Source organism: Thalassophryne amazonica, chromosome 17, assembly GCF_902500255.1.
Source record: "Thalassophryne amazonica chromosome 17, fThaAma1.1, whole genome shotgun sequence".
NCBI classification, from domain to species: domain Eukaryota; kingdom Metazoa; phylum Chordata; class Actinopteri; order Batrachoidiformes; family Batrachoididae; genus Thalassophryne; species Thalassophryne amazonica.
Window position 1 is genome coordinate 5,877,626 of NC_047119.1, and position 288,358 is coordinate 6,165,983.

The following is a 288,358-nucleotide window of genomic DNA, read 5'->3' on the forward strand; positions in this document are numbered from 1 at the left end:
CCTTCATCGTGTGTTTTTATGTTCATTCTGATCTTTAATTTTATTTATATCGTTAACATTATGTGCATCATATTATGGCACTGGATGGGTGCGTATACGTTTGAGGTGTTGGGTCAGGTGCACACGTGGCGTATGCTAACCTGTGTGTGTTGTTTAGAGCTGGAATGTACATGGACTAAAAAGAGCTTGTTTCATTTTACCGTACCAGGTATGTTATTTTGGTATGTCCTTATGGGAAGAGCGTTGGCCTGGGACAGACCTGGACTAAAAAGAGCTTGTTTTATTTTATGTTACCAGACTACCAGACCATAAACGGAGTGAGCACCTCCTCCTCCAAAGTATCCTCGCTGTGTCCCTTGTGTCCATCCACACATCCACATCATAAAGTGTCCTGATTTTGGAAAATGACATCTGAAAATACTTTAGTTCCTTGTTGTGGCTGAAGAAATGTAGTGTTTATAAAGAACTCCCTCTGTTGTCTGCTCTCAGTGCGTTTCTCAGCCTGAACCAGAGAATGCCAGCGCTTTGTGCCACAAGACAATTAATTTACTATAAAAGTTGAAAAAGTCACAGCACCTCATTCATTCACATCAGAATTTACCAGACATCAGTCGCCTCTTCAGCATTCTGCACGTGATGAAAATAAACCCCATGATCTACCAAGACAAAATTAAATATTAAAAAAAAAAAAAAAAAGGCAAATTACTGTTTGGCCTCCACGTGGAGAAGAGACGCCCGCGACAGCGTACTAATGCTCGATGATGTGCTCATCAATATTTGCCAAACAAAAAAGGTTCTGCCAGCCAGACTTAACCGTTGTGACCCGCACCATACTGTGTAGTACCGACCCGAACCACTCGGTGGAAACGCGGCTGTCGGCATACACTGGTTAAATCGTCAAGGTGTATAACTTATTTAACGTATGCAGCGTATTCTGCACATTTTTTCATACATCGGCTTACGCTGGCTTATTCGTGAAGCTGTGAAAGGGCGCTAATAGAATTCTCTGGCCACAAGGATGGAGACTTGCATTATTGCCTTCTCTTTACAGTCTGCCTTCCATTCCAGGGATTGTGAGTTTGTGTCCCGAGGGGTGCAAATGGGAGGAGTCCACAACACAACGCAGATTACAGCCGCTACACCATCATAAATTCCTATATGCAATAGAGATATAAATTGGGAAATGCTTGTGCAGCTAGGGACTGTTATGAAAATAGTTATGCAAAATGAAGGGGATATGGGGCTTCAAAGGTTTTTATTTAAACACAAGATCATTTCAGTGGTGTTAGGTTTGAGTCTGTTCCTTTTTTTTTTTTTTTTTTTTTTAAACGACCTCTCCAGTTTTGGAGATGACCATCTCACACAGCACAGGAGTTGCTGGCCCATGAAGATAGATTTTGTCCACCTGGTAAAGAGTTTTGAATAAACAGCTGCCTCCATCCTCCCGATCCCTCCTTTCATCACACTCTCAAACACTCACTACACAGAGTATCACACAAACTCTAATGTTCTCACACTCGCTGATCCACCAACTGACCCATTAATCTTTCTCCAGATGTGTACTTAATATGTGTAAGTATATGTGTACGTGAATCAGTATGTATAGTGTCTGAATGTCTATGTGCCAATGTGAGTGCAGAAATGTATGATGGTTTATCTAATCTAATGCTAATCTAACCTGTTTCACTTTCAGTTTATTTTCATTTATATAGCGCCAAATCACAACAAGGTTGCCTCAAGGCACTTCACACAAGTAAGGTCTAACCTTACCAACCCCCAGAGCAGCAGTGGTAAGGAAAAACTCCATCTGAGGAAGAGACCTCAAGCAGACGAGACTCAGCTTGGGCCATGATACAGACATAAATTACAGAACAATTCACAAAACAAATATACAGGAAATCTCCAGCACAAATACCACACCCATCTCTGGATGGAGCTGCACCTTAAACAGAGAGAAAAAAACAGAATCAGGCATCAGAAAGACAAAAAATACAGTATAATTTGTCACCATTAAGGTGATCGCCGGCCACTAGCCCTAAACTTCACTGAAAGACCCTGAATTTAGGTAAAGTTGAGGCCGTGGCCTAATCTAATCTAAACTATAATAATAACATACACCAAAAACTCTCCTCCTCCTTAAAAACCCACAAAGTATAGAGTGATTGTGCCCATTTATAAGCACTTCCCACCCTGAATTCAAATCAGTGTAACATGTCGCCAATACGCAGGTGACGTAATGAAGCTTCTTTTGCGGAGTCACATGGGTTTTTTGCAGGTTGAAGCGAGGCATCGAAACATCTTGCAGCGACACCTCTGCTTTGAAAGATTGATACTTCAATAGTTACAAGACCTGGTGGGCGGGGCTTATGATCTAATTGGGTGCACCTGGCACATCCGTTTTGGTCGGTTTCGACTTTGTTTGGTGTTTAGACTTTTTGTTAATAAAGTACGTAGTTCCTTTTTACTGGTTTGGTGGTGTTGCCCTGTTGGTTTTTTGGTGGCTTTACAAGCACATTCATTTAAACACAGCACTGGTAATTATATCAGTTTAATTATCAAGTTATTAACATACAGTTTGCTTAAAGTTAACAAAAAAATTATACAAAAAATTTACATTCTTACAAAAGTTTTATTTCCTGTGTGTATTCCCGATTTACCAAGAAGATTGGAATAGATCTTTTCTGTTTTATAATTATTTCAAATAAACTCTTCTTCTCACACACACACACACACACACACACACACACACACACACACACACACACACACACACACACACACACACACACACACACACACACACACACACACACACAGCTTCACTGTTGACCCGTAAACCATGGAATTAAAAAGTCAGTTACCGTTCAACACTAAGACATAGTGCAAAAAAAATATATCATGACACTAATTTCTCCATTGTTCAAAAATACATCCATACAACAGACACTGTGCTTAAGACTGAGGACTTTCGATTAATTGTCTTTCCCAGATTACATCACTCTTTGTCACTACACAGACACAAACCATTTCAGTTTGTTTCACCTGCCAGCCTCAGTCGTGTCCATCACATCTTTGTCCTGTCATTGATAATTCACACTCTTTATTATCCTGTGAGAAACTAATCGAGGATGGACTCAATTATGCTTTAGATTGCAAGTTTATCCACTACAAAGTGATACATCGATACTATTTTACACCGTCAAAGCTGTTTAAAATGGGACTACTTCAAAGTAATGTTTGCTGGAAATGTGGCATTGATATAGGAACATACCTGCACTGTCTCTGGGAATGTCCATTGGTCTTTCCATTTTGGACGGAGGTCATTAAAAATCTGGAAAAATGGAAAGACCAATGGACATTCCCAGAGACAGTGCTACAATTGTGCCTGTTGGGGGATAAGTCCTTCTTGTCCCCTTAATCTACGAAAGAACTATTCGGATTTTTGATGGCTGCATTTATAGTGGCCACCAGATAAATTCTACGGATTTGGAAGAGCCCACATCGGCCTAAACTTGAGGACTGGATTACACTGATGTCAGAGACTGCGGCTTATGAGGCGTAAATAAGGTCCAGGATAAAACCAGCAAAATCTGGTTATATTTCATGTCATTTCTTAAAGAACAAGACTCTGCCATCATCAAAACACCATGATTGTGCCATTGATTATTTTACACATTTCAATTTTTTTTTTTTTTACTTTTTTATTTGCTTTGCCTTTTTGGGTTGTTATAAGCTGTTGCTTGTGTGAAAATGGAAAATAAAAACTTGAATGACAAAAAAAAAAAAAAAAAAAAAATTATGCTTTAGATTTTTTCTGCAGCCGAGTCCGTGTGGGCTCGGTGAGGACTAACGGCTCTTGGATGACCATGGCTGGGTATTTCTTCCCCAGCAGTTCCACCTCCACCTTCTGCTCCACAGAGCAAAGCTCCATGGGCAGGTAGGCGAACGCTAGGCTCTGCTGGCTGCTGTAGCTGTAGGCTCCAGACGTGGTGTTCCCAACCACCTAACGAGAAACACCAGGGACACACGATAAGTGACACCAACCACAATGGGCCTCATGTATCAATGTTGCGCACTTGTGGCGTAAATTTACAGCGTAAACTTGAAATACACCAAAGTCGCCGTGACATGTATCAAGCAGTGCGCACCTGCCCAGTTCTGGCATACGCCTGACGTGATCTTGATAAATGCGGCGGGTGGAAACGATCGTAATTATAATAAATACGCCCATAAATATTCAGACTCTGCTTCAGACACACCCTCATTTTACGACATGGAAGCCAGGAAGACGACAAAGAAAAAGAACTTCACCAATCATGACGCGTGCCAATAGAGCGTCAAAAGCGGCCGTCGTATCAATTGTTTTGTATATAATCAATAAAGTGTTACAGTGGTCCCTCATTAATTGCTGGAGTTACGTTCTAAAAAATAGCCCGTAATACACGAAACCGCAACGTAGTCAGCGTTATTTTTTACAATTATTATAGACGTTTCAAAGCTGTAAAAACCCTCACTACACAGTTTATACACTTTCTCAATCAGGCATGAACATTTTCTCACTTTTCTCTCGTGTGTAAACACTCTCAAAGTTCAAACCTTAGTAGGAAAATAATACCAGACTGTTTTCAGGCCCAAACATTTGTTTGTGAAATAATCAATCAATCAATCAATCAATTTTTTTATATAGCGCCAAATCACAACAAACAGTTGCCCCAAGGCGCTTTATATTGTAAGGCAAGGCCATACAATAATTATGTAAAACCCCAACGGTCAAAACGACCCCCTGTGAGCAAGCACTTGGCTACAGTGGGAAGGAAAAACTCCCTTTTAACAGGAAGAAACCTCCAGCAGAACCAGGCTCAGGGAGGGGCAGTCTTCTGCTGGGACTGGTTGGGGCTGAGGGAAAAAACCGGGAAAAAGACATGCTGTGGAGGGGAGCAGAGATCGATCACTAATGATTAAATGCAGAGTGGTGCATACAGAGCAAAAAGAGAAAGAAACAATGCATCATGGGAACCCCCCAGCAGTCTACGTCTATAGCAGCATAACTAAGGGATGGTTCAGGGTCACCTGATCCAGCCCTAACTATAAGCTTTAGCAAAAAGGAAAGTTTTAAGCCTAATCTTAAAAGTAGAGAGGGTGTCTGTCTCCCTGATCTGAATTGGGAGCTGGTTCCACAGGAGAGGAGCCTGAAAGCTGAAGGCTCTGCCTCCCATTCTACTCTTACAAACCCTAGGAACTACAAGTAAGCCTGCAGTCTGAGAGCGAAGCGCTCTATTGGGGTGATATGGTACTATGACATCCCTAAGATAAGATGGGACCTGATTATTCAAAACCTTATAAGAAGAAGAATTTTAAATTCTATTCTAGAATTAACAGGAAGCCAATGAAGAGAGGCCAATATGGGTGAGATATGCTCTCTCCTTCTAGTCCCCGTCAGTACTCTAGCTGCAGCATTTTGAATTAACTGAAGGCTTTTTAGGGAACTTTTTGGACAACCTGATAATAATGAATTACAATAGTCCAGCCTAGAGGAAATAAATGCATGAATTAGTTTTTCAGCATCACTCTGAGACAAGACCTGATTTTAGAGATATTGCATAAATGCAAAAAAGCAGTCCTACATATTTGTTTAATATGCGCTTTGAATGACATATCCTGATCAAAAATGACTCCAAGATTTCTCACAGTATTACTAGAGGTCAGGGTAATGCCATCCAGAGTAAGGATCTGGTTAGACACCATGTTTCTAAGATTTGTGGGGCCAAGTACAATAACTTCAGCAGGAAATTAGAGGTCATCCATGTCTTTATGTCTGTAACACAAAAAGCCTTCAGTTAATTCAAAATGCTGCAGCTAGAGTACTGACGGGGACTAGCAGGAGAGAGCATATCTCACCCATATTGGCCTCTCTTCATTGGCTTCCTGTTAATTCTAGAATAGAATTTAAAATTCTTCTTCGTAGTACCATATCACCCCATTAGAGCGCTTCGCTCTCAGACTGCAGGCTTACTTGTAGTTCCTAGGGTTTGTAAGAGTAGAATGGGAGGCAGAGCCTTCAGCTTTCAGGCTCCTCTCCTGTGGAACCAGCTCCCAATTCAGATCAGGGAGACAGACACCCTCTCTACTTTTAAGATTAGGCTTAAAACTTTCCTTTTTGCTAAAGCTTATAGTTAGGGCTGGATCAGGTGACCCTGAACCATCCCTTAGTTATGCTGCTATAGACGTAGACTGCTGGGGGGTTCCCATGATGCACTGTTTCTTTCTCTTTTTGCTCTGTATGCACCACTCTGCATTTAATCATTAGTGATCGATCTCTGCTCCCCTCCATAGCATGTCTTTTTCCCGGTTTTTTCCCTCAGCCCCAACCAGTCCCAGCAGAAGACTGCCCCTCCCTGAGCCTGGTTCTGCTGGAGGTTTCTTCCTGTTAAAAGGGAGTTTTTCCTTCCCACTGTAGCCAAGTGCTTGCTCACAGGGGGTCGTTTTGACCGTTGGGGTTTTACATAATTGTTGTGTGGCCTTGCCTTACAATATAAAGTGCCTTGGGGCAACTGTTTGTTGTGATTTGGCGCTATATAAAAAAAAAATTGATTGATTGATTGATTGATTGATTGATTAAGACAATCCTGCAGTTTAGCTAATTGGTGTGTGTCCTCTGGCTTCATGGATAGATAAAGCTGGGTATCATCTGCGTAACAATGAAAATTTAAGCAATACCGTCTAATAATACTGCCTAAGGGAAGCATGTATAAAGTGAATAAAATTGGTCCTAGCACAGAACCTTGTGGAACTCCATAATTAACTTTAGTCTGTGAAGAAGATTCCCCATTTACATGAACAAATTGTAATCTATTAGACAAATATGATTCAAACCACCGCAGCGCAGTGCCTTTAATACCTATGGCATGCTCTAATCTCTGTAATAAAATTTTATGGTCAACAGTATCAAAAGCAGCACTGAGGTCTAACAGAACAAGCAAATAAAAATAGAACATTTTCCTATAAATAATTCTGATGGCATTTAGAACTAACGAATGAATTTTAACGATCAACAAATGAGGTCGGACACATAAATTATTAATAGTGACTGACCAGTATGTCACAGATCGGGACTCTGCGTCCTGACGTCGCGCCTTTTCCCACTCACATCTCGCTGCTGCAGGTGTTTGTTCCCGTGTGACAAACACAGTTATGAGTAGATGTTGGCGCTCTTTTCTGTTCTGGGCAACAAGATTCTGATAAACAGATACGCAGAACCCAGAACACTGTAAAAAAAAAAAAAAAAAAAAAGGCATGCAAAATTGGACTAAATACTCCGCGAGACTCTGAGGCCACGACAGGTGAATGGCGTTATAGCGAGGGACCACTGTATTCTCTTTTCACATGTCAATAATTCTTGACATGTGGATATTTGCTCACTCAATTAATAAGACACGCCTAATCTGTCAGATTTCTTTATTTTTTAAATGTATTTCTGTATTTATTTTATTGTGACAACCGAATGGAGACGACAAAACCTGATTGCAGCACGGACGAATTAAGGGAATGACGAAACTACAGTTGTTATTATCAATTTCATAGTCAAACAGTCACACCACATGAAGTTAAGCTCAGCGCTGCTCTGGCTCCAGGCTCGAAGTCTGGAGAAAAAGGTGAGCAGCGCTTTCTTTGCAGTCAGCGCTGTGGCCACGGATCGTGCTCCATAACAATGCCGCAGAGGCAGGATTTGTATTGATTATTATGTAGTATAATCAGGAAAGTGTTATTTATGTAACATATGCATTGATTTGTATAATGGCACTGTTTATCATGTTGATCATTTTCATTTTTATGTGGATTCCAGCGCTAGTTCATTTTGGTGTATAATTTACACCACCTCTCGACCTGGTGTATATTGTCAGCACAGCGTACGCCAACCACCACATTGATACATGCCAAGTAGCGCAGCCGTTTTGGAGTACACACCATATATGCTCAAATATCGCCGTACGCAACGTTGATACATGAGGCCCAGTGTGAGCATGCGAGAGCTTCACTCAGGCATCCGGCTGCTTCTCACCTTACCATTGTGCCACACAGTCTCGTTGCCCTCGGGGTCTACGTTATCACTTTCCACTGAGATGTAGGATAACTTCCTCTTCAAGCCCTTTGCTTTTATGTCCCGCAGAGCTGCTTTGCCAATGAAATCAGCAGGCTGGAAAAACCAATAGTATATATATTTTTTCAGGTAATACATTCCTAGTTATTGCAAGAGATTGATAAACTTGAATCTATGCAGCAGTTTGTGATTTAAAAAGGCATAATTTATAACAGCTCAAACTTAGTGTCAGTGGTGGAAACAGTGAACCTAAAAGTTAGCTATACCACAACCCTTAATTCACAAACTGAAAAGTTATTACATCTGCCAAGGACGCGATAAAATCATTGGCTTTTATATGTCTGTCTGTTAGCAGGATTACATCAAAACTACAGCATGGATTTTGACAAACGTTTCACCACACAGATATTACGCAATGGAAGACTCCATTCAATTTTTAAGGTGATCCGGATTCTGGACTCAGTCAAAATCTTGCAATAAATGACCCCATCCATCCTCCCTTCAATACAGTGCAGTCGTCCTGTCCCTTTGCAGAAAAGCATCTCCAAAAATGATGTTTCCACCCCCATGCTTCCGGGTTGGTGCAGTGTTCTTGGGGTTGTTCTCATCCTCCAAACAGGAATGGTAAAAAAAAAAAAAAAAAAATCTTGAATCGACTTTGAGAACTGATTTAGGGTCATCTTGGGGTGCTGGATCTGAATCTGAGCTCAGATTTCCTCTACACATCACGTTTTTTTGCAATCTGCATGTTTCATATTGATGGATTACACAAAAGTTGCTCATTCACTCACGACTTTGATGCCACCAATCATGCTCAAAAGCACAGTTTTTAAATCAGATTCACAAATGTGACCAAAAGCCTTAATACGGTTTACAGCACCAAAGAGGTGTGCGAGACTGCAGCTTTTGCTTCAATGCTTGATATAAGAAATATGTTTTCATATCTCAAAAACGTGATGTGATTGGCAAAACTAACAGCAGATTCGGATTCAGCGCCCCAAATTACCCAAAATCCATTGAGAAAAACTCCATGCAAGAAAAATCGTGCTGGCCAGCGTTATCTTGCAAAGTTGTTGATGTTTAAACAAAAACTTTTTTGTGCCTCATTATTCAGATTTGACCAAAGTGTAAATCTCTTCCAAGACAGACCCAGCCTTTTTTAAACGTTGGTTGAAAATCAGTCTATAATGCTAACAGAGGTAATCAAACTATTTGCAGTTGTCAATATTCATTGACCGTGTACTACATTTAGTAAATTTATCCAAGTACTGATATTGTCCATCATAAGAGATCTGAAATACGATATAGAGTGATTTTTGGTCTTTTTTAGCCGGCCAAAGGGTAAAAACCTGATGTTACCTTGTTTAGTTTGATGAAATAGTCCAATCCAGCCTCCAGAGGATTTGTATCACAGTTCATCTGTAACATCCAATAAGACAACCTCTTCAGCGAAAGCTTTATTTAAAGGCTGTGAACAGTCTCAGATCAGCTTCGTGTTCGTACCTCAGCCCCCCAGCCTCTGAAGCCTTTCTCCAGTCTGAGGGAGGACATGGCGTAGGTGCCAAAATTGTCAATCCCTTCATTCTTTCCAGCTTCCATTATGGCGTTGTACACGGTCGCCATGTTTTTTTGGTCGATGTACAGCTCCCAGCCGAGCTCACCTAAACACACACACAGAGGACATCAGTCGTCACTCAAACTATTAAAATTTTTGCATTAGAGTTTTACAGTTGTTTCTATATTCAGACAAACAGCAGGACAAAAAAAGTTTTCCTTTCAAGTAGTTTTTTTTTTTTTTTTAAATCTGCCATTGTGACGAGTGTCAAGATAACATACATATCTGCTTTTATTGATGCTGCAGTGAGAAATGTTGTAAAATTACTTTTGAAAATTGTCTTAAAAGGACACTGAACTTGTTCTTTATGGACTTCCTATGGAATTTACAAACCTGTCACTGTTATAAGAGTAAGAAATGCAGGAAATAAATGCATGGACAGTTTTATTTTAGTAAGAAAATAAAAAGCCAAACAACACAAAAATTATTGTAAGCTCGATTGATAATAGATTAATCATTGAATCAAGCAAAAATGACTGTCAAGTTACATAAGGTTTATGCTGCCAGTGTCTGTTTTAGACGTTATAAATAACTACAGAGCATTCTGCTGTTCAATTTCTTTTTGTGTAATAATATGTCTGTTGAGGAAAAACTCAAATTCTCAAGTCTATTCAATATTGATTCAGCTGATTATTTTAAATGACTAAATAATTAGTAAAAATAAATGAATAAATGTCTATTTTAAAAATAATTGTGTTTTCATGTTCCTATATGCATGGCCCTATAACTTAATTATTAATGGTTGATGCTTTAATTCTGCTAATATACATGATGTTAAGTGTCTTTTCTATATTGTGTTTATATATATCTTTTTTATGACTGGGCTTAAAAATATTTCTTTATGACCTCCATGTTTTGTCTTATGATGTACCGTTGTTGTGAGACACTTTGTAACAATTGTGTGGGAAGTGTAACATAACTGTTATTGTACTGTAATAATAAGTTAGTTATTATTCATATTAGTAATTTATTATTATTATTAGGCAGCATGGTGGATTAGTGGTTAGCACTGCTGCCTCACAGCGAGAAGGTCATGGGTTCAACTCCCACCTGTGGCCTTTCTGTGTTGAGTTTGCATGTTCTACCCATGTTTGTGTGGGTTCTCACCAGGTGCTCTGACTTCCTCCCACATCCAAAGACATGCAGGTTAGGTGGATTGGAAACTTTAAAATTGTCCGTAGGTGTGCGAGTAGGTGTGAATGTGTTTGTTTGTCTGTTTGTGGCCCTGTGACAGACTGGCGTCCTGTCCAGGGTGAACCCCGCCTCACACTCTGACTCCTGGGATAGGCTCCTGCCCCCCGTGACCCTTAATTGGACTAAGTGGTTGAAGATGAGTGTGCGTGTGTGTGTGAGTGTTTTTATTATTATAATTGTTACTATTATTTCTTCTGTGGTGGATATTTTAAGCCTTTTTATATTACACAATTATTCTTTGCAGCCCTTGTTTCAACAGTAAACACAATAACAACAATAATAGTAATTAATGAATGCTTGGTCTTGTTGGATTTGTAAGAATCTACTGGTACCTTGTTTTCCATGTAACAAGAAATATACTCAAAACCTGGATTAATCTTTTTAGTCACATAGCACTACTATTATTCTAAACACTACTGTATGAAGGAACACATTCCTGTTCCTTAATGTTGCATCTGGTAAATTTGCTGCTTATAAGGAGTAAAACAAATCCTCTGCTCCTAGTAGAATCAGAGAAAGAAGTAGAATACCATAGTACCATACTGAATTGCAGCTTCCTATTTTATTAAAATTTTTGGTATAATTTTGCATCGTATTACATTGTGAGGAATTGAATCGCCATCAAATTGCATTGAAATGGGAACAGGGTGAATCATATCGTCATGTATCGCATCAAGATGCGTATCGAATAGTTGTCAGTGACGAGATTCACATACCTAAAATATACAGCAATTTTTTGTCTTCTGTTTCTATCTGCACCTGCATGAATGATTTATCAGTCCAATGCACGAGCGACAATCTCTGCTGGATTTGTTGCACATGTACTGTGATGCCTGCTGAAGCTGCCGTGTTGCCTTGGTCCCTCTCCTGTTCAGCCCTCTGTGCACCTGTTCTGACAGTAAGGCGCCAGGCTGCACGGTCCTCTGCACACTGCTCCTACGTGTTGACATTGATGCTGCACATTTTCATATCCTTCTTGCAGACATCCTGGAAGCGCAGGTATGGTCAACCAGCCAAACGAGTGCCCTCTGCCAGCTCACCGTACAGTAGATCTTTAGGAATGTGGCCCAGATCCATTCTCCTGATGTGGCCAAGCCAACAAACACGCCTTTTGCCAAGAATGGTGAACATGCTGCTCATGTTGGCGTGTTCCAAGACCTCTGTGTTGGGCACCTTGTTGAGTGACCAACACAGGTGGGCACCCAACAACCCACGCTAACCCATGCCTGGACTCTAACCAACTCGCTTAGCATCCAAGTAACCTCCATTATCAAGCGGCAAGTTCTGGGCCCGGCTCAGTAAACTTCAGCTGTCTTCAGCCAAAGCATACTGGCATCCTAGCAGATGTGCTGGTTTTTGCACTAGCTGTACCACCATCAATGAAATACACAGAAAAAATAAATAAATAAATAAATAAATAAAAGAAAGAAGATGTAGGCCGATTTCAGCATGTGGGCGGGGATGATAAACTGTTCTTATTGTTATTATTATTTCTTAATGGGTCCTAATGGACTTTTTATCCTATTGTTTTTTGGGGGGTGTAATTTAATGCAGCAAATTATTATTCTAAACAATGAACTTCAGTGAAAATGATCATTACTTGCAGTCCATATTTCAACACATTAAAAAAAAAAAATGTACATCTTTGATGCAGTGGAGGATCAAATCCTGAAATGCTGCATTTTCAGGTGTTGGTGAAACAGACAGAAACATGATCGCTGAAATTCCAGATCAAAAGTATTTAGCTTTATAAGGCAGAGAGGGCGCTCCTCAGGGCAGTCTATTAGGACTCTAAAGGCACAAGCTGTTTTTTGTTAAATCAGGAAAGAAAAAGCCGAACTGAATACAAACGCTGCTTCTGCTCCGTCTTATGTAACTGACAAATCACCTGTAATGATTGGAAACCAAACTATTTACCAAGACCTTTGTACTTTTTCAGATCTGTATCCTTGCTGTCTGCACCTGGTAAACACCGTAAAGACACTTTGCTCTTTTCTCAGTCAATGTTTTTGTTGATGCTACAAGCTGCGTTTGCACATTTACATTGAACTCCCCTTCAGATTAAGAGCATTTTGTTTAGTATATCTGAAGTCATGTCACAGCGAGCACAGTACCCGTGTAAGAGATCCTGATGGCTCGGAGAGGAATGCCAGCTAACTGGATGGACTTGCAGTGGAGAAATTTGAATCCGGTGTCGCTCATGTCCTCATCTGTCAGTTTTTGTAGAACCTTACGGGCGTTTGGCCCAGCGACTCCCAGAACGCCTAAATGTTCTGTTACATTGCTGATGTCGACGTCATAGCCACCATTGGCAACTTCGGCTTCTATCCATCTGCGTTGGGAAAAAAATTCCATAGTAATAATTTGATAATATTCATGATTGCCTATGTAAGTGTCAAAGCAGAGCCACATGGTCTGAACTGCACAGGCCAATGTGGTTACACAGTCCACCAGGGGTCACTACACTATAAAAATCCCTTCTCTTCTCTGGGGTGGTGGGTGGGGTTTAATCATAGTGTGGATGCAGGGCCTCTGATGGAAACAGACGGGTGTTTTATCAACAGCTGCTCGAGTTTTTAGGTTTTTGCAAAACAAGACTGAGACCTTTGAGAGTTCTGTGAAATGCAGCTCTGATATGTGCAGTGAACCTGAACACATAATAGTGTGCAAACATTTTATGCACATTTAATATGCATGCAGTGAGTGAAGAGAGAATATGTCGCAGGCACAAACTATAAATATCTTTTACTTGCTTTGTTCTAGACGCAAGTATCAGTTGGCAAATGAAGTCTTACTAAAAGGGTTCACCTGGCCTTGGTAACTCATGTCAGAATGTGCACGTGTGCACAGTTAAATGTATTTCACCTCAGGTCATGTAGTTCTGAACCCGAGCCTGTGATGAGTAAGAACTCGCCCGGTGCCAGCTGGGTGATGGTGACTTCCGCATAGACTTTTCCTGCAGGTGTCAGCATGTGGCTGATGTTAGTCAGACCCACCTGAAAACACACGGGCAAAGAAATCCACATTCCACCCTTTACTCATTTTAAAGCTAATGTCCTAAAGCAGGGGTGGGCAACTTGTTTCAGAAATGGCCAAGAGGGTGCAGGTTTAACTGATTCCATCTGCTCAAAGTGATATTAATCAGTGAAATCACTTGGTGGAGTCAGTGGCTGCAAAGAAAACCTGCACCCTCTTTGCCCTTTCTGGAACAAGTTGCCCACCCCTGTCCTAAAGTATCAAATCAAATCAATTTTATTTATATAGCGTCAAATCACAACAAACAGTTGCCCCAAGGCGCTTTATATTGTAAGGCAAGGCCATACAATAATTACGGAAAAACCCCAACTGTCAAAACAACCCCCTGTGAGCAAGAACTTGGCGACAGTGGGAAGGAAAAACTCCCTTTTAACAGGAAGAAACCTCCAGCAGAACCAGGCTCAGGGAGGGGCAGTCTTCTGCTGGGACTGGTTGGGGCTGAGGGAGAGAACCAGGAAAAAGACATGCTGTGGAGGGGAGCAGAGATCGATCACTAATGATTAAATGCAGAGTGGTGCATACAGAGCAAAAAGAGAAAGAAACACTCAGTGCATCATGGGAACCCCCCAGCAGTCTAAGTCTATAGCAGCATAACTAAGGGATGGTTCAGGGTCACCTGATCCAGCCCTAACTATAAGCTTTAGCAAAAAGGAAAGTTTTAACCCTAATCTTAAAAGTAGAGAGCGTGTCTGTCTCCCTGATCTGAATTGGGAGCTGGTTCCACAGGAGAGGAGCCTGAAAGCTGAAGGCTCTGCCTCCCATTCTACTCTTACAAACCCTAGGAACTACAAGTAAGACTGCAGTCTGAGAGCGAAGCGCTCTATTGGGGTGATATGGTACTATGAGGTCCCTAAGATAAGATGGGACCTGATTAATCAAAACCTTATAAGTAAGAAGAAGAATTTTAAATTCTATTCTAGAATTAACAGGAAGCCAATGAAGAGAGGCCAATATGGGTGAGATATGCTCTCTCCTTCTAGTCCCTGTCAGTACTCTAGCTGCAGCATTTTGAATTAACTGAAGGCTTTTCAGGGAACTTTTAGGACAACCTGATAATAATGAATTACAATAGTCAATACAAAGTATGAATGCAGGACCATTGTATAATACTAGCATAGTACTGGGAGAGCTAAGACCTTTGCTCCCACCAAAACTAAACAAATCCCAATTTCTTAAGGTTCCTTTGACAACCAAAAAACACAATCCCAGTGTTCCCAAAAACAACTAGCACATAGTCTACACTAACCCATGGTGTCCTGGGCTAACAATGATAAGGTTACCATTGACAAGGTTTTTACAAAGTAGAGTTTATTAATTTGAGCGTTTGACCTGAAAATCAATAGGCTTCTTGTGGTCACCGTGCCTAAAGCCCCTTTCATACCAGGCTTGCGTAGAGTTGCGCGGGGGGGCTTGGCTCCATGACGCTGTTTTTACAGACTGCCTGGACATGTAGATGGATTAGATACATTGGAAAAAGTTAGAATACATTATTTCCAGGAGTTAATGAGCTTTATTTAATGTGCTACAATTGTGAGAGAAGTTTAGGAGGTGAAGGCGGAGCTCCAGCCGGCAATCGTGCATATGAGCCATCTGTGAGGAGTTATAGTGGATGTGGACATGTCCTCTCACTGGTAATCCATCAGTGAGGATTAAAAAAAAAAAAATCTAGCAATGCAGGAATGTACTGATAAAAAGTCTAAAAGGATTTTTCACCAGACTGGCGTAGGGTTGTGTACAATTGCGGAGGCTTGGTGTACAGCAGCGCAGCGTCGTGTAGACTTGCATACAGCAGTGGATTGTTGTGTAGACTTGCATGGTGCTCTACGCCAAAAGTCCACAAGAAAATTAAATGAGTTTAATTTTGTGTGTCCACTTCGTGGACCCTTTTGTGTCCCTCAGCATGTTGCCACATAAGGCTGCATAAGCTCAGCGTAGTCGTACGCTGCATTACTCAACTCTACGTTGGCCCGGTGTGAAAGGGGCTTAACACACAAAACAAGTCTGGTGACAACCACGCAATTAAAGAAGTTATTGCACCCATGTTACATGGCTAAATAGTTCAGGTTATATCCTGCTAAACAGGCAAACTATGCCACATACTGTTAAAACCCTGCAACTGCATTGGGTAATAAAGACAAAGGATTATGGGTAGTCCTTAGAGTAATGGAGGATCTACCACCAACATGGAGTATGAGCTGTATTTCTACATAATAACTGAATTTAATGCCTTTTGTCACCAATAGTGCAGCAGATAACAGAATATTTACAGAGGAATCCTTCAAATCTGGAAAGAAGCACCAAAGTTGGCACAAATACTCCTTAGACATTACTCTTTTGAAAAAAGTGAGTAGCCACTAGAATTTTCAGTAGGCGGCCAGGTAGGGGTCAATTGAAGAATTACACAGGGGTCAAAATTTAAAAATGTTTCAATCATATTGAAAGCTATACCACATTATTTGTCTGCTCACAAAGATTCCAAAAAGGTATAGTTTGGACTATCTATGACTATGTTATGGAGTTATGGTGTAAAAACAGCAAGAATGGTGACAAAATTCAGCATTAGTTTGTACAGGGGTCAGATGTTAAAGTTGCTCTAAATATTGTAAAATGTGATGCAAATTATGTTACAGGGTAACATATGTCACATGTCATAGAATCCAATGGACGTCGACATTGCTCTACCTTTACCTTGCAGACCAAGCATTCAACACAATCAAAACTATTTCATCTATTAATCCTATTAGTTAAACCAATAATTTGCACCACATTTTACCAAAATTGGAGCAACTTTAACTTCTAACCCCTGTACAAACTGAAATTGACCTTTGTCACCATTCTTGTTGTTTTTACTCCATAACATTCAGTCATAGATAGTCCAAACTATACCTTTTGGTATCATTGTGATCAGACAAATAATGTGGTATAGCTTTCAATATGACTGGAGCATTTTTAAATTTTGACCCCTGCGTAATTCTTCAATTGACCCCTACCTGGCCGCCGACTGAAAATTCAAGTGGATACTCAGTTTTTTCAAAAGAGTAATGTCTAAGGAGTATTTGTGCCAACTTTGGTGCTTCTTTCCAGAAATGAACAATTGTTACAGTTATCTGCTCCACTACAATGCAGGCATGGAAATAAGCTGGTTGTTATCAACATCCTGACAAACTCAGAGTTTCAATCAAGGCAGGAAACATCTTGCAGAGGTCACACTCACAAGACTTTTACGAAGTATGATTCAGAGACTTTGACTTTATGAAGGTCTTGAGGTCACTATGTGCAATGCATCTACCACGTTTGTTGATAATCAGACCAGTACACCTGAAGTAATGGCTGCAAAATGACATTTTCTATTATTAGTAATTCGGTTTGTTGTCATGATGTATTTTATGGCCAGTCTAGTGGAAACCAGTCATTTTGGACACTGCTGTCAACTTAAAACGTGTGGATGAAATTACTGAGGCACCAATGTATTTACTGTAACATAAAGCGTTCTTCTCATGGAATACTTTTGAAAATTAAGTGTTTTATGTCATTTTAATGAAAACACTTATTTTGGTGGCCATTTTGGACGCCATTTTGAACTGGTGGCTTGAGTAGAGTTTTTAATTTTGGTAACATTTTAATTATGATTTGGGGTCATTTTAGGAACCAAATAATGTTGGTTTGGTTTGGTTTGGTTAAGTTCAATACAAACAACTACACTGGATTTCAGTGAAGGATTCGGTTGCAAAGATTTTCTACAGCAAGTCAGTGGCACATCCACATTAATGAAGTAAACAAGTGTTTACCTTGGGCAATGTGTTAGCAAACAGGTGGTCCAGCAGCTTGTGCGAGTCCTTCCCTTTCACTATGAACTTGCCAAAAGGTGTCAGGTCAATCACTCCCACCTTTTCCATCACCAGCTTACACTCTCTACCGACTGGTCTAAACCAGTTGGTGCGACGAAAACTGGGCCTGGGTGCAGAATATTGTGAGTTAATTTATCACTTAATCCAATATTCCTGCAGAAATTTCATTGGTCTCAGTACTGCACAGCATTTTAAAGATAAAATATGGGATGGGGAAAGTTGAGTAAATGTAAACATGAAAAAGTTGAACAGAGCTGGAACCGACGTTGCTCATTTTTTCTGTGCATGTTTTGCATCAAAACTGACTTGAAAAAAAATTAAACAAAATAAAAGAAACACTAATGGAAAAAATACAAAACTCCACTTGACGGCTTCACCTCAGGGAGCTTTGGTGGCTGCTTTTCGCTCATGTGCTTTTGGCACTTTATGCAAAGAGGCGTTAACTCTGTTGCAGTGGTACCATTTTGTTTTCTGACAATGTTTTCCCCTTTAGCCCACATAAAATATTGTGTTGTGCAAATATTGTGACTCCAGATTTATCCCTGTAAGACCACTGGTTCCTAATTTACAGTGCAACATCCTTAGAAGTATACACACCGAAACTTGGAAGCCAGTAAGTGAGTTGTGTGATGCCTTCTAGGAAAACCTCAAACTGGATCATCTCCAGAAATCTGTGTTTGTGTGGTTGTACATAATATTTTGGTGCACATTTAGACCTTCAGATATGAAGAATGTTGAAGCAGCTTTTGCTGCAGTTACTTGTCTTTGTTTAAAGTTAAACAGATGTCTTCAGTGTTCCATCTAAACAGTTCTGTGGTGCTGCTCCTTGGAAGTAGGCTGAAGTCAGACTGCACACTGAGCTTGTCCATGTCCTGTCACTCAGAGCCAGCTAACATATTTACAGGAGCTCTTGAGCTTTTTTTTTGTTTCCATCTCCTTGCATGTTGAAAGAACACAGTGTTCTGAAACACTTGCTTACAGTTTTGCATGACACCACTGAGTGAGATGCTGTGAACATGATTTCTTATGTAAGTGTTTTCACTGAAGTCTACTGTTTCAGTCAAACGTCATCACTTGTATTCCTCATACTGACAAAGTAAAAAAAAAAAAAAAAACTAGATCCACGCTGGCTGAAGTGCAGGGTTGCTCAGTGAATTAGAGGTCCACAGCTACTCACTGATTTTCAGCTTTTTAAGAAACAAACAAGCGTCATCAGGAGATGACATTTCCTCCCAGCCCCCACAAATCAGTAATACAAAGTAGAAAACGGAAGGTTCTCCGCACTTCTGCCAGCCACAACAACCCGGTGCAAACAAGTCAGGACAAAACATGTAGAGAAAAGGACGGCCAACGCAACACAGATGTCTACGTAATAAAATTTATTCATTTAGAGCTCCACAACAAAACATACAGCAGAAACAGTCGATGTAACGTACATCGAAACGTCAGTCCCTATCTTTTGTTATGTACCTTTAAATAAATAATTCAATTATGCAAACATCTATGTTGCACCAGGTGTTCCTTTTCTCTACAGTAATACAAAGTGTCGGGGATCACCCAAGTACCACTTTATGCTAAAATATCGCACTAACAAGTGGAGTAGTGTCAATATTTTGACTATCTCGCTGTGACCTTCAAAATTATCTCCAGCCTCACTGAAATTGACTAATGTCAGGAGAATCACCCAAGTACAGCCTTATGCTAAATATGAATGAAATTAGTCAACTGTTTTCTGAGATATTGCGCTAACAAGCGAAAGCGGACGGATGGACAAGCTGATCGCTACATCACTCCGGTCTTACATACCGGGAGGGTGGGGGTGTTTAAAAAAAAGCAGTTGTGTTGTTCTCTACAAACATAACTGCTATAAATTTTTACAAAAAAAAAAAAAAAAAAAAAAAAATGGTCTAATATAGTCTTGTATGTTGGACCAGTCAAACAAGTCCAGCAGTAATAGGCCTGGTCCATATCTCGAGTACAGATACTCTTCCCTGCAACACACAGCACTTCTGGAGAAAATGGTCACTTAGCAATAGAAAAGACATTGAATTCACCTAATTTTTATATTTTCATTTTCCGGGTTGTTTTTAATCACCCAAACACAGACAGCATTATAGGTCTGTAAAATACACAATGAAAGTGAATTCAAACAACCATTAAACTCAATAAGAGTAAACACTGATTTAAAAGCACAAAATCTTGGCATTCTGTTGCACTGCTTCACCTCAGGAAGCTGTGGTGGCCACTATGTGCTATGTACCCCCCCACAACCCGAAGGTACAGGGAGGCGACCCTCTCCGCTACTGAGTACACTCCAATGCAGCAGCATTCAGCTGGGGCCTCACATGTATCCCCACACTCGCCCCGCGCCTCACACCCTGGCCAACTCCATAGAAGAAGAAGGTCTAACCCCTATCAAGGAGAGTGGTTCCAAAGCCGAAGCTGTGTGTGGTGAGGCCCACCAAATCCAAGTGATAGTGCTCCACCTCCCGCACAAGCTCTGGCCCTTCCCCCACAGTGAGGTGACGTTCCACACCCACAGAGCTAGCTTCTGCCACATGGATGTTGTCCATCAAGGCCCTTGACTTTCACTGCCACAAATGGGACAGCGCTCCCCACCCCAGTGGTTCCCCCTGCAGGTGGTAAACCCACAGGCTGGAGATGGAAAGTCCATGTTACGTCTTCAGACTGAGCTCAGCCGGGCACCATGGCAGGACCAGGTGCTCGTTGACGGGACCTCTGCCCAGGCCTGGCTCCAGACGGGGGACCCGGGCTTCCTCCGGACTGGGTCACATTCCCTCTGCCACGTTTTTTCATGGAGTCTTTGTGAACCATTCTTAGTCTGCCACCAATTTGCCATGGGAGACCCTACCAGGAGAAGACTCCAGACAAACCAGCTCTCAGGTTCATAGGGACACACAAACCTGTCCACCAATGGTAAGGTGATGGTTCCCGGAGAACCTCTCCGGGAACCATCACCTTACCATTGGTGGACAGGTTGGCACTAATTAGCTTTCTCAATCTATCACTGTGAGCCTACTACAGTCTGGTTTAAAGTAAAGGACAGGTTTCACTCTGATTGGTTAATATTATTTTCAGACTATAACCCACCCATGCCTAACAGAGTAAATCCATCCCTTTGCACCCAGTGCCCTGATTTCTACCAGTATTAAATAGCAATGTGCACTCAGGCACACCCTAAATGAATTTGCACCCTCTGCACAACTCCGATTTTCATCTGAAATTAATTCAACATGAAGACAATATGTAATTTTGCTGAATGGAACCTTACTTATAACCAATGTCATCTCCAGGTTTGTAGAACCAGTGTGGCTGTTCCCAGCCAGTGTGAAAGCCCATGGATCCTTTATCCTTCAGTAGCTCATAAACGCCGCTTGTCCGGCTGCTTGGTCGGCCAGCAAAACGCTCTTCCTTGGGATAACCCACTGGAGAAAGCAACACAAGACAAACAGTTGGCAAACACTGCAGCTGCTGTGACTAATCAAGTGGTGCAACACTCTTCTACTGTGCTTACCCACATTGTTGAAGCCATAGGACTCTCTCACTTTGGCACACATGAAAGGAACAGTGGTCCATGTACTATAACGGTTGGGGTCACACTCAACAAGGTCATAGGGAGGCTCTCCATTCCTTATCCAGTCACTCAGGAACTTACCGATACCACCAGCATGGATAATTCCATACCTAACCACACAAAGTCCAAGCATATGCTGCCTTTCCTTTTTAAGCATTGACTGTTAATCTCTTTACACACATACCCAAAACCAATGGCAGTCCAGTAGTTGTGAACTCCCCGATGTGGTCCAACCATTGGCAGCAGGTCAGGGGTATACGTGATTGGTCCAGACACAATATTGATGATGTCAGCTTTTTTCAGCACAGGAACCATTTCCATGGCCATCTCAACATGCTCCATTATCCTGTCTAGGTCCGACTCAAAAAGTTCCTTACCAAAACCTGCAGCACACACAGAACCTGAAGCATTAAAAGCTAGAAGTGCTTTCAAAGAGTGCGTAGAGTCTCCTGTTTTCTTGCTTCCGATTACAGACATGCAATCCTTATCTTTGTTCTTGATCAGTTATGGTCGGTCACTGTACTTAAATCATGATTGCCGAACACTTGCATAGAACGCTGAACTTTTAATGTGATCTTTGATCCTGATAACTAAGCTTTGCAACTGATTGTTGATCTTTGATCCTGGCCTTTAATTCTTGCTCAACATAGATCCTAAATGACTGAAGGTCAGAATCTTCCCCTTAAAAAGGCCAGGTTCTTCTCCTTTGATTAAAGCTGATTTGTAATTGCAAATGGAAAACCGGGTCCTAATCCCAACATTGAACAATGGCATGATCCACACCAAAATCTTATGGGTTGTTCCTTGACCCACTGCTGACCTCTCGACAAAATTCCATTAAAATCTTGTCTTGTACTGTTGAGATGTCTTAATGACATTTCAGCACATAGACAGCAACAGAAACATAACGTCCTTGACAGACGTAACAACATGGGAAAGAAATAAATTCTGCCTCCAACTGAACGAAAAAGCAGTTGTCATTACAAACAAACCCAAACTGGTTAAATACTTGTAGAAAACGGAGTAGTTTGGTGGACCTGCGAAGCTTCCCAGATACAAACCTGGAGGCACTCCATCTGTGACCCAAGAGTCCTGCAGCACCATCTTCTCCATCTTTTCATACGGGCCAAACAGCAGGCCGTCTCTTTCCTGACGCAAGTAGTAAGAGCTCTCCAAGTCTCTAATCACAGCCAACTCCTTCTTCAGAGCCTTCACCTCTGGCACAGTTGCTGTCACGACATATTGATGATGCACTGCAATGGTCGGATGCTCGAACCCGATCATCTTGCCAACCTCCCGGGCCCAGAAACCTACAGAACAAAAGAAAGACATATTTGTTGCAATCTTGAGCTGCTTGCACACTATGACTCCTTTAAATGTATACCAAGTTTCATGAAAATCTTTGGAACAAACTGATTTTTCTCGTTATTTTTTTTACAGATGCTGACGCAACCCCGTATTTTAGGGTCTATAATATATGGTACAACTAACTTTTTCCCATCAGGTTTGATGACTGGTGTAGGCCCTCTCCATATCTATATCAAATCCAAATCTATATCAAAATCCATGTTTTGCCTTTGTCAGCATGTGACTGTTTCATTAGAAAGAAGGGGTGCGATCCATGTTCCAGACGACACCGATGTTTGACTTACAAGTCAAGAAACAACAAAAAAAACTGCCTGCTGCACTAAAGAAGTGATTAAATGTTATGGAGGAGGAGCTGTGATGGACAAAATAGAAAAGGAGAGATGTAGAATTTTGGTGGGGTGCAGCTGCAAAGAGATGTCGCGAGAACAATAAAACAAGAGCAAACAGATTTCTGATGACCGCAAATCCGAATGTAGATCACCTCCAAAATTCAGTGGAGTCTTCCATGCCCTGATAGCCATTTGTGGTGCAAATGTGGTGAGAATCCATGGAGTAGTTTTGACGTAATCCTTCAAAGCGTATATAAAGTGAAATCTTTATCTAGATCCGGATTACCTCCAAAATTCAGTGGAGTCTTCCATGGCCTAATATCTATCTGTGGTGAAAATTTCATCAAAATCCATGCAGTAGTTTTGCAGTAATCCTGCAAACAGACGGACAAATAAATAAATATGCCGATGATTTTATTATATCCTTGGCGGATGTAAAAAAACACAGCTGGCAGTATGAAAGCCCAACTTTTGTGGGCTATGTTTTGGAATGTAAACTACCTGAAAACAAAAAAAAATTGGTAATTTGGTAAAGTATATAAAAATATCTGAGTGCAAACATTGGAGGTTTAGGTAGCTTATGGTGGGGAGCGCTAACACATATAGGAGCATAAAGTACACTGTTAAACTCACTCACTGAAGATAAACTAGACATGTGAGTATCAGCCTAAAGAATGTCTCTGCTTTCCAAAAAATGTGAACTGCTGGCAGCTTTTGATTTGCTGTTGGTGAAAGAGCCCAAGGCAAAGAGCCAAGAACAGCCATGGAAAGCTCAACGGGGAAATAATAATGCTGAGCTTCAGAGAGAAAACCAGAAAAATGTGACTGAAGCTGTGGGTTATTTCTATATGAAGCTGCCGACAGTTTAATACTGACATGCACTGCAGACAACTTTTATTTAAAGGAATCTCTGGATTGCAGGAGCAGTCTGGTAACATTTTAATGTATGTCCACATGTGCATGTATGAACATGTAAGAAGAAACTGTAGGAAATGGACAGGACTTTGCATAGTATCATTAAGAGGAGGCGAGCGCCTGAGGGGAGTTTCTGAAACATGACAGACCAACAAGCAGAAGGAAAGAAAGTAAATAAAATCCCTCCAGAACTGGTCTAAACCAGTTCAAACCGAAAAACTTTGCAGAACTGTGCAGGCGGTGGTCTGTTGGTCAAAGGTCTCTTGTTGGAGAGCGTCAATAAATAATGAGTGCACAGACCAGTGGCTAAAAAATGCAGAAAGCATGTTGCAAAAACATCCTCTGTTAGTACTAAGAAACATTTCTGCCACATGCTACAACCCTAATTCCAATGAAGTTGGGATGATGTGTGAAATGTAAATACAAACAGAATACAATGATTTGCAAATCCTCTTCAACTTATATTCAGTTGAATACACCACAAAGACAAGATATTTAATGTTCAAACTGATAGATTTTTTGTGTTTTTGTGCAAATATTTGCTCATTTTGAAATGGATGCCTGCAACACCTTTCAAAAAAGCTGGGACAGGGGCAACAAAAGACTGGGAAAGTTGATGAACACTTAAAGAACACCTGTTTGGAACATTCCACAGGTGAACAGGTTAATTGGAAACAGGTGAGTGTCATGATTGGGTATAAAAGGAGCATCCCCAAAAGGCTCAGCCATTCACAAGCAAAGATGGGACGAGGATCACTACTTTGTGAACAACTGCGTGAAAAAAAAATAGTCCAACAGTTTAAGAACAATGTTTCTCAACGTTCAATTGCAAGGAATTTAGGGATTCCATCATCTACAGTCTATAATATAATCAGAAGATTCAGAGAATCTGGAGAACTTGCTACACGTAAGCAGCAAGGCTGAAAACCAACATTGAATGCCCGTGACCTTTGATCCCTCAGGCAGCACTGCATTAAAAACCAACATCATTGTGTAAAGGATCTTACCTCGTGGGCTCAGGAACACCTCAGAAAACCATTGTCAGTTAACACAGTTCGTCGCTACAGCTACAAGTGCAAGTTAAAACTCTACCATGCAAAATGAACGCCAAACAACAACATCCAGAAACGCCGCCACCTTCTCTGGGCCCGAGCTCATTTGAAATGGACAGACGCAAAGTGGAAAAGTGTGCTGTGGTCTGATGAGTCCACATTTCAAATTGTTTTTTGGAAATCATGGACGTCGTGTCCTCCAGACAAAAGAGGAAAAAGACCATCCAGACTGTTACCAGTGCAAAGTTCAAAAGCCAGCATCTGTGATGGTATGGGGGTGTGTTAGTGCCCATGGCATGGACAACTTACACATCTGTGATGGCACCATCAATGCTGAAAGGTACATCCAGGTTTTGGAGCAACTCATGCTGCATCCAAGCAACATCTTTTTCAGGGACATCCCTGCTTATTTCAGCAAGACAATGCCAAGCCACATTCTGCACGTGTTACAACAGCATGGCTTCATAGTAAAAGAGTGCGGGTACTAGACTGGCCTGCCTGCAGTCCAGACCTGTCGCCCAATGAAAATGTGTGGCGCATTATGAAGCGCAAAATACGACAACGGAGACCCCGGACTGTTGAACAACTGAAGTCGTACATCAAGCAAGAATGGGAAAGAATTCCACCTACAAAGCTTCAACAATTAGTGTCCTCAGTTCCCAAACGCTTATTGAGTGTTGTTAGAAGGAAAGGTGATGTAACACAGTGGGAAACATACCACTGTCCCAGCTTTTTTGAAACCTGTTGCAGGCATCCATTTCAAAGTAAGCAAATATTTGCACAAAAACAATAAAGTTTATCAGTTTGAACATTAAATATCTTGTCTTTGTGGTGTATTCAGTTGAATATAGGTTGAAGAGGATTTGCAAATCATTGGATTCTGTTTTTATTTACATTTTACACAACATCTGAACTTCATTGGAATTGGGGTTCTACTTAACGTCTTAAAAATGGTCACTTTCCCTGTTTGAAAATTAATACGAGTACAGAAAGACACACAAAGAATTGTTGTAATTCTTGCATATGTTTATCCAGTGTCTGGGTTTGCGATTGTCTTGGATCAGGACTAAGATCTCAGCTTTGGCACACATATGAATGAATGACAGATTAATTGCAAAGTTCCCATAACAGTGTGAAATACAGATTATTGACCGGATGACTTGATGTTAAAGTAATAACTCTGTAGATGATGGCGGCTATACTAAAATAAGAAAAAACAAAAATGAAATGGAGTGAAATGTAATGAAATGGAGCAGACCAACTCCAAATATGAGTAAATTAAGTACATTTATTAATTTATTGATGGCTTTTTTGTGGCATTTTGGAAATGCGCTGCATACATGTGCCCAGGGTGGGTGTGCCATCTGGTGTTCAAGAGATGAAACTTCAACCACTGACTCAACAATGGCCCTGTTTATATGTACATAAACCATATATACCATTAATCAGACTTATTTTGTTCTTTTATATTTGCACATTTCACCATTCAAAAGAGCTCATTTCTTGGAGGGACAGGGGGAGAGCACAGCTTTTTCTCTATAAAGACTATGCTTGCTTTTCAAGACCTGCTCTGTATGAAATGTACCGTAATTTTAGGCCCCATTTCGCTCCATTGTTACATTTTATCCCATTTATTATGGAACGGTCTTCCTGTGACCGTGAGGCAGTTGGAGTCCGTGGACATTTTTAATTCAAGACTTAAAACCCATTTTTATTCTCTTTTGTATAAATAAAAACTATTCATCTGTTTTATTCTTTTACTTCTGTTGTTAATTATGTATTTAATTTTTTTTATTCATTTTAATTATTTAATTTTATGCTGAATTGTTCTGTGTGAGGCGCCTTGAGACGGCTTTTGTTGTGATCTGGCGCATTATAAGATGATTAAATTGAAATTGAATTGAATCCCCATTTCGTATTTTAGTATGGCCCGATATTGATACAAAGTTGCAGCGAAAAAGTGTGAGTGGGGAGAAAGCGTTTGTGTTTTCACATGAATGGAGCATGTTAAAAGCAGGCAGTCTGCCGCTCTGTGCTCCACTCGAGGCAGCCCAGTGCACCAGGCTCAATGAATATCAGGGTCCAAGCAAGGAAAAGATCACCCCGAAATATCAGGAGTTAAGGCTGGAATGTGCACACTGATATCACTGGGATCATTCAGATCAGGAAGTGTGCGCTTCATCTAGCCCATCTAGTTGTCAGTCGAGGGCTGGTACTTCACTGAGCTCCAGAAAAATGATCTTTCCTAACTTTTGCCAAGTGGAAAGAATTAAGTTGTGACCCTATTTGGGAGGACTAATGTTTATCCTGAAAATATTGTAAAAATACATTTGTTATTATTACTAACCTCTCACTGGATATGGAGACAAGTTATAAAGTCAAGTCAGGTTTTTTTTAATGACCATATTTTCTGAACAGTAAGTTGCACTGGAGTATAAATCACACCGGTTTTTTGTATCATCAGCTCTTTAATTTGTGTTTTTTGTGTAATGCTGTAGGCATACTTTTATTATTGGCATTTAATTTACTATTTTATTACTGGAGTTTATTTTGTTTAGTGTTTTGGTTCCTGGGAAATCCCTATATAGTAATAGTTATTTTTTAATAACAAAATATATATGTTACACTGGAATATGTCACAGGAACTCCCAAATTGGTGATAACACCGTGATTTATACTCCATAAAATACAGTACTTTTTAATGATCTTGACGAAATGCTAAAATGGTAAATGGACTGCATTTATATAGTGCTTTTCCATCTGTATCAGACGCTGAAAGCGCTTTACAATTATGCCTCACATTCACCCCAATGTGAGGGTGCTGCCATACAAGGTAATCACTACACACCGGGAGCAACTAGGGGATTAAGGACCAAGGCTGGGATTTGTACCAAGGATCCTCTGGTCTCAAGCCAACGCTTAACCACTAGACCATCATCACCTCCCCTGAGGCTATTTTTACTCACCAGCACTGTTCATAATGCTATTTAATATATCACTTAAGTATTTTATTTAAAAATATTATTTAAAAATTAGACAATTTGTTTTCATTCAGGACCATGGGCAAAAGTTCCTTGTTTTCTTTGCTCTTTAAGTTCTTTTTTAAAATGGAAATTAAAGTGGTCTTCCTTTTTTCTGATCTGAAAAATGATTCAATCCATGACTGAAAACAGAGATCCATCTGAACCATGAGCTTTGTGTCACTGGGCAGAAGTGTTCGGCGATGCAAGAGAATGAAAGTCCAAGTCTTTACTGTCTGGGTGCTTCCTGTCTTGGTGTATGGTTGTGAGACTCGGATATTAATCAGTGACCTCAGGGTACGATTGAGCGTCTTTGAGATTAGGTCTCTTCAGAGGATCCTGGTGTACTAATAGAATGACTGTGTCAAACAAATGGGTACTTACAGAGACTCAGATGAGCAGAACTACTTGCACTGTGAGACACCAGCAGATAAAACATTTTGGCCATGTGGCATTTCTCTGGACCTGACCCAGCACAAAGGAACCCGAGGGTTGAAGACCCCATCAACAGGGAAAAAGCGAAGGTAATGCCCACATTTGATCTTGTTGTTGCAGTTATAACAATCGCGAACTGGGGATGGACCAGTTTTTCTGCCTATGTGGTTATCAGCCAGGATCCAAGGTGGTTCTGTGGTGTCGTGGATGCGGCAATGTGCAGCACCAGTTCCCAGACCTGATCTGTTTAACCAGTGGGAGAAATTAATTTTCAAATATTCTCTGGAACAAACCTGTTGCATTAACAATTCGATTTGCATGGATCGTTCCTTGAGGAGTCTGAACATCCCACTTGCCATCAGAAGTTTGGGTTAGGCCAGTGACTGGTGCTGAAATGTAGATCTGGGCACCATACATACGAGCTCCAGCAGCCATGGCCATAGTCAAAGAGTAAGGGTCAATGTGGCCATCCCCTGGGGTATAAAGACCTGCCAACACCTGAAAACATACACAAAATGCTTATCTCAAACCAAACCGATCAAAAGTCCTCAGAAAGAACACTGGAACCACAACCACATTTCACAGTATTATGACTGTCACGTTCAGTTACAGTAAGATATCTGCTCCTTTCTGAATTTTCCAGATTCATTGATGAATAATCCTAACCAAAATCAATTTCTTCCCATCCATAGGCCCAATAGTCCAGTCATATTGAGACTTGACCCACCACTAATTGCAAAAAACAAAAACGTTTTATGTGGGATTCTTCTCTGATTGTACACCAGGAATAACATACGAAAAAACAGAGAACAATAAAAGGGGTGGGAGGACCCAAAATATGTTCATTTATGTTAATTATGTATGAACATCAAAGGAACCAGTCAGACAACTGGAGATATAGTATCTGCCATCAAAAGGAGTGAAATGCTGTCCAAATTCACCTGTAGTGTTGGTAGAAATGAAATATGTAATCATAATTAAGCTAATTAACTATCACCATTATTGCAAAGAACACCAAAGCTTAGACCTTCGAAGAAATACGTATGAGATAAGTGTCAAATTCAGGAGGTGTTCAAATAACACATGCACGAATCCTAAAGAGGTTGTAATTATGCAAATATGGCTTAAACAAGAAGTACGCTTCATACCAGATGAGACAAAACCCGGAAAGAGATGATTCCAAAGTCACCGAAACATGTTTTGAAGCTCTGTGATTGTTCATTCATCAACTTGAGTCAAAACGTCTGCATCCATTGCATTAGAGCAGCTCGAACCTTTGCAGTCTCCACAAGCAAATGTGGACTGAAGGCCTCGCCTGAGACAAGTGCATTTCAAAGTACTGCATCCGGTTTTACAGTTACAGTGAATCATTTCCAGGAGGCAGGTCTATTTGTACTGGACTGAACTTACCATTCCTTTCCTTCCACCCATATTTGATGGACAACACGTAGTGAGCGGTACTTTGCTGCACATGAATTTGGTGGCAAAACCTGTGCCTGAATCTCTTTTGAACACCTGACAATCTATTCTTTAAATCACTGGCATCTAATTTTGTCGAGGCTGTCATTTTTTTCCTCCGTTGTACAGGGACACAGTTGTCTTCGCCCCAGCTTCAATAATTCAATCATGTTCAGTATCTGAACCAGTCAGAAAGATTTCTGCATGTTTCCTGAATTCAAAATATCATTAAGCGGGATAATTAGCTAATTATCCAGAAAGGCATCTGATTTCAAATCAAATCAATTTTATTTTATTTATATAGCGCCAAATCACAACAAACAGTTGCCCCAAAGCACTTTATATTGTAAGGCAAAACCATACAATAATTACGGAAAAACCCCAACTGTCAAAACGACCCCCTGTGAGCAAGCACTTGGCGACAGTGGGAAGGAAAAACTCCCTTTTAACAGGAAGAAACCTCCAGCAGAACCAGGCTCAGGGAGGGGCAGTCTTCTGCTGGGACTGGTTGGGGCTGAGGGAGAGAACCAGGAAAAAGACATGCTGTGGAGGGGAGCAGAGATCGATCACTAATGATTAAATGTAGAGTGGTGCATACAGAGCAAAAGGAGAAAGAAACACTCAGTGCATCATGGGAACCCCCCAGCAGTCTAAGTCTATAGCAGCATAACTAAGGGATGGTTCAGGGTCACCTGATCCAGCCCTAACTATAAGCTTTAGCAAAAAGGAAAGTTTTAAGCCTAATCTTAAAAGTAGAGAGGGTGTCTGTCTCCCTGATCTGAATTGGGAGCTGGTTCCACAGGAGAGGAGCCTGAAAGCTGAAGGCTCTGCCTCCCATTCTACTCTTACAAACCCTAGGAACTACAAGTAAGCCTGCAGTCTGACAGCGAAGCGCTCTATTGGGGTGATATGGTACTACTGAGGTCCCTAAGATAAGATGGGACCTGATTATTCAAAACCTTATAAGTAAGAAGAAGAATTTTAAATTCTATTCTAGAATTAACAGGAAGCCAATGAAGAAAGGCCAATATGGGTGAGATATGCTCTCTCCTTCTAGTCCCCGTCAGTACTCTAGCTGCAGCATTTTGAATTAACTGAAGGCTTTTCAGGGAACTTTTAGGACAACCTGATAATAATGAATTACAATAGTCCAGCCTAGAGGAAATAAATACATGAATTAGTTTTTCAGCATCACTCTGAGACAAGACCTTTCTAATTTTAGAGATATTGCGCAAATGCAAAAAAGCAGTCCTACATATTTGTTTAATATGCGCATTGAATGACATACCCTGATCAAAAATGACTCCAAGATTTCTCACAGTATTACTAGAGGTCAGGGTAATGCCATCCAGAGTAAGGATCTGGTTAGACACCATGTTTCTAAGATTTGTGGGGCCAAGTACAATAACTTCAGTTTTATCTGAGTTTAAAAGCAGGAAATTAGAGGTCATCCATGTCTTTATGTCTGTAAGACAATCCTGCAGTTTAGCTAATTGGTGTGTGTCCTCTGGCTTCATGGATAGATAAAGCTGAGTATCATCTGCGTAACAATGAAAATTTAAGCAATGCTGTCTAATAATATTGCCTAAGGGAAGCATGTATAAAGTGAATAAAATTGGTCCTAGCACAGAACCTTGTGGAACTCCATAATTAACCTTAGTCTGTGAAGAAGATTCCCCATTTACATGAACAAATTGTAATCTATTAGATAAATATGATTCAAACCACTGCAGCGCAGTGCCTTTAATACCTATGGCATGCTCTAATCTCTGTAATAAAATTTTATGGTCAACAGTATCAAAAGCAGCACTGAGGTCTAACAGAACAAGCACAGAGATGAGTCCACTGTCTGAGGCCATAAGAAGATCATTTGTAACCTTCACTAATGCTGTTTCTGTACTATGATGAATTCTAAACCCTGACTGAAACTCTTCAAATAGACCATTCCTCTGCAGATGATCAGTTAGCTGTTTTACAACTACCCTTTCAAGAATTTTTGAGAGAAAAGGAAGGTTGGAGATTGGCCTATAATTAGCTAAGATAGCTGGGTCAAGTGATGGCTTTTTAAGTAATGGTTTAATTACTGCCACCTTAAAAGCCTGTGGTACATAGCCAACTAATAAAGACAGATTGATCATATTTAAGATCGAAGCATTAATTAATGGCAGGGCTTCCTTGAGCAGCCTGGTAGGAATGGGGTCTAATAAACATGTTGATGGTTTGGATGAAGTAACTAATGAAAATAACTCAGACAGAACAATCGGAGAGAAAGAGTCTAACCAAATACCGGCATCACTGAAAGCAGCCAAAGAGAACGATATGTCTTTGGGATGGTTATGAGTAATTTTTTCTCTAATAGTTAAAATTTTATTAGCAAAGAAAGTCATGAAGTCATTACTAGTTAAAGTTAAAGGAATACTCGGCTCAATAGAGCTCTGACTCTTTGTCAGCCTGGCTACAGTGCTGAAAAGAAACCTGGGGTTGTTCTTATTTTGTTCAATTAGTGATGAGTAGTAAGATGTCCTAGCTTTACGGAGGGCTTTTTTATAGAGCAACAGACTCTTTTTCCAGGCTAAGTGAAGATCTTCTAAATTAGTGAGACGCCATTTCCTCTCCAACTTACGGGTTATCTGCTTTAAGCTGCGAGTTTGTGAGTTATACCACGGAGTCAGGCACTTCTGATTTAAGGCTCTCTTTTTCAGAGGAGCTACAGCATCCAAAGTTGTCCTCAATGAGGATATAAAACTATTGACGAGATAATCTATCTCACAGAGTTTAGGTAGCTACTCTGCCCTGTGTTGGTATATGGCATTGGAGAACATAAAGAAGGAATCATATCCTTAAACCTAGTTACAGCGCTTTCTGAAAGACTTCTACTGTAATGAAACTTATTCCCCATTGCTGGGTAGTCCATCAGAGTAAATGTTATTAAGAAATGATCAGACAGAAGGGGGTTTTCAGGGAATACTGTTAAGTCTTCAATTTCCATACCATAAGTCAGAACAAGATCTAAGGTATGATTAAAGTGGTGGGTGGACTCATTTACATTTTGATCAAAGCCAATCGAGTCTAACAATAGATTAAATGCAGTGTTGAGGCTGTCATTCTCAGCATCTGTGTGGATGTTAAAAATCGCCCACTATATCTTATCTGAGCTAAGCACTAAGTCAGACAAAAGGTCTGAAAATTCACAGAGAAACTCACAGTAACGACCAGGAGGACGATAGATAACAACAAATAAAACTGGTTTTTGGGACTTCCAATTTGGATGGACAAGACTAAGAGACAAGCTTTCAAACGAATTAAAGCTCTGTCTGGGTTTTTGATTAATTAATATGCTGGAGTGGAAGATTGCTACTAATCCTACGCCTCGGCCCGTGCTACGAGCATTCTGGCAGTTAGTGTGACTCGAGGGTGTTGACTCATTTAAACTAACATAATCATCCTGCTGTAACCATGTTTCTGTAAGGCAGAATAAATCAATATGTTGATCAATTATTATATCATTTACTAACACTGACTTAGAAGAGAGAGATCTAATGTTTAATAGACCACATTTAACTGTTTTAGTCTGTGGTGCAGTTGAAGGTGCTATATTATTTTTTCTTTTTGAATTTTTATGCTTAAATAGATTTTTGCTGGTTATTGGTGGTCTGGGAGCAGGCACCGTCTCTACGGGGATGGGGTAATGAGGGGATGGCATGGGGAGAGAAGCTGCAGAGAGGTGTGTAAGACTACAACTCTGCTTCCTGGTCCCAACCCTGGATAGTCACGGTTTGGAGGATTTAAGAAAATTGGCCAGATTTCTAGAAATGAGAGCTGCTCCATCCAAAGTGGGATGGATGCCGTCTCTCCTAACAAGACCAGGTTTTCCCCAGAAGCTTTGCCAATTATCTATGAAGCCCACCTCATTTTTTGGACACCACTCAGACAGCCAGCAATTCAGGGAGAACATGCGGCTAAACATGTCACTCCCGGTCCGATTGGGGAGGGGCCCAAAGAAAACTACAGAGTCTGACATTGTTTTTGCAAAGTTACATACCGATTCAATATTAATTTTAGTGACCACCGATTAGCGTAACCAGGTGTCATTACTGCCGATGTGAATTACGATCTTACCAAATTTACGCTTAGCCTTAGCCAGCAGTTTCAAATTTCCTTCAATGTCGCCTGCTCTGGCCCCCGGAAGACAACTGACTATGGTTGCTGGTGTCGCTAACTTCACATTTCTCAAAACAGAGTCGCCAATAACCAGAGTTTGTTCCTCGGCGGGTGTGTCGCCGAGTGGGGAAAAACAGTTAGAGATGTGAACGGGTTGGCGGTGTACACGGGGCTTCTGTTTAGGGCTACGCTTCCTCCTCACAGTCACCTAGTCGGCCTGCTTTCCCGGCTGCTTGGGATCTGCCGGAGGGGAATGGAGGGGAGGCTAAGCTACCTTGGTCCGCACCGACTATAAGGGCCTGGCTAGCTGTAGGATTTTCCAAGGTGCGGAGCCGAGTCTCCAATTCGCCCAGCCTGGCCTCCAAAGCTACGAATAAGCTACACTTATTACAAGTACCATTACTGCTAAAGGAGGCCGAGGAATAACTAAACATTTCACACCCAGAGCAGAAAAGTGCGGGAGAGACAGGAGAAGCCGCCATGCTAAATTGGCTAAGAGCTAGTAGCTGCGCTAAGCTAGCGGATTCCTAAAAACACGCAAAGTGAATAATGTGTAAATAATTTAGAGGTGATTCAGCAGAGGGAGTGCTTTAGTTAAGGCACGTGAAGATTACACTGTGAAGCAAATCGTTATCTAGGTAACTAGAGCAATCTAACTGCACAGTTTAAACAGCTAACAGATACAGCAAAACACCGCTGTGCTCCGGAACAGGAAGTGATACAATACCACAGTGAGCGCCAACCACCAGTAGAGGCAGAATTTCACTTCCTACTATTTCTAGCGATGCTACGGGTGAATTCAGATCACATATCTGTCGTTCTTCTGATGACAGATACAGTTGTTTGATTGGTTCCTTTGATGTTCATACTTAATTAACATGAACTAGCATATTTCGGGCCCTTCCACCTCTTCTTCTGTTCTCCTTTTTTAATGTTATTACGGTATATCAGCAATTAGAGGTGGGTTGGAGCCTTAAACTGGACTTAAACTTGACTGGACTACAAGTTTGGTCAAAGTCAGATTAGACATTCTTCAGATGTCTTGCTAACATATACGCATATATAGTTATGAGGGGTGATAGAGAAGTTTTTAGCCTGGCCCAGAAATAGTAGGCCGTGGTTCTCCATCCTTTGCCTTCTGAGAAACCAACATTTCTTGAATGTGTCAATGACTCACTGGGTGCAACATTGAGAAATGTTTTCTCAGAATGAAAAAGATGGACAACCACAGCCTGCTATTTCTAGGTCAGGCTCAAAACGTCTCTATCGCCCATCGTATGTAAAGATCAAACCAATCACAAGAGAGTGCATCCAGTTGTATGAATTATACTCATAATCACTAATAGTGACAACCTTTTTGAACATGTGTAGCTATAAGAAATTTAATTGCTTGCTGAAGGGACCAAACCCAATTTCATTTCGGTGTTTGGCACAGGTTTTACGCTGGATGCCCTTTACTAGTGGAGCTACTACCACTACCTTTGCACCCCCCCCCAGGACTAAACAACTTCCTACTATGTATCTTAATGATAAGGGTCTATTGGCGGCCATTTTGGACATCATTTTGAATCTTACACCCATGAATGAATTTAGTTTAGGCACAAATGAGTTTACTGTGACCTGCAATGGTCTTCCCATTGAATCTCTGTGATATTTAAGTTGTTTATATGTCGTTTAAAGGTGTTTTAGTGAAAAGCGCCATCTTGGATAACTGGCTTGAAGCCAGTTTTTATTTTTGGGAAGATCCTGATTGTGTTTTGGGGTCATCTAAAGGAACCTAAAACACTGGTTTGGTTTAGTCCTGGGTGGGGGTGCAAAGGTAGTGATCGTAGCTCCCCTAGAACTTCCTGACGCAACTCCAGTTTTACCTGGAGAAACACACACAGCCGCTGGTGTTGTGAAGAGGTCTCCCATCCAAGTACTAATCAGATCCTGCACTGCTTAGCTTCTTATTGAGCAGACCGGCTGCTACAATAAGTGTCATCTTGTAAGTCACTAAATTAGAAAGAGCTGAACTGATTCATTTTAGTGAACTTTGATTCACCTGATTTTTTTTTTTTTTTTTAAGTACTGGATGGTTTGTGGATGCCGGATGGATTATGGTATATCATAAACAGCTGCCCGCCTTAATGTCATATGAGCATCAACTAGCGGCGGCCTCCAGCCGAGCGTCAATTAACCAGCTAGTAGCTGCGGGGAGAAATATTATGCCCAGTACACTAGCAAATACATGATGAAAGTACAACCAGAGTTAAAGAATAGACAGAACATGTAGCTGGGGATGATAATACAACTTATTGTCTGTACTGCAAATTAGTGACGGCTAACTGGAAACAAAAAAGGAAAAGTAGAACCAGAGTCCCACTGTTCTGTTTGGAGATGACTTTCATACAAAGCATTCTGCAAAGTTATATACAGAAAGAAACACTGTGCTATGGAGCTGTTATGATGTTTTTTCCCTCATACCTTGTCCATGTTGAGCAAAGGGAAAAGTTCCTGGACTTTTTCTGGACCGATGAGATACTGCGGTGTCACGTGCCAATGTGTACGAGTCATCTGATACTTCATTTCATCAACTCGAGCTGGCGTAGAAGCAATACGGATGCTCCCCGGCTGGTGAAAACCCACTGCCTGTAGAGAAAAAGCAATATGATCAACGTAATAATGTACACATAAATTACACACATCAAAGATAGGAAAAGAGGGAGAGACGCCACACCTGTCCGGTCTCAGCCTCCAAATTCCCGTACAACTGAATACTGTCATAGTGAACTTTCTTCAGATTGATGCCTGGATGGTAATATGTTGTCAAACCTGCCTGAAATACAAAAATAATACATTTAAAAATGAAAATCAAGGTTGAACATACAAAACTAAACTCATACAGGTAACATAAGAATGAAGACACGACATACGCAACATTAAAATTAAGATTTTTCTATGGCGCGTGTTCTATGGCAACACATTGGTGCTAAAAGCACAAGCGCGATAAAACATGCATTCAGGTGTATTATTTCACACACATAGATACTGACTGCGCGCGCACTCGGAGGAAACTGCTCCCTGAGCGAGGAAAAAGGTGCTGCATGCCCTGATCTGGTAAGAATCCTAGGAGGACGAGCTATTTGACGTAAAATCTGAGGGATGACAGACAGTGATGGAGCAGTAGCTCCCTGATCATCTTTGATGTGATGACCTTCAAACAGCAGCAGTAAAAAGTGGAGGCAGCAAAAGTATAAAATAAAAATACCTTATTTTCCAGAGGTAACGTTTTTACTAGTTTGAGAGGCTTATACACCAAATATTCACAACTTTGTTGTTAATAATAGTAATTATAATTTATATACATACAACTTTCCCAAGAATCAAAGCACTAAACAAAATAAACACTAATAATAAAAATAAATGTCAGTAATAAAGAATACACTACAACAATCAGGGCTGGTATGATTTAAATCACTTAAAAAAAACATAAAGGGATATTTTGTTTTAGAAATCAGTCCTTAAAACATCACTGAAATATGAAATTAGTACATTTAATTAATGGCACTTGTACATGTTGTATGTGCACCTTTCTGTTTTAACATGTCAATAAAGATTAGAACTAATGATATTATTTGTATTATTTCATTTATTAGAATGAAACGAATAAAAATGAAAAAAGTACATTTAAATCAGTAAAAGTCGATTTAAAAAAAAACCATGGCTTTTTAGAAAAAAAGTTGATTTTTTTTTTTTAAACCAGCCCTAACAACAACGCACAAAAATCCCAAATTAAAGACCTCATAACACAGAAAAATGGTGTGACTTATCGCTCCAGTGTGACTTATACTCTAGAAAGTACGATAATAATAACAATAAATCTATATATAATAATCTATATATCCCGAAGGACACATGGGTGGTGGCCAAGTGGTAAGTTGCGCTTGTTTATGGTGTGAAAAGCATCTGGTTGAAAGCCACACCTCCATGCAATGTGAAGTTACTGAAAGTGCAACAATTTACTGCTAAAAGGACATTTGTACTACAGCCAAGTGATTATCACAACCCCATAAGTCAGAACAACAGTCACATTAACTTACAAAGAGCATTTTATGAACAGCAAAAGCTGCCATAACCCCAACTATAATGTCTACATGGGTCTTCTGTGTCCTTAAAGGACATTTTTCTTACATATCAAGGAATGGTTTCCAGGTTACCCACATGATACAATGCCATCGTCTAGATTACATGGCAACACGAGGTCCTAGCAACTCATTACCAAAAGTGGCTTCAGTTTTCTTTTGCATATTACAAAGGTTAACTGTTTGGAATTTACACATTTACCCCAAACATATCCAAATTTTTGCAGATGAGGTGAGGTACAAACTCTAATTTGCCTGTATCACGTTGAGGACATGTGTCTTTGTGAAGCCTCGCTCTTTCACTGCACATGTTGAGATACAGAGGGTAACTAATTCAGACAAGCTTCCCCTTTGACATGTGGATAATATATTTATAGCTGCCCAGTTTAACTCTTGAGAGTGGGTTGAGACCTCAGATGTCAAGTGGATCATATGACAGCTGCCCTCAGTGCACATGGTGCAGCTACAGAAAAAGGTTCAAGGGGTGCCCCAAGTGAAGTCCCCAGTTAGATCAACTGTCTTGTATTCAAATTAGGGATTAGGGATAGGGAATTGCAGGGCCAAGACTTGAAAGTGACTTTTGACCCACCTCTGCTGGAAACAACTTCCATAAAAGCTGAAAATTACACTATCATGGAAGAATACCTGCATTTTTTTAACCTTTGATTTCCTATGCCCACCCAGTCTACATGTGTTTTGTGGACTTGGAGAAGGTGTATGATCGGGTACCCTGGGAGATACTGTGGGAGGTGCTACGGGAGTATGGAGTGAGGGGGTCCCTTCTCAGGGCCATCCAATCTCTGTACTCACAAAGTGAGAGTTGTGTTCGGGTGCTCGGCAGTAAGTTAGACTCGTTTCCAGGGGAGGTTGGCCTCCGCCAGGGCTGTGCCTTGTCACCAATCCTGTCTGTGATATTCATGGACAGGATATCGAGGTGTAGTTGGGGGGAGGAGGGTTTCAATTTTGGTGGACTCAGGGTCTCATCACTGCTTTTTGCAGATGATGTCGTCCTTTTGGCTTCATCGGCCGGTGACCTCCAGCACTTACTGGATCAGTTCACAGCAGAGTGTGAAGCACCTGGGATGAGGATTAGCACCTCTAAATCTGAGGCCATGGTTCTCAGCAGGAAACCGATGGATTGCCTACTCCATGTAGGGAACACAGTCTTGCCCCAAGTGAAGGAGTTCAAGTACTTCGGGGTCTTGTTCACAAGTGAGGGGACAATGGAGTGTGAGATTGGCGGGAGAACTGGCACAGCAGGGACGGTGTTGCTTTCGCTCTGCCGTACTGTTGTGAGGAAAAGAGAGCTGAGCCAAAAGGCAAAGCTCTGGATCTACTGGTGGTTCAGGTGGTTCGGGCATCTGGTAAGGATGCCTCCTGGGCGCCTTCATAGGGCGGTGTTCCAGACATGTCAATCTGGGAGGAGACCCTGGGGAAGACTCAGGACTAGGTGGAGAGATTATATCTCCACACCGGCCTGGGAACGCCTTGGGATATTCCAGTCAGAGGTGGTCAATGTGGCACGGGAAAGAGAAGTCTGGGGTACCCTGCTAGAACTGTTGCCCCCATGACCCGATCTCGGATAAGCGGTTGAAGATGAGTGATGAGTATGTGATTTCCTTGTTACATTAGCGGCTTATCAGCCCGCTGCACCGTCACTCTAAGCATCTTGTTTTGACAATCTATAATGCTTATCATGCTGATTGTTTAACCTAAATCACAGCTATGATAAAATGGCACAATTGGAGCCACTGAACTCTGAGCCTGTTTGGATACAAACCAATTTCACATGTGCTTTACAGTTTTTGACTCTTATAGATATGTAAGCATTTCATTTTTTTTGCTTTGAATTCAATTTTCGTGAAGTTTGGTGCATTAATACACATATCTGCATGTTCACGCAGAGCGAATGCATATAGATGACCCACCTTTGTAAATTTGGCCAAATGCTGCACTGTCATAAAATGAAACTCTGCAGTATCACAAATGTATAAATGTACTGCACAAGTGAATTTCAGTAGAACGGCACAATAACAGCAGACACATTATGTTATCTGCCCCCTCCCCCACGCAACAAAGGAACAAGGTGGGTACTAAATATCAAGTCGTGCCCTCATCCATGGCCAATGCAGAAGTGTGTGTGTGTGTGTGTGTGTGTGTGTGTGTGTGTGTGTGTATTTGAATGTTGCAGCGCGTCAGCATCAGAAAATCTCTGCGCTTGACTTTAGACCAGGTTGCGTTGGTCTATGGTGCAATTTTTATCTGCCGCCTTACTTAGAAATGTGCGAGCCCTGCGCCTGACCACACGTCGTTTGAAGTCCAGCACGTTCATGAGCGCACAAACGTCAGTTACACAACACAGTTGCTGGACGTGAAAAAGCAACCTTGTCGGTTTGAAACTAGCGATAACAGCGTCCTGCACTAAGTAGCATTGTGTGCTACTTGGTGCAGGACGTATTTGACTGCTGTATTCATTTCTTTTGATAGCAAAGTCACTATCAATGATTTACTAAGTGCGAGTCCAAACCAAGTCTGGGGGCTCACCTCAACAGGTTTTATCTATTATCAAGACAAGTCACGAGTCCTAATATGAAATAACGTAACAATTTGTGTGCTAACCAGTAACACAGCACAGTCTCTGGACATTTTCTTTACTTTTAAGTGTGTGTATGTATATATATATATATATATATATATATATATATATATATATATATATATATATATATATATATATATATATATATATATTTGCACAGTTGTGACAAACTCTTTGTAGCTGAATATCTAATGTATGCTATGCATGATGCTGTGTTGTAGATTTTTGATGCTGAACAAGGTTGTCTGTACCGCTGATTCTCAAACGTGAGAGTGCAGATCGCTCTATGGTACACATACAGCATGCCAAGTGGAACCAGCTGTCAGCTCAGACTTCTCCAGCAGCACCACATCCTTCGTACCACCTTTGGCCAGGTGGTAAGCCAAACTGACACCAACGCATCCACCACCGATGACAACAGTGTCCGCGGTGTCCTTCAATCGCTTCCCCAGTGATGAAGATGCATTACTGAAAGGAAACACAGAATTACAGGTCAATAATGCCCGGACTGAGACCTATATAAAACCAACAACATCATGACATTTTGTCAACTCTCACAAGTCTCGGCTGGTCTCTGTTGTGATCTGTTATTTGCATTTACATCGAGCTTTCATTGTGATTGAATTGTGCAAGTGTAAAATATGTTGTTGACAAAGCTCACAATCAAGAAACGTCTACTTGAATGTAAATACAGTGCATCTAGAAAGTGTTCACAGCGCTTCCCTTTTTCCGCATTTTGTTACATGACAGCCTTATTCCAAAATTGAGCAAATTATTTTTTCCCCTCAAAATTCTACTCACAGCACCCCATAATGAAAACATAAAAAAGTTTTTATTTTTTTATTTTTGCAAGTTTATTAAAAATAAAAAAGTAAAATCACATGTACAAAAGCATTCACAGCCTTTGCTTGTTGCTTTGTTGATGCACCTTTGGCAGCAATTACAGCCTCAAGTCTTCTTGAACATGACGCCACAAGCTTGGTGCACCTATCTTTGTGCAATTTGGTCCATTCCTCTTTGCAGCACCTCTCAAGCTCCATCAGGTTGGATGGGGAGCGTCGGTGCACAGACATTTTCAGATCTCTCCAGACACATTCAATCTACTGAATTTACCCCCGGTGGACTCCAGTTAAGCTGTAGAAACTTCTCCAGAACCATCAGTGGAAACACGATGCACCTGAGCTCAATTTTGAGCTTCATGGCAAAGGCTGAATTTAATGTTTTTGCCAATCACATCACATCACATATTTCTTGCATCAAGCATTGAATCAAACAATATTACAGCTCTTGTTCACATTTCATGAACCTGGTTGAAAACTCTGCTTTTTAAGCTGCTTTTGTGCACAATTAGTGGCATTAAACTCATGAGTGAATGCGCAACTTTTACGTAATCCATCAATAAGGAACATGCAGAATGCAAAAAAATCATGATGTGATAGAGGAAATCTGAGCTCAGATTCGGATTCAGCACCCCAAAATGACCCTAAATCAGTTCTTAAACTCCATGTAAGAATTCTAATTTTTTGGACCAGTAAGGTAAGTCCCTTCGGCTGCTCCCTTGTTTGCACTCAGGGTCGCCACAGCAAATCCAAGGTGGATCTGCATGTTGAATTGGCACAAGTTTTACGTCGGATGCCCTTCCTGACGCAACTCCACATTACATGAAATGTGGCAGGGGTGGGACTTGAACCGGGAACGTTCTACACTGAAACCAAGTGCTTTAACCACTTGGCCACCACCCTTTGTGTATTAAATTTATTGATAGCGCCAACATAAAGTCTAGATCTTACCCCCCCCCCCAGATATCTACATATCCGATTCATTTCCACGGATGCATGTTTCCAAAACTGGATGTGCCATTTTCCCAATTTACACACGGGTAATGCAGATCCCATACTGTGTGTGGGTGTGTGTGTGTGCATAAGAGCTGAATCAGGTCACTACATGCAGCCAGTGAGTCAAAAACCGACAAAATGAGGCATAAACAGACTAATCTGTAAAAATATCACACAGAGCAGTGCACCTTTGCAAGTCAGATTTCCTTCTGTGACGTCATCAGGTACAACCTATTCTACTTGTATGAATGAAAAATGACAGTTTTCCCTCTGCGTTTAAAACATGCATTTTCTTCTCCCCATAATCATTTCCACAGCCCCCCAAATAAAAACAAATATAACCTGTAATTTACTCTTTAACTAAAAGTATAAAACTTCACCTCACCTTTGTTCAGTGTGTTTTCTGGAAGTGGAGCAGACGGTACGCACAGGAAGTTTAACCGACCCTCCGCACCAGCCCAAATCTCTCCGCAAGAAAGTGTTAATTACTTTTAATAGTCGAGACATATCTGAGCTAATTTTTTAATAAAAATAAAAGACACACGCGAAGGCAGCGCTGCCTTGCCGTCGCGCGCACACTGACAGCTGTGGGCTTCAGCCACGTGGCCACACCCACTGCGCGGCAAACACACAGCGCCAAACCTGACCCGCATGCACCCTGAACACAGCACCACACTTAACACTTTGAGTGCTGATGCATCTGATTTAAGATCATTTTAACATTTTTATTAACTATGTGCGCTGGCATAAAAAAGTAGAGCAGTTTAGAATATAAAAAGTTAAAAAAAAAGCTCCTTTTTTTTTTTCTTTTGCAAGTTTCCCCACATTTGTTGAGAAGGCAAATGTAAAAATAAATTACAGCAGCAGTATACAACTCAAAACCTGTTGGATCCAGTCTGACAGAGACACACACAGGGGCACATTTATCTGCCAGTGGGCCTTGAGCCTTATGACACATCTAACAGGTTTGAATTGGAAATTCATCTTGATTGCCTGTTAATATAAACATAAGAGTTCAGAGAAATGTTTGTGTAGACATAATCAATCAATCAATCAATTTTTTTATATAGCGCCAAATCACAACAAACAGTTGCCCCAAGGCGCTTTATATTGTAAGGCAAGGCCATACAATAATTATGTAAAACCCCAACGGTCAAAACGACCCCCTGTGAGCAAGCACTTGGCTACAGTGGGAAGGAAAAACTCCCTTTTAACAGGAAGAAACCTCCAGCAGAACCAGGCTCAGGGAGGGGCAGTCTTCTGCTGGGACTGGTTGGGGCTGAGGGAGAGAACCAGGAAAAAGACATGCTGTGGAGGGGAGCAGAGATCGATCACTAATGATTAAATGCAGAGTGGTGCATACAGAGCAAAAAGAGAAAGAAACACTCAGTGCATCATGGGAACCCCCCAGCAGTCTACGTCTATAGCAGCATAACTAAGGGATGGTTCAGGGTCACCTGATCCAGCCCTAACTATAAGCTTTAGCAAAAAGGAAAGTTTTAAGCCTAATCTTAAAAGTAGAGAGGGTGTCTGTCTCCCTGATCTGAATTGGGAGCTGGTTCCACAGGAGAGGAGCCTGAAAGCTGAAGGCTCTGCCTCCCATTCTACTCTTACAAACCCTAGGAACTACAAGTAAGCCTGCAGTCTGAGAGCGAAGCGCTCTATTGGGGTGATATGGTACTACGAGGTCCCTAAGATAAGATGGGACCTGATTATTCAAAACCTTATAAGTAAAAAGAAGAATTTTAAATTCTATTCTAGAATTAACAGGAAGCCAATGAAGAGAGGCCAATATGGGTGAGATATGCTCTCTCCTTCTAGTCCCCGTCAGTACTCTAGCTGCAGCATTTTGAATTAACTGAAGGCTTTTTAGGGAACTTTTAGGACAACCTGATAATAATGAATTACAATAGTCCAGCCTAGAGGAAATAAATGCATGAATTAGTTTTTCAGCATCACTCTGAGACAAGACCTTTCTAATTTTAGAGATATTGCGTAAATGCAAAAAAGCAGTCCTACATATTTGTTTAATATGCGCTTTGAATGACATATCCTGATCAAAAATGACTCCAAGATTTCTCACAGTATTACTAGAGGTCAGGGTAATGCCATCCAGAGTAAGGATCTGGTTAGACACCATGTTTCTAAGATTTGTGGGGCCAAGTACAATAACTTCAGTTTTATCACGAGTCACACATAAAAAGACACCCACATATTTTGATGTCCTTTCTGTGGTCATCATGTCCAGTCCACAACATGGACTAAGTATACTGGACAAACCCTCAGTCATGACACTTTTAGATTTTCTGAGGAACGGTTTTGAAGTTCAAAAAGTGCGGTTCTTGGTGTAGCCGTGTTGGCAGCGCTTACACCATCCAACAGAGGTGGGCGATACTGGGAATTTTGGTATTGATCCGATACCAAGTAAATACAGGCCGAGTATCGCCAATACCGATACCGATACTTTTTCATATTCAAGCTTCATAGATCCAAAGGATCCAAAAGACCTAGGATAGAATTTCGACAAACATTGTATGCGACAACAAAACACTTTATTATCACAATCAACATTTTTGTTTAAAAAAAAAAAATCACTCAACACAACTTAAAACAAAATCTCCTGAGGTAGAGGGCTGACAAACCACAACAAATTGTTATGTGTTGGGGGGGGTTTGGCTGGCCAAGATACTGTTTGTGTGTTTTGTGTGCACTCCAGGTGGTTTGTGGGGGGCGTGTCTGAAGCTGTGATGATGGATGAAGCGTCTCTCACTCTCCACTGTCATCACGCCAACCCCATGCACCTGATGAGCAGTTCATGTGCAGAGCTAAAGGACTACCAGCTGAAGTAGATATCCTAATGATGTACTACATTTAAGCCATGACTGCTCTGTGTAAGGTGCTGGGGACTCAACCTTGTTACTTCTGTGTGATGGCCGTTTGTTCAACATTGTGATGCTGAGGATCTCTCCAGGTTTGATGCACCGTGCCTGTTAAGGAGATGGGTGAGGGATATGCTCCATTAGCACACTTCAGAGGTAACTAAAGCTGTGAAAGACTTTGAGTAATTAACAATAGTAATTTAGCGTTTTGTACGCAGTTATATTTGAGCTACTCTGATAATTGTGTAAATTCGCTCTTCACAGCCGTGGCGTGCGGATTGATGGTCCTCCACGGGCTGTGAGAGCTGTTTCTGTAATTTGAGTCTGAATTAGAACCTGAATGTGTTTGCTGATGGTGTGAACCCTAAACAGTATTTGTGTGAAGTGCTGACTTACCTCACCTCTCATCCTTAACAGGCGCTGTCCGACTCATTAACCACCTGGGGGGTGCCGGTGGGAATTTCTAGGTCCAGAACTGTCGGGCTCCAATCCCTTGGGCGCTAGGAAGAGCGTGTCGTCCTCCACCCCGCCAGGCCATTAATTCACTTTTTGTTTATACATTGCACTTGAAATAAATCTGTTATGTTCTTTGGAACCGCTCTGTTTATTTAGCGCTGGGTCCTTGTCAGACGCTGGTTCGCTCCTCTAACCCGCGTCCCAACATAACACAAATACTGTAAACAGTTTCAAACTTATTCTGTTTTTCAAGTCAAACAATAAAATAATACAAAAAGTAAGGAATTTCTTCCTTTCAGTGCACTTCTCTACGTTGTTTCTTAAATAGTGCTAAAAAAATAGAACTTCAAAAAATTAAAACAATCTTTTGAGGTTAGAGAGCTGACAAACCACGAGAGAAAAACTAACACACCACAACAAATATTGTAAACAGTTTCAAACTTGTTCTTTTTTTTTTTTTTTTTCCAAGTCAAACAATACAAGAAAATAATACAAAGAATAAGGAATTTCCTCCCTTCAGTGCACTTCTGTGTTGTGTGACGCAGCGCTGCTCTTACAGAGTAGACTGATGAATCTGCGTGCGGGAGAGAAAAAAGCTTGAGTATCGATCTTTTTACACGAGGATCGTTCAATATCAATACCAGCGTTGGTATCGATATTAGGATCGATCTGGCCATAAATATCTGCTGAATCACTAGATGGAGGATCAGGTCGATCCGCTCATTTGCTGGCTGTTGCCAGAACGCCGCCATCTTGGTTAGCGTCTAATAACCAGACATAAATAGAAATCGAGGGTATGATGTTTTCAAGAGAGTTTCACCATCAATCTGCATTTTCCGTGATATTACATTTATTCAAACTCAGTCCCACATTTGTACAGCCAATATTTGTCCAAACAAATACAGAAGAGGATCAGACTGTTTATATCATGGACAAATTAATTGGTTGGTCCCAGTCCAGATGTAGTGCAGCGTTCATCTGGAGTTATGAATTTTGTTTATACTATGCTGACCACTGAACTCATTATCTTTATCAAGATAGAGAATAATACCATCAGTTTGTTAAACAGAAACATTTATACACATTGTTTGCCACAACACGAGATACTATCTGATCCTGAATTAATGTCATTATGAAGTTAATGTTAAAGATGGGAAATAATCAGGTGTGAAAGTAAGAGCTTTGCACGCTCGCATAAAATTAGATATTAATATTAAAGACTGCTCTTAACCCACCTGCAGCACCGCTTTTACAAAGCGCTCAAATAAAATAAATACAATGAAACAGCCACACCAGCATCAGGGGATGCAGTTGCTGGCGGGGATAACTACTTTGGCATGACACTGGCCACTTGAAGCTCAGTTGTAGCTGCCGGAAACCACTTTAGTATTCTCTCTGCTTCCCTGTTGATTTACTGCTGTTGAACTAATGCCTCAGGTGCAGTTATGTCTGGCTGACTGATTCTGCTCTTTTTCTCTCTGAGGCAGTGACACCATCAATAGACGCTGGCCTGCATGCCAGGGCGCCGGACTGACCTCAGGATGTCCTGCCAGTTGCACCAATGAGTGGAAGTTGTACTTCTTTGGGACCAAACCGGAACTGGACACAGAGAACGACAGATTAAAGACCCAAGATGGACTGCTTTTTAGCTCATTTAAGGACTCTGTTTTTGTTACTCTTCTGTTTTTTCTGTTTCAGTTTTTCTGTTTGTCACGTAATTCTTGCAAAATCTGTAAAAGCCTTGTAACTGTTAGAATGGCCTAAGCAGTGGGTCACCCCTCTGAGTCTGGTCTGCTTGAGGTTTCTTCCTCATTCTCAACAGAGGGAGTTTTTCTTTGCCACTGTCCCCTGTGTGCTCCCTCAGGGGTGTTGGTAAGGTTAGACCTCACTCGTGTGAAGCATTGTTGTGATTTGGTGCTATACAAATAAAATAAAATTGAACTGAATTAAATTGAATTTGTTAAACAGGCAGGACGTCAAAACACGGGAGACAGTCATACCAGGGGCTAGAGTCAAAGGAAGCAGACTAAAACACAAAGTCAGGGTCAGACAGCAAAGGTTGGCAAGGCCAGAGAACAGGAAGAATGCTGGAAAGCTTGGCATATGACACAAGACGTTCTGGCACAGGTGACACAGCAGGAAGAGTTTAAAGACACTCAGACGTAAACAGTATATTGAGGAATGGCTGAGGAGAAACAGGAAACAAGCCACAGAAATTAATCAGGAAGGTGCGTAAAATGTCACTGGACTAAGCGTGAACTCCCAATAGGTACGGTCGGGCCTGCATCACTTCCGCTTAGTTACAGCTGCCATTTTGGATTGCTGCTGAAAACAAAATGTACGCGCACCCACAACCGTAGTTGATGTAGTCGTCTTTACTACTGTTTATTCACAAAGGCCTGCTGATCTGGTCATGCTAAATGGCGTATGAGTATGTGGAGAGCCTTGATAGATGTGCAAAAGTTGCTGCAGTTAAAGTTACTGCAGTTACTTGCGTGGTTGACGTCTTATCTGTCTGGTCGTTCCAACTGTGTTTTGTGCAACGAAACTACCTCTGATTTTAGGGGCATGAAGTTCGGGGTTCCACAGGGATCCGTTCTGGGTCCCCTGCTTTTTTTCCTGTATATGGCACCCCTTGGGAACATTTTGCGGTGTTTTGAGGTTGCTTTTCATTGCTATGCTGATGATACTCAGTTGTATATGCCGATAGCTGCTGGAAATCCTGTCCACATAAAATCTTTACAGGACTGTCTTGCAGCAGTGAGAAGTTGGATGTCTAGCAACTTTCTACTCTTGAACGCTAATAAGACTGAAATGATGGTTCTTGGTCCAGCAAGACATCGGCATCAATTTGATCAGCTAGTGCTTAGCCTAGGTTCATGTGTTATACATCATACTGACAAAGTGAGGAACCTTGGGGTAATTTTTGATCCTACGTTGTCCTTTGACCTCCACATTAAGGTGCGTTTACACATAACCAAGACGCGTTACGAATGTCATTTTTCTGTCATTCATGACACATTCCTGACATTCTTAATGTGACTTAACGCATCTGAATAGGTTTCTTAATAGTGCATGTTGGTGCATGATATTCTTGATATTCGTGGAGCATGTTTTTGCCTGTCAAAAAATCTTCCATGAATGTCACACACCACCCTCATTTTGTCTCACGTTGTGGAGGTTGCAACTGAGCGTATTGATCCGTCTTGATTAGTATTGATCCTTAATAGAACGTGACAACGTTCGTAGTGGTTCCTGTGATGGTTCTTGGAGCCCAAACTGTCATGCGTTATTACGAAGTGACACGGAAACTGTCAAGTTTTGACACGACTTGTAACGCGGCGTCACATTTCACTGCGCGCACGACAAATCAGTTTTCTGTCACATGCGCACAATTAAACTTGGCTCCAAATGTTGTTCCACAGTTCCTGCTGAAGCTCCTCAGGATGCTCCTGCAGGTGTTCCACCTGCTGTTGTAACCGATGAGCAGGAGAACGAGTCTGAGCAACCAGAGGAGAGAGAGGAGACTCACGTGCAGCCAGACATCTCTGCACCTCCTCCAGTCCGGCGGAGAAAGAAGCGCGCGCACAATTAAACCCTGCTGCACCGCATTCAGTTTGATTGCTGACACCAAGTCGGCAATTTCAGTGCTCTTCAGCGCGCTCCTGCAGGTGTTCCACCTGCTGCATGTGCCTGATGTTTGGTAAAATGCGCAAGACGACAGCCGCATGAAGCCACACATCTGGCTCTGTCCGTCTCCTCCTCCTCCTCTCCGCGCCACTCCATGGCACAGAGCCCAACTACGCATGCAGTCACAAAGTTCTTCTGAAAAACTAGAGCGATCTGAATTCGGTTGGATAAATATGGGTGTGTGTGGAGACAATTCACCTCATTCACAATGTGACAGAACTTAACGATGCGCTGTTACGTGCAATACAGCGCAACAATGCAGACCACTATTCTTGACCGTGCGTAATGGTTCCTGATAATTCCCCAGCAACACGTGCCATTAATCGTAACGCGTGGTAACAGGTTGCAGTAGTTCCTGAGGACACCTGACGCCTCTGCCCCGAATCATCACATTCGTGATCAGCGGCCAAGAATGTGCACTTCATGGCATTCGTGACTTGTCGTTGTTATGTGTAAATGCAGCATTAGGGACATTACGAGGACTGCCCCTCCCTGAGCCTGGTTCTGCTGGAGGTTTCTTCCTGTTAAAAGGGAGTTTTTCCTTCCCACTGTAGCCAAGTGCTTGCTCACGGGGTCGTTTTGACCGTTGGGGTTTTACATAATTAATTGTATGGCCTTGCCTTACAATATAAAGCGCCTTGGGGCAACTGTTTGTTGTGATTTGGCGCTATATAAAAAAATTGATTGATTGATTGATTGATTGCTTTCTTTCATCTAAGAAATATAGCAAAGATTCGTCCCATCTTGTCTATGGCTGATGCTGAGACTCTGATTCATGCGTTTGTCTCTTCTAGATTGGACTATTGTAATGCTTTGTTTTCTGGTTTACCACAGTCCAGCATCAGGGGTCTTCAACTGGTTCAAAATGCTGCTGCCAGACTTCTGACACGAAGCAGAAGGTTTGATCATATTATGCCAGTTGTGGCATCCCTTCACTGGCTTCCGGTCTCCTTGAGATCAGATTTTAAGGTGTTACTATTGGCCTATAAAATTGGCACCCCCTATCTTGCTGGCCTGGTTGAGTCCTATGTGCCGACAAGGGCTCTGCGTTCACAGGGTGCGGGACTACTGTGTGTCCCGAGGGTGAAGAAAAGGTCAGCGGGTTACAGAGCTTTTTATCACCGCACCCCAGCTCTGTGAAATGATCTGCCTGCGCTGATGCGACAGTCAGACTCTGTGGAGACTTTTAAAGCCAGGCTGAAGACACATCTGTTCTCCCTGTTTTATCATTAGTATTTTATATGATTGTGTGTCTTTTTTATTCGTTTTATTTATTTTACTTCTTTTACCTTTTTATGGTTAATTTGGTTTCAATTTTTCTGTGTGTTTTAATCTTATTTCATTGTATTCTGCTTTTAAATGTTTGTGAAGCGCCTTGAGGCGATTACTCATGATTTGGCGCTATATAAATTAATAAATTATTATAATTATTATTATAGTTAAAAAGCTCTTAGTTGGATCTCGGGATCAAGCTGATGGCCCGCTGTGAGGTGAGCTGCTGTCTGTCCCAGCACCTGCCTCTCGGCACTCCCTCGATCCTCTTAGCTGAGCGTCCCGCGGGGTCCGAAGCATTTACTGAAAAAATTAGTGTGTTCAAAGCAAGGCCGGTCGCCTGAATACCTCAGCTAGGAATAATGGAATAGGACTCCGGTTCTATTTTGTGGGTTTCTTTCTCTGAACTGGGGCCATGATTAAGAGGGACAGCCGGGGCATTCATATTGTGTCGCTAGAGATGAAATTCTTGGTCCGGCACAAGACGGAAGAAAGCGAAAACATTTGCCAAGAATGAAAGTCAGATACCGTCATAGTTCCAACCATAAACAGTGCCAACTAGCGATCCAGTGGCGTTATTCCCAAGACCATCCTCATTTACTCGGCTGATAGCAACCAGCCATTTATCCCTTCTGTCTGGACTTTTGTGGCGCTTTGGGAGCTCGAAAAAACTTATCGTGGTTGGTACAGCCAACTGCAACACACGATCGTGGCATTCTCTGTGAAAACTGGTGTATATTTGTCAGAGTTGTTCGGAGTTGGACCTGGAAAGAACAACCCAGTTTACACACACACAGAAAATGATCACGCAAGAGACACTGAATTTCTTTTCCTGATCAGGAGAAGACAAACAAGCTGCTCCTTCAGAAAGAACTGTCATCTGCTCTGAAGGCCCCACCCATTTGCTTCTCCTTTTTATTGAATATATACTCAACAAAAATATAAATGCAACACTTTTGGTTTTGCTCCCATTTTGTATGAGATGAACTCAAAGATCTAAAACTTTTTCCACATACACAATATCACCATTTCCCTCAAATATTGTTCACAAACCAGTCTAAATCTGTGATAGTGAGCACTTCTCCTTTGCTGAGATAATCCATCCCACCTCACAGGTGTGCCATATCAAGATGCTGATTAGACACCATGATTAGTGCACAGGTGTGCCTTAGACTGCCCACAATAAAAGGCCACTCTGAAAGGTGCAGTTTTGTTTTATTGGGGGGGATACCAGTCAGTATCTGGTGTGACCACCATTTGCCTCATGCAGTGCAACACATCTCCTTCGCATCATCCATGAAGAGAACACCTCTCCAACGTGCCAAACGCCAGCGAATGTGAGCATTTGCCCACTCAAGTCGGTTACGACGAGGAACTGGAGTCAGGTCGAGACCCCCATGAGGACGACAAGCATGCAGATGAGCTTCCCAGAGACGGTTTCTGACAGTTTGTGCAGAAATTCTTTGGTTATGCAAACCGATTGTTTCAGCAGCTGTCCGAGTGGCTGGTCTCAGACGATCTTGGAGGTGAACATGCTGGATGTGGAGATCCTGGGCTGGTGTGGTTACACGTGGTCTGTGGTTGTGAGGCTGGTTGGATGTACTGCCAAATTCTCTGAAACGACTTTGGAGACAGCTTATGGTAGAGAAATGAACATTCAATACACGAGCAACAGCTCTGGTTGACATTCCTGCTGTCAGCATGCCAATTGCACGCTCCCTCAAATCTTGCGACATCTGTGGCATTGTGCTGTGTGATAAAACTGCACCTTTCAGAGTGGCCTTTTATTGTGGACAGTCTAAGGCACACCTGTGCACTAATCATGGTGTCTAATCAGCATCTTGATATGGCACACCTGTGAGGTGGGATGGATTATCTCAACAAAGGAGAAGTGCTCACTATCACAGATTTAGACTGGTTTGTGAACAATATTTGAGGGAAATGGTGATATTGTGTATGTGGAAAAAGTTTTAGATCTTTGAGTTCATCTCATACAAAATGGGAGCAAAACGAAAAGTGTTGCGTTTATATTTTTGTTGAGTGTAGTTACATACAAGCATATAGGAGTGACAGTATCACAAAACAATGGAAAGACACAAAGTCTGGTCTCACGTTGATATGAAAACTGTTATGGCTTTCAGCCCTCAGTCTCCTAGGCTGTCCATAATAATGTCCAGCCCTGAACTAGTGTGCCAGTCACACCGCTCTTCCCTCAAGGCTGAACCGTTAATTAAAGATGCACATCTGCGCTTAGCAAAAACATAACTCTAACAAAACAGTCTGCACATTCACTAAGCATTCACTAATGATGCCTCACATTCAGCCAGTAATCCAAATACTTGCACACTGATGACAAGGAGCTATGGAACCTCATCCACTCCACACCGGGAGCATCGCAAGGATGAAGAATCTTTCTCAAGTGCACCAAAGTGAATTTTCTGTCTGAAGGGGAGTAGAAATGAAAATCCTCTGGACACATTTGTCTGTTCTCACCTCTTTGTGCACACAGAGGCCATGCAGCGAATACCTTTTGGCGGTGATTTCAAAATGAGAGAAACAGACAAACTCACTTTCTAAATGAGACAGCAGCATCTGCTTCAGCTACATTCATACATAATTATTTCTGCAGGGTGCATATGACTTGTAACTGTTGACTTTCAGAATGCAACAGCTGTTAAACAGGTCAGGTCGGGTTTGGGAGCACGTGATGGTTCTGCATGCTACCGCATCTGCCCCACTGTGGAACTGCATGAAGAGGTAGCTGAACAGTTTTAGCTCCATCCTCTTCTAATCCCACGGCTAAGAATAATCCACATAAATACATGTGCGCTTACCTATGGTCAGGTCGGTGGGGATGTCCTTGGCCTAAATCTGTGAGTGTCTGAATGTGGCCCCTGGGTGCCCCCTCTAAACGGTACTCCCTCTGAATGGTACTCCCTCTGAATGGTGCTCCCTCTGTGTGGTGCCCCTCTGGATGGTGTCCCCTCTGAATGGTACTTCCTCTGGATGGTGCACCTTCTGAATGGTGCCCCCTCTGGGTGGTGCTCCCTCTGGATGGTGCCCCCTCTGAATGGTGCCCCCTCTGGATGGTGCCCCCTATGAATGGTACGTCCTCTGAATGGTGCCCCCTCTGGGTGGTGCTCCCTCTGGATGGTGCCTCCTCTGAATGGTGCACCTCTGGATGGTGCCCCCTATGAATGGTACTTCCTCTGAATGGTGCCCCCTCTGGATGGTGCCCCTCTAAATGGTGCTTCCTCTGGATGGTGCCCCCTCTAGATGGTGTTCCCTCTGAATGGTACTTCCTCTGGATGGTGCCCCCTCTGAATGGTACTTCCTCTGCATAGTACTCCCTCTGAATTGTGCCTCCTCTGGTTGGTGCCCCCTCTGAATGGTACTCCCTCTGGATGGTGCCCCCTATGAATGGTACTTCCTGTGAATGGTGCCCTCTATGAATGGTACTTCCTCTGAATGGTGCTCCCTCTGAATGGTGCTCCCTCTGGATGGTGCCCCTCTGAATGGTACTCCCTCTAAATGGTGTCCCCTCTGGATGGTACTTCGTCTGAATGGTGCCCCCTCTGGATGGTACTTCCTCTGGATGGTGCCCCCTCTGAATGGTACTTTCTCTGGATGGTGCCCCCTCTGAAGGGTACTTCCTCTGGATGGTGCCCCCTCTGAATGGTACTTCCTCTGGATAGTACTCCCTCTGAATGGTGCCTCCTCTGGATGGTGCCCACCCCTCTGAATGGTACATCCTCTGGATGGTGCACTCTCTGAATGGTGCCCCCTCTGGGTGGTGCTCCCTCTGAATGGTGCCCCCTCTGTATGGTGCCCCCTCTGAATGGTACTCCCTCTAAATGGTGCTCCCTCTGGATGGTACTTTGTCTGAATGGTGCCCCCTCTGGATGGTACTTCCTCTGGATGGGGCCCCCTCTGAATGGTACTTCCTCTGGATGGTGCCCCCTCTGAATTGTGCCCCCTATGAATGGTACTTCCTCTGAATGGTACTTCCTCTGAATGGTGCCCCCTCTGGATGGTGCCCCCTCTGAATGGTACTTCCTCTGGATGGTGCCTCCTCTGGATGGTACTTCCTCTGGATGGTGCCTCCTCTGGATGGTGCCCCCTTTGAATGGTACTTCCTCTGAATGGTGCCCCCTCTGAATGGTACTTCCTCTGAATGGTGCACCCTCTGAATGGCACTTCCTCTGAATGGTGCCCCCTCTGGGTGGTGCTCCCTCTGGATGGTGCCTCCTCTGAATGGTGCACCTCTGGTGGTGCCCCCTCTGAATGGTGCCCCCTCTGAATGGTGCTTCCTCTGAATGGTGCCCCCTCTGAATGGTGCCCCCTCTGAATGGTACTCCCTCTGGATGGTGCTCCCTCTGAATGGTACTCCCTCTGAATGGTACTTCCTCTGAATGGTGCCCCCTCTGAATCGTGCCTCTCTGAATGGTGCCCCCTCTGAATGGTACTCCCTCTGGATGGTGCTCCTTCTGAATGGTACTCCCTCTGGATGGTGCCCCCTGTGAATGGTACTTCCTCTGAATGGTACTCCCTCTGAACGATACTTCCTCTGAATGGTGTCCCCTCTGAATGGTACTTCCTCTGAATGGTGCCCCCTCTGAATGGTACTTCCTCTGAATGGTACTCCCTCTGGATGGTGCCCCCTGTGAATGATACTTCCTCTGAATGGTACTCCCTCTGGATGGTGCCCCCTGTGAATGATACTTCCTCTGAATGGTACTTCCTCTGAATGGTGCCCCCTCTGAATGGTACTCCCTCTGGATGGTGCTCCCTCTGAATGGTACTCCCTCTGGATGGTGCCCCATGTGAATGATACTTCCTCTGAATGGTGCCCCCTCTGAATGGTACTCCCTCTGGATGGTGCCCCCTGTGAATGATACTTCCTCTGAATGGTGCCCCCTCTGAATGGTACTCCCTCTGGATGGTGCTCCCTCTGAATGGTACTCCCTCTGGATGGTGCCCCCTGTGAATGATACTTCCTCTGAATGGTGCCCCCTCTGAATGGTACTCCCTCTGAATGGTGCCCCCTCTGAATGGTACTCCCTCTGGATGGTACTTCCTCTGAATGGTGCCCCCTCTGAATGGTACTTCCTCTGGATGGTGTCCCCTCTGAATGGTACTTCCTCTGAATGGTGTCCCCTCTGAATGGTACTTCCTCTGGATGGTGTCCCCTCTGAATGGTACTTCCTCTGGATGGTGCACCTTCTGAATGGTGCCCCCTCTCGGTGGTGCTCCCTCTGGATGGTGCCCCCTATGAATGGTACTTCCTCTGAATGGTGCCCCCTCTGGGTGGTGCTCCCTCTGAATGGTGCCTCCTCTGAATGGTGCACCTCTGGTGGTGCCCCCTCTGAATGGTGCTTCCTCTGAATGGTGCCCCCTCTGAATGGTACTTCCTCTGAATGGTACTCCCTCTGGATGGTGCTCCCTTTGAATGGTACTTCCTCTGAATGGTGCCCCCTCTGAATGGTACTCCCTCTGAATGGTGCTCCCTCTGAATGGTACTTCCTCTGAATGGTGCCCCCTCTGAATCGTGCCTCCTCTGAATGGTGCCCCCTCTGAATGGTACTCCCTCTGGATGGTGCTCCCTCTGAATGGTACTCCCTCTTGATGGTGCCCCCTGTGAATGGTACTTCCTCTGAATGGTACTCCCTCTGAATGGTACTTCCTCTGAATGGTGCCCCCTCTGGATGGTGCTCCCTCTGAATGGTACTCCCTCTGGATGGTGCTCCCTCTGAATGGTACTCCCTCTGGATGGTGCCCCCTGTGAATGGTACTTCCTCTGAATGGTACTCCCTCTGAACGGTACTTCCTCTGAATGGTGTCCCCTCTGAATGGTACTTCCTCTGAATGGTACCCCCTCTGAATGGTACTTCCTCTGAATGGTACTCCCTCTGGATGGTGCTCCCTCTGAATGGTACTTCCTCTGAATGGTGCCCCCTCTGAATGGTACTCCCTCTGAATGGTGCTCCCTCTGAATGGTACTCCCTCTGGATGGTGCCCCCTGTGAATAATACTTCCTCTGAATGGTGCCCCCTCTGAATGGTACTCCCTCTGGATGGTGCCCCCTGTGAATGATACTTCCTCTGAATGGTGCCCCCTCTGAATGGTACTCCCTCTGGATGGTGCTCCCTCTGAATGGTACTCCCTCTGGATGGTGCCCCCTGTGAATGATACTTCCTCTGAATGGTGCCCCCTCTGAATGGTACTCCCTCTGAATGGTGCCCCCTCTGAATGGTACTCCCTCTGGATGGTACTCCCTCTGAATAGTACTCCCTCTGGATGGTGCCCCCTCTGAATGGTGCCCCCTCTGAATGGTACTCCCTCTGGATGGTGCCCCCTCTGAATGGTACTCCCTCTGAATGGTGCCCCCTCTGGATGGTGCCCCCTCTGAATGGTGCCCCCTCTGAATGGTACTCCCTCTGGATGGTGCCCCCTCTGAATGGTACTCCCTCTGGATGGTACTCCCTCTGAATGGTACTCCCTCTGGATGGTGCCCCCTCTGAATGGTGCCCCCTCTGAATGGTACTCCCTCTGGATGGTGCCCCCTCTGAATGGTACTCCCTCTGGATGGTGCCCCCTGTGAATGATACTTCCTCTGAATGGTGCCCCCTCTGAATGGTACTCCCTCTGAATGGTGCCCCCTCTGAATGGCACTCCCTCTGGATGGTACTCCCTCTGAATAGTACTCCCTCTGGATGGTGACCCCTCTGGATGGTACGTCACACTCCACATGAACCTCCCTTCACCCCCTTACACACATGAACTCTAGGGGGAGATCTGTTAAAACAAACAAAAAAAGCACAATCAAATCAGACAGTGCAGAGCCCAATTTTGTCACGTTTTCGCCCTAATTGGGGCTTTGATCCTATTTTTTTCCCTTTCTTTTTTCCACCATCTGCTCCTGCTTTGAGTCATTACTTGTTTATTTTCATAATGGGTTTATTCTATGTTCTGATTTTCTTTGTCACCTTGTTTCTTTGTAACTTTGTATACTTCAGACATGGTTCACTTCCACTCTTGTTTTATTCAGTCAGTCTGTGTTTTCATCGTTTATCATTTAGTTATCATCTGCTTATTTTTGCTGTTCACATTCCTGTTATCTGTAGTGCTTTAATGTCGGGTTTTGTCTGTTTTACTTATAGTTCTCAGTCTGTTCCAGTTTAGTTTTGTCGTAGTGTGTAAATTCCTATTATTCTCTGATCAGTTTTTATCTAGTTTTTCTTCTGTGTTTATCTTCTGGTTTGCGTTGCTGTTCTGTTCCAGTTTGTATTGATCATTAGTTGTCATGTCTGTAATTCTCTTCACTGCTCACTTACACCTGTCTGTCTCATCCTGTCTTCGTCTGCACTCATCTCACTTCTCATGTATTCACGCGCAGTTTCATTTGTATCACTGTCTCCCTCTGATCATTGCACTCTCTTGACCTGCACCTGCACTTCCTCATCACTATTGGCCACGCCCCATTTGTCTGTCATTTCTTTGCCCACTTGTCACTGCCTTTTCTTGCATCTCTTTTCCCCTCCTAGATTCACCTGACCACACCCCCTTCAGGTTCTTCTCCCACCACGTGCACCTCATTATCCATTTACCACCTGTTCTTATTTAAACTGCTTCTGTTCACGTCCTCCCTGCTTGTTTGTTGATGTCAGTCACTTACCAGCACTTCATCTCATCCTGTTTTTGCTCTAGCCATGTTTTTGATTCTGCTCTGTGTACCAGATCCTGCTTTTTGCCTCAGCTTTGATAACGCTGTTTGCTTGTGTACTGACCCTGCCTGTTTTTTGACCACGTCCTCTGTCTCGCCCCTACCTGGTACTTTTGCTCCGCAGACTGCTTTCCTGTTACCCAACCCTTGCCTGAATTAAAGACCATCTTTTTACTTATACGTCCTGTTTGAGAGCCTGCATTTGTGTCCAGCCTCTGTCTGTGCCTCGCCTTTGCTCAGCCTTGACACAATTTAAAATTCTCCCAACTAGCCAATTGTACGTAATATAAACAAAACATTTCATTTTGGTAAATATGTGAAAAACCTTTTATTTAAATGAGTAATATTTCAAGCTTGTTCACTGTGAGCTAATTTTGAAGTTAATAAATATCAAATCCCATCACTCCTCCAAATATTAAAAATAAATCAAATAAAGAAGGCTTTAGCCTCTTGTTGATTATAGTCACGGGTGAGTGAAAATAGGAGGGCTGGTAAATTTTACCTGATCATGTGTGTGGGGATGGTGCTGTATGTTTGTCCTTGCAAAATATCCCGATGACACCCCACTCAGGCTCCATGGTGGCAAACGTTTAACTGTCTCATGCATGACCACCCCGGCATAAATAATGAACAGTCTGTAGATGTTTGATGGGAAAATTGTAAAAATATGGGGGGGCATGTTTTCAAACACTGGTTTGATGTTCAGTGCATGCAGAAAGTATTCACAGTGCTTTTTCCACATTTTGTCATGTGAACCTTAATCCAAAATGGATTAAATTCATTTTTTTCCCCTCAGAATTCTATGCACAATACCACATAATAACAATGTGGTTTTTTTTAAGATTTTTGCAAATTTATTAAAAAACATGAAAATGTCATGTACATAAGTATTCACAGCCTTTGCCATGAAGCTCAAAATTGAGCTCAGGTGGCTCCTGTTTCCACTGATCATCCTTGAGATGTTTCTGGAGTCCACCTGGAGCAAATTCAGTTAATTGGACATGATTTGGAAACACCTAAGGTTCCATAGTTGACAGTGCATGTTAGAGCACAAACCAAGCGTGATTGTCTGGAAGCACAAATCTGGGGAAGGGTACAGAAGCATTTGTGCTGCTTTGAAGGTCCCAATGAGCACAGTGGCCTCCATCATCCATAAATGGAGGTTCAGATCCACCAGGACTCTTCCTAGAGCTGGCCGCCCGTCTAAACTGATCGGGGAAGAAGAGCCTTAGTCAGGGAGCTGACCAAGAACCTGATGGTCACTTTGTCAGAGCTCCAGCATTCCTCTGTGGAGAGAGGAGAACCTTCCAGAAGGACAACCATCTCTGCAGCAATCCACCAGTTAGGCCTGTATGGTAGAGTGGCCAGACGGAAGCCATTCCTTAGTAAAAGGCACATGGCAGCTCACCTGGAGTTTGTCAAAAGGCACCTGAAGGACTCTCAGACCAGGAGAAACAAAATTCTCTGGTCTGATGAGACAAAGATTGAACTCTTTAGCATCATGTTTGGAGGAAACCAGGCACCATCCCTACAGTGAAGCATGGTGGTGGCAGCATCATGCTGTGGGATGTTCTTCAGTAGCAGGAACTGGGAGACTAGTCAGGATTGAGGGAAAGATGAATACAGCAATGTACAGAGACATCCTCTGACCTCAGACTGGGGCGACGGTTCACCTTTCAGCAGGACAATTATGGAGCTAAATCATGGCCAAAAGTTTTGTAATCTGAAAATAAAAAAAGATTGAAAAAATAAATTTTGAAACTGAAAATAGACAATGACCCTAAGCACACAGCTAAGATATCAATGTAGTGACTTCAGCACAACTCTGTGAATGTCCTTGCGTGGACCAGCCAGAGCCCAGACCTGAATCCGATGTGATGGAGCTTGAGAGGTGCTGCAAAGAGGAATGGACCAGAACTGTCCAAAGATAAGTGCACCAAGCTTGTGGCATCACATTCAAGAAGACTGCCAAAGGTGAAAAATTTGTTGAGAATCCCTGAAGTGAAATCTTGAACCAGAATTCGGATTACCTTAAAAATTTAATGGAGTCTTCTTTGTAGTCCAGCAGCTTAACTCCAATATGTATAAGAATCATTCAGTTTGTGATAAAAGCATGAAATTTTGTACACATATAGCCAAAGGCATATCGAAAAGATTTGGAAATGGAGGCATCATGAATTTTCAACATGGCGCCCATGGCAGCTATTTTTCAAAATGGCCGCCAGAAACAACAGTTTTCTTATGAGTGATGGATATAATGTGACATTGTACACAGAATTCAATTACTTAATTACCATAAGTGCTTGCTAATGTGTTTTTTTGGATTAGACATTTTCATTAAAAATTCTAAATGGTCGCCATTGTTTCCAGACTGTTTAGATACAGATAAACTCTGTGTCGAATTATACATTTTTCGTGATGCATAATTTGAATTAGCAAATGTAGACTTTCTGAGAAGCTTTGTTCCATCTCACAAGACATATATTAAGTGAGGCCAAATCTAGGATCTATCACAAGGAAGACTATTCACACTCGCCTTCACAGAAGCAGAGGGCAGTGCATTGTAACTGAGCTTTTTTGCACTTGCAATGCCCAACACAACCCTTCTTACATTTGCAAGAGACAAGTTCATAACTGGACTGGCCTGCATCTGGTAGGCATGTCCAGAAGGGTTCATAGTCTCCCTCAGATGTCTTTGACAAACCCCATTTGCACGGTGAAGGTAGTTCTGGTGTTGACACCAGCACTTGACCCCACATGTGACCTCCTTGGTATACTGCTCTCTTGACATGCTCTTCCAGGTCAGCCTTGGTCGGAGGGATTGAATCTGCGTTGCGCATAATGTAGAATCAATCAAGTCTTGGCAAATAACTTCCTTCTTGCCGTATCTATTTCTGTGCATGTGCTGGTTCGGTCATAGAGTAGGATAACAAACCTCTCAATTGTGGCCATTACCTCTTGTGGTATCTCAGTTGGGGCTGAAGACAGTTTCAACAGGGCATGCGTAAGCTCAGGAAATACAGTCCATACAGCCCACGCAGTCTTTTTCCCATGGCCAACAAAGCTTGACACAGTGTCACAACCCTCATCCAGTCTTCAAATAGGAAATGTTGAAGGGAGCTGGCCAAGTTCATTGAACTGGATTAAATGCTCTGTAAGTGAAGTATATCCACTCCCCTTGTCTTCTCGCTTAGACTGCAAAGGACATCTCAATGCCTCTGTTGTGTGCTCTTGGCAAATAATACATAGCTTCCACTCAGTCTTGGCTGCGCAAGAAGTTGATGGTCCTTGACCATCAAAATTCACAAGTTGTAATTTCTTTGACATTTTCTCAACAACAACAACAAAAAAATATGTTTGTAGTAAAGGCCGAGGGTTTATCCTTTTACCACCGTTTACTACCAGGGACAACAGTAACACATTTGTGTATGGGATACAACTAGGTTCGGACAAGAAAACTGCCCTACACCTAGCCCGATCGTTCATCCAATGCCATTTCATTCCTGTGCGATCTGTACACCATCCGGGTAACAATATGAAAGTCATATAAAGCCCCATTACCCTTGGCTCGGCTGTCCCGCGCTGGCACATCCTGTCCATTCAGGTGCGGCTATCTAACTACATCTAAATTAATAAACTATTAAGTAGATGTGGGGTTAACATTAGATAGCATTTAGGAAACTAAACTACACTACCACTAAACTATCCTCACAACCAGCACATTACAGAAAATATGACATTATTAAGATTAGAGGAGTGTATTGAGCTGGCACTGAACCCCATGCTGAGTTTCACAGCAGTGGTGTCGCCAGTGTGCCCTGGCTGTGCTTTGACATCCACTCTATTACATTTCCATTCATTGAATGGTTCAGTTCTTGCAGATATGGGGATTTTTACTTTATTGTTCAACATTTTAATTCCAATAAAATGTATAATAGCTCTATTTACATGCAATTATACATTTTATTGTTGGCCATATGGCTGCCATTTTGAGAGGAACAGTGGTCATGTTCAGTTGTGAGGTAGAAGGATGCTTCTGGACAATTTTAAGTTCAGAATTTGAATTCTGCATCATAAATGATAACTGATTTGACACCGAGATCATACATATCAGACCGCCATACAAGTGACGGCTGCCATCTTGGGAAATGGCGGCCAACTTGAATATGAAATGACAACTTTTCAATGATCCTATAGACCAGGGGTGGGCAGCGAGGGCTGAAACACTGCAGGTTTTCCTTGCAACCAATCACCTCAGCAGGTGGGTTGCTGATGAGCTTCTTTCTGAGCATAAACACCTGATCATTAATGAAATCACCTGCTGAGGTGATTGGTAGTAAGGAAAACCTGCAGTGTTTCGGCCCTTCATGGCACATGATTGCCCACCCCTGCTATAGACATTTACCAAGTACAATATATGGTAAATGGGTGATTCTTTAACTACAGGCACTATTGGCCTTGTAAATGTAATTTCCACCACACCATTGCCTTATAATATAAAGCGCCTTGGGGCAACTGTTTGTTGTGATTTGGCGCTATATACATGTGCTCTGATGTCACTGTTTATCTCCATAGAAACTACCCAAACAATCTTTCATACAAACTGTTTAAAGGGACATTACAGTGTTGTGGTGGAAATTACGGCAATAGTGTGGGACAACTACATTTAGTTTAAAAAAAATCACAACAGTTGTATGACATTGAATACCCCAATTATGTTTTGATTATTTTACTGATATTTTATTCAGAGATATTTTAAAACATTAGACAAAAAGTTTCTTTACCATTCATTTTTATCATTGAAGATCAAAAGTCTGGGTGTGGGACAAGCACAAAACGGCAATATTTGCATATAATGATGCTGAAAAAAGGTGAAAAAGTCATCATAGACTACTAGAACAAATTTCTTAACACACTTTCATTGTAAAGATAACTATAAAAGTGTGAAATTTCCCCTTTTTTCTGTTTTTCATACAATATGATCAAAGGACATAATAAGTGCCCGTAGTTTCTGTGAAGGCTCTCAGTTGTCCAGGTGGTTTCCATAGTAGAGAAGCTTGAATCTTTGACTGGACTGGGTTGCTTGACGCGAGGACGTTTCGCTTCAAATCGCAGAAGCTTCCTCAGCTAAAATTCTTGCTCTGGTGGTCTGACTTCTGTCTTGACTCTTGTAGAGAAGAATACAATACAGAATACAATACAGAATACAATACAGAATACAATACAGAATACAATACAGAATACAATACAGAATTCTCTACAAGAGTCAAGACAGAAGTCAGACCACCAGAGCAAGAATTTTAGCTGAGGAAGCTTCTGCGATTTGAAGCGAAACGTCCTCGCGTCAAGCAACCCAGTCCAGTCGAAGATTCAAGCTTCTCTACTAAAGTGCCCGTAGTCTGGTTTCAGTTCAGAAGGTTCTGGGTTCAAATCCCACCCCTGCCACATTTCTCCATGTAATGTGGAGTTGCGTCAGGAAGGGCATCCGGTGTAAAACTTGTGCTAATTCAACATGCAGATCCACCTTGGATCTGCTGTGGCGCCCCCAAGTGCAAACAAGGGAGCAGCTGAAGGGACTTACAGTCTAAGAATCACACAAATATGTCTAAAATATCATATTATGTCACTCCTCACTCCGTCACTCCTGGCGGCCATTTTGAAAAATGGCTGCCATGGGCGCCATGTTGAAAATTCATAATGCCTCCATATCCAAATCTTTTCGGTATGCCTTTGGCTATACGTGTACCAAATGTCATGCTTTTATCACAAACTGAACGGTTGTTTTGGTTATCTGCTGCACTACTGGTCTAATATCCGTCTGTGGTGCAAATTTCGTCAAAATCCGTGCTGTAGTTTTGATGTAATCTTGCTGACGGACAAATAAACGCTGATGATTTTATTGTCCTTGGCGCACGTAACTACACAAAACCTCCTTGTCCTTACACAGACATTCTCCTAAAGAAACAGTGCAGCTGCACTTTATATGGATTTATCCCCTCAAAGTGTCAAGTAGCGCAGAAGGTGAGGCGTTTGTGGGCAATCTTGAGACGTCTTGATTTTCAAAGAAGAACTTGTGCTGCGTGGAGGAAGGCGGGTCTTCCTGTGACGTCAGGAGCGTCACGACGTTTGGACTATAAATGCTGCAGAGACGGAAACACAAATCCTTTTCCAGAGCCAGGACGCACAGGTCGCGGAGCGGATCGGTTCCGACTGCAACTAACCATGGAGGCACCAGCTGGACCAAAGAAGGTACGCGTGCGGGGCGCACAAATAACAACCGGCGTGGAGTTAGAAGTTAGACACCTGCTGACAGACATATCTGCCACCTGCCCAGATATGTCGCGTGCCCTTGTCCCACGGCCACCAAGCTCCATTTCACCCCCTCCCACCCTTCAATTTCACTGTATTTAATGACATGACGAACTACTGTCTGGAAAATGAATAACTGTCCAGAATCTGAATAAAATGGAGCTTAGTGGGCATGGGGCAAGGGCACGCGACATATCTGGGCAGGTGGCACCAAAATGCACTTGCCCATGTAAAAGCTATTACTGCTTACGTGTGGACAGTTATTCAGATTCAGGACAGTTATTCATTTTCCAGACAGTAGTTCATCATGTCATTAAATACAGTGAAATTGAGGGGTGGGAGGGGAGAAAATCAGAATTTTCAAAATATTATTTGTACAGTAGTCAGCTGTCATCTTGACAATTTTGTTTTAATTTTTAAGTTGTTTGTCATTCTTTTTATTTTTAGTTGTTTTTTGATGTCTTTGCAGCACTTTTTTTTAAACTAAAGTTGCGATTAGAGTGAGGTGTAAGGAGTTGACAGATTTAATTAAAAGCACAAACCTAATAAATTAGTATATGTCTGTTTTCGCTTTCCGTATTCTGTTGTTGTATTTTTGCTTAAGCACCAAAACCCAATCATTGTTTTATTTTGGATTTTTTTAAAAGGTAGAATTCAACTGGGCACGTATATTTCCATTTTAAAAACATTTCTTGCCCATAATACACCCAGAATTGCTTCATCGCGAATTACTGTCTGAATAATGAACTACTGTCTAACTTCACGCCACTCAAATACCACGCTGTGTGCATGTTTACTGCTGCTTGTGCTGGACCATCGAGCATTTTTTTCCCTTTCAAAATTTTTATTTGACATTTCAATATACAAAAATGAACAAATATATAAATGCAGACAATTGACACCAAATAGAAAACATAGACATCAATGTAACAAAGAATACATATATCAAAAGTTGTCAGTGAAAAGACAAAACAAAGAGAGGTAAAAGTACCGCAAACTCATCCAAGGTCACTTAGTGATAACTGCAGTGTATAGTCACTTTTCTTATTATGTGTTAGCTCCAAGGTTTTTGTGTGCCAAGTAAATTCTACCAGAAATACTTGAAAACTTGAAGGGATTTAGAAATTCTCATTTTGTGTAAGTAAAATTTGCCAATTAGCAACACAAGATTAATGACAAAGGAAAAAGTCTTATTACATACAAAGTTTGTAATGATATCCTTCAAACCAACAGTGATTGTATGTTCACTTTCTTTTTCATCCATAGATAGATTTTTCAAAATCTCTTCAAAACTTAGATGACACAGGTGACATACAACATAAATGTGAAAATGTCTCTGATTCAATCCCACAAAAAGTGCATTTATCGTGGCGTCCCTCAGCCTGACATACTGCGTCCTGTCAGTGAGGTAGATGGAGATCCAAGTAATCAGGCAGGGGTCCACTTGCATCCTGTTCAGTTTGTCCTGGAGTGCAAGGGGCTGGATGGAGTTGAAGGCACTTGAAGTCCAGAGAATCCTCACTGTGCAGCTTCCCTTATCAAGATGTGAGTGGACGTCGGTGTAGCAGGTAGAGGATGGTATCCTCCACACAAACACCTGCCCGATATGCAAACTGCAGACATTCCTGGGCGTGTTGCACCTGGGGTTTGAGGAAGTCCAAGAAGAGCCGCTCCAACGTCTTCATCAGGTGTGAAGCTTGCTGGGCCGGTGCAGACCGAACGGTCCGCCCCTAAAAATCGGTCCACTGTTTGCATCTGCACATGCGTCATTTCAGGAGCATGTCTGAATCAGAGTCTCTTCACCTAAAGCAATCAAATGGATTAATGGGATTATTAACCATCAGATGATAAAGGTAAAATCTCCTCTTAAATCATTCTAAAGTCAGTTTTAAGCAGAAAAGAGGCAAAATTCCGTGACATTTGAAATGTCCAACGTGCAGTGCATGTCCATGAAAAATTAAACATGTTTAATTTTTTGTGTCAATATCGCAGACCCCTTTGCTAGGTTGACCAAACGTCCTGGTTTCCCAGGACATGTCCTGGCCATCTTGTTTTTTTGTTAGAAAGAGATAAAAATGTCCTGGTTTTTTATTGTTTTTCATCTTTGAGCATCTTTGAGTAAACTTTGATCATTTGAGTATCTCATTGCCGGGCTGAGTGTCTTGGTTTTCGGTAATCAAAATATGGCCACCCTACCCCTTTGTGTCCCTCAACGTATTGCCACATAGGGCTGCATAAATTCCATGTAGTTAGTACACCGCATTACGCAACTCTACGGTGGCTCATGTGAAAGGGGGTTTAGTATAATGCATTTCAGATGCATTTCAGACACTCTGTTCAGGCTTCACGGACAACAGCATTAAACTCTAGTGCCTAAAACTCTTGTGAATATATTCTCTGGGTTTATAGACGTTGTTATTGTATTTGTGTTTGTTAAATTCCATGCATCTTAAATGTAGCAGACACGGCTTATCTGGAATTTTGTTTTGGCAAGTTTTCACAGTCTCTACTGCCATCTACTGGCCAGTAGTGTTCATGGCAGTTGTCGTCCTGAAGCTGGGCAGACACTGTATGATATTTTTAATCACTGTACTCGATTTCAGTTCAAACTGTACCACAGAACCGCACGGTGTAAAAGTTCAGCGCACCTAATTTATGTTTTCACACACATTGTACGTTCAAAAACCACACGTCGGACTTGTGTTTCCAGAAGCGAAATGTAAGCTTTTTTTTTTTTTTCAAACTTAATTTACAAAAACTCCTGATGAGAGACATCAAAGTTTAAAAACAAAACAACAAAAAAACATTACAAGACAACTCTGTGGTGTTTGCACATGCACAGCGCGAGAGGTTGGATGCTTGTTGCTCTTCAGCAGCAGGACACCCTCACGACGGCCAACCAGAATAATATCAAACAGGTTTGAGTTTCATTCAACCATACAATCGGCGATCAGGAGGTGGTCATGAGATCTTAAATGCAGCTTGTTACTACATGTACTCAACCAATAGTTTGCATCATATTTTACAAAAATTGGAGCAACTTTAACTTTTGACTCCTGTATAAACTGAAATTGACCTTTGTCACCATTCTTGTTGTTTTTATTCCATAACATTCAGTCATATCATCCAAACTATACCTTTTTGGAATATTTATGATCATTATTTGTCTCATGATTGTGAGACAAATAATGTAAATAATTTTTCAATATAGTAATTGGCGCATTTTGAAATTTTAACCCCTGTGTAATGCTTCATTGACCCCTATCTGACCGCCTATTGAAAATTCAAGTGGCTCATCTGCTTTTTCAGAAGAGTGACATCTAAGGAGTATTTGTGCCAAATTTGGTGCTTGTATCACCATTTGAAGGATTGTTTCAGTTATCTGCTGCACGATACAGCCAACACATCGACCAAAACAAAGACCAGAAAAGCTCTTAAGTGTTCACGCATGTGCAGCATAACCATAAATGTAAACTTTTGTAATTTAAAAATAATCGCTGAATCTGTTCACATTACAATATTCTGGAGGCTTCTTTTTGACAGCAACACAGCTCTGTATTTATGACAATTTAGGTCAAACATTAAATCGTTGAAAAAACATCTTTGTGTAAACCAGATTTGACCAACCAGTAAAAAATGAATTTGGAGAAAATTCACCACAATAATCCCTATCACCTCTGTTTAAAGCTTCATCTGAACAAATCTGTCAGGATTTGGCCCTGATCGGGGCTTCATTTCTATTTTTCCCCTCTTTCTTTTTCTCACCATCTGCCCCGGCTTTATTACTTTTATTTCTGTCACTTGTTTATTCTTTGCTTTGTCACTTTGTTTCTTTGTTACTTTTCATATTCTAGCCATGGTTCAGTTCCATTCTAGTTTTGTTCAGTCAGTTTGTGTTTTCATTATTTATCATTTAGTTTTCATGTTTATTTTTGCTGTTCTCATTTCTGTTATTATCTGTTGTGCTTTTGTGTCAGGTTTTCTTTATCATTTAGTCTCTATTTTACTTAGAATTTGTTTCTTAGGCAGTTCCAGTTTAGTTTTGTCTTAATGTTTATTTACGTATTGTTCTCAGCTCTGGTCCCATGTTGTTTCTCATGAATACTTATTGTCTGATGGTTGCTTTTTAGTTCTCATGTTCTGTTCATAGTAATTTATTATTCCGTCCTCGCTTTCTGTTTGCTCTTTATGCTCTGTTTTGCCTCATTCCAGTTGTTGGTTCTCACTCCACACCCCTGCACCTGCCATTGTGCCTTCGTCTTTCACTTTGATTCTTTCTGCTTTGGGTTTCTATTCACTCACGCTCTTGGCACCTGTTCATGTGTCTTTTCATCACTCCACATTGTGTTGTCTTCTAGGGCTGCAACAAAAGATTATTTGGATCATCGATGAATCCGATGGTGTTTCGACACGATTAATCGGATTAGTGGGCAATTTTTTAAAAATGTGCCAGGGAAACAATTTTTCTCTCCTTCCATCACTTTATTTAACAACAGAACATTATTTGAAAACTTAAAATACTTGAAAATCAGCAAATCATCAAATGTCCCTTGGCTGTTGAAATATAAAATAATAAAGAATAAAACAGTTTATAATAAAGAACAAAAATAATTATTTCAAATGGCATTGCTTTATCAAAGTGCTGAGTTGCCATAAAACAACATTGAAACATATAAATGTTATAAAATATATGGTGGAAAAAAAAGAGGTATTTTTGTTGCTGCAAATGAGCAATTAGCATAACCAGTTAACCATAAAACCTAAATCAAAAACTGTGGCCTGACTCATTATATGTGCAACATTCTCTGTATAACTTTTAAACTATGTGGTCATTTCACAATGACACATGTGACTCGTGTCTCTTTCTCTAAAATTGTATTGTAGCGTTATTAGTTATTATTACTATTATTATTGTTGCTATTATTATTAATATATAAATAAAATAAATAAAAAATATTATTTGTAATACATTTGACTCTTTTACAACAACAAACGCTAAGCTATTAATTATTATACAGAAAACAAATGCACAAACATGCTGAAATGCCAGCAGCTTAATGCTAACTTTAAAATTGAAAACGCCATAGACATGCTAACACATTAGCATCGGCGTAAGCATAAAATACATCTATCAACTGTTTCATAAGACCATAACAGGTCAGTTTAACAAAAAAAGATAAATATTCCTCTCAGACATATGCGCTTTAGGGTTTTAGTGGGGAAAAATTAAGATAAAGTGAAATAAAACAAATGAAACCAATGATGCAGCAGCTCGAAGCACTCCTTCATTGTTCCAAGATTCAAAGCAAAGCTCGGTTGATTATATGGAAGAAATGAAACATTTGCGGTAAAACATTATTTAGCAACTAATCGATGACTACATTAGTTGACAACTATTTTAATAATCGATTTTAATTGATTAATTCGGTTAGTTGTTTCAGCTCTATTGTTTTCACCTCAGACTAAGGGCAGTTCAGAACCTCCATGACCAGTAAAAGATCAAGGGCTGAGACATCGCCCGGTATGGCGGAGCCGGGGTCCCACCCTGGAGCCAGGCCTGGGGTTGGGGCTCGCGCACGAGCGCCTGGCGGTCGGGCCTTAGCCCATGGGGCCCGGCCGGCCCGAAAGAGTGACGTGGGCCTGCTCTCCTGTGGGTTCACCACCTGCAGAGGGGGCCATGGGGGTTGGGTGCAGAGAGGATTGGGTGGCGGTCGAGGGCGGGTGGCCCGGCGGCCCGGTCCATGCTCACAGCCCCTGGCTGTTGGGACGTGGAATGTCACCTTGCTAGGGGGGAAGGAGCCTGAGCTTGTGCGGGGGGTTGAGAGATACCGACTAGAGATAGTTGGGCTCACCTCCATGCACAGCTTGGGCTCTGGTACCCAACTCCTGGAGAGGGGCTGGACGCTTCATTTTTCTGGCGTCGCCCACGGGGAGATGCGGAGAGCTGGGGTCTCATTGCTTATTGCTCCATAGCTCAGTCGCCAAGTGTTGGAGTTCACTCCGGTGAACGAGAGGGTCGCGTCCCTATGCCTTCGGGTCGGGGACAGGTCTCTCACCGTTGTCTCGGCCTATGGGCCGAGCAGCAGTGCAGAGTACCCGACATTCCTGGAGTCCCTGGGAGGGGTACTAGATAGCGCTCCGACTGGGGACTCCATTGTTCTCCTGGGGGATTTCAACGCCCACGTGGGCGGCGACAGTGAGAGCTGGAGGGGGGTGATCGGGAAGCATGGCCTCCCCGATCTGAACCTGAGTGGTGTTCAGTTGTTGGACTTCTGTGCTAGTCACAGTTTGTCCATCACGAACACCATGTTCAAGCACAAGGGTGTCCATAAGTGCATGCGGCACCAGGACACTCTGAGCCGGAGGTCGATGATCGACTTTGTAGTCGTATCATCTGACCTTCGGCCACGTGTCTCGGACACTCGAGTGAAGAGAGGGGCAGAGCTGTCAACTGATCACCACCTGGTGGTGAGTTGGATCCGCTTGGAGGGTAGGAAGCCGGTCAGACCTGGCAGGCCCAAACGTATCGTGAGGGTCTGCTGGGAACGACTGGCGGAACCCTCTGTCAGCGAGGTCTTCAACTCCCACCTCCGGGAGAGCTTCTCCCAGATCCCGGGGGAGGTTGGAGACATGGAGTCCGAGTGGACTATGTTCTCCACCTCCATTGTCGATGCGGCTGCTCGTAGCTGTGGTTGCAAGGTCTCTGGTGCCTGTCGTGGCGGTAATACCCGAACCCGGTGGTGGACACGGGAAGTAAGGGATGCCGTAAAGCTGAAGGAGTCCTACTTATCTTTGTTGGTAGGTGGGACCCCAGAGGCAGCTGACAGGTACTGGCAGGCCAAGCGTGCTGCAGCCCATGTAGTCGCAGAGGCAAAAACTCGGGTCTGGGAGGAGTTTGGGGAGGCTATGGAGGAGGACTATCGGTCGGCCTCGAAGAGATTCTGGCAAACCGTCTGACGCCTCAGGAGGGGAGCTGTTGACCTTGACTGGGGATGTTGTCGGGCGGTGGAAGGAGTACTTCGAGGATCTCCTCAATCCCATTGTCACGTCTTCTGAAGAGGAAGCAGAGACTGGGGACTCAGAGGCAGACTCATCCATTACCCAGGCCGAAGTCACCGAGGTGGTTAGAAAGCTCCTCGGTGGCAAGGCTCCTGGGGTGGATGAAGTCCGTCCTGAGTACCTTAAGTCTCTGGATGTTGTGGGGCTGTCTTGGCTGACACCCCTCTGCAACATTGCGTGGCGATCGCGGACAGTGCCTGTGGCTTGGCAGACCAGGGTGGTGGTCCATCTGTTTAAGAAGGGGGACCGGAGGGTGTGTTCCAACTATAGGGGGATCACACTCCTCAGCCTCCCCAGTAAGGTCTATTCCAGAGTAGTGGAGAGGAGAATTCGACCGATGGTTGAACCTCGGATCCAGGAGGAGCAGTGTGGTTTTCGTCCTGGTCACGGCACACTGGACCAGCTCTACACGCTCCATCGGGTGCTCGAAGGTTCATGGGAGTTTGCCCAACCAGTCCACATGTGTTTTGTGGGTCTGGAGAAGGCGTTCGACCGTGTCCCTTGGAGCACCCTGTGGGGAGTGCTCCGGGAGTACGGGGGCCGGGGTCCTTTGCTAAGGGCTATCCGGTCCCTGTACGACCGCAGCAGGAGCTTGGTTCGCATTGCTGGTAGTAAGTCAAACCTGTTTCCAGTGCACGTTGGCCTCTGCCAGGGCTGCCCTTTGTCACCAGTTCTGTTCATTATTTTTATGGACAGAACTTCTAGGTGCAGCCAGGGTGTAGAGGGGGTCTGGTTTGGGAACCACAGAATCTCGTCTCTCTTCAGCGTGCACTGGGGCGGTTTGCAGCTGAGTGTGAAGCGTCTGGGATGAAGATCAGCACCTCCAAATCCGAGGCCATGGTTCTCGACCGGAAAAAGGTGCTTTGCCCTCTTCAGGTCGGTGGAGTGTCCTTGTCTCAAGTGGAGGAGTTTAAGTATCTCAGGGTCTTGTTCACGAGTGAGGGACGGATGGAACGTGAGATCGATAGACGGATCGGTGCAGCATCTGCAGTGATGCGGTCGCTGTATCGGACCGTCGTGGTGAAGAGAGAGCTGAGTAGGGGGGCAAAACTCTCGATTTGCCGATTGATCTACGTTCCGATCCTCACCTATGTTCATGAGATTTGGCTCATGACCGAAAGAACGAGATCGCGAGTACAAGCGGCCGAGATGAGTTTCCTCCACAGGGTAGCTGGGCGCTCCCTTAGAGATAGGGTGAGGAGCTTGGTCACTCGGGAGTAGCTCAGAGTCGAGCTGCTGCTCCTCCACGTCGAAAGGAATCAGTTGAGGTGGCTTGGGCATCTTTTCCGGATGCCCCCTGGATGCCTTGCTGGAGAGGTGTTCCGGGCGCATCCCACTGGGAGGAGGCCCCGGGGAAGACCCAGGACACGGTGGAGGGACTACATCTCTCGGCTGGCTTGGGAATGCCTTGGGGTTCCCCTGGAGGAGCTGGGGGAGGTGTATGTGGATTGGGAGGTCTGGGTGGCTTTGCTTGAGCTGCTGCTCCCGTGACCCGACTCCGGATAAAGCGGAAGAAAATGGATGGATGGATGGATGTTTTCACATCACTATCTTGCACCGTGCACAACCTTTGTCCTCCAGCCACGACCCCTTTCTATATCATTCACTTCTCGTGCATCTTGTTAACTCCTGTCTATTTAAACTCCTCCCAGCCACCACACCTCTGCCAGATTGTTGTCTCCTTGCACTTACCAGCTTTCACCACAGTCCTGTTTTGCCATGCTGTGGTTTTTGATCCTGCCTTGTATTTTTGACCGTGCCTTTTGCCTCATCCCTGATATCCGTGTTTGCTCATGCCACTGAACCCTGCTTGATTCTGACTGCGTTGATAATGTAGCTGCGCATTTTCGCTGGTTTAAAAGTGAGTGAAAAGATGTTCAGGCTGATATCACCCACTTTTAGGAGGCCTGATCTCTCCAGGAGAAGGCTGCCCATTGGCATCTTACGGTGTGCCAAAGTGGCGCACTCATGTTACCCACTTCCTTTTTGCTGTGCATTTGGTGCAGAACATTTTGGAGCGTCTGGATGCAGGAGGGGTCGTGATCGGAGACGGTGGTTATGTGTTTGCTCTGGAGAAGAGGGGTTACGTCAAAGCGGGGCCCTGGACCCCTGAGGCAGCTGCCGAGCACCCCGAATCGGGTAATTTTTATCCCCGCCCCCCCTTTTTAAAAACAAACAAAAAAACATCCTCATCTCAGGTCCAGTTGTGATGATGTGTGTGTGTGTGTGTGTGTGTTTGTTTTCAGTTCGGCAACTACACAGGGAGTTCCTCAGGGCAGGCGCAGATGTTCTGCAAGCATTCACTTTCTACGCAAGTGATGATAAACTGGCGAACAGAGGCCACATCCAGTGCTTCACTGTGAGTATCAGTGCAGGGCCGTAGCCTACGGGGGGGTTTACTTTTCATGTTAAAATGCTGCTAATATGAGACGGTTTTACAAATCAGTTGAAGCTTCTTTAAAAAAAATCGCTTCGTATCATGCCATCTAGCTGTACAAACAAGCTTCAAAAGTCAACTTTCTGCTTCTAACATGGCTTAAAGCTACAAGTCTCACCCTGCACCAGAATACTTGGTATGTTTCAATCAATGCTGATCTGTACTACGACCCAGTAGTGAAGCAGATAACAGAATATTTGCAGAGGAATCTTTCAAATGGTGAAACAAGCACCAAATTTGGTACAAATGCTCCTTAGACATTACTCCTTTGTAAAAGCACATTAGCCACCTAATTTTTGATAGGAAGCCAGGTGGGGTCAAAATGTAAAAATGTTCCAATCATTGAAAAGTATACCACATTATTTGTCTGATCACAAAGATTCCAAAAAGGTATAGTTTGGACCATCTGTGACTGAATGTTCAGGAGTTATGGGGTAAAAACAGCAAGAATGGTGACAAAGGTCAGTTTCAGTTTGTACAGGGGTCAAAAGATAAAGTTGCTCCAATTTTGTTTAAAAAAAAGTGATGCAAATTATTGGTTGAGTTAATAGGATTAATAAATGTAATAGTTTTGACAGTGTTGAATTCTTGGTCTCCAAAGTAAAAGTCAAACAAGATCTAAGCATGACATGGTGCAAACTATTCCTTTTTAACACCCTGTTAACTCAACCAATAATTTGCATAATTTTATACAAAATTATAGCAACTTTAACTTTTGACCCCTGTACAAACTGAAATTGACCTTTGTCACCATTCTTCCTGTTTTTCTCCATAATATTCAGTCACAGATAATCCAAACTATACCTTTTTTTACCTTAATCTTTGTGATCAGACAAATAGTGTGGTATATTTTTCAATATGATTGGAGGATTTTTATATTTTGACCTGTGTAATCCTTCATTTGACCCCTACCTGACTGCCTATTGAAGATTCAAGTGGCTAACGTGCTTTTACAAAAGAGTAATGTCTAAGCAGAATTTGTACCAAATTTAGTGGTTGTTTCCAGAAATGAACAATTGTTTCAATCATCTGCTCCACTACAACCGTTACTACAGTACACACTAGAAGTACACCGTAAAAATGATCAAGGTGGTTCTACTTATGGTGGCACAGGCTGTGAATAATTACATACAGGTGATTTCTTAGTTTTTTTTCATTTTAAAATCTACAAAAAAGTTTTTCACATCGTCATTATGGGGTATTGTGTGTAGACTTTTTAGGGAAAATGAATTTCATACATTTTGGAATAAGACTGTAACATAAGAAAATGTGAAAATTGAAGCGCTGTGAATACTTTCTGTATGCGCCATATTTCAGTCAGCAGTCACACTATCCCTAAACACCGCTGACAGAGTTCCATTTTTTAATTGCTTCATACAAGTCATTGAGCAAATAGTTACTTGGCAGTGCTGAGACTTACCTCTGACATTTGATTTTGCACATTGGATGGGAAATCTCTAAATGTCCCACATATCAAACTGGGGAACTTGCTTCTATTAGTAAAAAAACAACAAAAAAGTTCACTTTTTGTACTAAAAGACACCCCCACTCCCCCCTGTCAAAAAATACAGGACAGGGGACTGCATCTTCTTAGCAACTGCATTTAGGGTACAACCTCAGTGGGCTGCTGCTGAATTTGTTCCCCCTCATTTAAAAAAAAAAAAAAAACTCCAGGGTCAGGAGATAAATAAAGCGGCGTGCGACTTGGCCAGAGAGGTGGCCAACGAGGGCAACGCACTGGTGGCAGGAGGCGTCTCCCAGACTCCTGCTTACCTCAGCTGCAAGAGTGAGGACGAAGTCAAAGCCATCTTTCAGAAACAGATTGACATCTTTGTCGAGAAGAATGTGGACTTCTTAATTGCAGAGGTATGTGTGAAATGCTCGCTGCTGTCTGCAGAGTTTGGGGGAGGGATGTCTGTCAGATATCTCGCGGTTTTAATTCAAGCCTCACCTATTTTGTTTTCTTGCATTTCTTGGACTGTTTCCGTTAACCTTTTGTGTAACGTGTATAGGATGTGTGTAAATGGATAGCTCCAAATCAGAAAAAAATCTGCTACAGTGTAGCAAATGCAAGTTAAAAAAAAAACAAAACAAAAAATAGTTATACTTTGACTTTTATTTCATTGCAGACAGTATGAACCTGAATTTATGTTTTGTGTGGTTGACTTAATTTCTATTAGTCTACTGGCAGAGCAGGCTGGACACAATTGCAAGACGCAGGGAAACAGCTCTGTAGAATTAAGGCCTTTAGTTGGTACGAATGCAAGGGTTGGTACACAGAAAGGCGGTCTAAAAAAGACCAACAGTAACCCAGTTATCAGGCTAAGGCGTGGTCCAGGTACACAGGCAGGTTGTGGAAAAACACAATGAGGCAGTTGCTAATATACGTATATCCATTCCTACATTTAAAACTGCAAAACATTCCAAAAACAAAACGCTGGTATACTAAAGAATTTCCAACTTTATAATGATGTGATTCTTTCTCATAACACTATAAAGACATTTTGGTATTGATGATACCAAAGCTATGAAGCATGTCAGGTGGTGTTTTGTTCCATTCTTCCTACAAACATGTACGAAATTGTCGTTGGTGCATATTTTCTTTTTCTTCTCAAAATTCTCCACACATTCTCCATTGGGGAGAGGGCTGGACTGCAGGCAGGCCATTCCAGTGTCACCTGCATTTGCATCCATGTCTTTTGTAATGTTTGCCAAATGTGGTTTTGTATTGTCTTGTTGAAAAATGCATGGACGTCCTTCAAAAAGATGTTGTCTTGAAGGCAGCTCGAAAATCTCTTTGTGGTTTTCTGCATGACTGTTGCCATCACAGATATAAATTACCTTTGCCAAGATCACTGACACAACCCCATCCCATGATGGACCCTGGCTTTTAGACTTCTTCCTTAGGGGAGGTGATTAAGGTGGTTAAGGTGTAGGGCTTGAGTCCAGAAGATCATGGGTTCAAATCCCTGCCTGACTGGAAAATCACTAAGGGCCCTTGGGCAAGGTCTTTAATCCCCTAGCTGCTCCAGGTGTATAGTGAGTGCCTTGTATGGCAGCACCCTGACCCTGGAGCATGCCTGAATGTGAGGCATAATTGTAAAGCACTTTGAGCATCTGCTGCAGATGGAAAAGCGCTATATAAATGCAGTCCATTTACCATTTATTCCTGATAACACTGTGGATAGTCCTTTTTGTCTTTGGTCTGGAGCACAAGGTGTCCATTTCTTCCAAAAAAGAATAGTGGAATACTGATATGTTTGACCATAACGCATTTCCATTGTGTGATGTCCAACCCAGATGCCTCTGAGGCCAAAGAGGTCAATGACACTTATTGACAAGGTTAACGTAAAGCTTCGTTTTTTGTGCAATAAAGATTTAAGTGAATGTAACTCTATATTATAGTGCTTGACAAAGGATTCTCAAAGTAATCCCTGCCCTACGTAGTTATATCAGCTATTGATGGCAGATGGTTCTTGACGCAGTGTTGTTTGGGATCTGAGATCACGGGTGTTCTACTCAGAATAACTTTTATTCGCCAAGTATCAATGAGAATACAAGGAATGCCACTCTGGTTTGAACTGCACTCTCTCTGTACGAGCATGTATAAATATACACTAAATAATTCACAGTAAAAATGTACAAAAAAATGTATGCAAAGGAGACAAAGTTACGACAGCTGACAGTCCAATGTTTATGAGGTCTTCTCTGGTGTAAGAGACCAAAGAAGGTGAGCAAGAGTGCAACATATAATATACACCTCATCAAAAGTCTCTAATTGTATAATATATATATGTATGTATATATGTATGTATGTATATATGTATGTATATGTATGTATATGTATATGGGTGATTCTTTAACTACGGGCACTATTGGCCTTGTAAATGTAATTTCCACCACACCATTGCCTTACAATATAAAGCGCCTTGGGGCAACTGTTGTGATTTGGCGCTATATACATGTGCTCTGATGTCACTGTTTATCTCCATAGAAACTACCCAAACAATCTTTCATACAAACTGTTTAGGGACATTACAGTGTTGTGGTGGAAATTACGGCAATAGTGTGGGACAACTACATTTTGTTTAAAAAAAAAAATCACAACAGTTGTATGACATTGAATACCCCATTTATGTTTTGATTATTTTACTGATATTTTATTCAGAGATATTTTAAAACATTAGAAAAAACGTTTCTTTACCATTCATTTTTATCATTGAAGATCAAAAGTCTGGGTGTGGGACAAGCACAAAACGGCAATATTTGCATATAATGATGCTGAAAAAAGGTGAAAAAGTCATCATAGACTACTAGAACAAATTTCTTAACACACTTTCATTGTAAAGATAACAATAAAAGTGTGAAATTTCCCCTTTTTTCTGTTTTTCATACAATATGATCAAAGGACATAAGTGCCCGTAGTCTAAGAATCACCCATATATATAAAATGTGTGTGTGTGCTCTGTAGAGGGAGAAATATGCAATGCCTTTCCAGTCTTCCTTTGAGGAACTTTTTTTTTTTTTTACTTTTTATATATCCATGTTTTAAAAACAATAGAACAGTCTATTCAAAATTAGAACAAACAATAAGTAAAACACACAATTGTGTTTTCCAGTTGTTGTGTTGTGTGTTGGGGGGGTTTGGCTGGACATTTTGGTGTTCTTTTCTTTTCTTTGCTCTCCAGGTGGTATGCAAACTGATTTATTGTCTGTGGAGAAGGTGCTGGCAGAAGAGTCCTTCACCCTCATCAACGTGATATGCAGCACCTGTGGATGATGCTCACGTGCAACCTTAAAGACTTTCAGCTGAAGCAGATAATGAGATGGCGTTCTGCATTTAAGCCATGTGTGATTCAAGCAGAATTGCCGGGAACTCGACCTTGTGATGTTCGTTTGTGAGACGCTGAGGACCGCGCCTGGGTTTGACACATCGTGCCTGTGAAGGAGGACTGGTGAGGGACACATGCTGTCAGCACACATCAGAGGTGATTTGATTGTCTGAATAATTAACAGTAATTTGGTATTTTGTTACGCAGTATATGTGAATATTGATGAGAGTTGTGCAGCTTGCTTCTCACGGCCGTGGTGTGCGGACAGATGATCCTCCACCTGTTGTGAGAAGCTGCTCATTTACATAAAGCTTAAATTCAGATCTGAATGTGTTGCTGATAGTGTGTGCCTTTGAAGGATATTAGTTGTAGCTGCTGACTTACCTCACCTTTTCTATCCTTCAGAGTCGATTTGTCGTGTCTACCTGGGGGGTGTTTGGCGGTGAACGTGGGTGCAGAGGCGCCGGGCTTCGATCCCTTTGGGCGCTGGAGAGCGCGCCGTCCTTCACTCCGCCAGACAGACGCGTTTTATGTTTGTACACTGAGTATTGCACAAAAGGGGGAAAATAAATTGTTTTGTTATTGGAACCGCTTTCTGGTTATTTTAGCGCTGGGTTCAGTCAGACGCAGGTCCGCTCCTCAACCCGCGTCGACACAACATGTTGGAAACCATTCGGAAGATTCAGATGGCTTTCGGTGGCTTTTCAGTTGAGTGAGTATCCGAGAAATTGTGTAACAGCTGGGCATGTCACAACTTGTCCTGTGAGACTTCCAACACGGACGTGGTTTTTGTTGTGCGCCATCATTACAAAATCTCCTGTAACAGTGGAATGTGCCGCAAAAGTGCTGATGTCCACTGATGTCTTCTGCAATTTCTCTGGTAGTCAGACGATGTCCCGGATCAACATAGCCTTCACTTTGGAAATGATCTGGTGGTTTCAGCCTGTCGACGGCTGCTCGGAGCGTGGCGCGACCTCCGCCGCTGTGGGCTGTCTTTAATCCGGTTGTAATGCTCCTTAATCTGTGTGACACACAGAATATCCTCACCGAAAGCTGTCTGAATCTTCCGAATGGTTTCCACCTGGCTCTCTCACAGTTTCTGGAAAAATTTGATTCAGCGCTGCTCCAATCGCGCAGCCATTTCCCTGACAATGAAAATCCGATGAGGGGGGGTGGACCAGTGCTCACTCAAAGCCTGCCCACAGGCGAATGACGCAACCAACAGGCATGAAAAAACTCATGCATGCGCACAAAGGTTCAAGCTTGGCTGATGCAAGCGCACATGATTCAAATCCATATAGTTTTTGAAAAAAATAAAAAGGTCGGATATTTTTCTAACAGACCTCGTATACAGTTTCGATAGTCTTTAAGGGAGTTCTTTTATATGCATCTGTCAAAAATAAAATCATATCATTAATCTCTCTGAAAGCTACAACAAGGAATGCAGGTTGTTATCCAGCAAAAAGGACACACAACTGACTCTTAGCATTGAGGTGTGGAGGTTATAATTTTGACTCTGGCAGTTTTTGGTTTTTGTGAAATTTTGTGTGCAAAGTAAAATAATGTAAATATCCAAAATAGAACTAGGATGTTTAGAAATGCTGTGTTGAAAATTCCTTGCTCTGTTTCCTTGGAAAATTTAGTAAAGATCTGTACATTTCATAGGGTGGCTAATAATTTTATCCTTGTGTGTATAATATGACTGTTAATAAATCCTTCTGTAGCTCCAAATGCCATGAATCATCTCCCCCCCCCCAGTACTTTGAACATGTGGAAGAAGCAGTGTGGGCTGTTGAAGTTCTGAAGGTGACCGGCAAACCTGTGGCTGCCACCCTGTGCATCGGTCCTGAAGGAGATCTAAATGGAGTCAGCCCAGGAGACTGTGCTGTGAGACTTGTTAAAGCTGGTAAACACCTTCAGTTTGGCATCTTAATCCAGTTAACCAGCGTATCACATTTACAAACCTGTTTCTCTGAAAAGTTACGTCAGGATGACATGAAATGTAAAAGCCACACATGAGGAGTAAAGAGGAGAGATTTGCTGAAGGACCAGGACTTACCAACAAATTACTACTGCAGAGTAAAAGGATGTGTAACTAATCACTATTTGATCATGACAACGTATGTCAATGTGGGCTTCCTGTGGACTCACGATTGTGAGATGAACTTCTATTCCAATTATCTTAGATCTGCAACAATGAAGAGTTGAGTAATCGTGTGTCAAAGTCCACAGATTACAGAAAAGGAAAGTCGCTTTTCTGTAAATTCACTGTTAATTTGAAACGTTTAGCTCGGAAGTTCTCTTAAAAATTCAAAAGACTTGATGCACCTTAAAGTGTCAGGTTAAAATGATCAAAAATGAACAAAGAATGAATGCCACGTGGGAGCCTTAGCTTAGCAATGGGCCCAAGAATAAAAATTAAGCGTTTAAGAAAGGAAGAGAGGCAAGAGAAGAGCGGCAGAGAAAATAGCTGAAAGGCTGAAGAAGGGGCAGAGCAGAGAGAAGGGGATGAGAGAGGTAGAGCTGCACTCTGTTCTTACTTTTAAGGGGGACTGATGTCGTCAAACTCTGCCCATTTAGGGTGTGTAATCTCACAGAAACTTCATATGTTCACAGGGCAGACCCAAATGATCCAACTATTTAAACACATTAACAATTTTGGTATACTATTTGTTCTCAGACACTCAAATGGACACACATTATTAATAGACACTTAAACACTTCATTTGGTTAAGACAGAATATTTCACTATCAATATTTTGATAAGGCAGAAAGATCACTTAAGCACATCAGTTTCAAGGAGCACATCAATAAAATGGAATGATTATATGCAAAGCATTTTGTTTGATTAATCAATACAACACATGAGTTTTTATATATGAATAAAAGAATACTGTTGTAATTCCTTTATTTTAAAAGAATGTCTTTCTTCACTTAGACCTAAATATAATAGCTGCTTGTCAAGACAAAGTTTTATGGCCCTGTGTTGTGGAAGGGATATCGTCTTGCAGGCTTGAGAGGTTCTGGCCTTGGTGTAAGGTCATAAAATTTGGGTTCTCCTGACCTGGAGAAACTCAGATTCTGACATGAAGCCATTATAATGTCATGTAATTTATAATGACCGAAAATTCACTGATTAAAAAGGCAAGGGCTCCCCTTTGAAGAACTTAGTTAGGACTTAGTTTTGTTTTGCTGTGAATCCCAGTGTTGGCCCGTGGGGGATGTCTCCAAGCTTATCTTAAAATCTCCAGATGACTTAGGAATTTCTCAACTGAGAGGGAAAACAGTCTTTGTCTGTAGTTCAAAACTCAGGTTTTTGTTGAGACAGCATTAATGTATTTATTTAATTAGGGCGAATCAAGGCCATGCACTACAGTCATTAATTTATTTATGGTCTTCTGTAGTGATTATGTTTTCTTTAGTTTTATTTCTTATTTATCTTCAGTGTCTTTTTGCTCATGTTTGTTTAGTTAGTCATTGCTTTATTCTGTAGTCTCCGGTTTTGTTTATTCTCTGTTTAATCATTAGTTTGTTTTGCCATTTTTATTGTACAGTGATCCCTCGCTGTAATGCGGTTCACCTTTCGTGACCTCGTAGTTTCACGGATTTTTCCATGCATGGAGCATGGGGGTGGAAACATCATGCTTTGGGGCTGTTTTTCTGCAAAGGGGACAGGACGACTGATCTGTGTTAAGGGAAGAATGAACGTGGCCATGTATCATGAGATTTTAAGACAAAACCTCCTTCCATCAGTGAAAGCATTGAAGATGCAACATGGCTGGGTCTTCCAGCATGACAGTGATCCCAAACACACTGCTCAGGCAACAAAGGAGTGGCTCCATAAAAAGCATTTCAAGGTCCTGGAGTGGCCTAGCCAGTCTCCAGACCTCAACCCCATAGAAAATTTGTGGAGGGAGTTGAAAGTCCGTGTTGCCCAGTGACAGCCCCAAAACATCACTGCCCTAGAGATCTGCATGGAGGAATGGACCAAAATACCAACTACAGTATGTGCAAACCTGGTGAAGTCTTACAGGAAATGTTTGACTTCTGTCACTGCCAACAAAGATTATGTTATGAAGCACTGAGTTGAACTTTTGTTATTGACCAAATACTTATTTTCCACCATAATTTACAAATATATTCTTTAAAAATCCTACAATGTGATTTCCTGGATTTTTTTTTTTCTCATTTTGTCACACTTGAAGTGTACCTATGATGAAAATTACAGACCTCTCTCATCTTTCTAAGTAGGAGAACTTGCACAATCAGGGACTGACTAAATACTTTTTTTTACCCCACTGCATGTACCAAGCATTCTTCTGAATGTCAGTTCTAGATTATCTATCTGTGCACCAAATGTCATCGAAATCCATTGATTAGTTTTGGAGTTATCCCGATAAAATTCAAACACAGACACAAATGTTGGTGAAGACATTACCTCTGTGGTGGAGGTAATTGTTACATTAGTGTCAGGTGTATATTTATTTATTTTTGAGAGGAGGTGATGGACTAGTGGTTAAATGTTGGGCTTTAGACCAGAAGATCCTTGGTTCAAATCCCAGCCTGACTGGAAAATCACTAAGGGCCCTTGGGCAATGTCCTTAATCCCCTAGTTGCTCCCGGTGTGTAGTGGGCGCCTTGTATGGCAGCACCCTGAGATTGGGGTGAATGTGAGGCATTGATGTGTAAAGCGCTTTGAGCGTCTGATGCAGATGGAAAAGCACTATAAAATGCAGTCCATTTACCATTTGAGGGGTGGGTCAGTGCCCAAGGCATGTCTAACGTACACGTGAGGGTACCATTAATGATGAAAAACGTGCATGTTAGAGCACACTGTATGCTGCAGTGCATCTCTTTTAGTGATGTCTTCCAGCAGCATGAAACCACATTCTGGCTCGTTTAAATGTGGCTATGTGAACGCAGACCGCAGGCGCTAAAACTGCCTGGTTGCACATCGTGATCTGTCTCTGACTGAGAACGTAGGGCAACTCGAACCCCGTACTTGGTAGCACAACTAAAGACCTACACAAAAAGACAACCACGGAAACATTTCAGATACTGACATCTCCAGTGCACAAAATATTTAAATTACTTTTTCCATATATATATATATATATATATATATATATATATAAAGCATCTTCCCTACTTTGCCAGTCTTTGTGAATTTGGGAATACACTTTAGTTAGGGCATTGAGAGTGTTTTGTTAGGGCATTGAAGGGCTTAAAATAAGGCGGATTCTTATTTTTCTGTCAGTCGTATGAAATCTTGCTGTTTTTTTTTTTTTGTTTTTTTTTTCCCTGATAGGAGCTCAGATTGTGGGTGTGAACTGCCACTTTGACCCCACAACCTCCCTGAAAACTGTGAAGATGATGAAGGACGGGATTCAGGATGCCGGACTAAAAGCTCACTTGATGTGCCAGCCTTTGGCCTATCACACGCCTGACTGCGGCATCCAGGGCTTTATTGATCTTCCGGAATTCCCTTTTGGTACGTTCTGGCTCAATTGTGAATATAATAGCCTTTAACATTTAAATGGCAGACGCGCTATAATGTGTGCCATGCGACAGGCCTGGAGCCTCGGGTTCTCACCAGATGGGACATGCAGAAGTACGCCCGAGAAGCGTATGACATGGGCATTCGTTATATTGGAGGCTGCTGTGGGTCTGAGCCCTACCATATCCGTGCTCTGGCAGAGGAGCTGGAAACTGAGAGGGGCTTCCTGCCTCTTGGATCGGAGAAGCATGGCCTCTGGGGTAGTGGTTTGGACATGCACACAAAGCCTTGGGTCAGAGCAAGGTATGTAGACCCCGACCCCACAAACACACACATCCTAATGTCATTTAAGTATGATGTCAAGGAGGAGTGCACCATGAGATTTCTCTCGCAAGAGGTACCCACACTGACATTAATGTGGGTTGCAAAAATGGCATAGTCAATTTGCGATAATAGGTCATAACACAGAGTAGATTTAAGATGAAAACCATTGTGGAATTGATCAAAAACATGGAAAATTTACATAACTTGTTGGAATTGCAGTTGGGAGTTATTTACATTTTCCATGCACAGTAAACACATAGCAAAGAAGTGGTCACACGATATCTACATATCCCATGAGACTCTGCGTATCTTGGACTATCTCTATCAACCAACTGGTGGCACATCATAGTGTGAAACCAGTCAAGTGAAGTAGGAATCAGTTTAAAAATTACAATCAAAACATCAGATGTCATGTTTAATATCTCTAGTCGGACCAATGGCAGAAGGACGTACACCAAGATTTAAACTTGTAGCCTATTGTGAAGCAGTACAAAGCTGTAGGCCTTTTTTGTGACAAATTTTCTGTTTATTATAACAGATTAAAAAAAAAGGATTTCCTGTTTATTATGTGCATACTGCAACTGCCCAGCTAGCTTGGTCAGTATACAATATCAAATGACAAGGATCTATTTTAGGTGTTATATAAAACAAATAATGAATGTTTGAGTGCAATGGTATGAATATTTCATGAGCTGAAAGATGGAACATTCCATCTTTCATATTCATACCATTGAACGAATGAAAAAACATTCATTTGTTTTATATAACAGCTAAAATAGATCCTTGTCATTTGATATTTTACTAATTTATAAACAAGAGAAAATGGACTTACATTTTTGTGTGTGTTGTTGGTCCTTTGACGTCAGCAGGTTCCAAACAGTCCAACACCAATTTTAAACAGCAATCCAATCCAAAATTGTTCTCAGTAAAAAACAGAGTTCAAAAACAACCATGATGATGTAGTCCATAGCTGAGGCTGTGCACTGACTTCTTCGTCTTCCTGAAAATTTGTGACAAAAATTTGTTGTGCTTGTCATCTGACAGTTATTCTACTTTAGCTAGAGACGTACCAGCGAATATTACAAATGCCGCCAGATGGTTTACAGCATAGTGGATTTGTTTTTTCTTTTGTGTTAGAAGAATGAGCAGTGTCAATAAGCTGCAAAGTGCTGTAGCTGCTAGTGCACGCATGCGGTGGTCGGGTGTGCAATGGTACAAATTATATGGAACCAAATTTGCAGTCTAAATGGGGCACAATGACAAATGGTAACAATGATCAATATCACGTGACATACAAACCACCAATCAGATGACAAGGATCTATTCAGCTGTTACATAAAGGAGTCATTTGGGGCCTTATTTCCTAAAGTTTTACATATGCAAAAACATGTGCAAACACTGCTGCACTCATAAATACACCTGCAAGTTGACTTACTGACAGTGGCCAATGATGATAGCATCTGTCAAATGCAAAAAATAGTGTGTAGTTTGTCCACCTGAGTGTGCGAAGTTCTGGGACGGAATATACAAATAAGTAATGTTTGCATGTGCAACACTATTTGTCAAGGAAATTTAACAGGTGCTGATAACTTCTGTATTTTGCAAGTTTGAAACCTTGGCATTAGTTGATTCTGCTTCATATAATGCTGTTCCAGCACAGAAGCTACACAAAATAAATGAATACAAAATCCTTCATTCTAAATGTGGGCAATATTTAACTTTACTTGTTTCTTTAGGAATAAGTGCCTCGATGGTGGACGACGCACATTATGAAATTGAATATAACTACTGTGCGTCCCGGGCACACAGCGTTCGAACATGCACATATGGTGATAACTTCTATTACTAATAATTATGTTGGATTCTGCTGGTGGACTGCACATTGTCAGTATATGTTCCACTGGCAGAACACAACATAATTATTCACCAGCTTGTTAAAATACCATGGATGGAACAAAAATAAAATGTCTGCAATAGGAGATTCTTTTTTTAAATTTCCAGCACATGAACATGCTCAGTTACTTCACAGAGTTCATGCGTGACAAAGCACATACCTGCAAATCATCAATTTCATTTCATTTTGCACTTATCCCCATTAAAATTCTCATTCCCATACTGCTGTTTACATCACATTACCACCCACTAGCAATTGCACCTTTAAATGTAATAAATCACCCACAAAGACATGCAGGTTAGGTGGATTGGAAACTTTAAATTGACCGTAGGAATGCATGTATGTAAATGTGTGTGTGTATGTATGTATATATATATATAATATACACACAACCCCTGGCAAAAATTATGGAATCACCGGCCTCGGAGGATGTTCATTCAGTTGTTTAATTTTGTAGAAAAAAGCAGATCAGACATGACACAAAACTAAAGTCATTTCAAATGGCAACTTTCTGGCCTTAAGAAACAATATAAGAAATCAAGAAAAAAAAAATTGTGGCAGTCAGTAACGGTTACTTTTTTAGACCAAGCAGAGGAAAAAAATATGGAATCACTCAATTCTGAGGAAAAAATTATGGAATCACCCTGTAAATTTTCATCCCCAAAACTAACACCTGCATCATATCAGATCTGCTCATTAGTCTGCATCTAAAAAGGAGTGATCACACCTTGGAGAGCTGTTGCACCAAGTGAACTGACATGAATCATGGCTCCAACACGAGAGATGTCAATTGAAACAAAGGAGAGGATTATCAAACTCTTAAAAGAGAGTAAATCATCATGCAATGTTGCAAAAGATGTTGGTTGTTCACAGTCAGCTGTGTCTAAACTCTGGACCAAATACAAACATGGGAAGGTTGTTAAAGGCAAACATACTGGTAGACCAAGGAAGACATCAAAGCATCAAGACAGAAAACTTAAAGCAATATGTCTCAAAAATCGAAAAATGTACAACAAAACAAATGAGGAACGAATGGGAGGAAACTGGAGTCAACGTCTGTGACCAAACTGTAAGAAACCGCCTAAAGGAAATGGGATTTACATACAGAAAAGCTAAACAAAAGCCATCATTAACACCTAAACAGACAAAAACAATGTTACAGTGGGCTAAGGAAAAGCAATCGTGGACTGTGGATGACTGGATGAAAGTCATATTCAGTGATGAATCTCGAATCTGCATTGGGCAAGGTGATGATGCTGGAACTTTTGTTTGGTGCCATTCCAATGAGATTTATAAAGATGACTGCCTGAAGACAACATCTAAATTTCCACAGTCATTGATGATATGGGGCTGCATGTCAGGTAAAGGCACTGGGGAGATGGCTGTCATTACATCATCAATAAATGCACAAGTTTATGTTGATATTTTGGACAATTGAAAGGATGTTTGGGGATGATGAAATCATTTTTCAAGATGATAATGCATCTTGCCATAGAGCAAAAACTGTGAAAACATTCCTTGCAAAAAGACACATAGGGTCAATGTCATGGCATAGAATCAATGTCAATGAGCAGATCTGATTTGATGCAGGTGTTAATTTGGGGGATGAAAATTTACAGGGTGATTCCATAATTTTTTTTTTTTCCTCAGAATTGAGTGATTCCATATTTTTTTCCTCTGCTTGGTCTAAAAAAGTAACAGTTACTGACTGCCACAATCTTTTTTCTTGATTTCTTAGTGTTTCTTAAAGCCAGAAAGTTGCCATTTGAAATGACTTTAGTTTTGTGTCATGTCTGTGATCTGCTTTTTTTTCTACAAAATTAAACTGAATGAACATCCTCCAAGGCCAGTGATTCCATAATTTTTGCCAGGGATTGTATATGATTCTCTGCATATACTGTCATGTCATCTGTGCTACTGACTGCACTGTGGGGAAAAAAACATGTTGAGAATATTAAATCTTCAAAAAAAAAAATCATCTAAAGCGAAAGGAAATGGGAATAATGAAAATACGGTTCCACTATAGGCCTGTCGAGAGGTTCTGTGCATTGTTATGCAAAATGACATGTTTTGTTTTTTTTGCAAATTGGTATCTTCATGATTACAATGTTCGTCCATTAGAGCACGTCGTGAATACTGGGAAAAGCTGAAGCCCGCATCTGGCCGTCCCTTTTGCCCTTCCATGGCTACCCCCGATGGCTGGGGTGTAACCAAAGGTGATAAAGATCTGATGCAGCAGAAGGAGGCCACGTCCCAAGAGCAGCTGAAGGCTCTGTTTGAGAAGGCCAAAAGCAACCAGTGAGCTCGAGCGTGGAGTGACAAGTGTCCTTTTAAAGGATCTTCTTTTTTTTTTTTTCTTCCGCTGTTGGTGTACATTGTGTGTACAGCGTGATAATGATTGAATCTGACATTCTGGGAAGTTACTGAGTACAACAAAAGTGCCTAATTTTGCTACAGAGCAATAAAATTTGTTAAAACATGGTGTGTGTCTGTGCTTTTGTTTCTTTAAGATTAAAAATTTCTGGACTGTTCCCTCAAGCAAAGCATTGTTTACAAGCCAGATTAGGTATCTGGTGGGGAAAAAAAAAAAGGTTTAAGTGGACTCTGTCTGAAGCATCATGCAAAAGCTTCACATCTGGTGAGCTGTTGGTGAAATTCTATTGTACTTGCATTAACAGTAAATGATCACCAGGTGGAGATAGTGCTCTATTTCAAGAACCTTGCATACAGGCTGCTGTGGGACCTGAGGGCGACCAACAGCATTGCTTATAGTAGTAAATACTACAAACTCACTGGGCCAACTATACCAGCCTCAATCACAACACGAAGACAAGAGTTCCTTTTTCACAGATATTTACTGCTCTTTAAAACACCAAACACCACAGAACTGGCAAGAAACAAAAACAAAACAGAAATAACACCACCATTGTTTAAAAAAAAAAAAAAAAGCACCATTGTTAAAAAAAATGGTACCAGTTTGTTCCTCGTGTCATGAGGATTCAGAATATATATATAAAATATAGTTTTTAGGGCTACATATTATACTTTGGGAGTTTATCACAGACAGACAGATGTAGCCCTTTATGTATATAGATTTAACTTAAATTGCCGATTCAGACAACCAATGATTTATAAAGGAAAATCATGGAAATCATCAGGGGTGCCCAAACTTTTGCATACAACTATATATATAAAAAAGGACTAAAGACCTGACCACTAAACTAGAACAAAATTCCAGCCAAGTCATGGATCTGCAAAAGCTCATTTGAAACCATGCAAAATGTGCTTATTTTACAATATTTTCAAATATTTCTTGGTTGCCCCCCACCACTGTACCAAAACTTTAATATTTACTTGAAACAAGGACGAATGGAAGAAGCATCTTCTGCCATCTAGTGGTCACAGACGGCATTAGATCTGCTGAGACCATGGCTGTTCTCAGATGGACTGAAGTCAATTTTTAGTTGATGAATGTAAAATGTTGAGTGGATTGTGTAGGTTCTCTCAAAACTGTAGTCACATGTTGGTATTTAAAGTGTCACAGCCACACGTTTAAATGCTGTAGTCACCAAAACCCCTTGAGCAGACAATGCATGAGCAGGAATTCTTAAAACTCATGTTACTCCTAAATTTAGGACTCTTAGGATTTTTTTGGGGGGTGGTAGTGGTGGTGGTGGGGTATTCCACCAGGTATATTAATACTAGCAGAGGCTTGGCACAGGTGAAGAATAAACAAGCCAATAATTAAGTAGACATGAAATATTTCACTGGATAATTTTGCAGAAGACAGTGCAATTGTTTTTTTGTTTTTGTTTTTTTTATAGTCTTTCATCACTTAGAATATTCTCTACACCCTGTAATTACCAACTTCTAAGTGTTTTTCTTGGTGGAGGTTTATTTATAGCTTAAATTGGCCGCTTGTGTTAAGCACAGGAGGCTTCAACCAGAAATGAACCCCAACAGCAGACTCCAAATAGATAAAAGTTCAAAAAGGGGTTTATTTCAAAAGTAAGGGGTTCCGCACGGTAAGCAGGTGAGTGTGGTCGGGCTAGAAGAAGAAAGAGAAAAATGCAGGAGTTAAAAAGGAGCAACAAAAACACACAATACAACCAAGCTACAAAAGCTCAGACTGATCAAGTAGTTACCACGGTGGTTACATCAACGAACTGGTAATGAGTGGAGAGTGAGAACGGGTTTAAATACTGCAGTTTGAGGTGGAGGCAATCAATGTAGGTAGATTTTATCTTTTGCATTTCCAAATGAGCAAATATTTGCACAAAAACAAATGATCAGTTTGAACATTAAATATCTTGTCTTTGTGGCGTATTCAATTGAGTTTGCAAATCGTATATTCTGTTTTTATTTACATTTCACACAACGTTCCAACTTCATTGGAACTGGGGTTGCAGTTTCATACAGAATTGACCAATTCTATCAAAAACAAAACCACTTTATTCTTGAATAACACAGAACTCTTCAACCTTCAGCATGAACACAATATGCATAGGTTTACGTCAATCTATTGTGGATTTAATACAGCAAATTATTGTTTATAAGGTTGTGTTATTTATGTCTCCCCAGGTGTAATTTACAGGTGTTTAAAATCGGTTTTAAAATTTTTGATTCACTGTGCCCCGGACACTAATTCACAGGGAACAGTGAATCAACTTAGAATAAAAAAAAACAAAAAAAAAAAAAAACATGATTATAAAGATTTCTTCAAAATGATTAAATATATTCTGATGCATATGCAAACTATAATCCAGCAAACCAGCTATGTGATGTGTGAGTGTCTTCTATAGTGATATAAGTCCTTTAGACACTATTATAAATACAACTGTCATCATTTCTGTTCAAATGTGAAAACAGTTGTTTATATACACAAATTATAGAAATAATTCATGGAAAAATAAATGTATAAGCTTCACCAAGTAATATTTGTCATCCACTTGATACTGGGGCTTAGTAAACCACTTTCTAGACTGATTCACTCTGCTCTGGGTGCATGTGACACACATGAGTCATGTTATCAACTAGCTGATAGTCTGGAGAAGACATAACACATACTCATCAGTTGGACGGGGTTATCTTCTAACTAATAATCTTTTGGGCCACCTTTCCTCTGTTGTGAGAAATAAATACAAAGACACTAACATCCACAAAATTTACTTTTGGTAGGAAAAAAAAACTAACTTCACTTGCCACTTAGATTTACCCTTAATGTAGCTATGCAAAAACAAAACACTAATTTATAAGGGGGATGTCTTTATGTATAAAAATATGACATAACTGCTGCAAATATAAATGTAGTTTTGCAGATATAGCTGCTGATTCATTTTGCCCTGTGATTCACTGTGCCCCGGTTTCCCCTACGACTTCACAGTGTTTAATAGTAACCAACATTCTACAGTCGTCGTCAGAATTAACTGGCACCCCTATATTTTAAGTATACATTTTAAAATATGCTCAGAAACAAATGCAAACAAACCAATTTTGTATAATGATAGTTTTTAAAAAAATCCAAAGTTACTGAACAAAAATAACAAAATAAGCTGATTTATATAAAGTGAAATAAAAAAAAATACAGATATAAAATGTATGTTGCACACAGTTATCGGTCACCTTTGAAGAATTTACAGCAAATCATCACTTTCACAAAAAGTTTTCTTTACACAAGTCAGTCGATGGACACATGAACATTAAATCATTGTGCGTGTGTCTGTCTGTCTGTCTTGGCCTTCTTTCATGACAAACAGTAAGAAATACAAATAGTATGGCACTCTATGGTAAATCTGTCTACAGCAGGCATTTATCAAAAACTGAGTGATCATGCAAGAAGGAGATGAGTGAGGGAAGCCATCAAGACACCCAGACAACTCTTCAGTCTCACATGTGCCTTCTAGCAAACTGTAGCTACAATTTTGTGTTTTGTTTTTTAAGAAAGTCCTATTCTGCTAAAACTGTTTGAATCTGCAGATTTGAATGGTTTTGGAAAAGAATCATTCATTACACACCAGAGGTGGAAAACCACAGTTTCAGCGAGTAAAAGTGTTACTCTGTATTTATTCCATCTTTGAACCTAAAACAGGTGATTGCACTGATCTACCTGCCTGAAGTTGAACAAATTAAAATCAGTTGGTTTAGTGAGTTTTCCACCACTGCTGATTTGAATTCGATAGAAACATTCTTTTGTCTCAACCATTCTTCTGTTTCCAAAATAGGTCAAGTGTGGCTGCAGGTGTGGAAAATCTGTTCTGTTTTAATAGCTGAGCTGCAAAATGAACTGAGAACAAAGCGTGCATGGAGCCTATTTAACTAAGGGTCAGATATAGTGACCTCTAGTGGCTGAGATGATACTATACTTACATGCTACAACTTTACTTACATATTTACAACTTGAGAATTTTGTACTTCAATTGGTTTAGTCAGTTTAGTTAAGCCACCATTCCAAGTCATTATAGAAACTTTGCATAATTTGTTACCACCCTTGAGAAATAGCTACCTATTTTCTAAACACTACCCAGTCTCGAGCCCGTGGATCCCCATGGGCAATAGTTGTTTTTTAAACTTGTAACTATTTTTACCTTGGTCATTTTGTTTTCTAACTTGTAAATTTGATTTTACTTTTGTAAATTTGCTCTAAATGTAAACTTGTTGCTTCTTTGGTGTTTTCTACATGCAAACTTTTACTTTGAAAAATTTGCTTTCTGAATGTAAAGCTGTTTTCCCTGTCCTAAATTTGGTTTTGAACATGTTAATTTGGGTTGAGGTTTTTTTTTTTCCTAACTTGTAAATGTATAATTTGTAAATTTGTTGTCTAAATGTACATGTAGCTTTATTTTTCATATTTGTTTTCTAACTTGCAAATTTGTTTGTACTTTGATAAATTTGCTTTCTCAAAATAATTCTTTGGAAACTTTGCTTTCTATATGTAAATTTCTTTAGATTTTGTTTCAAACTTTATTTTCCATTGCTCGGCTACTGTTAAAGAGGCTGCACAACGGAATATAAAAATGTTCTTCCAATAACACGTTCAACGTTGGCTTAAAACAAACGTATCCCCCGAAAGCGTAGAATTTTGCACAATTTGATCCACGTAGCCCCTCTTATTTTGACCTACGTGGCTTGCCATAATTTAGCTACGGAGTCACGTACTCAACGTAGTTGCGTCATAATTTTGCCCACGTGCAGATGTTTATGCACCTCGTGCACGCAACTGCAAAGGGGAGGGTCGGAGAGCTCGAGGCAGCGTCATAAAGAGACAAAAGAAGAAAACATGTTGCTGCTGGCTGTTTGCTCCTCTGCATTTTGTCACGATCAAAATAATGACATCAGCATTCAGACGTTACCTCTGTGAGAACCAGCTCGAGATTCTAAGCTGTCTGCAAGTCGGTGTAAATTAAAGTGCAAGCAAAATAAACTAGAAAAACAATAGTTTATTTATTGCACCATTAAGATCCTGCATTCATCATTTGAATTGATACATGCATGATTAAAGCATCAATATATAGTGTAAATCGTACAGTAATTTTTTTTCACCAATGTTTTATTGCTTACTTTTTTTGGATTTAAACAAGTAATGCAGGAGTTCATGTACTACAGATGCTGTGTTGACTGTAGCCTTTATGAAACTCATAATTTTGAAACAGATGCACATTCCTGAACCGTCCAGCAGGTGCCAGGGTTGGCCATGTGGAACCTTACGCAATTTGTTCATTTTCATGTAAACCCCCGAACAATATTCAAAATATAGAATGATGTGTCAGAAAACAGTAACATAAATACTTTTTTGCACAGTAACAATCATTAATATAATTTATAAAAAAATAAAACAAGTTAGGGTATACAACATCAAAGTGCCAACAAAAAATAGACAAATGTAGCAGAACAAGATCATAACACAGGAAATAATAAAAAATATAAAAATCTCAAAAGAGCACCAAACACAACATTGAAATTTAACAGTGTCATCTTAGCAGCTACTACTACAGGCCTGTTTTTTTTTTAACTTCTCAATAGCAGGCTGTGTGAATTTAAAATGTTTACTAGCGCATTGGGCTCTAGATTGGGCAGTGATTGTAAAATAGGTTGCTGACATTTTTCAAGGGTGGTAATAAATTATGCAAAGTTTCTATTATGAGTTGGAATGGTGTGTGAGTCCAGAATGTATTCATCAAAGTCCATTGTTCACTGTTGTTATGTAATATCCGCAATTTCTCCAAAATTATTAGTCCTTTCAGTGTTGCATTTTGGCAGGGTTCATCCTTGACCCACAATACATAAGCATACCAAATGGCAAATATCAATTTAGAGATTACACTGGTTTTAGAGTAATAGTAAAAGAGCTGTCTTTTTGTGGATAGTTAATAGGGTTAATAGGATTCTAATAATGAATAGTTTGCACCATCTGTCATGCTTAGTTATCATGTTACAGGGTAACATATGTCAGCTGTCATAAAATCCAATGGACGCCAACCTTGTTTAACCTTTACTTTGGAGACCAAACATTCAACATAGTCAAAACTATTCCATTTATTAATCCTTTTATTTCAACCAATAATTTGCATTATTTTTTACTGAAATTGGAGCAACTTAAACTTTTGACCCCTGTACAAACTGAAATAGACCTTTGTCACAATTTTTCCTGTTTTTACACCATAACTCCAGAACATTCCATCATAGACAGTCCAAACTATACCTTTTTGGAATTGTTATGATCAGAAAAATAACATGATATAGTTTTCAACATGATTGGAGTGTTTTTAAATTTTGACCTCTGTGTAATTCTTCATTGACCCCTACCTGGCTACAGCTACCACCCTGGGATGGCTATCATACATTTTTGCATAGGCCATAATACACTGAAGCTGGATTCTAAGTGTCGTTTAGTCACTTTAAGCGGTACTGAAAACCTGCTTGGCCCATGGACTAAGTGTCAGTGTTTATAAAGAAAGGCACCATCAGTATTACTATGTGTGCTTTTATGTACTATTTATAGAAAATTAGTATTTTATGGTTTTTAAGTATTATTGTGGTTTTTAACTTTGCAGTTTTTATATATTATTGTTATGGTTTTTTAATGTTTGATGTGTGTTTTTTATGTACTATCTGTGCAAACTTTTTTAATCACACAATAAATGTTATGTCAGCTCACTAACAATTCCACGCCTCTCTCAATCGAAGCCACGTCCTCCCACGCCAGAACGGGGCCAAAAGTTTGAAACTGAAAAAAATAATATGTTCTGAAAGAGAAAAAAGATCTGAAGGTGAAAAAAAGAAATATGAATGAAAATAAATTATTTGATCAAAATAATTACAGAGCTGAATCAAAAATATATTTAAACTGAAAAATATATATCTTACAATTATTTTTATTTTAATAATACTTTTTAAATGATTATAAAATTGAATTTTCAGTTTCAAAATGTATTTTTTTATTTTCAGATAACAAAACTTTTGGCCTGGATTTAGCTCCATAAGCTCTTCCCATTTTGTCCGTGATCGAAGCCATGCATACGCACGCACACACGCATACACGTACACAGTGAGGTTTTCATTGACGTTCATGGACGATGTAGAAAACACGACATACCGACGTTTTCAGAATTGATGATAATTCATTCATTTTTAATTTGAATAATTACTAACACATTAGAATATATATATATATATATATAATATATATATTTAAAGCAACTAGCTCAATGAGATATATTAATAATCACGGCTACATCGCTGTTTTCGAAAGTGTAGAAGTGCTAACAGAGAACGGCTAATTGCCGAATATACTATTTTTTTTTCCGGTACCATGAACGCACCGCTTTGAGGGCGTGGGAGGAGGGGAGGAGGGGAGGGGGCGGTGGTGCAGCAGCTAAATCCCGCCCCGGATTGGACAACGCGCACGGATCGCGTCACAAAATGTGTGTGCGCTTGTAAACAGAAGATCCCACGTGACGCCGCTGAGCCTCGCGGCCGTGTTGTCTGCTTGAGCTCGGCGCAGGGATCGAGACATTTTTCTCCGCCTGACGAAAGACTGTTTTTATTGTTTTTGGTGTGTGTGTGTCGGTGTGTGTTCGAGCGCGAGGGTGCGCTCGAGCGTCTTCATACCAAAGCCTTTCGGTGTGACGACGGCGGCGCGCGCGCAGCTGCTGGCGGTGTGTAAACAAAGCAGGAAAGCCTTTGTTCCGCCGCCTCTATCCTCGAGTCTTTTTCACCGATTTAGCTCGATAAACTTGACTTTCCAGAGCGGATTAGCTGTCGTTAGCTAGCAGGAAGAAGCATTTAGCTTCGACTCCACAGATTGCTGTTGTTGTTTTTATTTAAATCTGTGTCACATGTCGTTCATGATGGAGGATCATTTGGAGTCCGGTTGGGTCTCCGTTCGACCGAAGGTGTTCGACGAAAAGGAGCGACACAAATTTGTTTTCATCGTGGCCTGGAACGAGGTCGAAGGGAAGTTCGCCATAACCTGCCACAACAGGACCGTGCAGAGACGGACCACTTTCCGGGACCCGCTCCTGGATTCCGGTTCGCCGCCTGGCTCGCGCGCCTCCGCTGCGGAAAAATCTCGGGCCCATCCAAAGAAGGATGAAGTCTGCCAAGCGGGGAAAGTTCAAGCTGCCTCCAGTGGGAAACCCGCAGCCTCCAAAACCGAAGTAGTAGCGGAGAAGGCGGCGTTAAAGGCCGGTGTTTGGAGCCACATGGTGGGCTCGTGGGACATCGTGACCCCCAGAACGATGGATCTCGAGATCACCGATGTCCCGCTGTCTCCGGATGACGCAGATCCAGGGGAGAGTGAGGACTTCAGCTGGGCAGGACTGTTCTCCTTCCAGGACCTGAGGTCGGCCCACCTCCAGCTGTGCGCCGTGAACTCTGACCTGGGGCCGTGTCTGCCGTCCTTCCCGGAGGAGCAGGCCGGCGTGTGGTCGCTGCTCGTCGGAGCGCCCGAGGTGTCCCAGAGGGAGTCCGAGGCGCTGTGCTACCAGCTGCAGGTGTACCTGGGACATGCCCTGGACACCTGCGGCTGGAAGATCCTCTCACAGGTGCTGTTCTCCGACAGCGACGACACCGAGGAGTACTACGAGAGTCTGAGCGAGCTGAGGCAGAAAGGATACGAGGAGGCGCTGGAGAGAGCCAAGAGACGCATGCAAGAGGTGATCAACTTTTTCTTTACGTTTATGTACAGTGGAGTAGAGGTGGGCGATACCGGGAATTTTGGTATTGATCCGATACCAAGTAAATACAGGCCCAGTATCGCCAATATCGATACCGATACAGATACTTTTTCATATTTAAGCTTCATAGATCCAAAGGATCCAAAAGACCTAGGATAGAATTTTGCCAAATATTGTAAGTGACAACAAAATACTTTATTATCACAATCAACATTTTTTTTTAAAGTATCACTCAACACAACTTAAAACAAAATCTCCTGAGGTAGAGGGCTAACAAACCACAATACAAGGGTACGCCGACACAGTGCAGCGCTGCTCTTACAGACAGAGCAGACTTCTATGAATCTGCGTGCGCAGCAGTCAGTGCGTGCGGGAGAGAAAAAAAGCTTGAGTATCTTTTTACACGAGGATCATTCAATATCAATACCAGCATTGGTATCGATATTAGGATTGATCCGCCCACCTCTACAGTGGAGTTAGTGGGCACGGTTCGTAGTGAAGTCACCCCAGTCCAGGTAAAGTCACCCCACTCAATACACAATATTTAAATTCTGTTATGCTTATGTAATAAATTATTTATACACACCAGTGGAAAAATACACTGTTCTTATTCAAGTTTTGTGAGTGAGATGATGTTTTAAAGTAGGGGAATGTCATTGTCATGTAAAAAGCCCATTGATGGGAGAAGCAGGGAACACTGCCTAGTTCTATAATCACACTGGCAGGTCTCTGCATGGATAGCTGGACTGGGGTGACTTCACCTGGGGTGAGTTTGCAGTGGGCAGCAGCAGTCTTCATAAATCACATGCACATGAAGCCTACTTTACATGTGCCTGCTTGGACAAGTCCAGACAAGTCTGTCTGGGTGCTAGTCATAAGGTCCACAAGTCAAAAAGTCCACAGCCAAAAGGTTCACAAACCAAAACAACCACATACATTTGCCAAAACATCCACAGTTTACTGCTAATAGAACATAATAAATATATTATTTGTATGTATTTGTTAAATTATTTATTACCTTATCACATAAGACATGTAGAAATTATAGAATTTTGAGAAAATAGTGACCTGTGGAAATACATGAAATAAAATAACCATTATTTTCAGTCAAAATTCCTTTATTTCACAGAACAGCAATATATACACACCAGTCATACAGAACTCAACAATTTTATTAATGTCTCAATTACAATGTATCTGACAAGATAACATGAATGAATGGTTTATTCAGCACACACGCAAAACACAAACAAGTTAGTAAATTGTTTTTATGAAGTCTTTTAAAACAAGCCAATGTACTAGATACCTTAATACAGTCTTAACAATCATTCCAAACTTTGACACCCTTTACCGAAAAGCAAAGACTTTTGACAGTGGTTTGATACTTCCTTCTATCAAATACCAAGGTTCCTCGCAAGTTGTAACTGGACTCTTTCATTTTAAACAGCTCTTGGACATGTTGAGGTACTAGTCCATGTTTAACTTTATACATGATCTGAATTGTAAAATAATCAACCAAGTCACAAAATTTCAAAAACTGAAGATGCACAAACTGAATTTGTTGGTTCATGATATGGTTTTTTACTTATCACTCTTATAGCATTTTTTGGTAACAGAAATAATGGATTAGTATTTGTTTTATATGTATTTCTCCAAACTTCAATTCAATAAGTCATGTAAGGAACAAATAATGAGTGATACAGTGAAACCAGCAGATGCTGGGGGAGAAAGTATTGAGCTTTGTACAGGATAGCAAAACGTGTGATATTTTAGACTCAACATGTTTTATGAGTTTTCCAACAGAGCTTATCATCAACAAACTTCCAAGAAATTTAGTTTGAGATACAATTTCAACGCCATTCAACAATAATTTACTGCTTAAATTTCTAGGCTTATTTCCAAATATGATGCACTTAGTTTTACCGAAATGAAGTGATAATTTATTAGAGTCAAACCAATATTTAATTTTTGCAATTCCCTCTCCACCAAGTCCAAGAGCTGTCTCAAATTATCCCCGCTACCAAACACAGTTGTATCATTAGCAAACAAAATACAACTCAAAGACTTAGAAACCAAACCTATGTCATTAATATACAACAAAAACAATAATGGCCCGAGGACTGACCCCTGGGGCACCCCACACATAATCCTCAAAAATTCAGATTTTATCCCACCAAGATGAACACACTAATATCTATTACATAAATAACTAGCTATCCAGTTAAAGGCCAGTCCTCTAATACCAAACATCTGTAATTTCTCCAATAATAAAGTATGATCAATAGTATCGAATGCTTTTTGTAAATAAAAAAAACATTTTTGCAGTAATAATACAGGTTATGATAATAGAGTACTAATAGAACACATATGTTTATGTCTCAGTAACAATGTCTCAGATAAGAACAACAGAGACTAGAGACAGTAATTTTATCACATCTCATGTGGGCGTTTGGGCTTAAATCTGTGCATGTTTTGGTGTATTTGTGGGCATTTTTGGCATTTGGAAGTTTTGGCTGTGGACTTTTTGGCTTGTGGACATTATGACTAGAAAGCGTCCGTCTGTGTCAACGTTCCTTTTTATACTAATATAATAATAACCCCCCCCCCCCTCCCCCAGGAAATGTATGGTACTAGATGCCAAAATACGATGTTCACAGTTCCTCACTTGTATTTCTTTTTCATGGTTGGAATATGCAGTAGGTTTTATGGAGATATAGAAATTTTGCAGACTCAGTTAACTCATTAATTACAAGGTGGCTGTTGATAAGGTGTCATATTGCTTGCTTGGTAGCCAGTGAAGTCACCCCACTGCGAACTCACTTGCACCAGCTGAAGTCACCCCAGTCCAGGTAAAGTCACCCCACTCCAGCTATCCATGCTTATTTAAAAAAAATAAAAAAATAATAATGACTAGTTTAAAGTTAGGGACCTGCCATTGTGATGTATAGCACTGGGGGGGGGGGGGGGGGGGGGGGGGTGCTCTCTGCTTCTCCCATCAATGGACTTTTTACCTGACAATTACATTCCTCGACCTTAAAACATCATCTCACTAACAAAACTTGAGTAAGAACTGTGTATTGTGCCACTGGTGTGTATAAATAATTTATTACATGAACATAACAGAATTGAAATATTGTGTTACTCAAGTGGGGTGACTTCACCTGGACTGGCGTGACTACACTTGGGGCAAGTTTGCGGTGGGGTGACTTCACTATGAACCATATTGCTTTTGATGATCAGGAGATAAAGTGGGAAATCATAGTGTTGACGCTGTACAGGAGGCAGTTGACAAGTTTCAAGCTCAAAACAGGTTATGGGTTAGGGTTTTTGTTGTCCATGAACCATGATGTTGGGTGTTTAAATAACAATTTCCATACGGTATCAATTGAGTACCGTAGTCTCCTTTGAGGGTGGGCGCTAAAGGGGAAAAATGAAAGAGCATAAATCTACTTCCGGGGACGGCCCTCATCTGTCCCCATCAGAAACATGGCACTTTCTGAGTTTTTGGGCGAATTACACAGAAAACAAAGTGACAATGTGGTGGAAAGTGGACGTGTTGCGGTTTGTTTATGACCCGAAGCTCAAATATGGGTGTGCAGGCGAAAGACCACAGCTGCTCTGTCAAGGTGTGTGTAAGCTAAAGCTTACCAACATGACCTCTCCCATTTTCCTTGTCTTCCCTTCTCCACTGGGAACCGAAAGAAAACTGCACTTTTCGCGACTGCTTCGGTGATGGCAGCCGAAAACAAAACAGTACACAATTTTTCCCTTAGAAGTGATGCTGTGTTTGTGCAGGCGGTACCCCGGAAGTGGTCAAATCCCGCAGTATCACACAGGAGTTCAAATGAGATTGCGGTTCCCTATAGCAATTTTTATTGATTTATGGCATCATCACCCCTTCCCACAATGAAAAAGTTTGGATTGCATACTGCCCTACTATGGTATATGATTGATACTTGGATGAACTAAGGTGAGGTCTTTGGTGCCAGGCCTCCTTGGAAGATTCTTGGGTACCACTGGAATGACTTTGACTTTGTACCAAATGAGCGTTAATTCAGGAAGACTCAGAAGTATCACTTGCTTTATGAGGGAATATCAGCTAGAGCATTTTGGCCATGTACTACATTTTTCTGCACATTATTCCACGCAAGGTTTCCTCAAGTGTTGAGGACCCCTTCAGCCACTGAAGGCCACAAGGACAATGACATTTTACTTAGCTGTGGCAGGTACATGGTTAATTTCAAGATGTGGGATGGATCATTTGACTGCTTGGGTGGTTCTGTTGTGTGTTGAATAAAACAATGTGCAGCAACAGCGTAATGCTCCCAGACTTGACATGCATCAAAAATATCTTGCTGGATTTTGTCAGTGACATGCCATTTTGAGTTATGGTGAATTGCTGGACTGTTAATAAGCACAAATTAATAAATTAAATTTTTAGCGGCATAAATCAAGTTTTAACTGAGTAGCTTATTGGCCTGTGGCATGGACATTGAGCTTCTGTCCATGTTTGATGCCATAAATTATTAGCTGGGGAGAGGGCAGTGATGAGCACATGGCGTGTCCAGTGTGCAGGAGGCAGACATGCGAGTTGACCCATAACTGTTGGCAGTTGTTGATAATTTTCCAGTATCCACAAACCATCCAGCAGGTGGCAAACACGTCAATGAGATATTACATAGGCAAAATAAAGTCGCTGTGTGATCCATCTGGTGCATCAAAGTTTACCAAATGTAATTGAGTTTGTCCATGCATTATTTCAGTTACACACACACACACAAATAACTAAATAGTGGGGGTATGTAGGAATCACCCTGACCCATTCACCTAATATGCAGGTAATACCACATAGTTAATTTAGATGTCAATCATTTTGACACATCAATGGTGCTTTGATAATGCATGTTAGGAAAAGTCACAGTCTTTTTCATTAATTCATTTTATATACCTGCTAATGCAAATCACAGGTCACGAGGGGTGCTTGAGCCTATCCCAGTAGTCATGGGGTGAGTAGAAGGGTACACCCTGTACAGGACACCAGTCTATCCTAGGGCCACATAAAGACAGACAAACTCAGTCACAGCTACGGTCAATTTAAAGTTTCCAGTTCTCCTAACCTGCATGTCTTTAGAAGTGGGAGGAAGATGGACCACACAGAGGGAACCCCGTGAACACAGGAAGAACTTGCAAACTTCACACAGAAAGGATCAGGTGGGAAGTGATTGCATGAAAATTCAGTAAGGTATATCTTCTATTATACATTCCAATTCTAAGGTAGAACTCCACCAGTGTATACTAAAGTAAATGGAAATGGTAAATGGACTGCATTTATATAGCGCTTTTCCATCTGTATCAGACGCTCAAAGCGCTTTACAATTATGCCTCACATTCACCCCGATGTCAGGGTGCTGCCATACAAGGCGCTCACTACACACCGGGAGCAATAGGGGATTAAAGGCCTTGCCCAAGGGCCCTTAGTGATTTTCCAGTCAGGCGGAGATTTGAACCCATGATCTTCTGGACTCAAGCCCAACACCTTAACCACTAGACCATCACCTCCCCAAACATCTAAAAAAAGAAGAGTAGAGCCACTTAGGTGCCTGGTCATGAGAACCAACCCTGGTTCTCATGACCTTCTTACTGTGAGGCAGCAGTGGTATCGTGTTGTCCCCTTTTCACCATTCCTCCTTCCAGGTGCTACACACGGGTACGCACTGCAGGACAGCTCATGGAGAATGTTCCGAGGGGGCACTGCGCGCCCCTCAGCCACTTTGCAATTATCAGTTGTAATTTAAAAAATTATTTGTGCAACTCCTGACGTAGGTCAGCGGTTTTTTTGTGGCTTATAGATGTACGTTTCTATGTGTGGTTCTTATGACTGCTCTGACTTTTATGTGTCAATACAAATTGTTGCTGTGACACAGCACAACCTCACACCGGTTGGGTCTTAAATTAAAAGCAACTGCCAGTGCAAAGTTGTGCCTCATTCTCCTCCTTTTCCTTTGTCCCCTGCTGTGATCTGCCATCTGTTGCTAAATATTTGCAAGCCTGTAATATGATCTTCTCCAGCCAGCCAGAACAACTAGAAGGGCATTCATGAGAGTTTTTTTTTTTGAAGCCCAAGTTTTGTGAAGTTGATTCCAATTGTTGTTCAGTGTTCTCTCCCATTAAACAATTATCATTAAGACTGAGACAGTATATTACCCCCTGATATGATACTTTGGTTCCAATTTGATACATATCACAGTTATTGCAATTTGATGTAATATTAATATTTTTCATCTGAACTTTTACATAATGTTGAGGGGAATTCACTGTTTAACAAGATTTGTTGAACATATGCATGGTTTCCAAAGTCAGTGAGTTTTATAGTGGTGCAGCTTAGCTAAAATTTTCATAACAATTGTTCATTTTGTGACTAAAGCACCAAATTTGGTACACATATTCAAAATTAACTAATACTCATTTTCAGATATGGAGGTATCCTGGAGCTGAACTCTCATGACCTACAGGGGTCAGTGAAGAATTACACAGGGGTCAAAAATGAAAAATGTTCCAATCATATTGAAAGGTGTATCATATTATTTGTCTCATCATGTCGATTCCAATAAGGATTAGTTTGGACTGTCCTTGACTAAATGTTGTGGAGTTACAGGGTAAAAACAGCAAAAACAATGACAAAGGTTGATTTCAGTTTGTACAGGTGACAAAAGATCAGGGAGACAGACACCCTCTCTACTTTTAAGATTAGACTTAAAACTTTCCTTTTTGCTAAAGCTGTTGGGAAAGTGTAGTGACACGGACCCACAACAGGGGGCGTAAATGAACGGACAATGGAAGGAGTTAAATTAGAACACTTTACTGTTGTGAATGTCACAACCAAACACAGCAGATTACAGAATGTACACAAGTCAGGCTCGACGATAGGAGACGCCCGTCTGGAGACGAACCGGAACCACACGATTTCCACTGCCACCGAACCCGAGGGATACTGGAGCCGCCAAGTCCCGAAGTCCCCAGGTGGCCACCGTCACGGCGTGTCGGATCTGGTACTGCTGGCAGAAAGCAAAGACAGTCAAGGGTGGGTGTGTGAACACCCAGTAACAATCCTGGTGGGAATTCCACCTCTCACTCTATAACTTGCAGAGTACTGTAGTGATTCCTCAGGGGAAAAGAGTGCCTTCTAGCGCTCTCTCAGCTTCCACCGACAGAGGTACCGGTACTCCTGCAAACACTCACAATATACAAATAATATTGTAACACAAAACGGCTGAGGATATTGCCTCTTGTAGAAGATGATATCTCGGCAATGTGGTGGAGGTGTCTTCCTGCTTTTATTCCAGATGTGAGTAGATGATGAGTGACAGCTGTCACCAAGGCTTGTTCCTGGAGGCGGCAGCGCCCTCTCGTGCCTGAAGCCCGCACTTCAGGCAGGGCGCCCTCTGGTGGTGGGCCAGCAGTACCTCCTCTTCTGGTGGCCCACACAACAGGACCCCCCCCCTCAACGGGCGCCTCCTGGTGCCCGACCAGGCTTGTTCGGGTGGCGACGGTAGAAATCGGCCGGGAGGGCCGGGTCCAGGATGAAGCTCCTCTTCACCCAGGAGCGTTCTTCGGGTCCATACCCCTCCCAGTCCACCAAATACTGAAAGCCCCGGCCCATTCGACTGACGTCCAAGAGCCGGCGTACTGTCCAAGCCGGCTCCCCGTCGATAATACGGGCAGGAGGCGGCGCCGGACCGGGTGCACAGAGGGGTGAGGTGTGATGCGGTTTAATCCTGGAGACATGGAAGACCGGATGGATCCGCAGTGAGGCCGGGAGTTGGAGCCTCACTGCGGTAGGACTGAGGACCTTAAGGATGGTGAAGGGTCCAATGAAGCGGTCTTTCAGCTTGGGGGACTCGACCTGAAGTGGAATGTCCTTGGTGGAAAGCCATACCTCCTGCCCGGGCTGGTATGCGGGGGCCGGGGGCCGTCGACGGTCTGCATGGGCTTTCGCCCTCGTCCGGGCCCTCAACAAGGCCGAACGGGCGGTGCGCCACATCCGACGGCATCTCCGCAGGTGGGCCTGGACCGAGGGCACACCGACCTCTCCCTCCACCAAAGGAAACAAAGGGGGTTGGTACCCCAGACACACCTCGAACGGGGAGAGGCCGGTGGCAGAGGACACTTGGCTGTTATGAGCGTACTCAATCCAGGCCAGATGTTCACTCCAAGCCGTCGGGTGTGCGGAGGTAGTACACCTAAGGGCTTGCTCCAACTCTTGGTTGGCCCGTTCGGCCTGTCCGTTAGTCTGTGGGTGATACCCAGACGAGAGGCTTACGGTGGCCCCCAGTTCCCGGCAGAAACTTCTCCATACCTGTGAGGAGAACTGGGGACTGCGATCCGAAACGATGTCTGTAGGTATCCCATGCAGCCGGACGACATGGTGGACCAGGAGATCCGCCGTCTCCTGGGCCGACGGGAGCTTCGGGAGGGCCACGAAGTGGGCCGCCTTGGAGAATCGGTCCACTGTCGTGAGAATGGTGGTGTGTCCCCGGGACGGCGGGAGGCCCGTGACAAAATCCAGACCGATGTGGGACCAGGGGCGATGAGGCACAGGAAGTGGCTGTAGGAGTCCCTGTGCCTTCTGGTGGTCCGCCTTGCCCCTGGTGCAGGTGGTGCAGGCCTGGATGTAAGCCCGGACATCAGTCTCCAGGGACACCCACCAGAAGCGCTGCCGGACCACTGCCACGGTCCTACGCACCCCTGGGTGGCAGGAGAGCTTGGATCCGTGACAGAAGTCCAGGACGGCAGCCCTGGCCTCTGGTGGGACGTATAGTCTGTTCTTCGGTCCTGATCCGGGCTCCGTGCCAGGGCCTCCCGGACCGTCTTCTCCACGTCAATACACGTAAACACAATTTATTGTGGCAAAAGTGCACAACAGTTTGAATACTGCTTTTAGACAGTCGATCACAAAATACAATAGGTGACGTGTGGGCAGGCCCGAGGGTAGGAGACGCCTATCCAGAGAAGAGCCTGGGCCCACAAGGTTCCGCCGCCAACGAAGACCTGCAGTATACTGAAGCCGCCAAGTCCCGAGTCCCCAGGTGGACTCTGCTTCCAGCTGTCAGATCTGGTACTGCTGGCAGGAACAAAAACAGGTTAATGGTGGGTGTGTGGACACCCAGTAAGCAGTCAGCAAACTCACAGTTCTTTCTGGAGTGACAAGTACTTCACTCTCAGGCAGCAGGAAAACCAGTTCGTGCAGTGCCTACTGAACACGAAGAAATTTAGGAGCGGAATCGCCGACTCCTCCAAATTTCCCACACACCAGCTCCAGGCTGTTAGTTACGGTAGGTAACGACTGCAAACAGGTTAGCATTCAATATGTGCGTATGGCACAGAGAAAGGCTGAGAAGGTTACCTGAGTGGTAAACTGATATCTCGGTAGAGATGTGGTGTCTCCTCCAGGCTTTTATGGTGCAGTGATGATGATTAATGACAGCTGTCAGTCCTGACTCCTGGGACGTAACTGCGACCTCTGGTGCCTGAAACCCGACTACAGTCAGGGCGCCCTCTGGCATTGGCCAGCAGTACCTCCTCTTTGGGCGGCCCCCCCATCGGCGCCTCCTGGCGCCCGACCAGGCTTGTCGGGGTGTCGCTGGTAGAACTCGGCCAGGAGGGCCGGATCCAGGATGAAGCTCCTTTTCACCCAGGAGCGTTCTTCAGGTTCGTAACCTTCCCAGTCCACCAGATACTGGAGACCCCCACCCCTCCGGCGAACATCCAAGAGCCTGTGGACCGTCCATGCAGGCTCGCCGTCGATGATGTGGGCAGGAGGCGGCGCCGGTCCGGGGGTGCAGAGGTCCGAGGTGTGGTATGGCTTCAATTTGGAGACGTGAAACACGGGATGAATCCGCAGTGAAGCTGGGAGTTTCAGCTTCACTGCGGCTGGACTGATGACTTTAGTCATCTTGAAGGGTCCGATGTATCTGTCCATGAGTTTTGGTGACTCCGTGTTGAGAGGAATGTTCTTGGTTGAAAGCCAGACCTCCTGCCCGGGCTGATAGTCTGGGGCCGGGGCGCATCGGCGGTCTGCATGGCTCTTCGCCCTTGCCCGGGCTTTCAGCAGGGCAGAGCGAGCTGTTCGCCACACCTGACGGCACCTCCTGAGGTGGGCCTGGACTGAGGGAACCCCGACCTCTCCCTCCACAGCCGGAAACAATGGGGGCTGGTACCCCAAACATGCTTCAAATGGGGAGAGGCCGGTTGCTGATGAAACTTGACTGTTATGAGCGTACTCGATCCAGGCCAGATGTTGACTCCAGGCCGTCAGGTGCGCGGAGGTCAAACACCGTAGGGCCTGTTCTAGCTGTTGGTTAGCCCGCTCTGCTTGTCCGTTGGTCTGTGGGTGGTACACAGACGAAAGGCTCACGGTGGCCCCCAGTTCCCTACAGAAACTCCTCCAGACTTGCGAGGAGAACTGGGGACCACGATCCGAGACGATGTTCGCAGGGATACCATGCAGACGTATGACGTGGTGGACCAGGAGGTCTGCAGTCTCCTGGGCCGTCGGGAGCTTCGGGAGGGCCACGAAGTGGGCCGCCTTGGAGAACCGGTCCACTATCGTCAGGATGGTTGTCATTCCCTGGGACGCAGGGAGACCCGTGACGAAGTCCAGGCCGATGTGGGACCTGGGGTGATGAGGCACTGGCAGAGGCTGGAGGAGTCCCTTCTCTGGTTGGTGGACTGCCTTGCCCCTGGCACAGGTGGTACAGGCCCGGACATACTCCCGGACGTCGGCTTCCAAAGACGCCCACCAGAACCGCTGTCGGACAACTGCCACAGTCCTTCGCACCCCTGGATGGCAGGTGAGCTTAGAACCATGACAGAAGTCCAAAACTGCAGTCCTAGCGTCTGGTGGGACGTACAAACGGTTAGGTGGTCCATCGCCGGGGTCCGGGTGACGCGTCAGGGCCTCCCTGACGATGTTCTCCACGTCAGTGTGGCGACGATAGTGGACTCCGGGATGATGTTTTCTGGTGGATCCAACAGCTCCGCCTTGACTTCTTCTTCATGCACCCGGGACAGTGCGTCTGACCGCTGGTTCTTAGTCCCGGGGCGATAGGTGATCCTGAAGTCAAAATGTCCAAAAAAGAGAGGCCAACGGGCTTGCCTGGGGTTCAGAAGCTTAGCGGTCCGGATATACTCCAGGTTCCAATGGTCGGTGAGAACCGTGAATGGAACCACAGCTCCCTCCAACAAGTGTCTCCACTCCTCCAGGGCCTCCTTCACCGCCAGGAGCTCCGATTGCTGACGTCATAATTCCGCTCTGCTGGGGTCAACCTGCGGGAGAAATAGGCACAGGGGTGGAGAACCTTATCGGACTCCCCGCTCTGGGACAGCACGGCTCCTATCCCTGAGTCAGAGGCATCTACTTCCACCACAAACTGGCGGCAAGGATCGGGCTGCACCAGAACTGGTGCAGTTGAAAACCGGCTTTTCAACTCCCTAAACGCGGCTTCGCACCGATCCGACCAGGAGAAGGGAACTTTTGGGGAGGTCAGGGCTGTAAGGGGACCAACAACCTGACTATAGCCCATGAGATTATGAACCCCAGGAAGGACAAAGAAGTACGGTGGAACTCGCACTTCTCGCTCTTCACAAACAGCCGGTTCTCCAACAACCACTGCAGGACCTGACGTACATGCTTAACATGGGTCTCAGGATTCAGGGAGAAGATGAGGATATCGTCTAGGTATACGAAGACGAACCGATGCAGGAAGTCCCGCAAGATGTCATTTACCAATGCTTGGAACGTCGCGGGGGCGTTAGTGAGGCCGAACGGCATGACCAGGTACTCAAAGTGACCTAACGGGGTATTAAATGCCATCTTCCATTCGTCTCCCTTCCGGATCCGAACCAGGTGATATGCATTCCTAAGATCCAATTTCGTAAATATTTTGGCTCCATGCAGGGGTGTGAACACTGAATCTAACAGGGGCAATGGGTATCGGTTGCGAACCGTGATCTTGTTCAGCCCTCTAAAATCAGTGCATGGACGGAGTCCGCCGTCCTTCTTGCCCACAAAAAAGAAACCAGCACCTAACGGGGAGGACGAGTTCCGGATCAACCCGGCAGCTAAGGAGTCCCGGATGTAGGTCTCCATCGATTCTCGCTCGGGGCATGAGAGGTTGTACAGTTTGCTGGACGGATACTCAGCACCCGGGATTAAATCAATGGCACAATCATACGGTCGATGCGGGGGAAGCGTGAGTGCCAGATCTTTGCTGAAAATGTCAGCAAGATTGTGGTACTCAACTGGCACTGCAGTGAGATTGGGAGGGACTCGAACCTCCTCTTTAGCAGTCACACCGGGTGGGACCAAGGATCGTAAACACTCCCGGTGGCAGGCTTCGCTCCATTGAGCCACAACCCCAGACGGCCAATCGATCCGGGGATTGTGCTTACTAATCCATGGATAGCCCAAAATAACTCTAGAGGTAGAAGGTGTTACAAAAAACACAATCTCCTCTCTGTGATTCCCAGACACAACCAGTGTTACGGGCTGTGTCTGTGTGATTAGTGGAAGAAGGGTGCCATCTAGTGCCCGTACCCTCACTGGTGAAGGAAGAGCCACTAGAGGGAGCCCTACTTCTTTAGCCCATCTGCTATCTTGCAGATTCCCTTCTGACCCCGTGTCGATTAGTGCTGGGGCTTGAAGGGTTAAATCCCCACAGAGGATCACGACTGGGATTCATGCAGATTTTCGTGCATTACCCGCGTGTGTGTTATGGCCCACCCTAAGCCCAGTCTCTAAAGGCGAGCATTGGTGTTTAACCGCTTGGGGCATTGTTTCTGCAAATGCTCGTTAGAGCCGCAGAAAAAGCACTCTCCGCGGGCCAGCCTCCTCTGTCTGTTTTCTAATTTTATTTTGGCCCTGCTCGTGTCCATAGCTTCGTCAGCAGGGGGAGCTGTCGTCACACGGCACACTCTGGCTCTGGAGCGTGGGGAAGGCGGGGCTGCTTTGGACCGGGAAGGGAGAGGGGCGGCGCGTGCCCGGCCACGTCCTTCGTCTCGCTCCCGTCGACGTTCTTCCAATCGGTTGTCTAAACATATGACTAAATCAATAAGCCCGTCTAAATCCCGCGGCTCATCTCTACCCACCAGGTGCTCCTTCAGGACCGAAGACAGTCCATTTACAAAGGCGGCGCGAAGCGCTACCGTATTCCAGCCGGCCCTAGCGGCCGCGACACGGAAGTCGACTGCATACTCTGCAGCGCTCCGACGCCCCTGTCGAATGGACAGCAGCAGAGTGGAAGCAGATTCGCCTCGATTAGGGTGATCAAACACTTGTCTGAATTCCCGTACGAACCCAGTGTAAGTCGTTAGGAGCCGTGAATTCTGCTCCCAAAGCGCCGTAGCCCAGGCGCGTGCCTCACCTTGAAGCAAATTGACAACATAAGCCACCTTGCTGGAGTCTGACGCGTACATTACAGGACGCTGAGAGAAGACGAGCGAGCACTGCATTAAGAAGTATGCGCACGTCTCAACACAGCCTCCGTACGGCTCCGGGGGACTTATGTATGCTTCAGGGGATTGGGGGGGGGGGGGGTGTCCGTTGAACGACCACTGGAGGGTCCCTGTTCTGCAACAGGTCAGCAGGAGGAGGAGCGGCAGCCGCGCCGTGTGCACACGCTTCCACCTGTGCGGTGAGAGCCTCCATCCTACGATTGAGTAGTACATTCTGCTCGGTTACCAAATCCAACCGAGCAGTGAAGGCAGCCAAAAATTGCTGCAACTCACCCATTATTCCTCCTGCAGAAGCCTGTGCACCTTGCGTCTCCATTGACTGTTCAACGGGTGGGTTGTGCCCCTCGGGATCCATGACATTGGCCGAGATATCCTGTTGTGGAAAGTGTAATGCACGGACCCACAACAGGGGGTGCAAATGAACGGTCAATAGATAATCCAATAAATACAATTTATTGTGGCAAAAGTGCACAACAGGTCGAATACTGCTTTTAGACAGTCCATCACAAAATACAGTAGGTGACGTGTGGGCAGGCCCGAGGGTAGGAGACGCCTATCCAGAGAAGAGCCGGGGCCCACAAGGTTCCGCCGCCAACGAAGACCTGCAGTATACCGAAGCCGCCAAGTCCCGAGTCCCCAGGTGGCCTCTGCTTCCAGCTGTCAGATCCGGTACTGCTGGCAGGAACAAAAACAGGTTAATGGTGGGTGTGTGGACACCCAGTAAGCAGTCAGCAAACTCACAGTTCTTTCTGGAGTGACAAGTACTTCACTCTCAGGCAGCAGGAAAACCAGTTCATGCAGTGCCTACTGAACACGAAGAAATTTAGGAGCGGAATCGCCGACTCCTCCAAATTTCCCACACACCAGCTCCAGGCTGTTAGTTACGGTAGGTAACGACTGCAAACAGGTTAGCATTCAGTATGTGCGTACGGCACAGAGAAAGGCTGAGAAGGTTACCTGAGTGGTAAACTGATATCTCGGTAGAGATGTGGTGTCTCCTCCAGGCTTTTATGGTGCAGTGATGATGATTAATGACAGCTGTCAGTCCTGACTCCTGGGACGTAACTGTGCCCTCTGGTGCCTGAAACCCGACTACAGGCAGGGCGCCCTCTGGCGTTGGCCAGCAGTACCTCCTCTTCGGGCGGCCCACACAACAGTTCAGGTAGATGGCAGAGAGAAAAAAAGTACTCAAGCAAGATGGACCAGATGTAGCGCTGACATACTGGAAGAGTTAGTCCTGATGACAGGGTGAGACCAGATACAGTGCAGCTTATTCTAGTAGGAATGTTCTGTAATTATGTCTCACTGTAGACTTGACTGCTAAATATAGCAGAGCACATGATTGTTTTCTTTCAATGACTCCTTTTCATTAGCTTTGAGAAGTGAGAACTAATTTCAACTAGTGTTGCTCTCATCCCTGTACTTTATGCAGTATTGTTAATGGAGATGGATGCTTATTTCCTTTAAATGCACAGAAATAAACATCAGTGATTCATCAGCAAAAGTGTTTAGTTTGATTTGAGATCATACACAAGACCACTTTGGTGTACTTGGATACAGAATTTAGATTCAGATTCAAGATTCAGATTCAATTTATTATTATACCCTTGGGTAAAATTAGTTTACAGCGAGTGAGTCATCTCGTTTGGTAAACACACAGCAAAACACAGAACAAGACAAAGCTACAACAGTGCTAAAAAGCTTAAAGAACAACAAGGACAGCCCCAAGTAGAATAAAGACAAGATGAGTTTAAACATCAATAAAAAAAAGGCTAAAAACATGTCATACCAAGCCAAAACGCTAAAAACTAAATAAATAAATAAAAATAAAAATGTGCTATTCATAAAAACAAGGTAAAAGAGACTATACAAAAATAAATACATAAGTTATATTTAAGTTTCTGTTACTTGTTAACAGCACTGATGGCTGCTGGTACAAAACTGTTTTTGTAACGTTTGGTTTTACAAGCTAGTACCCTGAACCTCCGACCTGAAGGGAGCAGCTGAAACTCACCATGAAGAGGGTTGGAGACATCTCTCAGAATCGAACTCCAGTCGGCTTGCTCGACCATTTCACAATTTGGTTTAAACAATTTTAATGTTTAAACCAAAGCAATGTTTTTTTTAAATTTACCCACTACAGTGATGTGAAAATGTTTGTGCACCTTTGAGCTTTTACATGTTTAAAATTTTTATGATTAAAATTCAGGCTTATTATATAAAAATTTCTAAAATGATGCTCTTTAAACTCACAGTGAAAAGTAATCTCTACACCATGAATTGAAAGAAACTAGCGCATTGCCCGTGGGGATCCACGTGCTCTAGATTGGGTAGTGTTTCTAAAATAGGTAGCTGACATTTTTCAAGGGTGGTAATAAATTATGCAAAGTTTCTATAATGATTTGGAGTGGTGTGTGAGTTAGACATGGGGCCAAATACAACCCCTGGCAAAAATTATGGAATCACCGGCCTCGGAGGATGTTCATTCAGTTGTTTAATTTTGTAGAAAAAAAAAGCAGATCACAGACATGACACAAAACTAAAGTCATTTCAAATGGCAACTTTCTGGCTTTAAGAAACACTATAAGAAATCCGGTAAAAAAATTGTGGCAGTCAGTAACGGTTACTTTTTTAGACCAAGCAGAGGGGAAAAAAATATGGAACCACTCAATTCTGAGGAAAAAATTATGGAATCATGAAAAACAAAAGAACGCTCCAACACATCACTAGTATTTTGTTGCACCACCTCTGGCTTTTATAACAGTTTGCAGTCTCTGAGGCATGGACTTAATGAGTGACAAACAGTACTCTTCATCAATATGGCTCCAACTTTCTCTGATTGCTGTTGCCAGATCAGCTTTGCAGGTTGGAGCCTTGTCATGGACCATTTTCTTCAACTTCCACCAAAGATTTTCAATTGGATTAAGATCCGGACTATTTGCAGGCCATGACATTGACCCTATGTGTCTTTTTGCAAGGAATGTTTTCACAGTTTTTGCTCTATGGCAAGATGCATTATCATCTTGAAAAATGATTTTATCATCCCCAAACATCCTTTCAATTGATGGGATAAGAAAAGTGTCCAAAATATCAACGTAAACTTGTGCATTTATTGATGATGTAATGACAGCCATCTCCCCAGTGCCTTTACCTGACATGCAGCCCCATATCATCAATGACTGTGGAAATTTACATGTTCTCTTTAGGCAGTCATCTTTATAAATCTCATTGGAACAGCACCAAACAAAAGTTCCAGCATCATCACCTTGCCCAATGCAGATTCGAGATTCATCAATGAATACGACTTTCATCCAGTCATCCACAGTCCACGATTACTTTTCCTTAGCCCATTGTAACCTTGTTTTTTTCTGTTTAGGTGTTAATGATGGCTTTCGTTTAGCTTTTCTGTATGTAAATCCCATTTCCTTTAGGCGGTTTCTTACAGTTCGGTCACAGACGTTGACTCCAGTTTCCCCTCATTTGTTCCTCATTTGTTTTGTTGTGTGTTTTCGATTTTTGAGACATATTGCTTTAAGTTTTCTGTCTTGACACTTTGATGTTTTCCTTGGTCTACCAGTATGTTTGCCTTTAACAACCTTCCCATGTTGTTTGTATTTGGTCCAGAGTTTAGACACAGCTGACTGTGAACAACCAACATCTTTTGCAACATTGCGTGATGATTTACCCTCTTTTAAGAGTTTGATAATCCTCTCCTTTGTTTCAATTGACATCTCTCATGTTGGAGCCATGATTCATGTCAGTCCACTTGGTGCAACAGCTCTCCAAGGTGTGATCACTCCTTTTTAGATGCAGACAAACGAGCAGATCTGATTTGATGCAGGTGTTAGTTTTGGGGATGAAAATTTACAGGGTGATTCCATAATTTATTCCTCAGAATTGAGTGAGTCCATATTTTTTTCCCTCTGCTTGGTCTAAAAAAGTAACCGTTACTGACTGCCACAATTGTTTTTCCTGATTTCTTATAGTGTTTCTTAAAGTCAGAAAGTTGCCATTTGAAATGACTTTAGTTTTGTGTCATGTCTGTGATCTGCTTTTTTTCTACAAAATTAAACAACTGAATGAACATCCTCCGAGGCCGGTGATTCCATAATTTTTGCCAGGAGTTGTACAAAAGTATTTGTATTTAAAAATACTTAAATACATTTTTTGAAGTATTTGTATTTGTATTTTTTGATTTTGAATTCAAAGTATTTATATTTCAAATATATTGCCTATCCCAAGTATTTCCAAATACATTTTCAAATACTTTTCAAACTTGGGAATCTCTGTGACACCGTGTTGAATATAGGTTGTGATAGTTTAATTATTGCCTGTGATATTATAATAGTGAATTTGTGATAAAACATTCAGTCCTTTACTTATCAATAGTATTTGGTCATGCTATTTTCACAATAAATTGTCACCGGTTTATCAGTTTTTGTGTTGATTTGTTGTTTATAGTTCATAGAAAGTATTTGTATTTGTATTTGAAATACTCAAAATATAAAGTATTTATATTTGTATTTGAAAAAGTACAAAGTATTTGTATTTGGAATTAGAAAATCTAAAGTATTTGTATTTGTATTTAAATACAATGCAAAGTATTTGACCCCATGTCTGGTGTGAGTGCAGAATGTAATTATCAATGTCCCTTGTTCGCTGTTGTTACGTAATATCCGTAATGTCTCCAAAAACAATAGTTCTATCAAAATGATGTACACTTATGCACTCCATCAAAATGATGGTGTGCATAGGTAAGTCTTGATTAATCTCTGTTTTGGAGTAATCCAGCTATTAAACAAAATGACAGCATGAGAGGATGACGTAAACCCCCTTGACATAGTTAACTGAGTTAAGATGAGCTACAACCTCTATGAATGGTGCATGATTAGCAGCGTGGGTCACAGTGCGCCAGCGGCTACAGGCTTCAGATGACACATGTATCAGTGTATTTATTATTAGCAGTGGATACACTTTGCTATGTGTGTACAGTCAGAGCAAGGACACAATGTTTTGTTCAAAATAAAAGTAACGATGTGAGTCCAGCAGCTGTGTTTGTTCTTATTACTATGAAGTGCATGTACAAACACACTAGCATTGGAATTAGCTATGCAAATCTTTCAGGAACTCTGTTTTCATGAAGGTTTGGCAGGTACAGAAATTAAAATTATGCCCCAATGAACCTGGTTGCTTTCCATACTATAGCTTCTACAGGAGTCGGGTCGTTTGGCCCAGGGGTTTTCCAGGCGTGCGGGGCCTTCAGGGACATGGAGTCTCTGAACGGTCGGTTCGTGGTTTCCAGGGAAACAGAGTGAAGGTAAACAGTAGGAGCAGTGTTCGAGCTGAATCGTGCTATGTCTGTCCCAGCCGCCAAAGTGGAGGGCTTTGGAAAACCATCCTGGAGTTAATATAAGGCTGTCTATTCATATCTATAGCTGTCCTCAGATAGAAGAGCACTTATTCGCTCCTTTGGACTAAGACTGTGGTTGTATTTTTCAATATTAACAGAGGCAGAAGTGAAGATGTATTGTACTGTATGAATCGACACTGCTGGTTTGTCATAGCTGAGGTGCTTGGAGATTAATTGTATTTGTGTACAATAGCTGTTTTGACAGAATTTTTCTCTGGCACAATGTACAGTCTGTGGATCGTCGGACATATTGTATGAATCAGCAGCAGTTGGCGCCAATTCATTGCTGTTGTGTTGCAGTCAAACAATGCAATTTATTGTGTTTTTCTTGATCTCTATCACACCCATGTGTGAGCCTGCACATACAGTAGTGTTCAGAATAATAGTAGTGCTATGTGACTAAAAAAGATTAATCCAGGTTTTGAGTATATTTCTTATTGTTACATGGGAAACAAGGTACCAGTAGATTCAGTAGATTCTCACAAATCCAGCAAGACCAAGCATTCATGATATGCACACTCTTAAGGCTATGAAATTGGGCTATTAGTAAAAAAAAAAGTAGAAAAGGGGGTGTTCACAGTAATAGTAGCATCTGTTGTTGATGCTACAAACTCAAAACTATTAAGTTCAAACTGCTTTTTTAGCAATGCTGTGAATCACTAAATTAGTATTTAGTTGTATAACCACAGTTTTTCATGATTTCTTCACATCTGCGAGGCATTAATTTTGTTGGTTTGGAACCAAGATTTTGCTCATTTACTAGTGTGCTTGGGGTTATTGTTTTGTTGAAACACCCATTTCAAGGGCATGTCCTCTTCAGCATAAGGCAACATGACCTCTTCAAGTATTTTGACATATCCAAACTGATCCATGATACCTGGTATGCGATATATAGGGCCAACACCATAGTAGGAGAAACATGCCCATATCATGATGCTTACACAGAACAATTTTACTCTCATCAGTCCACAAAATACGTGGTCTGTCCAAAAAGTAACGGACCTTTTTATTTTTTCAAAAACTATATGGATTTGAATCACGTGTGATTGCATCAGCCAAGCTTGAACCTTCGTGCGCATGCGTGAGGTTTTTCACACCTGTCGGTTGCGTCATTCGCCTGTGGGCAGGCTTTGAGTGAGCACTGGTCCACCCCCTCGTCGGATTTTTATTGTCAGTGAAATTGCTGAGAGACTCCCGCTTTGCTCCATGAAATTTTTTTCAGAAACTGTTAGAGACAGCCAGTTGGAAACCATTCGAAAGATTCAGATGGATTTCAGTGAAGATTCTGTCGGCGTCACACGGATTAAGGAGTGTTAAAACGTTTTTAAAGACGGCCCACAGCGGCGGAGGGCGCGAGGCGCACCGAGCGGCCATCGACAGGCTGGAACAACCGGATCATTTCTAAACTGAACGCTGTGTTGATCCGGGACATCGTGTGACTACCACAGAAATAGCAAGAGAGCTGGACATAGCACTTTTGCGGAACATTCCACTGTTACAGGAGATTTTGTAATGAAAGACGTGCGGAGGATTTCGCGTGTCAGCACGGAGCCGCTCATTGCGTGCAACAAAAAAAAAACACGTCCGTGTTGGAAACCATTCAGAAGATTCAGACAGCTTTTGATGGCTTTTCAGTCAAGTGAGCATCCGAGAAATTGTGTAACAGCTGGACATGCCACAACATGTCCTGTGATACTTCCAACATGGAATGGTGTTTTTTTTTTTTTTTTGCGCGCAATGAGCAGCTCCGTGTCGACGCGCGAAATCCTCCGCACGTCTTTCATTACAAAATCTCCTGTAACAGTGGAATGTGCCACAAAAGTGCTATGTCCAGCTCTCTTGCCATTTCTGTGGTAGTCACATGATGTCCCGGATCAACACAGCGTTCGGTTTAGAAATGATCCGGTCGTTTCAGCCAGTCGATGGCCGCTTGGTGCGCTGCGCGCCCTCCGCCGCTGTGGGCCATCTTTAAAAAGGTTTTAACACTCCTTAATCCGTGTGGCGCCGACAGAATCTTCACCGAAATCCATCTGAATCTTTCGAATGGTTTCCAACTGGCTGTCTCTAACAGTTTCTGAGAAAAATTTCATGGAGCAAAGTGGCAGTCTCTCAGCCATTTCACTGACAATAAAAATCCAACGAGGGGGTGGACCAGTGCTCACTCAAAGCCTACCCACAGGCGAATGACGCAACCGACAGGTGTGAAAAAACTCACGCATGCGCACGAAGGTTCAAGCTTGGCTGATGCAATCACATGTGATTCAAATCCATATAATTTTGAAAAAAATAAAAAGGTCCGTTACTTTTTGGACAGACCTCATATTCCTCCATTTCTCTTTAGGCCAGTTGATGTGTTCTTTAGCAAATTGTAACCTCTTCTGCCCATGTCTTTTATTTAACAGAGGGACTTTGCGGTGGATTCTTGCAAATAAATTAGCTTCACACAGGCGTCTTCTAACAGTCGCAGCACTTACAGGTAACTCCAGACTGTCTTTGATCATCCTGGAGCTGATCAGTGGGTGATCCTTTGCCGTTCTGGTTATTCTTCTATCCATTTTGATGGTTGTTTTCTGTTTTCTTCCATGCATCTCTGTTTTTTTGTTGTCCATTTTAAAGCATTGGAGATCATTGTTGATGAACAGCCTATAATTTTTTGCACCTGTGTATACGTTTTCCCCTCTCCAATCAACTTTTTAATCAAACTACGCTGTTCTTCTGAACAATGTCTTGAACGTCCCATTTTCCTCAGGCTTTCAAAGAGAAAAGCATGTTCAACAGGTGCTGGCTTCATCCTTAAATAGGGGACACCTGATTCACACCTGTTTGTTCCACAAAATTGACGAACTCACTGACTGAATGCCACACTACTATTATTGTGAACACCCCCTTTGCTACTTTTTTTTTTACTAATAGCCCAATTTCATAGCCTTAAGAGTGTGCATATCATGAATGCTTGGTCTTGTTGGATTTGTGAGAATCTACTGAATCTACTGGTACCTTGTTTCCCATGTAACAATAAGAAATATACTCAAAACCTGGATTAATCTTTTTAGTCACATAGCACTACTATTATTCTGAACACTACTGTACAAGAAATTTATGTGAAATAACTAGAAGACATTTGCACAAGATGTTTGGCAATATTGCACATAACTTTAAATAACTCTGTTCCTTATGCATTCAACCTGCAAAAGGGGGTGGGGTGGATTATAGAGTCTGATAAGAAAGACGTTCTGTCGCGTTCTGTGGTGCACCTCTGTGGTTTCAGTCTATGGCTTGCAGGTGCTCTGTCAGGATGTCAGTGTGGCATCCAGGGGGTGGGAGGTCCAGGATGCCGAGCAGCTTCCTCAGCATCCTCCTCTCTGACACCTCCACCACAGACTCCAGCTCAACTCACAAGACAGAGCCAGCTCTCCTGATGAGCTTGTTGAGTCTGTTGAGTCTTGCATCCTTCAGTTTGACGTCGCTATTAAGGGTTTCCCCTTGGATTGATTTGTTGGATCGGTAATCACACCCACAACAGAGACAGTCCTTCACATCTGCGTCAGTTGTACAGGGACAAATGCACATCTGGTCTTTCTTATAGCTGTTTCCCAGCTGCTGCTTCACTTATGAGATCTGACAGGATCAGGTGCATACAAAGCACTGTTACTCCTCAAGCAGACAACATTAAGACTGAAAATACGTGATTTCACTATAAGACTGTTTATATAGTGATTGGAACTGTTGAAGGAGTGATCCTAGTTTGTGTGTTCATACAGCACGCAGCTGGGAATGAACATACTTTTTCGACCACCCTCCTGGTAGGCTTTTTACTTGTTTACTTCAGGTTTGGGATTCAATCAGCAACCATTGAAGAAGTGTATTTTGTTTGGTTAAACATACAAACCAATGCAGTGCTGCAACTGTCAAATTTGAAGGCTGTATAGCTGTGTAACCACTTTATTGGCCTAAAGGATCAAAATTCTACTTTTAAAAATGAAGGACACTGATATTGAGCTTGGATGTGACAGAAGAAATTCAGAGCGAGTTTGAGGTTTAAGCAAAATCTAAAATTATTCATGACTATTTCTTCCCAATTTACCACCTTAGGCATTTGTGAGACGCAACTCTAATCAATATTGGATAGATAGAAGACGTTTACACAGTACGTTTTTCTAAACCATTGTACAGTAATACTTCACATTCTTAAAAACACTGATGTCGGCGAATTGATGATCTTGGCATCTGTCGAAGAATCCAGTTCTTAGCCATGGTAACACGAATAATAAGATATACAACCCCTGGCAAAAATTATGGAATCACCGGCCTCGGAGGATGTTCATTCAGGTGTTTAATTCTGTAGAAAAAAAGCAGATCACAGACATGACACAAAACTAAAGTCATTTCAAATGGCAACTTTCTGGCTTTAAGAAACACTATAAGAAATCAGGAAAAAAAATTGTGGCAGTCAGTAACGGTTACTTTTTTAGACCAAGCAGAGGGAAAAAAATATGGAATCACTCAATTCTGAGGAAAAAAATATGGAATCATGAAAAACAAAAGAACGCTCCAACACATCACTAGTATTTTGTTGCACCACCTCTGGCTTTTATAACAGCTTGCAGTCTCTGAGGCATGGACTTAATGAGTGACAAACAGTACTCTTCATCAATCTGGCTCCAACTTTCTCCGATTGCTGTTGCCAGATCAGCTTTGCAGGTTGGAGCCTTGTCATGGACCATTTTCTTCAACTTCCACCAAAGATTTTCAATTGGATTAAGATCCGGGCTATTTGCAGGCCATGACATTGACCCTATGTGTCTTTTTGCAAGGAATGTTTTCACAGTTTTTGCTCTATGGCAAAATGCATTATCATCTTGAAAAATGATTTCATCATCCCCAAACATCCTTTCAATTGATGGGATAAGAAAAGTGTCCAAAACATCAACATAAACTTGTGCATTTATTGATGATGTAATGGCAGCCATCTCCCCAGTGCCTTTACCTGACATACAGCCCCATATCATCAATGACTGTGGAAATTTACATGTTCTCTTCAGGCAGTCATCTTTATAAATCTCATTGGAATGGCACCAAACAAAAGTTCCAGCATCATCACCTTGCCCAATGCATATTCGAGATTCATCGCTGAATATGACTTTCATCCAGTCATCCACAGTCCACGATTGCTTTTCCTTAGCCCATTGTAACCTTGTTTTTTTCTGTTTAGGTGTTAATGATGGCTTTCGTTTAGCTTTTCTGTATGTAAATCCCATTTCCTTTAGGCGGTTTCTTACAGTTCGGTCACAGATGTTGACTCCAGTTTCCTCCCATTCGTTCCTCATTTGTTTTGTTGTGCATTTTCGATTTTTGAGACATATTGCTTTAAGTTTTCTGTCTTGACGCTTTGATGTCTTCCTTGGTCTACCAGTATGTTTGCCTTTAACAACCTTCCCATGTTGTTTGTATTTGGTCCAGAGTTTAGACACAGCTGACTGTGAACAACCAACATCTTTTGCAACATTGCGTGATGATTTACCCTCTTTTAAGAGTTTGATAATCCTCTCCTTTGTTTCAATTGACATCTCTCGTGTTGGAGCCATGATTCATGTCAGTCCACTTGGTGCAACAGCTCTCCAAGGTGTGATCACTCCTTTTTAGATGCAGAGTAATGAGCAGATCTGATTTGATGCAGGTGTTAGTTTCGGGGATGAAAATTTACAGGGTGATTCCATAATTTATTCCTCAGAACTGAGTGATTCCATATTTTTTTCCCTTTGCTTGGTCTGAAAAAGTAACCGTTACTAACTGCCACAATTTTTTTTCCTGATTTCTTATAGTGTTTCTTAAAGCCAGAAAGTTGCCATTTGAAATGACTTTAGTTTTGTGTCATGTCTGTGATCTGCTTTTTTTCTACAAAATTAAACAACTGAATGAACATCCTCCGAGGCCGGTGATTCCATAATTATTGCCAGGGGTTGTAGCTCTATTTTATTCCTGTAATAAGGAACAAATTAAACTGTTGGTTTGAGAAATTTCTACAGCAATTTGCCACTTTTTTAAATTACAATGGAACCTCGGTTTTAGAACTCTCAGGCAAAATTTTGTTTGACTAGTCTTGCTCCCAGGTCCTACCTAATTGCATGCCTGGTATTCTGCCACTTTTGCCTAGCACTTCCCAGCAAAGTAATGAGGAGTTGGGTCTGTAACCCTCGGAAGACTAAATAGGAATTGGGTGTATAATAGTAGGGTGTGGTTAATAGTTGGGTGGAGTCTTGTATTATTGAATTGTAGTGCGGTGTGGTCTCATTTTCGGCAGTGCAAGTAAATAGGAGTTGGGGTGGTCCCATTTCTTGCAGTGCAGGTAAATAATGTGTGAGGTTTGCACTTTCGTGCTGGATATTGCTTCCTACTCCTATTTACTTGCCTGGCAATTTTTCAGACTATGTCCAACTTCTATTTACTTCTCTTTAATTTTCCTATAAGAAACAATGTCAAATGGATTAATCAGTTCCTGCCCCCAAAAAGAACACACTGTTTTTACCTTTTTAACAGCATTTCATGCATAAAAGGCAGACAAAATACAAAGAATATGCATAACATCTTATACAAAATACTGTACAGTAATTATAATAAATAGACAATTTAATTTCACCTTACCTGTACAGAAGAGACATCAAGTCACTGAACTTCTGAACGGATCTTACGCCTCTGTTGTAGTGAAATTCTGGTCGGATTTAATGTTGTACGCTAACAGCATTAGTACTTTTAGCTGTCAGTAGCTTCACCTGTTAGCTCCAGGTTGCATTTCTCAAACTGGGCCTAAAAAGTGTAACAGGGCCAAAATGGTCATTCTTTCAAAATTCATTATGTAAAGTATATACATGTATCCCTTTCAAATGCAACCTTCTGGATTTAATCATTCCATTTAGGTGTAGAGAAAAAGCCAATTTATGTGACATGAATAAATGAAAAATGTATTGGAATTCAATTTTTTTTTGGTCGATTTTCTAGAAATTGACCTGTTTTTGCAAAAAATAGCATTATTCAGTCCATTTTCATGGAAAATCTATGGAACTGGTGTCACAATGTTCTGAAGAGCCTGTTCTTTCATACCATATTTAAAGACATCTGGGCAAAAAATGACTGTATTTTTTACTGAATCACCAACACCACCACTGCCGAGTCGAGCCCTGACCAAATTATTTCAAGAGACCAAACGTTCCTTGATTTATGAGGTCTATTAGAAAAGTATCCGACCTTATTATTTTTTTCAAAAACCACATGGATTTGAATCACGTGTGATTGCGTCAGACAAGCTTGAACCCTCGTGCGCATGCGTGAGTTTTTCCACGCCTGTCGGTTGCGTCATTCGCCTGTGAGCAGGCTTTGAGTGAGGAGTGGTCCACCCCCTCGACGGATTTTCATTGTCAGGAAATGGCGGAATGATTTGGGCTTTTTTTCCATCAGAATTTTTTCAGAAACTGTTAGAGACTGGCAGCTGGAAACCATTCGAAAAATTTATCTGGCTTTCGGTGAAAATTTTACAGGCTTCACAGAGAATAAGGACTGTTACTACAGCTTTAAGGACGGCTTTAAGGATGCTCGGCGTGCCGCGCTCCATGCCGCCATCGAAAGCCACAAACCACCGGATCATTTCTAAACGGATGGCTCTGTGGAGCCGGACCGTTGTGTGCACTTTCTCTGGTTATCACAAGAGCTGGACATCAACCATTTTCCGGCAGATTTCACTTTTAACAAGAGATTTTGTCATGGAAAGCCAAGCGGAGGCTTCGCGCGTCACGACCGATTCGCTGATGGAGCGAGACAAAGGAACACCTCCGTTTTGGTCTTATCCGTGATTATCCGAGAAATTGTGGATGTGCCTGGACATGTTCTGGCATGTCCAGGTACATCCACAATTTCTCGGATAATCACTCGATGGAAAAACCACCGACAGCTGTCTGAACGCCATCTCAAAGCCGTCCTGTGAGACCAAAACGGAGGTGTTCCTTTGTCTCGCTCCATCAGCGAATCGGTCGTGACGCGCGAAGCCTCCGCTCGACAAAATCTCTTGTTAAAAGTGAAATCTGCCGGAAAATGGTTGATGTCCAGCTCTTGTGATAACCAGAGAAAGTGCACATGACGGTCCCAGCTCCACAGAGCCATCCATTTAGAAATGATCCGGTGGTTTGTGGCTCTCGATGGCGGCATGGAGCGCGGCGCGCCGAGCGTCCTTAAAGCTGTAGTAACAGTCCTTATTCTCTGTGAAGCCCGTAAATGTTTCACCGAAAGCCAGATAAATTTTTCAAATGGTTTCCACCTGCCAGTCTCTAACAGTTTCTGAAAAAATTCTGATGGAAAAAAAGCCCAAATCATTCCGCCATTTCCTGACAATGAAAATCCGCCGAGGGGGCTGGACCACTCCTCACTCAAAGCCTGCTCACAGGCGAATGACGCAACCGACAGGTGTGGAAAAACTCACGCATGCGCATGAGGGTTCAAGCTTGTCTGACGCAATCACACGTGATTCAAATCCATATGGTTTTTGAAAAAAATAATAAGGTCGGATACTTTTCTAATAGACCTCGTATGTCCAAATGTTATGAAATGCATATCACTGGAAACAGAACATCCTTAGCTTTAAAATGACACCAAGATTGTCTTGATAGGTCTTCTCGTCTCCAAGAAATTATATCTGATGTTCATAAAAATTAACCAGAGTGTTACAAGTCCACCCTTTTTAATACACCAGTATATGAAATGCGACCTCCACTTAATGTATGATTACTGGAAAAGTATGTGGTTCAAAACTTTTAATGACCACAACAGAATAAACCGTTAGGAGAACCACTGCGCAGTTCACAAAAATATAAACATCCAATGGCGGAGTTTCTTCTTTCTTGTTCTTCTTTTGAGTTTATTTATGGATTACAACCCAACATGGTGCATTACTGCTGCAGAGGTGTTCGTGAACCAAGACTTTGTTCGAAAAGTGATGCATTTTTCCTTCAAAAAATATGTTCTTAAACTGAGGTTCCACTGTATTATTATTGTTTTTTTTTTGTTTTTTTTTAACTTTGTGGGTTTTGTTGCAGGTTTTGGATAAACACCGAGCCATGGACAGCATGGTGGAACTACTGCAGGTCTACTCTGACGAGGACGCAGCCTATGGAGAGCTGCTGGAAGCCACAACTCAGCTGTTCCACTATCTGCTTCAGCCTTTCAGAGACATGAGGGAACTGGCCATGCTGCGCAGACAACAGATTAAGGTAACACACACACACACACACACACACACACACACACACACACACACACACACACACACGCACACCAATGCACTTACCATCTGTTTCAGAGCTTGATTTAAGTAGGTTTTAGATCTTGCTGTAGCTGTGGATGACTGCTTTGACCTTTGTCAGACTGCCTCCTTGTTACAGCCAACTTCATCAGTGTGGTTTGTTGGTTTTAAATCCAAGGTTAGTGTTGGGATGGGAATACTGACCTCGGGAATAACATTAGCATTGGTTGCTGAGGCTGTATCATAGTATCATGACGACATGTAGTAGTTGGGCTGCGTTACTCTGGAGTAGCTTTGGGGGCTGAGGAGGGCAAGAGGATCAGCTACAGAGGCTTTTTTTTCTCCTGCCCAAAGCGGCTTAACAACCAGCGTGAGTATTATTACAGCAGCTAGTAGACCACTCAGTAATTCTGCAGCTTCAGCACACTCCTCTTCAACCTTTTCCCCATTACTTTTCTTTCCCATTATTAGAGACGTGAAAAGGGATGAAGTAATCCAAGAGGATATCTGTCAAATAGTTCAGTCAGTGGGGAGCCTGAATGTCTTTAACCTGGAGAACATGATGTTACCTGGTATCAAGTTGAGTTGGGGTGTTTACTTTCTCCCATATCAGGAAAACTTTAGTTTTACAGCCACAACTCAAGTTTTCTTAATTGTTTTGATGCTGTGATCATCATTTCTTATTCGGGCCAGAAATGTCAGGAGTACAGTCACAGCGTGACTCACACTTTTTGGGTTAACTTCTCGAAATATATGAAACAGCGAGTGTCTTTTCACAAAGTCACACACCCTTGCAAAGAATGTTTATGTTGTTTGAGCTGCTTTTCTCTCCGTGCCTTTACGGTTTTGTAGAGAAATAGTTGGTATTTCAGGGCTCTTCCCCCCCCCCCAGAAATTGAGAGCATGGTGGCGCTTGGGTGCATGGGGGGGGGTCACCAGAATTTTATTAATTAAATTTTTTTTTAATTCAAACGGAGGGGAAGCTGTAGCACTTTGCCTTTTTAAAATACCGGTGGATGCCATTTCGTGCAACGTCACAGGCAGAAGACACTCAGAAAAAACATCGTCTGACAAAGGAGATTCTGATTGGTTGGCCACAATTTGAAAAAATAAAATAAATAAATAAAAATAAACAGCATAAACAAAATAAACTTCCATGAAAGTATCGATCTTGCTTATTTATTGCTGTATTTTTGTGACGTGTGCTTTTTTTTTTTTACACTTTTATGTAATTTTTTTTTATGCACTAATAAATTAATTTAGAGCTGTTTTCTCAAAAAAATGTCTTTTTTCACAGTGAGCTTTTTTCTTCCATCTGTTTGCCGCCTCCTTTTCCCCACTGTGATCATTGACCACAGCATCCTGGAGGTTCTGTCATTTCTCTGCTTCATGGATGCTGGGTACCACCACAGATGGAACAAAAAAAAAAATCAACAACATAGTCCTCTGATCCACAGGCTTTGGTTCCCACTTGTGCTTCCTCACGATTCATGCGAGCAGAGAGTCAGCTGAAGGTGTTTGTGTACTTTTCCCGTTGGAAATGGTGCTCTTAAACCTGGCCTAATTCATCTGATCAGGAAAAAAAAAAGCCACAGATAAGGTGTGGCTAAAAATAATGGGCTTATCTGACAGTGAGAAACAGGACCTGGTCCAAAGCAATGTTTAGTTTTTATTGGGTGCTGTCAGGTTTACTTATCATGTCTACGGTGACCTGATCTGAGCAGCTTGTGTCATTTTTATCACATGAATAGTGCAGTGTGTCCCTGTGCTTGTCTCTTTATCTTTCCTAGATACACATTTACTCAGTGGTATGTCACGAGCACTTGTATTCCTTTTTTCCCCAACTACATTTCTTGCAGTGTTTGTTTATTGGACATTGTGTCTGTAACCAGTAACCTGGTGGAGGTTAGTAACATGAATCTCAATCAAATGTTATTTACATGGGAACAATAAACACATCTCCTCTGATACTGTCAAGGCTGACATTGGCAAGATTTCTTCCATCAGAAAAACAAAACCTTCAGAGTACAACATATATTTAATGGGGAAGAAAAGAAGAACAAGACATTATAATCAATGAAAGATGTCAGTGAAAACCTAAATGATACTAATCCTATCTTGCTGTCTTGATTAAACTGTTCTTCATTTTGACCAGATTGTTAGTTGCATTTTTGATTTTGTTTATATATACAGCGGAACCTCGGTTTTAGAACTTAATTGGTTCCTAAATGTTGTTCTTAAACTGAGTTGCTCTTATGCCGCGTTCACACCGGGCGCGACGCGGGCGACTGCAGCCACAGGTTGCCATGTAATCCCTATGGAATGACGCATTTTGGCGCCAAGTCATGCAGCGCGATGCGATGGACATGAGTGAAGCGACGCGAGTGAAACAATTTTGCACGTTTGTGGCGCGATATTGCGTTGCATCATGTCGCGTTGCCCTCCTCCCCAAGTTGAAAAATCTGAACTTTTTCATCTCGTCGCGCTGTGACGACCAATCAGGGACTGGATATGCAGTGACGTGGAGATGTCTGGAGTTTGACTGAAGATGTGAACATGTCCTGTATCTGGTAGCAGCCTGTGAGCAGGACGTATGTCTCTTTTGTCCTTTATTTCACAATTATGACAGAGTTTTTGGAGCAAACAGCAGCCCCACAGCAGGGGAGCAGAGTTTCTTTTTATTTTTATTTTACGTGCGCGCTTGCAAATCGTCCATGGAGATTATTTTACTTATTAACTACACAGATGTATAATAAAACAAATGGTGACTGGTTTCTAAACACAATTATGACAGAGTTTTTTGGGAAAGAGCGAGCAGCAGCCCCAGCAGCGGGAGCGGAGTTTTTTTCTCTTTTTATTTTATGTGTGCGCGCGTGCGAATCATCCATGGAGATTATTTTACTTAACTACACAGATGTATAATAAAACAAATGGTAACTGGTTTCTAAACACAATTATGACAGAGTTTTTTGGGGGAAGAGCGAGCTGCAGTCCACAGCAGGCAGCAGAGTTTCTTTTTTTTTTTATTGTTTAAATGTGCGCACGTGAACGGGACAGGAGGTCCTCAAACTGGGTCCCACAGAGGTGGAAGAACCGCTGAAAGCAGCCATCATCCAGACACAGCTCCTGCAGCAAATACTCCCTGTATTGGGAGCTTTCCACAACAACTCGCTCCGTGTGATCAAGGTCCGTCATGTTAGCTTGACTGAAAACCGGAGCCGGCGAGCGGAATGGAAGCTCCTCCTATTTGATGACGCACCGAGGCGAATTTTCACAGCAAAAGCAGAGCGACACACCGGGCGAAGAAGGCGCGTCCGTTGCCTGGCAACCCACGCGAATTTGTAGCGTCTGATCGCACCCGGTGTGAACGCGGCATTAAACTGAAGCCAGTTTTCCTATAAGAAACAATGCAAAATAGATTAATCAGTTCCTGTATGTATGTATGTGTGTATATATATATACACACTCAACAAAAATATAAACGCAACACTTTTGGTTTTACTCCCATTTTGTATGAGATGAACTCAAAGATCTAAAACTTTTTACACATACACAATATCACCATTTCCCTCAAATATTGTTCACAAACCAGTCTAAATCTGTGATAGTGAGCACTTCTCCTTTACTGACATAATCCATCCCACCTCACAGGTGTGCCATATCAAGATGCTGATTAGACACCATGATTAGTGCACAGGTGTGCCTTAGACTGTCCACATTAAAAGGCCACTCTGAAAGGTGCAGTTTTGTTTTATTGGGGGGGATACCAGTCAGTATCTGGTGTGACCACCATTTGCCTCATGCAGTGCAACACATCTCCTTCGCATAGAGTTGATCAGGTTGTCAGTTGTGGCCTGTGAAATGTTGGTCCACTCCTCTTCAATGGCTGTGCGAAGTTGCTGGATATTGGCAGGAACTGGTACACGCTGTCGTATACTCCGGTCCAGAGCATCCCAAACATGCTCAATGGGTGACATGTCTGGTGAGTATGCCGGCCATGCAAGAACTGGGTCATTTTCAGCTTCCAAGAATTGTGTACAGATCCTTGCAACATGGGGCCGTGCATTATCCTGCTGCAACATGAGGTGATGTTCTTGGATGGCACAACAATGGGCCTCAGGATCTCGTCACGGTATCTCTGTGCATTCAAAATGCCATCAATAAAATGCACCTGTGTTCTTCATCCATAACAGACGCCTGCCCATACCATAACCCCACCGCCACCATGGGCCACTTGATCCACAACATTGACATCAGAAAACCGCTCACCCACACGATGTCACACACACTGTCTGCCATCTGCCCTGGACAGTTTGAACCGGGATTCATCTTTGAAGAGAACACCTCTCCAACGTGCCAAATGCCAGCAAATGTGAGCATTTGCCCACTCAAGTCGGTTACGACGACGAACTGGAGTCAGGTCGAGACTCCGATGAGGACGACGAGCATGCAGATGAGCTTCCCTGAGACGGTTTCTGACAGTTTGTGCAGAAATTCTTTGGTTATGCAAACCGATTGTTTCAGCAGCTGTCCGAGTGGCTGGTCTCAGACGATCTTGGAGGTGAACATGCTGGATGTGGAGGTCCTGGGCTGGTGTGGTTACATGTGGTCTGCGGTTGTGAGGCTGGTTGGATGTACTGCCAAATTCTCTGAAACGCCTTTGGAGACGGCTTATGGTAGAGAAATGAACATTCAATACACGAGCAACAGCTCTGGTTGACATTCCTGCTGTCAGCATGCCAATTGCACGCTCCCTCAAATCTTGCGACATCTGTGGCATTGTGCTGTGTGATAAAACTGCACCTTTCAGAGTGGCCTTTTAATGTGGGCAGTCTAAGGCACACCTGTGCACTAATCATGGTGTCTAATCAGCATCTTGATATGGCAGACCTGTGAGGTGGGATGGATTATCTCATCAAAGGAGAAGTGCTCACTGTCACAGATTTAGACTGGTTTGTGAACAATATTTGAGGGAAATGGTGATATTGTGTATGTGTAAAAAGTTTTAGATCTTTGAGTTCATCTCATACAAAATGGGAGCAAAACCAGAAGTGTTGCGTTTATGTTTTTGTTGAGTGTGTGTGTATATATATATACACGAGGGTAGGCTGAAAAGTTCTAAGGCTCACCAAGAAGGAGAAATGCCATTTCAATACAACTTGGCATGCATTAAGTTCAACTCTTCTGATGACTAACTGTGTTATTTTCTCCCACGTTGTGAGGTAGGTGTTGTGGTTCATAGCCAAGTTTGAAAGTTCGTGGTAGAGGGAAACGGCAAAAATGGACAAAATCTGGCATCGTGGTGTGATTAACCCCTTAACGCCTGAATTTATATAGCTGTATATAAAAAAATATTTTGCGTGTGTTTTTGCCATTAAGTAGATGGTAAATAATGTTGAGATTATTAATTACACTTTTGCACAAAAAAATAGTAATTTTGGTATTTTGGATCCAGCCAATTACATGGAACGTTTTCTTACCCAGGATGAGTGTTGGGTTCACCACTTTGAACCAGAGACAAAAAAAACAATCAATGCAGTGGAAACACCCAAGGTCACCACCTCCAAAGAAGGCCAAGGTCGTTTTGTCTGCGGGGAAGGTCATGGTTTCAGTTTTCTGGGATGCCAAAGGCATTGTGTTCGTGGACTATCTTGAAAAGGGACAAACCATAAATGGACAGTACTATTCTAACCTACTGAGACAGTTACGCGAGGCTATCAAAAAGAAGCGACCAGGAAAGCTGACGAAATGGGTGCTGTTCCATCAAGACAATGCCCTAGCTCACAAGTCAACAGTGGCCATGGCCACTATCCATGAGTGTGGATTCGAATTGGTAAATCACCCACCATACTCCCCTGACTTGGCACCCTCGGACCCTGTTCCCAAACCTGAAAAAAAAACTTGGCTAGGAAGCACTGTCGGAGCAATGATGAGGTGATGGCTGCCGTTGAAGACTATTTTGACTCTCAAGGTGAAAGCTTCTATGCCAAGGGAATCGAAGCGCACAAGCACCGCTGGAAGAAGTGTGTGGAGTTACAGGGAGACTATGTAGAAAAATAACCCTGAATTTGTTCAGTTCGACAACTGCATCATATATATATATGTGTATATATATATATATATATATATATATATATATATATATATATATATATATATATACACACGATGTCTGTTAGAAAAGTATCCGACCTTATTATTTTTTTCAAAAACCATATGGATTTGAATCACGTGTGATTGCGTCAGACAAGCTTGAACCCTCGTGCGCATGCATGAGTTTTTTCATGCCTGTCGGTTGCGTCATTCGCCTGTGAACAGGCTTTGAGTGAGGTGTGGTCCACCCCTCTCGTCTATTTTTTATTGCGAATAAATGTCTGAACGATTTGGAGCTTTGCTGCATCAATTTTTTCCCAGAAACTGTGAGAGACCTCCAGGTGGACACCGTTCGAAAAATTAATATGGCTTTCAGGGACGATTTTATGGGGATTAAACAGATTATGGGGTGTTACTGCCCCTTTAAGGACGGCCCACAACTGCTGAAAGCGCGGCGCGCTCCCAGCCCCCATCGACAGGCTGACACCCCGCTGGAACAACCAGATCATTTCCAACGTGAAAGCTTTGTTGATCCGGGACCTCGTCTGACTTTCACAAAAAGGCAGAAGATGTGGACATCAGCACTTTATCGACACATTTCACCGTTACAGGAGGTTTTTTTCATGAATAAAGAAGCAGAGGGATGTGCCACCGTGCTGCTCATGGCGCGGCACAAAACCACCCCGGTGTTGGTCTCACAGGACGGCTTAAAGGTGGATTTCAGATGGCTGTCGGTTGCTTTTCAGTCGTGTGATTATCCGACTGTGATTGTGCATGAGCTGGACCTGCCCCAGCATGTCCTGGAAGGCTTCATCACGGCGTTGCTTTGCGCCGAGCGGCTGCACCGCGACACGCAGTGGAGCAGCTTCTCTTTCCATGACAAAAACTCCTGTAACAGTGAAATGTGCCGTTCATTTTTAAACTGGATGCTGTCTTGATCTGGTATGTCATCTGACTAGCACAGGAATTGTAAAAAGACGTGGACATCAGCACTTTTACGGCACATTAAGACCGACGTGCGGAGGAGTTCCGCGCGTCGCGGTGCAGCCGCTCGGCGCAAAGCAACGCCTCATGGGACATGTTCTGGCATGTCCACCTCATGCATAATCACAATCGGATATTCACACGACTGGAAAGCAACCGGAATCCGTCTGAAATCCACCTGAAAGCTGTCCTGAGAGACCAACATCGAGGTGGTTTTGTCCCGCGTAATGAACGGCTCCGTGGCGCATCCCTCCGCTTTTCTTTCCATGAAAAAAACTCCTGTAACGGTGGAATGTGCCGAAAAAGTGCTGAAAGCCATATTAATTTTTCGAACAGTGTCCACCTGGAGGTCTCTCACAGTTTCTGGAAAAAAAATTGATGCAGCAAAGCTCCAAATTGTTCAGACATTTATTCACAATAAAAAATAGACGAGAGGGGTGGACCACACCTCACTCAATGTCTGCTCACAGGCAAATGACGCAACCGACAGGCATGAAAAAACTCACGCATGCGCATGAGGGTTCAAGCTTGTCTGACGCAATCACACGTGATTCAAATCCATATGGTTTTTAAAAAAAATAAAAAGGTCGGATACTTTTCTAACAGACCTCGTATATATATATAATGGGTTCCAAAAGGGAACAAAGCAGAGGAAATGCATGTAGCATGTTCCTAAGTGTTAGTGTCCTTGCTAATGTACTGGTTGTAATAGAAAGGATAGTCATTTGATAATCTGTGATAGATGATGTAGAAACCTTTCCCAGAGATCAGCCTCCCGTCCGTGCAGCCTTCTACACTCCAGTAAGCCAGCTTAAACCTACTTTAACGATGAATATGTTTTGTAATATGAATGTAGTGCTAAATAAATGCCACTTTACGTAGAAGATACACCAACATTTTCCACTTAATTGTATGTGTAAGATTTATGTAGTTTCCCTGAGTCTTGGGGATCTGTGTAAGAATCATACCTTGGTGTGATGCCAACCTTTTCAGCGAAGCCACCTGCACCCCTCGGGGCGGTTTAACTACTGAAAGCAAATTATTATGAAAAGGAGTTGCTGATGCCAGCACAGGTGGTTGGCTTCTGTTAAATTGATGAGTCAGGAGTTGTAATGGTGTTCCTCTCCTTTGTGAAGATGGTTAAAGAGATCAGCGTGTGAATTGGGGAACCGTAATTTGCATGTCGTTTGCATCCGCCATCATGATAACATGACAAATCTGAGAAGAGGACAGCATTGAGGTATCAGTTGGTTGTTTAAAATTACAGCTCATTCTGGTTTGATCTGTGAGCGTGAGGCCACATGACGTGCGACTGTTGTAAACCTGCAGTGTTTAAAATTTACAAAGATATATGGTTGTGGATTATTACACTGAGCTGGAGTTTAGGTTCTTGAAAGGGTAGTTGTAAAACAGCTAACTGATCATCTGCAGAGGAATGGTCTATTTGAAGAGTTTCAGTCAGGTTTTAGAATTCATCATAGTACAGAAACAGCATTAGTGAAGGTTACAAATGATCTTCTTATGGCCTCGGACAGTGGACTCATCTCTGTGCTTGTTCTGTTAGACCTCAGTGCTGCTTTTGATACTGTTGACCATAAAATTTTATTACAGAGATTAGAGCATGCCATAGGTATTAAAGGCACTGCGCTGCGGTGGTTTGAATCATATTTGTCTAATAGATTACAATTTGTTCATGTAAATGGGGAATCTTCTTCACAGACTAAAGTTAATTATGGAGTTCCACAAGGTTCTGTGCTAGGACCAATTTTATTCACTTTATACATGCTTCCCTTAGGCAGTATTATTAGACGGTATTGCTTAAATTTTCATTGTTACGCAGATGATACCCAGCTTTATCTATCCATGAAGCCAGAGGACACACACCAATTAGCTAAACTGCAGGATTGTCTTACAGACATAAAGACATGGATGACCTCTAATTTCCTGCTTTTAAACTCAGATAAAACTGAAGTTATTGTACTTGGCCCCACAAATCTTAGAAACATGGTGTCTAACCAGATCCTTACTCTGGATGGCATTACCCTGACCTCTAGTAATACTGTGAGAAATCTTGGAGTCATTTTTGATCAGGATATGTCATTCAAAGCGCATATTAAACAAATATGTAGGACTGCTTTTTTGCATTTACGCAGTATCTCTAAAATTAGAAAGGTCTTTTCTCAGAGTGATGCTGAAAAACTAATTCATGCATTTATTTCCTCTAGGCTGGACTATTGTAATTCATTATTATCAGGTTGTCCTAAAAGTTCCCTAAAAAGCCTTCAGTTAATTCAAAATGCTGCAGCTAGAGTACTAACGGGGACTAGAAGGAGAGAGCATATCTCACCCATATTGGCCTCTCTTCATTGGCTTCCTGTTAATTCTAGAATAGAATTTAAAATTCTCCTTCTTACTTATAAGGTTTTGAATAATCAGGTCCCATCTTATCTTAGGGACCTCGTAGTACCATATCACCCCAATAGAGCGCTTCGCTCTCAGACTGCAGGCTTACTTGTAGTTCCTAGGGTTTGTAAGAGTAGAATGGGAGGCAGAGCCTTCAGCTTTCAGGCTCCTCTCCTGTGGAACCAGCTCCCAATTCAGATCAGGGAGACAGACACCCTCTCTACTTTTAAGATTAGGCTTAAAACTTTCCTTTTTGGTAAAGCTTATAGTTAGGGCTGGATCAGGTGACCCTGAACCATCCCTTAGTTATGCTGCTATAGACGTAGACTGCTGGGGGGTTCCCATGATGCACTGTTTCTTTCTCTTTTTGCTCTGTATGCACCACTCTGCATTTAATCATTAGTGATCGATCTCTGCTCCCCTCCACAGCATGTCTTTTTCCTGGTTCTCTCCCTCAGCCCCAACCAGTCCCAGCAGAAGACTGCCCCTCCCTGAGCCTGGTTCTGCTGGAGGTTTCTTCTTGTTAAAAGGGAGTTTTTCCTTCCCACTGTAGCCAAGTGCTTGCTCACAGGGGGTCGTTTTGACCGTTGGGGTTTTACATAATTATTGTATGGCCTTGCCTTACAATATAAAGCGCCTTGGGGAAACTGTTTGTTGTGATTTGGCGCTATATAAAAAAAAAATTTGAATTGATTGATTGATACTTTTAAACAATTTATGTCAAATTGTAGAGATTTGCTTTCTTTTTGGGATTAAGGAAGATCATTTTACAAATTTGGGTAAATTTTTGTATTTGAAATGGCATAAACAAATTAAAATGTGTGAAAGTGTTCTAATACTTTTGGAGGGCAATGTATCAGTAACTCATTGCATAATTTTGCAAAGTATGTACACGTTGGTTGAATAAAATCATAATCGCACCATGTGCTAGTGTTTTCACGATAGTGGAATTTCTAACTTTGATACAATGCCTTGAAAAGTATCGATACTTGATATCATTTCAACACCATGGTTAAAAAATTGCATCAGTACACAGCACATACTGTACAATTTTAGACTTTATTAAAAGACAAATATAGCAAAGATGACAAAGCGATGTGACTTTTCTTGCCTTGTAGCAGTACGTAAGGTTTATAATATGGTAATTGATTAGATTCTTCAATACAGTGGTCCCTCGTTTATTACGGGAGTTACATTCTAAAAATAACCAGTGGTGGGCACACTTCCGATAATCTGATAACAGATAATTATCGAAGATAATGTTTTCATTATCGGATTATCTTTTTAGATAAATTTAAAAATCATCATCGGAGTAATTATCTTCCAATGAATTACCATCCAATAACTTTTAGACCGATAACGTACTAAACTAAGCTGAACAGTGAAAAACATTTTTAAAACTGTTAAAGCTGTTGAGACCTACCTGTTAAAAGTTTCCTAATAGGCATGTTGTTCTACCCTCTGCAAACAGAAACCACTCTATCGTCTGTAAGCAAAGGAGAACTGGTGATCAAAAAAATAAGTAATTTCCTTTAACACCATACTAATATAATCGCAATGTCACCAAGTCATCCAGAGGCATACATGTTTAACTTATGGTTCAAATTTTAACCACTCATTTTAGACAAGTTATTTAAAATTATTGTCATGTCTGAAGTTTATAAAGTGAAAATATCAGATATATGTTTTCGTTTTAAAGTAATGTGCCAATTTTTATGTTTTGTGAGCACATGCTGTGCCAGGCAGCAATGCATTATGGGTAGCATAAGGTAATCTCAGACGTTCACGACAGGACAAATGCATTTGTTCTGCACTTTGTTCAGGGTCCACAGATAACAGCATTAACCTCTAGTGCCTAAAACTCTCGTGAATATATTCTCTGGGTTTATAGACGTTAGTGTATTTGCGTTTGTTAAATTCCACGCATCTTAAATGTAGCAGACATGGATTATCTGGAATTTTGTTTGACATTTTTTCAGGGCTGCTACTGCCATCTACTGGCCAGGAGTGTTCATGGCAGTATTAAACGTCTGGGTACATGGCTGCTCTCAAAGTGTTGGTATTGTCCATTGTCCAGGCGCTTTTTGTGTGTATATATGTTAACTTTGTATTCTAAAACTACGGTTAGAAGTAATTCCGACTCCTTATCGGTCCACACGAACGAGGTTGGCGCCATGTTTTTAGTTTTTGTGGAAGTGACGACAAGAGAATAAAAATGCTGATTGGATAGAATTTTAATCAGTACCACCACCCAAAGGTTTGGCAGACTAATTACAACACATTTATACGGTTCGATGTGGATGGATTTTTTTTTTACACGACGTAGTGTGGATGAAGTTTTTTCCCCAAACTGAAAGGGTAAGATATTCGGTTTTACAAATACCTGACAACGTGTCTACGTGGCCTTATGTCTGTGAAAGGCACTATATAAATAAATTTACTTACTAATATTGAGTGCACGTTTTACAACATCATAAAAGTTTTAAAACATACAATTGCGATGACACTTCCAGGGCTCCGTAAAAATGCCTGTTTTTACAAATAAAAATGGAATATTTTACAAAAGCACATTTATCTTTAAACCAACGCACGACTCACGTCACATTAACGTGTTGGTTTACATAATGGATTACTGAACCAATCATTGTTTAGCACTTTTACCCAGAATGCTTTGCGGTCTGTGTTTGTTACAAAACCTCAGAATTAGTGCCTTATTCAACATTAAAAGATATATGTTATATTTTAACTTTGTACAAATGACAGAATTGACATTAATGGAGTTATTCTATCAGTATTTTCAAAAAACCATAAGTTAGTATGACTTTATTTTTCAAGACCCCCGCCTGAGCGGAGTGTTGAAATTGATAGAGAGCTGGCATTATGGCTGCTCTCGGTGTGCGTCTGTGGTGGGAGTGCTGTTGTAAACAAGAGCTTCCGGCAGGGGCAGAATGTTGAAAAAAAAATGATTATGATTAGTAAAGAGTTGATTTCGTGGGTGCTCTCAGGCCCCCTGCAGGAAGCAGCACAGACAAACATTCTTGCTTATTCTTTAGGTCTTTTACCGCTTTTGATGCTTTTAAAAGCAATCGTGTTAAAAATCAATTTCAGCTCTTTAGTAACTGCAAATGTCCCATAGACAACACCGGAATTTATCGGTTATCGGTTATCTGTAACTTCCGATACATTTTTGGGTGGTTTATCTTTATCAAAGATAACTTTTCAGTTATCTTATTATCTGTTATCGAAGTTAATTTTTTGGTTATCTGTGCCCACCACTGAAAATAACCCACAATAGGCGAAATCCGCAAAGTAGTCAGCGTTATTTTTTGCAATTATTATAGACGTTTTAAGGCTGTAAAACCCCTCACTACACACTTTATACACTTTTCTCAAACAGGCATTAACATTTTCTCACTTTTCTCTTGTGTGTAAACACTCTCAAAGTTCAAACCTTAGTAGAAAAATAAGACCAACCTGTTTTCAGGCCCAAACATTTGTTTGAGAAATAAAAATAGAACGTTTTCCTATAAATAATTATGATGGCTTTTAGAACTAACAAATTTAATTTTAACAATCAACCTACAAGGTTGGACACATAAGAAATTATTAATAGTGACTCACCAGTATTTCACAGATCGTCTGACCGTGCCACTTCATCCTGGTGCTGCTCCGCTGTCGTGTCTTTTTTCCACTGAGTGACACCTCGGTGCAGGTGTCTTTTTCCGAGTGAAGAACACAGTTATGGGTAGTTCTCTCTTTTTTCTTCTGGGCGAGAAGATTCTTATAAACAGACATGCAGAACACAATGCGCGTGCTATCCCTTCGTGGTTCCGCGACCGGCTGCTTGATGATGACGCAGAACACAATGCGCTGTAAAAAAAAAAAAAAAAATGCAAAATTGGACTAAAAAAAATCTGCAAGGCTGCAAAAGGTGAACCGCGTTATAGCGAGGGACCACTATATATATATATATATATATATATATATATATATATATATAACAAGTTTCATATGTCTTATTGTTGGAATAGAAATGATATTTTAGTATATCCACAACTTCACTATTCACACTGTGTTTCTCTCATTGTAATGCAAAACACTTCTCTGACTCACTGGTAGTCTCGGTTAGTTGACGTGTACCATTCTTCTGCTTGAAGCAAAGCTTTGTCAGTGAAAACCAACTTGTCCTGAAGAGATTTTTGACATCAAAAGCCTTCCAGTGTCTCAAAGGTCACACTGTTTTCTTTCTTGGCTTGTAAAAAGAAATACGAGTCTGAAGTGTGTGTGTGTGTGTGTGTGTGTGTGTGTGTGTGTTTGTGTTTTCTTTTAATAGTACAAAATCAAGGATTAGAATGGATTCAGCATGGAGGGTATGATACTTCATGGAATTAATGCTATGGAAACATGTATTATATGATGGGTTTATCAAATGTGACACTGTTTTTAACCAGCCATTATTTATAAATCATTTCTTTTTAAGAAGTCATGGTACTGATATTTTTAAAGTTAATACTCAGCACCTTATTCACCACAATGGTCAATTTCAATTTCAATTTATTTTCATTTATATAGCACTAAATTACAACAGAATTGCCTCAAAGCGCTTCACACAGGTAAGGTCTAACCTTACCAACCCCCAGGGCAACAGTGGTAAGGAAAAACTCCCTCTGAGGAAGAAACCTCAAGCAGACCAGACTCAATGGTAAAATCACAGGGCTCGGACAGCAAAAATATAACGCAATGCTAAAATACCCATGGCTGTATGAGCATTGTGTTATTTATAATTTGCAGTTGTTTAATTAATTATTAAGATCATATTGTCTTACGTGTAGTTTGTAGTTGTTCAGATCAAATCATCATTTGTTCATGTTGTGCAAATCAAGGAATATTTGTAGATCACCCTCTGTGCATTTGCACGTATTAATATTAATAAGAGAAATTTAACTCCATAGAAAGTTTTGAGTTCACGATAATTAGCATGCAAGCTAACGTCCACAAAATGTCTTATCAATGACACCAGAGGTGTTATCAGGTTACAAGAACAGTGTTTTCAGTTTTAGAAGTGTTTATTTCTCACTTGCTTTTACATAATATACCAGAAAGAAACCGTTAGCAAGTCATTAAACTAGGAAGTGACGTCACCATGCTAACTTCTGTTAAATGTCTTATAAATAAGTACAGAGGTGTTAATAGGTTCCAAAAACACCATCTTTAGTTATAGAAGTGCTTATGTCTTGCTATCTTTTACATAATATATGAGAAACGTATTATAAACACACAAAACGAATTGGTTTTGCAGAAACCAGCAGCTGACGTCACAGTGCAGCTCTACCCACATCACTCAAGGACGAAAAGGATCACATAAACAGAATGCGACTTTTTAAACCTCTTAAAATACTTGCATCATTTTTACTGAAATTGGAGCAGCCTTAACTTTTGACCCCTGTACAAACTGAAACTGACCTTTGTCACTATTTTTGCTGTTTTTACTCCATAACACTCAGTCATTGATAGTCCAAACTATACCTTTTTGGAATTGTTATGATCAGACAAATAATGTGATATAATTTTCAACACGATTGAAGAATTTTTACATTTTGACCTCTGTGTAATTCGTCATTGACCCATAGCTGGCTACATCTACCACCCTGGGATGGTTTTCATACATTTTTGTGTAGGCCATAATACACTGGAGCTGGATTCTAAATGTCGTTTCATCACTGTGGTACCGATTAGGTCAAAATGAATGATTGGCTCATAGACTAACAGCTTTGAAATGTTTTGAAACCTTTGAAACACTCCTTTCAAACATTGCTCTGTAGTTCGTATGAAAAGGAAAATGTTACAATATAAGGTGAGATACACAACAAAACAAGAAAGTAAACGTTGAATTAAAGAATAGATGGAAGGTTTGGTTCGGGATGGTGCCAAAACCTTTTGTCGGTACTTTAACCCAACAATGGCAAACTCATAACACTGCTTGGAAACATTGGAAGTCCTTCTTCTTGTAGGTAACTGCAAGTGACACTAGGTGCATAGTGCCACCTACTGTACAGGCACATGCAGATGCACTTATTGGAGTATAATTCTGGAGAAAGAGAAACAATTTGTTATCCATTCCTGGTTCACCCAGGACATCTCCCATTCTAAGTTCTTGGCATGTCATTGCTTCCTCCCACTGCAGTCAATATTCATAGTTCCTTTTCAATCCTTTGAAACACCCATATTTTGAACATAATTCAGGAATCTGCATGAAAAATAACACCTTCACATGCTGTGCTGCCACTCAGTGAACACTGGCACCTGCTGGATAGTTGAGGATTTTACATTCATCCATCCATTTTCTGTACCCACTTCCTCCAATTAAGGGTCACGGCAGTGCTGGAGCCTATCCCAGCAGTCATAGGGCACGAGGCAGGGTACAGACTGGCATCCTGTCCAGGGATATTGCAAGACCACATATAGACAAACACACACACTCACAGTCAACTTAACGTTTCCAGGTCACCTAACCTACATGTCTTAGTGGATTTTACATTTTCACTTCTAAAGACAACATTCAGCACAGAGTCTGTACGTGCATTAGCGCCCGTTGCATGTGATTTACTGAAGTCATGAAACTCTGAGCCCTATCATCTACTCAAACGCTCCATGCTAATGTACTGCTTGGCTCTGTGGCACTACAGAAATTTTTCAATTTCAATTTTTAGTTTCAATTTATTTTCATTTATGTAGCGCCAAATCACAACAGAGTTGCCTCAAAGCGCTTCACACAGGTAAGGTCTAACCTTACCAACCCCCAGAGTAACAGTGGTAAGGAAAAACTCCCTCTGAGGAAGAAACCTCAAGCAGACCAGACTCAAAGGGGTGACCCTCTGCTTGGGCCATGATACAAAACATAAATTACAGAACAATTCACAGACGAATATACAAGAAATGCTATTGGCGCACAGGACAGGAGGATCGCCAACACAGAAACCATTTAATTGCTATTTTATCATGTGAGATAGGAGCCGCCATGACAGGCTCCATGCTGTGACCTCAAGTCTTTACAACAGGAAGTGGTGTCACCTTTTATTTTCAGTGCGAGCCTGGGGTTTGTCAGCAGCAGATGTGTACTGAAGGTGCAAAGAGAATTCATTTAACTCCTCCCACAGCTGTTTGGGACACAAGATAGAACAAAAACTAAGCTGGTGAGTCTCAGTGCAGTCAGGAAAAACACACAAATGTCTTCTATGATGGAAGATATCAGAGTTATAAGTTGATGGAAACAAAGGAACCCAACTCCAGATTTTGCTTTAACGATGTTATCTTTATATTTAGACCTCTCTTATTCCTCCCACTCATTTAATTTTGGGTCTCTGATGTAATTTCTCCTCCTCTGCTTGCTCTTTGTTTCACCCAGAAACTACTCCCTGTTCTTGGGTCTCGCGTGCGCACACACACACACACACACACACACACAAAACAGTAAGCAGACTGGCTGTGTGAGGCCTTTGAGGTTTGTAGCTGATGGTTGTGGTTCTGTTTATGCAGCAGCACAAACGGTTCAGCTCAGCTGTTTCTGTACATTTTGTTCCTTGTTATGGGTTTTTTTTTTGGGGGGGGGGGGGGACTGAGTTCCACGTGGCACTATGTTCTATCACTTTCCCACACTTTTATCAAACAAACAAACAAAAACATCCTGGGTTAACTGTTAACATTAACATTGTTTTCTTATCAGATTTAAGTGTTGAAAATCCAGTACTTGGAAAAATTAGGCTGTAAAAATATCATTATCACATCTTGGATGTGGGCAAACTATGGATACTGTTGAGTTAACCATTTCATCACAAGGTATGTACTGTTTTGCACATGTTAATTTACATTCTACAATAACACTTACAGGCTGTGACTAATCTGTGGGTATATGGGCTTCAAAAACGTGATTTTATATCGTATATATTAATTACAGTTATAAATAACGCCATTTAACTTGTCTTTTCCACGCTGATTAGTGTACATAGCAAAAAAATTCCCAACATCCCGCTGCCTCAGAAAGCTTTTAAGAGACCACCTTTCACACATCTTTTCACAGCAGAGTGAATACATTAGATAGAACTTTATTGTTCCCTTGGGAATCCCAGGGAAATTGAGGTTCTAGCAACATTGTATAGCAGCACACAGGGTAAGAAGCACACAGAGCATCAAAAGTGGGGGGGAAAAAAAGACAAAAATAATACTGGTTCAGACCGGAACCAGGCGGCACTCGCAATCCGTTGCGGAACCCTGAAGTCGCTTGTTGAGATTAATTTCACTTAGACTCAGGTTTGCCTGTGTGCACCGCTTGCACCAACCTGTGGGTATTACACACCGCTGAACTGTGTGACCTGCTGTGACTCCTTCAGATCTCTCTGGAGACGGAGCGTCTGGGTCCTCGCCGAGTGGAGAGCTTAAGGAAAGAAGATGAAGCATGGCAGAAGAAGGCTCATGCTGTTGTCCTCTCCATACAAGAGCTGACTGTCAAGTTCTTCGAAACCACGACTCGGGCACAGAAAGGTAAATATGGAGTTGATTCCACTCATTATAGGACCGCATTTCTGTTGTTGACATGGCAAAAACTAGAGTAGCACTCACTGGAGAACATCGATAGCTCCATTAACACTGGTCAACGCGATTTTTCTTGCATGGAGTTTTTCAACAGAATTAGGGTGATTGATTCAGCAACAACCGTGTGATATAACAGGGCGTCATTCACACTGCCATCCAGTAGATGGCAGTACTCTATGCATTTTGACCCATCTACTGGATGGCAGTGTGAGTAATGCCCAGTTATATCACATGGTTGTTGCTGAATCACAACTTAAACAGAATTTTCACTTTTGCAAATGCCTTTTTTTAACAAATGAAAAAAATGACATATTTTACAAATACACATTTATTTGTAAAAACCAACACACGTTAACTTGTGTGATGTTTTTTACAAATAATAAATCAACCAATCAGTGATCAGAAGCTCAGTTTACCCATGATGCATTTTGGCATCTGTGTGTGTTAATGTTCAAAATTTCAGATTTAGTGCATTATTTTAAAATTAAAAGATATGCATTATATTTTCACTTTATACAAATGACAGACTTGACATTAATGTAGTTAAACTATCTGGATTAATTTGGTTTATAAATCAAAACCATAAGTCAAACCTGCTGTATGCTGTGAGGGGAAGTGAGTCTTTTTTTACAGCAGTGGGCAGTGTGCACAAAGATTGAAGTGCTGGCTCGTTGGGTTTGTGATCATCTTTGATTGTAATCAGAAGAATTGGCGGTGCTTAAACTCAAAACCGGCTTGTCATTAGCTGAGAGTGTACCGGAGACAGTACTGAAAGTTAGTGGTTACCTGTAGTTTCCACTAAATGTTTTAGTGGTTTATTGGTTTAGCCTTATAAAAGTTAACTTTTCAGTTAGCTGATTAGCGGTTATTGAAGCAATTTTTTTGGTTAGCTGCACCCACCACTGCCCTATACCCTAGACCCCCCACCAGGGGCTTCGGGCCTTTGGCCCTTTCCAAAAATTTCGTTTTTTTGTTTTTTTCCCATGGCCCACTTTCATCACTGTTCACATTAAATCTCGCTAAAACTTACGACCGCTCTCATTTGCCTCGTCTTCATTTTTCTTGCACTTGCACTTTTTGCCACTGCTTTGGTGATTACAGCTGAAAAAAAAAAAAAAACAATGCACCACTTCTCCGAGTGAAGTGATGCTGTGTTTGTGCAGGCTGTCCCCGGAAGTGGTCAAATCCCATGATATCATGCAGTGGTTCAAACGAGACTGCGCTTCCCCATTGGTCCAAAAAAAAACCAAACAAAAAACAAAAACAAAAAAAAAAAAAACAAAACAAAAAAAAGGTGGTTGTAAGGTACCTTGTGATGTACCAGATCCATACTGTAGCAATAATTTGTTGTTAACTGCTTGATTGTCATGATTTAACAAGTTCATTATTGAAAAACAATGTCTCTGAAATACTGAATAATAATAAAAATTCCTTTCATTTCAGTTCAATTTCAATTTATCTTCATTGCCTCAAGGTGCTTCACACAAGTAAGGTCTAATCTTACTAACCTCCAGAGCAGCAGTGGTAAGGAAAAACTCCCTCTGAGGAAGAAACCTCAAGCAGACCAGACTCAAAGGGGTGACCCTCTGCTTGGGCCATGATACAGATACAAATTACAGAAGAATTCACAAAACAAATATACAGGAAATGCTGTTGGTGCACAGGACAGGAGGGTCTCCAGAACAAATACCACACCCATCTCTGGATGGAGCTGCACCTTAAACAGAGAGAAAAAAAACAGAATCAGGCATCAGAAAGACAAGAAATACAGTATAATTTGTCAGCATTAAACAACAAGAAAAACAGGAAATACTAAAGTGGCCGGCCACTAGCCCGGCCATTCACTGCATTTCATTCAGCTCTTTATTCCTCCAAAAACATTTCAATTTTCAAACCCTCTCTGTTGCATTACAGCACTGAATCTTCGCACCCATGGGGACAAACCAATTTCTGTTTTTATATGAATTCTGCTGAGAGGTTTTTGTGCTCAAGCAGCGTCTGACTTTGTCTTGTGTGTGACGTAGCCCTGTATGAGCGGATGCGTGCTGACCAAAGGAAGTTCGGTAAATCATCCTGGACAGTAGCAATGGACCGCATGGAGCGCCTGCAGTATGCACTTTCCAAAGAAACTCTGCAGCTGATGAAGGCCAAAGAAATCTGCCTGGAACAAAAGAAGCACAGCCTGAAAGAGGAGGTGACTCACTCTGGAAACACACTGATTTAAACCAAACGCGAGCCACAGGTTGTGTTTCCATAGTCTGATCATAATAATAATAATAATAAATGTTGTTTGTTGCTTCGTCACAATGAGAAAACAATGAGATTTCTCTATAGATCCACAAATGTCCAAGTTTGTGCAGCGAGACCAAGGTTCTTCTGTGATGAAAATGATACATGGGTGAGCGTAGCATCACGTGGAGTTTGATTGGTCAACAGCAGTTAGATTTCCTTGTATTCTGGTGCGACTTACACAAAAAAAGACATTTAGATCATATTGAACTTTATTGATCCCTTGAGAAGACTCCCTCAAGGAAATTGAGGTTCCAGCAGCATTGTATAGCAGCACACAGCGTAAGAAGCACACAGGGTAAGAAGTTGTACAGTCTCATGGCCTGAGGGACAAAGGCAGATAATGATAATACAGGAAAAATGTACAACGTATACTCCAGAAAATATGGTACATGCCTGGGTTTTGGTATGAAACATGCTGAAGATAACAGTGAACTTAACAGTGAATGTCACATCTTCATCACTGGATCAATGTTTGCAGAAGGTTGATGTTAAAGGAAACACCACATGGACGTTGTGCACACACTTAATCTTTTGCGTGTCTTACGGAGTCAAAACCTTGGATGAGCACCACACACACACACACACACACACACACACATATATATATATGCACCAAACAGACACATGTTGTGCTGCTGCTTGCTACTCTGGCCAGCAAAGAACATTCCACATTACAGCTGAAGTTTAAGAATGTGCACATCCAAAGGGTGTAGACGACAGTGTGTCTAATGCTCGTGTATGTGTGCAGTTATTCAATATTTATATTTAGTCTACAGCCGAATTTACTTTCATTTAGTTGTTAAATGCTATGTGTACGGCTGCAGGATAAGTCATTAAAACTAATACAGTCATGGCAGACTGTGCTCTGAGGTATTGTGTTCAATAATGTTGACTTTCTAAGTGTGTGTGTGTGTTTAAAAATTTTAAACATGTAACAGTTTTGTATTTTAATGTCGTGATAATCTGAGAAGTGGTGGATATGTGAAGAACTCTGCTTCTTTTCTATTATGTTGTTATATATTTTTAATTTGTGCCTGTTAAGGATGAACTCCTCACTTTGACCTCAGATTATCAGTTGATTCATAAACACCTTTTTCTAATACTGGATCCATGTGAAGTCATTTTTTTTAGGTGCTTGGATCGATTAGAAGGTGAGTGTCTGGCATTATTAGACAGTTATCTTCATTATAGTGGAGGAGAACAGATCTGCCTTACTTGATAGATCAGAGAGGTTTTTTTTGCTCAAGACTCACGCCTGATTAAAGAGGTGCAGTCTTACAGAAGGACAACAAGATCATGAATGAACCGACATCATGCACGTCCTCAAACTTAGTGAATTCCATTAAAAATGACATGTTATAAATGTATTCACATACCTTACAATTTATTTATTGGTTCTACCAGAGCGCTTATGGTGTTTGGTTGCAGTAAAGAAATGTTCTTGTTGATGTTACAGATGCAGAGTTTGCAGGGTGGTGAGGATGCCATGCTGCAGCTGGACCAGCTGGAGGCACGGTACTATGATTGGCAGCTGCAGCTGTATGATATTCAGGGGGAGGTGCTGCGCTGTGAGGAGCTGCTGCTCACCATCCAGCTGAAGAGTCTGAGGCGGCAGATGACAGGTGAGCAGCAGCAACACGTTGTGACTCACTGGTTGCAGCAGTGTTGAGAAATGTTGGTGCTGGAGTAGCCCACGCTTCACCTGGCTGCGACACATAGATGGCTACATCAGGTGGTGGGGAGGGACAGGTTGTCTGTCTGGGTGGTTGCCATCCAGGAAGTGTGATGGAGGCGGCGATGCACAACATCAGCGTGTACCAGCTCTGACTGCTCTCCTTTTGGTTCAAAGCAGCTAAAGAACATCACTTCGTAGCACCTCGCCAGGATACAGAGTCAAAGACAACCAGTCGCAACACAACTTTACAGTTTGGAATAAAAATGAAAGGTGGCCAAAGAAAAGAGTTATACCAGATTGCACTGTGTATTGTTTAAGTGTTGTTTGGTATCGAGGCCATGACTTCCAGGTTCTGCTAACAGCCGCATACTTGAAGTGTCATACGAGCGATGCATTCATGGTGGCTTGGAAATCCCAAGTTGGAAACTTGCAAAAACTTAATTCACATGATGAACTCTGAAAACCATGTGGATGCACACAGCAACATATTTGACCTTTTGTTTTACAAGGAAGACATCAGTAAGTTGTTTTTGGGGATTTTTTTCCCCACTACTTCACACATCCCAAAAATAATATATTTTTTTCTCTCTCTTATATAAAATATACTACAAAATGTGTTGCTGTATTTTGGTTTTTTGCACTATGTCAGACAACTTAAAAATAGTGTTGCCTTTGACATTATTGTTTTTATTGTCTGAATTTCTATTATTTACCTTCTATTCTGTTTTGATATTGTGTCTGGATTAAAAAAATGCATCTTGCATTTTTAAGCATCCTGCTGAGTATTTTCCTGAGTATCAGTTTGAGTTAGAAATTATAGTATTATGACAAAGATCTGTTTGTAAAAGTGTAGGCTGTACAAAACAACCCAATGCAGGTTTGTCACATACCTGTTTTTAGCCATATTACAGCCGCTGCTTCACCTGAACTAAGTACATGTATTTCTGATTGTCCCAGAGCGACAGGACGAGGTGGTGTACTACGATGCCTTTGAGACCCCTGATGCCATGAAGGGCATAGAGGAGGGTGTAACCTTGGCGTCCCCACTCAGAGACGAAGAACTCGGCATCCTGCAGCAGAGGATACGGCAGCTGGAGGCGCGGAGGGGCCGCATCAACACCAAGAAAGTGTACCTCAAAAACAAGAAGGTGAGGAGGACTGCAGAGCGTGTTTCATATACAGGTGCTGCACTCAGTGTTTTGGTTATTACAGGGTTCAGTGTAATGCATTATTCATGCAGGGTTTTTTTTTCCCCTCTCCTTTTAATAGGAAATCTGTGTTGTCAATCGCAACCAGAATGTCCAACAGCGCCAAGGTAGCCATGCTGACAGCAGTACCCATCAGGCACTGCAGCAGGTACAGCTCCATCATCATTACGTGTTTGGCACTATAGATACTTAAACATTTGTAGAAAAATTATAGATTTTTAGGCCTGTTTTGGGTGAAATTATCCAAATAAATCCAACAACAGTCTTAATAATCCTGTGAACAATTTCACTGCTGCTGGTTCACTGATCAGACATGAACGAACTGTGGATACATTTTTTTTTACTACCATCACAGCGAGAAGAGTCACAAAGTGATAATTAGAAAAAGCTCAAGCTTTTAGCACAATTACATTGTTCACCTTTAATCTCATTTCACTACCCTGGCTTTAATTGTTTGATCAAAATAAAATTGTAAGACCTTTTTATATATATATATATATATATATATATATATATATATATATATATATATATATACAGTAATGTTCAGAATAATAGTAGTGCTATGTGACTAAAAAGATGAATCCAGGTTTTGAGTATATTTCTTATGGTTACATGGGAAACAAGGTACCAGTAGATTCAGTAGATTCTCACAAATCCAACAAGACCAAGCATTCATGATATGCACACTCTTAAGGCTATGAAATTGGGCTATTAGTAAAAAAAGTAGAAAAGGGGGTGTTCACAATAATAGTACTGTGGCATTCAGTCAGTGAGTTCGTCAATTTTGTGGAACAAACAGGTGTGAATCAGGTGTCCCCTATTTAAGGATGAAGCCAGCACCTGTTGAACATGCTTTTCTCTTTGAAAGCCTGAGGAAAATGGGACGTTCAAGACATTGTTCAGAAGAACAGCGTAGTTTGATTAAAAAGTTGATTGGAGAGGGGAAAACTTATACGCAGGTGCAAAAAATTCTAGGCTGTTCATCTACAATGATCTCCAATGCTTTAAAATGGACAAAAAAACCAGAGACGCGTGGAAGAAAACGGAAAACAACCATCAGAATGGATAAAAGAATAACCAGAATGGCAAAGGCTCACCCATTGATCAGCTCCAGGATGATCAAAGACAGTCTGGAGTTACCTGTAAGTGCTGTGACAGTTAGAAGACGCCTGTGTGAAGCTAATTTATTTGCAAGAATCCCCCGCAAAGTCCCTCTGTTAAATAAAAGACGTGCAGAAGAGGTTACAATTTGCCAAAGAACACATCAACTGGCCTAAAGAGAAATGGAGGAATATTTTGTGGACTGATGAGAGTAAAATTGTTCTTTTTGGGTCCAAGGGCCGCAGACAGTTGACAGTGAGATGACCCCCAAACTCTGAATTCAAGCCACAGTTCACAGTGAAGACAGTGAAGCATGGTGGTGCAAGCATCATGATATGGGCATGTTTCTCCTACTATGGTGTTGGGCCTATATATCACATACCAGCTATCATGGATCAGTTTGGATATGTCAAAATACTTGAAGAGGTCATGTTGCCTTATGCTGAAGAGGACATGCCCTTGAAATGGGTGTTTCAACAAGACAATGACCCCAAGCACACTAGTAAACCAGCAAAATCTTGGTTCCAAACCAACAAAATTAATGCCTCGCAGATGTGAAGAAATCATGAAAAACTGTGGTTATACAACTAAATACTAGTTTAGTGATTCACAGGATTGCTAAAAAAGCAGTTTGAACATAACAGTTTTGAGTTTGTAGCATCAACAGCAGATGCTACTATTATTGTGAACACCCCCTTTTCTACTTTTTTTTTTTTTTTTTTACTAATAGCCCAATTTCATAGCCTTAAGAGTGTGCATATCATGAATGCTTGGTCTTGTTGGATTTGTGAGAATCTACTGAATCTACTGGTACCTTGTTTCCCATGTAACAATAAGAAATATACTCAAAATCTGGATTAATCTTTTTAGTCACATAGCACTACTATTATTCTGAACACTACTGTGTATATATATATATATATATATATATATATATATATATATTTCAGATCAGATTACGGTCTAATACAGCGAGATCACTTTACAACTTTTACATGCAATATGAGTAAATCATCTATAATAATTATATTTATATAATAATAATAATAAATAATTGGCAATAACAAATTTTGGTATGAATTATAGTTGCGAGTGGATACTCAAAAAAGTGCTTCCACTTCTCGTAACACCTGGAAATTTTGAACATCAACATAAATATTGACTGGCGTGTATTTGGACAGTAACACACTTTTTGTAATTTTGCCTCAATACACAACCACAGTGGATTTGAAAAGAAACAATCAAAATGTGATTGTAAAGTGGATTGTTGGCTTTAATTCAGAGGTTTAACAAAGGTCTGTGACTGGAATTTATATTTTGAAGGAACAGCTTGCATTGTGTGTGCCTGGAGGCGAGCGGCGTATACACACACACACACACACACACACGTAACAAGCTGCTCCTGCATACTGATGTGGAGAAGGCACTATGATTCATGCTCTGGAGCAGAAGATGGTATTAATACACCATTACGGTGGATGCCAGCTGCTACTAAAAAAAAAGATCTGAATGAGAAGGATGAGTGAAATTAGTCTCTAAAACTGAAAGACAGTGTTCTTGAATAAAGAGCGTGAATAGCCTTCGTATGTTGTTGAATAAAGAGGGAATAATCTCAGACTACTCTGTACCCCACTTGTTACCACTTTTTAGAACAGCCAGAACTGCAACACGGAGCACAGCTTGGCTAAGGGAAGGCTAATTGTAGTGTCTTAAAAATGTAATGGCACTTTTTTTTAAGTTTACTTACATTTGATGAAATGTACACATTTACGTAACTACGCTTTGTTTTTGTCTCTTCAGCGACAACAAGCAGCAGTTTACTCTTGAGTTCTCTATGCCTTGTTGGGCAGCACAGTAGCTTAGGGGTTAGCACTGTTGCCTCTCAGCAAGAAGGTTATGGGATCGATTCCCACCTGTGGCCTTCCTGTGTGGAGTTTGCATGTTCTCACCGTGTTTGTGTGGGTTTCCTCCGGGTGCTCCGCTTTCCTCCCACATTTAAAGACATGTAGGTTAGGTGGACTGGAAACTTTCTAATTGTCCAGGTCTCTCTTGAAAAAGATGTCTTGATCACAGTGGGACTAACCTGATTAAACAAAGGTTAAATAAAATAAAAATAAAAAATAGTGGCATTTACTAACCCGTTAGCTTCTGCTCACTAACCCAATGTGTGTGTTGTAAATAAATCATGCTTCAATTAAATTATTTTTTCTTGTTGCAAGAAGCAGCAGCACCACATTTCAAAAATAATCTCTACCTATACAGTGATGCGACTTCCATACGTTTTTTTTTTGGGGGGGGGGGGGGGGGTGTTCTTTGTAGTACATTTTTGAACAGACACTACCACTACTACAGTGTGACAGGTAGTCTGGAAAATACAGTAACTGAGGAAGAAGGCTAAACGAACACCTAGGAATGAAATAACTTTTATTCTGAAGCTCCACCAGAACCTCAGGATCACAACTAAGGAATTGATGAACTATTTGGAGGCATTAGATAGAAATGTGACACCATCCACCTGTAGGAGAGGCTACATGATCATGACCTGTGAGGCTGTCGACAAAGGAGGAAGCTTTTAATCCAAAACTGACACAATACAGCCTTTGTCCTGCTCATCAGCTGTCTTATTTATTTATTTATTTTGTTTGTGCTCCGCAAGCCTTGAATTAATGATTTAGATTTTTGCTGCATGACGCACTGGTGCTCGAGGTTTCCACCCTTAAATACAGCCACAGGTTTACCAGTTAACCCTGAATTCTACCAGTTAATCATTGAGGAACTTTTACAAGTAATTCAATCAATTTCTGGCTCCTTGTTTAAAGAGGCATTAATCTTGGTGTACTTAAACCTTTGACCAAATGAAAATCAAACACAGCTGCTGCCACATCAAAGTAAACTTCTTGTCTTCCAGGAAGTTGAAGATGAGACCAAGAGAAGTGCCAGAGTGAGTCAGGAGCGGCAGAGAACTCTGGATCGTCTCTGCAGCCTAAAACAGGTTCGGGAACTCGGGCGTCTGATGTTCTGCCGGGAAGCTGCTCGTCTTCTGACTGAGTGATGTCTGCTCTTCACACAGCGTTATCCAGGCCATGTGACCCTGAAGTCCAGCAGGCTGCGGCGAGCAGGAGGAGGTCAGCCCAGCACCCAGTCAGCCGGCGTCCAGACGGACCACATCTCAGATCTCCCACAACTCTCTGCTCCTCCTCCAGCCGACTCCTGTGGCTCCGACTGTGTCTCCTTACCAGCAGTTGGACCGGCAGGAGGTGAAAACCTTGTCTCTCCACCTCCCTTCAGCTCTCTTCCTCCCCTCCCTGCTCCCCCTTCTGTTCTCTCGCTGGCTTCTATTCCTCCCCCCCCCCCACCTCCTCCACTTCCTCCTTCAGAGGAGCAGCAGGTTGAGAAACGGGCAGAGAATCCACCGAGAAGCCCAGAGCGGCAGCTGGAATGCGAGTCGGAATCCCTCCCGCTTCCTCTGGCTCCTTTCTCCCCTCGCTTCTTTGACAGCAGCCAGCTGCTGATGGCGAGGAAGAAACTGAGGAAGACGGCGTCTCTGGACTCCTCACAGTGGAGAAGAGGTGAGGAGGACAGCGAAAGAATTTAACACTCCGATCTCACGGGTGTTCTCTCACTGTTTATGCTCATGTGCGTCTGCAGCGAGCTCGCCCATGGACGAGGTGCTGGCCTCTCTGAAGCGAGGAAGCTTCCATCTGAGGAAGGCCGAGCTTAGAGTCCTGGCTCCCGATCCGGACGATGACGGTAACAACATCCTGGCCCAAATCCGACAAGGCGTCAGGCTGAGGAAGGTACGGACCCGGCTGGACCAGCAGCAAAACGCCACAAGCACCCCCCACTCTGCTGACGCTTTGACACGCAGCATCCACGAGGCCCTGAGGAGAATCAAGGAGGCTTCCCCGGAATCTGAATCCGAGGATGAAGGACTTCCGTGCACTGACTGGGAAAACTAGATGTTCTCATGGGAAGAATTTATTTTATTTTATTTTTTTTACGTACTGAAGCCACGGCTGCCGCGTTGTGTCTGAGTTGTACTGTAGCCTTCTGTGATGGGTTTGTAAAAACGCCATTTTTTTACTTTCTCATCACCTCAAACGGCAAAACCTCTACGCGCAGTTCTACACACAGCGATGAAATATTTCTGGGAGTTAGTGCATTTAAGGATATGGCGAGCACATTATTTCGTGCTACCCGCACCACTACAAGTGTGAAGGGTGAGTAAAAAACGAGCCGTTTTCTGACATGGTAGCAAAATGTTACAGCATACAGAAAAATAACATTCAGCCTTAATAAAATCTAATGATATATTTTATCCATCAAGTATGTCGTTTTCGTGACAATGTAAGAGAGGGATGTCCTGGTGCAATTGACATGATTGATATCTGGCCTAATCAAGTTGTCTTTTGATTGATCGTCATCAATCAAAATGAAACCACGTCACCATATCGGTGACATAAATGAATGGACTGCATTTAGATAGCGCTTTTCCATCTGCATCAGACGCTCAAAGCGCTTTACAATAATGCCTCACATTCATGTGAGGATGCTGCCATACAATGCACTCGTGACACACCGGGAGCAACTTGGGGATTAAGGACCTTGCCCAAGAGCCCTTAGTGATTTTCCAGTCAGGCTGGAATTTGAACCAAGGATCCTCTGGTGTCAAACCCAGCGCTTTATCCACTTGACCATCACCTCCCCTCTTTCATGTGTGTGGTGCCAGTGTAGTGGGCAGGCAGCCAGCACTGCTGCTGAGTTTACCACAGAGCCACGGTGCACGTTTTAAAAAAAATCCATCAACACTCTCCGCTTTAAAAACAGAAGTCTGTTATATATTATTCTAGAGCCGACCGATATAAGCCCTTTTCAAAGTACTCACTATTGGCCGAAATTTTGCCGATAGAACGCCGATAATTTCTCATAAACAGAACAGTTACTGGAATAATGTTTGTGTCAGCAGTGTAAAATGTCCTTGCACAGTTTATCCAGTAGATGGAGCTCTGACTCCATTCAACTGAGAGCTGCTTACATCCCTGCTTAAATGTGTTCATCACCGGCCCCCGTAGTTCGCCGTCACACTGCACTGATCCGCTGACAAAAGCATACAAGTAAGTTTATAAGGATGTTGTTTGTAATAACTTTGCGATTACATTCACCCCACATTTCTCCCGTTTCAGTTCAACTCAGTTTGATTAACTCAGTTTATGTAGTAATGTGTCAAATGTGCTTCATTGCGTCGGTCAGGCTTTTTATTAAGCCCACGTTATGTAGACCTTATTTCTAGCATGAAAAACTTTCGTTTACTGCTAAGAGGTTGAAACATTCAGATTCACTGGTTGTCCAGGAGGGTTCTGGGAATTACTGCCGTTCGCCATTAATCCTCTGGGGCCAACGCCATCGTATACGACGGCTGGTATGAGGCTTTACTAAATTGTAAATAACCTTTTAATGATATGAGAGAGAAACTTAATTTTTTTGCTGAAAAGTTAACTCCGCTGACTTTCGATCCACCGTCAGCCATCTTGGTACTCCTGATAGAAGATGTGTGATGACGTGCGCAATGTGAGTGTCCAATAGGAATTGGTTCTCCGACACATGGTTTTCCAAAATCCAATCGTAGGGCAGATTTACCTCACATGATATGGCAAAGATCATTTTCAGTAGAGGTGCACCGATCAGGATTTTTTTAGGCCGATCACTGAAATTTTGATCTGCCGATACCGATCAAGGCCGATACCGATCAAGTACATATTTGGATCATGCCCACAATAAGAATATAGGTCTAATGTATAGGACTATTTTTGCATTAAAACTTAATGATGAAAACAAAAAACATGAATTCAAATAAAGACACTAGAATAAACTGCCAACTTTTGTTTTATTACACTGACTTTGTTCTACCAGCAAGCTTTTTTCCCCCATGTTTCATGTTGCTCAGGTTACAGCCTGCAGAGAATACGTTGAGAATGTAAAATACAGCCCTCATCCTATGGGGTTAAAATTGTCTCATTAATATTTGTAAATGCACACAGGGTGATCTACAAATAATCATTGATTTGCATATGTGTTCAGATATCCACAAATGCAAATGTCATATTTGTAACTTGTAAATTGGTCTTTGCAAATAATGTATTTGCAAATATAAAACTTAATTTGTAAAAAAAAATTACATTTGTAAAACTGGAAATTGTATTTGTGAATTGAGTTTCAGCATTTGTGGATCACCAATTACATGCATTCATCGCTTTCCTCTGTGACGTAATTTTGAGACATTCTTTTCGCGAAATCCACAGATCCACAAACAAATCAATCAATTCAATTCAATCAATTTTTTTTAAATTTCAAACTTAGTTGTCAATTCCAGTATCATGGCAGTGCACAATATAAGCAAATCAAATGAACAAAGCTTCTTTGTACTCTCTGTACCCCTACACTCATATGAAAAAATAAAATCAAAATGCCTACTGATTCACAAATACACACTCACGCACACTGGATATCCACTAGATGGCAGTGTGGTTCCATTCATTACACAGCAGTCTATTTAGATCTCTCAGAGCCATTTGACTCATTTTGACTTCTGATATGAGCTGGACGGACATGGACTACATTAGATGATGGCGACTGCTCTCCTTGTCTGTCCAGTCAAAATGAGTTTACGTCACAGAGGAAAGTGTGTCATGACAGGACCAAGCGCTCCCTGTGCTACTGCCTGCACTGTTGTGATCGGTCCTTTTGATCGGCGCATTTTGCCGATCACCGATCAAGGCGTGATCGGCTGATAATGATCGGTGCCCGATCGATCGGTGCACCTCTAGTTTTCAGGAGTGATATCTTACTAGTTGGCCCGTTTGAATAGCCCGCTAACTGCTCCAATTGCATTTTTTGAACTTGAAAATTCTTCTCTGTTATAAAGTTAATCAATATGAGGACAAAGCTTCAGCTTTTAGCTCATACCATTTTTGTTAAGGGTCCAAAAAAGAACATTTTATTCATTAAATAATAATAATGATATTGGCTGATTTATCGTCTATTGGCAAATCAGCTGATTTATCAATTATCGGCATTTTTTTTCATCCAAATATCGTTATCGGCATCGGCCTCAAAAAAATCCATATCGGTCGGGCTCTAAATTATTCACACAGATCCTCAACAGTGTACAACCAGTTTCACTTTATTTCATAGTGCGGTGCCGAGGCAGCCATAATAACTCGCACACTGGTCGTGTATGGTTTAAAACATATTTATGCTTTGCTTTAAATTACCACTAACTCTGTTTGTGACAGATGGCACGTGATTTATTCTTTTTAACCATCCAATCAGATGGCACCTTTCATGTAAACAAGTTTTTCTTCTCATTGTGTTTATTGTCCTCCTGCTCACAGAGACCGTGCAGGTGTGTAGCCAGAGGAGCGAGGGGTTAGAACAGCCCCCAGCCCAAAGGTCCACTTTTGAACACATTTTAATGACATTTTTGAAAACAATACTAATGATGAATACGAGGCGGTGCGGCGGCACAGGAAAAACACCTCCGTGTTGATAACCATTTGTAAAATCCAGGTGGCTTTTGATGGCTTTCAGTGGAGTGAGTATATGAGAAATTGTTTAACAGCTGGGCATGTTCCAACTTGTCCTTAAGGCTTCCAACAGAGGTGTTTTTTCTGTGGCGGAGCGTCGCGGCGGCTGCGAGCCGACGCTGCAATCTGTCCGCACGTCTTTCATTAAAAAATCTCCTTTAACAGTGGAATATCCAGATAAAATGCTGAAACCGACATCTTCTGAAACTTCTCTGTTCTCTCATGACGTCCTGGATCAATAGATCAGCTCGAAACAGACTGACAACGGCGCCTGGGAGCGCTGCGCAACGTCCTGCTCCATGGGAAGTCCTTAAAGCGACAGTATCACCTCAAAATCTCTCATCAGCCGTTAAACTTTTTACCGAAAACCAGCTGAATTTTTCGAACCGTGTCCACTTCGATGTGCCTCACAGGTTTAGAAAAAATTTTGATCAAACAAAGCGCCAGTCTCTCAGCAACGTCTCAGACAAAGGAATTCTGAAGAGGGGCTGGACGACTCCTCCCACAAGGAGTGCTCACAGGCGAATGACGTCACCGACAGGCGTGGAAAAACTCACGCATGCGCACGAGGGTTCAAGCATGTCTGACGTAAAAACATATGAATGAAATCCATATAGTTTTAGAAAAAAATAAAAAGGACCGTTACTTTATTGACAGACCTCGTATATTGTTACTGCCAGTGTTTATGCTACAGCATTGCTACAAATAGCTCAATTTACACACACATTTACTTTATTATTATTATTATTTTTTTTTTTTAACCTCTGATGGAGGTTTTTTGTGGTGATGGTCAAGTGGTTAAAGCAGGGAGCTTGTGACCAGAGGACTCTGTTCAAATCCCCATTATACTGGAAAATTATTAAGGGCTCTTGAGGAAAACCTGTGCATGCAGTTGAGTTCACTGGCTGACAGCAGCTGACAGTTACTCTGTTAAAGTATACATCAAGTTGAACATGTTATAATATAAACATAAATAGATGTAGGCTTACCATCTGAACCAACAGCTTTTACTTTTTTAAAGAATATAATCTGGATCTTGTGGATCCCAGAGCTTTGTGAGTTTTTTTTGAGGAGTGCTTGGAAAAGTGCAGACCGGAATATTATCTTATTGAAAGTGCATGGCAGTCAAATGACCCCCCCCCCCCCCCCAGAATGAACTGAAATGGTTAAAAACATTCATGCATGTGATGACTTCACCAAAAACTACAGTAAAAGGTGTTAATGTGGCCGCTATGATGTTGAAATGAAATAGATGCCACCCAAATCTGTGGAGAGGTGCAAATACTTGCAGGCAGTGTGCAAGCGGTAAACATGTTAACACAGCCACCACACACCTGCAGTTCATCTGGTGTGGAACATGCCTTTTACATACATTTTATGACTTTCATTTAATTTTTGTTTACATTATACAGTATACAGTCATGTGATTCGTGTCATAATGGCAGCCCTTTCCAGCAAGGTAGCAAAAACTGACAGACGCCAGACATAGTTACTGAAACATGAGGTATATTTGACTACTGACGGGCTATGTTATAGAAAATGTTGACTGTTAAGTACATTTAGCACATGTGGTTATCAGTTACGTTAACGGAGTCTCAGTCATGAAGCCTTTCGTTTTTGTCTCCACCCTTAAAGAAACTCTGGGTGGCAGCATTTTTATTGATTTGCGACAGCTGTGAGGGAGATGTTGCCTTAACATCAGGCGCTGTCAGGCTGAGAACTCCTGTGACATCATCACCGGAGCAGGGCGATGTTTGAGGAAACGGCACAATTTCGTTTCGTCACAGATATATGATTTAAAACAAAAACATCTTGTATGATTAGTGCCCTCTCTTGGTCACAATCACAGGGCACGCGTGTCATCGGTTTGTTGGGTCCAGTGCAGCGAAGGCAGGCAGACCGATCTTTAGTGGGGGACCGTTTGGTGTGCGGCACCGGCCTGTGTCGACTGGGGGGCGGGTCTAATGTGATTGCCGCCATCCACAGTTAGCACGACTACATATGCTAGCTTTAATACGGCCTGCAGCACGTTACATCCGTAAGTCCAGTAATTCCCGGAAAATCCTTTGTCGCTGTAATAACTGTGTTCTTTACTTTTGCATTTTACTGTGTGACAACCAGTTGTACTGTATATTTTAGCCTACAGAAATGCCTCATGTAGCCAGAACGGGCAAAGTCTTACACCGAGAGTGGAGCTATCACAGCAGTAATAACGGCGCTCATTTCCATTTTAGCGTGTTTACCTATCAAATGAATACTGAGGGAGCTCAGTTTGAATCTTGAGCTGAGACGTTTACGCAGAATTGCAGTATTAAAGTGAGAGCGTGAGATATGATGGAGAGGAACTTTTTCTTTATTTTTTTACCTTTTTAGCAGGACCAGATTTTTGGAGCCGCTGGACAGAGGTTAGCCGTTTACGTCCGATGTTGGTGTTTGCGGTTCTGTGTATGAAATGTTTACTGTTGACTTTTTCTATCTGCATCATTTTCCAGACGTCACAGCAACCATGTGTTTATGTGTCTGCACAGAGCTAAATATACAAATGATGAATGTTTGAGTTCAACGAATATTTCGCTTCGCCTCGTTGAATGGTATGTTCCTGCTTTCACCAAATTGAATATAAGACTTTGCGTAGCTCCTCAGTCCAGCCAAAACTCATGTCAGCTTTTCATCTGAACAGCTCTTCATTCATCCAGATGGCTTACAGTGGAGTGGATTTGTTTTGTGTATGCGCAGAGTGCAATGGTACCAAATGTATGGAACCAAATTGCACTCTAAATGCAAAACAACACAAATGGGACAAATAATCCATGTCATGTAACATACGAAGCACCAATCAAATGACAAGGATCCATTCAGCCGTTATATAAAAATTCTTACTTGAATCTAGGCTTGAGATGCGCAGCACAGCGGTCAGGTAGTGTTTTGACAACCAAATTCACACATGTTCAAACTTTAATTTTGTTTGTTTAAACCATTCGTGAGGGGGAAAAGCCAAACTTTAACAAGCTTTCTCAGTGCCACAGTAGATTGATTGATTGGCAGTTGGTTGGGGATGAATGATGCTTCATCGCCCTCTGCTGGTGGGACAAGATTCCTCCTTCCACACAACTTGTGGAAGAGGTTTGTATTTTGAATTGAAATAAATTTTAGCCTGACAGCTGCTTTCCTTCCTTTGCCTTGTTTTCAAAGATATTTCTTCTGTGACTGTGTGTGTAACCGGCTGGTGTCATTTTAAGTTTGTGGTGTCTGGTTTGGTTTTTTTTTTTTGTTTTTTGGTTGGTTGGTTGGTTGGTTTTTTGGCCTGTTATTTAAAGGTCCAGCACTGAGTGAAGGAATGTAGTTTGTTTAAAACTGCTGTCCCGACTGTGCAATCATCTTTTGGATCCTGTGACCTCTGCAATGTTTGTGTGTAATTTTACTCACTCGCTGCTGTTTTTACTTTGTGTTCATGTTTGTCTGCTTGTTTTTTCCCAGAATTCAAGTCATCACTTTTGGATATTTTTTAATTTTTTTATGACACACTACACATGACCTTAGTTTGACCCTTCGTGTGGACCTTATGCATGTGAAAGGTTTGAAGACAAACCCATCACAACGTAAGTGCAATAATTAAGAAGTCATAAGAATGATAGTGTAATGAAATATAAATCATGAAAAATGTATCTGCATGCCTAAATGTATTGAAATATTTATTGAAAGTTTTTAAGAATCAATTCCGTACAAATGTAAATGATCTTTATATGTTTTTTGTTGCATTTTTTTGGACTGTTTCCTATCATGATTTTCCTTTGTATATTTCAAAACAAAATAAATCTAAGTAAAATGTGCTGTTCTGCCGTTGCTTGTTGGCCGATGTAATTTTTTGTGTGTGTGTGTGTCAGACTAAATAGACTATTTGAGGGGTATCCAACCTCCACTTTGCTACTTACACGGCATTTAATCTGACGTGAAAATAAGGCGCACGGCACATCAGGATTGTATAGCCTTTTAATTACTCTCGGATGTGTTGTGGACGTACGTGTAGTCTAGCATTCCCTTTAAAGGCTCTATAAATTACATTTTAAACAAATATGGCATCGTATACCAACTATTTTCTGAGTAAAGACGTGGCGTCCTGCACAGAGAATGAAGCAGCACTCCCTCTGTATGTCATAATAAGAGCTTGTATGTCCCTTGTTTTTTTAAAGCTGCGTTTGCACTCGAGCCTGTGAGTCCTATACTGTGAAACTGCTGCTCCTCCCCACATCCTTAAAGATACAGTAGTAACCGCCCACGTAACAGTTTTCATGAAAGATCCCTGATGACTTCCTGGTATGTGTTGCAAAATGCTGTTAAACTCCAGTAGGACGTCATTCGTTTAACGACTCCTCTTAATCAGATTATTGCTTACTCTCGTTCTGACCTTATTTGGGTTAAGATAATCAAGGAAATCCAGTTTACATGGCAATGGCTTCTTCAGATTAATATCAGAATACTGCTGTACACAGAAATCACTAGTGATGCAGTTGCACGCCGACCCCTGCAGACACGAGCCACACGCTCAGAACATGGTACATGATTCCAGCGCTGCTCCTCAGGTGTTTTGTGGACATTCTTACTTGCATTTGAAGCCATTCCAGAGTGGGTTTGGTTTTATACTAACCATCTGGTTGAAAATTCCATTTACAGACTGACAGGTTTTCTGCATCACGAGGTTTGCAGAGTCCTCACAGCACGAAGCCAACACACCGACTTTAGATGTGTGAAACAGTTTGCCTGGACTGACTTAACCTCATCAAACTTGTGGCTTTCAATCATGTTTTTGCTGCTGCAGTGTTTTTTTTGTCGTCATAACACCGACTGAAAGGTCAGCTGCTGTCTTTACTACAAGCACCTGAAGCTGGAGGATCATTACACTGTGTACACACACACACACACACACACACACACACACACACACACACAGTGACTGAGCCGATGGTTCATAGTTATTACCTCTACCTGTGAAGTTGCATCCGGCCATAAAACTTGTGCCAAAAACCAATGCCGATCTGGCTGTATCCACTGCAGCGACCCCTAAAAACAAGAGGAGCTGAAGGGACAATGATCTTCACCAATTAAGTTTGACGGAGGTTATGTGATCACCTGCGTTTGTTGGATAGTTAACGGTCTCACAGGCACAGTTCTGCATCTATCTTCACAAAATTTGGACAGACAGTTCAGATAATCCTAGAATAGAGTGAGTTCATTTTTCAAGGTCATAGTGCAAGTGTCAAGGTCGAGGTCACAAGGTGAAAATCACAATCAGCCATAACTTAGGAACTACTCGCCATAGAAACTCAATTTAGCTCATATTGTTACTCTTAGGGAGATGGTTTCTAATTGACCTTGGCCTTCAACTTTGACCTTCAAAAGTTCAGCCAAGGTCAGAGTTAACCTGAAAAATTTATATTTTATTTAAATCTGATGCATGGAAGTGGGTCCTAGAACACAATAAGTTCACTTTAAGGTCACAGTTCAAATTTCAAGGTCAAGGTCACAAAACATGAAAAATGCAAAAATCAATTGAGATCCAACTTGAATTTCACCATTATGGGGCATCATTTTGGTCAATGTTTAGTTGGAAATTTCAAGTGGAACCACTTGAAGGACATCATTGGCTTCATGCCAGAACTCCTTCAGAAATATCTGATCCGACTTGAATTTGATCCTTTTGAAGTTACAGTTCGGTCATCGTTCATTTCATAGTGCAACATCAAAAGTAACTGCAGTACTGTGCTGGTGGAGGTACATGCACTCTCTGAGCACAGATCTAGTTTAAAAGTTGAGTATGCAGTCAGTTATTGTAGATCAGGGAGTGAACACTTTTTGTCAGTCTGGTATGATGGCGTTAAATTAACAGGTTTTTGTTTGGCACAAATGGATCAAAGTCCATCTGGATGACGGCTCTGAAGTGCAAAAGTGTTCCAATGTAAGAAAGAAAAACCTCATGTTTTTCCATTTATCTTTTACTACAAACTCAGAATTACAATTTTTTAATCATGTGGTATAATCAACATTTAAAATTCTTATTCAAATGTTATTCCCATTCAAGCTATAGTATTATGTTTCATCATTTTCAAAGCAATAGTCACCACAAAAAAATAATTCAAGTCTCCCAAATGTACCATAACCAACTACAAGCCCTTAAATAGTGTTCTTCAGATATACGTAGAATTCTCTGTAACAGTGATTTTTTTTTTTTTGGCAAATAGTAAATCCCACGAAAAGTACCGCAGTCAGCTACCATTGATGCATCTCTGTACCAAAGGCAACATGAGCAAAATTCAAATCTGTACAGGAAAACATTTGGCAAAAGAAAAAAAAAAAAATACAAATTCAACCTGCTCTATTTACCATTTTCTGTGAAATCAGCTCAAAAATATTGCCAGTTTCTCCAAAACAAAACTACCTTCACACTCAAATACCAGAGGAAAATAAAAAGAATTACAGTGAAAGATGGAAATCAAGAAAACAGCTTTGTTTCAGTCGATGTGCTTGATAATATCTTCAACAATTAAGCAATAAACAGTAAATAAACATAAAAAAAATAAATAAATAAAACGAGAGTGCCAAGTGCCATGTGGGTTACCGGCTCAATTAAAGCCCAAGGCAAAATGCCCACTTTCTGCATAAAAATGTACTCCATTTCCAAACAAACAAATCTACGCAAATAATTTTGGGACAGGAACAATGTCAATGACCAATACTGTGCCCTTGTTAAATTAACAGAAAAGTTAAACAGTCTTTGAGAAAATTGGGCCCAAATACCCAAACTAGTTGCTTTCATAAAAATGGCTGCCATTTACAAACGAACAAATCTATGACTAATTTTTTGATGTGAAATACAGTAGTGTTCAGAATAATAGTAGTGCTATGTGACTAAAAAGATTAATCCAGGTTTTGAGTATATTTCTTATTGTTACATGGGAAACAAGGTACCAGTAGATTCAGTAGATTCTCACAAATCCAACAAGACCAAGCATTCATGATATGCACACTCTTAAGGCTATGAAATTGGGCTATTAGTAAAAAAAACAAAGCAAAAAAAAAACAAAACAGAAAAGGGGGTGTTCACAATAATAGTAGTGTGGCATTCAGTCAGTGAGTTCGTCAGTTTTGTGCAGCAAACAGGTGTGAATCAGGTGTCCCCTATTTAAGGATGAAGCCAGCACCTGTTGAACATGCTTTTCTCTTTGAAAGCCTGAGGAAAATGGAACGTTCAAGACATTGTTCAGAAGAACAGCGTAGTTTGATTAAAAAGTTGACTGGAGAGGGGAAAACCTATACGCAGGTGCAAAAAATTATAGGCTGATCATCTATAATGATCTCAATGCTTTAAAATGGACAAAAAAAAAAAAAAACAGACGCGTGGAAGAAAACCATAATGGATAGAAGAATAACCAGAATGGCAAAGGCTCACCCATTGATCAGCTCCAGGATGATCAAAGACAGTCTGGAGTTACCTGTAAGTGCTGTGACAGTTAGAAGACGCCTGTGTGAAGCTAATTTATTTGCAAGAATCCCCCGTAAAATCCCTCTGTTAAATAAAAGACGTGCAGAAGAGGTTACAATTTGCCAAAGAACACATCAACTGGCCTAAAGAGAAATGGAGGAATATTTTGTGGACTGATGAGAGTAAAATTGTTCTTTTTGGGTCCAAGGGCCGCAGACAGTTTGTGAGACGACCCCCAAACTCTGAATTCAAGCCACAGTTTACAGTGAAGACAGTGAAGCATGGTGGTGCAAGCATCATGATATGGGCATGTTTCTCCTACTATGGTGTTGGGCCTATATATCGCATACCAGGTATCATGGATCAGTTTGGATATGTCAAAATACTTGAAGAGGTCATGTTGCCTTATTCTGAAGAGGACATGCCCTTGAAATGGGTGTTTCAACAAGACAATGACCCCAAGCACGCTAGTAAACCAGCAAAATCTTGGTTCCAAACCAACAAAATTAATGCCTCGCAGATGTGAAGAAATCATGAAAAACTGTGGTTATACAACTAAATACTAGTTTAGTGATTCACAGGATTGCTAAAAAAGCAGTTTGAACATAATAGTTTTGAGTTTGTAGCGTCAACAGCAGATGCTACTATTATTGTGAACACCCCCTTTTCTACATTTTTTTTTACTAATAGCCCAATTTCATAGTCTTAAGAGTGTGCATATCATGAATGCTTGGTGTTGTTGGATTTGTGAGAATCTACTGAATCTACCGGTACCTTGTTTCCCATGTAACAATAAGAAATATACTCAAAACCTGGATTAATCTTTTTTAGTCACATAGCACTATTATTCTGAACACTACTGTATGTCAATGACCCATATTACACCCTTGACAACTTTGAAAAAAGTTTGACAGTTTTTGAGAAAATTGCCTTTAAGCGCTCAAAATAGCTATTTTTGGCATAAAAATGGCCACCATTTCCAAATGAACCAATCTACTAATATGACTTTTGGACGGGAACAATGTTAAGGACCCATACTACACCCTTGCCAAAATAGAAAACAAAAACAAACAAACAAAAAAACAGATATCGCAATAAACTGACGACAACAGATGCCGTGCCGCAACATAGGATTAGCGGCCTACCGGCCAGTTACCCATCACAGAGGGTTTAGTCATTTCCACCTCAAGTCGCAACAGAAAGAGGGCGGGAAAGAAAAGCAAATGAGATTCACCCAGACGCACAACTCCATTTTTACAAGTGCACAAAGTGTATAAAGATAGACGCCGCCGTCATGGTGTCATCTGTATCAGAGGAAATTACCTGAAGGCGAGACTGAAAAGAGATTGTCCTCAGATACTGCGTTTCTGTATTGCTCGTATGTTGTAGGACAAATATATGAAGACGTCCTCCCGGCCGTCATCTGGAAGCGGAGTCACAGTCACGGGAGAACGCTGTCAGCAGGAAGGTTTCATCATCACATTCGACTCAGTCGACCTCCAGAGTTCAAATATCAAAATTAAGAAACCTCAGAGTGTAGGAAAAGCTGCAAAGCATCAAAATGAGACTCTGGAAATTTGGCTGATCTGGCTGATCATGATACACACACACACACTGCAAAGAGACAAAGAAGTCCAGTGCAACAAAAGAAACCTCAGAACTGAATAACATCCTTGTTGAAAGAGAGAAAAAAAATTACAAAAAAAATCCTCTCCAAAGGAATGAAAGTCAGAGGAAAAAACAAACTGGAGAGCAAAGAGTGCGTCAGCTGGGTGCAGAGGAGTGAGCGAAGGCCGAGCACAGGCTGCTGTAAACGTGAGCTGCACCAGAGCCAAACGTTGGTGTAAACATACTTTTTTGGAACTTAAACCGATGACGATGTGAGTGCTGGCATGCAGTGAGTGGCGGCAGCGGCGGTGCGCGTCGCCGGCCGCACCGCAGAGGCGCGGCGGTGGCTGTGGCAGTGATGGGTTTCCCGTCTTCTCCTCTAGTTGGCCTCGATGAGTTTGGAAAGCGTGTCTCGCAGCTCGGTCAGCTCGAAGATCTTGCCGTCCAGCAGCTCCAGCATTGAGCGCAGACTCTTCCTGAAGGCTTCTCTCTCCTGCTGGCTGCTCTCCAGACGCTGCTCCAGCTCACTCAGCTGGGCCTCCAGCGTCTGGTTCCGTGACTCCGTCTCCTGAGAAAAACGACACGTTTAAACCCACTGTGGAACATCGTTCTCCGAGTGCACGCAGTATGAGTGCCACAAAGGGAAATGGTTACGTGCACATCGGACAGCAGTAAGTACAAAACTGCAATTAATAGGGGGCGGGGTGCAACTAAAATAGAAAACCTTTTTCCACAATGTAATTTTTCCCCCAAACAAAGAGAAAGCAACATTCAGAATACTAAACTATTTACTAAATAAATCACTGCTCTCCAGTTAACTGCTGCAAGAACACGTCTGCACAGCGCAAAGATAACAGCCAGATCTTATGGATCTGTTGTGTTGTGACGTCAAACATGTCTGAGGGGTAAATATGTCCAATCTCAGGTCCGGGTTTGTTTGTTTGTGTGAAGGTGGGTCCGAGCTACACACGCGCGAGCAAAGCAGACAGATGGAGGTGCTCAGATCGTTTCCTTTAAAAGGTCATAAATGACTCTGGATTCAGGACCAAAAGTAAACACCGCTGCTGTATGAAAAGGATTTAGGACATCAACGAGGCGCGGGATGACCTCCTGGATAACCTCGTTTATGAGCGGCTGGAACACTGCGTGCAGTCAACCGATCTTTTGCAGGCAGGGAACTTGTTCTGTTGGATGGGGAGGCATGTTGGGGAAAGGTTGGGTTCCATCTGGTTTGAACAAGCTTTAGTGAAGCACCTCAAAGACTGACGTGTCATGGAAACAATCACTAACTCACAAATACAGTCTGTCTGTCTGGGACTCTGACCTGCACCTCACTGCTGTCTGTTCAACTATCCTGCCATTATACACAATGATTTAAATACAGTTGTTTAGTTGCAACATTTCTGTCACTCTAACAAAATTGTGTCATATCGGGTTTTGTTGTTACTCAAAGCCAAAATATGGCCATCGGGTACTGTGAAGACTTTGCATCTGTCTGTGCTCAGCATAAGTCCAGTCCTACAGTAGTGTTCAGAATAATAGTAGTGCTATGTGACTAAAAAGATTAATCCAGGTTTTGAGTATATTTCTTATTGTTACATGGGAAACAAGGTACCAGTAGATTCAGTAGATTCTCACAAATCCAACAAGACCAAGCATTCATGATATGCACACTCTTAAGGCTATGAAATTGGGCTATTAGTAAAAAAAAAGTAGAAAAGGGGGTGTTCACAATAATAGTAGTGTGGCATTCAGTCAGTGAGTTTGTCAATTTTGTGGAACAAACAGGTGTGAATCAGGTGTCCCCTATTTAAGGATGAAGCCAGCACCTGTTGAACATGCTTTTCTCTTTGAAAGCCTGAGGAAAATGGGACGTTCAAGACATTGTTCAGAAGAACAGCATAGTTTGATTAAAAAGTTGATTGGAGAGCGGAAAACTTATACGCAGGTGCAAAAAATTATAGGCTGTTCATCTACAATGATCTCCAATGCTTTAAAATGGACAAAAAAAAAAAAACACGCGTGGAAGAAAACAGAAAACAACCATCAAAATGGATAGAAGAATAACCAGAATGGCAAAGGCTCACCCACTGATCAGCTCCAGGATGATCAATGACAGTCTGGAGTTACCTGTAAGTGCTGTGACAATTAGAAGACGCCTGTGTGAAGCTAATTTATTTGCAAGAATCCCCCGCAAAGTCCCTCTGTTAAATAAAAGACATGTGCAGAAGAGGTTACAATTTGCCAAAGAACACATCAACTGGCCTAAAGAGAAATGGAGGAATATTTTGTGGACTGATGAGAGTAAAATTGCTCTTTTTGGGTCCAAGGGCCACAGACAGTTTGTGAGATGACCCCCAAACTCTGAATTCAAGCCACAGTTCACAGTGAAGACAGTGAAGCATGGTGATGCAAGTATCATGATATGGGCATGTTTCTCCTACTATGGTGTTGGGCCTATATATCGCATACCAGGTATCATGGATCAGTTTGGATATGTCAAAATACTTGAAGAGGTCATGTTGCCTCATACTGAAGAGGACATGCCCTTGAAATGGGTGTTTCAACAAGACAATTACCCCAATCACACTAGTAAACCAGCAACATCTTGGTTCCAAACCAACAAAATTAATGCCTCGCAGATGTGAAGAAATCATGAAAAACTGTGGTTATACAACTAAATACTAGTTTAGTGATTCACAGGATTGGTAAAAAAGCAGTTTGAACATAACAGTTTTGAGTTTGTAGCATCAACAGCAGATGCTACTATTATTCTGAACACTACTGTACTTGTGTGTAGCGCTCTGAGGTGACCCATCATTGGTTGCTGGACAAATAACTGAATGATGAATTACAGCATAGTTATATAACATAAAAATAATAAAAACACACCGCTCTTTATTGATTCATTTGCAGTGTGCTTGTAAACGGCTGTGACGGGCCAAAACAAAGGGAGTGGGCGCCAAATCTGCTGAAAATCCTCACGGCTGTGTAAGTTTATTCACTTGTCGCTTTGATCCAAACATGACTATAATTCATTCACATCTTTAATGGTTTTCCCTCAGTATATTAAGAAGCCCAGTGAGACCCGTGAAGTGTTTTCTCACAGTAAACAAACAAACAAATGACAGTTTTGCATTTTCAAGCGCTCTGCGCATTTGACTCCGCGTGACTGTGCGTCACCACGGAACCACAAATATCTGCAGCTTCCTGCTGCCTTCACCAGAAAATGACTTCAGAGTGACAAACACACACCACAGTGGCAGTCAGCGGCCGCTGTGGTGTGTGTGTGTGCACAGCACCCGTTACCTGCGAGGACACTACACCACGGGACACAAAGTTCTTCAGACAACAAGCGGAAATGACGACAAATAAATTGGAGCGCGGCTGGAACCAGTTGGCAACAACGGGAACAATTTTAAAGCCAGCTGCTGTTTCTGCATTTTAACAGATGAAACACAATAAAGCAGAAGTGCAAATCCACGCAGAGTGAGGGACGCCTCACCTGGAGCTTCTGTGTGAGCGAGTCTTTCTGAGTTTGGAACTCAGCACCACTCTCCACTTCTGCTTTCAGCGCCTCTAACTCCTGCACAGGCACAGAGAGTGAATATTAGGACAAAATCAGACGAATGAATGAATGAAGTCACAGGACGTCCTCGCGCTCACATCGTACCTCCTCTTTGGCTTTCAGCGCCGCCTCCAGCTCCTCGATTGTTTGGTTCAGTTCCATCTTTTGGGATTTGATCACTGTCGCCTGCCCACTCACGCACTCCAGCTCCGTCACCTGAAAGCAAAAAATCCAGACGTGTAATATTCTTTATCCTCTGGATGACATCAGCGCCTGTGCGACACGGGAGCGCGCTGTTTGTTTTTGTGCGTTTGTACCCGTTTGTGCAGCCTCTCGGCCTCTTCCTGATAGGCTGCCAGCTGCTGCTTCCACTGTTTGACGTTGGCCGTGGACTCCAGCAGAGCCGCCGTTAGCTTGGCGTTGTTTCCCTTCAGTGCTTCCAGCTCCGCCTCCCAGTGCTTATTGATGCTGGATGAACTGGAAATTAGTGAGACAAACAAACAAACAAAATAATTACAAACCTGATGTGATGAGATTAATTCAGGTCCTCAAACAAATGCATGAAAAAAAGAGCTTAAAGGTCTTTTCTTTGCACTGAACTGCAGTTAAAGTGTTCCATTTGATGATTTTTGTTTCGCATCTGTGAAGTTTTCACACAGAACAATAAAAAAGCAGAGCAAATGTTTTAGCAGTAACTACATTTACGAGCTCTTGCAGCAGCATCTGATCCTGCCAGACTGTAAATACTTTGATGGTGAACACACCAAAGCAAAACCAATTACAAAACCTCCAGCTGCAGCTGAACACACAAATTATTTAACGGGGGGATGTGATGCGGCGTGCCAATCATCAGTTGGACAGTTCCACTCCCGTCAAAAAATACTACAACCCCTGGCAAAAATTATGGAATCACTGGCCTCGGAGGATGTTCATTCAGTTGTTTAATTTTGTAGAAAAAAAGCAGATCACAGACATGACACAAAACTAAAGTCATTTCAAATGGCAACTGTCTGGCTTTAAGAAACACTATAAGAAATCAGGAAAAAAAAAAATTGTGGCAGTTAGTAACGGTTACTTTTTTAGACCAAGCAGAGGAAAAAAATATGGAATCACTCAATTCTGAGGAAAAAATTATGGAATCACCCTGTAAATTTTCATCCTCAAAACTAACACCTGCATCAAATCAGATCTGCTCGACATTGACCCTATGCCATGACATTGACCCTACGTGTCTTCTTGCAAGGAATGTTTTCGCAGTTTTTGCTCTATGGCAAGATGCATTATCATCTTGAAAAATGATTTCATCATCCCCAAACATCCTTTCAATTGTCCAAAATATCAACGTAAACTTGTGCATTTATTGATGATGTAATGACAGCCATCTCCCCAGTGCCTTTACCTGACATGCAGCCCCATTATCATCAATGACTGTGGAAATTTACATGTTCTCTTCAGGCAGTCATCTTTATAAATCTCATTGGAACGGCACCAAACAGAAGTTCCAGCATCATCACCTTGCCCAATGCAGATTCGAGATTCATCACTGAATATGACTTTCATCCAGTCATCCACAGTCCACGATTGCTTTTCCTTAGCCCATTGTAACCTTGTTTTTTTTCTGTTTAGGTGTTAATGATGGCTTTCATTTAGCTTTTCTGTATGTAAATCCCATTTCCATTAGGCGGTTTCTTACAGTTCGGTCACAGACGTTGACTCCAGTTTCCTCCCATTCGTTCCTCATTTGTTTTGTTGTGCATTTTCGATTTTTGAGACATATTGCTTTAAGTTTTCTGTCTTGACGCTTTGATGTCTTCCTTGGTCTACCAGTATGTTTGCCTTTAACAACCTTCTCATGTTGTTTGTATTTGGTCCAGAGTTTAGACACAGCTGACTGTGAACAACCAACATCTTTTGCAGCATTGCGTGATGATTTACTCTCTTTTAAGAGTTTGATAATCCTCTCCTTTGTTTCAATTGACATATCTCGTGTTGGAGCCATGATTCATGTCAGTCCACTTGGTGCAACAGCTCTCCAAGGTGTGATCACTCCTTTTTAGATGCAGACTAACAAGCAGATCTGATATGATGCAGGTGTTAGTTTTGGGGATGAAAATTTACAGGGTGATTCCATAATTTTTTCCTCAGAATTGAGTGATTCCATATTTTTTTTTCCCTCTGCTTGGTCTAAAAAAGTAACCATTACTGACTGCCACAATCTTTTTTCTTGATTTCTTATAGTGTTTCTTAAAGCCAGAAAGTTGCCATTTGAAATGACTTTAGTTTTGTGTCATGTCTGTGATCTGCTTTTTTTCTACAAAATTAAACAACTGAATGAACATCCTCCGAGGCCGGTGATTCCATCATTTTTGCCAGGGGTTGTAGTAGGAACTCAATCCTGTTTGAAACCGGTTTACCACTCAAGTTTAAACGAACAGAGCTGCTCAAATGAAGTAATGGAATTATACCAGAACAACGGTCATAATAGTAAACTACTTAAAAAAAGAATTCTCCCATAACAAAAATGTACAATTACAACAACAACAACTGGATAAGAATTAAAAATAATAAAGCAACTTAAGCTGTTGCTTTAGATAAAAACATCTGCTACAACTTTTTAAAGAGAAACTGACATTTTCTTGACGTAATGGCAAAGGTAATTACAAAATGGTTTTCTGAAGACAGGATGTCAAACTCATATTCAATCTCCATGTGACATATTCATGCATTCTTTAAGTCTGGAAGATTCCAAATAAAAGAAAAGCAAGAACTGCCAACAATGTCTGAGCAGAACTAAACTTAAGTCAGAAAGGGTATCTGGGCGACAGCTGAGCCAAATTAATAATGCGATCCATCCCAGACCTGCTGTTTTGACCCCCAAGCGAAACAAGAAAGTACAAAAGAAGTTTTAATGCAACTGTCTGAGGTTTCATAAACAGAACGCAGCACAAATATTCAACACTTTGGCCCAGTTTCATGAAGCAGTCTAATCTTCTAGTAAGGGCACAACCGATCCCATCCAGTATCAGTATCGGCTTCCGATACAGACGTAATTTAAATATCGGAAAATACTGATACAACCCGTGATGTTTTCCGATACCAGAGAGGAGCCACTGTGAAACCTCTCAACTGCTGCTGTTTGCTCTTCGCTTTGCTGCCGAGCATGAGGAGGGAAGGTTTCTAAAGCCGAGCTGTTTGAGCACTCTTCCGCAGTGTTCTAAGTCAGGGGTAGTGGCAAATTTCTGCCCGGCTCTTGGGTTCAACTGGTCTGTTTGTCGAGCACAGATTTTCTAAAAAATTAACTGAATTGTTGCTGAAAATGTGTGTTGAAAAAGTTAGCCGCTTCAAGCATCCCAAGGCTGTGAAACGCTATGAAAAGCCAGCTCAAAGCACAGCTGAGGAGGACAGCCGAACAGAGATTCTGTCCACTGAAAAGGAAAAATCTCTATCAAAATGTGGCACGTGAGCATCGCTGATGATACATTTAGAAATTTACGGTTTATTTTACAGTTGAAAGGCTTTGTGTTTCCAAAAAGTTCAAAGTTTGGTGAGCAGGAAACAGCAAGCAGGACATGTGCTGAGTGCTTTGAGCGTCGCCATGTGCACATGTGTGATTTTTACATCACCAGGACTCAGGAGGCGGCATAATTAAGTGTGTGTGTTTACAATGGCAAGTGATGAGGATAAACATCTGCTTTTGTTTTTCATGACTATCCAACAAAAGATGTCAAAGATGTTGAATTTATTTAAATAAAGGATGCTGGTAATGTGAGTGTTTGACATGCACCTTCTGCCTTGCTGTACTGTGCATCAATCATGTTCTCAGCATAGAGAGAGAGAAAAAAAGCAGGATGCTTCCTCACAACTTGTCTTGTTTTTGGTGGCCAAAAAAAAAAGAAGATACTTTTTAAAAATGAGTCCCAGAATGGGAAAATCTGAAAACACTGTATTTGTGTCTCAAAGTCCTGCCTCTGTAACCTCAGCCACTCATAATGAATGACATGATGATGATGCTGTTGTTGTAAACAGTGTAATTGAACATACATTTCTTGTCTCGGTAGATCATTAATGGGATTTATTTTCGTTGCAAGCAGAATGCTGAAAAGACTATGGATGACTGTGGTGAATGCTGATTATGAATAAATGTAACACTGTAACACTAATAATTCAGGAGAATAATAAGAACCTTTATTTAAGCAGGTAGAAATCCATTGAGATCAAAACCTTTTACAAGGATGACCTGGCCAAGAAAGGCAGCAGCACGTGTCATCATAGACACGTTCACATCATCAGGAGAACGTTGGTAATAAATAAAATACAATCATCTTAGTCATAATAACATTGCACACGATGTAGTCTCAAACAGATTAAGATTTAGAAACACAGGCATTGTGCAAAAGATGCTCCCCCCACCCATTTAAATCAAGGATTCTGCTGTGGAGATTGTGCAATTCCTTGGGGGGGGGGGGGGGGGGGGGTGTCACGTCAGCAACAACCTGACCTGGACTCTGCACATATTCTCTCTGGTTAAAAAGGCCAACCAGCGCCTGCAGTTTCTCCGCAGGTTAAAGAGTGCCCATCTGTCGTCACCTTCTACAGAGGAACAATACAGAGTGTACAAACCAGTAGTATCTCTCTGTGGCATGAAAGTAGCAGCCTTGCAGACAGGAAGGCACTGGGGAGGGTCATGAGGGCAGCAGAGAAGATTATTAGGGCCAGGCTGCCAACCATTGGTGAAATGGCAGAATAGCAGCTTGTCCAGGGCAAGAAGGATAATCAGGGACACTTCACATCCCTTCAACAATCTGTTTCTCTCCTACCCTCAGGTAGATGGTACCGTAGCCTGAGTTGCAAAACATGGAGATTCAGGGACAGCTTTTACCCAACCGCCGTAAGATAGTTAAATACAAATCAATAGAAAGAACTGTGCAATATAGAATGTAGGATATAGAAGACACTGTAGCAACTTTGTCCTTGTAGCATCTTCATATGTGCAATATCCCGTATCTTTTATTTATTTATTGTATGTTGTATATTAACAGTTACAGAGACAGTTAGCGATAGCTTTTTATTTTTAAACCTATTTATAACTATCACACACCTTGGACTAGTATTCTATACTTTATACAGCGTTTTTATCTATTTGAGCAGTGCATCAATATTCCGTTCTGTGACAGCACCTGTATTGTTTCTTACTGAATGACAATGAAAGAGTCTAGTTCTAATAAAATAACTGCAGAAAGGACTTTCAGCTTTTAAAATAAGTTCTTTTTCTTCAACTCAGGCTGAGTCATGCACCTGGAGCACTGCTGTTTATTCACAGGCAATTTCTACGATAAGAAATTAAAGTATTCCCAAATGACATCTACCAAAACAAGGGATTCTTCTGTGGATAACAGTTTTCCACGGGCTGTGATGAATTTGGCTGAAAGGGCGAAACAGAACAAATTTAAAGGGTATTTATTCAGCTTGCTGCTTTGAAACATTGTAGCCCTCTGCTGCTACACTGATTAGCTCCTGACACTGGTTATGCACACACTCCAGTCTTCTCCATTTTTTATGAATGCATTACAGCGCCATATACAGGCCTGACATATGTATTACAGCATTTTCAAGTAGATTCATGTGCACAGAGATATTTCAGGAAACAAACAATTGCAATATATATATTGCTAAGGGCAAAAGAAAAAAAAATGCAATGTCAATTTTTTTTTTACAATACCTTGCAGCCCTAACACGACTAATGACAAAAAATAACATGCATCCATGTTCAAAACTGTTGCACCTCACTGATGTGCATTTCAGCTCATTGTCTTTACAAAATAAAATAAGTTGGTTGCAAAATAAAGCAAAGCTTGTGATGTAATAAAAATAAATAACTATCCCACACCAATATTCTGCTCAGACACAGGCAGCATTGAAAAATGAATAAAAGTAAACAGTTATCAATAAATACAAAATCTCACCAGACAGCATCACAGCTTCACCTGAGGGACTGTTGGAATCCAGCAGCCACTGTGCGCTCTGACAGGTCGGCACCAATCCTTTACACGCCATAGGTCCTTTGACTTGCATTTGCTTTTTCAAATGCACTGTGCACGAGGTGCACAACGGTTTAAATGGAAGTACAGGCACCACTGTGACTGGGTGAATTTATGTTCGGACTATAACACATCCATTCCTAATGAACATGGTAAATCCAAATGCTTTGCACCTGCATATTACACTGCTGCTTCCCACCGCTTAAATAGCTTAATATGACCTGGGCTTTAAGGAAACAAATGAATCGTGGGGATTTGGTGACAGAACGCTGTGCCTGCATTCATCTATGTATGTAAGCTGTTGTTTTTTTTGTATTTTTTTTTTTCTACTAGACAACCAGACCAGTTAAATAAAAAAATTTCATTTGACCCATCTGACCCAAAGCCTGAAGTCTCCTCAGCACGTCAGACCGGTGTTAAATTCTAACACCGGTCCATGAACACCCACTGCAGCAGCAAATAAAGCAGCAGACGCACACGCTGCACCATTATCTGACGATCACAAACAAAATCACCTTGACCCCCAATTAAATTTAAATCTTCCAAAATGTTTTGTAAAACCAACTTGCTGTAACACAAGAACGCTACTGAACCCTTCGGGACATAACCAAAAAAATTTAATACACGGTTCCAAGTTTCTGCAGTGACCCCGACACCGTTTGGCTTTTATGTTGAGTGAACCGGATGAAGTAACGCACAAACCGTCTCCACTTGGTTAGTTTATAATTAACAGGACATGTGCTGAGTGCTTTGGTTTAATGCTGTAACGCTGTTCAGGGGGTCTGGAGACCAGATCAATAATGAATGAGAGAATCGACATAAGCAGCACGTGCTGTAGCGCTCCGTGCTGCACTGTGCCAGTTTCATTTTAAATCAGCATTCCAGAGACTCGCTTTGTGACAACCAACGCTTGCTCAGTAATCCTGACTGTGATCATCATAAGATCGAGATGTGTTAACTACTAAACATGTTGGCCTTGGGACAGACACTTCAGGATTAAGTGACATCCATTTACCTGTACGAGAAGGGCAGCGCGTTCTGCAACGGCTCTGCTCTGGCTTCAATGTGCTGAGGCACGTCCGGGGTGACTCTCTCATCATCTGTACCGTTGATACTCTCCGGGGTCAAAGGTGACTGCAGATCACCTGGGGCAGACTCCTGGTTTTCACACATCCATGACAAAAAAAAAAAAAAAAAAAAAAAAACTATTTTCAAAAATGTCCATTATGTTTTGTCACACTTTGTTAGACAGTTGAGTTTGTAAGTATTTGGACAGTGACAATTTTATAATTTTGCCTCCGTGCACCATCACAATGGAGTTAAAATCAAAGGGTCAAGATGTGAAGATGTTCAACTTTAATTCCAGGGTATTACCAGAAATATCACATGAACCATTAAGGAATTAAAGTCATTTTAATCGGCATCGAATCCATTTTCACAGACCATAAATAATTGGACAAAAGATTACTGATAAAATGTGTCAGGGGACAGATACATAAACATTTCAGAGACACCGAATGCGTCTTGGACTTCTTTTACATCATTCATGAAGAAATATAAAAAGAATGTGGTACTGTATGGTAAATATGTCTGAAGTAAACTGTTTTCAAAAATTGACTGTGCAAAGAAGACCAATGATGGAAGCCACCAAGACACACACCCATAATGATGAAGGCGTTACAGGCTTTTGAGGATGTAATTAGAGAAACTGAAGTTTGTCTGTTACATCAAAGTTCGCAGCTTCATGGTGTATAGTGGCACAGGGGAGGACTTTCATACTTGGACTTAAGTCTCCCATGTGCCTTCTGGTAAAATGTTACCAAAATTTCAGATATTGTTTTTGGGAAAATCCTTCCCTGTTTTACTCCACTGTGATTCTGTGACAGATGACGCTGAAGCCCAAGTTTCTCCAATCACAGCCACATACACCTGTAACTTTCAAAGTTGCTAGAATTGTTTATATTCCAGATAGTTTAATAACATCTATCATAGTGTTTGTATTTCTTCACAGTTCAAGGAAATGAAGCAGAACAAATAAATCCTGTATAGGCCCGGAGGCTCATTAGAATGGGTGTGTACCCCTGGATTCCATAGCGTGAAGTGGATGAAAGACTACGCCTCCCAATGGACAAGACACCAGTCCAGTACAGGTTACTTCCTGTTTACAGCTGAGTGGACTGAGACAATGTTTTGTCCAAGGACACAGACAGGTAGCGTGACTGGGAATCAAACCCATGTCTACATATTAGCAAGCCACCTCTTAATCCCACTGAGCTACTCGCTATATTTAATTTAATTAGCTTATAATGCGCCAAATCACAGCAAAAGCCAGCTCAAGGAGCCTTACATAAAACAAGTCAAAATAAAATTTAATAAATAATTAAAAATGAATAAAAAAGATTCAAATACATAAATTCAATTCAATTTTATTTATATAGCGCCAAATCACAACAAACAGTTGCCCCAAGGCGCTTTATATTGTAAGGCAAGGCCATACAATAATTACGTAAAACCCCAACGGTCAAAACGACCCCCTGTGAGCAAGCACTTGGCTACAGTGGGAAGGAAAAACTCCCTTTTAACAGGAAGAAACCTCCAGCAGAACCAGGCTCAGGGAGGGGCAGTCTTCTGCTGGGACTGGTTGGGGTTGAGGGAGAGAACCAGGAAAAAGACATGCTGTGGAGGGGAGCAGAGATCGATCACTAATGATTAAATGCAGAGTGGTGCATACAGAGCAAAAAGAGAAAGAAACACTCAGTGCATCATGGGAACCCCCCAGCACTCTAAGTCTATAGCAGCATAACTAAGGGATGGTTCAGGGTCACCTGATCCAGCCCTAACTATAAGCCTTAGCAAAAAGGAAAGTTTTAAGCCTAATCTTAAAAGTAGAGAGGGTGTCTGTCTCCCTGATCTGAATTGGGAGCTGGTTCCACAGGAGAGGAGCCTGAAAGCTGAAGGCTCTGCCTCCCATTCTACTCTTACAAACCCTAGGAACTACAAGTAAGCCTGCAGTCTGAGAGCGAAGCGCTCTATTGGGGTGATATGGTACTACGAGGTCCCTAAGATAAGATGGGACCTGATTATTCAAAACCTTAAAAGTAAGAAGAAGAATTTTAAATTCTATTCTAGAATTAACAGGAAGCCAATGAAGAGAGACCAATATGGGTGAGATATGCTCTCTCCTTCTAGTCCCCGTTAGTACTCTGGCTGCAGCATTTTGAATTAACTGAAGGCTTTTCAGGGAACTTGTAGGACAACTTGATGATAATGAATTACAATAGTCCAGCCTAGAGGAAATAAATGCATGAATTAGTTTTTCAGCATCACTCTGAGACAAGACCTTTCTAATTTTAGAGATATTGCGTAAATGCAAAAAAGCAGTCCTACATATTTGTTTAATATGCGCTTTGAATGACATATCCTGATCAAAAATGACTCCAAGATTTCTCACAGTATTACTAGAGGTCAGGGTAATGCCATCCAGAGTAAGGATCTGGTTAGACACCATGTTTCTAAGATTTGTGGGGACAAGTACAATAACTTCAGTTTTATCTGAGTTTAAAAGCAGGAAATTAGAGGTCATCCATGTCTTTATGTCTGTAAGACAATCCTGCAGTTTAGCTAATTGGTGTGTGTCCTCTGGCTTCATGGATAGATAAAGCTGGGTATCATCTGCGTAACAATGAAAATTTAAGCAATGCCGTCTAATAATACTGCCTAAGGGAAGCACGTATAAAGTGAATAAAATTGGTCCCAGCACAGAACCTTGTGGAACTCCATAATTAACCTTAGTCTGTGAAGAAGATTCCCCATTTACATGAACAAATTGTAATCTATTAGATAAATATGATTCAAACCACCGCAGTGCAGTGCCTTTAATACCTATGGCATGCTCTAATCTCTGTAATAAAATTTTATGATCAACAGTATCAAAAGCAGCACTGAGGTCTAACAGAACAAGCACAGAGATGAGTCCACTGTCTGAGGCCATAAGAAGATCATTTGTAACCTTCACTAATGCTGTTTCTGTACTATGATGAATTCTAAAACCTGACTGAAACTCTTCAAATAGACTATTCCTCTGCAGATGATCAGTTAGCTGTTTTACAACTACCCTTTCAAGAATTTCTGAGAGAAAAGGAAGGTTGGAGATTGGTCTATAATTAGCTAAGATAGCTGGGTCAAGTGATGGCTTTTTAAGTAATGGTTTAATTACTGCCACCTTAAAAGCCTGTGGTACATAGCCAACTAATAAAGATAGATTGATCATATTTAAGATCGAAGCATTAAATAATGGTAGGGCTTCCTTGAGCAGCCTGGTAGGAATGGGGTCTAATAGACATGTTGATGGTTTGGATGAAGTAACTAATGAAAATAACTCAGACAGAACAATCTGAGAAAAGAGTCTAACGATACGTCTTTGGGATGGTTATGAGTAATTTTTTCTCTAATAGTTAAAATTTTGTTAGCAAAGAAAGTCATGAAGTCATTACTAGTTAAAGGAATACTCAGCTCAGTAGAGCTCTGACTCTTTGTCAGCCTGGCTACAGTGCTGAAAAGAAACCTGGGGTTGTTCTTATTTTCTTCAATTAGTGATGAGTAGTAAGATGTCCTAGCTTTACGGAGGGCTTTTTATAGAGCAACAGACTCTTTTTCCAGGCTAAGTGAAGATCTTCTAAATTAGTGAGACGCCATTTCCTCTCCAACTTACGGGTTATCTGCTTTAAGCTGCGAGTTTGTGAGTTATACCACGGAGTCAGGCACTTCTGATTTAAGGCTCTCTTTTTCAGAGGAGCTACAGCATCCAAAGTTGTCTTCAATGAGGATGTAAAACTATTGACGAGATACTCTATCTCACTTACAGAGTTTAGGTAGCTACTCTGCACTGTGTTGGTATATGGCATTAGAGAACATAAAGAAGGAATCATATCCTTAAACCTAGTTACAGCGCTTTCTGAAAGACTTCTAGTGTAATGAAACTTATTCCCCACTGCTGGGTAGTCCATCAGAGTAAATGTAAATGTTATTAGGAAATGATCAGACAGAAGGGAGTTTTCAGGGAATACTGTTAAGTCTTCAATTTCCATACCATAAGTCAGAACAAGATCTATGATATGATTAAAGTGGTGGGTGGACTCATTTACATTTTGAGCAAAGCCAATTGAGTCTAATAATAGATTAAATGCAGTGTTGAGGCTGTCATTCTCAGCATCTGTGTGGATGTTAAAATCGCCCACTATAATTATCTTATCTGAGCTAAGCACTAAGTCAGACAAAAGGTCTGAAAATTCACAGAGAAACTCACAGTAACGACCAGGTGGACGATAGATAATAACAAATAAAACTGGTTTTTAGGACTTCCAATTTGGATGGACAAGACTAAGGGTCAAGCTTTCAAATGAATTAAAGCTCCGTCTGGGTTTTTGATTAATTAATAAGCTGGAATGGAAGATTGCTGCTAATCCTCCGCCTCGGCCCGTGCTACGAGCATTCTGGCAGTTAGTGTGACTCGGGGGTGTTGACTCATTTAAACTAACATATTCATCCTGCTGTAACCAGGGTTCTGTAAGGCAGAATAAATCAATATGTTGACCCATTATTATATCATTTACTAACAGGGACTTAGAAGAGAGAGACCTAATGTTTAATAGACCACATTTAACTGTTTTAGTCTGTGGTGCAGTTGAAGGTGCTATATTATTTTTTCTTTTTGAATTTTTATGCTTAAATAGATTTTTGCTGGTTATTGGTGGTCTGGGAGCAGGCATCGTCTCTACGGGGATGGGGTAATGAGGGGATGGCAGGGGGAGAGAAGCTGCAGAGAGGTGTGTAAGACTACAACTCTGCTTCCTGGTCCCAACCCTGGATAGTCACGGTTTGGAGGATTTAAGAAAATTGGCCAGATTTCTAGAAATGAGAGCTGCTCCATCCAAAGTGGGATGGATGCCGTCTCTCCTAACAAGACCAGGTTTTCCCCAGCTTTGCCAATTATCTATGAAGCCCACCTCATTTTTTGGACACCACTCAGACAGCCAGCAATTCAAGGAGAACATGCGGCTAAACATGTCACTCCCGGTCCGATTGGGGAGGGGCCCAGAGAAAACTACAGAGTCCGACATTGTTTTTGCAAAGTTACACACCGATTCAATGTTAATTTTAGTGACCTCTGATTGGCGTAACCGGGTGTCATTACTGCCGACGTGAATTACAATCTTACCAAATTTATGCTTAGCCTTAGCCAGCAGTTTCAAATTTCCTTCAATGTCGCCTGCTCTGGCCCCCGGAAGACAATTGACTATGGTTGCTGGTGTCGCCAACTTCACATTTCTCAAAACAGAGTCGCCAATAACCAGAGTTTGATCCTCGCCGGGTGTGTCGCCGAGTGGGGAAAAACAGTTAGAGATGTGAACGGGTTGGCGGTGTACACGGGGCTTCTGTTTAGGACTATGCTTCCTCCTCACAGTCACCCAGTCGGCCTGTTTTCCCGGCTGCTCGGGATCTGCCAGAGGGAAACTAACGGCGGCTAAGCTACCTTGGTCCGCACCGACTACAGGGGCCTGGCTAGCTGTAGAATTTTCCACGGTGCGGAGCCGAGTCTCCAATTCACCCAGCCTGGCCTCCAAAGCTACGAATAAGCTACACTTATTACAAGTACCATTACTGCTAAAGGAGGCCGAGGAATAACTAAACATTTCACACCCAGAGCAGAAAAGTGCGGGAGAGACAGGAGAAGCCGCCATGCTAAACCGGCTAAGAGCTAGTAGCTGCGCTAAGCTAGCGGATTCCTAAAAACACGCAAAGTGAATAATGTGTAAATAATTTAGAGGTGATTCAGCAGAGGGAGTGCTTTAGTTAAGGCACGTGAAGATTACACTGTGAAACAAATCGTTATCTAGGTAACTAGATCAATCTAACTGCGCAGATTTAACAGATACAGCAAAACACCGCTGTGCTCCGGAACAGGAAGTGATACAATACCGCAGTAAGAGCCAACCACCAGTAGAGGCAAGCAATAAAAACAGAAGTAAAAGAATAAAACAAATAAAAATAAAAACTATTCATAAGAAAGAGAATAAAAATAAGTTTTGAGTCTTGACTTAAAAATGTCCACGGACTCCAATTGCCTCACGGTCGCAGGAAGACTGTTCCACAGGGTGGGTGCACAATATGAAAAGGCTCTTTGACCTGCTGACTTCTTCTTCACCCTGGGAACACAGAGAAGTCCCGCATCCTGCGACCGCAAAGCCTGGGCCGGCACGTAGAATTCCACCAGATCAGCCAGATGAGATGGCGCAAGTCCATGAACAACCTTATAAGTCAATAACAAAACCTTAAAATCTGCTCTCAGAGACAGGGAGCCAGTGCAAAGATGCCAAAATGGGTGTGATATGTTCAGACGTTCTGCTACGTGTCAGAGGTCTAGAGGCAGCGTTCTGAACTAGCTGAAGACCCCTAATGCTGGACTGTGGTAACCCTGAAAATAGAACATTACAATAATCTAGTCTAGAAGAAACCAAAGCATGAATCAGTGTCTCAGCATCAGCCATGGACAGGATGGGGCGGATCCTCGCTATATTTCCCAGATGGAAAAAAGCAGCCCTAGTAACATCCCTGATGTGGAGGTCAAAAGACAACATGGGATCAAAAATTACCCCAAGGTTCCTCACTTTGTCAGTGTGATGTATGACACACGAACCCAGGCTGTGCACCAGCTGGTCAAATTGATGCCGATGTCTCGCTGGACCAAGAACCATCATTTCAGTCTTATCAGAGTTTAAAAGTAGGAAGTTACTGGACATCCAACTTCTCACTGATAGAAGACAGTCTTCCAGGGATTTTATGGGAATTTCCCGCAGCTATACAATGTAAATTATGGCCTAGACATATTCAGTGACCCGGAGATGTTCATGTATCCATCCACCGAGTTATCTCAAGAAAGCCAGCTGTAAAAGTAATGATTTGTATTAGCAACAGTTTGTTCAGTTAGTGTGGCCTCTGAAAATGGAGGGACTGTGAATAAAAAGGGCTGTCATTCCTAAAGGCCCTTTCACACCGGGCCAATGCAGAGTTGTGTAATGCTGCGTACCGACTATGCCGAGCTTATGCAGCCCTATGTGGCGATACGCTAAGGGAGGCAAAGGGGTCCGTGAAATGGACGCAAAAACATAAAAATGTTTAATTTTTTCGTGGACATTTGGCGTAGAGCGTATAGTGGTCCCTCGCTATAACGTGCTTCACCTTTTGCGGCCTCGCAGTTTTTCGGATTTTTTTGTCAGATTTTGCATACTTTTTTTTTTTTTTTTTTAAACAGCGCATTGTGTTCTGCGTGTCTGTTTATAAGAGTCTTCTCGCCCAGAAGAAAAAAGAGCTCCAACAACTACCCATAACTGTGTTCTTCACTCGGAAAAAGACACCTGCACCGAGGTGCCATTCAGTGGAAAAAGACGCGACAGCGGAGCGGTGCCAGGATGAAGAGGCGCGATCAGAGGAACTGTGAAATACTGGTCAGTCACTATTAATAATTTCTTATGCGTTAAAATTAAATTTGTTAGTTCTAAAAGCCATCATAATTATTTATAGGAAAACGTTCTATTTTTATTTCTCAAACGTTTGGGCCTGAAAACAGGTTGGTCTTATTTTTCTACTAAGGTTTGAACTTTGAGAGTGTTTACACACGGGAGAAAATGTTTGAGAAAAGTGTATAAAGTGTGTAGTGAGGAGTTTTACAGCCTTAAAACGTCTATAATAATTGTAAAAAAAATAACGTTTACTACTTCGCGGATTTCACCTATTGCAGGTTATTTTTAGAACGTAACTCCCGCGATAAACGAGGGACTGTATGTAAGTCTACGTAACAAGGTGCTACTGTACACCATGCCTCCGCAATTGTACGCTACTCTACATCAGTCCAGCGATGAATCCTTTTAGGTTTTTTTTTTAATCAGTACATACCTGCACTGCTAGATTTTATTCATCCTGCTGGACTCTGCTGAACTTTGCTGGCAGCGAAGCTTCAAAACCACGGAAGAAGAAGAGGTGGAACAAGGCTTCCCCACTGCGCGTAACATACGCAGCCATACCTGCTTTAATAGATACGCAGCACATTGCAACTCTATGGAGGCCTGGTGTGAAAGGGACTTAAAATGGTTCATGGGATATTTTTGTGAAACACCTTGAATTTAAGATGAAATTCTGTACAACAAGATCATCTTGTTTCTCATTTCACCTCCATTGGAGAGGTGAACAGAAACAAAATTATGTCATTGTTCATCTACTTAAAGTTTAAAAAAATGTTCTTAGTTCTTCTAATCTCCGATTCAAAGTGCTTTTTGTTTGTTTAGGCTGGAATAGACTTCAGAGGCCTTTCCGATGAGAATAATGCACACTACACTGTGGAGGTCAACACTTCTGCACACGGTAATCCACAGCACACAATTTCCGACTTGTCATTTCAAATGACTGAAACGTTTGTGCTGAAGATGACGTGTGCCTTCATTTATTCATCAGCCGCTGTCACAACCAGCTGAACAGAGCGTGACTAATTACAGCTGACTTACTTTTTGAGAGCACTACAGGGACATTGGAGGGGATTTCACAAGAGGCTGGCAATGAAAACTCACAGACACGATGTGTAATTGGTGACAAATCACACTGAGATGACAAATAACGGTACTCAACAGTGATCACAGGGTTCTCAAAAATAAAATTAAAACGTAAAAAAAAACCCAATACATTTTATTGTTAAGGAAACATCTGCTGATGCAGTTCTTGTGTTCACATTCTCCCGTCCTTCGTGAAGCTTTGCTGTCGGGGTGAATATAGGAGTGTAAGCGGGCAGGAAATGGGTTACGCAACACTGGGGGGGTGGGGGGGGGGCATCAGACTGGAGACGTGGGATCTTTCCAGTTTGACTTTACCTTCTTCTTCACGGGTTTGTCGACTGATCTCACGTTCCTTTTTACAGCGGCAGCCTGAGAAAGAATTATTAGGTAGTGGAAAAGGGGCAGAAGAAGCCAAAACCCCGTTAGGTTTAGCCACTTATCCACAGTTAAGACGACCAAAATTATGACTGCACTGCGTCCGCCCAGCAGGCAGTACAAGTACCAACCTCTGAAACTGTGACCAAGCACTACAGTACTTCTTCAGTCTTGTTTAAGACGAGCACACAACTGAAAATTCCACATACTGGTAATTCTGATCAGCACTTATCATTGAAGTTTTTACTTTATACAGTAGTGTTCAGAATAATAGTAGTGCTTTGTGACTAAAAAAGATTAATCCAGGTTTTGAGTATATTTCTTATTGTTACATGGGAAACAAGGTACCAGTAGATTCAGTAGATTCTCACAAATCCAACAAGACCAAGTATTCATGATATGCACACTGTTAAGGCTATGAAATTGGGCTATTAGTAAAAAAAAAAAGTAGAAAAACTATTATGTTCAAACTGCTTTTTTTTTTTAGCAATCCTGTGAATCACTAAACTAGTATTTAGTTGTTTAACCACAGTTTTTCATGATTTCTTCACATCTGCGAAGCATTAATTTTGCTGGTTTGGAACCAAGATTTTGCTGGTTTACTAGTGTGCTTGGGGTCTCTGTCTTGTTGAAACACCCATTACAAGGGCATGTCCTCTTCAGCATAAGGCAACATGACCTCTTCAAGTATTTTGACATATCCAAACTGATCCATGATACCTGGTATGCAATATATAGGCCCAACACCATAGTAGGAGAAACATGCCCATATCATGATACTTGCACCACCATGCTTCACTGTGAACTGTGGCTTGAATTCAGAGTTTGGGGATTGTCTCACAAACTGTCTGCGGCCCTTGGACCCAAAAAGAACAGTTTTACTCTCATCAGTCTACAAAATATTCCTCCATTTCTCTTTAGGCCAGTTGATGTGTTCTTTGGAAAATTGTAACCTCTTCTGCACGTCTTTTATTTAATAGAGGGACTTTGCGGGGGATTCTTGCAAATAAATTAGCTTCACACAGGCGTCTTCTATCTGTCACAGCACTTACAGGTAACTCCAGACTGTCTTTGATCATCCTGGAGCTGATCAATGGGTGAGTCTTTGCCATTCCGGTTATTCTTCTATCCATTTTGATGGTTGTTTTCTGTTTTCTTCCATGTGTCTGTTTTTTTTTTTTTTTGTCCATTTTAAAGCATTGGAGATCATTGTAGATGAACAGCCTATAATTTTTTGCACCTGTGTATAAGTTTCCCCCTCTCCAATCAACTTTTTAATCAAACTACGCTGTTCTTCTGAACAATGTCTTGAACGTCCCATTTTCCTCAGGCTTTCAAAGAGAAAAGCATGTTCAACAGGTGCTGGCTTCATCCTTAAATAGAGGACACCTGATTCACACCTGTTTGTTCCACAAAATTGATGAACTCACTGACTGAATGCCACACTACTATTATTGTGAACACCCCCTTTTCTACTTTTTTTTTTTACTAATAGCCCAAATTCATAGCCTTAAGAGTGTGCATATCATGAATGCTTGGTCTTGTTGGATTTGTGAGAATCTACTGAATCTACTGGTACCTTGTTTCCCATGTAACAATAAGAAATATACTCAAAACCTGGATTAATCTTTTTAGTCACATAGCACTACTATAAATCTGGACTGAATTAAACCTACAACTACTTGAACTGTGCCCATTAAAATAGTATGAAACCCATTTCAGCCCTGCAGTGATTGTAGGTTGTGCACATGGTCATGTGTTTTACAAACTGGCATTCTGATTCCTGCCATTTGGAATAAGTGGATAAAGTGGCTGTAACATCATCCTGTGAAAGATCAAATATGTAGAGATTTTGGCGTCATCAGGAAGGAAAACCTGCACCTTATTTAAGGAGTCAGAATACCACCACTGGATGCAGAATGGACAAAGTAAACAGTGTCACACATTCATGTTGGAGCAGACGTAAAGTAAATGACACAGAGCTGCAGTTTACTTGTGTCAGATTTAAGTGATGATAACAAAAGAGTCATCAGGAGATGACATAACTCCCCAATCCCCAAAAATCAGTAGCAAAAAGTGTCGGTGATCACCCAAGTACACCCTTATACTAAATATGAATGAAACTGGTTAAATGGTTCTTGAGATATCACACTAAAAAGTGAAAATGGATGGACAGGCAGATGGACATGCTGACTGCTATATCTCACCGCGCCAAATATTTATTTAGGTTTACGTTCAGGTAGACCGATGACATGGTGTAGAATTTAATGCGTGGTTATTTACCTGAGAGGGGGTGCTGGTGAGCTCCATCTTCTCCTGAGACTTCTCCTTGGCGAGCCGCGCTGCCTCCTTAAACTCAGCAAATTTATCTGCAAACTAAAATGACAGAACTGAGTGGAGTCAGAGACAGTTCTGCCACAGTACAACAACGTAACGTTCCATTTTGGGGACCATACAGAGGGTGCTGTCAAAATGAGCCTCCTGAGAATTTCAGACTCTTGTGTTCTCTCACCTTCACCAGGTGGCTCTCGGAGGAAAAGCCCAGACCGTAGACGGTGTTGGCCCTGCTGTCAGCCCACTGGCCAAACTTTTGGGACGTCTTTGTGAACGTCATGTTGGGAGTGATGGTGCTGTTGATAATTGCCTGTACAGAAAAATATGATTGGGTCACAAAGCAAACTGTAATTTTCATAAGTACAATAATCCAAGAACAATTTCTCATGAGAGAAAAAAAAAAATGTAGTTTGTTCCCATCTTACTAAACAGGTGAATGAAGTATGAGATTGGCCCAAATATAAGATGGCCCTGATTATAAGACAACCACACCCAAAAGGAATTGCTTTTACTTGAAAATATTAAAGTGGGGGTTTGAAAGAGAGGTTAGATTGCATAAATCAGCAGTACAATAATAAACAGCGGAAAGTGACCAATCGTGGCTCCACAAATCACGTCAGACAATTTTACACAGGGCAGAGTGTTCTGCACTATAACGTGGGGTGCTTAGACCCTATAGAGTTGTGGTTAGTAACATAAATGCTGCTGCAGAGTTGTGAGGATGATAAAGGTTGAAGTAAATAGCACAAGACATGGTGTAATTCTGCTGCTCTCTTTATAAAGATAAAGTCTCTGAGTGTGTGTGTGTGGGGTGTCAAGCAGTGGCGTCGTACCAGCTGCAGTAGTCAGTCACAACCACAAACTGATTGTGATCTTAAAACACAGAGAAGCCTTTACCTTTTTTCCTCACTCATTGTAGGACTTTGCTTTTGTGGAAGTCGCCCGTGCCACCTTCAATTAAAGTCTGGTTGCAAGAGGTCTTGTTTCTTTTGAAACTGTACAGGCTCAGAGGCTCCTCTGATTGGTGCCATCACCTTTGAAAACCTCTACTTAACTTTGTGAAGCTCACCAAGGGAAATCTCCCCATAACATATCATAGTGACTCTTGGTTGTGCTTTGCTGTTTGTCCACCTGCCCCTAACGTACTTGGGGGTGCCACTGGTTCTTTTTCTTTCTTTTTTCATGAAATACTGATCGGTCTTCCTTCATCTTTGTGGGGTTTTTCTCCCCTCATTTGTCTCATTTTTTGGGGTTTGTTTTTGTACATTTGTCTATATTATTTATACTGTTCAATAAAATATGCTGATAAAAAAAATACAGAGAAGCAATATTCAGCACCATGAATAAAAGCTGTACCTTACCCCATGACTTGTGTGTTCGTAGTGGCTGTGGAAATTAACAAAAAGCAGTACAAAAGGGAGACACTCTTCATGTGTTTCTGCTGCTACCTACTGTTGGGTATATGTATGACATGTAAACGATTAATTATAAGATGACTCCATATTTCCCTACATGTCACTGAAGCGGCAATAGCAGTATACGAGTATTATTTTCAGTGGTGTGTGTGTGCGTGTGTGTGTGTGTGTGTGTATACGTACACGATAACTCAAAAATGGCTGGATCGATTTCCTTCAAACTTGGTGGCAATATTACTTGCTCAGATACACATTTAGATTTTGGAGTAGTTTCTTTAAGATCGAGCTAAAGAAAATCAGTGCCTGAAAACATTATTTTTTGCATATGTCAACAAAGAAAGGAGAGATGAATGATCTAAAGTGTGTTCTTGATGAAGTCACACAGATGTGTATTTACTTATAAATTTATATTGTGGCGTGTAGAACGCACAGATGCATCCGCCCTCTAATGTCTTTCATTTACAGATGTATTGTCAGGGAAAATAAATAAACGCAAACCCTTAGACTTCTATTTGGGTCGATATGATAGTGAAACAGTTACACTATCACAGTTACACGCTGCTTTGGGGTGGGAGGCCGTTATCTAAAAATGTGTGCCGGGATAAGGAGACGTGTGCATCTCTCTCTGGTTTAGATGAGTGTTAGTATCTGTAATGTTTGATCAACAGGCAGCAGAGTTGCCAAGTGGCTCCAGCTGACTGTAAACGTACTGATGAGTGTGCAACAGAAGCTGTCCAGGCATGAAGAGGTGACAGGTGAAATGCTGTTAAAGTTGAGTGTTTCCCAAAACATCTAGGAGGAAAATACAGATGTATGTATGCTGGAGCTTGTGCACAAACTTACAGAATGGCTATTCGCCCAACCGTTGGTTCAATAAAGTAAATGCGAGCACATACAGTAGTGTTCAGAATAATAGTGCTATGTGACTAAAAAGATTAATCCAGGTTTTGAGTATATTTCTTATTGTTACATGGGAAACAAGGTACCAGTAGATTCAGTAGATTCTCACAAATCCAACAAGACCAAGCATTCATGATATGCACACTCTTAAGACAATGAAATTGGGCTATTAGTAAAAAAAGTAGAAAAGGGGGTGTTCACAATAATAGTAGTGTGGCATTCAGTCAGTGAGTTCATCAATTTTGTGGAACAAACAGGTGTGAATCAGGTGTCCCCTATTTAAGGATGAAGCCAGCACCTGTTGAACATGCTTTTCTCTTTGAAAGCCTGAGGAAAATGGGACGTTCAAGACATTGTTCAGAAGAACAGCGTAGTTTGATTAAAAAGTTGATTGGAGAGGGGAAAATTTATACAAAGGTGCAAAAACTTATAGGCTGTTCATCTACAATGATCTCCAATGCTTCAAAATGGACCAAAAAAAAAAAAAAAAAAAAAAACAGACGCGTGGAAGAAAACGGAAAACAACCATCAAAATGGATAGAAGAATAACCAGAATGGCAAAGGCTCACCCACTGATCAGCTCCAGGATGATCAAAGACAGTCTGGAGTTACCTGTAAGTGCTGTGACAGTTAGAAGACGCCTGTGTGAAGCTAATTTATTTGCAAGAATCCCCCGCAAAGTCCCTGTGTTAAATAAAAGACGTGCAGAAGAGGTTACAATTTGCCAAAGAACACATCAACTGGCCTAAAGAGAAATGGAGGAATATTTTGTGGACTGATGAGAGTAAAATTGTTCTTTTTGGGTCCAAGGCCCACAGACAGTTTGTGAGACGACCCCCAAACTCTGAATTCAAGCCACAGTTCACAGTGAAGACAGTGAAGCATGGTGATGCAAGCATCATGATATAGGCATGTTTCTCCTACTATGGTGTTGGGCCTATATATCGCATACCAGGTATCATGGATCAGTTTGGATATGTCAAAATACTTGAAGAGGTCATATTGCCTTATGCTGAAGAGGACATGCCCTTGAAATGGGTGTGTCAAGACAATGACCCCAAGCACACTAGTAAACCAGCAAAATCTTGGTTCCAAACCAACAAAATTAATGCCTCGCAGATCAAATCAAATCAACTTTATTTATATAGCGCCAAATCACAACAAACAGCTGCCCCAAGGCGCTTTATATTGTAAAGCAAGGCCATACAATAATTACCGAAAAACCCCAACGGTCAAAACGACGGCCTGTGAGCAAGCACTTGGCGACAGTGGGAAGGAAAAACTTCCTTTTAACAGGAAGAAACCTCCAGCAGAACCAGGCTCAGGGAGGGGCAGTCTTCTGCTGGGACTGGTTGGGGCTGAGGGAGAGAACCAGGAAAAAGACATGCTGTGGAAGAGAGCAGAGATCAATCACTAATGATTAAATGCAGAGTAGTGCATACAGAGCAAAAAGAGAAAGAAACACTCAGTGCATCATGGGAACCCCCCAGCAGTCTAGGTCTATAGCAGCATAACTAAGGGATGGTTCAGGGTCACCTGATCCAGCCCTAACTATAAGCTTTAGCAAAAAGGAAAGTTTTAAGCCTAATCTTAAAAGTAGAGAGGGTGTCTGTCTCCCTGATCTGAATTGGGAGCTGGTTCCACAGGAGAGGAGCCTGAAAGCTGAAGACTCTGCCTCCCATTCTACTCTTACAAACCCTAGGAACTACAAGTAAGCCTGCAGTCTGAGAGCGAAGCGCTCTATTGGGGTGATATGGTACTATGAGGTCCCTAAGATAAGATGGGACCTGATTATTCAAAACCTTATAAGTAAGAAGAAGAATTTTAAATTCTATTCTAGAATTAACAGGAAGCCAATGAAGAGAGGCCAATATGGGTGAGATATGCTCTCTCCTAGTCCCCGTCAGTACTCTAGCTGCAGCATTTTGAATTAACTGAAGGCTTTTCAGGGAACTTTTAGGACAACCTGATAATAATGAATTACAATAGTCCAGCCTAGAGGAAATAAATGCATGAATTAGTTTTTCAGCATCACTCTGAGACAAGACCTTTCTAATTTTAGAGATATTGCGCAAATGCAAAAAAGCAGTCCTACATATTTGTTTAATATGCGCATTGAATGACATATCCTGATCAAAAATGACTCCAAGATTTCTCACAGTATTACCAGAGGTCAGGGTAATGCCATCCAGAGTAAGGATCTGGTTAGACACCATGTTTCTAAGATTTGTGGGGCCAAGTACAATAACTTCAGTTTTATCTGAGTTTAAAAGCAGGAAATTAGAGGTCATCCATGTCTTTATGTCTGTAAGACAATCCTGCAGTTTAGCTAATTGGTGTGTGTCCTCTGGCTTCATGGATAGATAAAGCTGGGTATCATCTGCGTAACAATGAAAATTTAAGCAATGCTGTCTAATAATACTGCCTAAGGGAAACATGTATAAAGTGAATAAAATTGGTCCTAGCACAGAACCTTGTGGAACTCCATAATTAACCTTAGTCTGTGAAGAAGATTCCCCATTTACATGAACAAATTGTAATCTATTAGATAAATATTCTGGTATTCTGGTGCTCCCTGTTTTGTCTGTTTTTGTGCGTGAATCGCGTGTCATCGTGTCCCTACACCTGCGATGAGCTTCTAAACATTAAATCATCAACACCCATGGACATTACGCCAGTTTTTTTAGTGCCTGCAGCTGAACTGGTTCACTTTTTGGCCAAAAAAGTGAAACGACGGCGGAGAGGAAAACGAGCTGGAGCTCTCATGCGCCTCAGGCGAAGGGGCACGCGCACGCCCCTACCTGGGATATTTCTCTCCAAGGTCCGCTCACTCCACAACAAGATGGATGAGCTGGCACTGCTGATGAAGAAGAATAGAGATTTCTCCTCATCTTGTGTACTGTGCTTCATGGAGACGTGGTTCAATGCACAGACATCGGACTGCGCGCTCCAACTAGAGGGATTCCGACTCCTCCGCGCAGACAGAGACCGAGCACTCTCTGGTGGAAAAACAAGAGGTGGAGGACTCTGTTTCTATATCAACAACGCCTGGTGCTCCGATGTGACTGTGATCTCCCAACACTGCTGTCCCTCTCTGGAATATCTCCTCATAAACTGCAGACCGTTCTACTCTCCACGTGAGTTTAACTCTTTCATACTTTGCTCTGTGTATATTCCACCGAGCGTGGACGTGCACGAGGCCGAGCGCGCGCTCGCGGATCAGATTATGAGCGTGGAGAGAGACTTTCCGGACTCTCGTTATAATTCTCGGTGATTTTAACAAAGGGAATCTCAGTCAGGAATTACCAAAATACAAACAGTTTGTTAAATGCCCGACCAGAGAAGGGAGCACGTTAGATCATTGTTACACGACAGTGAGCGGCGCCTACCGCACGGTGGCCCGTGCAGCTTTGGGACTCTCAGATCACGTGATGGTCCACTTGATCCCCGCGTACAGACAGAGACTTAAACTCTCTAAACCTGTTGTGAGGACATCTAAAGTGTGGAGCAATGAAGCTGTAGAGGAGCTACGCGCGTGCTTGGCCACCACGGATTGGGATATGTTTGAGGCTTCAACAGACAGTCTAGATGACTACATGGACACTGTGACGTCATATGTTCATTTCTGTGAAGACAGCATCATCCCACAGCATACCAGGGTGAGATATAACAATGACACGTCCTGGTTCACACCTAAACTCCAGCAGCTCTGTCAGCAGAAAGTGGTGGCTTTCAGAGAAGGAGACAGAGACAGCTATAGAGGTGCAAAGTACAGATTTAGCAAGGAGGTAGCAAAGGCTAAATCCATGTACAGTTCACGTCTGCAGCAAAGGTTCTCTGCCAACGACTCGGCCTCTGTGTGGAGGGGGATGAAAGAGATCACCAACTACAAGCCCAAAGCACCTCGTTCTGTTGACGACCTGAAGCTGGCCAACGACTTGAACGTCTTCTATTCACGCTTTGAAGACAAGGACTCACACCTCCCCACCCCCCACACAACTGGATACTCAAACACTCTGGACCTCCCCCCTCTCACTGCTGCCCTCCCCACTCCCCCTGTTGCTCTAATCTCTGTAATAAAATTTTATGGTCAACAGTATCAAAAGCAGCACTGAGGTCTAACAGAACAAGCACAGAGATGAGTCCACTGTCTGAGGCCATAAGAAGATCATTTGTAACCTTCACTAATGCTGTTTCTGTACTATGATGGATTCTAAAACCTGACTGAAACTCTTCAAATAGACCATTCCTCTACAGATGATCAGTTAGCTGTTTTACAACTACCCTTTCAAGAATTTTTGAGAGAAAAGGAAGGTTGGAGATTGGCCTATAATTAGCTAAGATAGCTGGGTCAAGTGATGGCTTTTTAAGTAACGGTTTAATTACTGCCACCTTAAACGCCTGTGGTACATAGCCAACTAATAAAGACAGATTGATCATATTTAAGATCGAAGCATTAATTAATGGTAGGGCTTCCTTGAGCAGCCTGGTAGGAATGGGGTCTAATAGACATGTTGATGGTTTGGAGGAAGTAACTAAAGAAAATAACTCAGACAGAACAATCGGAGAGAAAGAGTCTAACCAAATACCGGCATCACTGAAAGCAGCCAAAGATAATGATATGTCTTTGGGATGGTTATGAGTAATTTTTTCTCTAATAGTTAGAATTTTATTAGCAAAGAAAGTCATGAAGTCATTACTAGTTAAAGTTAAAGGAATACTCGGCTCAATAGAGATCTGACTCTTTGTCAGCCTGGCTACAGTGCTGAAAAGAAAGCTGGGGTTCTTATTTTCTTCAATTAGTGATGAGTAGTAAGATGTCCTAGCTTTACAGAGGGCTTTTTTATAGAGCAACAGACTCTTTTTCCAGGCTAAGTGAAGATCTTCTAAATTAGTGAGACGCCATTTCCTCTCCAACTTACGGGTTATCTGCTTTAAGAGTTTGTGAGTTATACCACGGAGTCAGGCACTTCTGATTTAAGGCTCTCTTTTTCAGAGGAGGTTTAGGTAGCTACTCTGCACTGTGTTGGTATATGGCATTAGAGAACATAAAGAAGGAATCATATCCTTAAACCTAGTTACAGCGCTTTCTGAAAGTCTTCTAGTGTAATGAAACTTATTCCCCACTGCTGGGTAGTCCATCAGAGTAAATGTAAATGTTATTAAGAAATGATCAGACAGAAGGGAGTTTTCAGGGAATACTGGTAAGTCTTCAATTTCCATACCATAAGTCAGAACAAGATCTAAGATATGATTAAAGTGGTGGGTGGACTCATTTACATTTTGAGCAAAGCCAATTGAGTCTAATAATAGATTAAATGCAGTGTTGAGGCTGTCATTCTCAGCATCTGTGTGGATGTTAAAATCGCCCACTATAATTATCTTATCTGAGCTAAGCACTAAGTCAGACAAAAGGTCTGAAAATTCACAGAGAAACTCACAGTAACGACCAGGTGGATGATAGATAATAACAAATAAAACTGTTTTTTGGGACTTCCAATTTGGATGGACAAGACTAAGAGTCAAGCTTTCAAATGAATTAAAGCTCTGTCTGAGTTTTGGATTAATTAATAAACTGGAGTGGAAGATTGCTGCTAATCCTCCGCCTCGGCCCGTGCTACGAGCGTTCTGACAGTTAGTGTGACTCGGGGGTGTTGACTCATTTAAACTAACATATTCATCCTGCTGTAACCAGGTTTCTGTAAGGCAGAATAAATCAATATGTTGATCAATTATTATATCATTTACCAACAGGGACTTAGAAGAGAGAGACCTAATGTTTAATAGACCACATTTAACTGTTTTAGTCTGTGGTGCAATTGAAGGTGCTATATTATTTTTTCTTTTTGAATTTTTATGCTTAAATAGATTTTTGCTGGTTATTGGTGCTCTGGGAGCAGGCACTGTCTCTACGGGGATGGGGTAATGAGGGGATGGCAGGGGGAGAGAAGCTGCAGAGAGGTGTGTAAGACTACAACTCTGCTTCCTGGTCCCAACCCTGGATAGTCACGGTTTGGAGGATTTAAGAAAATTGGTCAGATTTCTAAAAAATGAGAGCTGCTCCATCCAAAGTGGGATGGATGCCGTCTCTCCTAACAAGACCAGGTTTTCCCCAGAAGCTTTGCCAATTATCTATGAAGCCCACCTCATTTTTTGGACACCACTCAGACAGCCAGCAATTCAAGGAGAACATGCGGCTAAACATGTCACTCCCGGTCTGATGTGAAGAAATCATGAAAAACTGTGGTTAAACAACTAAATACTAGTTTAGTGATTCACAGGATTGCTAAAAAAGCAGTTTGAACGTAATACAGTAGTTTTGAGTTTGTAGCGTCAACAGCAGATACTACTATTATTGTGAACACCCCCTTTTCTACTTTTTTTTACTAATAGCCCAATTTCATAGCCTTAAGAGTGTGCATATCATGAATGCTTGGTCTTGTTCGATTTGTGAGAATCTACTGAATCTACTGGTACCTTGTTTCCCATGTAACAATAAGAAATATATTCAAAACCTGGATTAATCTTTTTAGTCACATAGCACTACTATTATTCTGAACACTACTGTACGCCCACCCACAACCGACCAATGAGCGCACTGGCAAGTTCGCTTCCATTTCAACGCGGGAGGGAAAAAAAGCGGATATTTTCTCACCGGCTGCGGGAGGATTCACAGCCCGAGGAGTGGCTGTGATCTAAAGTGGTTCTGTTTGGCTCATCACACCCAGTGAACTGTGTCAAACTAACACCATCTTACAGTCAACAAGCAGCATTTTGTTCAAAAACTGTTTCGTCGTCGTTAACAGGCTTACATTCAAAATAGTTATGAAGTTTGTCTGTTTTCATCCATTGCGGTGTTTTGCAGTAATTAAAGATGACACCATTAAATGTGTCAAACATACGCCACAATAGAGCCTTAAAAGGTGGTGTAAAAACAGTTTAGATGCACAAAAGGTGTCAAATATACGATCACGGTTGGGCGAATAAAGTAAGACATTATATTTATCTACCCAACAGTTGGGCGAACAGCCTTTGCCACAAACTTATCAGAATGCGTTGCGTGGCAAACAGTAGAGACTCACATTTATTCACATATACTCGTACATATGTCAAAAAGCACAGACAAAAGTCTGAGCGTCTCAATTGCTTCAATCTCACACTCTAAAAAAAAAAAAAAAAAAAAAGACATGACTGGACAAGAATTACTGTAAACAAGAGAATATTGCCATAAATGAGACTGTTTACAACTCAAGTTCAATTTAAACCAATTCTATCAGAGATGGTGGAATCTCTTAATGGTTCATCTGAAGGTTTCTACTCATAAAAACCTTTCACAATTTCATATACAAGTGTTTCCTGAAAGCTGCAGAGCAACAGAAAGAGTTGGCACTGCTTGGCATCTCTCTCTCTCTTTGTAAACATGTGGCCACACACTTTCTCTGCGAAGAAAACTTATTGTTGTCTGGATGTTCTCGAGCACCAACCCACCCCAAGCTCTGCTATTTCTGTTAAACCACACTGACTTGCTACTTTGACAACAGCAGTCACCACCCAGAGAAACTTGCATAACTCCTCTAACTTCACAGAGCAGTTCAGTCAAATCTTCAATCAACAAATAAAAATCATTAACAGATGACAACAGAGTGCTTGTTTACCTTCTGTACAGCTGATGTCAATAAAAAAAGGGCCACAGAGAAACAATTAAGGCAAGCTGGGAAACATCAACGTTCAACAAAAAAGGTCAACTACCCCACCCTTTAAATAAAGAACATGCTTTGAAAATCTTTAAACAAACAGGTCCATAAGTCTTTGGACAATGAGATTTGTTGTTTTGCCTCTGTGCACCACCACCACGACTTTGAAATAAGTAGTCCGCTACCTGCCCTGAGATCTCGTACACAAAATGTTTCCGACAGTGGTTCTCACTTGGAATACGTTAGTGAGTGCATGGACATGAAAAATCACTGACTAAAACTGTGACCTTGTGGTCACGAATGTTTTTAAGAGCCATTTCAAATATGGCAGCCGTCACCCATGATGAAAATCATAAATTTTATTTGTTGGACCATATGTACATGTAATACCCCTATTCCTACTAATTCTGGAGTGCAGAATTCATTTCTGAGATTGTTTAAACCTTGGAAAGGCAAGGCCAAAGTCACTTTAGCATACCGATGATAACTTTGGTAATTATTTTGCAATTAAAGGAGTAGAAACATGTTAGACATCAAATTCAACTAATTTTACAGTTTAGAATTCATTTTTCATATTGTTTTGTCCATTTGAGCTCATCCTCAGCTTCAAAGAGCAAGGTCAAGGTCATTTTAGTAGTTGAGGCCCGTAGATCCATTTTTGTAACATGACCGTGGCCATAACTTTGCTGTTTTTACAATTAGAAATCAATGAACCAATAGTTACAACTATTCTATGTTTATTACTTTTTCTGTGTACAATTTATGTAGTAGGTTATATATCCAAAGAAATTATGTTCCTATATTATATATGCTATGTAACTACGTCACTTAATTTCATGGGTTTGTTAACATCAAATAAGAATATGAAGGATTACAAGTATATTTGATTGAAAATATAAAACAAAATCAAATCAAACAGGAAATGGTCCATAGTGCACCATATCACATGTACTTGCAGGTTCATCTTTCGGTGTCATGTTTTTGCAAAAATTGTCTTCTGCCTTTCCATGACAGAAAATAATGTACACTACTCGAGCAGAACAACACCCACAGTGTTACGTGTTACATTTGCAAACTGTAAGTAGTCTTTGGGGCAAGGGCTTGAGGTATTTTGACGGCAACAATCTGCCAAAGTGCTCCACCCATCCAGGTCTCAATGGTTCTACATTTGGCTGATGTTCCCCAGCTGTTGCCAGAAGTTGACATACCCTGTGCACCAGGAAGGCTCCTTATTGGATGTGAACTCTGATAACGCTGCTTATGGGAAAAGAGAGCATTAATTCCAGCAGTGGCACAGGTCTAATTTTCTATTCTGAGCAGTTGTTTTTGACCTGGCCCCTGCCCAGACATGTACCCAGTATTTCTCTGCTAGTGCTTGCTCTGACAAGGTGTCTGTCTCTCCAAAATTTGTGAGATACTGCACTAGGTCTGAGGCCATAGCTGCATGGTGTCTACCTTACCCATGCAGTCATCTCCTGTTAATATATGCGCCTTGATAACTGTCTTGTTGAGAAACAGCTTGATGCAGTGGAAGCATGTGGCGCTTCTAACCAGTGCCATACTCCTGCCAGATCTCCTTCAACCCCAGTGCTTGGTAGTATGGGGTGTAGTGTAGCAGCAATGCAAAGGTATCTGTGTCATTAGAGACTATGACAATTCTCTTGCACTGTTTCACATGAACAGCCCAGAAAACATCACAGGAGAAATATTCTTACGTCTATAGTTTCCCTTAAATTCAATACACTTGGTCCACTGATGTTCAAGCTTCAATGTCCCTTCGCAGAAGGAAATCCCATCCAGGAGAGGGTGAGAACCTTTTGAAGTACCCTCATATATACAATCTATGTGAGAAACAGAACGTGTGCAAATGCGCGTCAAAATATACAAAAGAATGGGAAAGTAAAAACAGATTTAAAGATCTAATAGAATGACACAATCATTCTTTGCGGACAATGTGGTTCTGTTGGCTTCATCAAATCGGGACCTTCAGCACGCACTGGGGCGGTTTGCAGCAGAGTGTGAAGGGTCCAGGATGAAAATCAGCACCTCCAAATCCGAGGCTATGGTTCTTGACCAGAAAAAGGTGCCTTGCCCTCTTCAGGTCGGTGGAGTGTCCTTGCCTCAAGTGGAGGAGTGTAAGTATCTCGGGGTCTTGTTCGCGAGTGAGGGACAGATGGAGCGTGAGATCGACAGATGGATTGGTGCAGCGTCTGCAGTGATGCGGTCGCTGTACTGGACTGTCGTGGTGAAGAGAGAGCTGAGCGGGGGGGCAAAGCTCTCGATTTACAGATCGATCTACGTTCCAAACCTCACCTATGGTCATGAGATTTGGCTCATGACCAAAAGAACGAAGTCGCAAGTACAAGCGGCCGAGATGAGTTTCCTCCGCAGGGTGGCTGGGCACTCCTTTAGAGATAGGGTGAGGAGCTCGGTCACTCGGAAGGAGCTCGGGGTCGAGCCGCTGCTCCTCCACGTCGAAAGGAGCCAGCTGAGGTGGCTCGGGCATCTTTTCCGGATGCCCCCTGGATACCTCGTTGGAGAGGTGTTCCGGGCACGTCCCATCGGAAGGAGGCCCCGGGGAAGACCCAGGACACGCTGGAGGGACTACATCTCTCGGCTGGCTTGGGAACGCCTCGCGGTTCCCCCGGAGGAGCTGGGGCAGGTGTGTGTGGATTGGGAGGTCTGGGCAGCTTTGCTTGAGCTGCTGCCCCCGTGACCCGACTCCGGATAAAGCGGAAGAAAATGAATGGATGGATGGATAGAATGACACAGCCAAAACCTTTCATCAAAACCATAAATGAGTAATGGCAAACTTGAAACACTGCTCTCAAACGTATGAGTTACAGTGTTTAAAGCACTGTTACAGAGTCTGTATTAAAAGGAAGACATCATCAGTGGGGCCTCAACACATCACCGAATGTTCTGAAACTAATGTGTCCAACAATTCCATTTAATTTGTCCCCTCTGGTGCTGAAACAAATCACTAGTGAATGAACTAGAATCGGGCAGTTTTTGACTGTCATATATAAACTCCACAGTGAGCCGAGGGTCTATATGTGCAATTGTGTGTACATTACTTGTTTGAAAGAAAAGGGGAAAAAAGGATAATGCAAGTACATTCATTCTTTTAACTACACATCATTACAAATACACCTTTTCAAAAAAAAATATTTTTTTTTAAGAAAAAAGCTCAAACACATGCATCAAGACATTTTATACAGTAATTGTATCACAGCTCTCTGGGCCATAATAGAATAGAACTGTGCCTACAGATTGTCATTCCCAGTCTGTTACAACACAGAACCTACAGGTGTGAGGTGTGAAGACCACTGCGAGTGACCGGCTGTTTGAGTCACTGTAGCCCGTGTACACACCTTTGATCCATCCAGACTGATGATTCGATAGACATTCCTGGTACTGTCAAAAAAATAGGAGACTGTAACGGCATGTTTACTTGTGGGAACCCAGTTTTTCTTGGTGGTGGGGTCAATCTGGAAGACATGGGCACGTGTACTGAAGATGGGCTGCTCTCTGCAGACAGAAACAAGAAATGAGAGGGAAATAAAGATGGAGGCATCGGTGTTTGTTACAGTCATCTGTGAGGTTGCCTTAAATATATTACACGTAACAGGACACTGATGGGGTTTGGCACATGCACAGGGTTCAAACACACAAACGCACTAAGAGGTGAATGCGTGGAAAATCTCCACATTAAACTTGTAACCTTCTCTTACGGACAAGATGTAGAAGTACTGAAGAAAGTGACAAGTCAGAAGAATCCCAGTACATCCATAATTCATTCCCACCTGCTGTGCACTGATTCACATGACCAATGGCTGGACAAGGAGAAACACCCACCAGGCATTCACACTGAGAACAAGTGTTTTTATGCACAAAGGTACTGTACAAGTGTTACACATGTGCACAAAAATCACCCTCTTGTAGTGTGGTAAAAATAATCTATTCTGTTGGCATCTATGTGAACTTTCCCACTGCATATCTATAATAGAAAACTCAAACAAATGCAGAAGTACTAGAAACATCTAATGCAATGTTCCCAAACACACATGCAGACAAAACCCACATAAATCTAGGAATTAATGAACCTTTGCAATTGGTTCCTAATGAAAGCATCTTCTTTAACAATGATCTGTTTTCAAAATAATGCACCCTGGTACAGTGGAATACTTCATTTTGGTACTCATGTAAAAGGCTACTTACAATACATATGAAGGCGAGATATAGTAACGGGGTCAAGAATACCCATACAAGGTTAAAAGGGAATTAATTAATGAATCAAGGACAGAAGAGCAAGACAAAAAAAGGCAAAGAGTGAGGTGTCTTTCTTTCTGGAGACTCGCTGCCTCGTGTGTGGGTGGCAAAGCAAATTGGGCAGGAATTATGCATTTTTAAAAGCAGCAGATGAAAGGGTAGATATGTAAATTCTCTTCTATTAAAATAGGAGTGGAATAAAGCACCAGAGCTCACACTGACGTGAACAGACATCTCTACGAGCACAGTGTCTGTCTCGATGACAGCTCTCTGAGCTTGTGTTTAAAATACGTTCAGTAAAACTTTAGCCAAAAATGTAGTCATGTAATAATGTAATATGAACTTACTTAAGTACATGAGCCATGTTCTCACTTTTACACCTACGGTGTTTTTATAGCAGCGGATATGTGACCGGATGCTGTTGTTGAGAACACAAGATTTACATGCATGTTACCACGTTCCCCCTCTCTCATTTTATTTAAAAACAAACAGATGAATGTTGTATTTCTTGTTTCCACCATACAAAAGACATTTGCTGACCCTGGATTAGTGGGCAGGTCTTAGTGTTGAGCCCTGATGATTGGCATGTGCTTGTGTACACATTAACATATACCCATGGTGGCGCTGCGTCACCATTTCTGAATTCAAAATTGCGTCGTCACCCGTCTGCTGCAGCTTTACCTCGTAAAACAACAGATCTCCATGGTCCATGACTGTGCACAACGTGTTGCTGTTACACTCTTTTGCAATAAAAGGATTAATAAATGGAATAGTTTTGACTGTGTTGAATGGTTGGTCTCCAAAATAAAGGTCAAACAAGGTTGATGTACATTAATTTCTATGACGGTGACATATGTTACCCTGTAATATGATAGCTAAGCTCCTTTTTAGAACCCTATTAACCCAAACAATTTGTGCCACTTTTGACTGAAATTGGAGCAACTTTAACTTTTGACCCCTGTACAAACTGAAACTGACCTTTGTCACCATTTTTGCTGTTTTTACCCCAAAACTCCAGAACATTCAGTCATAGATAGTCCAAACTATACCTTTTTGGAATTGTTATGTCCAAAAAGCAAAATTTAGCACTTTAAATTTAAAAGTAGGTAATGAAAACAGTTGGTGTAAACAGTCATTTGCAACAACTATACCACTTCTAACCATTGTAATACCAATGTTAATCCTCAATGTTTTGTATATACGTTGAAAAAAAAAATTGTACTTTTATCATTGTCAACATGGTGATTCTTTATAAACGATGGTCAAAACACAGTCAACACATATCTACTGGTGTTTCTTATAACTGTTCAGTGGATAAAACATGGCAGATAATTTGCCTATTGTTTACTGGAATCAGAGTTCCTCCAGGACTGATTCTACCCAGTTCTTGCCAGTGGCTCCGGCAGTCTAAAAATTGTGGCAAACCAAACAAACAAACATTATACTCACAAATGCAACTCAGATTAAAAGTGGCGTACACTTTTTTTTGGTGTGTATATTTATGTGCCAAACGTATTACCTCAAAAACACAGGATGCGTGAATCTAACATTACAATGTGAAGAAGTGCTCAGAGCGTCACCATTTTTGGTCATCAACCTCACTAGCTAACACATCAATCCAACTTGAATTCACTGTTGGCATCAGCCAAGCAAAGCTAGACAATGGAAATGGACACATGTAAATGCATTACAGATGTGATATATGTCTTTCAAAAGGGTACCAAAAGGGGGGGTGGGGGTGTCATGCAGGATCAATATCTTGTTTCAAACACCTGTTTATTGCTACCACTTCATAATAAAATTAAAACAAGTGCAATACAAGGTCTATTAGAAAAGTATCCGACCTTATTATTTTTTTTAAAAAGCATATGGATTTGAATCACGTGTGATTACATCAGCCAAGCTTGAACCCTCGTGGGCATGCAAGAGTTTTTCCACGCCTGTCGGTGACGTCATTCGCCTGTGAGCACGCCTTGTGGAAGGAGTGGTCCAGCCCCCTCGTCGGATTTTCATTGTCTGAGAAGTTGCTGAGAGACTGGCGCTGTGCTTGATCAAAAATTTTTCAAAAACTGTGAGGCACATCCGAGTGGACACCATTCGAGAAATTTAGCTGGTTTTCAGTGAAAATTTTAACGGCTGATGAGAGATTTTGGATTGTTTCTATCACTGTAAGGACTTCCCACAGAACGGGACGTCGCGCAGCTCTCCGAGGTGACGTCGTCATCCTGTTTCAAGCTGAAAACCTCCAAATTTAAGCCTCTGTTGGCCCAGGATGTCGTGAGAGAACAGAGAACTTTCAGAAGAGGTCGGAATCAGCAGTTTATCCGGACATTCCACTGTTAAAGGAGATTTTTTTTAATGAAAGACGTGCGGATAGATTGGCGTGTCGGCTCGCAGCCGGCGCGGCGCACCCGCCACAGGAAAAACACCTCCTTTGGAAGCCTTAAGGACAAGTTGGAGCATGCCCTGCTGTTAAACAATTTCTCAGATACTCACTCAACTGAAAGCCACCAAAAGCCGCCTGGATTTTACAAATGGTTATCAACACGTAGGTGTTTTTCCTGTGGCGGGCGCACCACGCCGGCTGCGAGCCGACGCGCCAATCCGTCCGCACATCTTTCATTAAAAAAATCTCCTTTAACAGTGGAATGTCAGGATAAACTGCTGTTTCCGACCTCTTGTGAAAGTTCTCTGTTCTCTCACGACATCCTGGGCCAACAGAGGCTTAAATTTGGAGGTTTTCAGCTTGAAACAGGATGACGACGTCGCCTCGGAGCGCTGCGCGACGTCTCCCTCCGTGGGAAGTCCTTACAGCGATAGAAACAATCCAAAATCTCTCATCAGCCGTTAAAATTTTCACCGAAAACCAGCCGAATTTCTCGAATGGCGTCCACTGGGATGTGCCTCACAGTTTTTGAAAAAATTTTGATCAAGCACAGCGCCAGTCTCTCAGGAAGAAGTCAGACAATGAAAATTTGACGAGGGGGCTGGACCACTCCTTCCACAAAGCGTGCTCACAGGCGAATGATGTCACCGACAGGCGTGAAAAAACTCACGCATGCGCACAAGGGTTCAAGGTTGGCTGATGTAATACCACGTGATTCAAATCCATATAGTTTTTGAAAAAATAAAAAGGTAGGATACTTTTCTAATAGACCTCGTAAATGTAAAAAGGAAGCAGATTCTAAATATCTGCACAGGATGCATGGCATGTAGTGTCCACCCGTGGTCAGCAGGGCTGGTCAGCGCACTGCCTGGCATCACTTAGAAATGTGTACCCAAATTCCGATATGAAAACTGAGTGGCCCATTCTTTGTTTACAAGTGTGTTCAATGGATGCTGACCTTGTGCGCACCTCTGCAGAGCGAACAGGGGAGACCAGGGTCAATGGCACACTTTCCCCCACTTCATAACTTTTACTATTCTAGAATGATGTTTCATTAATTTGAAACAGATGATTTCTGTCTGAATTATCCTCTGTAATGAGAAGTAAAATGAAGGAATTTACAGTGTGGAAAAAAAAATCCCCACAACAACTAGTCTATTAAAGCCATTGTTTCATAACAACTCAAAGATTAATCTCCATCAAAATATCACCAGAAACTTTTGTTAAAATGTCGAAATAGTCTAGTTTGAAACATGGTAATTGTATAGATATAATAATGTTTTCTAACTTTGGTGTTTCAGTAAAGCCTCTGTGCCTTTTTCCAAGTTAGCTATGTTTATTGTAGATTTAACATCATGTCATTATCTAATTTCAGGTTCTGATGCCCTGCGCGTAATGACACTCAGTAATGCGTATTTTCTGAATAGGTTGCGCAATGTTCACGACTAGTTCATACAAGAAATTGTGAACATTTCAAAATTTTCATTGCGCACTGGCACGCAGCCGCGTATAGTTTACGAAGAGTTGACTCAATGGCATGCAAGATTGTGTGCTGTTGTGGGGATCAAATTTATGCAAGTGTCAAGGAGGCCAAACTTTGCTTAACAGTCTCAGACCATAACATAGAACACTGAATTGGGTGCCCCTTTAAATTGGAGCTGTCATTTTATATTTTAGGGTCACATTAACTTGACAGAAAGATCTGAAGCAAAAACCTCTCCTGCAGTGTGCATCACTATGGAACTGTTAGCATAATCCTTTTCACAATGAAATGTACAGCGAGCATTCAAGTCCCAATAACAACTGCTTTGACCGAGGAATCTGACCGCAGAATTTATCAAATCAGCAGTTTTCTACTTGCAACCAGCAGACACATTAACCACTGAACACACACCAGTGCACACAAACACATGCAGTGTGTGTGTGTCTGTCACAGGAGACTAAAACGCTACAGACGCTTCAACCTATAAATTACCTCACTGAAGTTTGTAGACTACACTTTTAAAAATAAATAAATAAACATAGGCATCTATACCATGTCACGGTATTATCGAGGCACAGGTATAAGATACGTTCGACTGACTCTCTTCACCCAAAGCGATCAAATGGATTAATGGGATTATTAACCATATGATGACAAGGTAAAACCTCTTAAATAATTCTAAAGTCAGTTTTAAGCAGAAACTAAGCAATACTTGGTGACGCTTTGAAATGACCGACATGCAGTGAAAGCATCAGCTAGCAGCTCATGTAGCTGTGGCGCTCTGATCGCTTCCTCTGTCTTTTATGATGAAATAATGTTGAACTTATGTGGAAATGACTGCTGTACAAAAGCTTCAGATATCTGTCACTGAGCTAGATGATGACTGGAGGCAGTTTGAAGCAGAAACGAGGTGATAACACTATGTAACAAATTTTTATTTTTGTTTTGTTCCTGGGTACACAGTGTGTTTTCCTGCCTTAAATAAATAGAAAATAGCTGTTATTCCACAGAAACTTTGCTTCTGTGATCAGGACAATGATATTTTGAAATTTGTTTTCAAGAATATTCTCGATTCGCCTTCACTACTACTGAGTAGTCTTCTAGAATATTCTTTAACTGCTAGAACTGTCCAAAATTTTCTAGAAATTTCAAGAAACTTTTAGAACTTTCTAGAACGTAAAAAAAAAAAAAAAAAAAATCAAAGTTTGTGCTGAATGTAGTCATTTTTCCATAGACTTTAGACATAAGCAGTTGAAATATAACACTTAGAAGCCAGGAACAAAAATTGTGCTACATAGTGTAATCAGTGAACCGCGGCTAATGACACATGCGCAGTGAAGGCAGGGCAGACCAATTTTTTAGGGGGGGACTGTTTGGTAGGTGACGCCGGTTTAGGGCACGATGTAAACACACCTCATGAAGTGTGGACAACAAGACAACCTCTGGAATTTTGGAGGTGATCTGGATCCGGAGTGACGGACGTTAGAAATCTCTGACTGCTCTTGTTTATAGATGAAATGTGGGCTACTTCTGTTTAAAGACCACTGCAAATTAAAATAAAGTGACATTATGTCAGGTTTGACCACTCAACAGTCCAACAATCAATGATATTGAATTTACTGTGATATTAAACTGTCCTCATATTCAATCAGAGGAAAAAAGGCAAAGTTTGATACTTCCAGGACAAAACAATGAGATGATTAATCAGTTATCAAAATAGTTGATTTTTTTATGCTGATCACCTCACGTACCAACCATCACCCAAAACTGCTGTATACATGACTGAATTTGAGAGAAGGTACTTCAGTAGAAAATGAAATTAACTGTCCAATCAAAGAGAAAACTGCACACGAACTCTATGCTGTGTCAAACCACTGACAGATGCAGCCTGTGCCTGCTAGAAAAATAACCCTGCATTACTAACTTAGCTGCTGCATCACCAAGGCAACAATCACGTGAGTCAAGGGCTGGTCATGAGCCGTGAGCATCCTCCATCTCCCCACATGCTCGCCTGACCAATCCGATCCCAGCGTCCCCGCCGGCTAACCCACTCAGAGTGGAGCAGTGGGGAGCTTGGCAAGGCAAAGCCTCCTGTTTAAAATACCCATACATGCCACACACTGGGCTGAGCGCACACAGCAACTCATACATGAACATGGGGGGGGGGGGGGGGGGGGGGTATTAGTGAGTATTAGTAAACAAGGTTGAGTGACATACTACCAGGATACAAAAATAAATACAAATTTTAAAAGCCTAGAACCGATGTAACTTTATTGATAACTATGCCATTACCGAGTCGGTTTATTGGTCTAGTTCCTTACTGATTAGCGATCAACTTTCTGTGAGAGGGCAAAAAAGTAGCCATTTAATCACTCAGTCTGAACACAGTGTAGAAAGTCTGCCTAATAATTAGGGGTGGGCAATATCCTCAAAATTATATTACAATATTTCAAGCAAATTTGCAATAACGGTATTTATGAGGACATAAAATAAACAAAAAAGTCAACAACAATCGAAGGCCAACATGCTGCTCCCATGAACATGAATGCAGATTGCACAATTTGAATTAGCTAATGCAAAATATGCTAATGGAGACATGCATTTCTAAAAAAGAATAAAAAAATAAAAAACACAAATATGGGAATATTTAGTAGGACTGACCCACTCACTGCAATGACAACTACTGGAATCAAGAGTTTAGTGCAGTTACAAGTAATTTGCTGGACTATGGTCTGATGTTAAGAAGTCCAAAAGTAATGTCACTGCTGATTGTATACAGCAGGATGTTGCCAATTAAGGATATCAGTTTTACAACTGTCAGATTCTTCTGTCTGAAGGATTTAAATCAATATTGCAGGCCGACAGCTCGTTTGTGCTAGTTTCAATTCTAGCTTGAGGGGTGTCGTTCTTCCTACAGGACTAAAACCAGTCACTTTGACCGAGGCTGGAACTGAGCTACGTTACATGCATGTGCACATAACAGAGCCTGTTCGTGGACAACTCATGGCTGTGGACGGTCTGTCACACTTTAAAACCTGTCAGCCTGGACAATGAGCGGATTTTATATCCTTCCAGCACCCAGTCTGCAGTCTAACAATCCTCACTTCACTCGGGTGCTGCACTTGTGTCCTCAGACTGCCACTTGCTCTCCTCCTTCCCCACAAACACAGCAGCACAGCTGACAGAAATGGGAGAGAAATACTTGTGTATTTTTGCTGAATAACACCAATTAATAACTCTAGCAGATGACTCAAGAACCATCATGCTTGACATTATAGACCAAGAGAGGAGAAACATTGCCAACCAAAGAAAAACATATTAAAACAACCGGGAAAAGCTCAAGCAGGCAGCTTGCCAAACGCACAAACGCCATCTTACTACTGTATTTTCTGGAGTTAGTTAGTAGTTATGGTTTTTATTTACAAGTTTGGGAAGCTTATATTCCGGTGTGATTTACATGGGGATGTGATGGTCTAGTGGTTAAGTGTTTGGCTTGAGACCAGAGGATCCTTGGTTCAAACCCCAGCCTTTCGGGAAAATCACTAAGGGCCCTTGGGCAAGGTCCTTAATCCCCAAGTTGCTCCCGGTGTGTAGTGAGCGCCTTACATGGCAGCACCCTGACATCAGTGTGTGAGTGTGTTTGAGTCAACGGGTGAATGTTAGGCATAATTGTAAAGTGCTTTGAGTGTCTGATGCAGATGGAAAAGTTCTATATATAAATTCAGTCCATTATAACATCTGAGCCACAGAAAAACAGCTGTGTCTACTTTCTCTGACCTAGTGGCACCTTAAGTTAAAAGTCAATGAAATGATTCAACTGTGGTTGTTTTTGTTAACCAGTAGACTTTATGCACTGCAGGCTCAGTTAATCCTTATCAATCATTAATTAAACATATCCACAGACTCCTTAAATGTGTAAAACTGTACAAGTGTTTGATTCATGACGATTTTCATCCAGATGTTTTAACTTTGAAGGCGCAGATTTGAAAATGAAAAATAGTCCAGGTTAAACTCTTGGTCAAATAATAGAATTATTAAGCGGATCATACAGTGCAAAACAAGTAATACCATCCAAAAAGTGAAAAACACCCTGATATTAATTTTAGGTCATATCGCCCACCCCTATATAGACCAGTGGTAAACATTTCTAAAAAAAAAAAAAAATAGAGGTACCCCTACCGGAGGTATAACAAGCTGATACTGGTATCAAAATGAAAGCAATGGCCTCTAGTTTCCAGAAATGCTGATGTACGTGCCACATACAACATCACTTAAACTAGAGAGCATTACCTTCATTTTGATACCAGTATCAACTTGTTATACCTCCGGTAGGGGTATATCCATTTTTTAGAGTACTTTTCAGCTCCCTGCCATGCCACTAGACCTTCCTAATTTGAAATCTCTACAACCATATTCTCAACCACAGTGTCTGTCTCTTTAAAGTGTCTGAATGAGATAAGCTGGCTCAGTGAGTGAAAAGGTGTATGAGAGGCTTTTTGCAGTTCCTGTTCACAGCACTTTATCTGTTATTGTACAGTAGCACGAGCCGGATATAAAGATAACATGTCCTTTGTTTTCATTTATCTCGATGTGTGTTTTGTTATTATTCAATAGCAATTTATCTTTCAAATAAAACTGACATTTAACAATGTTACTGTACAGACAAACTAATGTATTTACTTGGGAGACTGCTTGACTGAAATAGAAAGGCATCAGCAAAGCAATTTAGCACACCATTACTGAGATTCCCATAAAGTGTTATAGCAGGAACTGGTACATTTTATTTTTTGTCTGCTACCCTGTTTTAAGAAGCAACTAGTGCATTGCCCGTGGGGATCCACAGGCTCTTAACTGGGTAGTGTTTATAAAATAGGTAGCTGACATTTTTCAAGGGTGGTAATAAATTAAGCAAAGCTTGTATAATGACTTGGAATGTCGTGAATGCTTTTAGAACCTTAGACCTCAACAATTTTTAGAAGAGGAACTCAACTCTTATTTCCTGTTAATTATGTAATTTTTAATCTTAATTTACTGCCTTAATGTATTTAGAAATTGTTTACGTTCTTGTTATAATACACACTATTATTGTTATTATTATTACCATTTGATTTTTTACTTCTATTTTGTCATTTGATTTTTAAATGGACCACAATGGAAATAAGTGTTTTCACTTTCTTGTGTGTCTTTCATGTATTTTAACAAATTTACAATTATATTATGTACTTACATTGAACTTACTAAAAAAAAAAAAAAAAAAAAAAAAAAAAAAAAAAATCGCTCACTGCAACTCACACTTTTAATATAATGACTTACCGCCCCCTGCTGGAATGGCGTGTGAGTCCATAATGTAGTTAGCAACATCCATTGTTCAGCATTGTTAGCTAATATCTGTAGTTTCTCCAAGAATATTTGTCTTATCAATGTTCCATTTTGGCAGCATTCATCCTTGACTCAAAATACATAAGCATACTAAACGGCAAATGTCAGCTTGCCACAGTTTCTCTGTGATCGAAGTTAAACAGCAGATGTGCTCTGCTGTAAGTGGTTGAAGACATCAAACACACTACAGTTTTCACTCATGGTACCAACATGAGACTTAACTCACTCATGGTAAGAGGAACATAACATGTATCTAAACTGACTAAACCAACTGAACTACAAAAAGCCAATAAATCAATAACATTAACAACAGTGTTAAACTAACATGAACCACAGTAAGAACAGTCCATGGTTTTTTCACCACTCAAAGTCAATTTTTATTCACAGCTAAGCATGAACAGGCAAATTGAGTCTCTATGATGTGCAGCTGATTACTTTTTGAAATACTTAAAAATGGTGCCTGATTCATTTAATGTTGTGAAATTAATGTTGTGAAATTATCACCTTGTTCTTGTGATTCAGATTTTGACACCCCTCTATACTGTCCAAAAAACAAAAGGTCCAGCTTTCCTCCCCTGAAAAAGCCTTCACAATACCCAATGGCCGTATTTGATGGCCTTGTTTAACAGGAGAAAAAGTACTTACATTTTGGTGTGTGTCACTGGTCCTTTAATGTCAAGAAGTTCCAAACAGTCCAACACAAATTTTAAATAGCAGTCCAATACAATCCAAAATTGTTCTCAGTCAACTTACAAAAACAGTCAGATAGTTCCTGATGATGTAATCCGTAGCTGATGCCGTGCATTGACCTCTTCATGTACAGACCGATGTCTGGTTTCCTCAGTTAAATCAAATTTTTTTGCTTAACTGAGGAAATTTTTCAAGCTCTTCATCAGAGAGTGCTTGTAGTTCAGCTAAAGACGTCCCAGCAAAAACTGTAAATGCTTCCAGATGGCTTACAATGTAGTGGATGTCTGTTTTTTTGTGTGTTAGAAGAATGAGCACCTTCAATAAGCTTGTTCAAATTGTCGTCTGTCACCAAAACAAACCCTATCATGATTGTTTTTAAACTAAGCGCTGTCACTGCTAGTGTGAGTGCGTGGTGGTCGAGGCATGCAAATACACAAAACGTATAGAACCAAAACTGCACGTTAAACAGAACCAAAATTACACAGTAAATGAAACAAAATGGCAACTGGGATGAATGGTCCATATCATGTGACAAACCACCAATCAAATGACAAGGATCTATTTAGGCGTTGCATAATTCTAATTATATAACAGCTGAGTGGATCCTTGTCATTTGACTGGTGGCTTGTATGTCACCTGACATGGATTATACGTACCATTTGCCGTTGTGTTTCATTGATTGTGCAACAGTTCTATTCAGTGTGCAATTTTGGTGATATATGACGTGCGATTGCACGCCCCGACCACCGCGCATACTCGCACTACTGGGGGCGGTGTTTAGTTAAACGGAGAAAAGTTTGTTTTGCTGGCGGACGACGATTTGCCGTAAGCCGTCTGGAGGCATGAAGAGCTGTTAGGATAAAGTTAGGATGAAAAGCTGGACAAATTTCTGATGCGATTTTTCACTGGAGTGAGGAAAGCAGGCGGCAGTCTGTGCACAAAGTCAGTGGACAGCATCACAGACCACTGAGAACAATTTTGCACTCCTATTTAAACTTCATGTTGGACTGTTAAGCACCAGTGATGGAAACCAAAATGCAAATCCCTTTTATTTATAAATTAATAAAATATCAAATGACAAGGATCTATTTCCACCGTTATATGAAACAAATAATGAATGTTTTTCCATTCTTTCAATGGAATGAATATTTAATTCTGTGAAAGCTGGAACGTACCGTTCAACGAGGCAAAGCTCCATTTAACTCACAAACCATTATTTGTATAAGAATTAACAGGACATTTAAAACCCTTGAATTAAAGATAAAAATATCCACAACAAGCACACCTTGACTGTGACATTTCAGCTACATTGTGAAGTGAAGTAAAAGAGGTCTTTATTTAACCCTCTGGGGCGATGCCTTCGTATACGATGGCCAAGACCAAGCGTTACTTAATTATAAATAACTTTGGAATGATATGAGATAGAAACTTACTTTTTTTTTTTTTGCTGAAAAGTTAACTCTGCGGACTTTCGAGTCAGCCATCTTTGTACTCCTCATAGAAGCTGTGTGATGACGTGCGCAATGTGAGTGTCCAATCAGAATTGGTTCACCGTCACATGGTTTTCCAAAATCCAATTGTAGGGCAGATTTACCTCACGTGAAAACCCAAAGACTGTTTTCAGGAGTGATGTGTTACTAGTTGGCCCATTTGAATAGGCCCCTGGGTGCTCCAATGAGTACATACTATTAGTACATACTCAGTGCATCCTGCGCCATTACGCACAGCTATCAGTGAAAGCAGGAGCAGACGGAGAGCCTCTGATGACAATCTCACGTGCTCAAACAAAGAGTGTGTAACTATCAGGATTGCTCCACTAGTTTGCATGTGAATGTTACTGGATAACTCTGTTGCTTTCTCTGCGTAAATCACTGTTTACCATATCAATGGACAACAAAACGCATAGACCACTTTGTATATATTGTTCAAAATGTGCATTTGTGTTTATTGTTTTAACCTTTTTGTTGTACAGTCTTTCACACAAGACCTCAAATTACCTTTATAAAGTGTCAAAACAGTTGTTTATTATAGTTTGCTGTGTGTTTTGAATAAATGTGTGTGGAAAATTATTTTTCGCTTTATTTTTTCCTTGCCTATTTTTGATTGTAAACCTTTATTACATTTCTAAAACTCAACAAAAACATATATATTTTGAAAGCACAGGTTGTCCTAAAAAAAAGAGGCATAACACTTGATTGTGGGATGCAGGGAGAGCTGTTAACAGCAATAATAAAACATTTATGCCAGGCGAGTGAACTGTCCAAAAAATGCCCTCAGACCCCAGAGGGTTAATGTGGATAGCCAACGAAAGCTCAAAACGTAGTTCCATAACAGTCCACGACATGTGCATGTCCACCTCCGTAGCACCCCGTTCATAGTGCCAGTTGGAAGCTTGGCTGTGATTGGGAGATGAACCCGGATCTCCGGTGTCACAGTCCGATGTGCACGCCATTACGCCACCACCTCCCATGTGGTGGTGTACACAGGAAAAATAATAAAAACCGGTGTCACTGTTAAACTACTGTGGACCTGCCTGTAAATTGCTCCCACAGTAACCAAACAACCTCAGAGCAAGAAAGCAGATTATCACCCCATTATGTTAGCTGTGGGATTGTAACACTTCTACCTTATTTCAATTCACCAACATCAGCCTGCTTTACTCCAGCCGACAGTGCATCCTATAATCTGTAGGTTTCTGTAATCTAAAATGACAGATCCTCCTGTGGAAGCGACGGAAGAAGGTTAGTTTGTTTTAATGCTGTACCTCTGGTGCTGCATTATCTTCGGTCATTTCAAGGTACCAAGTGATTAGAGGAGTACAACAAGCTACGTGTGGGTGATATGCTGATGATGTGCTGTTGGAAAATAACTGAATCCAGCAAAAACAAAATAATCGATCATACACTGTGTAGTTTGACATGTCACTGCGTTGGAACTTACCCCATTTTGCTGGATTCTGCCTGCTGAGAGGAGTCGAACTGATGGTGGATGGCGGTGGAACCGGGTTCGGGGCTTCAGTTTGTGCTGTGAGTGGGTAGCCACAGTGCTGTTTCACTCCCAGCTGCAGTTGTTATGCTCTTGAGTACATTTTGTTGAGGTGTTGCTTTCATCCGAGCAGACGTGTCGGCGCACGCTCGATGACCGCCTGCTAGCAGGCGTATCGGCTACCGTTAGCTAAATAAAACCCAAGTTTACCGAGCTCGATTACGAGACGAAACAAGAGACAGCGGAGTCTCTATATAAACTGAGCTCGAGTTCCTGATCGATATATTTTTTTTTCTCCCAGAAACAGAGAGGAAAATAAAGATGATCACAACAGTTCATCAAACAGCTAGCTTAATTCGGCTGTTAGCTTCGTCTCCGGAGAGCAGCAGCACCGTGAAGATAACGAGGAGGAAAAGAATTACAATTCAAGACCAAATTCAATCCGTAAGACTGCTCGGAAATCCTAATTTCAGTCGGTGTTTGGCTCCTTCAGCGTTCGCTGTGCCGTTAAATTCGCTCCCATGTAAAATGACAGGGTTCCATGAACCGCCGAGAGTTTTTGGTTTTACTTGGAGATGACGGAGGACTTCCATGGATTGAAAGCTTCATGTCGGCGATCTCTTGTGTCGATGCGCCTCCGCCACCGTCCTCCTCCTTCTTCTCTCATCATCATCATCATCATCATCATCAGCCCTCATCCCGTTCATCAGCTCAGCTCCATCCTCTGCGGCTCAGCGGGAGCATTAATCTCAACACGTCATCACGTCACAAGCGCTGAAACCGGACCACAGGCGGATCCAGGCTCGGGCTTGACGGGGCTGTAACCACCCCCCAGAATGCCAGTCACCCCCATGTAGTCCATTATTGGAGCCAGAATTTGAAAATAACTGAGCAAATGAAAATAATCTAGTGTTGCACTCACGCGATCAACTTCAATGGGCTCAGATGAAACCCTATAGATGGATGGATGGATGTGATTTATTGTCATTGTCATGACAAGTGCAACAACAACGAGATTACGTCCACACTCACATTTCCATATACAAGATACAGCAATTAATCCACAATTATTACTTGTTTATCGTAATAATGGCACATATCAGAATTAAGACAACACATATACATTTGACACTGTCACTGACATTGTGACATTGTCACTAAACTTGAAACAGTCTGTTATCCAAATTGAGGCGATGTGAGTGTGTGATAGCTGCTGCAACAGGAGTCGCGCCGCCGCTAGCTTGGGGGGAACGGGGACCTGCTGCAGCTAAAACCGCGCAGCCCCCGGAGGGGAAAAGGGGTGGCGTGAGCGGTGGCCGGGATGGGGTGTGTGATGGGGGCAGGAGGGGAGGTAGGAGGGAAAGTGGAGCATGCTTCAGTCTTTGTCCATGTGTGAGTCTGTCTGTCCTTGTGTACTGGAGTAAGCGAGATAAGGAGGCAGCCAGTCTTTCCAAGGCCGCAGAGATTCTTCTGGAGGAAAGACAATGGACATTTTATCCTTGAGAGGCTGATAAGCCTGCCATGTTTGTGGTTGAGCAGTGAAAAACACTTTTCCAGCTTCACATGAACAAACCAGATCCCAATTATGAAAAATTCCCCGGCCTCTGAAATCTTCACCTTCTCCTGCAAGGCGTGCATTTGCTCCGAGATGTTATCCAATTTGCGTCTGAGTTCAAGGGTTAATGCAGTCTGAGAATGCATCGCCTTGCCCAACTCATTAATCATGACGGACAAGCGAGGGGCCATGGTTTTGGCGGCAGCCGTCTTGCCAATCTTCCGGTAGGTCAGGGCAGCACATAAGCCAATAAGTACCAGCCCTCCTACTATGAAACCAAATATGAATAAATCCTCCACATCCTCCACAGAGAAAGGTGGAAAGCATGCGACCCGCCATGTCTCCCAGGCATTGAGAACATAGCCCGCAGGGTAAGTTCCATCCGGGCACGCAGGGCCCCCCGGCCCTGATCTTCTTGTAGAAATGGTGTCAATAGTGTTCAGAGACCAGCTGATCAATTCCATGATTAATCCAATATAGTTTGAATATAATATAGTCTATAGATGTCTTTACGGTGTCAAGTCTCGCACGTAATCACGTTCTTGTTGGGGAGGCAAAGATTTTGTTGTCAGTGTAAACAAACGTCGCTATGGAGGTGAGTTCAACCAAAATATGTGTTTAGGTGTTTAACTAAGATAATTGTGAGTCTTTAATGTGAGTTTTATTAACAAAAACAAAAAAGCGTGTTGCTGTTTGTGTGTCGGGAACCGGTTTGTTTCGGATATCCTTAAGAAGTAATTAGATTCTTCGACATCAATAGCCTTTTTGTTTAACGATTACCTTATCGGTCCTTCAGAGTGGACACTGTTTTTGGGGGTATTTGTCAGGAAAATGATCATTTCTCTACATTGATTACAGACCCTTTAGCGGGTCTGTATAATCAACAGTTTCTGCAGCATGGCTTTGCTTTTAACCTTGAACTAATGAAGCAGTGCTTTGATCTTCAATCTGGTGCTTCGTTGGTTCTTTGTTTTAGTTCGCTTTATCTTAATTTTTCCCTGCTAAAACCCTAAAGAGCATAAGTCTGTGAGTAAAATTTACCTTTTTATGTTAAACCGACCTGTTATGGTCTTCTGAAACAGTTGATAGATGTATTTTATAACTTAAAAACGGGACCAATGCTAAAGTGTTAGCATGTCTATGGCTTTTTCAATGTTAAAGTTAGCATTAAGCTGAGCCATTATCAAGCCTCCCTCCCCAGCGTGCAAAGGATTCTGGTATACTCTAAAACTGTGAATACCGGAAAAAGAAAAAGCTGAAGTTTCTTGACGGGCCGCTTGAGGCTGGCTCCAAAAGCGAGCAGGTTCACATTCAAGTCCATGTTAAAATATCCAACTTTCAAGCAGAAATCCATGTTTACAGCCTGGTACAAAAACAGTTTTGGTCTCTCTAGACTAGGGTGTCCATATTTTCATTACTGAAAACCGTGACACTCTGCCCGACAATGAGATACTCAAATGATATTCGAATGCCAGCCAATTTAATGACCCAAAGAAAATCAATGAAAACCAGAACATTGTCATCACTTTCTAAAAAACAACCCAGGATGGCCATGACAGGACATGAAAACGGGACATGTTCTGGGAAAACAGGACGGTTGGTTACCGTACTATAGACAGTTTTCCCCTCCATGACAATGGGGGTGATTTTTTTCTAACCTATTCTAGGTTTTACCTCCGCCAAGGATGTTATGTTTTCACCAGCGTTTGTCTGTTAACAGGAGAACTCAAAAAGTTTTGAAAGCATTTGAACCAAATTTGGTGGCATGATGGGAAATATGTCCAGGATCAATCGATTAAAATTTGGTGATGATCCAGATTAAACTCTGGAATATAGCATAATGTAATAGTTTGCCCTTTTGTGAATCCACATCCTTCGATATCGATATGTGGCATGGTGGAGGAATGCGCTCTACCGAGTGCCCTTCTAGTTTGACATGTTTTAACCCATAGTTAGTAACCCATAAGTTGTGTATAATTGGGGCATGGTCGCTTTGAGTGATTGGTGGCAGAACCTTGCCGTCTTCACCAATGCAGCTGCTACAAACACCTGGAATAATATGGCTTCTTGTGTGGTGAAACGTCCTATCGGATCTTCTAAGACATCCCTGCTGCAATATTTGCGCTGAGTGAAACTATCGTCTTATTTAATGTTGTATGCTATCAGTGTTAGCACTTTAGCAGCTATCAGTAGCCAGATCTGTTAGGTCCTGTTAATGCATGATTACTGAGAAAATCAGTGGCTCATAACTTTTAACTTCCACACCAAAGCAAATAGTTATGAGGATCACTGCACAGTCTCCAAACCTTTGATTTAATAGACACCCAAATTGAGGTTACCTTGTTAGCTTAGCTGGTTGGGACTTGAAGATAGGGACATGTTCAAGCTTGTTTCATTTCACAACAGAGCCGTCCACGCTGCACCTCTTTATCCGCAGCCAAAGTCAACGCTGCCAACATGATGACACCCAGATATGGGCTTCGTATTGGCTGTTCTGGGTCTTTATAGAAAGCCTATAGTTTACACCACACAGAGTCCATTTATACTCTAAGGTCGAAATTCCCCTGTTATGGTGTGTATTTTAATGAATAATAGGCTAAATTTACAATAAAGAATACTCAGCTAAAAGAATAACTGTTGGTGTATTTCATAAGATGCTATGCAGTGATGAATGCTGGGTAAACAATACGCTGCCTCCATGTCAACCGATGACATAGCTAGTTTTATGACAGCTACAGACACCAAAGACCAAACTGTCTTCCTACAAACATAAATCTGGCATTAATAAAAGAAAGGACAGAAAGACAAAGAGAAGATAGAAAAGCTGACCAAAATAGTTTTGGATTTTCCAGCATGGTCAGTAGCCCACCGACGAGTCCGGCCCAGGCTGCTCCTCCTGTTTCTGATGTTGCCGGTGACAGTGGCATCAGCTGAGAGATCGTTTTCCAAGTTAAAAATGATCGAGTAGCTCCGTGGGGCAGGAGCGACTGAGTGGCTTAGCTTTCCTCTCCACTGAAAACCAAACAGTCAGGGAGTTGGACATTGGGGATGTTACAGAGGATTTTGCCCAGCACAAGTCTCGCAAGACGCCCTTCCACTGATTTTCAGGGAACTAGGGGTATCTTCATAATCTGACTGTGGTGGGTTGCCACATCCCTTCCCTTTTAATCACCGCTGTTCGCCAGTTTCACGAGGGGTCTGTGTTTTACATGTTACAGGGTTTCTATTTGGTTGGAAGACCTTTAAATAAAGTGTAAATAAAACAATAATATCCCTCTTCTGTCTTGTCATGCTATAGGCTTCATTTTATTATCACCTCTTGTTGCCTTAAGGTTTATCATGTAGGAGTGCACCCTTGACTTTGCAAGAAGAATGATTTTGTAGTCATTTCAGCACCACCATGAATTAGACAGCTCCTCCCCAGCTGTCTGATGTGATGATGAGGTCTGTTGTCTGCAGACTGCAGATTGTTGTGCACATGTGATTCATAAATCTAGATCCTTGACCTCAAATAACTCAAACAATTTATTTGATTGTAAAATCCAACACCCTGCTGGTAAAAATCTAGATAGATCTCATCGTGTGAGTGGGAGCGTGCATGTGTGTGATTGTGCGTGTATGCCTAATAACTAGTAACTTGCAAGTAGGGCCCATGCTGAGGTTGCTACGCCACTGGTGTCAACACTGCGATAGACTGGTGGCCTGTCCAGCGTGTACCCTGCATCTCACCCAATAACTGCTGGGACAGGCTCCAGCCCCCTCCCACCTGTGACACTTTTGTGATATGCGGGTATAGAAAATGAATGAATACTGTCACATGTTGGCATATAGTGACATCATAATGATGTCAGATACACATTAGCATATGACAATCCAACTGATGATTCATATACACTTCAGATATCCTTCTTGCTGTGTACACTGAAAAAAATGATACTTTAGATCAACTTAAAAAAAATGATGTAATTTGTTACAGCTAATTTATTTTTTTAGTTTTTCACAATGTATATTTATGATTTGGTAAAGTGATTCTAGCAGATTTAAGCTGGAAACTGTTGTGTGGGCCACTGAAGAGGAGGTACTGCTGGCCCACCACCACCAGAGGGCGCCCTGCCTGAAGTGCGGGCTTCAGGCACAAGAGGGCACTGCCGCCTCACGGGAACATCCGGGAGTGACAGCTGTCACTCATCAACTCTTGACAGCTGTCACTCATATCCACTTCATCAACCGCTCCATAAAAGCCGGACGACATCTCCACCCCGCTGCCGAGATATCGCCTACCATTACAGGTAATTCTCTCAGCCAGATACTGTGCCGTATTGCACGTAACCATGTGTTTATTCTTTTCAGAAGGACCTGTCTGCTTGTGTCAGCGGGAGGCTGAATCAGTCGTGATGGCAGGGTGCGGGATCTCACCCTTCACGACTCGTAAGACAAGCAACTGGTCGGGTTTAGCGGATTGACTGTGTTCAGTATTGCGGAGGTGGAGGTGCAATTCCCACCTGCTTAGCTGACTGTGTTACTGGGTGTGCACACACCCACACCTAACTGTTTCTGCTTCCTGCCAGCAGTACCAGATCCGACAGCCGGAGACAGTGGCCACCTGGGGACTCGGGACTTGGCGGCTCCAGTATCCTCCGGGTTCGGTGGCAGTGGAAATCGTGTGGGATCCAGTTCTTCTCTGGACAGACGTCTTCTATCCTCGAGCCTGCCCACACAAACCTCTGTAGATTGACTGTATACAAATTCTGTAACCGTCTGTATTTCGTTGTGCACATTCACAACAGTAAAGTGTTCTATTTTCGGCTCATTCATTGTCCATTCATTTACTCCCCCTGTTGTGGGTCCGTGTCACTACACTTTCACAACAGAAACCACAATTTTCCATCAGACCAATGTTAATAAGTACTTTGAATGAAGTACACTGATGTTTCACTTTTTTTCAGTGTATGATTCAAAATTATTGTGGGAAATGTGATGGGGGTTTTTTGGTCACCATTTAATGTCACATGACATCATTTGGTGATGTCATCATGATGTTGTATAGATCAGCAATTGTTTTGTGTTTGCAGATTTGTGTGCACTTGAAATGTTTCTCGTAGATCTCTTAGTTTAGAAGATAATTGTGACAGATATGATTTTCAGACTAGTAAATGACCTTGACGTTTGATCTTAATAATAATGTTATGCCAAGAGATCTTCATTAGCAATTCACATGTGCAATACGAATTAAATTGGCCAAGGGGTCCCTGAGATATTCATCTAGACGCACATAAACAGACAAAGTGATTATAATCATCTCACAAACCTCTCTGAGGCCTCGACTAATGAAAAGCACTCATGTCTTCAGCATAGTTTTCATTCTGAGTGGGGAATTCGTTTGATATGATGGGAGATAATAGCATTACAGCTCAAGTATTTGTTCATTTGTTTTTCACTGGAATCAAGAACATAGTAGTAGCGTATAGAGAGCGCATACTTCCTTTAACTGTGACTGGGGGCACTGCTTCACCAGATTTGAACTAACAAGTAAAACCAATAGTTGACATTACTGGTACATGAAAGTAAGTAAGAAGCACCCAGTTTCTGCAACATCTCACCAATATACTCAGGATGACTGATAACTGAACCATAACATCTGCTTCTGTTGCATTTTACCAAAGAAATCTTTATTTAATTCCCTGTACTGATCAGGTCAGGTCTAGGAGCATGAGCTGGTGCTGTGTATTGGCGTATCCACCAGACTTGTAATGGTTTGGCAGTGGACCCCAGTGCAGAGAACCACAACAGAAGGTAAACAAGAACTGATTTTTCTTTTGTCCAATACGAAAAAAATAATTCTGATGGAGCAGCAGACAGACAGGCTTGGACGTGAAAATGCAGAGTTCAGGCACAGGGGTGATCAGTCCAATAGGCAACAATTTTTCTTAGGGAGGCACCAAAAAGTCATCCAAAAACAGGCAATGTTCAGTAAAAGAGAACTCTCATATCAAATGATAAATCCAAAAGGGCACACAAAAATCAGAACACAGGACAGCATCAAAGATCTGTCCATGGAAGACAAAAACACAAGGAAAAAGACACTGGAACTCTAAATGAGAAAGCAAGACAAACCTACACAATGTGGCAACAAGGGAATGCTTTAAACATGGAGAAACAGATACGTAATTGAACGCGGACGTGCGGAGGGAAGTTAAGCTACACAAAATGAACAAGGAAGAAACATCAAAGTAAAAGCACTTAGTGCAGCACCTAAGGGAATATTTACCATAATAATGGCACACATCAGCATTAAAGACAGCACATACACATTTGACATTGTTTATCTGCACTAAGTTTGAAGAAGTCCGTTATCCGAATTGAGGCAAGTGGGTGAAGGTCACGCAGCAACCCTGAGATGCACCACCGTCAGCTTGAGGGGAAGAACGGGGGCTGCAGCTAAAACTGCACCGCCCCCGCAGAATGGGAAAGGAGTGATGTGAGCAAACGCCGGAGTGGGGAGTGTTTGGAGGCGGTTGGAGGGAGGGAATGGAGCATGCTTCAGTCCTGTGAAAAGCAGTTTATTGTCTTTGTGAGTTAAGAAGCAGCCAATGTTCCCCAGGCCGAAACAAATCCCTCTGGAGGAAAAACAGTCGGGCAATTTCACCTTCGGGCTTGATAAGCCTGTAATGCTATGGTTTGAGCAGTGAAAAACACTTTAACAGTTCCACTTGAACAACCAAATCCCAATTATGAATTAAGAATATTCCCAATTATGAATTAAGAATATTCACCGGCCTCTGAAATCTTCAAATACAACTGCAAGGCATGCATCTGCTCCAAGATGTCATCCGATTTGCGTCTGAGTTCAAGAGCCATCGCAGTCTGAGAATGCACTGCCTTGCCAACCTCGTTAATCATGATGGACAAGCAAGGGGCTGTGATTCTTGATGCCACCGTTCTTGCCAATTTTCCGGTAGATCAGGGCAGCACATAAGCCAAAAGGTACCAGCCCTGCTGCGTTCCATCTGGGCAGGTAGGATCCCCCGGTCCTGACCTTCTTGTAGAAAAAATGGTGTCAATAGCGTTCAGAGACCAGCTGATCAATTCCATGGTTAATCCAATAGTAGTCCAACAGATCCAGTATCCAATATAATTTGAGGAATTCACAGTCTGGTGAAGTAGGGACTTGAAGGTTAAAAGCAGAGAACAGAGATAAGGAAGAGTGGAGGAGATGCAACCGCCCTCATCGGAGTCCCAAGCTGAAGCATTTGCATGATTGTTTCAGTTATCTGCTGCACTAACTAGAGAATCTTAACAGTGGGACAGATTTTGCCAGATAACACAAAGAATAATAATAATAACACCCTGAGAATTACACTAGAGATAAAACCAGAACAGAACAACATGGAACTCAAACCAAAATGTGACCCATGACAAGACTACAGAACCTCCTTAGGTACTGGATGGCAGCCACTTAAGCAGACAACTGATCCATTTCCACCTCTCAAAAGTAGCCGTTTGCCTGCAACAGCCAGGTGAAATGTCAGCGTCCACTTGGCCTTCTCCAGCCAATGGGATCCTCAACATGGAGGCACCTGTGTACTGGGTCATGCCCAGAAAAACACACATCATGTCCAAAATGTCATAGTTGACATTCCCTCACAAAGCAACAGATACTCCTTAGTAATTGTCCATTTGACACAAATTAGCTCCTGTGGTACCTAAGAATCCTCAGAATAAACCTAGTACCAAACACATCCAGTTGTCACCTGAGATCACCTGTTAGTATGTAACTCTCACAACCACTTAGTAAGACAGGAAGCACCAGAACCCAAAAGACGTGAACCTTCACTCTCCTGCCAAGCTATCAGCACCATCCAAACACCTTTGTCCAGGGACCTCAAGACACTGTAAGCTTTTGCCAGTTATCACTTGATCTCAAAAGCCAAAGACTTGAAGATACGAATGTCAGTGTTGAGATAAATGAATGTCTCTCTGACGTCAACACTTAAACCAGACACAGATACACTTATTATGGCCGAGTGCAGGAAGTCATCTGACAGGATCATGTCCTGGCCAGATTCTGTCACAGGGAGGGACAGGGGTCATATGAGTATCAATTCATGACTTAATGAGTCACAATAAGCAAAAACATTCCAAAAGCCCTTTGACATCCGGGTCGCTGCACCAGTGTAATGTGGTCTTTTTGTGTTTGTCCTCCAATGGATGCAAGTTTCCGACCTCAGGCATGGGAGGTCGATACGCTAACAACGAGGCAAAAGCCTAAGGCCTCTAGAGTCTGTTACTGGAACATCTTCTTAGTGTTGGTGAGTGAGGTTTACTCACTCCATGTGCATGAATAACACCAGTAAATTATTGACTGAGTGTATCTTTTAAATAGGTTTATGATTTACAGAGGGTATGCCAGACTAGTTTGCACAAGATCACAAATCAAACCCAGATACAACCGGCGTGAGTATAAGCAAAACTCGCCTAGGCTCGCCTCAAGACAGACATTAACAGGTGTAAGATTGACATGTTCACAAAAGCTTGTCTCAATAGTCAAAAAAAGATTTTTAGCAAAAAAAAAAAAAAAGTACTGAATTTTAGAGAAGAAATCAATAAGTGAGCCATTAATGTTGGTAGGAGGGAAGATAAATATGTGATTGTGGTGCCCCGGTGTGGCACGTGTCCCACTTTTGTGTTGTCAGTAATTCCAAGAATGTTTAATATGAGATCTCGTATCAGTTTTGCAAAACCAAAAAGCATACCCTCCCCAAACGTTCTCATCTCACCACGACGGTCTTAAAGTCTGATGTGTGACATCAGATACAAGTCCGCTAACACTAAAGTATATTTAGACCTGGCAGAAAAAATGAAGCAGAGACATGAACAGTAAAGTTAGTCACCGGCTGCAACAGTTTAATCAAGATTTTAATCCAATTTATTGCAAAGGCCAAATGCAAGAGTCCAGTTGGTGCAAACATGATAAATTACCTTCCCTACATGTTGCAAATGCGTCGGTGAAACACTGGAAGACTAGTTTTCTATTTCAAGATTACGCTGAGCATGAAATCTCGAGTTAAGGGCACTTGCGTAGGATGTGACCATCAGAGCCGAGCTGAGTTGTGGTGAGAGGTTCCTGCAAAATCCATCAAGATACTGCAACAATGGATGCTTTGGCAGGTTTTGCAAAGTCAGACGTGGATACAGAGATGACAGTGTTGACACAGGAAGATATTAATGAAGAAAACGCTGATACAAGTGATGAAGTGGAAACTCTTCAAAAGAGGTACAAATAATGAATGTTGTGTATGCATTGTGATCATGCTATATTAAGTATGCATTACTGTCTGTGTAATGAAGATGGGCTGATAGCGCTCAGAACAAATCTCCACAGTTGATTCTAGCAACCAGTTCATAGCATTTCAGACTAATGAGTTGGATTAATTTCCATATGTGAGGCTGAAACAATGGAGGAAAGTCTATTAGTGATTCTGACCTATGTAAAGGGCTTCTACACTCAACAAAAATATAAATGCAACACTTTTGGTTTTGCTCCCATTTTGTATGAGATGAACTCAAAGATCTAAAACTTTTCCACATACACAATATCACCATTTCCCTCAAATATTGTTCACAAACCAGTCTAAATCTGTGATAGTGAGCACTTCTCCTTTGCTGAGATAATCCTTCCCACCTCACAGGTGTGCCATATCAAGATGCTGATTAGACACCATGATTAGTGCACAGGTGTGCCTTAGACTGCCCACAATAAAAGGCCACTCTGAAAGGTGCAGTTTTATCACACAGCACAATGCCACAGATGTTGCAAGATTTGAGGGAGCGTGCAATTGGCACACTGACAGCAGGAATGTCAACCAGAGCTGTTACTTGTGTATTGAATGTTCATTTCTCTACCATAAGCCGTCTCCAAAGGCATTTCAGAGAATTTGGCAGCACATCCAACCAGCCTCACAACCGCAGACCACGTGTAACTACACCAGCCCAGGACCTCCACATCCAGCATGTTCACCTCCAAGATCGTCTGAGACCAGCCACTCGGACAGCTGCTGAAACAATCGGTTTGCATAACCAAAGAATTTCTGCACAAACTGTCAGAAACCGTCTCAGGGAAGCTCATCTGCATGCTCGTCGTCCTCATCGGGGTCTTGACGTGTCTCCAGTTCATCGTCGTAACCGACTTGAGTGGGCAAATGCTCACATTCGCTGGCGTATGGCATGTTGGAGAGGTATTCTCTTCACGGATGAATCCCGGTTCACACTGTTCAGGGCAGATGGCAGACAGCGTGTGTGGCGTCGTGTGGGTGAGCGGTTTTCTGATGTCAATGTTGTGGATCGAGTGGCCCATGGTGGCGCTGGGGTTATGGTATGGGCAGGCGTCTGTTATGGACGAAGAACACAGGTGCATTTTATTGATGGCATTTTGAATGCACAGAGATACCGTGACGAGATCCTGAGGCCCATTGTTGTGCCATACATCCAAGAACATCACCTCATGTTGCAGCAGGATAATGCACGGCCCCATGTTGCAAGGATCTGTACACAATTCTTGGAAGCTAAAAATGTCCCAGTTCTTGCATGGCCGGCATACTCACCAGACATGTCACCCATTGAGCATGTTTGGGATGCTCTGGACCGGCGTATACGACAGCGTGTACCAGTTCCTGCCAATATCCAGCAACTTCGCACAGCCATTGAAGAGGAGTGGACCAACATTCCACAGGCCACAATTGACAACCTGATCAACTCTATGCGAAGGAGATGTGCTGCACTGCATGAGGCAAATGGTGGTCACACCAGATACTGACTGGTATCCCCCCCAATAAAACAAAACTGCACCTTTCAGAGTGGCCTTTTATTGTGGGCAGTCTAAGGCACACCTGTGCACTAATCATGGTGTCTAATCAGCATCTTGATATGGCACACCTGTGAGGTGGGATGGATTATCTCAGCAAAGGAGAAGTGCTCACTATCACAGATTTAGACTGGTTTGTGAACAATATTTGAGGGAAATGGTGATACTGTGTATGTGGAAAAAGTTTTAGATCTTTGAGTTCATCTCATACAAAATGGGAGCAAAACCAAAAGTGTTGCATTTATATTTTTGTTGAGTGTATATAGGTGCATAAATTATGTGAATTTGACAAAATATCCAATAATTTCTTACATTTGTAGGCATTTAATTAAAAATCGGGTATTTGTCATGTTTCAGTTTACGTGAGGCTGTCCATGATGAGAATGTCCAGCCAAAGATGCAGTGCCTGATGATGGATGCCTCATTCTCCATGGTAACTATGCAAGGTGAGGACAGCGGCATTATGTGGGAAACAACACCTGGTCATTGCACCTCACCATGGGCATCTGAAGCTGGAACCTACACAACAGATCCCAGCTGCATGGCTGTAGTGCGTCCTACAACGCCTGGTTCTCTTCAACCAGGAAGGATTGTCATTGAAATGGATGAGCAACAGATTACTAGAAGAAAGAAGAATAAAGAGATGGCACGTGGTCAAAAGAGCAACGAAGACAGACAAAGAGAAATCCTTGTAGGAAGTTCTGACAACATCTCAGCAAGGCCAGAATTAGTAGGAGTCTCTCAGCCAAATGTGAAAGCCGATGGAGAAGTAGATGAGGAACTAACAGATTCTGTGGTAGATAAAGAGCAACAGCTATTTAATCTAGTCTCTGAAGGTTCTGAAATACTCAATATTGTTGTTCCCCATAAACTGGCTACTGTGGATGAGGAGGAGAGCAAGGAAATGGTGGACAACCTGTCTTATCTGGAGGAGAGCCCTGTTACTAAAGCCAACGAAGACTTTGATCTGAACAATGAGCTGCTGATCCTGGCACAAGCTCCAACTGAATCAGGGGCATCAAGAGGTGACAAAGTGCCAGACTTGCATCCCTTAGGTCCAAATGTAATGGATCCACCTGGAGCTCCAGTGGCAAGACCTCTAAGTAAACAAGCTGCGGGAAATGTTGACTACTTTGAAGCATTTGCCCTAATTGATGCCCAGGCTCCAGGGAGTCCTGCTGTAACTGCTCAGGGACAGGATACTCTAGAGGCAGAAGAAGCTGGCATCAACTTGGACACAGAGAAGCCCATGAAGGCCAAAAGAAGCACAGTCACAACTGTGGATCCAGAAAAGACAGACACTATTAGTCTTGGGGAACTCATCAGCGACCTTCTAGATGAAGTCTTCTATGGTGATACAAAGAGTGACCAAATGAAATCATCTCCAAAGAGACATGATGGATGTGAAGTGACCACCTCTAAATTGCCTGCAAAACAAAGTGGTTCCGTTTTGTTTGGAAGCCAAGAAGACATCCTGACACCTATCTTTTTACCTGAAGGGCCCCCCAAAATTATAGACCCCATTTTGTTGGAGGAGCCGAAAGCGATGGCCTTCCTTTACACAGACCTGTACGAGGAAGCAATTGGTAGTCGGAAGAAAGAAGATGATACAGAAAGCGTGACCTCTGAGAAGTCCTTCCACAGCAGACAATCAGACCGTGAAGTCAGGGGGTATCTGGAGAAATATGCCCTAATAGATGAGACTCCTGCTTTGGAGATAGAAGTCACTGAAAAAGAAAAATTCTCAGAGGATGGACTCCGGATATTGTCTGAAGATTTGTACGATTTTGGAGAGTTTCTATCCAAATGTGAAAAAGTTGAAATACAACATTCAGATGAGGACATAACAGACTTCTTCAGATCCAGTGGCAATTCTTCACCATGTGATACTGAACCTTTTCCTCAATCACTTGAGGAGGAAGCCACGCCACCAGTGATGAAAAATAAAACCAAGACAGACAAAACTATCTCCATAACAGAACAAAAAGCCACCGAAGATCGAGAAGATCCGACTAGTGTCTCTGATTTTGAGTTTTTCTTTGAAGAACCAGACTGGTCTACAGTTGATCACCTTACTGGCATGGATGGAAAAGGTGACAGTGTTCATACAGGTCAAGAACTATGGAAACAACACATGGAAATGCAAAAGCCAGTTGCTCCTCCAAGAAGGAAGGCGACAACTTCTCCAAAGGAGTGTTTGGATCTAATGCCTCTGACTCCAGTTGAAGTCATTATGGAGGAAAAAGAGGAATCTGGTAGAAAGGAACAGAGGGAGGAGGAGAAAGAGACAGCATCTCCAGCAGAAACTGCCGATGAGGGAGATGGAGAAGAGGCAACGCAGGTGCACGCCACCCTGGAGGCCTCAATCACAGTAGCCACAGTGACACCGGAACGTGAAGGTGTAAAAGACACTAATGACACAGCTGTCAGAGACACAAAACCAGGTCATGATGGAGATGCTGAAACAACAGAAAGAAGTGAGACTGAAACACCTCAAAAACAAAGTAATCAAGACGATGGAGACATTGAACCGTCAGAATTAGCAATGCTGGAGGTTAAAACAAAGAAACAAGTCTTAGAGACAGAACCAGCTAAAGAGCGAAGGCAGTGTATAATACTTTAATGTAGCTACAGTCAATAAGCCAAATGTTTTTGTTTTCTTTGAGGTCTTTAATTCAGTTATCACAGTCTAAAAGATTTGACTTGACATAGATTGTTAAAATTGTATCAGGCGTGCATATTATTAAAACCATTTAACGCCGATGTCATTAGTTTTGTGCAGACAGTCACACGGTTACATCAGACGGGTCACGTTTTTCAAATTCATCAAGTGTGCATGTTTGTCAGGGTTCACTCGGTCACTCCCGTGTAGTCAGGTGGTAATAGTGCATGAATCATAGAGCATTTGGGTCATAACTGTGAATTTTAAAAAGCAGAGTGTGTTGTGTGCAACCCGAGGACGGAGTTTCATCTATAAATAAGCCCCTCTGGCTTTGAACCTGACACCGTGTCTCACGAGTTTGTGTGCTGACAACGTTAGCAAAAGCAGTCAAAATGTGTGGCGACTCAAGCAACAGTTTGGATTTTTTTTTATTAGGTAATACCTTGTGTTATTTTTTGTTCTTTACTTTTCATGCTGAATTATCAAACGCTATGAAGATGCCAAACCATTTTCTGTAATGTTCAAACTAAATATCACATAAAACGCATGTTTATGACTAGCCAGCTATGCTAAAGAGCAGATAAGGTAACAACTACCGGGATGTTTGAATAATCACAATAATATTCGCAACATAAATGTGGTCATCAAAGCAGTTTACAAATACATACCACAGGCAGCAAACAGAAAGAATTTTTATCTGGCCCAATAATTTGGCATATTCAAAAGATGTAGCATAGAGTGGTATTTTTGTTCTGTAGGACCAAAAAACCTCTTGTCCCTCATTATAGGATTAATAACCTATTGGGTTACAAGTTCTCATGTTCCTTTTCAGCCTTTTGTCCTCAGTTTCCCTGAGTGAGTCTTCCCAAGGGATTAATAAAATTCTAATCTAATCTTTTAAATCCCAATTTGTCCTCCATGCTGACAGGTGGCAGTGTTGAGTTGATAATGTTTCATTAATTTGTAAAAAATTATTTATTTACACCTACGCACAGTGATAGCATATGCGGCGGGTGTTGTTTTTTTGGCTTCTGTTTGTCTGATCGTTCATGTAATGAATAAAATAACTTGAAGAGTTTTGATCCAGTTTTGAACAAACTTTAATTTAGGGTCAGCCAAAGTGATTTAAGGAAAAAACTGGCAAAAAGTCAAGGTCAAGGTCACAGACCTTTAAGCCTTATATATATATATATATAGTTTGTTTTAGGATACACCAATATCTGTAATATATATCACATTTCTATTGATAAACTTGAGTTTTGACCTTGGATGACCTTGAAAGTTCAAACACTTGAACAAAACAGTTCAGTGCCAATATGGATTAAACATGGTTGGGTAGGTTACGTGTTAGTCCAGGATAAAGTGGTTCAGTTTTGGACAGACTAATATCATATATTATGAGATCACTGAATCACAAACAAATCATTTGCTTGATTCAGTCCAGCATGAGTATTGTGCTACCTGAGTGACCCTCCTTATAAAACCATTTGTATCACAACTGAGTTTCTGAGGAATTTTATGGCTTTTTTTGGATGTGTCAGGCTTTACAGGCTGATGTTGTGGACTGAATGCTGGAAACTATGTACTAAAACAAAAATACACCAAAACAATAAAAAAGTAATAAATGAAAGTCTTGTAAAGGAACTAGTGTACTGTAGAGCTGTAACCATTAATCGATTATTCGCTATTAAATTAATTGACAACTATTTTCATCATTGATTGATTGTTTTGAGTCATTTAAAAGAAAGTCCAAATTCTTTGATTTCAGCTTCTTAAATGTGAATATCATCTGGAATATTTTACTCTCTGCTTTACGTTTCTGTGGCAGTAAACTGAATATATTGGTATTTAAAGGCATCTTCCTGGGCTCTGTACAGCTCCTTACTCGGGGGGAGGAGGAGTAACAGGAAGACAGAGGACGGGAAGGAGAGGAACAGTAGCAGCCAGGAAACCAGTAGCGAGCAGCATTTCTGGTATTTATTTACATTTTGCAAATTGTTTTTTACTTTCACTTTAATACTCTGTGTGCTTTTTACCCTATGTGCTGGTATACAATGCTGCTGGAACCTCAATTTCCCTGAGGGAGTCTTTCCAAGAGATTAATAAAGTTCTATCTAATCTAATCTAATAACATTGATCGACATGTTTCACTTTTTTTGGACATTTTATGAACCTTACAACTAACTGATTAATCAAAACAATAATCAATCAATCAATTTTATTTATATAGCGCCAAATCACAACAAACAGTTGCCCCAAGGCGCCTTATATTGTAAGGCAAGGCCATACAATAATTATGGAAAAACCCCAACGGTCAAAACGACCCCCTGTGAGCAAGCACTTGGCAACAGTGGGAAGGACAAACTCCCTTTTAACAGGAAGAAACCTCCAGCAGAACCAGACTGGTTGGGGCTGAGGGAGAGAACCAGGAAAAAGACATGCTGTGGAGGGGAGCAGAGATCAATCACTAATGATTAAATGCAGAGTGGTGCATACAGAGCAAAAAGAGAAAGAAACACTCAGTGCATCATGGGAACCCCCCAGCAGTCTAAGTCTATAGCAGCATAACTAAGGGATGGTTCAGGGTCACCTGATCCAGCCCTAACTATAAGCTTTAGCAAAAAGGAAAGTTTTAAGCCTAATCTTAAAAGAAGAGAGGGTGTCTGTCTCCCTGATCCGAATTGGGAGCTGGTTCCACAGGAGAGGAGCCTGAAAGCTGAAGGCTCTGCCTCCCATTCTACTCTTACAAACCCTAGGAACTACAAGTAAGCCTGCAGTCTGAGAGCGAAGTGCTCTATTGGGGTGATATGGTACTACGAGGTCCCTAAGATAAGATGGGACCTGATTATTCAGAACCTTATAAGTAAGAAGAAGAATTTTAAATTCTATTCTAGAATTAACAGGAAGCCAATGAAGAGAGGCCAATATGGGTGAAATATGCTCTCTCCTTCTGGTCCCCGTTAGTACTCTAGCTGCAGCATTTTGAATTAACTGAAGGCTTTTCAGGGAACTTTTAGGACAACCTGATAATAATGAATTACAATAGTCCAGCCTAGAGGAAATAAATGCATGAATTAGTTTTTCAGCATCATTCTGAGACAAGACCTTTCTAATTTTAGAGATATTGCGCAAATGCAAAAAAGCAGTCCTACATATTTGTTTAATATGCGCATTGAATGACATATCCTGATCAAAAATGACTCCAAGATTTCTCACAGTATTACTAGAGGTCAGGGTAATGCCATCCAGAGTAAGGATCTGGTTAGACACCATGTTTCTAAGATTTGTGGGGCCAAGTACAATAACTTCAGTTTTATCTGAGTTTAAAAGCAGGAAATTAGAGGTCATCCATGTCTTTATGTCTGTAAGACAATCCTGCAGTTTAGCTAATTGGTGTGTGTCCTCTGGCTTCATGGATAGATAAAGCTGGGTATCATCTGCATAACAATGAAAATTTAAGCAATGCTGTCTAATAATACTGCCTAAGGGAAACATGTATAAAGTGAATAAAATTGGTCCTAGCACAGAACCTTGTGGAACTCCATAATTAACCTTAGTCTGTGAAGAAGATTTCCCATTTACATGAACAAATTGTAATCTATTAGATAAATATGATTCAAACCACCGCAGCACAGTGCCTTTAATACCTATGGCATGCTCTAATCTCTGTAATAAAAGTTTATGGGCAACAGTATCAAAAGCAGCACTGAGGTCTAACAGAACAAGCACAGAGATGAGTCCACTGTCTGAGGCCATAAGAAGATCATTTGTAACCTTCACTAATGCTGTTTCTGTACTATGATGAATTCTAAAACCTGACTGAAACTCTTCAAATAGACCATTCCTCTGCAGATGATCAGTTAGCTGATTTACAACTACCCTTTCAAGAATTTCTGAGAGAAAAGGAAGGTTGGAGATTGGCCTATAATTAGCTAAGATAGCTGGGTCAAGTGATGGCGTTTTAAGTAATGGTTTAATTACTGCCACCTTAAAAGCCTGTGGTACATAGCCAACTAATAAAGATAGATTGATCATATTTAAGATCAAAGCATTAATTAATGGTAGGGCTTCCTTGAGCAGCCTGGTAGGAATGGGGTCTAATAGACATGTTGATGGTTTGGAGGAAGTAACTAATGAAAATAACTCAGACAGAACAATCGGAGAGAAAGAGTCTAACCAAATACCGGCATCACTGAAAGCAGCCAAAGATAACGATATGTCTTTGGGATGGTTATGAGTAATTTTTTCTCTAATAGTTAAAATTTTATTAGCAAAGAAAGTCATGAAGTCATTACTAGTTAAAGTTAAAGGAATACTCGGCTCAATAGAGCTCTGACTCTTTGTCAGCCTGACTACAGTGCTGAAAAGAAACCTGGGGTTGTTCTTATTTTCTTCAATTAGTGATGAGTAGTAAGATGTCCTAAATTTACGGAGGGCTTTTTTTATAGAGTAACAGACTCTTTTTCCAGGCTAAGTGAAGATCTTCTAAATTAGTGAGACGCCATTTCCTCTCCAACTTACAGGTTATCTGCTTTAAGCTGCGAGTTTGTGAGTTATACCACGGAGTCAGGCACTTCTGATTTAAAGCTCTCTTTTTCAGAGGAGCTACAGCATCCAAAGATGTCTTCAATGAGGATGTAAAACTATTGACGAGATACTCTATCTCACTTATAGATTTAGCCATGTTTGCTTTGCCATATCTAAATTTCACTGATTATTGCAGTTACAAAATCTTCAATACAATTACGCTTGAATAGAAATTTCTCTTGTTCTCTCTCATGTGTGTTAAGTCAGTTAGAATGTCTACTTTATTTATATATAAAGTTACATATAAATAATAATTACAACATAGATTTGTTTCAGTTTTTATTCATGATGTCAGATTTTCACTGAGTAACCAGTTTACATACATCAAGGTGAATGCCTCTTTAAACAGCATGGAAGATTTTAGAAGATTGTAGAAACTGATTAAATTATTTGTTAAGGTTCTGAAGGAATAATTATTTAAATTGGGTTGGGAGCAGGCCGGGGGAGCTTGTAGCTGTAAATTGGTTGATGACCTATTTTTTTTTTCTGATCAGGTTTTCCTTGATCTTGAAATTTGACCTTTGATCAAACTACTCCAAAATCTAATCACCTCTTGATACGTATCCAAGTTTATTCCCACAAAGATTTATGAATTTAGTCTTCTTGGTTGTTGAGATATACAAATAAAGGTGCTATTCTGACCATATTTTCCTTGATTTTGACTGACCAAACGACTGCAAAATCTAAACTCTGCTAGATAGCGATTCAAATAATATTCCAGCCGTTTTTGATTTCTCTTATCCACACACACACACACACACAGCAGTGAAAATACCCTGCTAGCTGCTTTTCTGACGCACAGGGTACTGGTTTCTCGTGTTAGACTCTGCAGTAGATTTTATGTATTTTTATATGTAATTTTGTTTCGGACAGCACTCCCTTTAGTTGTGACAGACAACTTGCCGTACCCCTCCCGCCCAGCAGGTGGCGGTATCTATTCCGATGAGAGAGTCCGTCCTCTTCGGTTTGTTTGACTGTTTAGCTAAATTAGCACTAAGCTAACTCCACAATGGACACTGTACTCGGTTTCTGTTCGCCACTTGAAGAAAAAGAAGCGGAAATCTGCCGCAGCTCGTCGTTGGAGGATGACGGATCAATGGACGGGTTTGGTGACCTCGCTGCTCTTCCTGTCGAAGTTGGTGACCGAAGACCGACGTGTTTACGGTGCTGGTGAGCTGAATTCAAAGCGAAGCTAATGCTAGCTAGCCGCCTTAGAGCTGGCCTCTCCTCGAGTAACTGGCATGCGTTTAATGAGGGAACAGCTTTATGTGGTCACAGAAAGCTCCAGTTCTGCTGACTCAGAGAAGCCAGGGGCTGGAAAGTTACTTGGCTATCAAAAAGCTTCACGTCTTCAACTTTCCCCCCATGTAGTCGCCCTCAGAAGGTGTGTCTCTGTCCTTTTCTGCCACCGCAACCGCTGGACGTTTCCACGTGTCTGTACGTAGTGCAGCATCCTGCAGAGGTGAGTTGTTTTTAATGTCATAATTTAGGATGATCAGCACACTGCTTAAAACTATTACAGCTTCATAAACATGTGGATGTTAAGAGCCATTTCTTCACTAAGGATCTGACAGTGATCACCCTCATTGGCAACAGTGGTGAGCAAAAACTCAAGCATGATGAAACCTCAAGCAGACCAGACTCAGAGGGGTGGCCCACTGCTTAGGCCATTCTAAGGCCGGGTTCACATGGCAGGATCATTAGGCCGACAATCTTAAGGACGCCCCGACAATCGTGATGACGCTAAAGATAATCTTATCAGATATTCCTCCCGTGTGTGGTGTGTTAAGAGCGCTCTGATCTGCTCAGAAGGGCGTCGGGAGCGCACCGATCGCAAATCGGGGATATTCAACATGTTGGATTTTTTTGGCCCGATATCGCTGTGTGTGTTGTGTCCTCCAACCAAAACAAGCACGCAGCCTGCTGAATGTGACGTTCAGCCAATCAGAAAGTGAGGTGACAGACGCACGTAGACAGACGCAAAACAGCTGTTCTGACTTACCAGGAAGTCCGGTTGTGGCGCTGTCTCTACTCCTTTAAAGATCCCCTTTTTCTTTTTGTATCGTTTTTTCCCTCTGTTTTAAATAGTCCACAAAGTACCTCCGTTTGTTTACTCTGAGGTCACGTTTAATCTCGAGATTTTGCGAGATTTCCTGTCTGAGCTTTGAATGTTAAGCTGTGCGTGAAATCTGTTCGTGTGTGGTGTTGTTGTCCTTACCATGTTGCTGAACACCACACACTGTACGCCCAAACCTGTTAGAGCTATGATTTTTTTATCTTCACGTGTGTGGTCTCTCAGGTTTTGGAAACCTAAAGATCATTTTTAAATCCTGTCGTGTGAACCAGGCTTAAGAGTTACAAGGTTTTTACAGAGCTGAAGAAACAGAAAACAGGAAATCAAATTGGAGTGGCTATACAGTACGCCCAACTGTTGGGTCAATAAAGTAAATTCGCGAGCATATATGCCCAACCACAACTGACTAATGAGCACGCTTGTAAGCTCACTTCCCGTTTCAGCACAGGAGGGAAAAACGGCGGATATTTTCTCGCCGGCTAGGGGAGGGTTCGCAGCCTGCGGAGGAGCAGTGATTTAAAGTGGTTCTGTTTGGCTCATCACACCCAGGGAACTGTGTCAAACTAACATCATCTTACAGCCAACAAGCAGCATTTTGTTCAAAAACTGTTTCGTCATTAACAGGATTCCGTTCAAAATGTTTATGAAGTTTGTCTGTTTTCATCCATTGCGGTGTTTTGCAGTAATTAAAGACGGCACCATTAAATGTGTCAAACATACGCCGCAATAGAGCCTTAAAAAGTGGTGTAAAAAATTGTAGTTTAGATGCACAAAACGTGTCAAATACTCGATCACAGTTGGGCGAATAAGGTAAGACATTATATTTATCTGAAGCGTCCAGCCCCTCTCCAGGAGTTGGGTACCAGAGCCCATGCTGTGCGTGGAGGTGAGCCCGACTATCTCTAGATGGTATCTCTCAACCTCCCGCACAAGCTCAGACTCCTTGCCCCCCAGCGAGGTGACGTTCCACATCCCAACAGCCAGGGGCTGTGAGCATGGACCGGGGCGCCGGGCCACCCGCCCTCAACCGTCACCTAATCCTCTCTGCACCCGACCCCGATGGCCCCCTCTGCAGGTGGTGAACCCACAGGAGGGCGGGCCCACGTTGCTCCTTCGGGCTGAGCCCGGCCGGGCCCCATGGGCTAAGGCCTGACCACCAGACGCTCGCGCGCGAGCCACAACCCCAGGCCTGGCTCCAGGGTGGGACCCCAGCTCCGCCATACCGGGCGACGTCTCGGTCCTTGATCTTTCACTGGTCATGGAGGTGTGTTTTGTGGATCTGGAGAACGCGTTCCACCGTGTCCCTCGGGGCACCCTGTGGGGAGTGCTCCGGGCGTACGGGGTCCGGGGTCCTTTGCTAAGGGCTATCCGGTCCCTGTACGACCGCAGCAGGAGCTTGGTTCGCATTGCCTTTAGTAAGTCAAACCTGTTTCCAGTGCACGTTGGCCTACGCCAGGGCTGCCCTTTGTCACCAGTTCTGTTCATTATTTTTATGGACAGAATTTCTAGGCGCAGCCAGGGTGTAGAGGGGGTCTGGTTTAGGAACCACAGAATCTCATCTCTGCTGTTTGCGGACGATGTGGTTCTGTTGGCTTCGTCAAATCAGGACCTTCAGCGCGCACTGGGGCAGTTTGCAGCCAAGTGTGAGGCATCCGGGATGAAGATCAGCACCTCCAAATCCGAGGCCATGGTTCTCGACCGGATAAAGGTGCTTTGCCCTCTTCAGGTCGGTGGAGTGTCCTTGCCTCAAGTGGAGGAGTTTAAGCATCTCGGGGTCTTGTTCACGAGTGAGGGACGGCTGGAGCGTGAGATCAATAGACGGATCGGTGCAGCGTCTGCAGTGATGCGGTCGCTGTATCGGACCGTCGTGGTGAAGAGAGAGCTGAGTAGGGGGGCAAAACTCTTGATTTACTGATCGATCTACGTTCCGATCCTCACCTATGGTCATGAGATTTGGCTCATGACCGAAAGAACAAGATCGCGGGTACAAGCGGCCGAGATGAGTTTCCTCCGCAGGGTGGCTGGGCGCTCCCTTAGAGATAGGGTGAGGAGCTTTGTCACTCGGGAAGAGCTCGGAGTCGAGCCGCTGCTCCTCCATGTCGAAAGGAGTCAGTTGAGGTGGCTCTGGCATCTTTTCCGGATGCCCCCTGGACGCCTCGCTGGAGAGGTGTTCCGGGCACGTCCCATTGGGAGGAGGCCCCGGGGAAGACCCAGGATACGCTGGAAGGATTACATCTCTCGCCTGGCTTGGCAACGCCTTGGGGTTCCCCCGGAGGAGCTGGGGGAGGTGTGTGTGGATCGGGAGGTCTGGGCGGCTTTGCTTGAGCTGCTGCCCCCGCGACCCGACTCCGGATAAAGCGGAAGAAAATGGATGGATGGATGGATGGATTATATTTATCTGCCCAACGGTTGGGCATATAGCCTTTGCCAAATCAAATAACATAAGAAAAGAAGATGCATTGGATGACAAGTCCACAAAGGTGATCCAGTCAGGTCACCCAACTAACCCATCTCACCCGCAATCTCAATTGTCAAGTTGGCCCCTGGGCCAGGTTGCTCAATAACACACAGTAATGCTAACTATGTGTAAAATACGTGTGCATGTTGTAACGTAAAATGATGTTTTTTTTTCTCTCTCTCATTTCATTTATTTGTTTATTTGACAGGTACAGTGCAGTCATAGAGTAAGCAGTGTTTGCAACTGATGTGATGCACAAAGAGTTTATAGCTACAGCTAATTCACAACTCTTGCAGGGCTGGTATGATTTAAATCACTGTTAATTAGTAATTAGTACTTAACACATCACCGGATAAATGATGACTGAGAATCTCAAGTCAGTAATTTCCTGGTAAGATCACAGCTGGTCTAATTAGAGGATTTATCTCCAGCAGTGTCATGCTCAGAATGGAGGTTTTGTCTGTCACTGTTTCTTATAATAGGAAGGAAGCCTGAAAGTTGCAGCCTGTACATTACATATGACTAAATTAGTACCACATAGGACTAAAATGATTACAAATATTGAACAATAAAGTTTTCCAAGCAGAATTTCCATTCACATAATGGGATGTGTTAGTTGTAGTCATTATATTTAGCGTGGAATAGCCTTGTACATGTTGTATGTGCGACTTGTTTTAACTAATGATATTATTTGTAGTCTAATTTAAAAGAGTGAAATGAATAAAAAAAGTTGACTTAAACGAATGAAGGTCAATTAAAATAAAAAAAAATATTATATAAAAAAATCATGACTTTTTTAAAAAAAGTCGATTTCTTTACCGATGTCACTGATCAAACGGTCCCCTCTAAAATGTGGTGCGCCCTGCCTTCACTGTGTCTTCACTGTGAATGTGTCTGAGACTGACTCTGAGTCTGACAAAGTGAATAATGTGATTATTAACCATCAGATGACAAAGGAAAACCCATTAAATCGTTCTAAAGTCAGTTTTAAGCAGAAACGAGGTGATAATTGGTGAATTGCTACTGACGCTCCAAAATGACGTAGGCCCAGCAGACATGATGCTGTGGCGCTCCTCTGATCGGTCCCCCATCTTTTATCATGAAATAATGTTGAATTTATGTGGAAATGATTGATGTACAAAAGCTTCAGATATCTGTCGCTGAGATAGATGATGATTGGAGGCAGTTTGAAGCAGAAACTGTTATGTGCAGATGCAGGTTGAGGAGCGGACCAACGTCTGACAGAACCCAGCGCTAAATAACCAGAAAGCGGTTCCACAAACAAAACGACTTTATTTCCCCTCTAATGCAATAATTAGTGTACAACATAAAAATTGGGTTTGTCTGGCGGAGTGAAGGACGGCGCGCTCTCCAGCGCCCAAAAGGATCGAAGCCTTGGCGCTTCTGGACTCAGATTCACCGCCAAACACCCCCCAGGTGGACACGACAAACTGACTCTGTGAAGGATGGAAAAGGTGAGGTAAGTCAACAGAGCTACAGCAAATATCTTTCAGAGGCAAACACTATCAGCAACACATTCAGGTCTGAATTTAAGCTTTATATAAATGAGCAGCTTCTCACAACAGGTGGAGGATCATCAATCTGTACGCCACGGCAGTGAGAAGCAAACTGCACAATTCTCATCAATGTTCAAATATACTGCGTAACAAAATGCCAAATTACTATTAACGATCATTCAGACAATAATCACCTCTGATGTGTGCTGACAGCATGTGTCCCTCACCCGTCCTCCTTCACAGGCACGATGTGTCAAACCCTGGCGCGGTCCTCAGCGTCTCACAAACGAATGTCACAAGGTCGAGTTCCCGGCAATTCTGCTTGAACCGCTCATGGCTTAAATGCAGAACGCCATCTCATTATCTGCTTCAGCTGAAAGTCTTTAAGTTTACACGTGAGCATCATCCACAGGTGCAGCTAATAATGCTGATGAGGGTGAAGGACTCTTCTGCCAGCACCTTCTCCACAGACAAAAACCAGTTTGCATACCACCTGGAGAGCAAAGAAAAGAAAACAACACAAAAACATCCAGCCAAACCCCCCAACACACAACAGAAACAAGGCAATAATCAGTGAACTGTGGCTGACACTCAGAAATGATGCTGCTGATGCTCTGAAATGATGCATGCGCAATGAAGGCAGGGCGGGCCAATTTTTTTAGGGGGGCTGTTCGGTCGGTGACACCAGCCCTGTTTCCTTGCATGCAGCGTTTGATTTATTTGTCAATTAATGTGTATATATGCATAAAATATGTGGAACATAAAGCAAAAACTGTTTCCACTGTGATCCTCAAGACTAAATAGGTTAAACAAAATGACAACACAAATAAATAAATCAAACGGTTTAGTATCGAGCAGCAAAATAGATTTATGTTGCAGACACATTTTTGACAGTTTGCTGGTGTGGATGCAAAGAGACTGTTGGTTTGTAGTGCAGCCAGTCACCCTGCAGGTGGATTCAGTGATCTGCACCAGTTTGATTAGAAAAAGAGATGCTCACAGTCTCAGATCAGTGATGTGCTCTTTCAGGAGAGTCGAGTACTTCGGACAGTGCCTCTTCTTGCTGCTTGTCTGCCACGTGGGAAATGCAATGTCATTGTTGGAAGGAGATTTAATGAGGAAAGGTAAGGAGCACTCATTGACGCGTTTGGTTTTACAGTCGTTCTTCTCAGAGTTCACAAGCATTTAGATTTTTTTTTTCTCCCTCCTCTTTCTCTTCACAGGTATCCAGACCTGGCGGTGGTGTGTCAGGACAGAAAAACACTGATTTTGTACCCAGGCCCAAAAGCTCAGGATCTGGAGGAGCTGGTGCTGTACCACGAAGGAGGCGCTGTCGAGCATAATGTCATCATCATAGATGGCACCTGGAGTCAGGCAAAAAACATGTTCCTCAAAAACAGCCTCTTCCATCTTCCCAAACAGGTGGGTTTGATTATTACACCCCTACTGGAAAGGCTTGGACATAACGATGTGACTTAATTTCTGGAGATGCTTGAATCATGTGGTTTAGAACCATTTGATCTGGACAGTTTGAATGTGAAAGGATTCATTTGCTGGGTGCTTTAATCCAGCCCTTATACTCAGGAAGCAAGTAGAACTCACAACACCAGCTGGTTGGTTTGGGTGAAAATGGCCCCATTTTATCAGCCTTCGTCTGAAACCTGCAAGAAACGGAACTAAACATAAGCATCTCTGTGTACTGACTGAAATAATCCACACTGATGATGTGTGTCTTACTTTACCAGGTGCAGCTCAATAAAACGCTGTCCAGTCAGTATGTGATTCGCACGCAACCGTCCAACATCTGTCTGTCCACTCTGGAATGTGCTGCTCTCGCTCTGTCCATCCTGGAGCAGAATGATCATATTCAGGAGGTAATGCTGAAAACGTCCCTGACAGAACCTGGAGCGTTTTTAGTTTGTCGTGCTTTTTGCTCTTAAGAGTTTACAATTAACATTAAAGGTGTCATCGTCAGAGTTCACGGGCACACGGATGATTTAATGACAGTGCAAGCGAGCCGAGCCGCCGTAACTTAATTTGGCATACTGTTCGGATTTGAAATGAAATTCCAACGCAGGTCTTCGTCTCCCCTCCAGGTTCTCCTGAGACCTTTGAGAGCACTTTGTTCCTTCCAGCTGCAGCACGGCGCTCAGGTTCACCACAGCAAGGAGCACCTGCTGAAGAACGGCATGTATGACAAGCCCATGCCCAAGAACAAACGCAAGATAAAGAGGATGGAGAAACTTGTTACCGACCAAAACATCTGCCTCAGATGAGACGGTGACTCGTGATTTATGAGAAGCCACATTACAGACTGCAGTCAGGATACGCACAAAACCTGCTGGACCCTCCAGATGTCAGCGTTTTTGTAACAGTCTTCTTATTTAAATCTAATTGTCACAGGTTTTTAAATTAAGTGTCTGACATTAATTTACATGAATTAATGGCAGAACAGGAGTTGAAATATTACTTTAAATCAGGCGTCTGGCATTGATGTGCACCTTTCCCTTTGATTTCTGCTTTATTTATGGAACTTAACGTTTTTAGTAAGTTTTTTTTTTTAGCAAATCTGCAGCTTCGTTCAAATGAAAAGGTCAAACAGAATAATGGATTGCGTTAAGTACTCCCCATGAATATAACAGAACTACATCTAGTGTAATGCAGCACTTTTGTAACCAGTTATGCCGTGGAAGTGTCATAAGTAGTGAAACAGAGATCAGCTGTGGTGTTAACACCCGTGTGTCCGCTTTCACAGAGGGAGGTGGCAGAACTGACTTATCATCAGTTACCTGGTCTTTAAAAAAAATGCACGTACAGTGGGGAAAATAAGTATTTGACCCCCTGTCAGTTTTGCAGGTTTTCCCACCTACAAAGAATGTAGAGGTCTGTAATTTTTATCGTAGGTACACTTCAACTGTGAGAGACAGAATCAAAAAAAAAATCCAGTAAATCACATTGTATAATTTTTAAATAATTAATCTGCATTTTATTGCATGAAATAAGTATTTGACCCCCTAGAAAAACAGAGCTTAACAACTGGTACAGAGACATTTGTTTGTCATTACAGAGGTCAAATGTTTCCTGTAGTTTTTCACCAGGTTTTCACACACTGCAGCAGGGATTTTGGTCCACTCCTCCATACAGATCTTCTCTAGATCTTTCAGGTTTGAAGTTTCAGCTCCCTCCAAAGATTTTTCTATTGAGTTCAGGTCTGGAGACTGGCCAGGCCACTCCAGGACCTTGAAATGCTTCTTATGGAGCCCCTCCTTAGTTGCCCTGGCTGTGTGTTTGGGGTCATTGTCATGCTGAAAGACCCAGCCATGACCCATCTTCAGTGCTCTTACTGAGGGAAGGAGGTTGTTTGCCAAAATCTCACAATAAATGACCCCATCCATCCTCCCTTCAATACGGTGCAGTAGTCCTGTCCCCTTTGCAGAAGAGCACCCCCAGAGTATGATGTTTCCACCCCCATGCTTCACGGTTGGGATGGTTTTCTTGGGGTTGTTCTCATCCTCTAAACATGGTAAGTGGAGTTGATTCCAAAAAGCTCTATTCTGGTCTCATCTGACCATATGACCTTCTCCCATGCCTCCTCTGGATCATCCAGATGGTCACTGGTGAACTTCAGATGGGCCTGGACATGTGCTGGCTTGAGCAGGGGGACCTTGCTGCCCTGCAGGATTTTAAACCATGACAGCATCATGTGTTACTAATGTAATCTTTGTGACTGTGACGGTCCCAGCTCTCTTCAGGTCATTGACCAGGTCCTTCTGTGTAGTTCTGAGCTTTCTCAGTATCATCCTTACCCCACAAAGTGAGATCTTGCATGGAATCCCAGACCGAGGGAGATTGACAGTCATCTTGTGTTTCTCCCACTTTCTAATAAATAATCATAACAGTTGTCTTCTACCAAGCTGCTTGCCTGTTGTCCTGTAGTCCATCCCAGCCTTGTGCAGGTCTACAGTTTTGTCCCTGGTGTCCTTAGACAGCTCTTTGGTCTTGGCTATGGTGGACAGGTTGGAGTGTGATTGATTGAGTGTGTGAACAGGTGTCTTTTATACAGGTAACAAGTTCAAACAGGTGCAATTAATACAGGTAAAGAGTGCAGAATAAGAGGGCTTCTTAAAGAAAAATTAACAGGTCTGTGAGAGCCAGAATTCTTGCTGGTTGGTAGGTGATCAAATACTTATTTTATGCAATAAAATGCAAATTAATTATTTAAAAAGTCATACAATGTGATTTACTGGATTTTTTTTTTTATTTTATTTTTTTTATTATTATTCTGTCTCTCACAGTTGAAGTGTACCTACGATAAAAAGTTACAGACCTCTCCATTCTTTGTAGGTGGGAAAACCTGCAAAACTGACAGGGGGACAAATACTTATTTTCCCCACTGTATGCTGATTTTCATTTGCTCGTTCTTACGGTTTGTGACTGGTGATTTGTGCAGATCTGCACGTCAGTGTTACTGTACTCATTCACCAGGCTGGATAAAGGCATGTCTTTCTTTCTGTCTTTGCTAACATTAAGCACCAGCTTGTAGCGTTAGCAGATAATGTGTGCTAGCTGCAATGTGGTGTTTCTGGAAAGGTGGGCTAACCTGTTCAGGTGGAAAACATTGTGTTCTGTGATGATGACTGCGTATTGTGACAAAACAAAGACATGAAAACAAATCTCTGAACTTGCCAGAAGACATGGGAGATTCATCTGGAGTTCTTTGGTTTTCTTTTCAACAATCTGTCCTTTATTTATTATAGAACACTGGTCAACCTTTTTTTTTTTTCTTTCATGGACTTTGAGAACTGATTTTAGGGTGCAGAATCTGAATCTGAGCTCAGATTTTCTCTATCACATCACTTTTTTTTTTTTTTGCAATCTGCATGTTCCGTATTGATGGATTACACAAAAGTTGCTCATTTGCTCACAAGTTTGATGCCACTAATCCTGCACAAAAGCAGCTTCAAAAGCATGGTTTTTAAACCAGGTTTGCGAAATGTGAACAGAGAGTCATAATATCATTTATGGCGCCGAAGAGGTGTACGAGACTGCAGCTTTTGCTTCAATGCTTGATACGAGAAATGGCCACGAAGTTCCAAAGATAGCCATTTCCAGGCAAAGTAGTAAGATTAAGTAATGTCATTTTTAAACAAATGTTTGACTGTCGCAGCTTTATATATATATATATATATATATATATATATATATATATATATATATATATATATATATATATATATATATATATATATATATATATATATATATATATATATATATATATATATATATGGGCACTTAAATGCAACTGTTTTTGATAACTTTTTGCAAATAATAGATTTTTTTTTTTCATATCTCAAACATGTGATGTGTTTGACAAAACTAACACCAGATTCAGTGTCCCCAAATTACCCCAAATCTGTTGGAAAAACTGCATGCAAGAAAAATCGTGTTGAGCAGCGTTACTGTCAATGCGCGTAGTGAAGTATGTTCATGTCCAGTGTCTCCACAGCAACAGAAGTTTATAATTCCTTTTGACTTGTTGTGTCATTGTGGTTTCCATCATTGCGTCATTGTTCAGTTTTAGAGAACAGGTATGGATTTACCACAGTGTGATGTGCTCTTTCCATTCCTTAAGTGGCATAATTACAGCCAAAAGTCAGTGCATGTTCAGGGAGTTTGATTTGTTATTGTGTCCAGCCCTTGATTATCTTTTTTGTTTTTTTTTACCAGTTTGGGAGGTGCAGCAACTTCTGTACTGAAAAATGTTTATTATAATAATATTAATAAGTAGTAGTTATGTAGGGCTTTCCCAGGAATCACAGCTTTAAAGAAAACGTAAACGTTAATAAATGCTAATAAGGTACACTCCAATAATGCACAAAAATCCCAAATGAAAGAGCTGATAATACAGAAAAAAAAAATGTGTGACTCATACTCCGGTGGAGCTTATGATTTTTCCTCTTCAAAAGATGTTTTGACTCATTTTCTGGAAAATACTGAAGCATGAAGCCAGCTGACTGAAAAAGTGATGGTTTAGTTGTTGTAAAGGCCATGAATAGTTACATAATCCATTACCATTTTATAGTTATTTAACATGCATCCTGTTGGAAACTTTTACTTTGTGCATGTATTTATATTTATTATATGTATCATTTTTGTTTAACGGTGACTGAATTTCTGATTTGCTTTCATAAAACAAAAAGATGTAAAAGCCCAAAGTGTTGAATACTTTATTTTTGAAATCAACGCTTGAAGTGTGAACATTGGAAATGCATTGGTCAAACAAACAGTGGGTGTGGCTTTGGAAATGAACGAACCTGATCAGATCATTTCCAGCTCTGCCGTATGTATATTTTAAGAGAAGAAAAATAATCTCCTGGTGACTGTCATTTGAGGTTGTTAATCTGAAAAGGTTTTTCTTTCTCTGATTTGGTAAATTTATGTATAAATTGACATTATCTCTCACTGGTCCCATTTCTTTCTCTCTTTTTCTTTTGTGTAAGTTCATATGAAATCCTTTCCATGGGGTTGTGGGGGACAAACTGATTTGTTCAGTTTCTGTGCAGAAATGGTCTCACTGACTGTTCATGCTGTACGTCACCTGGCGGCCGTCTCTTTGCTTTGTCGTTTGCATAACTTCATACAAATCCTTCTGCAGGGGGTCGTGTGTGGTGGTGCAACTGATACTTAAGTTTTAGAATGTAAAAGCTTTAAAATCATCAGAAAATGACATTTTTGTTTGTCCAAAAACTCACTGACCTGCTCTCCTAATTTTCCATTAATCCAGTGTCCACAAGACATTCAGGTCTGTGCGACATTATTACATGAACAGAATAAAGTTGCTTTGCGCTTTGTGTTTTTGCAGTTTGGCTGGAAGAATGGAGAAAATGCCGTATTTTGTTACAAGTTGGTGAAACCTCATTTTGTTTAATAGAAAACCACACAGAAATTGCTTATGTAACAGAAAGTAAGGGAGCAAAAATCCCCATCACAAGTGAATCAAACCAAAACGGTATATGCAGCCTCACCACTAGATGGCACTAAATCCAACACACTGCAGCTTTCTCCATAGGCTTCCAACAAATTTATTCACTGGCTGGATGGTACAGGGTACAAGTCTAGGCGTTTACCTAGGAATGCCTGTTTCTCATAAATGGGGTTGAGGTAATGTGAGAAACGTCACCTCGGCTTCGTAAAATATTTTCAACACAACCGAAAAGGCAGAGTAAATAATAAAATCTTACGAATTTGTTGTTGAAATGTTGCACTATACATGTTTCTATTTTTCTGACGACTTTATTTACAAATCACCTTTGGCTGAACTGTCGCGCGCATGTGCTGACCGTAGAGCTGAATAAAGACTAGAGCGGACATCTTTATTCATTGAGGCAGCCAGCAACAGGTAGCTCGGGCTGCCATCTTGTGAGGGGCTGCTCCCGATGCGACTAATCACCAACAGCAGTCGATAAGAAGCCTATTTCTTTTAACTACGTTTGAATAACACGTAAATTCCAATGGAAGTCAACACTCTTCATGCACACAGTCCGAAATATCCCTTATTGCTGCTGTAAAATGCTGTAAGTTGCTTTTTTAACGGTAGCTTTTGAGTCCCAGATCTGTTCCTCTTAGATTATAATATAGAGCAGACTGATTTATGGAATCAAGCATCTTCGTATACTCTACAAAGCATGTATATAATGGTTTCCCCTTAAATCAGACATCTACCAATGCCTCAATAAACAATTACACGTCTCTGTGTCTGCTTCTCTCATAATTCCAGCAAATCAGAAGAACTTTGCATTTTTACTGAAAATTCAGCTGTATATTCCCTCAGTCAAAGCAAAAGTCTCATTTTGTTCTGAGTCCATCCAGCTTTCTAAAAAAAAAAAAATCAAAATGTGCTTGAAAATCTTGGAAAAAAAATCATTTCTATTTCCTGATGAATAAGAGCTGACATTGATGTAGAAATATGTCTTATCTCCACAGGCGTAGAAGGCAGGGAGCAACTGTATTAGCAGCTCTTTCATTTGGTGTGAGTTACATATCAACTAGAAAAGCTAAACAAATAAGATTCTGGTGAATATCTGTGTTTCACTGGTACATGTAATAGGTTATATGGCAATAATTAGAATAAGATTTTGTCCCTTACCTTTCATCTGCCAAATACATCCACAATGGTGTTAATGTCCTCCATGTTGGCATGACCTCTTTCAAGCACACCAGCCCTCATGTGGAGACCCTATGGCCCATAGTAGATCTAAGGTAGGTTTTGAGTCTTCTCAAGCATGAGAATGACCTCTCTGCTGAACAAGTATAGTTGCCAGCGTGCGCGGAGCTGTCCACAGTGCTGTGTACACACTCACTTTCACTTTTGATACTCTGTGTGCTTCTTACCCTGTGTGCTACTATGCTGCTGGAACCTTTCCAAGGGATCAATAAAGTTCTATCTAATCTTTTTTGATATTGAGAGTCATGTTGCTTTCTGTGCACCAGCCTTTGAACCTCCTCTCTGTAAGCAGACTTATCACCCTAAATTTATCTGACTTGCGCTTTGGATTTTGGTGTTGCTGTCGTTAGAGCGGTGGCGTCACAAGCTCGTAACATTCCCTCTTCCAAGATGGCGGACGAAAATATCGCAGAAACGTGCTCGAAATCTGTGCTAGTGTTTACCTCTATGATGTCCACTTCGGTGTCTCCGCCATTTTTGTCGATTGCCTATTGTTCAGTGTGTAGCTAACGTAGCGAGCGGTGCTAATTCACGGAATACTGCGCAATAAAAGTATTTAGTGCTGGGGTCGACGCGGATTCGGTTTTAGGCTTGTGACTTGTTGTCAGCCAGCAAGTTAAACAGGATGGACGACGAGCATTCCAAAACCCTGTAAGTGTGTGCGTTAGCGGAAGCTAAGCTAGCTGGTTGTGTTCGCCATGTAACGTTCAGGGGCAGCTCGGTACCGAACGGACTGCAACGGAAAGTCTGTTTATTGTCGGTAAACACTGTGTTACTCCCCTATAAACAAATTTATTACAAAATTTTGCAGTTATATATTTAATGGAGTGGTAATCTCCACCAAACTGGTCCAGCTAGCTTCCAAAGAAGTCTCTGGATTAAGCGTTGTTTTCCCACCTAAATAAAATGTAAAAGTTAAACCAAGTGACTGCAGTATAGAGGGTGAATAATATTTAAGTCATTATTTGTTTATTTAGTTATGCGAAAAGGCACACATATTGAGTATAAAATAATCAAATTGCAATGATTGATGTCTTTAAATAAAACATAGTTTTATAATTGTCGTAATTAATTCTTGAAACATTTACATCAGGTGAGGGAACCACACATGTCGGTAAACTGTTACACAAAGTCCTGTTCCTAAAAATGTAGGCTGTCATAAAAAAACAAACAAACATTTGGATCAATTGACTCAAACCCATGTATTATTTTAAACTTTTCAACCAAACATTTCTACTCCCCAAATATGTTAAACCTAACTCTTTAAACCTGTCCTCACAATTTATGTTTTTCAATTCACATACAGTGAAACCTCAGTTTTAGAAATTAGATTAGATAGAACTTTATTGATCCCTTGGTAAGACTTCCTCAGGGAAATTCAGGTTCCAGCCGCATTGTATAGCAGCACACAGGGTAAGAAGCACACAGAGTATCAAACGTAACAATTTGCAAATATAACTATACAAATCTAAATACCAGAAATGTTGATTGCTGGGTTCCTGGCTATTACTGTTCCTCTCCTTCCTTGTCCTCTGTTTTTCTGTTACTCCTTCTCCCCTTAATTGGTTCCAAAATGATGTTCTTAAACTGAAACCAGTTTTCCTATAAGAAACAATGTAAAATCGATTCATCAGTTCTTAGCCTCAAAAAGAACACCGTGTTTTTACCTTTTTAACAGAATTTCATGCACAAGAGGCAGACCAGAACAAATACAAAGAATATGCACAGTATCTTATACAAAAAAACCCTGTACAGTAATTCTAATAAATAGACAATTTAATTTCACCTTACCTCTACAGAAGAGACCATAAGAACATCAGGTAATTGAACGTCTGAGTGGATCAGACATCTCTCTTGCAGTGAAACTCTAGTTGGATTTAATGTTGTATGCTAACAGCATTAGCACTTTTAGCTGTTGGTAGCTTCACCCGTTAGCTCCACCTAATGTACAGTAGTGTTCAGAATAATAGTAGTGCTATGTGACTAAAAAGATTAATCCAGGTTTTGAGTATATTTCTTATTGTTACATGGGAAACAAGGTACCAGTAGATTCAGTAGATGCTCACAAATCCAGCAAGACCAAGCATTCATGATATGCACACTCTTAAGGCTATGAAATTGGGCTATTAGTAAAAAAAAAAGTAGAAAAGGGGGTGTTCACAATAATAGCATCTGCTGTTGACGCTACAAACTCAAAACTATTACGTTCAAACTGCTTTTTTAGCAATCCTTTGAATCACTAAACTAGTATTTAGTTGTATAACCACAGTTTTTCTTGATTTCTTCATATCTGCGAGGCGTTAATTTTGTTGGTTTGGAACCAAGATTTTCTCATTTACTAGTGTGCTTGTGGTCATTGTCTTGTTGAAACACCCATTTCAAGGGCATGTCCTCTTCAGCATGAGGCAACATGACCTCTTCAAGTATTTTGACATATCCAAACTGATCCATGATACCTGGTATGTGATATATAGGCCCAACACCATAGTAGGAGAAACATGCCCATATCATGATACTTGCACCACCATGCTTCACTGTCTTCACTGTGAACTGTGGCTTGAATTCAGAGTTAGGGGGTTGTCTCACAAACTGTCTGTGGCCCTTGGACCCAAAAAGAACAATTTTACTCTCATCAGTCCACAAAATATTCCTCCATTTCTCTTTAGGCTAGTTGATGTGTTCTTTGGCAAATTGTAATCTCTTCTGCACGTCTTTTATTTAACAGAGGGACTTTGTGGGGGATTCTTGCAAATAAATTAGCTTCACACAGGCATCTTCTATCTGTCACAGCACTTACAGGTAACTCCAGACTGTCTTTGATCATCCTGGAGCTGATCAATGGGTGAGCCTTTGCCATTCTGGTTATTCTCTGTTTTTTTTTTTGTTTTTTTTGTCCATTTTAAAGCGTTGGAGATCATTGTAGATGAACAGCCTATCATTTTTTTGCACCTGTATATAAGTTTTCCCCTCTACAATCAACTTTTTAATCAAACTACGCTGTTCTTCTGAACAATGTCTTGAACATCCCATTTTCCTCAGGCTTTCAAAGAGAAAAGCATGTTCAACAGGTTCTACTTTTTTTTTTTTACTAATAGCCCAATTTCATAGCCTTAAGAGTGTGCATATCATGAATGCTTGGTCTTACTGGATTTGTGAGAATCTACTGAATCTACTGGTACCTTGTTTCCCATGTAACAATAAGAAATATACTCAAAACCTGGATTAATCTTTTTAGTCACATAGCACTACTATTATTCTGAACACTACTGTATGATTACTGGAAAAAATATGTGGTTCATAACTTTTAATGTCTACAACAAAGTAAACCATTACCATTCTTATAGCCCTTACAGAATCATGGAGACAGATGTTTAAAAAATATTCTTACCTGATTTGATTGTAAAAACTGGCAAATTAATGTTGACAATTTTTTATTATTTTAATTTCCCACTCTTCTCTTTTTCTTTCCGTTTGTGTAGGTATGTGGGGAACCTGTCCCGGGATGTGACGGAGGCCCTCATCCTGGAGTTGTTTGGGCAGATTGGTCCCTGCAAGAGCTGTAAAATGATAATTGATGTGAGTTTACAAGGCATCTGTTGGTTGGTATCCCTTTACTTGAGGCAATGCTTATAGTTCAAAAATTTGTTTTGACTGTCAGATGTGCAGACATCTGTCAGACAACATTCAGTCTGAGCTTGAACTTCTTCCACTAGTTACTCCCTCAGCCCTGCAGACTCCTCTGAGAGCTAACATCAGAATGCTTTGCATGTTTAGTGCAGAAAAGATTGTATTATTATGGCCTCTTGAATTAATGGTTCAAGTTACATCAAGGCAAACGACATGTTCGCCATAGTGACATATGTGTGTTTCTTGTCTGCTTCAGACTGCAGGTCACGATCCATACTGTTTTGTGGAATTCTATGAGTATAGACATGCTACTGCCACAATATCAGCTATGAATGGTCGGAAAATACTGGGTAAGGTAAGCTATCATATCTCCTGGGTGAGTCGATGAGGGCAGGGTTGGGTGGGCAGGGTTAAAATGAAGAGGCTGGAAAAATTTCTTTGTTGATGTATTTTAGTTTCCTGTGCATGATTTCTCCCTTGTACAATCTGAATTAATCAAGGTAGGACAACAGAATAGAATCAGCTATCTTAATGTGATTTATCCAAATTTTATAAAACCTACCATCACTGTATCATCATCTGCCTGTGGTGTGGTCTAATTTTAAGGGGATATGATGCAATAATATTGAGTTAGCTTTTCCCTATACTACTCCGAATGTTTGCACTCATATTTCATGGATTGAAGTTCTAATAAATCAGAACAATTTATTTTATGATACCATTAATTTGTACATAAATAATAGAAATTTGTTAAAATTAAACATTAACTGTTACTGTACTTGTTATTGTTGTTTTCAAATTAAATTCATTCCATGAATTTTGACATTAGGCCAGTTGGCTAAGTTAAGGATTAAAAAGAGAGAGAGAGAGAATAAAACACACAAAGCTTGAATTAATTGACATTAAACATGTTTTATTGGAAACATAATATCAAAGGTGCCCAGAAAATGCAGACTTTTGCCAAAGCCAGTCATCTTTGTCTGCTTTTAACTGTCCTGATGTGCCTTTGGGGGGCGCTGTTTCACCCACCTGTAGATAACATGGAATTGACGAGGTTACAAAAAGATTCTGGATGCACACCTGGATCCTAACCCACCTCAGAATGTAATTTATTATTTCTTGGCCAGAGGTTTACCTCTCAACCATTCGCCCTTGGAATTCGTACTATTGTATGTTGTCAATAGAGAAATTGTGAGGGGGCTAAACCATTATTTCCTTGGCAGAGTGGGCAAAGTTTTTGTGAATTTCATTATATTGTAGATATGTCCCTATAAACTGTTAACTGTACCATAGTTGTGGTTTTAGAAAATTAAAAGGAAAGTGGCGTCAGGATGTTTTTTTGTACAGTCATTCTCTGTGCTGTCTTTTTTTTTTTCTTTCTTTTTTTAAATTAAAATTTTGCTTCGAGTTTCCATCTGTGTATAAATGAACAGAATGTGGCCCTGCTGTTTAATCATGTGACATTCTTTGATCAACATGAATGATGCTCTTCTGTTCCCCTGCATCTTTACTGCTGTTCTTTTGCAAACTTATTTCCACATAGAATCCACATAAGAGCAACTTCAAGAAAAATACATTCAGTTGAAAATATTTTATCCTCAACAGGTATTGAAGGACCATTTGAAGAGTATAACAAGTTCGTAAAAATCACTTGTTTGTAAGTCCCTTGTTATTTGGACCTTACTTCCTACAGTTTTGCTCCAAATTTGTACTAGACTGAGACTGCAATGTTCCTGATTTTTGACCGTGAAATTTTGATATCCCTTTTTACTCTCAGCTGTATTTTACTGTCTTATTAATTTATCAAAGGTATGTAAAAATTTGATAAATAACAAATGGATTTATCAGTTTGTAGTGGTGGTTTGAAAACCCAAATCTGGTATACAGAAACCAGTTTTTTTAAGTTCTCAATCTCAAAAATTTGACAAGTAAAGCTGGTGTGTTTTTAAAGTAAAAAGCAAAACAGCACCTTCCTCTCGTCTTGAGGGAATTTCACGTCTCACCTTTTTCTCTTCCTTGCTCTCTGCATCTGTCTCTCTTGCAGGAAGTCAAAGTCAACTGGGCCACAACCCCAACCAGCCAAAAGAAAGACACAAGCAGTGAGTAGTCTTCAAAAATAGTTTCTCCTTCCAGAATTTGCTTTGCCTAAATGGATGTGGGTATTGTCTGAGTCATCATTTAGTTATCTGTAAATGAAAGAAGCCCCGTCATGTCAGCAGAATGCCGCAAAATGGTTTTTGTGTAACATAATCAAATGTACACCTGTTTTTAGCTCACTTCCATGTCTTTGTTGGAGATCTAAGTCCTGAAATTACCACAGAAGACATAAAAGCAGCTTTTGGTCCATTTGGGCAAATATCGTAAGTGTTTTGTCATAATTATTAAATTAGTTAATTTTACATTTAGGGCTATTAATGCATGCTGCAATATACTAAAATCATGCTACATTAGCAGTGCCTTTGTCTCCTGTTATTTGTGGTGTAACTCCTTTTCTAGCTAAGTTACAACCTTTACTATAACAAGAATAGTGATAAGTGAAACATACTGAGGATCTTTCATTAGAAGTAATGATTTATTTGTATGCTTGCCCACAGTGATTGTCGAGTAGTGAAAGACCTGGCCACGGGTAAATCTAAGGGATATGGCTTTGTCTCCTTCTTCAACAAGTGGGTGAGTACAGGAACTGATAAAGTATTGAAGTACTTGTGACTGGGTGTAGGTTTTGCCTGTGGTAAAACATGGGATGCTATCAAATCAAGTTTCAAATCCAGGGAAGATTGTTCAAATTTAAAGCAAGTGGTGTCTGCAGTCAAGGCTGTAACTACGTAGTTGGATAGTGACACAGTTTTTGTAGTTTTCTTCTGGATACCACCACACTGGAGATGAAATGGTAAATGGACTGCATTTATGTAGCGCTTTTCCATCTGGATCAGATGCTCAAAGCGCTTTACAGTAATGCCTCACATTCACCCCGATGTCAGGGTGCTGCCATACTAGGTGCTCACTACACACTGGGAGCAACATGAGAATTAAGAACCTTGCCCGAGGGCCCTTAATGATTTTCTGGTCAGGCTGGGATTTGAACCAAAGATCCTCTTGATACATGATACAATCAAGATGTGCTTGTAGTGTAGCTTTTTCAGCTTTAATTTAAGGGTTTTAACAAAAAAAAACCCATTACATTAACCATGAAGGGAATCCTGGTATATTTATACACCTGTCCAATTTCAATGCTGTCACGATCATGGTCATTGTTAATATGATCATCACTTTTGTAGACATTTTTATTTGACAAGGCAGGGGAAGGACACATGAACATTTCTAAGTGATAGAATGCAAAAGAAAGGCTCTATAATACAGAGTGGTAACGCTGTCTGGAGGTGACTGCAAGAAGGGGTCTCGTGAGGGAAGCCACTTCTCTGGCTGGGATCGGAGAATCTGTCGTGCAAATTTTGTCTGTTGCATCACCGAATACAGCTTCATGTTGGAGTGACACGGAGAAGGATTTTCATAACAAGACATTACGTTTCAGCTGCGTTTCGTCTGAAGGCACGTGGGAGCGTCGAGTCTAGGTTTGTGGGATCTGCTTTCTTGTATTAAAATCCTTGGACCAGACCTTTCTTTAACTTGGACCTTTCTTTAACTTCTGGATCTGTTCCTAAATGTTTCAAATCTGCAGTGATTAAACCATTACTTAAGAAACCTAATCTTGACCCTAGTGTATTGACAAACTATCGGCCGATATCAAATCTATAATTTTTCTCTAAAATTCTGGAAAAAGTGGTTTCATGGCATCTCGTGGACTATCTTCCTGAGAATAATCTCTTTGAGCCACTGCAGTCTGCTTTTAGAAAATATCATTCCACAGAGACGGCTCTCACTGAAGTGGTGAATGATCTTCTGCTTACAATGGACTCAGACACCACTACATTTCTGCTGCTGTTAGATCTCAGTGCTGCATTTGATACAGTGGATCATCATATTCTACTTGATAGGCTGGAAAATCATTTTGGGATTACTGGGAGTGCCCTTGCATGGCTGACATCATACTTGACCAGTCGTTCTCACTGTGTTTTGTACAGTAACACTACCTCTAACCTTAGTGACATGAAATTTGGGGTTCCACAGGGGTCTGTCTTAGGCCCCCTGCTTTTCTCCTTTTATATAGCACCCCTTTGGGATTACCTTTCACTGCTATGCAGATGATACTCAGTTATACATGCCAATAACTGCTGGTAATCTCGTTCACATAAAATCCTTAGAAGATTGCCTTGCAGCAGTGAGAAGTTGGATGTCTAGAAACTTCCTACTTTTAAACTCTGATAAGACTGAAATGATGGTTCTTGGTCCAGTGAGACATCGGCATCAATTTGACCAGTTAACGCTCAGCCTCGGCTCGTGTGTCATACATCACACTGACAAAGTGAAGAACCTTGGGGTAATTTTTGGTCCTTTGTTGTCCTTTGGCCTCCACATTAGAAATATTACTAGGACTGCTTTCTTCCACCTGCGAAATATAGCGAAGATTCGTCCCATCCTGTCTATGGCTGATGCTGAGACCCTGATCCATGCATTTATCTCTTCTAGATTGGACTACTGCAATGTTCTATTTTCTGGTTTACCACAGTCTAGCATTAGGGGTCTCCAATTGGTTCAAAATGCTGCAGCCATACTTTTGACACGAAGCAGAAAGTTCGACCACATTACACCCATTTTGGCATCTCTTCACTGGCTTCCTGTCCCAGTGAGATCAGATTTTAAGGTTCTGCTACTAACCTATAAAATTATTTATGGACTGGCACCCTCCTACCTAGCTGACCTAATTAAACCTTACGTACCGGCCCGGGCTTTACGTTCTCAGGGTGCAGGACTACTTTGTGTCCCTAAGGTGAATAAGAAGTCTGCGGGTCACAGAGCTTTCTCTTATCGTGTCCCTGTTCTGTGGAATGATCTCCCTGTGTCAATAAAACAGTCAGATTCTGTGGAGACTTTCAAGTCCAGACTTAAGACGCACTTATTTTCCCTTTCGTATGGCTAGCATACTGGTACAGTTTTATTTTACGCTTTTTACTCTTTTAATTCATTTTATTAGCAATTGGAGCGGGCTGCGGCCTCAACTTTACCTAAATTCTGGGTCTTTTAGTGAAGTTTAGAGCTAGTGGCCGGCGATCACCTTAGAATTTCTCTGTTTTTCTTGTTGTTTAATGCTGACAGATTATACAGTATTTCTTGTCTTTCTGATGCCTGATTCAGTTTTTTTCTCTCTGTTTAAGGTGCAGCTCCATCCAGAGATGGGAGTTGTATTCATGTTGGCGATCCTCCTGTCCTGTGCGCCAATTGCATTTCTTGTATATTCATCCGTGAATTGTTCTGTAATTTATGTCTGTATCATGGCCCAAGCAGAGGGTCACCCCTTTGAGTCTGGTCTGCTTGAGGTTTCTTCCTCAGAGGGAGTTTTTCCTTACCACTGTTACTCTGGGGGTTGGTAAGGTTAGACCTTACCTGTGTGAAGCGCTTTGAGGCAACTCTGTTGTGATTTGGCGCTATTTAAATGAAAATAAATTGAAATTGAAGCCAGACTGCACAGTTTCTTGTATTACTGGGATGTTATGTGGAGGGGAAAATGGCTTAAATGTTGATCCTCTCCCAGTAACTATAATTTATTTTTAGTTTGTTGAAAGCTGTGCTTATCAAATTGTGTACATGTCTACATAAGGTCTTGTACCTCTTCACCAACTGAGTTTTGTTGTATTTGTTGCACATTGCCTGAGTGTTACTCGCTGAACAGGTGTGGAGTCCGTCACGAGGCTAACGCAAACATTCACGGTTACATTCTCACCTATGTTTGAGTTTTATAGTTTGTGTAAAAGATGCTAATTTGTGAGGAATTTGAGTTGATTCTTGTCTTGTTTCATGTTTGTCTTGGTTTTATTGCTGTCCACAGGATGCAGAGAATGCCATACAGCAGATGGGAGGACAGTGGTTAGGAGGCAGGCAGATCAGGACGAACTGGGCCACAAGGAAACCTGCACTGAAAACTACAAATGAAAGTATGTGCAGAGTTTTATAAACCAGTCTTAAACACCATCATTTTGTGACCTGTTTATGTAAAATAGATTACGGTGTGGTTCTGTTTCAGCTTCTGTTTCTGAAAGCTGCATCAATGAACCAAATTGTGCAGTTCTTAGAAGTAGGGATGGTCATGCCACACCCACTGCACCCCCTGAACCTAGCCAAACATTTTCTTTTAGGTTCCTTGGGGAACCTCAAAACACAGTCATGATGTTCCCCAAAAATAAAAACTATCCTAAAACCAGATAATCACGATGGTGTCCAACATGGCCACCAAATTATTCCTTCTGCCACCACCAACATTTAAATGAAATCTAAAGGACTTAATTTTTAAGTTTTAGGTCACAATAAGTAAATATGTACATAAATAATTTCATTCATGGGTTTTTATTCCAAAATGGCTGACAAATGATGCATTTTCAATTAAAATGCGTAATAGCAACAAACAGTGCAATTAATGGCAGTATATCATATTTTGGCTTGAGGCTAGTTGTATTTTGAGAACATCCTGATGGTATTATTCGGATGTCACAGGGACCTAAAAACTAAACCCTTGCCCGTTTAACCTGGCTACCTGGCTGCTTTTGTGAGGCGGGGATGAACTCTGTAACCCGACCCGACACCCAGTTCATGAATGCATTGAACAGAGTGGGAGCCAGAACACATCTCTGAACTTTGGAACTCAATGGGACTCTGAACAGTACTCTCAGTAACGGTCTATAGGCCGGCTGTGAGGTCCAGCAACTTACTGGGGATTCTGTGAATCCTCAACCTGTTGCGTAGAACATTTGATCAACCAAATCATACACTTTGCAGAAATTAGCATCAGCTACAAAGTAGCACTGCTGACATTAAGGCGTGTGTTTAATGAGTAAATGGACTGCTGCTGTTCCATCTGTACTAGGGGAGCTACGACCAGTACCTTGCACACCCCCCCAAGATGGCCGCCAAAATAGGGTTTTTCACTAAGACACCTTTAAACAACATATACACAATTTAAATATCACAGATTCAATGATAAGGGTCTATTGGTGGCCATTTTGGACGCCATTTTGAATCTTAAACCCATGAATGAATGTAGTTTAGACACAAATGAGTTTGCTGTGACCTGCAATGGTCTTCCCATTGAATCTTTGGGGTCATCTAAGGAACCTAACAAAGTTGGTTAGGTTTAGTCCTGGGGGGGTGCAAAGGTAGTGATCGTAGCTCCCCTAGATGTTCAAGATGCTTTAAAATGATGGCTCTATTCAGTGTTTCTCTCTTGCATGCCCACACGCACATACACACACCGATACCGATGTCTGTGCTGTCATGCAGACGTTCAGTTGCGCACAGCCTTAACTTCTGGAGCCTCTCAGAGCTGGGATACAGTCGATGGTTGACTTCTTGGGCATGAAACTCAGCTGCTGTGGTTGGCAAGTAAATTAGACTGAATCTTGCGTATACCTTGTTTGGCACAAACAGCAGTGTAAATATCGTTGTTGCAGCCCAGGTGATCACCCTTTCTTTTCCAAAGAGCGACAACAAGTTCATTGATTCAGTCTGTGGGGGTGACGCCGTCCCCCAGATGGAAACGAATACTGCTTGCATTGCCAGGAGAACAGCATCTCCATCTGCCTGGAAGACTGGAGGAGGCAGGACACAAAGTGAGCCACTCCCACAGGGAATGTAGCAGCAGAATTACTCCCCACAAAGTGTGTCGAGGTGTTTCACTGTGGCTTCACTGCTAATATCACCACCAACACCCAGGAAGGGGTGGTGTGGCAATACCTACATTTTAGTACTTCATACAGCCTTTTCAGTAATAATGTAGGTTCATCTCTTACTCCAGACTCGGTTGGTAGTCCTTGACACCCCCCAAGAAATCTCAGACATTTCAGTCAGTCAACGTTATACTTTAATGGCATTTCATTGAGTCACACCACAGTTCCTGCACAATTACATACCTGTTCTACATGGAACATTCCTGTATCATTTGGCAAACAATCATCACACAAACTTTTGCTTGCTTGTGACAGTGGGTCATTTGAAACGGGTTAGCATACACCGTTTGTGTGTTTCTGTGCACGCTGAAGATATCTGCTGATCACTGTCATTATATACATTACTGTGTCATCATGTTAACATTAAGCTAAAACTTGACCAATTCAATTTGTGTGTTTCATCAGTGAAGATTTACTACTGCTGACGTATAATATGCGGATCTTAAATAATTTAGAAATATTACCGTAATCTCCGGACTATAAGCCGCTACTTTTTTCACACGCTTTGAACACTGCAGCTTTTACAATGATGTGGCTAATTTATGGATTTTTACAGGCTTTTTCATAAAGAAGTACGTCACTTGATGCTGTCTATTGATTTCCTGAAAGCTGTGCTCCTCATGCCTTAAAATGCACCACAGTTACTCTGTCAGATCAGTTAGCGGAGCGGAGCCTTCTCCCCCCTCCCTTCGCCACTGGTTCTCTGTCTTGGTGCAACAAGTCGAAAAAGTCACAGCGCCTCATTAACGTCTCATTTACCACAGACTGCATCCAATCCTGGCTGCACGCGATGAAATCTCAAAACGTTAAAATTACTTCAGTTCTCTGTGTGGAGCAGAGACACCGCGCTGGATGACATGCATGTCAATATATATTTATGTGTAACACTTAAGGGGAAAAAGCATTTATGGTACTTATTTAATTAAAAGTTAAAAAATCTTTCTAACATCTTTCTGTGTAAATATCTCATGTTACAACATGGAGATCCGCGGCTTATTTATGTACAATTTCTTTTTAAAATTGGTGGGTGCGGCTAATATTCAGGTGCAGTCTATAGTCTGGAAATGATTGTGTTTTAGCTTTTCAACATTCATTTCTGGAAAGTATAATACATTTACGTGTAATTAAGTTGTATACATGTAATTCACACACAAACGTACTGTTGGCCTCCATCCAGATTAATTTATGGTCTTTCAAAGGAAAGAATTTGGTCCCTTGTATATGTGTGGTTTTAAAGTTACGGGTATCTGAAACAAGCCTTTCAGTTTCTGTTATTTCCTAAATCTAGGTCTGGTGGTCCCCAAGGCCACTGCTGCTTGTTCCAGGGGTTGGAAGTGCTGTTTGTAATTATGTGGTTTTAAGGGCCCACACAGAATTGTAGCCCTGGAGCCCATGGTCGCTTTAATCTACCCCGATCAAAACTTAACATGAATAAACGACTCTACAATTTCCGTGTACCACACATACTGTACTAAAGAGGAACATCGGAATTTTCTAAACTGAGCTCTGTTTGTAAATCTTTTTGGGTTTGACGTTTTACTAGGATAAGAACAATTATCAGTCAAGTGAGTTAGAATGTTAACACCATCGAGACTTAAACAGCTTTAAAATGGAGCTTATCGGGCAAGCTAAAAACATCAAAGCAAACCGTTTCCTGTTACCCCTGAATAAGTGAAAATACCATTAGACGTCTGGCAGCATCTAATGTGTCCATGTTGACCTTGGTATGGGTTAAAAAAACAAACAAACCCCAATTGTGGGGTTTGTTTGCAAGTTACTTTAGTCTTCTTACCATTTGGTGACATCACTCTCCACTATGTCCATGCAAGTTGATGAGGGGCAGAACAGTGATGCCCTCATCCACGGCTGAGTTGTGTGGACTTAATGGAGAGTGGTGTTGATGTTTTGACCATTAGAAAATTACACGACAGTATTATGTAGCAGTGTAGAAGAGTATAAGGTAACAGCATTATTTAACATGAATTAAAACTATGTATTTTTGATTAAATTAAATACTAATGTACTTATGGAAGAATTTATTAGCCTTAAGAAATGCTCAAAATTCATTTAGTCCAAAAGAGAAGTAAAATCTACAAATTTTGCATTATTATGTACATGTCACCTATTCTTTTAATCTATAGAGTTCAGGTCCATGATTTAACTCACAAGTGGTCGGTTTTAGAAAACAATAATGGATAATGATTGCATAATAATAGTCGTAAAGCCCTTCGGCTGCTCCTTTGTTTCCACTTGGGTTCGCTACAGCAGATTCAAGGTGGATCTACGTTGATTTGGCACAAGTTTTACACCGGATGCCCTTCCTGACGCAACTCCACATTACGTGGAGAAATGTGACAGGGGCCGGGTTTGACACGGGAACCTTCCACAGTGAAACACGTTAGCACGTGTGCTACAACCTGGCATAATGCGTCTCTCCTATTTAAGGATAATGTATATTGTGCACTGTCCCTGTCTCAAATAAATAAATAAATGAAATGAAATGAAAATGAATGAAACCAAGTGCACTGACCACATGGCAACCACCCCTGGCCAATAATAATAATAATAATAATAATAAAAATGAAATCCATCTTATCTGGGTGTGCTAGATGTGTGTGTCCCATAATTACAATAACTAAAATAAGGCAGAGTGACACTTCTCACTGAACCCTGATCAGGAGCACCTCAGTTTGATGCAGAGAGCAGCAACTCGCTGCTTATTCAAACACTGTTAACACATGGTGGAGCCAAATTAAAATAGTGGACAGTAAAAAAAAAAAAATTGTGATATTGAGTGCATAACAGTTACTAATTCTGTCCTCATATAATGTACAGTAGTGTTCAGAATAATAGTAGTGCTATGTGACTAAAAAGATTAATCCAGGTTGTGAGTATATTTCTTATTGTTACATGGGAAACAAGGTACCAGTAGATTCTCACAAATCCAACAAGACCAAGCATTCATGATATGCACACTCTTAAGGCTATGAATTTGGGCTATTAGTAAAAAAAGTAGGAAAGGGGGTGTTCACAATAATAGTAGTGTGACATTCAGTCAGTGAGTTCATCAATTTTGTGGAACAAACAGGTGTGAATCAGGTGTCCCCTATTTAAGGATGAAGCCAGCACCTGTTGAACATGCTTTTCTCTTTGAAAGCCTGAGGAAAATGGGACGTTCAAGACATTGTTCAGAAGAACAGCGTAGTTTGATTAAAAAGTTGATTGGAGAGGGGAAAACTTATACGCAGGTGCAAAAAATTATAGGTTCATCTACAATGATCTCCAATGCTTTAAAATGGACAAAAAAAAACAGAGACGCATAGAAGAAAACGGAAAACAACCATCAAAATGGATAGAAGAATAACCAGAATGACAAAAGCTCACCCATTGATCAGCTCCAGGATGATCAAAGACAGTCTGGAGTTACCTGTAAGTGCTGTGACAGTTAGACGCCTGTGTGAAGCTAATTTATTTGCAAGAATCTCCCGCAAAGTCTCTCTGTTAAATAAAAGACGTGCAGAAGAGGTTACAATTTGCCAAAGAACATATCATCTGGCCTAAAGAGAAATGGAGGAATATTTTGTGGACTGATAAGAGTAAAATTGTTCTTTTTGGGTCCAAGGGCCACAGACAGTTTGTGAGACGACCCCCAAACTCTGAATTCAAGCCACAGTTCACAGTGAAGCATGGTGGTGCAAGCATCATGATATGGGCATGTTTCTCCTACTATGGTGTTGGGCCTATATATCGCATACCAGGTATCATGGATCAGTTTGGATATGTCAGAATACTTGAAGAGGTCATGTTGCCTTATGCGGAAGAGGACATGCCCTTGAAATGGGTGTTTCAACAAGACAATGACCCCAATCAGGGGGCTAGTAAACCAGCAAAATCTTGGTTCCAAACCAACAAAATTAATACCTCGCAGATGTGAAGAAGTCATGAAAAACTGTGGTTATACAACTAAATACTAGTTTAGTGATTCACAGGATTGATAAAAAAGCAGTTTGAACATAATAGTTTTGAGTTTGTAGCATCAACAGCAGATGCTACTATTATTGTGAACACCACCTTTTCTACTTTTTTTCTTTACTAATAGCCCAATTTCATAGCCTTAAGAGTGTGCATATCATGAATGCTTGGTCTTGTTGGATTTTTGAGAATCTACTGAATCTACTGGTACCTTGTTTCCCATGTAACAATAAGACATATACTCAAAACCTGGATTAATCTTTTTAGTCTTACTATTCGTTTACTTACTTACTAGTTACTTACTAGTCGTTTTTACTGTATGACTGAAGGTATTTTTGATGAAGTTTTCACAGTAGGTGTTTAATGTCTTCCAAACTTCACTAAACTTCACATGTTGGTGTCTCAGAACTGATCAGAGGCTGCTGGAATGAAGCTGTCTTTCTGCGTTAACCACCAGACAGCATTTAAAGCACAAGCTGAGGAAAGCCAGTCCTTGAATGACAAATGAAAACAAGATTAAGTCATGAATGAAATGGATATCAGTAATTTCAGGGCAAAATGCAACAAATGGAGTAAAAACGGCACTTCTTTTCCTTTTAGAAGCAAATGCCAAGCAACTATCTTTTGATGAAGTAGTGAACCAGTCCAGCTCCAGCAACTGCACAGTCTACTGCGGCGGAGTCACAACAGGTCTCACAGGTGATCTACACACTCAGGCTTCATTTAATACACAGTTTGATCATGCATATTGATTATTAATGATGCATATTTTGTTGTCCACAGAACAAATTATGAGACAGACCTTCTCACCTTTTGGTCAAATAATGGAAATCCGTGTTTTTCCTGACAAAGGCTACTCATTTGTGAGGTGACGTCAGCAACCTATAGAGTAGAAAGTGATTTCATTTGTTGTAACAAGGACTTGAATATTAACGTACAATGTGTGACGTCTCTGAATTAAACCTTCCACGTTCCCTTTTGTTTTCAGATTTAACTCCCATGAAGCAGCAGCTCACGCTATTGTTTCTGTCAACGGCACATCTATAGAGGGCTATGTTGTTAAGTGTTACTGGGGCAAAGAAGCAACGGACATGGTTAGTCCTGTGCAGCAGGTACCGATGGCCCAGGTATGCACGTCATAGTTAGTATGTTGAACATGATTTTATTTCCTTTTTAAAATCACTCCGGTGATGGATTATAAAAAACTGAACGGGCTCTGTTGTTGCTTCCACTGTGAGACACTAACTCTCCTGTTGTATGATGTGGAGACAACATGATACTGAGTTCCTAAAATACAACTGTGTGTGTCAGCAGAACCCAGTGAGCTTTGCAGCACAGCCCTACAGCCAGTGGGGTCAGTGGTACAGTAACACACATCAGATTGGTCAGTACCTGCCCAATGGATGGCAGATGCCCAGCTATGGAGTGTATGGACAGACCTGGGATCAGCATGGGTACAAGTGAGTACTGGAAATCACTTGGGATAAAAGGAACACACACAGCCACTTGTTTCTTTACTGTTCATGCCAGCGGAATGCAGTTCTTTTCTTGGACTGTTGGCTTTTCTGGAACTGTTTACCGTATTTTTATATTATACCCCAGAGTGGAAAGGTATGATACTGAAATGGTTGTTCTCCTTTGTTTGCACCCTTCCAAATTAAAAAAAAAAAAGTTAGTTTATCATCCTTGACATCAGAAAAAGTGGTGAGGGAAGGTGGGTTTTTAAAATTTATTTATTTATTCTTAGAAACGGGTACATACGTCATTTCAAATCTGAAAAACGACATATACAGCACCTGCATACCAAGTGAGGAACTGAAAATATCAGATTTTTTTTTTTTAATAAATCTTGTTTCCATGTTGAATACAGTCGATGTACTGCATGCTAGTAGTGTGATAAACATGCATACTGTGTGTCTGAGTGAGACGGCACAGCTGACTGTGGTTGTCAATAACAACACGCCGCATGTTCTGGGCCCGGCTCGGTAAACTTCGGGGCCGGCTTTCGGCCAAAGCATACTCGTCACCAAGTGGACATGCTGGATCTTGCACCAGCTGTTCCGCTGTCAATGGCAAGAAAGACGGTTTGAAAAAGTCTTATAAGGACAAGAATCCGTGGAATTGTCGCTGGCTTCATCAACACACCTGAAAGATAAAAGAAACGGGAAAAGTGAACTGTGCCCTCAGGAAAACACTAAGAATTTTTCTCTCCCTGGAAAATAAACATTCTGCTGTTCAAACAGGATTTTAGACAAGATTGTGACTTTTTTCCACTAATCTAGACTTACTTTCATTGTAAAAAAAAAAAAAAAAAAGATATTGTGGCTTTGAATGGATTTAGGCTGCCTGAATTTACACAAGAATATAAGTGACTTTTTACTATAAGGTATGTTATTAATATTTTACCACGATTTTCCAAATATTCTACAAGCTTTAGCTGTGGTTTTTGAAATGCTCTAACAGTCTTTTCAGTCTTCATAAATTTCATGTAGTTTAATTGTTCTGAATTAATGCATAATTTGGTTTACAGTTAAAAGGAAAATCATTCCAGCTCCTACTTCCACATCATATTCTGTTATTTCAACATCATCATTGACAGGTCAAATAAAAGGTTGAATATCGGATCATTTAAATATCCACTAATTTTGAGATTTGTTCTTCCAGGAGATGCTGAAAAAGTATCATTAGATAAAAATTTAATTTTGGGTCCCCGCAGTACCCCAGACCCCAGCTCCAGGACGCTGCCCACCCCCACCCCCTGCAAGTTTTCCTCAGATTTCACACTTTTCATTTCACAGCCCTGGATTTCGGCATGCTTGTGAGGATAAAATGTTTCTTTTTTTTTTTTTTTTTTTAATGGGGCATTATATAGGGTAAGATATAACATAATCTCCTGAACAGAATTAGGTCAAATTTGTCAAGTTTGTACAAGTCTGAAAGGAGTCAAAAGACTTTTATCTGCTCATTTTAGACAGTTGTGGCCAATGTTTCCCTGCCCATGGGATTGGCACCCCACCAGACGGGTCAGCCACTTACTAATAATGCCAAGTATTCTCCTGAATGTGCTACATATTACAAGCATTTTAGCATCAGACCAGTGGGAGCAGCGCCCACAATGCAGTAAAGAACAGTAACTCCGCCTGGCATGTTAACAGACATAAGCTAACCTTAACAGTAAACTTTATCAAATTTATATTACAATATGCTTCTTGTCCGTTGGTGTGTTGTGTATATATAGTCCAAAAAACATCGCAGACGCTGCAGCTGCACCACAGACTCTCTCCTTCAGGTTATATGAGCAGAGAAAATGGAACGAAGCCGTTTGGCAAATGCACTTGCATAAAAAGTACATTACCAGTTAAAAAATATTGACTTGAGTAAAGGTAGAGACACAAATTTACATAAGGGCTGTGAAAAGTGCTCATTAACAATGACCAGCAGCCCTGTTCCTACCACTGTAATTTATAAAATCGATTTGACATTTGTGATTTGATTCATAATCATCCGCATTGCGATGAAGAATCAATCCCTAACTCGAGCTGTGTCGACGTGTAACTCTATCTGTTTGTCACTGCAGTCACCTACACGCTGGAGCTGGATGGACAGGCATTGGTGGGATGGTGGAGCCCGGGCAGGGAGTCAACGGGACAGTGCTAACAAACCAGGGCGGCATGGGCACAGCCCGCTTCCACACTCACTGATTGCTGGCCACAGTAGCTCAGATCCTTTGAGGGCACAAGGTCGATCTTCTGCCGGGCAAAGGAGTACATTAGATGTGCCCCACACACTTATTCTGTGTTTGGGAGGTTGAGCTGCCATTATCTCTTACCAATCCATAGGTCACCCACTGCCCAAAGTCTCCCATGTTTAAAGGCAACAGTCTCCCAGTACTCTCAGAACACGTTAACGCTTAAATCAGCTTTTGCTAATGCACATTGCATTCCTGGTCTTAGGGTCTGGTTTTATTGACATATGTTCTTTTTCTATAGCCTGAAATATCCTGATATAAACACAAGGTGGCGATGCTTGTCCCTTAGAGCTGAAGATAAGGTGGAAATTTATACCAATGTCCAGCAGTCATACAGTGAGAAATACCTATGGAGTGTCGTCTCACTTGTCCATGAGTATGAAGGTGCTCCCACAAGACATGCAGGGGGTGCTCTTTTTGTTTTTTGTTTGTCTTATTTGGAACCTCTTGCTCACACTGTTGCTGTGTCCGCTGTAGTAAAAGTCCAGTCAAGTTCTCAGGGTGTCAAGTCCTCCTCAAACTGTTTACAAAGAAGAAAATGACCATTGATTAGACAGAAAAGGTGAGTTGGGGACAAGTGGATACCAGGAAGCGAGTGCATGTCAGCTCTTCTTCACGACCCTCCTGGAACAGACTGAGAATCCAAGTCTTTGGATGAAAAATGTGAACTTTGTTGTGTGCGTGAAGTGATGCTTTTGCACACAAAGCCAGGATTATTTTTTTTCCCCAGATTCAGAAAAGTCTATGCCATTTTGATGTTTTTGCTGGGAAGGGTGGGGTGGTAACTTAATTTTGGGCAAATTGAAATTGCAAACATGCGAAGGTCTTATTTTTCATTTCGGGGCTCTTCCAAAAAAAAACAAAAAAAAAAAAACAGTTGGTGTGATGCCATGAAACAAGGTTACATGCTGGGCTTGTTTATAATGCTGATTGGATGCCAACTGTCGACTTAATTTTATAAATTAGGGCTTTGATTTCTCATGTCAACAAATCGCAGGAATCATTGCCGTTGCACGAGTGCTGAAAAAAAATGTAAACATAATTTGATGCTTTTTGTTTTTTTTAGCATTTGGCTTTGAATAATTTTATTTGGAAGTCTGATTTCTGTAAGTAACCAGTCTTTTTGAACTGCATGGAATGCGGACAAAGACAAATGTTTATGGGGAAGCGCGCTTCCTTCTCCTTGCGTTAATGTGTTCTGCCGACAGCAGTGTCCCTGTCACGTGTTGGCCCATGTTACCTGTACAGAAGCACTGCAACATTTGATTTTTCTGGAGACTTTGAGCACTAGTAACATTATTGTCAATGCAAAGACAAAACAGCAAAATTTTTATTTTAATCCTCAGTGGCAGAAGGATTTAATGCAGTGTGATAATTATGATCAGAGTTTTGTACTGTGCTCAAGATTTTTAATACAGTTGAAAAATCTGTTGTGTTGCCTTATTAAAGTTTGATCAGACGTCTGAGTGGGTGATGTCTCGGAATGTTTGCAGCCTCTGTTTTAGCATGGAAAGTTATGTTGACAAGTCCCTGTTTTTGTTTTGTCCCATTAAAATGCTGAAGCTCAAATAGTCCACATTTATACTGCTTCTAAAACCACCACCGACAACCCCCCCAAACATTCATACATTTACCGCTTATCCAGGTCACAGTGGCAGCAGACCAAGCAGCTCATCCCACACTTCCCTATTCTTTGCCCTAGTCCTGTAATTTCCCAGACAATCCCCAAGCCAGCTGGGAACTATAATCTCTCCAATGTATCCTGGATCTCTGCCAAGCGAGTTCTCTTCCCAATTGGACAAACCTGGAAGACTTCCCTAGGGCGACAACCAGGGGTTCTTCTTCACAAGTTGCCTGAACCACCTCAGCTGTCTCCTTTTGATGTGAAGAATCAGTGACTGTACCCAAAAGTCCCTCCCGGATAGCCGAGCTTCTTACTCTGTCCAGGAGTGTAAGTCCAGGTACCCGATGGAGGAATCTCATTTCTGACGCTTGTATCCGCAGTTGCAAATTGAGAGCTTCACCGTGATGGTTTGGTACAGCGTTTGTGAAACGAACCCAGAAACAAAGTATGTTACCAAATAGAACTGTTCAGAGTTGTATTGTTTTCTCTCACTGTACAGTACATGCAGAAAGTATTCACATTGCCTCACTTTCCACATTTTATGTTACAGCCTTATAACAAAATGGATGAAATTAATTTTATTCGTCATAATTCTACATACAGTACCCCATAATGACAATGTGAAAAACGTTTTTGGGAATTTTTGCAACTTTATTAAAAATGGAACAAGAAATCACGTGCTCACAGGCTTTGCCATGAAGCTCAAAATTGAACTCAGGTTCATCTGTTTCCACTGATCATCGCTGAGATGTTTCTACAACTTAATTGTAAATTCAGTTGATGGGACATGATCTGGAACGGCACACACCTGTCTACATATACAGTCCCACAGTTGACTGCATGTCAACACAAACCAAGCATGAAGTCAAAGGAATTGGCTATAGACCTCCAAGACAGGACTGAAGGTACAAATCAGGGGAAGGGTACAGAAACATTTATGCTTTGAAGGTCCCAATCAGTACAGTGGCCTCTATCATCCACAAATACAAGATGTTTAGATTCACCAGAGCTGACATCCCATCTAATCTGAGCAATTGGGGGAGAAGGGCCTTAGGGAGGTGACCAAGAACCTGTTTGTCACTCTGTCAGAGCTTCAGCATTCTGTGGAAGGAGGAGAATCTTCTGGAAGGACAGCCATCTGCACCAGTCCACCAATCGTCGAGTGGCCAGACAAGCCACTCCTTAGTCAAAGCCACATGGCAGCCCACCTGGAGTTTACCAAGAGGCACCTGAAGGTCTCTCAGACCATGAGACACAAAATTCTCTGGTCTGATGAGACAAAAGATTGAACTCTGGCATGAATGCCTGGTGCCATGTTTGGTGGAAACCAGGCACCATCCCTACACCTGAAGCATGGTGGTCGTAGCATCATGCTGTCTTCAGCGGCAGGAACTGGCCTTATCTACATGTAGCTCAACAGGGCTAGCCCAAGTCAACCTAGCCCTGTTGAGCTACATGTGGGTAGCCAACTGGACTAGCACAAGCCCACCTCTAACCAGCTGGGCCCCAGGTGGAGGCCCTGGACAACTGCATTGGCCCATTGGGTCACCCATGTGGAAGTATGCAGCAATGTACAGAGACATCCTGGATGAAAACCTGCTCCAGAGCGCTCTTGACCTCAGATGGGACGACGGTTCATCTTTCAGCAGGACAATGACCATAAGCACACAGTCAAGATATCAAAGGTTTGGCTTCAGGACAACTCTGTGAATGTCCTTGAGTGACCCAGCCAGAGCCCAGACCTGAATCCAACTGAACGCCTCTGAAGAGATTTGAAAATGGCTGTGCACCGGCGCTCCCCATCCAACCTGATGGTGCTGCAAAGAGGAGGCTGTGATTGCTGCTAAAAGTTCATCAACAACAAAGTATTAAGCAAAGGGTGTAATATGTGATTTCTTAGTTTTTTTTATTTTTAAGAAATTTGACAAAAAAAAATTAATGAACTTTTTTCATGTTGTCATTATGAGGTGTTGTAAGTAGAATTTTGGTAATAAATGAATTTACTCCATTTTGAAATAAGACTATACAAAATGTGGAAGTGCTGTGAATACTTTCTGGATACACTGTAAATTCCAAGCCTGCAAGTTCTCAATAGGATTTAAGTCAGGTGAGAAAGGGCCTTGTCATTATTCTGTCATCTTTGATGGCTAGCCAAAGTTTGAGTACTTGGGTGCATGTAATGGAACATTGCCCTACATCAAAGTCATGGCCTTGAGTGATTGACTTTTTCTCGTGCCACTACGCAAAGAAAGCATATCCCCTCCCCCAAAAAAGACTGTAGGTTCAGGAGTAAATTTTAAGCCCATCTGGTCCATAAGGGTCAATCATTTCATCATCTGTAAAACCTTTGAAAAATTTGCTTCGGCTATTTCTTGGTCCAGTCCATTGTGTGTTCAGTGGTTCTCATGTTTCAGCCTTCCCTACATGACCATTTCTCTGAGCACTGAACACCTTGTACTGGATACTCCGGGTAGGTTCCAGCGCTTGAATATGGTGGTAATGGGTTTCTGGTAGTCATGTGTAATTCTTCCCAAGTCTTTTCCAGTTAATTTGTCTTGACATGTTTCTTGCTACCCTATTGACCATTTTCAACAAAGCGATTGTTTGGTGATCGTGACTCAGCAGCTATCATCTTTCAAAACTCACTTTTCCTTTGTTAAACATTCAGGTTTGAGGTTTATTAGCATTTTGGATCGACTGCAAGCACCGTACATGTTCAGCAACAAAAATGATCCTCAGGAATACAGTTTGTGACAGTCACTTTTCTCTAGAGAAGTCTGGATATGTGACTATTTCCAAGTCAACTGGACTTTACATGAATCAAGAAACAAACTTTAACTGTAATAGGAAGATAGATGACAAAATCAAAGTAAGAAGTAAATATCTGGCAATACTGAAATCACAATTGTTAGGTACTTCAGAAGCTCTCGATTAATTTGTGTAAAGGCCGAGTCTGATGTTGAGTGTAGTGACAGTTAAGCCATTAATCGCTCTTAGATTCCTAAAATAGCCCAGTTTGACGTCGACATCTCAATGAACTACAACTCCCATAACTCAGTTTTGGCGGAAAAGCCGAGCCGTTTCCGCACGTGACTTTCTGCAGCCAATAGAGAGTGTCGTTACAGGCGCAATGCGGCTGTCGGGATGTAAGGAGGAATGGCGACGGTCGAGACGTTTTGGAGGCCAGAGAACAAAATAAAAATCTGTCAAAACAAGCTGACCGCAGGTAACATAACGTACACGCTTTGCTGAGAATGTGCAAGTGTACGGCGAGCAGACGCAGCATTCAAGCAGATTTTTGATACATTTGTAAAAGGACGCAGTTAGAAATTAGATGTCATTGGTGGTGAACTTAATAAATCTATCAGTTGTACAGAGGCGGCAGAAGAAAACTTCACGGGGTGGGTGGGCGTATTTCATTCATTTTCATTTGTATTTAATTCTGTGTGTTTAATATAAACATGGTTTGTTCATTTAGATTTTAGCAACTGCCTTAGCATTTGCTTGATATTACTCATAATTTGTAACAAGAATGATATAGAATCAGATTTATTGCTTTTCACATACATTTGATTTGTGTATTTTGTATTATACCAGCAGAAATACCTAGCTGGTTAGAATGCATAATGAAAAAGTAAGAAATAATAATGATTATAATTGCATTCACCAGATTATGTTAGTGAGAGAATGAACAGTTTAAAAAAAATGAAACTACTAGCTACTGGTGTCATTTTTTGAGGGAAGATGGTGGTAATTGTCATCATTCATCTTTCAACATGTTGTTGTACAAATACTTTGCTCATGCAAGTTGAATATCAGAGCCAGTGGTATACAGACATCATCATGCAACAAAGTCCAATTATCTGAACACATTGGGGGCAGAGCCACTTTGACAGCTCGTGTGTTGTCATGGAGCTGAGCTCAGAGCTGCGGTCGGTCAGTCAGCGGCTGATGGTGCAGCTCCTATGGAGGCGTTTCCTTTTGAGCATTTTATCACAAAAATATGTAATAATATGGTTTGTTTAGTGGTTAAATTGCATAAATGGATCGTCTAAGATGTGTGTGCACCAGTATTTGCGCTGAGTGAAATTACTGTGTGTTGTAATTTTTGGATGCATTTTTTTTTAGCAGCTGTTGATGCCTTGATGACGTCACGGCCAGTTACTGGGGAAATAAGTAGGTCATAATGTTTAATGCCCACACCCGTGCAAAATCATGAAGAGAACCACCGTTCAGCCCACAAAAATATGATTTCACAAACACCTGAACTAAGGCTAGCCTGTAAGCTGAGTTTGTTGGCAATTCTTAAGATGGGGGCGTGTTTGGACTTCATTTATCCTGCCCAGATCATGCAGCTTGCCCCCCATGGTCCACCTCTTTACCCGCATATGAGTTGGTCCTTTGGGGGCACAGTCACACATCAAAAATTATTTTCTGAAAATAGAAAGTGGGGCCTATGCTTTGCACATCTTATTTTAGGCCGTGGCTAAAGATACAGAACCGTGTGCGCTGTCGGCTGATTGTCTACAGATACAGAAGGTCTTTCATTGGCAACAATCCCCTTTTCCCGTGCCATAGCTTTTTCTCAGGTTTCTACAGATATGGCCAATTTGTCAACCCAAACTTTAAATTAACCCGAACCTTTATATCACTTGATGGCAACCTGAAATTCATCAACAGTTGACAAAAATTCTTCCACCTACAAAACACATTGGGCCATTTCTTTTTTTCCTGTTTGAATTAACAGCGTTTCTGGCCTTCTGAATTTGGGACCTGTGAAATTCATCTTATATATATTTATTTTATTATAAGACCATTTTAAATGGTACCCTTGTAAGTATAGCCATGTTTTATATGTAATTATTTTCCTTTTGAGGTATTAATCCCTTGTTTTCTGCCCAAGGAGAAGATCAACATGGAAAGTGAAGGAGTGCCGTCCACATCAGGAGTCACCTCAGACGCTGCTGCCTCATCCTCTGCTCGACAGACCTCCACCGCTCAGCCGAGTCTTGCAGCCAAACAGAGAGAGAACAGAAAATCTGCCACCACAACGCCAGCCTTCCTGTCCAACCTGGGAAAACCCACACTGCGAGGCATCCGCCGGTGCCCACAGTGTGGCATCTACAACGGCACCCGTGGCCTTAGTTGCAAGAACAAAGCATGTGGGATTTCCCTCAGAGATGGTTCCTCAGGTTCCAGGAGCCAAAAGGCCGCGGTGGAGGTGGTGAAAGTGATAACTGACAGTGATGAGGGTCAGGCAGGTGGAGGAGGCGGCTCCAGAGGAGGGGCTCAGGTGTTTTCGGTGTGTTACAGAGGCAGAGGAGCCACGGCTACGCAGCTGGGTTTTGTTGAACTCGTTCCCACTGACACCGCGATTGCCACAGGTGATGGAGCCACTTTGCTAACCCGGATCAACCTGGGTCGGTGCTTCATGCCTTTGTGCAGGCAGGGTCAAAGGTCAGAGTCGGCGCCAAGCGCATCCAAACAGGCATGTTCTTCCGACAGCCTGTGCATCCACATCAAGCAGGCCATGGAGTGTCAGAGCCGAGCGGCTCCTCTGACCTTAAAGAGCTCCACGCTGGAGGGTTTGCAGGCCTCCTTTCAAGCCAGAGAGGAGCTGTGGAGGCTGGCGACGGAGTCCCCGGGACCTCTCGTGCAACGAGTCGCTAAAGACACGATGGTGGTGAAGTGCCACACAGACGCGAACCATCCTCTGGGCTTGCTGCATCTAACTGTTGGGGCTGGCGGGCTGGCGGAGGAGTCAAAGAGTGAGAGAAGAGCCAGAGGGGGGCAGCAGAACGCTGTTTTTCACTGTAGCTGCCAAAGTAACAGCAGAAGAGCCAAACCTGGAGTCGACAGCGCCGCTGGACCCGACAGCAGCTCCAACACTCCTCCCATCTCGGTCACGCCAAAATGCTGCCTTCACTTTTACGCCTGTGTGTGTGCCTTTGCCAGTGATGACAAATTGGCGTCAGAATTCACTGCTTTCATCAAATACTCCCCCAGGGGTATAGTCACCGATCCCCATGTTTCACTCAGCTTATTTTGAAGTGTGCTTCTTTCATTGTCTCATTCTTTTTTTTCTTTTGTTTTTTGCCCTGCAGGTGCGCAGCGGAGCGTGGAATGTAGAGTTATTAGTCCCACTGAGAAGTCTGTGCCGCAGCAGCCTGAACTGCACATCCCTCATCAGAAAGGAAAAAGACTTCGTCTGGATGAAACAATTTCTGGTGGTTCAGGTTTGTGCCACATTTTTGTCTCATGTTGTCATCACCCGTTCAGGTTCTTTTATGTCTGTGTGCCTCTTATCCACCGTTCTTTAATTTCCTGACTCAGCCTTCTCAGTGGCTTTTTGGGGTTACCGGTTGATTTGCCGCTAACCCTGTGTCGTGTCGTATCGTGGTGTTTGTCAGCATCGTTGTCTGTTTATTGCAATATCTGAAAAACTGTCTTTTTTTCTAATTTGGCAAAGGTGTAATTTGGGTCATTGACATGGGTCCCGTCTATGAAATGGCGCCCATTTTTGTGCTGAAAATAGCCGTTTTGAGCACTTAAAGGTAATTTCTCAAAAACTGTCTAACTTTTTTCTCATTTGATAAGGGCGTAATATGGATCGTTGACATATTTCAAGTCAAACAAATTACAGTCGTAGTTTTGTTCATTTGGAAATGGTGGCCATTTTAAGTCAAAAATAGCTGTTTTGAGAACTTAAAGCTAATTTTCTCAAAAACTGTCTGATAACGTTTGTTCCTAATTTTTCAAGGGGGTAATATGGCTCAATGACATATTTCACATGAAAAAAATTATAGTCATAGAGTTGTTCATTCGTTTGTAAATAGCGCCCATTTTTGTGCTGAAAATAGCCATTTTGAGCACTTAAAGGTAATTTTCTCAAAAATTGTCTAACTTTTTTCTAATTTGTCAAGGGCATAATATGGATCACTGACATATTTCAAGTCAAACAAATTACAGTCGTAGATTTGTTCATTTGGAAATGGCGGCCATTTTTAAGTCAAATTAGCTGTTCTGAGAACTTAAACTAATTTTCTGAAAAAACTGTTTTTTCTTAATTTTTCAAGAGGGTAATATGGGTCATTGACATATTTCACATCAAAAAATTATAGTCATGGAGTCGTTCGTTTGGAAATGGCAGCCATTTTAAAAGCGCATATTAAACAAATATGTAGGACTGCTTTTTTGCATTTACGCAATATCTCTAAAATCAGAAAGGTCTTGTCTCAGAGTGATGCTGAAAAACTAATTCATGCATTTATTTCCTCTAGGCTGGACTATTGTAATTCATTATTATCAGGTTGTCCTAAAAGTTCCCTAAAAAGCCTTCAGTTAATTCAAAATGCTGCAGCTAGAGTACTGACAGGAACTAGAAGGAGAGAGCATATCTCACCCATATTGGCCTCTCTTCATTGGCTTCCTGTTAATTCTAGAATAGAATTTAAAATTCTTCTTCTTACTTATAAGGTTTTGAATAATCAGGTCCCATCTTATCTTAGGGACCTCGTAGTACCATATCACCCCAATAGAGCGCTTCGCTCTCAGACTGCAGGCTTACTTGTAGTTCCTAGGGTTTGTAAGAGTAGAATGGGAGGCAGAGCCTTCAGCTTTCAGGCTCCTCTCCTGTGGAACCAGCTCCCAATTCAGATCAGGGAGACAGACACCCTCTCTACTTTTAGATTAGGCTTAAACTTTCCTTTTGCTAAAGCTTATAGTTAGGGCTGGATCAGGTGACCCTGAACCATCCCTTAGTTATGCTGCTATAGACTTAGACTGCTGGGGGTTCCCATGATGCATCTGTTTCTTTCTCTTTTTGCTCTGTATGCACCACTCTGCATTTAATCATTAGTGATCGATCTCTGCTCCCCTCCACAGCATGTCTTTTTCCTGGTTCTCTCCCTCAGCCCCAACCAGTCCCAGCAGAAGACTGCCCCTCCCTGAGCCTGGTTCTGCTGGAGGTTTCTTCCTGTTAAAAGGGAGTTTTTCCTTCCCACTGTAGCCAAGTGCTTGCTCACAGGGGGTCGTTTGACCGTTGGGGTTTTACATAATTATTGTATGGCCTTGCCTTACAATATAAAGCACCTTGGGGCAACTGTTTGTTGTGATTTGGCGCTATATAAAAAAAATTGATTGATTGATTGATTTTGTGCTGAAAATAGCCGTTTGAGCACTTAAAGGTAACTTTCTCAAAAACTGTCTGATAACTTTTTTCTAGTTTGTAAAGGGAGTAATATGGGTCATTGACATATTTCACATAAAAAAATTAGTCATAGATTCGTTCATTTGGAAATGGCGGCCATTTTATGCCGAAAATAGCCAATTTGGGTATTTGGACCCAATTTTCTCAAAAACTGTCTGATAACTTTTCTTTTAATTTAACAAGGGCACAGTATTGGTCATTGACATTGTTTCCATCCCAAAATTATTTGCATAGATTTGTTCCTTTGGAAGTGGTGGTCATTTTTATGCCGAAAATGGCCATTTTGCCTTGGGCTTTAATTGAGTTGGTATCCCACAGGGTCCTTGGGACTCTAATTTTCCTGTTGTAGGGTGTCTGAGGAAAGACCTGAAGGCCGCAGGTGCTTCCTGTCTTTACCCTGCATCATTTTCAATTTTCTGCTGTCTAAATCTCTCTGTTAAAGGCGCTAAAGGAATTTCAAAATCTGTTTCTAGTCATTTTATAAATAGTTTTCACTAATGAAAAGGTCAGTCTTATATTTACTTTTGGATTATTAATTAATTAATTAATTTAAAAAATTTTTTTTTATTTTTTTTTTTTTTTTGCATTTTGATTTGTGTCAGAAAGCTTCTCTACATTTGACAAAACATTCCAGGAGCAGACATCCTGATATGTATGTGGGTGGACACCATAAAAAATGTATTGGGCTACGTGATCTTTTCATCTGTGTCTGTCCGTGGCAGGGAACACACAGGTTGTGGATGAGCGCACAGTGACTTTGACCTTCCATCGGTGGCTGGCCAGTGTCACAGAGAGGATCCACCAGACAATGCACTACCAGTTTGATGGTAACGCTGAAGCACATTTATCATGTATGATAAGGCTGGAATGTGGTCTTAATATTAGCTGTCCATGGTGCTGACCGTTAGATTAATACTTTACATTACATTACGGTACATTAATATTTTTTTATGATAACTCTAACTCTAAGCTTTGGTACTTGGAGCTTTAGTACCAAGGGTCTGTGTACTTTTTGTGATTAATTACATATAAAATATGGAAACCTTTCAGGAGTACCAAAAGCTTTGCACATAACTGTGTTGTACTTCATCTGATTAATCTGAATCTCATGAATCTGAGACAGCAAAGATCCAAGTTCCACTGTAGACCAGAAAAAGCTGAATTCACCTCTGAAAACATCTTGTGTCTTTGGTCAATCCTTGGGTACCACTGGAATAACTTTGTGTCAATGGAAACTTACTTAGGGACACTCAGATGAGGAGTATCATCAGCATTGTGACTGAATGTCATCTATGTAGTCCATGTAGGTGTCTCAGTGTTGAGGACCCTAGTGATGGAAATTGTTAAGGAGATGTGCACATTGCTGCCCTTGCTGTGGCAGACAGATAAGGGCTTTATGAGGTGGTGATAGACCTGTTGTCTTCCTGGTGATCGCAATCAGGGACCCACGGTGGCTCATGGTGTGGGGGTGTGGCAAAATCCAACCCCATGCATGCTCCCACACCTGACCTGGCATGTTAGGATTAGGGAAAACGCATCACCTCGACTCGCTATGGATATACATGATCTCCAGAAGAAGAAACTGGTGAGTCAGATTCATAGATGCTACATCAAAGGTGTGTTTCATTTCATTAGGGTTAGTAATTTCTTAAAGAGAATCTCAAATCTGTTGCAGTTCCTGATGAAAAAATGTTGTCATTCTCCCAGTGAAGAAAAATTAAGGTCACATACTTCCAGTCTAGACCACAGCTTCACGTTCTCTGCTGTCTGCAGCCAGATTTTTCCTCAAATTGGGCGTTATCGCAGGTGCCAAATAATGACCCTGTTGTGATGTATCAAAGAAGACAACTGTCATGCCTGTGGGTGGCAAGAAACTGTATTAATCTCTCGTTCATTCATTTTCTGCCACCTGTCTTGGTTCGAGTCTCAATCTCTCTGACAAAAGACTGCATTATCTGCACTAACCCACAGCGCCCTGGGCAAACTTTGATCAATTTATCATTAACAAGTGATGCTTTTCTGCAGAAGGCTTTTACAAAATACAGTTCAGTGGTTTTGACCTTTAACCTTTTGACTCCAAAATCAATTCAAGTCAATTATAGACAATTTTTACTTTTTAAAATGGACTCGAAAACATTTCAGAAAACATCTGGTCATCATGAAGGTGTCGACATTAAGATGAAACTTAAAAGCATGTAGGGGCGACTTTGGTGTACAGTTTCCTCTGCAGCTTTCAAGGCGTTTGTGCTCTTAACTGTCTATAAGTAGCTATAAATCGTTCCTTAGTTTTCATTCATTGTTTTTAGCCTTGGTTTCAAGGCTCCTAAGGTTTTGCAGTCATGGTAGATGCTTTGTGGACATGGAGCTTGGTTGTTTGATTGTATCACTCAGGATAAATCGTGTAGGATGACCAGCTTTTTTGTGTCACATTGATGAAAATGTTGCTTTTGTATTAGGGAAACCAGAAACCTCTGTGTACTACATTCCTCAGGAGTTCTTCAACGCTCTGCAGCATCGCCTTTCACTTGGCTCCAAGAAGAGGAGACTGCCCAACTTCACAACAGGTAGGATGATGGTATTTACTAAATTGTGAAAAAGAAATTTTAAGTTGAGCAGCTCGTGCCACAGTTACTGTATGAAATCAAGCATGCGCTCTGTCTTTTCTTGTCTGGGTGTCAGCGTTTGTGAGAAATGACGGGCTCCCCCTGGGTTCTTTCTCAAAGTACACCTGGCACATCACTAATCCCATGCAAGTCAAACACATCTTTGACACCCCTGAGGTAAACGCTGTCCATCTCTTTTAGGAATCATCTTGTGGAGACTCTTATTTGCTGATGATCACTTGCTATCTGTCAACAGTTGCCCCTGGAGCTCACTCAGAATTTTGTGAAGAATGCTGATGGCTCTTACTCATGTTTCCAATATGGTGAGCCTCTCCCAAGACCAGAATTGCCAGAAGCATACAGAACAGATCGGTCTCAGGTTATAAGTCCGATGGAGCTTCACACTTTCCTCAAAGTTGGTGAGCATCACTTTTCAGTCATGTTCGAAAGCTGGTTCAAGGGGATCATATAAGATGCACAGAATCACTTTGAACAGTTCCAGCCACCAGGCGGAATGTTAACGAGAGACTTTTTCGTGTGTTTTATCTGAGGACCGAGCACGGGCCGATCAGAAGAAGCCAGTCCGTTTGTGATCGAGTGGATCCCAGACGTGCTCCCTGGCTGTCGGGTGGGAGAGCTGAGGATTTGCTTTGAATTTGGACATCAACAAAGGGGACAGCAGGAGCACTTTGATGGACACAACCTGAAAAGTAGTGCAACAGAGAAAGGTGCTCAAAACAAGTCAGAATCCACACCGTCCAAAGCTATACAGGGTTTTGAAATCCTTCGCGTAGTTGTCTAAGTGGCCTTCTGATCTTTTACTTCTCTCTTTATGCAGTAACCTCCTGTAATTAACCGGTTTTACTTTTTGGCTGCCACTGGTTGCCACAGCAAATCTGGTAGAGATGTTGTGCACAGTGTACGAATTTGGACAAACTTGGATTTTTTTTTCTTTTTTTTTTGTTTTTCAAGTGACTGCCATTTCTGCCGCTGTTGGAATGAGGCTTGAAAGCTGATATATCACCTGCATAGCAGCTTCGCAAATGTACTCTACTTGAACCATTTCAGTGTTAGAATTAGTTTCAGGGTTAGAGATTTTTTTTTTCTGAAATGCATAAATGTTTTTGTAAATTTGAATGATACTGCCACTTCTGGACTACAGCTTTGCACACTTCTGGAAGTTTTGTGTTTTGGAAGTTTTGTCCTCTCACGTTTTTAGATGGAATTTCATGTAACTTGGTACAAATTCTTGTTAGTAAGTCCCTTCGGCTGCTCCCTTGTTTGCACTTGGGGTCGCCAACAGCAAATCCAAGGTGGATCTGCATGTTGAATTGGCACAAGTTTTACGCCGGATGCCCTTCCTGACGCAACTCCACATTACATGGAGAAATGTGGCAGGGGTGGGATTTGAACCCGAACCTTCTGAACTGAAACCAAAGCGCATTAACCACTTGCCACCACCCTGCTCGGTACAAATTCTTGTTATAGATTGATAATACACATTTTGGCTCTTGATTAACAAACTTTGACACTGCCAGTTTCATGAGTTGACTCTGAAACCAACTCCTCACATATTTAGGACAGATTTTGTGAAAATTAGTTCAATTCCTTAAAATGTTGTCAGAATGTAGCAAGCACTCGTACCAAAGCAGTATTTTCCAGCGGGAGGAATGTTGTGCTGTCAGAGTGCTCTTGTACTAATTTCATTACTCCTGTCTGGCAGTAAACTGAATGTGTTTGGGCTGTGAACAAAACAAGGCATTTGAAGTTATCTTGGCTTCGGATAATACTGACGGACATTTTTTTTACCATTTTCTAACATTTTTTTGGGTCAGACAGCAAATCAATTAATGGGTTGATTATTTTCTCCGTTAATCGATTATAAAAAAAATTGTTTTTGTTGCAGCCCTGCACAGTAGTTATCCCTGGTTTTGAACAAGATGTTACGACTAATGTCTTGCTAATCAAAGTCTTACTCTGACATGCTGACTGTGGTAGACGGCTAAAATAAAAATACGTTTGTCAGTGTCCAAGCATTCAGTAATATCATTTTGTAATATTAAATGTATGTTGGGGGTTTTATCCGGTCTTTCTTTAGTGACAGTGATCCATACTGCCAACCAGAGGAAAAATGTTTTTAGTTATAAGACATTAAATTTGTTTTTAGAGTGTGGTTAAATTCTCATTCTAAATACATTTATGTAACGCCTGAAGAAATGTTTAAAATTAATATCCAGTCCCTTAAAAGGTGTTTAAAAATAGTTTTTACTTAAGTATTTTCTTGTGTGCCAGGAATGTAAAGTGCAATTAATAAATCCAGTGTTTCCCCCTCGCTTTTTAAAAAATAGCAAACAGCAATGCGCTTTTATAAATCTTAGTAATTTAATTAATGTACTTTCACAGGAAATGTTAAACATAAAATGATTATACTGTAGTCGCGATTGTACGGTCATATAAATGTTACATTATGTGTGATTCCATCAGATAAAAGGTAAAAAGTATTTGTCTAACAGAAGTGTGTGTGTATTATTGATATGTTGTTAATTTATGTCAAGTGATCTGTTTACTGCACAGTGTGGGACTGTGATCTTTAAACATCTGACATAAGACTCTATGTTACACTTACGGTTCTCAAGTGTTCTTTTCTTTAGCAAAGGTTACGCTTAGCAACTTTTATGAATGAAAAGAGAGAAAGCTACGTAAATGGCAAAGATTAAATTTTGTGTGTGTGTGTCGGGGGAGGGCACATGCACATAGACATACATGTACATACAGTTTGGCTAAAAGTGTTCAAATTCAGTTTTCCTCAAATGCACATATTCCAGTTTATCAAAAAAAGTGTAAGTCAGAATGTCCATCTTATTTCTGTGTAGTTACATATTTATAAATTGTTAGAAAATAAATGTCAGTTTTTTATTCATTATGCCAGATTTCCAGTGGGTCACTGTTTGTGCACACAACAAAGACAAATGTCTTTTTTTTTATTTCTGAAGATTCCAGAGACTGATTAAATTAGCTGTAGAAGATTCAGAATGATGAATTCGGGGTTAACTGAGGAATCTTGGGCTGTATTTAAGGGCCCACCTGTAAAACCAGTGTCATCTTGTGTTTAAGAGCAGAAAGAAAAATATGTAGACTTTAGTTCTCTGCAAGTTCCTCCTCAGAGACCATTTCTAAAAGATTCATGGTACCACGAGTAACCGTATAAACTGATGTACAAAAATAGAAAAAGCTTTGGACCTTAAAGACAACATCAGGGAGGTGAGAGGCTCAAATTAACTTTTTGTTATAAAGGTGCGTATATATATGCATATATATATTTAATAAAATCTAAGTTGTGTTCAAAGGTTTGGTCGGGTGAGAGAAAACCTTCAGATTTTAAAGTGAACCTGGGATGGGAAAGGCTGATGTAGACTGACACTACTGACAGAAGAAGAAGAATTCTGTCTCATACAGGCAGGTGGACATCCCATCCCAGTCCACCTATTAACAGCTGGATGGATTGAGATGATTCAGAAGAAGTTTCTTGTACAAGGAGACAGCCTGAAGCACGTACATGGAATCGAATCCTGGCCTCGATATTAATGGTCCAACCGCTGTCCCACAGAGTCACATGCCCTACGTACTGGACAGAACTAGGAGTCTTGGGCAACCTCTACTCACTGACTGAGGGGCTACTTTTTGTGTTTTCATTGATTTCTGAGTTATTCTGAAACCAGAATTGTGTAAAGCATAAACCTTGGACTGGCATATCAGATTTTCTTTTTAAAATGATCCTAAATCAGTCATTTCAGAGACACCTGGACCTCCTGTGCATATGGACAGGCCCCAGGACTCCTGTGCATTTATTTTTTATTTTAAATATGTTAAACATTTTGACCAGGAGGGGGCACCATAGCTCTGCTTTTTCACATCAGTGCAGGTATGTAACTGTCAAACCCAGTAAGTGGAATATGACAAATAAATAAATAATACTCCCTCTTTCTGGACATCATAAAGCAAAACTTAACATTAAATCAGATGAATCATAAATGCATCCAAACTGTGTCCAAATATTCCTGAATTACTGATGATTATGAGTTAATACATAAGAATCACAGTCCAAAAGTGATGTCATCTGCTCACAACAGCAGCTTGTACGCTGGTTATGTGCATCACCAGGCATGCAGGCGTAGAAGAACAGCATCAGCCTGCTGCCTGATTCCGCCCTCAGGACAGACGAGCGTGAGCGCACCCTCTGTTGGTGTCGAGGCCCGGCCTCCTGACCCCACCGAGCCGGGCGTTTAGTTGTTTGCGTCGTCTGTCAGTCACAGATGGGAGATGCATCAGTGGCCTCCTGGAAGGATCAGAGCTCACTGTGACAGGCTGAAAGATGTGTTGCAGCCTGAGACAGTGTGCACCTAAAAGGATACGGAGGGAGGAAGAAAAATGTTGACAAGCCAGAAGAAAAGTTGGATATAATTGATTTAAAAAAAAAAAAAAGGGAGCACATAAATTAAGATATGGAGTCATGTGTTGGGTTGATGGCCTCTTTTTCAGTCTGTTTAACTGTGAATGAAAGCAAAATACAGCTGACAGTGTGAGTCTGTGGATGCAGTGCACACATGGAGCTGTCAGCCAACATGATCTCCACAAAACATCTACTGTACCTTCACTCAGAGGCCTCAGCTCGTCTACTTGCACTTCATTCATAATAATAAGTTAGGAGTGAGAGCAGGTTTCGTCACTTGGAAACGACCCCTGACAGATGTTTGGTTTTATTTCTCACACGTTTCCTCCCATCCTTCAGAATGTGCTATTAATAATGGGTTGGGGGGGGTTGTGTTTTCATCCCCATTCATTTGACTCTATGTAGGATTACCCAAAAACTGCTGAGCTGGTTTTGATGAAACGCTTGGAGGAGTGAGGCAGAAACCAAAGGAGGGATCGGTTAAATTTTGGAGCGGATGTGAATTAATGGGAGTGATCCAAAACTGTAATAACAAAAAAATAGAAAAAAAATGTTGTTTTTCAATATTTCTGTCAAAAGTGTTTAAGTGATTTTCATCAGACTGATGGGACCGAGGCGAAGAAAGAACCAGTTATACTTTTTAATGGATACAAAACATTGGGTGAATCTGGATATGTTTGTTTTTGTCTTTTGTTTAAAAAGAAGAAAAAAAAATCCCTGCTTGAACCAATTTTCTTAGTGGGGGGAAGTTGGAGGTGGGATGGGGGGCATGAGACAAAAGAAGTAGAAGAAGAAGAAGAAAAAATCTAAACTTTGGAGCAGTTCTACACAAAGGGGTGGATCCAGAGTATTTATTAGTAAACCTCTGCCAATACTAGTTTCCAATTCTACAAATTTTGACATTGGAAAAAATTTCAAGGTCAAAGTCCTGTTAAGAAGTAGCTTTTCATAAGCTAAATTAAATGTGATCACTGTCAGGAGTATATAATTAGTTCATGCATTTGAATCAAGTTTTTTTTATGGTGTTGTCAGGGTTTTTTCCCCCAACTTTTTGGTTTCTGAAATATTTTTCATATCATTTTTACAGAACATTGATTATCTCTGCTGTGCACAATCTGTCATTGCTTTTTGGCACTTGGTTTCCGACTGATAACTGTAAGATAAACAAACAGGTATAAAAAATTGGAGCCCCCATCCAATTTTAGTGGTGTAGGTAAAACAATAACAGAAAAATGAGAGTGATTGAGGCACTTTTGATTAAGATATAATGCAAAATGTACACCAAATGGGCTTTTCAATATTAAATTCAAATGTCCACAAAATCCACACTCTGGATCAGATCCAGATCAAACTTTGTCAGGTGACACTGAGTGTCAGTCTGCACCTCACTTTCAATATGAGAGTGATTGGGGCACATTTGATTAAGATATAATGTAAAATATACATTAAATGGGGTTTTCAATGTTAAATTTAAATGGCCACAAAATCTGTAATCTTGATCAGATCTGGATCAAACTTTGTCAGTTGATAAAGGATGCAATTCTACATAACACTATCTCTGACTGGAGTCAGCATGTGAGGCTGGGAAAAAATGTCTCAAACACTCGGGCTCTCAGCACAGGATCTCCACAGGGCTGTGTCCTTTCCCCTCTGCTCTTCTCCCTCAGGGAGACAGGAGGGACAGACACAGACTGCAGCGCATTGTGGCCTCTGCTGAGAAGGTGATTGGCTGTACCCTTCCATCTCTCCACGGCCTGCACGTCTCCCAGGACTCTG

General features: G+C 41.6%; 8 protein-coding genes and 1 long non-coding RNA gene across 12 annotated transcripts; 6 read left to right on the top strand and 3 right to left on the bottom strand.

Annotated features, from left to right (window-relative positions):
- Window positions 1-2,808: 2,808 nt before the first annotated feature.
- dmgdh (dimethylglycine dehydrogenase) lies at window positions 2,809-43,220 on the bottom strand. The gene is made up of 17 exons (XM_034193009.1): window positions 43,068-43,220; window positions 41,147-41,315; window positions 36,844-36,942; window positions 36,591-36,755; window positions 28,799-29,003; window positions 22,448-22,696; window positions 21,571-21,769; window positions 21,327-21,496; window positions 21,084-21,237; window positions 17,732-17,897; window positions 13,773-13,903; window positions 13,022-13,239; window positions 9,602-9,759; window positions 9,458-9,517; window positions 8,060-8,194; window positions 3,808-4,003; window positions 2,809-3,149 (listed from the first exon to the last, which is right to left on the bottom strand). Exons 1-17 carry the CDS (start codon window positions 43,187-43,189, stop codon window positions 3,139-3,141), a joined length of 2,607 nt encoding a protein of 868 aa, XP_034048900.1. The 5' UTR covers window positions 43,190-43,220; the 3' UTR covers window positions 2,809-3,138.
- Window positions 43,221-64,863: 21,643 nt separating this feature from the next.
- On the top strand, window positions 64,864-89,536 carry bhmt (betaine-homocysteine methyltransferase). The gene is made up of 8 exons (XM_034192677.1): window positions 64,864-64,951; window positions 74,077-74,209; window positions 74,317-74,429; window positions 76,182-76,373; window positions 81,098-81,245; window positions 84,648-84,830; window positions 84,911-85,139; window positions 89,176-89,536. Exons 1-8 carry the CDS (start codon window positions 64,925-64,927, stop codon window positions 89,354-89,356), a joined length of 1,206 nt encoding a protein of 401 aa, XP_034048568.1. The 5' UTR covers window positions 64,864-64,924; the 3' UTR covers window positions 89,357-89,536.
- A 7,456-nt stretch (window positions 89,537-96,992) lies between these two features.
- On the top strand, window positions 96,993-155,364 carry jmy (junction mediating and regulatory protein, p53 cofactor). The gene is made up of 10 exons (XM_034192539.1): window positions 96,993-98,207; window positions 126,231-126,404; window positions 144,304-144,454; window positions 146,530-146,699; window positions 148,254-148,419; window positions 149,430-149,620; window positions 149,742-149,828; window positions 153,693-153,776; window positions 153,855-154,353; window positions 154,433-155,364. The coding sequence occupies exons 1-10, from the start codon at window positions 97,389-97,391 to the stop codon at window positions 154,741-154,743; spliced, it is 2,652 nt and encodes an 883-aa protein (XP_034048430.1). The 5' UTR covers window positions 96,993-97,388; the 3' UTR covers window positions 154,744-155,364.
- A 3,237-nt stretch (window positions 155,365-158,601) lies between these two features.
- Window positions 158,602-161,123, bottom strand: LOC117529897. The gene is made up of 3 exons (XR_004566135.1): window positions 159,653-161,123; window positions 158,865-158,866; window positions 158,602-158,614 (listed from the first exon to the last, which is right to left on the bottom strand). It is a non-coding gene; the product is annotated as an uncharacterized LOC117529897 (long non-coding RNA).
- A 5,614-nt stretch (window positions 161,124-166,737) lies between these two features.
- LOC117529741 (homer protein homolog 1-like) lies at window positions 166,738-217,362 on the bottom strand. The gene is made up of 9 exons (XM_034192595.1): window positions 216,529-217,362; window positions 202,753-202,909; window positions 189,548-189,679; window positions 189,319-189,411; window positions 178,074-178,216; window positions 171,338-171,497; window positions 171,126-171,236; window positions 170,958-171,038; window positions 166,738-168,020 (listed from the first exon to the last, which is right to left on the bottom strand). Exons 1-9 carry the CDS (start codon window positions 216,531-216,533, stop codon window positions 167,832-167,834), a joined length of 1,071 nt encoding a protein of 356 aa, XP_034048486.1. The 5' UTR covers window positions 216,534-217,362; the 3' UTR covers window positions 166,738-167,831.
- Window positions 217,363-227,279: 9,917 nt separating this feature from the next.
- Window positions 227,280-232,060, top strand: si:ch1073-398f15.1 (cardiomyopathy-associated protein 5). The gene is made up of 2 exons (XM_034192319.1): window positions 227,280-227,402; window positions 229,347-232,060. The coding sequence occupies exons 1-2, from the start codon at window positions 227,281-227,283 to the stop codon at window positions 231,610-231,612; spliced, it is 2,388 nt and encodes a 795-aa protein (XP_034048210.1). The 5' UTR covers window position 227,280; the 3' UTR covers window positions 231,613-232,060.
- Window positions 232,061-237,182: 5,122 nt separating this feature from the next.
- On the top strand, window positions 237,183-245,190 carry dtwd2 (DTW domain containing 2). The gene is made up of 6 exons (XM_034192857.1): window positions 237,183-237,408; window positions 237,610-237,700; window positions 243,317-243,411; window positions 243,511-243,709; window positions 244,033-244,161; window positions 244,384-245,190. The coding sequence occupies exons 1-6, from the start codon at window positions 237,248-237,250 to the stop codon at window positions 244,561-244,563; spliced, it is 855 nt and encodes a 284-aa protein (XP_034048748.1). The 5' UTR covers window positions 237,183-237,247; the 3' UTR covers window positions 244,564-245,190.
- A 5,783-nt stretch (window positions 245,191-250,973) lies between these two features.
- On the top strand, window positions 250,974-271,159 carry LOC117529639 (nucleolysin TIA-1-like). Of its 4 annotated transcripts, none has more exons than XM_034192479.1 (12): window positions 250,974-251,165; window positions 253,994-254,090; window positions 254,398-254,496; window positions 256,186-256,240; window positions 256,414-256,501; window positions 256,736-256,811; window positions 260,086-260,191; window positions 266,549-266,647; window positions 266,732-266,816; window positions 266,937-267,042; window positions 267,260-267,408; window positions 269,526-271,159. In XM_034192479.1, the coding sequence occupies exons 1-12, from the start codon at window positions 251,140-251,142 to the stop codon at window positions 269,647-269,649; spliced, it is 1,110 nt and encodes a 369-aa protein (XP_034048370.1). In that variant the 5' UTR covers window positions 250,974-251,139; the 3' UTR covers window positions 269,650-271,159. The 4 variants fall into 4 exon arrangements, with proteins under 4 accessions (XP_034048370.1, XP_034048368.1, XP_034048369.1 ...); XM_034192477.1 differs by having other exon boundaries at window positions 250,975-251,165; window positions 266,937-267,075; XM_034192478.1 differs by having other exon boundaries at window positions 250,976-251,165; window positions 266,937-267,075; window positions 267,263-267,408.
- A 3,182-nt stretch (window positions 271,160-274,341) lies between these two features.
- On the top strand, window positions 274,342-283,464 carry c17h2orf42 (chromosome 17 C2orf42 homolog). The gene is made up of 8 exons (XM_034192843.1): window positions 274,342-274,546; window positions 276,224-277,328; window positions 277,425-277,556; window positions 280,252-280,356; window positions 281,986-282,093; window positions 282,209-282,309; window positions 282,389-282,551; window positions 282,684-283,464. Exons 2-8 carry the CDS (start codon window positions 276,236-276,238, stop codon window positions 282,932-282,934), a joined length of 1,953 nt encoding a protein of 650 aa, XP_034048734.1. The 5' UTR covers window positions 274,342-274,546; window positions 276,224-276,235; the 3' UTR covers window positions 282,935-283,464.
- The last annotated feature ends 4,894 nt before the right edge of the window (window positions 283,465-288,358 follow it).

What these genes read in the sequence shown, in the direction of transcription:
- dmgdh (XM_034193009.1), bottom strand. Translation starts at nt 43,189, where the DNA reads ATGTCTCGACTATTAAAAGTAATTAACACTTTCTTGCGGAGAGATTTG. An exon ending in CATCAGGATCTCTTACACGG is followed by an intron (nt 9,760 to 13,021) that starts GTACTGTGCTCG and finishes GTGTGTGTTTAG; the next exon opens with GTGAGCTCGGCTGGGAGCTG. An exon ending in CTGTGTGGCACAATGGTAAG is followed by an intron (nt 4,004 to 8,059) that starts GTGAGAAGCAGC and finishes GTTTCTCGTTAG; the next exon opens with GTGGTTGGGAACACCACGTC.
- bhmt (XM_034192677.1), top strand. Translation starts at nt 64,925, where the DNA reads ATGGAGGCACCAGCTGGACCAAAGAAG. An exon ending in TGTGAGACTTGTTAAAGCTG is followed by an intron (nt 81,246 to 84,647) that starts GTAAACACCTTC and finishes TTTCCCTGATAG; the next exon opens with GAGCTCAGATTGTGGGTGTG. An exon ending in TCTTCCGGAATTCCCTTTTG is followed by an intron (nt 84,831 to 84,910) that starts GTACGTTCTGGC and finishes GCCATGCGACAG; the next exon opens with GCCTGGAGCCTCGGGTTCTC.
- jmy (XM_034192539.1), top strand. Translation starts at nt 97,389, where the DNA reads ATGTCGTTCATGATGGAGGATCATTTGGAGTCCGGTTGGGTCTCCGTT. An exon ending in CACGACTCGGGCACAGAAAG is followed by an intron (nt 144,455 to 146,529) that starts GTAAATATGGAG and finishes TGTGTGACGTAG; the next exon opens with CCCTGTATGAGCGGATGCGT. An exon ending in AGCACAGCCTGAAAGAGGAG is followed by an intron (nt 146,700 to 148,253) that starts GTGACTCACTCT and finishes TTGATGTTACAG; the next exon opens with ATGCAGAGTTTGCAGGGTGG.
- LOC117529741 (XM_034192595.1), bottom strand. An exon ending in TCACCAGCACCCCCTCTCAG is followed by an intron (nt 178,217 to 189,318) that starts GTAAATAACCAC and finishes TGTGAAAACCAG; the next exon opens with GAGTCTGCCCCAGGTGATCT. An exon ending in CGCTCACACAGAAGCTCCAG is followed by an intron (nt 168,021 to 170,957) that starts GTGAGGCGTCCC and finishes CGTTTTTCTCAG; the next exon opens with GAGACGGAGTCACGGAACCA.
- si:ch1073-398f15.1 (XM_034192319.1), top strand. Translation starts at nt 227,281, where the DNA reads ATGGATGCTTTGGCAGGTTTTGCAAAGTCAGACGTGGATACAGAGATG. An exon ending in GTGGAAACTCTTCAAAAGAG is followed by an intron (nt 227,403 to 229,346) that starts GTACAAATAATG and finishes GTCATGTTTCAG; the next exon opens with TTTACGTGAGGCTGTCCATG.
- dtwd2 (XM_034192857.1), top strand. Translation starts at nt 237,248, where the DNA reads ATGGACACTGTACTCGGTTTCTGTTCGCCACTTGAAGAAAAAGAAGCG. An exon ending in CCGACGTGTTTACGGTGCTG is followed by an intron (nt 237,409 to 237,609) that starts GTGAGCTGAATT and finishes CCCCCCATGTAG; the next exon opens with TCGCCCTCAGAAGGTGTGTC. An exon ending in AGAATGATCATATTCAGGAG is followed by an intron (nt 244,162 to 244,383) that starts GTAATGCTGAAA and finishes TCTCCCCTCCAG; the next exon opens with GTTCTCCTGAGACCTTTGAG.
- LOC117529639 (XM_034192477.1), top strand. Translation starts at nt 251,140, where the DNA reads ATGGACGACGAGCATTCCAAAACCCT. An exon ending in GCTGTAAAATGATAATTGAT is followed by an intron (nt 254,091 to 254,397) that starts GTGAGTTTACAA and finishes TGTCTGCTTCAG; the next exon opens with ACTGCAGGTCACGATCCATA. An exon ending in GGTCCATTTGGGCAAATATC is followed by an intron (nt 256,502 to 256,735) that starts GTAAGTGTTTTG and finishes GCTTGCCCACAG; the next exon opens with TGATTGTCGAGTAGTGAAAG.
- c17h2orf42 (XM_034192843.1), top strand. Translation starts at nt 276,236, where the DNA reads ATGGAAAGTGAAGGAGTGCCGTCCACATCAGGAGTCACCTCAGACGCT. An exon ending in CATCAAATACTCCCCCAGGG is followed by an intron (nt 277,329 to 277,424) that starts GTATAGTCACCG and finishes TTTGCCCTGCAG; the next exon opens with GTGCGCAGCGGAGCGTGGAA. An exon ending in ACATCTTTGACACCCCTGAG is followed by an intron (nt 282,310 to 282,388) that starts GTAAACGCTGTC and finishes ATCTGTCAACAG; the next exon opens with TTGCCCCTGGAGCTCACTCA.